Source organism: Fistularia commersonii, chromosome 4, assembly GCF_037954325.1.
Source record: "Fistularia commersonii isolate RoL2024-O1a breed Wild chromosome 4, RoL_Fcom_v1.0, whole genome shotgun sequence".
NCBI lineage: Eukaryota > Metazoa > Chordata > Actinopteri > Syngnathiformes > Fistulariidae > Fistularia > Fistularia commersonii.
In genome coordinates this window covers 18,955,205-19,243,562 of record NC_141287.1, presented here as the reverse complement: position 1 = coordinate 19,243,562, position 288,358 = coordinate 18,955,205, and the positions used below count along the sequence as shown (strand labels likewise).

At 42.1% G+C, this 288,358-nt stretch overlaps 9 protein-coding genes across 21 annotated transcripts; 4 read left to right on the top strand and 5 right to left on the bottom strand.

Moving 5' to 3' along the window:
- Nucleotides 1-12,937: 12,937 nt before the first annotated feature.
- fign (fidgetin) lies at nt 12,938-43,776 on the bottom strand. Of its 3 annotated transcripts, XM_086145837.1 has the most exons (3): nt 43,493-43,776; nt 42,425-42,459; nt 12,938-18,168 (listed from the first exon to the last, which is right to left on the bottom strand). In XM_086145837.1, exons 2-3 carry the CDS (start codon nt 42,447-42,449, stop codon nt 15,941-15,943), a joined length of 2,253 nt encoding a protein of 750 aa, XP_086001963.1. In that variant the 5' UTR covers nt 42,450-42,459; nt 43,493-43,776; the 3' UTR covers nt 12,938-15,940. The 3 variants fall into 3 exon arrangements, with proteins under 3 accessions (XP_086001963.1, XP_086001964.1, XP_086001965.1); XM_086145838.1 differs by lacking the exon at nt 42,425-42,459; XM_086145839.1 differs by lacking the exons at nt 42,425-42,459; nt 43,493-43,776 and adding an exon at nt 39,749-42,354.
- A 40,658-nt stretch (nt 43,777-84,434) lies between these two features.
- grb14 (growth factor receptor-bound protein 14) lies at nt 84,435-115,635 on the bottom strand. 3 transcript variants are annotated; one of them, XM_086145835.1, is made up of 16 exons: nt 114,220-114,481; nt 113,727-113,845; nt 112,424-112,657; nt 110,681-110,792; nt 97,524-97,680; nt 95,793-95,914; nt 95,640-95,714; nt 95,412-95,549; nt 94,325-94,435; nt 94,082-94,177; nt 93,711-93,773; nt 90,122-90,238; nt 88,792-88,861; nt 88,597-88,684; nt 86,823-86,916; nt 84,435-86,257 (listed from the first exon to the last, which is right to left on the bottom strand). In XM_086145835.1, the coding sequence occupies exons 3-16, from the start codon at nt 112,609-112,611 to the stop codon at nt 86,111-86,113; spliced, it is 1,578 nt and encodes a 525-aa protein (XP_086001961.1). In that variant the 5' UTR covers nt 112,612-112,657; nt 113,727-113,845; nt 114,220-114,481; the 3' UTR covers nt 84,435-86,110. The 3 variants fall into 3 exon arrangements, with proteins under 3 accessions (XP_086001961.1, XP_086001962.1, XP_086001960.1); XM_086145836.1 differs by lacking the exons at nt 113,727-113,845; nt 114,220-114,481 and adding an exon at nt 115,554-115,635; XM_086145834.1 differs by having other exon boundaries at nt 113,727-114,481.
- A 163-nt stretch (nt 115,636-115,798) lies between these two features.
- cobll1b (cordon-bleu WH2 repeat protein-like 1b) lies at nt 115,799-141,946 on the bottom strand. Of its 7 annotated transcripts, none has more exons than XM_086145826.1 (14): nt 140,212-141,946; nt 139,939-140,019; nt 126,196-126,384; nt 124,721-124,925; nt 124,406-124,631; nt 124,283-124,327; nt 124,109-124,203; nt 123,657-123,881; nt 123,452-123,578; nt 120,793-121,021; nt 120,618-120,697; nt 117,559-118,925; nt 116,421-116,566; nt 115,799-116,331 (listed from the first exon to the last, which is right to left on the bottom strand). In XM_086145826.1, the coding sequence occupies exons 1-13, from the start codon at nt 140,250-140,252 to the stop codon at nt 116,453-116,455; spliced, it is 3,024 nt and encodes a 1,007-aa protein (XP_086001952.1). In that variant the 5' UTR covers nt 140,253-141,946; the 3' UTR covers nt 115,799-116,331; nt 116,421-116,452. The 7 variants fall into 7 exon arrangements, with proteins under 7 accessions (XP_086001952.1, XP_086001953.1, XP_086001954.1 ...); XM_086145827.1 differs by having other exon boundaries at nt 120,793-121,000; nt 140,212-141,944; XM_086145828.1 differs by lacking the exons at nt 139,939-140,019; nt 140,212-141,946 and adding an exon at nt 135,108-135,154.
- A 734-nt stretch (nt 141,947-142,680) lies between these two features.
- On the bottom strand, nt 142,681-147,696 carry slc38a11 (solute carrier family 38 member 11). The gene is made up of 10 exons (XM_086144575.1): nt 147,685-147,696; nt 147,485-147,605; nt 145,801-145,935; nt 145,625-145,690; nt 144,737-144,843; nt 144,590-144,669; nt 144,432-144,502; nt 143,072-143,233; nt 142,886-142,998; nt 142,681-142,814 (listed from the first exon to the last, which is right to left on the bottom strand). The coding sequence occupies exons 1-10, from the start codon at nt 147,694-147,696 to the stop codon at nt 142,704-142,706; spliced, it is 978 nt and encodes a 325-aa protein (XP_086000701.1). The 3' UTR covers nt 142,681-142,703.
- Nucleotides 147,697-151,829: 4,133 nt separating this feature from the next.
- scn1laa (sodium channel, voltage-gated, type I-like, alpha) lies at nt 151,830-181,291 on the top strand. The gene is made up of 27 exons (XM_086145812.1): nt 151,830-151,966; nt 156,732-157,048; nt 157,775-157,893; nt 158,688-158,777; nt 158,863-158,991; nt 159,089-159,180; nt 159,500-159,691; nt 160,167-160,230; nt 160,331-160,472; nt 162,522-162,728; nt 163,698-163,943; nt 164,855-165,193; nt 167,062-167,194; nt 167,288-167,526; nt 167,624-167,797; nt 167,893-168,249; nt 169,382-169,855; nt 172,858-172,978; nt 173,774-173,928; nt 174,068-174,241; nt 174,334-174,456; nt 175,866-176,138; nt 176,247-176,303; nt 176,969-177,106; nt 177,197-177,301; nt 177,392-177,662; nt 177,765-181,291. Exons 2-27 carry the CDS (start codon nt 156,755-156,757, stop codon nt 178,952-178,954), a joined length of 5,898 nt encoding a protein of 1,965 aa, XP_086001938.1. The 5' UTR covers nt 151,830-151,966; nt 156,732-156,754; the 3' UTR covers nt 178,955-181,291.
- A 4,212-nt stretch (nt 181,292-185,503) lies between these two features.
- On the top strand, nt 185,504-196,202 carry ttc21b (tetratricopeptide repeat domain 21B). The gene is made up of 29 exons (XM_086145808.1): nt 185,504-185,656; nt 185,993-186,122; nt 186,210-186,320; nt 186,418-186,584; nt 186,698-186,820; nt 187,370-187,527; nt 188,080-188,164; nt 188,295-188,393; nt 188,492-188,684; nt 188,777-188,874; nt 188,966-189,166; nt 189,286-189,415; nt 189,501-189,658; nt 190,271-190,495; nt 190,675-190,913; nt 191,311-191,383; nt 192,086-192,196; nt 192,269-192,407; nt 192,612-192,718; nt 193,410-193,598; nt 193,823-193,933; nt 194,024-194,105; nt 194,274-194,424; nt 194,516-194,677; nt 194,759-194,954; nt 195,185-195,409; nt 195,547-195,667; nt 195,762-195,829; nt 195,913-196,202. The coding sequence occupies exons 1-29, from the start codon at nt 185,633-185,635 to the stop codon at nt 195,988-195,990; spliced, it is 3,954 nt and encodes a 1,317-aa protein (XP_086001934.1). The 5' UTR covers nt 185,504-185,632; the 3' UTR covers nt 195,991-196,202.
- On the top strand, nt 196,193-205,627 carry galnt3 (UDP-N-acetyl-alpha-D-galactosamine:polypeptide N-acetylgalactosaminyltransferase 3 (GalNAc-T3)). 2 transcript variants are annotated; one of them, XM_086145810.1, is made up of 13 exons: nt 196,193-196,308; nt 196,443-196,732; nt 197,382-197,488; nt 197,642-198,167; nt 198,781-198,953; nt 200,272-200,421; nt 200,515-200,749; nt 201,527-201,644; nt 201,733-201,933; nt 203,470-203,601; nt 203,858-203,959; nt 204,089-204,241; nt 204,340-205,627. In XM_086145810.1, exons 4-13 carry the CDS (start codon nt 197,671-197,673, stop codon nt 204,451-204,453), a joined length of 1,875 nt encoding a protein of 624 aa, XP_086001936.1. In that variant the 5' UTR covers nt 196,193-196,308; nt 196,443-196,732; nt 197,382-197,488; nt 197,642-197,670; the 3' UTR covers nt 204,454-205,627. The 2 variants fall into 2 exon arrangements, with proteins under 2 accessions (XP_086001936.1, XP_086001935.1); XM_086145809.1 differs by lacking the exons at nt 196,193-196,308; nt 196,443-196,732 and having other exon boundaries at nt 197,166-197,488.
- Nucleotides 205,628-205,794: 167 nt separating this feature from the next.
- csrnp3 (cysteine-serine-rich nuclear protein 3) lies at nt 205,795-241,488 on the bottom strand. Its single transcript, XM_086145811.1, has 6 exons — nt 241,287-241,488; nt 238,953-238,993; nt 217,428-217,596; nt 212,533-212,792; nt 210,489-210,785; nt 205,795-208,830 (listed from the first exon to the last, which is right to left on the bottom strand). The coding sequence occupies exons 3-6, from the start codon at nt 217,588-217,590 to the stop codon at nt 207,712-207,714; spliced, it is 1,839 nt and encodes a 612-aa protein (XP_086001937.1). The 5' UTR covers nt 217,591-217,596; nt 238,953-238,993; nt 241,287-241,488; the 3' UTR covers nt 205,795-207,711.
- A 7,257-nt stretch (nt 241,489-248,745) lies between these two features.
- xirp2b (xin actin binding repeat containing 2b) lies at nt 248,746-285,533 on the top strand. Of its 2 annotated transcripts, none has more exons than XM_086145806.1 (9): nt 248,746-248,807; nt 271,201-271,324; nt 271,803-271,922; nt 273,638-273,727; nt 273,884-273,944; nt 274,025-274,113; nt 275,153-284,105; nt 285,138-285,268; nt 285,391-285,533. In XM_086145806.1, exons 3-8 carry the CDS (start codon nt 271,806-271,808, stop codon nt 285,227-285,229), a joined length of 9,402 nt encoding a protein of 3,133 aa, XP_086001932.1. In that variant the 5' UTR covers nt 248,746-248,807; nt 271,201-271,324; nt 271,803-271,805; the 3' UTR covers nt 285,230-285,268; nt 285,391-285,533. The 2 variants fall into 2 exon arrangements, with proteins under 2 accessions (XP_086001932.1, XP_086001931.1); XM_086145805.1 differs by lacking the exon at nt 248,746-248,807 and adding an exon at nt 268,819-268,992.
- Nucleotides 285,534-288,358: the final 2,825 nt, after the last annotated feature.

Here is a 288,358-nt window from a genome sequence, read left to right as displayed (position 1 = left end):
TGAGGGAGAGAGGCAGCCTCTGCAGTCTGTTACAAAGGCCTGGCCTGACCGTCAGGAAAGGAGGGGATGATACTCTGCACGGGCGGCTCACTAATGCGGTTTGTCTTCTATCTTTTTTTTTTTTTTTTTTTTTTTGCCGAATATGGATCTTCGATCACGCCGATGAATTTTTTTTTTCAACACAAAGCGTCGTCCTATTGTAAAAACGCCTTTGGCGTATTTGAAAACGAATGGATCAAAATTAGCCGAGTAAAATTCAGCAAATAGGAAGTGAGATATTATGCTAAACCTCCTGCGAGTCAGTTATAATGGGAATTCAATTAATTCCCATTCAGTGCAACTAGTTACGCTATTCATGATGCGCTTGTATCCAAGCGGATATTATTACATATTGAGGAAAAAGGCAGCTGAATTTGTCCTTGCGAGCACAAAACAAATTCAAAGTCTTTTTATACTGCCGGTTTTGACAACTGTCATTATTAGCTGAGCAATTGCGCCGCCGTCGTCAAACATAGTTACAGGGTAGCGGTCGTGATAATTTGTGCACAGTGGGGGGGCGGAGGGGTTGAGCGCTACACCTAAAGGCGTAGACGAGAGTCACAATGGAGCCGCGGCATCTTTCTTACCTGGCCCGGGTTCAGTGTTGCAGGCAGTGGAGAGCCCTTTGAAGGCTAAAGAGAGCCCGAGATGAGAAGAAGCCCTGCCTGCAGAGGGATCAGCCATACCGAAAGTGCCAGCACCGTAGCCCTGTAATTAATAACCGGCGATGGCAGCCTCCGTCCTGGAGCCCCCGCTCAACTTCTCCCTTACGACAAAAAAACCCACGGTCAGGTTACATGAGACAGAGAGAGAGCGAGAGAGAGAGAGAGATGGATGGATGGGGGAGGAAGGAAGGGGAGACTCAGGCAAAGAGAGCAACGGTGCATAAGCCATGGCTATGTACCTTTCATCCTGGAGGAGATTTGGAGAGGTTTCAGACCACAGAGACTTCTTAATTCTCACTAATTCATTTGCGTTCCAGATTCACTGGGCCCGGGATAACCTGAGAATGATAATGAACTCGCGAGGGGAGTGCATAGTCCCTCGCCTTTGAATGTGCTCAGAATAGACTCAGATAATCTTTCCGTCTGAATCTTTCCAGAGAAGAAGACCCCTATTAGAAGTGATTTCTTGTCATGAGTTGTCCATCAAGTCGGCGAGGTTTTAAATGAAGCGGTACGAGCGGCGGCACAGCCCCGCTGTTGTGAGAGTGGATCTTTTAAACAATGTAGGCACGAGCACGAGAAAATAGATCTGTGTAAGTTTTTCCGATTTCAAAAAATCATACTTTATAATGAATGTTTATTTGCAAGCTGCATCAATCTTCAATCGATAAACTCTGACCACCAGCCTATATATATATATATATATATATATATATATATATATATTTATATATATACAAATATATATATATATAAAACATGTTTTCCTTTTTTCTCCCGGAAAATCGAGCTTCATCCAAGCAATACATTATCATTAAAAATGAGGGAGCGTGCTATTTACATTTATGGATTGAAACGCCGCATTTCAATAACATTCAGCAGAAAGCAGACGGACATGTTTACGTCCTCGAGGCGACGTTTGCTTTTCAAAAAACTGTTGCAATTTACTCTTTTTCTTTCCTGCCACACGATTGAAGCGCGACAATCACAAGCGATGTCAGCGCTGTTCTTCCAGAGTAATCAAAATGTAAAATAAAATTTCATCACGTTATATTTTCTATCTTTTTTTTTTTTTTTTTAAAGCTATCAATGAGTCAGTGAATAGAGAGATTTTCCAGTGATTTTTTTTTTTTTTTTTTTTTTTTTTTTTATAGGTCTGCTGAGTTCTGAGAGATAGACTGCAAACTCTTGGGAGAAAAGGGAGGGAAAGCTGCCTTACTTCGGGGCTGGTCTCATCTTTGGTCAAACAGAAGTGAGCTTAATTTGCGGGTCTGCCTTTGGGAATTTCAAAGGGAAAAAAAAGCTTTGAGTGACGCCAAGCTTGAGCTCCCTGATGTTAGTGAGATGAATGAAAGCGGGGTCTAGAGGCTACAGGCCTTCTCACACTCCCACATTAACGGAGGTCTTTCAAGTTCTAATCAAGATAATTATATAGGATGCCATATAATGTGAAACAGTGTCTTAGAAGAGCCGGGCAGCCAGTCATCACACTGATTAAGGCACATTCACTTTTGTGATAATACACACCTTGTTAAGGTAAAGTAATCAAGCCGTAATACGTCGAATGTGATTGCATTTTGAAAAAAAAAAAAAAAAAAAAAAAAAAAAAGAAATCTCATAATACTAGCGCCTGGTGACATAGGAAAACTAATTTCAAGTATTACAATATCTGGGGGTTATTCTGAAATAATGAATTATTGAAAGAAGAGTTTTACTTTGTGACAACAATAAAAAAACAAACAAAAAAATAAGAAAAAAAAAAACAAGTACACCACTGAATAGGTCAATCTAAGGAATACTGTGATAAAGGGTGAAAATCTTTTCTCAGTTGCTTCAAGGTTTAAAAGAAATCAACATTCATTTGAAGCAAAGTACAACATCGGTGTCTCCTCCCGTGCTATTTTATGACTTTTTCTAATGTCACTTTTAATGGCTTAACAAATGTGGACAAACCCTGGAACAAATATTTGTGACTCAATACAAACCGCGCTCTTGTAGATGAATGTTATATCTGTTTTACGTCAAAAACAAGGTGGGCCAAACTATGCAAGAGAAGGGCGAGGTCATCCGCTGACATTTGGCCTCGCGTGTTTAATGAGGTGGAACTGGATGTGTGCGAAACGTTAACGTTCACGTTCAAAATGAAATTCTTTTAGAGCGAAAAACAAAAAAAGGACGACGTAGGGTTGAATGTCCCGCTGACATACAGCGCTGCACCATTCTGGAAAACAAAGCAAAACAAAAAAAAGAAAAACATTTACTGACCGCAAGGTTGAGTTTCTGCTCTCAGAAGTAGAACGACAACACATGTTCTTGTTGAATAGTTTGACGTGAATCAGAACGGGGAGGAATGTCTTCTCAAAATGAGGCGGGGGATTTTTGGGTAACAGCGAAACTACATTTGAACTATAAGTCTGACTAAAAACACATTTTTGTCGCATACGACCTAATTTGATGTCAAGGGGGCGGACCAGTAAAATCATTACCTGGAAGTAACACAAAGCCCATTTTTTTCCTTTGTTTCAGTGTAAAAACTATAAAAATCTTTCTATGTAATGAACTGTTCCTCTAAAAAATACATGGCGAATTAATATTTCACTCGAATGTAATTTTACCCTAGAAATGTTGTTGAGCTAAAACAGAAAATCTTGTCACTACGGGAAAATTTGCCACCAGAATTTATTAGAAAATTGATTGGTAGCATGTATTAGAGGAGGTATAATGTTTACAAGGCTAATGGTGGGGCTATTCTTGTTATTAAATTAATCTTTTTTAATTTGCCCTTTTTTTTTGTGATCGTTTTTGTGTCTTTTATAGAAAAAAAGAATGTAAAAGATGGTTTAAACAATGGCACTTGATGTGTTTTTTCATCAAAAAATCATTTTGTTCTCAAATTTTGAAGCAAAAAATACATTTCAAAGTTACTTTTTCATTTTTTTCCCTGCTCATTTTTTTTTTAAAAACTGTAAAAAAAACCCAGATGCATATGAGAAAAGATTTGATTTCAGGCAGGGGGCCACGAAATATTTTTCCGCGAGCCGCAATTGGCCCGCGAGTCTGAGATCTCTGCACTAATCTTACACAAATCTCTCAAAAACAGATCGATAAATTGGACGTTTTGTAGCTCTAGAGTTCCTATCATCGTTGTAGTGAGAAAGTGTGATCCTGCCATGCCAGAACTTTATTAAAAACACGCCGTTTGTCACCTTCAGCTGAAATGTATTGAACCGGCACTGTTTTGTGGGAACAGCAGTTCTACGGCATTTGATGGGTTTAGCACGAGCAGGTTTTGTTTATACAAAACAGAAAGTCTGAAATATGGGGAAAACTTGTTGCTCATCAGTTATTCTAATTTACTTTTCGAACACTTGCTCTTGTTATTCATGAGTTTATGTAGTCAGTTCAATGACTTGCATCGGCGCTTGCGTTTTAATTCGTTCTTAGTTAAATGGCCAAACTTTGGTGTGGTAAAATCAAAACACCACAATCTGGTTTCATTGTAAAGTTAATGAAAACTAAATGTTCAAAAAATAGAAAATAGGAAGAACACGGCAAGCGACAGCAAATCCCATGTAATATAATATTTTCAATTTTAAGGCCATACCGTTAAATGAAAAAGTCGGCTTTGCATAAGGGGCCCGATGTTCTGACAAAAAATGCACGGTAAACCCTCCCCTTATTCTGATATTTATTCTTTTTTTATTTTTTTTTTAAATACATTCCAGATGATGTTATAAGTCCTATTGCGCCCCACTGAATTTTCCCTCCAATATAATCTCCTAGGGGTGTTCTGAGGTCTGTGCTGTAATAGTTGTTGCAGTCGGAGCCGCGCACGCTATCTGATCAACCTCCGAAGCTTCCCAACAAGACAGACGATTAGGTACGGGGCAAACAAGCCTCAAATTGATGACTCCATCCTGGATGACAGACAACTCTATTTGTGTCGGGAGAAGGTGCTGGCAGTTCTATATCAATCAAAACTGAGTTATTATTGAGCACAAAGAAAGACATTTTTAATATCATTGAATCCAGATATGCCTCTTCTTCACATCTGGCAGTCAGCCATGCGTGTGAACAGGGGTGGGGGGGGGTTACATGACAGAGAGGCAAAGCAAGAAAAAAATAAAAAAATATCACTTGGAGCAATCATTTCTGGCAGTGTGCTGGCAGCTGCTGTTTCTTTACCCTCTCTGTCATTTCAGTGTTTTTTTTTTTTTTTTTCCTACCTAAAACATTGCTTATGTCATCATTTTATTTTCTCGTCTCTCCCCGGCTTAGTTCGGCGGGTCTATTTATTTCGGCCGACGCTAATTGTACACCTTAAACGCGTCCGAGCAAATCAGACGACGGCAATTAGCGCAGTTGTTACGATTAAGCGTGTTTACCGTCATATCTGCTTCATCTGCGGAAAACCGCCGGCGGGAGGATTTGAGAAAACAATGCCGGGGGAACCTTCGGCGGTTATCTTTACCGCTTATCGCGTGTCGAGAGGGAACCGAAGGAAGAGGCCGTCGGGGACATCCCGGACCGGTCGCCCGTCAATCATCGGGCCACATATAGCGACATCCAACCGGTGACATGGTAATGGGAAAGAAATTCCACACGGACGGGTCTCACGTTTGTTTGTTGCTTCTCTTTAAATCCGGTTGTTGCATAGCAACATTTGTATAAAACAAGGAAAAAAAAAAAAAAACATCCGGTGAAACTGATGATCAGCTTTTCTGTAAGCTATTCTAAATCTTAAAACATCCCAAATTGTGAGACTCTAATGTAATCAAATTGGATGTTGTGTTTTCCAACACAAAGCTGCATTTCACCAAGTTAGGCTATGCAGTGTGTGTGTGTGTACGTTTGCATATGTCTTTGTCAAAAAAAAAAAACAAACTCACTAACCCAAGCTTACTGTTCTGTATATTTCCTGTGTATCTTATATTTGCAGGTGTTATTTGCAGTCCCTATGTCCTCTATTGTAAGTCGCTTTGGATAAAAGCGTCTGCCAAATGTAATGTAATGTAATGTAATCTAATTTGAATCCACGCACAAAAAAATTAAACAGAACTGAATGCTGACAGTGACTAGCTTGTGTTTTCACAAGGTCAAACCTCCCTGTTGGTCACCGTGTGATGCCGAAATGCAGCGCGGTAAACAAAGACTCACGTAGCCCGTTGCATTTTATGGATGAACTGATGGAGGAATCAATATTTGCAAAATAGCCGTTCAGAGAGTTAATATATGTTCGGTGAGAAGGGTACGGCACCACGTCGAGTTGTGTAAACACTATTTAAAATAATTAGAAAAAGTCCGCCGCGTCCTCTTCTCTCACACACTGGCCAGTGATTGTCCACACTTCGGTGACGCTGTCGTAAAAATACATTTTCAACCAATCAATACCTTATTTCTTGTCATTAAAAACGTACGCGTTTGCCGCACCGTCGGCCGCCACCCCTTATTTGCATCTTGTGCGTATTGTCATTTGGGTCCTGTCGGTTTAAGGGGGTTATTGTGATGAGAGACAACGATCTACACCCTCTCGGGTTAAAAACATAATAGGAAACTCTTAAGGAGTCGCCACGACATTAAGAGGTATCTTGTTCAATGAGCTGGAGATCAGAGTAAACAACACGCTCCATATAATGTAGTCCCTCCACAGGTTGACATTTCCCTCTGATTTTCATATCTGTGCCTGAAATGACAGTCTACGTAACACGCGGAAGCCTAAAAATGCCATCGTTGATATGAAATCAATTTGCATTCCCCCCGGTGCCTGGATAACACGGCCCTGTCAGAGGACTCTGCAGATCTAGTGGAGATAATGACGTTATAGAGGGACGCCTGAACTGTGGAAAAGGACGAAATTGAAAGAGTGACGTTCTGTGTTTCCCCATGATTGCCTCGGCCGGGGGCGGAGCGTGGCGGCGGGAAACGGGCCCCTCTGTCTTTGCACCCTATTAGCTCGACTTGTTCTGCGCTAAGGGTTAAGATACACTAAAGAGATCCCCGATCTGACCAGTCAAAGCGTCAGTCGGCTGTGGTGTTTAAGCAATCACCACTTTAAAAAACTTGTGAACGTGTAATTAATTCATTTCAACCAATTTGCCACCCCTGTAGGAATTTCTAAATTTGTCGTGACCTGTAGCACATAAAAGCTCCAAATAAGCTATTGCAATTAATTAGATATTGCATAATAGCAATTAAAGTATTAATGGCATCCGCTATCAAACATTTAGACAATTTTCCATGTTATGTCTTAATTTACAGAGCGTAATTAAAATAACGATTAATTTTCCGCAGACCAAAGAGGAATGAAGGAGGAGGATGAAAAAGATCTCCCCTGCTGACGGAGTCGGGCGGCGTTGGCCTCGCGTTCCGGGGAAACCCGTGATCCCATTATTACATTTCTAAGACGAGCGGGGTAATGGGTGACAAGACACCAATTCGGCCACTTTGTGAAAATGCCGGAGAGAATTATCTGAATCGCGGCCATCGTAAATCGGCGAGTGATGTATTTATGACGCCGTATGATAGCGCCGACCCCGGAATTTCGGTATAAACGCGGGAAGCGCAGTTGACAGCACGGACCTGAGGACATTTAGATGTCATTACACCGGTGAAAGGGCCAGCTTGTTTTCCGGCTCAGCGTTCGCCAACGGAGAGGGACATCTCTCCCGCTGCTGCAACACAAATAAACACTGCTATAAACAGGTGATTCCAGCAGATTTACCCCACCCTGTGCATCCCGGGCTGTTGAATCTGAATTATGGACCTTCACAAACCCCCAAACCAGCTTGTTTTAGAATAGCTTTATAAGATGCTTTTACTCGGTGGGTTAAACGGACACGGGAATCTATCTTATGATGAAAAATAAAAAGGCTGACAATCCTGAAGTCAATCCATAATGTGGGAAAAAGGAAAATAATAGGAAAAAAAAAAAAAAATCAGATTTCATTTGTTTTTGAGATGTTTGCATGTTCAACCGATCATCACGCTGTGTTTAAAAACAAAAACCAAGCTTACATCAACATCTTCAACATCCTTGATGTAAGAATGTACAAATCCAGCAGCAGAAGCACTTCAGACTTTAAATCCTCTTTGATTCTGGAGAAAATAAAATTGTTGATAGGCCACATTATAGGACTTAGCAGGTGATGCTAAACATGGCGTCGCAGCAAGAGCCAATAATTACGTCGGTTAATCTTTGCGGAAAATCTCGGGAATCTCGCCGGCTTCCTCGCGCTGTGAACTTACTTTTATTTCCCCGAATTATTTTCTGTTAAACATCTGGGCGTTTTTTTTTTTTCCAGAGCAAACATCGAGGAACAGTTCACATTTTTGCCCGCTGCACAAAAACGCACTGTTGTCATGCTTTCACCATAAATAAACAGAACATGCTTTGTTTACACAAGTGGCCCGTCGGCTCCGATGCAAACACCTTTCCAGCTGTCGTAGGGATTTAGGAAATACATCCTCGTGCACCAGGATGTCCCACGGATGATGATGATGATAATAATAATAATAACAATAATAATAATACTAATAAGAGGCATGTTTGCAATGTCTGACGGAGATAGGACTGTAATGAGACTTTCAGGCTCTAATGAACCTTTTGAAAGTCTGAAAAGGAGCAGAAATGTGTCTGAGACGCCAATAACCACCTTCAATTGAAAATATAATGTTTTCAGCAACACATGGGGATTAGGTATAACTTGAAGGCTTCCCAGGCGAGTGTGTGAACGCGGTCATTTTTTTTTTTTTTTTTTTTTTTCCCTCTCCCCTCTCAGTGGTTGCACGATTGTTTGTAATCCCCCCCCCCCCCCCATTCTCATCGTCTATCCAATGCATTTGTGCACACAGACACACACAGACACACACACACACACACAGGGAGCAAGGAATTATACTTGTCTGTATGGTTTGTTAGCACTGGAGAGATAAAACTTTACATGTTGCTCCCAATTAGCACAGCGGTGACCACGCGCTGCCTCCTGTGCTCAGCTTTTCTTCTGAAGAGGGGCTATTTATGTGAAGACTCATGAGAATGTGAGAATTGAGGCGCGAAAGAGGAGATATGAACTGTGAGAGATTGTGTGTGTGTGTGTGTGTGCGTGCAAAAAAGGGAGGGCGAAAGAAAGAGATAGAGAAAAGGAGAATTGAAATGGCTTAAGCCTCCATTTTGAGTGGAGAGACAGGTCCTATTAACATTTAACAGCATTTGTGCAAATTGGTGCCGAGGTTATGATGAAAATGAGGAGAAATTAAAACTGGCCAGAGGTTTGTCATTGATGGATTGCAGTCTGGCAGTGCTCACACTTCCTAGTGTCCATCAGAAGCGATTACTGTGTAATTAAACCTTATTTCTGGACTCTCTAGTGCATAATTACTGCGTGAATGCAACCATCATCTAAAAGCTACAAAAATGCTTTACCATTTAGTTTTAGCAGTCAGTTCCACGGGCTTGTGTCAGATATAGCCATCAGACACAGCAAAAGAACTGTCACTTTTAATAAGAGGCAAAGAAAAAAAAAATTAAATGAAACAGTATGCTTATTACAGAAAAATTAGGCTTTCAAGAGCCTTTCCTGTTATTTGCATAATTTATCCCCCACTCCCCGCCAGCGTACACACACACACACACATACACGCGCGCACGTGCACCCGCACGCACGTACACACACACACACACACACACACACACTTGCACCGCAAGCTTTAGTCAATTTCTCTTGCATTTAAATAGATTGCACATTTAAGGCTACTTAAGGAAAATTATCACTTTGCATATTTTAATTGTTATGAAGGAAGTGATTTGAGAGAGGTCTGTGGCTCATCCTCTTGAGCCATGTGGTTGCAAAGCTGTCTGATTTGGCTGCTCAGCGCTGCAGCTCCACAGATAACCTCCGAGTTCACACACATCCACTCCAGTTTCATCAGAATGCAAATGAAGCATAGACCACTGTGGCATGTGGATCTTTGATATTTACAAAATAGCCACTAATAACTTGAGTGTAATTTGTTTGACTCAACTTTACTTTTCTCTTATCACTCCCGGTTTTCCTCTCCCGTCAAATGGCTCGTTTAAACATTCAGCGGGAGAAACAAAGGGCATGTTCGCCGCTAGAATTACAGAGACAACAGGCTGCCGGAGAAACGGCTTCTCCGTGTATCTACGTTTATCTCGCTCGAGACGCCGCGTTACGACCTCCAGGAAGACAATGGAAGGTGTCAAAACAAACAAAAAATATGAGAAAGGTGTTTTTTAGCCATTTCCGAAAGGCCCAATCCGCTGGCGAAGCCTCAACTCCGGAATTGGATGATTACAAGCGGCGACGGCAGACGTTCGCTCGCACTTATTCCGGACACGGTAAATTATTTCACTTTTCGCGGCGTCGAATACATACCTCCTGGTCCGCCCCCGCCCCCCTCCCCGGTCCAGCCACGCGGTCCTGCCGGATTAACAAAACCGAACAGACGATGCAGACACAACATGCAAAACAACCCCTCATTAATTATCATCAAACTTAATCACGACAACATAACCAACCCGGTTTGATACTATAAATAATCTTCATCGCCTTTTCAAATCGTCCATGCGAGCGATAGGGACGCACAATGTGACTGTTTTTATCTAAAGTGTTGAGCTTGAATTAATTTTTATTTCTTCATTATTGAGATCGCTGCAGTCCTCTAAACCTAACCTGACGGAATTACCCCGTATTTCAAGTGGACGTAAATTGCAGGCACTGTGCACCATAACCTTGAGGAGTGTGTGTGTGTGTGTGTGTGTGTGTGTGTGTGTGTGTGTGTGTGTGTTATTTAACTCGTGAACAACTCCATCCTCTGAGGAGATCTGCAGTCTCTTAAGTGTTGCGGCTAAGTGTAGCCGCTCTGACAAGCGTAACATTGTATATATGTGTTGATATGAAAGGTGGCAGTTTTCAGACAGAGAGACATTAACATGAAATTATTGTTTTTTTTTTTTTTCCCAGCCCCCATTAGTTTTCTAAATTGGTTATTTTTATTCCAAATCATGAACAACTTAAGTCTTTATTAAGAAATGCTGTTACTCCCACGGTCTAGTATGAGAACTAGAGACTGGAGAATATTTCTCTAACGCCTTAATAGCATCATTCGCATAGAAAATTATGCAAAACTAGTGTTTTTCAGCCTGGAATGAAGGTCATAGAAAAAAATATGTATGACACACATTAATACGGGACAAAAAGAGAAACTAAATTACCCGTGTTCTTCTTCTACGTTTAAGAGAATCTGCCCACACACCTACAATCACCGAAACCTTTGTATAGCTGTATTTCGAATGGAGTGGGGAAAATAAAAAGACAGCTAGGATTTAAAAATATTACGCGTAGAGCACATACATGTATCTCCATTATTTTTCATTCCTCCCACAAAATGCTCTTTAAATACAGGCGCAAATAGAATTGCACTCCTCCAACACAATTCCGCGTGGAATGGACACACGAGCTTGGTTTAATCACACCATTACAAATTTAATCGAGTAATCGGGTACAAAATGCATCCAGTTTTTCAGGAAAAAAAAAAGAAAAATGAAAAAAAAAAAAAAAAAAACATCTTTATTCAGTATCTCAATAGCTTTTATGTACCTTGAACTGAAAATACATTTAAATTCACTGTAAGTATGGCAATACATACACACATATAAACATGTATGTGGTGCATTTTGTATGTATGCTGTATATCCTTAGCAAATACGTACAGCTGTGTGCAAGTTCATTCTCTGTACATGTATATGAAAAGTAAAAATTCAAAATGGTTCATATCTTAATGTCATCCCCTCCTTGCATGAAGAATTGCAAGTGCAAATACACACATTAGAATGTGCCTTACAGCAATTCACAAAAGGATTAAAGCAATTTGTTACCTTTAAGATCATGAGTTTGCATTGGATACCTTTTCAGAAAACCAACACGGTCCACAGCTATTCAGTGGAAAATAATATCGTGACTGAATTGCATGCAATAGTCAGTTTGTGCAGGTCAAATCAATCTTTGCCCTCAAGGTGCCTTAATTTTTTTTTTTTTTTAACCTATTTTTTTCCCGGTGACAGTGTAAAGACAGTCTTGTGAGGTAGACTGCTCAGTTTCAAGGGCGAGCTTTCATTTCTATTTCACTTTTTTTTTTTTTTTTGTAGTATTTCCAACCCACCCCATCCCCCCTCAAATGATGAACGACATTCAAAATGATTAGACATAAGTACTACATGTACAATATGTAGCAATGAGGTAGTAATGGTTATAAACAAAAAAGAACACCGGGCGAACAAATTAAAAGAGGAAGGAAAAAAAAAAATCTTTAAAAATTAAAGCGAGGTTCGAATAAAAGTGACTGCGAGATTTTAGGAGACATACTGTCTTTGTGAGACGATGTGCTATTCAAAGACTCTGCTCAAGTATTTCGTGAAGGTTTCATCTCGATAAATGCAAAACGTTACTAACAACTACAGCAACTAAAGAGGGAAAAAAAAAAAAAGAAGAAAAATGTGCACTTGAACAGATGCGTACTGATGTGACCCCAAAACTGTCTGGAAGAGGAACTTAAAACAAATTTTTTCCAGAGATTATCTTTTGAAAATCCCTTTCTGTCTCATTTTAAACTTTTGATTTCATCCTCAAATCATTAAGCCTTTAACAAATTCGCCCCCGTTTGTTTTTGCAAACGTACATTTCTCCCCAAGCTCATATGCAACCTTTCTCTTAACACACTGAAATCTGTGCTTGTTAATGGCACTTAAGGGCTTCTTCTCTACATCTGTTCAAAAGTCCTGCAGATTTCTCTTACAAGTGCCATGAACAGGCACAAAACAATAGCCTAGAGTGACATTTCTCTACGAGTCGCGTGACATTTAGGCGAACGGCTGCTCATAAACGCAGATGGTGTAAAACCAAGCGATAGCGAATGACTTACAAAACTCACACATCCTTCAAACACGCAACTCGCGATGCTAATACTCGGGGTGGCGCTATCAAATTGCCAATTCCAAATATCGATAGCTCATTTTGTGACGCGAAACATTCCCGGATCCCCCTTTACTTTGGCTTCAACTCAAAAGTGCAACAGAATTGATAACACGTGACTACACATCAGAATTGGACTTTCTGAATTTCGCGAAATGTATCCGACCGAAGGGGAGGATGATCTCGCAGAATGTTCGGAACGGCGGTCGGACGATCCGAACGAGTGCAGACCCATGGGTTTGGTTTTCGGTTAGGCGTAGGTTGAAGTTTTGGATTGGAAAGTTGCTCGTTTGTAATGAAAAGAAAAAAAAAAGTTAAGACCTCGGAAATGAAAATAATAGGTCTTGAGAACTTTGGGAATCAGGTGATGATTAAAAGAATGGCACAGCTACGGAGCACCAAATCGTCGGGACAGCGGAGGTTTAAAAAAAATATTGATAATAAAATAATAACCTTGACAGCATTCGTTTCTCATATTGAAAGTCTCAAATGAAACACGGGGGCGTCTGAAAATAACATGTACACATACCCTAAAATGACATTTTACATTCTGCACTGTCTATTTTATTAAATGAAGGTCGACATAGTTTATCCCAAGGTGCGTTATTTCGTCGTTAAACTATTTAATGCCTGTGCTTTCGATTTCGATTAAAATGAGCGGAATCTTGTTCCCACTTCGGCGTGTGTGCGGATCAAACAACTGTCGAGGACGTTCATCGAATGGATTACGGCTGGGTGATACACCTTTACATAAATAATGCACACGTTTTTTTTTTTTGTTTGTTTTTTTTTTTTTTTTTGGATGTTCTATTCGCGCCCCGATAGAGCAGTCGGCGGTGGCGAGTGGGCGGCGATCGATATGCACTTTTTTTTTTTTACAAACGAGCGTATAAAGCCCAAGCAAAAAAAGGCAAACAACATGAGGGAGCCTCTTTTAAGATAAATAAAAACAAAACCCTCAAGAGTCTTCAGGGCTGCGGGGTGACACAGCGGCACCTGCAGTGCAAAACATTGCACTTTTCAATGTGCTTTGACTTATTTTCTGATCAGAAAATGTGATACATTCACCAATTTTCTTCCCGCCCGTGTAGAACGCCTGGACTCTCGCTGCTGCAAGAGACCGATCGGATTATGTATCGACCTGTGACAACAAATGGATATAAATAACACTTTTAACATTTAAAAATGACGATGAAGACCGTTAAAAATAGCCTTCAAGACATGCTCTTAAAAAGGACTGCCACTCATTCAGGAATGTTCCAGTTTTAGGGGGGAAAAGCACGGTCAGATTGATTCTTTCGTACATTTAATATCAAAATAATCCAATTTTTTTTTTTTGTTTTTTGGGAACGATGTTTACATAGCGCTAACGTGACTACTTGGGCTTTGGTTCGGATGATATTGTGAAATTTCTATTTGACAGATTCCCAGATTCAGGCACCACACAAGCAGCGCAAATAAACCGATGAATATTAACAAATACAAATCAAAAATTGTCCTTGGGCAAACACACAGCGTACGATAAATCGGACATTCGGTGGTATTCCCTTTTAAGAGCATTATGTGGGAGGAAACGGGGCTCTTGGGAGTTATCAAGCTGTAAAGCTCATAGATTTTACACACACACACACACACACACACACACACACACATAATACTGTTTGGTGTTCTCTCAAAAGGTTTCCTCATCAAACACACAGAATAGGCGCTGACATGTGTCTTCATGAATTTGTCTTTCAGAGATAACTAACAAACTGAGGTAGAAAAGAACTTAGGCTATACATAATCCTTAGGTTTCATTAATGATAAAACAGCATCAGAATGGAATGGAATAGCTTGAGGCAGTTTTCTTTCGGATCTCTCTCCACTCTGCGTCACCACTGGCTGAACATTTGCGTCCTACAAACAAGGGAACTGAAGAAAACGCCGAATGTGATTTTCCGTGCGATAAAACAAACTATGTTACAACCAGAAAGTAGCTCAAGGCTACAATTCGAGATAAATAACGGGTCGTCCTATTTGGAGGCAAATCTCTAATCGTGTTATTTTCCATTTGAAAAAACAAAAACAAAAAAAAAAAAAAACAAAAAAAAAACAAGAACCCTTGACAAATGACTACTTTGCCTTGCCAATAAACCAGAATTATTATTTTACATGCATACATTCAATGTAGAAACGCTCATTTCATTTTGAACAATTGAGGTATCACAGCCTTATGTGGTTTTGATGGTACAAATTCCAATGCAAGTCAAATGCTCTTGTATGACGAAGTGCTCTGACACAAGAGGTACAACACCACAATATCACCTTCCTGAGTTTGCAAAAGGAGAACATCAAGTTAAATGGAAGAATTTTTACATTTAGGTCAAACACTGTGATTTACTACAATTTTAACAGCAACTACATAGTAATTCATTGTTGAAAATTGAAGTCGAAATAATAGCGATGGGACACGATATTGGTTCTAGTCATTTCGGCAATAGTGGAGAGGCCAGCGGAGCGAAACAGAGTAGCACGTTACATTTGCTCGAAAACTTTTTTTTGGAAAAAAAACCAAAAAAAAACAAAAAAAAAAACCTAATGGAAATGTCGTCGCGGTAAAATGATTTACACATATGTAGCTCATCAGAAAATGAAGCCCAGCTGAAATTATGCCAATGAATTTAATTTATCTTAAAAGTAATCACAACTGTTTACAGAGAGCACGGAAACAGACACAGCTGTAGAACACTGTTAAAATGGAAAAGAGAAAGCATGTTTTTTTTTTTTGTGTAGTTTTAAAGCTTTTTTTTTTTTTGTTCTTCAATATATATTAGCACATATCACCAATGAAGTTTGTGAGGCAAACAACAAAATCATAACAGCACCACCTCAGGCACTTGATAGCAACTAAATCTCAAGATCAGCAGAATAGTATATTTATATATATATATGTATATATATACAAAAAGAAGGGGGGGGGGGCAATCTTTGACATGTCATCATTTGAGTTTAAGTGAGCACATGGCGCGAGTCGTGTAAAACATTTAATTTACTTTCGTTAATATGTGGTGCCAGAAAGATCATCTTCCGTCTAAAGCCTTGAATGATAAATCCCTTCGCCGTGTAGAAGTGTGTTTGTGTCACCAAAGTTTGCGATTTTTTTTTTTTTTTTGTTGTTTTTTTTCTGTCCCAGTGCATGTTTACTAAAGCCCAAACATTTTCATTCACTTACGGAAGTTAAAGAAACTGTTGGATCGGTCTCTTTCATTGACAGCCAAACATTTTATTCCATTCGGTGTACATGTCGAGTTCTTTTTGTGATATGCTGGGCTGGAATTTACAAAACACATTGTCAAAGTCTTGGTAGGAGATCGGTCTCATTTGACTCGGATGGATGCTCGACAGGTCGGTACCGGCGATGCCGTGGAGCGCGCTCACCGCGGCCTCTTGACAAAGCTGGACCACGTCCAGTCCCGAAAAGCCCTCTGTCCTCTGAACCAGTAGCGATATCTCTTTGTCACTAAGACAGTAGTTGTGCTGTGAGAGCAGCTGACTGATTATCTGGTGTCGTGCCGTCCCGTCGGGCAAGGGGATAAGCAGTCGCTTGGTAAAGTACCTCCTAAGGGACTCTGGGATCTCTTCGGGCTTATTAGTGGAGCAGACCACGAGCACGTGGTCCTCGGCTGAGGTCAGCACGCCGTCCAGCTGCATGAGGAGTTCGGCCTTCATGCGATTCACCGGGCTCTCCTCGCCGAGCTGGGCCGACAGGAGCTGGTCCACCTCGCCGATGAACACTACCGCCGGTTGGCGACACCGGGCCACCAGGAAAGAAGCCTGGATGATCTTGTCCCCGTCCACCGGCCACTTGTTCACCAGAGCCGAGCCGCTGAGACGCAGAAAAGCGGCCCCCAGTTGGCTGGCCATCGCACGGGCCAACAGAGTTCTACCAGTTCCCTGAGGTCCAAACAAAAGGAGGTTACGAGGTAATGTGGAGAGTCCGCTGAACATATCTGGCCTTAAAATGGGCCATAGAATCTCCTCTTTGATGGCGGCTTTGGCCAAATCGAGCCCGGCGATGTCACTCCAGTCGACCGGAGGGCCCTGCTGTAGGATTTCCGCCGTCACCAACTCCACCAAGCTGGAGTCGCTGTTCTTCAGCTGTTCCTCCGCGGCGTGGACGGACGAGGTAGCGACATCGGGCGCCGTCAGGGAGTGCGAGAGGCGCTGTCTGTGCTCATCGGTTTGCTCGCTGACGATCGGGGAGCCGAACTTGTTGTACGCGTCACCAGTTCTGAGATCTTCCACCGAGCTTTTGGTCGGTCCGAACGACGCGGGGCTGAGCGCCCTGCTCGGGTGTACGCTGAATTTTCGTTGCTGATCAGAAGACATCGGCTGTTTGGTCGGCTTAAAGGCGATGGAGGAAGCCTCCGCGTTCCTGTCGAAGCCGTTGCCCCTGTTCGAGTCGGAGACGCTGCTGTCTGCTATTCTATACATAGGGCTCTGCGAAGAACGCTGTTGGCTGTAGTTAAAATTACCGTAGCTCGAGTCCATATCTCCATGTCCACTCATGTAGAAAGCTTTTCGTTTTAATGAGTTGGATGTGCTGCCATTCAAAGGTGTTGGCGCAATCGGTGTGTGATTGTGGGACTGGTAGTTGTAGCCGGGCAGCGTGGAGGGAGGAATCGGTGTAGGAGCCGCTATGCCGGACGGCAGATAAGCAGAAGGAGGGGGCGCTCCCCCGGGGCTATAACCGGGGCCGACAGCACCTTGAGAAGGATACCCTGTGGGCGGATAATTGTAGTTTGGAAGGTTTGGAGAACCGGCATTGTAGCTGGGAACTAAGGCGGGGGGAGGAGGCGGGGGCGGCGGCTGTAGGAGCCCGGCGCTGTGCAGAGGAGACGGGTGTGGAGAAGGGAGGGCCGGGGTGACCTGGCCGCTATAGCTAGAATGCAGGTAGGAGCCGTTGTAGCCGGCTGTATATTCCTGAGAGGAGAGGCCCGAGTGGAGGGTAGTAGCCGTGTGGCTCCCACAGTTACTGCTGGAATAGCTCGGCTCGGACAAGCTGCCGGCCACCCCGGGGGAGCTGCCGATGCTAGCCGACACATCTGTAGGGGGTAGGGCAGCTGTCATTCCAGCTTTGCTCACAGATATAACATCTGGAGCACAGTTCATTGGGTAAATCCCCTCCTGCCAGGACTCATTCTCTGACTTTCGTCCGTTCACGAGTCCGGCGGCGCTTTCGGAGTAAGAACAGAGGAGGGCTCTTTCGTTCGGGCCTTCCAGGATCCCGGAGTACTTCTCCGCGTATTTCTTAAGCAAATTGGAGGCGGTCAGCGCAGAGATGTCGTCGTTCGCCCACGCGTATTGGTACGTTCGCTGTAGGTGCCCCCGGTAGGCCTCTACTTTGTGTGCCGGTGAGCGGGTTGTGGAGGAAATGTCGAAGTGTTGTTCTGCCCATTGTGTGTGCTCTGGGGTCCACTGCATCTTTAGACCTAGACGTTGCGTATAAGGGAGAAAAATATCGAGATAAGAATTGCTGTCAGCATACATTCCCTTTCGTGATAATAACCATAGTTACTGCATTATAAATGCCAGCTGTATAATGCAATGCATGCTGGTTAATTGCTCGGATTATGGAGAGAGAGAGAAAAAAAAAAAAAAAAAAAAAAAAGGGAAATACTTGTAATGCGAGGCTTTAAAAAAACAGCCCTCAGGAAATATCTTAAATACATCCGGAATACTTGACAAACATTTCCCAAATGGCAGACAGACGACACATGACTGACAGAACAGGCGTATAAAAATGTGGGACCCAACACTGTGGTATAATCCACCCAACACAGAGCAGAATGACACAGACATTGCGGGTCAGTCTATAATCCAACTCTCATCTGAGGCATTCTGAGACAGTTTCAAATCTGCTCGGAGGAGAGCAGCAAAGCAATCTTCCTTGGCAGCGCTCTGTTGCTTTCATCACACAAACCCCTCAGCCCAGCATGAATTACATCCACATCAAGTCTGCCGACTGCTTCCTAGTCCAGAGTGAGAGGGGAGGCGGAAGGGGAGGAAAAAAAATAAAAGAATAAAACCTCACTTGTCTTTTTTCTTTTTTTTTTCCACCACAGCCTCCCCTCAGCCCTCTATTCAGCCGCAAGACATGTGAGTGACATAAATTACAGAGTTAAACCCTAAAAGTCAGAATCGGGGAGAAAAAAAAAAACAAAAAAAAAAAAACAACTTTTTATTTCTTTACATATGCGTTTAATCTTTTCCTCCGCTTAGCCTTATCGAGATGTATATCCCCCGAAGAATGTAGACTATTAGACAGATTATTGCTCGAAACAATCAGCACGGCCTCACGTGACTCGTATCGCCGCTAATCTGATACGAGAGAGGACGATTCGAGCGAACCCCGCCTGTTCCAGTTCTCCCGCCTCTGCCGAGCGGCGATTTCTTTAAACTTAACCCTTTCCGGGGTCATTCGGGAAACAAACGGACGCTTCTAAAGGCAGATTACATGCACGGCTATTTTCTAGAAAGAGTAACGGTTGGAGGATCCCTTCTGACTCCATCTTGGGGTGTTGGCACAACCACAGCGCTAGGAACTAATTAGCAGGATTACGCGGCACTAACTGTTTTAATTTACAAGGCTTTAGTCAAAGAGATCCGTGCTACGGCCAAGATAGATGTAAAACATTCAAGCTAGCGATTAATAAAAGGCGTAGACAAAAAGAGCCGGAAGGCGAATAATGCGGCTTATGTGCTAAGAAGAAGATTCGGAGAATAAAAATCAGGAGTCAAACAGAAATACCAACATTTTTGGTTCAGCGAATGCCGATTGCAGGTCTGAGCCTGCTTTATGCTTCAAAATGCCCAAAGTACGGGTCTGCACTCATACAAAGAATAAAGTGTGCACTTTGTGTGCTTTATTCCAAAATGAAGAGTGAAAGAAAAAAAAAAAAAATCACAAAGCAATTGAAAGTGGCTCATTGTTGTCTTTAAAAAGACCTCTTTTTAGGTGTCGCCCGCTGCAAAAAAGGTAAAATTCTTTACGCAATTCATTGTGGAAAAACACTCCAATGAACTTTTACTCAAACTAAGTTATCATGCCAGTTTTTGAAATATTAGAGGAACTATCCCGGTTTGATTGCTATGAAATGTTCTTTTTACCAGATACGAAACAAAATTTTTTCCTGAAAAGAAGATTAAAATCTGCCCTCACAGTTAAAATCAATTACATGCATTGCAGCTCAGGTAAAAAGGATAATGTGTTTTGTCATAATATTCAGTGACATTCATTCACACTCACTTTTTGCCAATAACAAAAACTGCAAGTAGCTTATCGAGCGCCATTTTTCCATTACCGTCAATCGCATATGAACAGTTTGCCACTTTGGACGTTCAAAGCTGTGCCACTTGCAAGTGCACTTGAGCTCTCTAAGCACAAGGTATTTCTGACAAAGAATCCAAGACGATTACCTGAACAGGACGCAGCTGAAACCCTTGTCTTTTATATCTAGGTAATAGCGAAAATGTCTCTTTTTACACGCACAATGCTTTATTTATTGCTGAAAAATTAACCGATGTGGAGGAATGCAATCTAACATTCGCACGAAAGGGGCCCCAGCAGTCCTTAACCCAGTATTTCACAAGAACAACTGAATTAGTTTGTGGGATCAGTGAAGTGGATTTGTGTACTCCGACAAAGTGTACACACACACACACACACACACACACACACAAATAGATTTGCATCTACATTAGCATACATTTTATATACGTTGGAATACAAATATGATGTTCTTTGTTCCAATTCAAATACGCCATCCGCTGTTTCCTTTCTCTTCCTTTGAAAAGCTATAATTACAGATCATTTTATTTGAGGGACGTTTTCAGATATCCTGCGGGGCTCCGGCTCAAGTTCCACTTACCGGCCTCAATCAAATGCAGCTGATTGCGTTTGAAATGCATTGCTTTGGACAATTTGCGATGGTAAATTTCGTATGACGATAATAAAAGAGCGTGCTTTTTTTTTTTTTTTTTTTTGGCTACGTTCATTAGTCAACCGCAGCCTACAATACAAACCTCAACTAATCACCTCTCAAACAAACAGTCATTAAGCGTCGCTATTATAGGCACTTTTGCGAAATATATTTACATTTTTCTTTCGGCGTGGAATCACGGACACTCGTTGAAGAGACGGCGACAAGGTGGAACCAAAATGCATTTGACATATGATGCCGCGGCGCTATGTAGCGCCCTGGTGTGTAAATTCTGGTTCAGTGATCATCGTCGATGAAACAGGGATGCTGACCTTTTTGGGAACTATTAATCTGGTAGCCTAGGCCGCTTTTAAGCAAACAAGAGTGGGCCTCCACTCTGTCCATCCAATTTCCCAGTGTGTAAATTGGACCTCCACTTGCACAATTCTCTATTCATTACTGTGCTGCTGAAGGGAAGCTCAGGGGTGGCAGAGCGGGTTTCTTTTCCTTTTCTACGTGCGTGCGTGTGTGTGTGTGTGTGTGTGTGTGTAGAGCATAAAGAGCTGGACTTCCCTTCTTCTTTTTGGTTTGGGGGAGGGGAAAGAGGAAGGGTTGGGAAAGAGGGGGAGGGAAGTGAAAGCTGTCGTAATTGAAACGTGGCCTAATCAGAGTCATTACCATTTTTACCAATTTGCGCCACCAAAGATGCTCATTAGGTAACTGTGGTTAATAAGCCGCTCTTTAGAAAACTAAATGTAATGAGCTCTTTAAAGTCTGACTTCAGTGTGATTATGCACTGGAAGTGTTTTGCAGAGCAAAAGCAGACTGGTACATTTAGTCCTCTACAATGTCATTATTAAGATGCACAAACTCTCTGCACTCCACTCGACACAATAGTATCGGCTATGGCGGGAGACATGTTGAAAAGTATTTCTAATTACTGATCATTACAACTCAGAGATTTTCATCAGCGGATGTAAACATAATTATGGGAGCTTTTGCTTTTATTCTGCACAAATAAGCCACTCTACTTGACAGCCGTGCAAATATTGCAGACAGACATTAATTACATGTATAAAAACAAGCTAATATTCCAGTGCATGTGTGGAGGGGGCTTCCGAGGAGGGGGTGTGGCAAAGCGGCCCAATATAAAAAAAAAAACAAACAAAAAAAAAAAAAAAACGGGAGGTGGTAATCGCCATGGACACAGGGACTCATTCATTCCACATATCAAGTTAAGATTTTGAACTCAATTTAGAGCTCTGTGTGCCAGTAATTCCGGTCTTTATATGGCGGGGTGACATTTAACCCCTCATTTAGCAAATATACGTCTTCCTTAGTCATTTTATTTTCAGGGGCTACCGTCCAATTTCTCCATCCGACCACCGCGGCAACTAACCGCCCGTGACTTCGTACGGCTGCTCGTTGGAAAGTCGGGAAATGACAGTGCAAGACACTATTTACATTGACTGCATTTCACCTGCCAGTCAAGCAAACAGGACCTCTCTTTGTAATTCAAACATGTCGGAAGTTAATGAGTTATTGAGTCTATTATTACACGTTATTATTACTTCGTGTATTCGTGAGTGCGAGTCCCACCGGTGTCATTCTAAGCACCGCTATCTTTTGAGACACAGTGAAGAGCGGAAACAAAGAGTTACTTAAGAATAAAAGTGTCTGGTGTAAAAACATTTCATTCTCGCATTTATATAGAATTCACAGAAAAAAAAGACGTTACAATATGGAAAAGTGGAAGAAAATTTGAGATTCAGAATATATTTCACTGACAATAATGAAAAGTTTTTTTTTTTTAATAATTGGAATATTTACAGCATGTTGATAAAAAATGATGAAATGCCTCCAAACAGAGACAATATTTCTTTGTTCCCATGACAGTTATTTGTTTTTGCGCAAGTCATTTTAACCACATATTATATATAGTTAAAAAAAAGAAAAAAAAAAGAAAAAAAATTATATATATTTTTTTATCATTATTATTATTTTTATTTTATTTTTTCTAACCTACACTATTTATTGCAGATAACCAATTGTTGACATTTTCATGTGTGTGGAATTTCTAAAAGAAGTGTGCAGAGGCAACTCATTTGAAAAGGCTGGCTGGCACAATATGACATAATGATAACTGGCTGACTGAGGCGAACAGAGAATGACAGAAAATTTGTCACAAATAATCTAATGAATTAACTGCGTCAATTAAATGTGTAATTCTCCAGAACAGCAGCACTTTTTCAACGCAGCAGAGCTTCAACTGAGAGCCGCTGTCAATAGAAGGATACGACTTCTGCATAGATGCCTGTCTGTGAATCCGACTGATGCTTTGTTCTATTTACTTTGCGAAAACAAGAAAATTGTCTTCGTTAAAACATATGCCCATGATAAAGTAAGACACATGGAGAAGGAACCCAGCGGCTGTGTTTTCCCTTAAATGTGTGGCACGATAATAATTACATAATTTATCATTTAAGTGGATACTTTGCAAGGCAATCAGCAAATCATAAATGGTGTATCACAGCAAGACTTAAATGAATGAACACCATTAAAATAAGACGTATTCAACGCACAATGAAAATTCATTTCCACGATCGTGCACGCATGACTGTTTGAACACAATTCAAGAGTATAATAGTATTAGATAAAGGTAAAAATCATAATAATCTCCTTTGACAGGATTATTTTTGCACAGTTGAAGATCCAAATTCAGCAAGGCGTGGGCAACACAATAAAACATTTTTTTTTTCTTACTCCGAAATAATAATAATTATAACAATAATGGATGAATTTACTTTTTCACCAGATCAGCGGTGTGATGCTGACAGTTAACATCCCGGTCATGGAGGGTGTGTGTGTGTGTGTGTGTGTGTGTGTGTGTGGGGGGGGGGGGGGGGGGGGGATCAAGCATGACGCCTGATGTGCACGGTGACACACATTCATCTGGAATGGCTTCGGCTCAAACATTTCCACTTTACACCTTGACGGCAGCTCAGAATGGTAATGAGGGTGAAAAATATGCGATGCAAATGCAGGAAGGGTTATTCTTAGAGCTTGATCGCACCTCGCGTGGCATGGCGGACAAACTGTCTTACACACTGCACAAACCCAAGGATATCCCGCTTATCACGTTAGCATGTAAGCAAATCCCAACAAATATTCCTGGTGAATACCGTCGCTGGCACGGATAAGTTCATTTTGGACCAAATTTGCTGGGAGTCAGAGATGGATACACCAGCTTTAACCTCAGGAGGAAGGAATCAGTCAGTGAAGGCTAAGACGTTTCCTAATAGCGATAAAACACTCACAGATGTTTAGAATGTTATTCACATTCAAATTCGGATCAGTGGAACATAAAGAACTGCCCCGAAGCTCGCCAGAATTTGAATTCCGCCTTTCTTTCATTTCACTGTGCTCTGACTTAAATCCTGCACACACACACACTCACACACACACACGCGGAGGGAGAGCTCCACACTGCCTTTCTTAGTATGTTGCCCACTTTTTAGCATTTTTTTTGTAATTTATGTAGTGGGCGGGCTTCTGCTTCAGAGTTGGGGGTGAATTTAAACCTTAATTAGAAGCTAATTAAAAATGTGTGCTGACAGTAATAGCGGTAATTACATGCACCGATGAGGTAATTTAGCCCATTTCCGCTGATTTGTTTGCCTGGATTTCACCAAAAAAAAAACTACTAGGCTGACTTTCAAAAAAACCTGATAAAGGGTATAAAAAAAAAAATAAAAAAAAGAGTTTGGCATTTACATTTACGATCTTCCCGTTACATTACTCGGAAGGGCCGCACATGAAATAGCATAGCCATGTCCAGAAGCAACTTCTATTCCGTCCACATCACTATAAACAGATGCCTTAAAACATCAAGACTGGGAAATGACTCATTATCTATTCTTATCGCCAGTCTCACAACAGGTTTTTGCAGATCAGTGACGCATTCTGATCATTGACAATGGAAATTCTGAATTTCAGCTGACCGAATACAATCAGGTGGTATGTTTAATAAAGATTTGTATCGATATGGTGCAGTGCATGGTTTGCAGAGGAGTGAAATCATACAACAGCAGAGCCATTTCCTGATTTTACTGTATAAACAGCCGCTCCTGATGTGAATAACTATATAAATACTATAACTTGAATAGAGGTTGTACTTGGTGAACGGCTTCAGCGCGTCGATGTGAGGTGCGGCCGACACATGACGTGTTTAAGAGAACCGTGGCAAAGGATCCTGACGGGCTCCTGCATCACAGTGAACGGGGGGGGACTGCAGTTTATTTTCAAACAGCTCCGCATACTCACTCCTGCCGCCGTGAATCAAACGTACCAAATGCGGATTCATGGCGAGCTAAAAATAGTCCCCAACAAATACATCACTTCTGAGACAATTGCTGAAGACTCACAATGCCCAGCTGCTTCGGGGAAATTACTCAGCTCTTTCATAAATACAACCACGGCGACAAGTAAGAATCTCAGGCGGAGGCTTGAGGTCCGGGTCACATTTCAGACAATTATAAACGATGAGAGAATATTCAAAAAAAAAAAAGGGAACCAGGAAAGTTGAATGAAATAAGCTATTTTGATAATGGATCAGACGGAGAAATAACTGCATCCGCAAAGCAGTTCGGGGGGATTCGTTTGCGATAAATATGGTCGTATCGCACATACATTACATACGATGGAGGACTCGTTGGAATCATAATGAGCTGAGTTTATCTATGGGATGTGCCGAAATACCAGATGCTGTATTTTCACTAATGTAACCATCGCCACATCCGCTGCCTTTTGCCATCTTTGTCTACACTGTCACACTCAATGACCGTTTCAGCTAATCGGATGAAACTCATTTTCGGTGGCCGCGGCTACATTCCCATACCAGTGACACGGGATAAGTGAGTTTTATATCAACAGCTCTGAACTGTCTTGATGGGTTTGCTTCACACTTAATGAATTCCTCATGTTTCCTTTGAGAAATGTACACGTACGATGTGAAATCTTCACTTCCTGTGGGAACCATACTGGATCACCGATTAACACAAAATCTTCATTATCTTCTTTGTGCATTGATGGTTTGTGAGCGCTGTAAGGTTTTATTGTTTCACTGATGATTCTGGAGGGATGGTTAAATAACGGCGTGGGAATGAGCGCCGAGCGTTGCTGGATGCTTCAGGCATCTGCTGCCAACTGTCTGGTTTTCATTATTTAATATGGCTGCCATTTGTAAATCTATTTAAATGCTATTTTTTCTGCCAAGTAAAATCGGGTAAAAAAAAAAATGTACTGGAAAAAAACACCTGAAATAAGGCCTCACTTGCAATTCTTGTATTTTCTGATTATTAAGAACAATTCCTATAAGATGAAGATGTGATTAACTGACAAAGTTAGCTGGAGACCATATTATATGATTGCAGTGGACGCAACACGTGCCATTAAGCTGTTATTTTTTTATAATTTCACTGCAAATAAAACAAGGCTTTTGTTTACAATGAAATATTCGCTCTTTGTTGCCAACTGAGCGGGAGGCCAAATCGGTTAATTTCAGGTGATATTCTTTCACGGCACACGTTTTTCAAGTGTTATGTCGTGTTTAGATGCTTCGTTATGTGTAAATCCGAGGGTAAAAAGGGCCTAGTTGCACTTCTAACAGACGTCCAAAAGAAATGTCATATGTGAATACTTATTGAGACTGTTCAGAGGAACTTGATATCACTTGATAAAGGCTATTTAAGCGTATTGTGTTTCATTGTTTTTATCTACCGCTAGTTTTTTTTTTCCCTCCTCATATGGTGAGGTGAGCGTGTAGGAACGCTTGGGCTAACTCGCTAACTCTCATCCAACATAATTTGAGGGCGCTTTAGAATACGACTCGTAATTTCGCACGTATGATGGATTGAAGGGACGGTGTTATCTACAGTATTTGTCTTCAGCCTGCAGTGTTTAACTGAAAATAAATTTGCTTATTTAACATTGCAGTGTGTTTGTTTCTTGCAGTGCTACGACGGATTCCGAGAAGTCTTCTATGCGAAGGGACTGATTTTGACGGTGACAGCGGGGAAAATAACATAGCAAGGCATTACTGAGTTCTGAATCTGAAGCCTGGACTAAAAGTAAAATAGATCTATCGCGTCGGTATCTGCGATTCGAGCGCGCAAAGCGGAGAGAAGAGTCAATATCATGTCAACAAAGTGAAGCAGATGAGTAGGAAAATAGAGAGAATATTTGCAAAGCACGGGGGGGGGGAAAGAACATCACAGATATTTTGTAGTTTATTCCGATAATGTTACTATAATATCATCGATGTATGAGGTTTTCGTCTTTTTCTTTAACCTCACTATGCGCACGTGGTATAAAATGCACGACTTTACACGCGACGTTCATGCATCGGCTCCACGGCTGCAATCTGTTCTCTCTTGACAAAAAATAAATAAATTAGACTTTATAATTTATAATTAGAACTCACTAATTCCCTGTGTCTTTTATTAGCAAGATAAAGAGCATTGCAGTGTATAGATAGCAAATGTTTTTGTGGATTAAACGGTACGCTAGTGGTAAAGATAGAGTCATAATCCAAATGTTGCAAAACTCTTGACAAAGTGACAACTTTGGCCGCTGTTGGGAGCGATATGGCGTCAAACCAGCGGACCCGGGCGAGGATGTTCACGCCACCGGTGAGCGCCACTCGGCGCATGGTAAGGTTGAAAGGAAAAAGTAAGCCAGAAACCAGCGACGGCTTCCCTTCGAGATAGATATATATTTTTTTAAAGACCCGTATGTTCCTAAGGAGGAGGTAATGATAAACTCCTCTGGCTGGAGGGGAACATGTATTTCTCGTTTTCCCCTGTAATACAGTAAATCAGGAGGTTGAGAGGTTCTATGAGCTGTCATTTCTCTGTCTCACTGATGTTCATTAAACCATGACTCTTTAGGCCAAGAGGCCCCTGGGGCTACATCTTCCATTACTACCCTTAGTATAGCTAAATCCTCACGGATGCTAAACTAACAGCTTTCCGCACACAAGCACATGGATTAAAACTAAGACAATTATAAGAGACAGGTTTCATGGTGTTCCGTAGTGCATGATGGTGATGAATACTCAGATGGCTTGTTAGTCGGAGGAACACGGCCGATGAGCTCAAAAACACGATTAAACTTGTTTTAGTGTAGCGAACGTGTGCAGCCAAGGCTATTCCGGGGATTACGTGCACACAACGAAAGAGACATTGACCAAAAAGGTACTCGCTAGCGAACATCTGCGTTCCCCAAAGTCCCGTTACCCCGAAGGGGAGTCCGATCGAGGGGGAGTCCGATCAAAAAGGGTCGCGCCAAAGAATAGAAACAGAACATTCTGGATGGGATTTCTGCGATTCTACAGACCCTCGGCGGGGAAAGCCGTCGTCCGATGCGGTATTTACAGCCTATCCTGGTCACCGGTGTGGCTTCCTACACTGGGAGTTTACGGTCGCGTTAAGGAAGGAAATCACCTTGTAAAGGAAGAACCTTCTTCGCGGTGTGATCTCAACATCGGGCAGAGCTATTTAAACCCTTCACTGGCGGTGGGCGCAGCTCAGTAAACTGGAAATTTACGGTTGATAGTCGATGGCCGAATGTAAATGGGTTGACACGTCAATACTTTGCTTGGATACAAACACAACATTTTGAATACGGCGATGGAGAACCCTCACTTTGTGTGAGCTTTAAATGTCATTTCACCAAGCCTGGCGTTTTGCCACTCGTAGTGTTATTTATTCCGTGTACTTGTGTTGAAGGTTACTGTGCTACACACCTTTTATCTTCATGACAAAAACATTATATCCTTTTTTTTTTTTCCCGGGCAGCGGCAAGAAAAAGCAGACGTCTATTTACAAGGAATTATCGTCAAACCACTTCACAGTGATGAGATTCGTCGGTGTTGCTCACTCAGTACGGCCGGCGATTTGTTTTTTCTTCCCACCCTCACGGCCGCCTGTATTTATTCTTACCTTCATGTTACACTGATTAAAAAGGGAAACGGCTAAAAATCGGAGGTTTGCATTTAACCAGCTTTCACACGGAAGCCTTCGGAGGCATTCTGTGCCATCGCCTGCAAGTCTCACAGAAGGTCACTTCTCCAACACAGGCCAGACAAAAGGTGAAATGAGACAACTGAAGCAATCTTAGGTCAATATGACATAGAAATCTCTCAGCTATACTGTAATAAAGTTACTGAAGTGTAGTAGTGAAGCCATAAAGGTGAACTTTTACAAGGAAAAAGCTGTCAAGGAGATTGGTTCGCCCACTGGCAAATAATGGCTTCCAGGAGCTAAGGTGGCACGGTCAGTGCAGTGACATGAAGCTGAACTGGTGCATTAAAAAATAAATTTGGTTTAAAAAATGAATGTGATGAGGGGCAGCAAAATTTCCCAAATCAGAAAGTGTGTCTGAATTCCAATTAACTTTGGATTTTGCATTTTCATTAGACTTCAAAAAAAAAAAAGGTATTTCAAGAATGAAGAAATAGAGAATGTCCGTAATGGGAACCCGCTTGCGGTGGCACAGGTGTAGCTCTGAGGCGCTTAAAAATGTTTCACCCAAAATGTCATATTTAATGATCACATAGTCAAAGCAAATTTAATGAGAACATTTTAAATGTCTCGTGCGTATTTTTATCCGGTTTCTTGTGTCGCGTGAACAGGAGAAGGTGTGAGACCCATGCACAGACCGCGGAGTCTTTAATAAACAGAAAAATAGTAGCGATGCCGTGAACTTAACTCGCGGGCCGAGCGACGCGCTCGCTATTTCCATGGTAACGTATATCAAGACACGGTTATTCACAAAATGAACCGATTGCGGCGTTCTTAATATAAAATCAATCGAACCGGAACCTATTTCTGGCTTCTGTTTGTAATGCCCTTAAGAACGTCGCATTTTATAAATTTCAATGAATACAGAAATTGTTCTTTGATCGCTGTCTGCGCCCAATGAAAACATTACGAGCGCGACGATAATAAAGTAGCAAAGGAGGCGAGAACCTTCTCAGAGTAAAAGCCGATCCGTGTCCCACGGCAACAGAGATAAACAGTCGGTTACGAAAGAAATACATTTCACAAGTATCCTATTGTTTAACAAACACCTCTCGGTGTCATAAATCCATTCCATATGTTCCACCGCGGGGTGCGAATGACACCGGCGTGCACAAAATGATCAACAGGACGGCGCACAGACAACAAAACATCTCCCGTGTCGCATCGAGTCGATCTCAAAATGCGGTCGCCGTTAAAAGTGATGATTGTTGAAACTCGGGAGTTCAAACAATTAAAACTTAATTAATTAGACAATTCTATTAAGAGAGAAATTCCGCCCGTCGATATACACAACCCGAGGTCAGCCATTGAGAGAAAAGCACAATAGCGCGACTGGAGTTCACCGTGCACAGTTTAGGGACAGATATATTCAATGGAGCATGAACTCATCAGCACTGATAGATTTTACTTCCCTGGATAGAAAACAGGGCCGTGAGGTATCGCTCGGTCACGGTTTGTCGTCAAACAGTCACATTTAGGACGAAAGCTTGTTTCTCTCATTGTTTCCGCAGCCAAAGTTTTATGTTCACGTCGCCGTGCAAATTCATCTGCGGACAGACGCTGATGCTTTAAACTGTCGGAATCACCCGTCAAATTTTGAATTTGAGAAACGGTGAGCTTGGCAAACGTGCACGTGTGAATCTGACGTACTGCGTTTCTCGAGCTGATATTTCGCAGACAAGTATCGTGTGAAAATCACAAATTAATAAGGATATTAAAGTTTACGGTAAAACAAGTCATCAGTTGGTATTATTTAGGAAATATTGACACTTTTTTTCCCCCACTGAAGCTGTGACAAACACATATCACTATCTAGTTTATAGATTTTTTTTTTTTTTTTGTGTTGATACACATATGGAAGGGAAGGAATTGTACCTAATTTAAAAAGATATACTGTAAAATCCAAGCGTTGTTTTTCTCTGAATAAAAAACTGCTTTCGTTCCCTATATTTTTAATGCACCGCATTCAGCAGTGAAAGTCAATATTTTTCAGGGACTTTTGCGAGCGGCAAAATGTAGTGTTAAAAACAAACGTTTGCCTTGAATTTATAGAAAGGTGCTTATTTACAACACAACCAGATTTCTGGCTCAGTGAATGCTGACAATGGAAACAATTCACATCCTCCTGGCTGAACCGTAACCACACACACACACACACACACACACACACACACACACACACACATACACTTCGAACCTCTGCTGCATCGCACAGTTTCCGCTTCTGTGTGTTTTTCTCATGTGATAAATTGACTGCAGTATGTACTAGGGCACTTTATCAATATCATTAACTGTATTCACATGTGCCCTAATGGTAGAGATTTTGTAAGAAAAAGTTCATTGAATTGCGAAAAGCCCCTGTTGAGATAAAAAAAAAAAAATCTATGTATACTGGTCCATTTTGTACACAGCAATTTGTACAGCCTTCCTCATTTGGATATGCGTGAAATAACAATATTCTCCGGGGAGCACTCTTGAGTTTCAATCAGACGGGGTCAAACGCAGGAGCGGCTTCAACATGTGCAGCCTGTGGCCGTTGAGGTTTGGAATCTACCTTCCTCCCGGCCGGGTGACGTTGCATGTTCTATTTACAGGCGGAGGGTTGAAGTGAGGCTACAGGGAGTGTAACACTGACCCGCGTGACCTCTGGCCTAGAAAAGCTGCCTGAAGCTCTGCACACTAAATAGTCCTCGCTCCTTTTCCGCAGCCTTTCAAAGCCAAACCGAATCTTTGTACGCGGTGTGTCTTTTTCTGCCAAATGATTTGCATCCTTTTTATTCATATCTTTGACTTGTTGTCAATGTATTCCGCACCGTCGTGGATCCGACGCTCGCTCTGAAGTCTCAAGTGGGAAGAGAGAGAGGAAGTCAGAGAGGCAAAAAACTGCTTTACTTTCAGGCCCCGGTGTCTGCAGGCCACGTCTCCAGTCATCTGTCACTAGTTTACATACATACTATGACACTTTCTCTCTCTGTGGGAACCCGTTGTCACCACTTGGCCACCGGCGGAAGCTGACTGGGTGCTAGATGGGTCTCCCCCAGGTACCTCTTGGGAGCCACATTAGGCCTAACTGACAGACTGACAGGAATGTTCATACATGGACACAGAGAGGCACACACTCTTGCATACACCCCGGCGCTTTCCCAGCGCTCACTCCTCCTCCTAACAGTAAGCCTGCTCACATGCTCCCAAGGCATGGCACACTTTGCATAAAGCAATGTCTTCTCTGTGCCTGTTTTTTTTTTTTTTTTTTTTCTTTTCTTTCCTTTTTTTTTTTTTTTTTTTTAAGACACAAAATGATTTTTTTTCACCCCTCTAGCCTCTCCATGCTACATGGAAGTTTTGAAAATGAATAATGGAAACAACAGAGCTGAAGTCTCATGGGATCCATTTAAAGATGTGGGAGAGGCAGTGCAGTCAGAGTTTGGACTGCAGAAACATCACACTCAACTAAATGAATCCACTATTGTTCTGCGAAGCATAAGAATACTGCCACAATATAATGAAATGTTACTTTTTCACTCCAGGAACAATAGTAACATCAGCGGCTACGAGCCTCAAGGCTTCGCAGGAACCAACATATTCTGAACATTTTCTCCGCGATAGTGTCGAAACACGTGCTATTTCTCGTTGCGCGTTGCACGCCGAGCTTGTGATTTTCAAACGAAACGTTAACTAATTTTTTCACGCAACAAAACAACACGACCGACGAAAGATAGATCGATTTCCTGGTGGGAGTAAGAATTTAAACCGCGTTTGGCTTTTCTCAGCAAATCCTTCGCTTGATATTTCCACCTTGCCTCCCTGGATAGTTAAGGTCGGAAGTGAGGAAGCGCGGGGCCAATCTGCTCCAACAGCGATTCTAAACCGCACAAAGTCGACATCAATACTTGCGGTGATTTCCTGTTAATGAACACAGAAGAGATGTCAACCTTCATAAGACAGGGAGACGGCGGCCTGACTTGAATGGCCGGATGCTGCGCAATTATTTTCTCTCATTAATTGATCTAATTGCATCGGGGTTATAAGAAGCGCAGTCAGATCGGTTGCGTTATTTCCGACGGCGGCTTTTAGTTCGTTTTCAGTAATGCCATTTGGGCCCGAGAGGGTTTGAGAGTGGAAAACATTTTTTTTTCAAATGTTAATTGTCATTGTTTTTCCTGTGCATCGTGTATTTGCAAGTGTATTTGCAGTCCCTATGTCCTCTATTGTAAGTCGCTTTGGATAAAAGCGTCTGCCACATGCAATGTAATGTAATGTAATGTTTTTATCGTACTCTCTGCATTTACGTCATCGTGGACGAACCGCGAGAAGCTGGCGGCCATCTCGCGGCGCGGTGGGGAACGGTTTGGCGTTCACCGTCTTGCTCGACAACACTTCGCCACATGAGGAGGAGCCGGGAATCGAACCGGGAACGTTCATTTCCTGGGACGATCGCAAAAAATGTGCCTTTTTTTTTTTCCCCCTCCCAATCATTGAGAGCTGCTATTAAATACCAGTTCCTATCTCAAAGGCAACCGGGATTATCTGCTATTTATGCAGTCGGTTAAACCCGAGTGAGGGCGTTAGAAACTTTAACATGGCTGGAAATCATCGAATCATCTGCCGGTTCGGGCTGCTGCACTCGCGTCCGAGCGCCACTGCAGACACAGCTGCCCGGCTACAGCCGAACGCACATAAAAACTACGAGGCGGTTTATCCAACAGACCGTCCCCTCCTCTTCCCCGCGCTCCTCTATCCAACTCTCTCCCCCGACAACATCAGACGGACCTCAAATGCTCTTTTCCCCAACCCTGGCACGCTACCATCCCTCTGGCAACATTTGGAATAATGCCATGCTGAGGTCAGTGGACCAACTCAACAAAAGATAAATGAATTGCTGAGAACTTTATAAAAACACGCCGCTCCCATTTTGTCCTGTCATTGCTTTGGTGATGTATAGATATGGGATGTGAGCTGAGTCATACTTAACTTTCATTGACAAGTCTCTAAATCATTTTTTTTTTCTTTGAAATATAAATACGGCAAATGTCAGACATGCGACTTATCACACTGTTGTATTCTTCGATGTTGTGACGGGCTTAAAAGGCGGAAAACCTCGCTACGACATAATAGCCCGCACAGTCACATTAGCAGTGGCTCCTGCAGGACAAAAGAAAGAAGCGAGCCAGTTCTGCGCTTCGGGCTCGAGCACCACTACACATGCTACACGTGATTCATAGCATTCAAACGTTTGCCGACTGCAGTCTAACGCCTTCTCATCTCTGAGTTTCCTTAAATCCCGATGATAGATCGCGATGGCGACGGCATTTCTGAGGACTTAGCATCATCCAGTTCAAATTCCATTCCCAGCTGTTTGCGACTGATAGTTTGTCCTTTTTCAGCAAACACTTCTGTGGCAGTTTCTCTGTCTACCTCAGTGCCATCTAACTAGCTCTTAGCCTGCAGCAAAACAGCCTTTCCTAGAAACCTTTAGAGAGAAAGAGAAAAAAAAAAAAACGTTGTCCGCAAAAGAACAATGATTCACATGCAAAGATCAGAGTGCACAAAGATGGGGACGATCTGTTTTGCACAGTCTGGTTTATCAAATTCATGCTTCCCAGCGCTTGCATTGTATTGTTTTGTATTTCTATTGTTACATTGCGTCTGCTCACAGTGGAAAAAACACTCGAGCGGCAAGCAGCTCAAAAGCGCATCGTGAATCTTCTGGATGATCACCAATTAACATGCTCTAAAGCTAACAACGGAAATTTGGAGCTCTGAATGGTCGGCATGTCCCGTCAAAAGGTTTTTCGGCGGCTCCTCTAGACCGAAAGCTGCAGTGCCAGACAAGAAGAGGATCTCTTCCGAAAACGTGAAGCTATCGCCTCGCAACGCCACCCTGCCACAGGGTGCGGAAGGACGCGGGGGAAAAAAGTTAAAGCTCGGCCTGGTCCTCCCGTGGAACAAGAACTGCGCAAACACCAGAAGCGGCGGATGGGTTTTTGGGAAATTCTCGTCTCACCCAAAGCAAACACAGATAATGTAGTAAAAGCAACACAACAACCGGTCGATGCAATGGCGAGGTTACTTCATGAGGCTTTCCAACCGGGAAGAGTCGCCAGCCGTAATTAAGCACGGTCTTTCAAAAAACATGAAGCCTGAAACATACCGAGTTCCAGTCCGTCTGAGAGGTCTTTACCGTGGACTTTGTTGACACAGTCGTGGAGCAGACAATGAGCAAGCAGCAAATTAGACGTATAGACGTTCATACGACTGCTTACTTTGGCATGAAAACTCTCCAAACAATGACTAGAAAACGGATCATTTCAAGAGGCTTCGCGGGTCCTCCGTATGCCAATCCTCTCTCACCATTTTCCAGAGCGCTAATAACAATCACATCATTTTTGGACCGTGGTAATGACATGAAAACCAAGGCTTTTCGGGGAAGAAGACAATGATTGATTCTAAAGGGCGGTACATTTCCAAAGGATTGCAAACAATGAATAATTGCCCTACGCTACTAAGTCATTTATCTGGGTGTACAAAGTAACCTGTCCGTGTGAAGCTCGAATTTGCCAAACTATCCATTATGTAGCACGGTATATCTTGCTTAAGGCACTTCTGACAGCGATGGGTAAGATGTCGAGAAGCCGCGCCGTTGTTTGGTTGGGGCTCCTTCAAATTACAAACATCCAGAGGCGTAGCCGTCCCTTCCTCCCTCCAATTTAGCTCGAGTGTCAAGCCACACTCAAGTGGAGATGATTCCTCCCTGACTGCCGTCAGACTGGGTGCACTAGATAACCTCGCGTTATATCATTGGCTCTCCCACGAGAGTTATGTCATACATACACTTTGTTGTATTGCTGTCAACCTTAGGTGAGATATTAGAATCTCAGGTTCTCAGAAACAGGCCAAGATAGTGGAAGTGTTAAAATGCTTTCAACTATGACTGACTACACTGACAGTGTTACAAAGAGGGTAGAGAACATGAGACATTCATCAGCCGTCAGTACCGTCAGCCCGGCTGTTGGAAATAACCACGAGATCTTCAGATGTGTCATCCAGACACCTGTTCTCGGTCAGAGGGGTCCACATCCCGGGGATACATAGATCCACTAGAAACTTGGCAACCACCCGTTGAATTTCCTCGCACAATGAGCGCGAACTGTGTCTTCCATCCGTTCGGATATCGGCGACCGGTTTCTATACCAGTGGCGGAATTTGCTAATCATGTGATGAGCAATCACGAATGCTATCATGTGAAATGTGGTTCTCAAAAAAAAGGAGAAGATATCATTCAACTCCAGAGAAATGGGCGCAGGATATATAGCGCGCTATGCAAACTCTTCTTCGGTATAGCGTGCTGGTGGGGCGGCGCCGGGACCGGTGAGGTCAACGGGCTCGACAAGATAATAATAATAATAATAATAATAATAATAATAATACATGGGATTTTTATAGTGCTTTTCATGACACTCAAAGACGCTTCACAAGTAAAAAACAGAAGGAACAGAACATACACAGAATTATTGGGAAGAAGTCCATGATTGCAGATATTGAGGAAAGGCCGCTCGGTGGCGGGACTGAACCTGGACCGTCTCGGCAGCGAGGAAGGTGAAGTTGTTGGTCCCTGCCTGCTCACATCCTGCCTGTTTTTGTTCATTCACTTTATTCTTGTCATTGTTATTGTCACTCTATTTATATTGTCATTTAGGTCTGGTTGTGTATCTTTCATCATGACTGTTCCTTTATGTTGTCCATTGTTACCCCTGATGATGTTGTTGTTGTAGTTGTCGCTGTTGTCTATTTATTTATGGATGTCTTGCTATCGTCTATCTCTCTTTTTATATTTATTTGACTTTTTTTATTTTTTGACATTATAACTGTTACGCTGCCGGGACAAAGGAATTTCTCCTATGGGGATCAATAAAGTTTACCTTATCTTATCTTATCCAGGCAACCTGCTTTCTCAAAACCCCGAGAGAAAACACGGCCTTCTTAGTTTCGGACAAGTTCCTCGAGGTTTAAGATCTCCATTTGCAAAAAGTTTTGCAGAGGAGCCATCTCACTGATCCAGTATTTGACCGATTACTGCAAACATCAGACTGAGGGCACTAACAAGGTTGGACGCTGTCAAAACGCTGCCCGTGCAATGTCATTACAAGTCTGCAACACAGCAGGACGGGTGTCTCGGTATCAGGTCCTTCTCAACCCACAAGTATCTTCTTCTCAACTATCCCTTTGAGAGGAATCGCAGTGGCAGCTACATCTTCTCTGTTTATCACGGACTTTTCCAGCACAATCATAATCAGCGCCTTTTGTCCGTACGGCTCAAAGCATTGAGGGTTGCCTACCTGTAATAGTACACTTCATGGTAAGCTGGCTGTGAATCATTTAATGCGATCTATTTATGAGGTTTATTGTAAATGGGGAGTGTCTACACCCATTTTACCCCTTCGAACAGTAATAGCTCTTAGAACACAAGAGCCAGAAAGAAAAATCACGTACGTTACGGTTCTGTTCATCCGGTGAGACTCGGTTCCAAAGCTGGATCCGGACGTTAAAAAAAAAAAAAAAATCACGCTGTGATATTTTCTCGACCGGAGCGCGGTATCCTGCCACAACAGTTAATGAGCCTTCCAACAGCAGCACAATACTACTAGGCCGATTTCCACAGAAGCTCGAGTTACGACAGGCGACATTTCGCTACACGAATCCAGTTTTCTGATACGTTTGACTTTTTTTGTGACATATTCGATTCCTGATGTTTGGAATCCAACAAGCGACAGAGACGGATCCGTGTCGCCATGTCAAATTCGGGCCCTAGGAGTACATAATATATATTCCCGATGAGCGTAAAGGTCGGAAAATACTTTTTATTTAAATTAAAGGGGAGAAGGAGGGTCTCATATAAGTGCGTTGCACCACTGGACGCTTCGATGCATCGCGGCACAGATTCTGCAAGTCTCCCAGACTCGGCCGGATTCTTCCCAAACATATCACCTCATTGGGAGTTCTGACCATGGCGGTCGGGAAGAGCGCGCCGTAACACGTCACCCCCCCACCGCCGCCCCAATCTCCGATAGCTATTAAACCGTGTTGAGATCAGGTGACCGCGAAGGCCGTAGCATATGACTCACATCATTTTCATACTCATCAAACCTTTAAGTGACCTCTCATGCCCCGTGGAAAGGGGGCAATTTCATCCCTTTTCTCCCCTGACAAATGCGGTGTGGTATTTAAAGGTTCTCCGGTTGCACAGCTTTTCAGTCTAGCTAGAAACGGCAGCCTTGATTGCCAGATTAGTCAGGCAGTGTTTTGTGAAAACACAAGAGGAATTTCAATTCTGCAAAATATTGAGTTTTCTCTTATCCACTTGTGAAAGGCTCACTGTTCTCTTACAATACAAAAACTCTCCAACAGCATGCAATAAAGAAACACCTTGGAAGAAGGACAAGAAAAAACACCTCTCTTCACCAAGGTTACTCAATGATAAGCAACACCACTCAGGCACACAATGATGGTCCAAAGTGCCAGCTATTTTCTAAAGTCCTGGAAAAGTAGGTTCTAAGAGAAAATCATTTGGGCTAAGACATAATTTGCAGAGGCAGATTTAGTCATAAAGACATACAATTCCTTAAGACGGAGTCTTAAACGAACGTCTTTTAGCGGCCTCTCGCATCTCGGTTCAAGGCTCGGGTGCCGAGAAAAAAACACGTCAAATACGCAACTGAGCGTAAAACAGATTCCGGGGGGCTCGCCGACATGCTAGCGAACATCAAGAGGCGGATAAGGAAAACACCGAACGACATAAAAAAAAAATACCAAACGGCAATCTTTTGGGTCATTTAAGACGCAACGTCTCGCGGAAGCAGTGTCATGTCACCAGCGGTGGAGGGAAACTTCCCAGAGGTACATCTCCGAATGCAGATGAATCTCCTGCACGTCCAGATTGAAAAAACCCTAGTGCTAAACCTACTTTCGTACACCTGGGGATTGTCTATTCTAGCCAATCCCCAATTGGTTCTGGGCCGTCTTAACTCCTTGTCAGATGCAGAGACATCTCCTTGTGAAGGAGATGAAACGAAACCTTCTGCGTTGGAAATGAGGGGAACAAGCAGTTTAGGGAAACAAACACAGAAGACGGCAAAAACCGATACGACCGGGATGATAAACAAGTGTTAAAAAGCCCGAATTGAAAAAGTATTTCAGCTACAATCAGCCACTTGGTGAACCCCGAGAACTGTAAGCGTATCAGGGGTATGGATCGCGGTAAGTGGATTTGTTTCTTTAAGAGATAGACAGAGATAAAGAAAGAACAAGACATTCTCTCCTCCCTCAAGCTGGTTCTGGGGGAAAAACAAGCACAAAGAGAAACAGACAGACAGGCAGTTACAAACACACACACACACACACACACGCAGAGTCAAAGCACACTCGACCACACCATGACATGCAAACGCACAAACAAATCAAATAAATCACCGCAGCGATTGAAAACGTTCATCGCCCCCCCGTGTCCGAGTAGTTTTGTTTCATTAAAAGAAAATCCAAACCAAATAATTCGGGTTGAAAAAAAAGAAAATAGCGAGAGTCCCGTGGGTTGGAGACATATGTACGCCGAGTCAAAGGCAGTCGCATTTTAGAAAACGTCCATGCCATATGCTGTCACTCAGAAGAATGAAAAAACAAGTCGGAGCAGACAGTCGCGGTGTCTAAATGAGATGGTGGGGGTGAGTAGTGTGTGTGCGTGCGTGCGTGTGTGTGTGTGTGTGTGTGTCAAGGGTTCACGGTCCTTCATCTTCGCAGTAGAGCAAACACATCCCTCAGTATAGCAACAGACAGCTGCCTCCGCTTTCTAATGCAGTCCAACTTAGATCAGTGCGAGAATTGTCAGCGTGGCCAGAATCACACAAAGATAACATAGGAAGCTGCCATGAGGGAAACAACAGCGATGTAGATACAAGAAGGGAAAAAGAAAGAAAAAAAAAAAAAAAAATGGCAGGCATGGAGGGAAGGATACATACATTTAGACCGCTGGAGTTTGGTTTTTTCTTTTTCTTTCCTACGCCGGGGACTCCCGTGCTTTTTTTTTTCTTTGAAAATCAAGGGCCGGCGTTTAACGTATTCGCTTAAGCCCGACAACCCTGCCCTCGCGAGACGTATTCAAAGATTCGTCTCGATATAACCGACAAACCGACCAGGCCGCCGAGACGAACGTTTCACGGATTCGCAGACAATCCTAGGAGGTGTGAATAAAGAGCGACCCGGAGGTAATCAGAAACTTTACTCGTCGCCATTAGTGCGCAAACACACGCGCCGATCCGGACGTGCGCTGCCTCTCTCTTGTAATCCTTTTGGTCATGCCGTCAATTTTAGCCATCGCTGAGGGTGTCGCACTATTCAGATTATGAACGGAGCGTTTAGAGCGGCCCGGCTGCCTCGCAGGAAGATGTGACACCATCAAGTCGGGAGACTAATCGGATGTGCCCGGCCCTGATTGCGTGTTCTTAGAGGTTTGTGATCGCATCATTTCGCCCAGGATCTAAAGGCGCGGCTGCGGCTTAATCATCGTCACTTCAAACTCCAAAAAAAAAAAAAAAAAAAAAAAAAAGAATAATTCTCTGATACATTTCAGGAAATTTAAACCTAATGACTTGGCTAGTAGAAAGTAATGAATATTATCCTATAAAGCAGCATGCAAAAGAATACATTTCATGACTCGTGACAGGTAGAGAAGTAACTTTTCCTCTTCTAACACCGCTGATAAGATCAGTCGACACAAGTGCATTATTCTATTTCCTCACGTCACCGTCAAGTAGCTGTTACGGTTAACCGGATATAATTGTTTGGTTTACGCCACACAGCTCGTTACTATTAATATTTAAGTCTGGCATTATAAAGTGTGACAATGTGTGACATTTAGCAAAGCGAGCGTTGAAAACAGAAGGGGTCGGCACCTGCCGTTAAAATTCAGCTTCCAGTTTCGCATCAGCGACACCCTGGATTACTATCATCGCCGTCGTCCTATCAGAAGCCAATAAAGCTTCCGTCAGATGGCGGCGGAGGAGCCTGGGGGTTAAGTAAGGACTTGAAACAATCGCCTAACACACTCCAGCAACGCAGACATGCAAAACCTTCCGGGGCCTGACCTCCGGTTTCTAAAAAAAAATTAATAATAATCAAGCTGTGCTTAACACATCAAGTTAAAAAAATACATTGATCTTTATTGACGCGTCGCTACTCTCCCATTTAGGACAGGAAAGAAATAAGAGATTCAATAAAAGGACGTTCACTATCATTAAAATTGTGTAATTTGCAATGCAAATAGTGCATTTAAACTAAAACTGCACAACTATTTCAGATTTCAACAACAAGGTGGACATCGATTTAAATTTAATTCCCATGTTCGTGAGCAGTTGAAACAACTGATTAAAAAAAAAAACATCCACAAATATGCGCGCACACACACGCACACACACACACACACACACACACACACACATATGTGTGTATGTGCATTTGCCTGGTCTTAAAATGACAGACGTGAAAAAATCTGAGCAACAATATTTAATAGCCACTTTACAAAAACACATTATAACTAAACACTCAAACATAATGGATGAGGTAGTAATGTACATTATTTTTTCTCCCCCCCCCCACTGAGTGACGAATGCTGGAATGCTGTTATTTTTTGAAGAGGAATGAAAACACACTTCAGCTCACTAGTGATGATTTTAAATTCCTCTCAAAGCAGGCAAACATGCAAATGAGATGCACAAAAACAGCGGAGGAAACCGCGCTACGGAGGTGGGAAAGGTCCATCCCGGAGAGGCCGTTTCCCGAACGGTGACGACACGCAACTTGTTACTCCTGACTTTGCATCCCTTCTGGGTTTCTTTTTACTCCTTTGTCAGAAATCGCTCCCTCCGGGTGAGAAACGGCCTCCGCGCCGCCGCTTGTCAGAAAAGGTAAAATCTCATATAGCGAAAACACGTACAAACACGTCCCTGCAACCTAAATTAGCCCAAAACCTGTTTGTTTTTTTTGTTGTTTTTTTTTTTTTTTTTTTTTTTTGCTGATTCTCATTCTCCGGAAAAAAATGTTCACACTCCTGGGGAAAATACAGCGAGCCCGCACGCCTTCCACTCCTAAACATTTCTGACCAGCTGTTTACGAGTGGAGCCCTCGTGACGCCAAAGCACACGATAACTAACAAAACTCTTCCGAGATACACCTTTACATTATCACGTTATACATTTTAAAGCATTCGGTATTTTTTCCCTTAGCATTCTGTTTATACAGAGTTTTCTTTTTTTTTATTTCAATACACTACAATTGTACGTTTTCAGTTAAAACATTTAAAACTTGCCCCGTTTCTCTCAGAATAATCCAATAAAATATCCCGCAACAAGAAAGTAAGTTGTCTATTTTATCTGAGGCGGAAAGCGAAAGGATATCATGGGGTCTAATTATTTAACCCCCACCAAGACTACTCTGAACCTAAGTGGTAAACCCAATGAATCCAAACACACATGACCTCCACAGATGCCTGGACTTCCAGGGGATGATCCATGCATGCACACAGAGGAGGAAAGCGAACAATGGGGGTCGACGGAGGGGGGAAAAAAAAAAAAAAGCCTCTCTTCACTTCACAGGGAACATGATTTTAAAAAGAGGAGAATGATTGAAAGTGAACGTACCATAAATACTGCTGCTAGTGATCATGTCTTCAAGCCTAAAAACAAGAAGAGAGGAGGAGGAGAAACAGAGGAATCGGATTTTTCACGAGGAGGAACTCCAACGGTTGCTTCTCATTCCAGACGTTTTGTTTGTCTCCTCGCAACTTCAGGAGGAAAACAACAACAACAACAACAAGAACAACAACAACAACAACAACAACACGGAGGCGCTGCTCCGTCTGCAGGTAGTCATCTCCGAGAGTCAAGGCGCGTCGGACAGAAAACGCGGCGGGACGAGACGAGACGAGACGAGACGCGCGGGTCGTGGGGTGGGATGGGATGGGATGGGAGGAGAGGGGAGGGGAGGGGAGGGGAGGTGTGGAGGAGGAGGAGGAGGAGGGAGACCGGAGACCAGCGTGGGGACACCGGGAGCCTGTCACCTCCGCACGGCGAGCTGATAGGAGCGCCTGACAGAAAACACTGTATCCTTCATGCCGCCCATTAGAGGAAGGGGCTGCACGCACACACACACACACACACACACGCACACACACACATACATACATACACCCCTGCAACCCCCCCCTTTTTTTTTTTTTTTTTACTTTGGGAAAACAGAATCCACGACAGCGCAATTCCAACTCATCTACTAACCTCTCGCCGGCGGTTACTGCGGCAAGTTTTTATTTATTTATTTATTCATTTTTTTTTTAATTTATTTATATATCCCCCATTTCTTTATACATATTAATTTTAATTTATATATTTAAAAAAATGAAATACATAAATTCAAAAAAAAAAAAAACTAAAGGGGGAAAAAAAGTTATCCGGTTCCGGTGGTCGAGACGTTCGCCGCGGCGTCCGTCCGTCCCGTCCGTCCGTCCGCCCGCGTGGAAGTGTTGCAATGGCTTCGGAAAGGAAGCGAAAGGGACAAAAATAAAAATAAAAACAAATGTTGTTATTTATGATGCTGATAATTATGGTGATGATCGTGGCGTGAAGGAACGGACGCTGCGGTTCCGGTGGGGGGGGGGGGGGGGGGAGATGCGCGGAGAGGAAGAGGAAGAGGAGGAGGAAGATCAGGCTTACCTGTGCGGGTGACCGGGCGGCCGCGGTGGGTTTTGTTTATTTAAAAAAAAAAAAATTTTTTTTTTTGGTTTGTTTGTTTTTTTTTTTTTTGTTTGTTTTTTTTTTACCGTGTCATCGATCCGGCGTGTGCGCGGATGTGTCGTGTCGCCAGCCCGGGGTTAGAACGCGCTGCTGCAGCCGCCGCCGCCGCCGCCGCCGCTGCTGCCGCTGCCGCTGCCGCCCGCGGCCGGAGAGCAATCCAAGTTAGTGCGCGGAGGACGGACCGCAGCCTCTGCCATGTTGGAATTCCAAAGCCCAGACAGCTGCTCCGCGGACGGGAGGCAGTGCGCTGCACACTGCGCATGATCCGCCGCGCAGGGAGCCAAATTCAAAGAGCCACTCGTGACTCCACCCGTGAAAACACCCCACGCGTGGGTTGTTTTTTTTTTTTTTTTTTTTTTTTTTTTTCTTCTTTTTTTTTTTTTTTTCCTCAATCGCTCTTCCTCCTGCGCCTGTTGCTGCTGCGTGCGATCCGGGTAAATTAAATCACCTCGGTGAACCCGACGCTGTCTGGTTGCGGGAGTGCACGTTGGCGTGGTCGTCTGGTTCCGTGCACGGTCCGGTCACGTGGCCTGTATTACCATAGAAACTAAAGTAAGCGCGGTAATCACGACACATCATCGCCAACACTTTATCAAACTCTCGGGAGTGTGTTTTACGACCCATATGTTTGCATGGGACACACTTTTCTCCAGCTGATCGTTTTAAAGACAATGCCTTTAATGGCTGCAATGATGTGAGGAAAAGTAAAAATAAATAGATCAACTTCATGCGAAAAAGGGGATTTTTTTTGGAATACTTCTGCTCCAAAACAAATAGAGAAAATACAGACGTAAATAGATCAACCTCATGCAAAAAAGAGGTTTTTTTTTTTTTGGATACTTCTGCTCCAAAACAAATAAAGAAAATACAGACATAAATAGATCAACTTCATGCAAAAAAGAGGATTTTTTTTTTTTTTTTTTTTTGGAATAGTTATGCTCCAAAGCAAATAAAGAAAATACAGACATTCCCAAATAACAACCCTTTTTTGATCACCTTATCCAAAGGACTGTCAAACAGATAAGATTTAGCAGGAGAATATATTTATCCTCTCTCTCTCCCACACACACACATGTCCACGCACACATAATATGAGAATCATGAGTCTGTAGGCTCCACTATTGTATACTATTGCACCTCTTTGTTATCTGGGCACAGCCTTGAAGAAGCGACATAATCTCTTCTCCTTTGGGAAAGCAGTGCTGAAAGACCCTGGTCAGACATATGATATGAGCATCAACACCTAAAGTCTCATCATGCTTTTCTTATATCCCTACTCAAGGCCCTAAGAGTGATGCATGGATTCAACCTTCAGTGCTCCCCTGACTGCGCCGTGCTAATTCTTTGGAGAAATCCTACCCATAAGGCAGGACCCAGAAGCAGAAGCCCGGTCCAGTATCCCCCCCGACCCCCCACCCCTCGCTCCAGTTAGCGGAGGGTCATTTTTCCTACCATGTGATTTCCCATAAAAGCATTCTTCTCCTGCATTCTGATTTCTCTCTTATTTCCCCCTAAAGATAACCTTTTTTTTTTTTTTTTTTTTTTTTTTTAATTAGCAAAACACAAGGGGAAAAAATATAGAAACGGTTACTTTAAGATGCGCGGACGAAATTGGTAAGCATGGCGGAGTAACGGCTGCATGTCCGCACTTATAGGAACAACCCGTGAAAATCTCTGTGTGCTATGGAGGTCACGGTGAAAACAACAGCGCCGCGTTTCCAGGTGTAGCCACATCCATTGTCTCCCTTCCTCATATGGGCATGTTCAGCCCGTGTCTATGTCCTTGTGTCAGCAGGCAGGACATTCTAAATTATTTTGCTCAGCTGCCTCCCTGAACTCTTGCTACAGCACGTCAATGCACACATCATGCAGACACCCGCACATACAGCTAAAGGGATCACAGTTCATGTCCATCACACTCCTGAATCCTACCTGACACGGATCAAACCCTGCAGAAAGTTACCCGGTTGCTGAGGAATTTCTTAACAACCCTTTTTTTTTTCTTTTTTTTTTTTGTTGCTTTGTTTCTTTATTTTTGATCAAAGTAAGCTTTTTTTTTTATTTGATTTTTTTGCAAATGAGCATCAGTGTTTGAGTAGGTTGGTGTACCCTGGAAAGGATGTATTATTGATCATTGTTTAATTTCAAACCGGAATGAGAAAACATTTCTTAACAGGCTCTTCAGAATTTCTTAATAGACTTTTTTGTCTTTTTTTTTTTTTTTGCTTTGTTTCTTTGTTTCTTTATCAGAGTAAGCTTTTTGGATTTTTTTTTTTTTTTTGGCAAATGAGCATCAGTGTAGGAATAGGTTGTTGTATCCGGGAAAGGATGTTTTGTAGATCATTGTTTGATTTCCGCTGGAATGAGAAAACATTTCTCAACAGACTCTTTAGAATTTCTGAGCAGCCTTTTTTTTGTCTTTCCTTTTTTTAACTTTGTTTCTTTATTTTTCATCAAAGTAAGCTTTTTTGGATTTTTTTTTTTTTTTGTGCAAATGAGCACGAGTGTAGGAGTAGGTGGTTGTACCCTGGAAAGGATGCTTTATAGATCATTGTTTAATTTCTGCTGGAATGAGAAAACATATCTCAACAGATGCTTCAGAATTTCTGAGCAGACATTTTTTCCCTTTTTTTTTCTTTGTTTCTTTTTATTTTTATTCTAATTTAAATAAGCTTTTGGGATTTTTTTTTTTTTTTTTTTTTTTTTTTTTCGCAAACAAGCATCATTGTAGGAATAGGTTGTTGTGCTCGGGAAAGGATGTTTTATAGATCATTGTTTAATTAATGTCCCTGAATGGGGAAACTGTGTTTTTTAAGGAATTTAAAAAAAAAAAAAAAAAAAAAAAAAAAGATAAAATGCAAAACAGTTTCCCGGGTTGTTAAATAGTGCTCTGTTGCCGAAGGAATCGGGTTAGCGCTTCACACGTCACATGACTGTCTGTTTGTGACCTCCAGCCTATGGACTCTTATGTCATGTGTGATCACTTCAGCTGCGTTTATTGTTTCTGCCATGAGAGACCAACATCGGAAAAAAAAACAAACGGTTGCATCACCGTGCCCTTTGTCACTGAAATATGTTTGAAGTAACAAACAGTATATATTTCCCCCTCCCATCACAGGGCTGTTTACGTTGAGGATAAACTTTGTTTTGATTCCATTGGCAGGGAAGAGCGATGTTTTCTCATATCCAGACTGTGTTTATGTCTTTAGTCGTCGTCTCACTTCGTCGCATCAGAATCAGATTTTTCTTCATGGATCGGTGCCACGATGAACATAATTTGTTGGGATCCCGGCCCGGGCAACGAGCAGTGATTCTGATCAGGAAATAGCTCTTGCAAATAATACACACATTAAGGGCTCGAGACGCTCGATCTCGGGATTGAGACGGTTTTTGCCGCAGAAGCGCACAGAGGGGAGAGACGTGTGGAAAAAAAAAAAAAAGTGAAACATTTCAGGCTTGATTTCCCACATCATTTCGAGATGTGCATCTGAGGCTCTGTATTGACCGGGACTAAAATCCTAATAGGGACAAGCTTAAAGTGAATAGAACCCACAGAGGACAAGCCACTAAATCTTGCAATAAAAGCAATGTGATTTACAGTAAATTCCACAAGGCTGACAGAGCCAGAGCTGAGGGCATAAACACTCCTTTCAATGCTGCGCCTCAGTTCTGTGTTCTGTGAACTACAATCACACAGGCATGCTGAGCTGTGACTTTGATAAATCACCAGGAAGTCTCGTCGTTGCCTTAAAACTAGAACTTGTTCGGTTGCAATTCTACATTTGTCCCTTTTTAATGCGTACAGAAGTGGCTTTTGCAGTAATCTGTCAGTGATTGATTAGGTGGGGCCGAATCCCCTCTCTCCCCCCCCCCCCGACCGCATGTTCAGACAAAGCTGTACATTTACAGAGAGATGTAAGTATCAGGCGAGAAGCTGCCGTACGTAGCCGCAATACAGACATAGTCGCTCCGAGCGGGTTAGCTCAGGATGACCGTCGACGGAAACGGAGGAAAAAGGGATGACCCGCTGAATTCCTGCAGCGATATATCAACAAACTATCTCAGGATGAGTATGAAATCATATTTCAAGCTTTCTCAAATGTTTGCAAGTCAAGAATTTGCAGCGGGGGGAAACGACAACATTATACCGCTAATGTCAGGGGAAGCCGCCTTTATTTTTTTATGGCAGGAGAGAATATATAAGCAACTTTTAAAACGTACTTATTTTATTGGTGGCAAAGCAGGTTGAAAAAGCAATTTAGAAGGGGTGCTTGATATTGATCACACTTACCAGCAGATCCATTTTAATTAAATATTAAGACAGACTGCCGCATTGATGGCAACTCAACAACAAGTGTTTCTTGCTTTTCTCGTTGTCATTAAGAAAAAAAATGCCCAACTAAAAATTAAGACACGGTTTCATAACATTTGCATTTCATTAGACCTGAAGAATGAAACCAAAGGTGGCGGCGCTTCTTTCTGATCTGTTTTATATTGAAATAAAATTTTCGTTATTTTTAAAAAGATTCTCTGAATATGAACATCCGTGCATGAATTTTAATCAAGACACTTAAATGGTAATTATTCCACTCAGGCTCAAACGTAGGTAACAAATGGAATTCAATCAGTGTCCATGCATAATGATGGTCATTAGGAGAAAGAAAATAATAATGACATCCTATCTGCATTAAACCTGCAGGCACTTTACACAATGATCCTGCAGCCATTATTGATCTCCATGGAGATAAGCAATTGTCACTTTTCAGCATTATGCTTGAATAGTAAATACCGCTCCTTTTGTTTTCCAGCAATCTGTGTCACCCAATACAACATTTTCTACTTGAAATCATTGGGCTCATTTTATGACTATAATTGCGGTTCATTTTTTAAAAGTATGGCACTTCCCGCACAACCGTTGACGGGTTCCCGAAGCCCCGCGGAGCCGGAACGCTCTCTGCACGTGCGAGCGTTCGCCACGAAGGAACGGCGTCAAAACCGAGGCGAAACCGCAAGCCATACCGGGATCCGCACCGATATCTTCGATTTATTTTTTGCCGTAACGTCGTTTAAAAAAAAAACGCAACATTTGCATGGACGGATTGTACAGTAGGAAGCCTGCGTTGACTTCTCTCCAAGACAACAACTTGAATAATTAAATAATATCTCCAGTCAAATGATCCATGATTTGCTTGCCTTCTGTTGCCAACTAGCTCCATCTGTTTGGCTTTGGGAGCTCTGACACAGTGGCTCTTGTGAGTGAAACAGCAATAATGCAATTGTGGATGTGACAGATACACCAGATGATACGGGGACTGTTCAGAAGCCTGGTCCAAGGCATACTGTACAGCACGGTGTCATATGGTCCGCTAGCAAGCGCGACGACAAATAAAAGGTTTCACGAAAAATTTCCGCCTCCTCTTCATTGCAATTAACTCCGATCGGCCTCCGCGGTCGACTCGCCGTTTCGTCCGCCGTAAAAACGCGAGCTACAAATACCGGAACCGAAGCCCGTCTTGCGGCGTGCACGGCAGAGTTACCGTATCTTAATTGAATAGCGGGCTTCGGAGCTCGGAGGGTGAAGGACAATAGTAGAGATGCCAGTTTGGCCGGAAGCCAGCGGAGAAAGCAGAGCGGGCCTCAGCTCTCAGCGGCAGGCAGAGCCCGTGGATGAGTTCGCATCAGGAGAGACAGCCTCCGCAGCTTTGATGGATCTGTCATAGCAGTCAGTGTCTGCCCTCAGCCAGAGTTCAGGGATTCACCACCAATAGCGCGCTAGTGTTTCAGAGTTGGGTTGGAGGCTATTCCGTCCCATTTTCTCTCATTTTGCGATTTATTCAAAACATAATATGTCGTCTCTGATACAATTACATCCTCTTGTAAGGGTCTTGGAATCTAATTAACCTTATCTTTTCAATGTTCCAGGTTATTTAGGCCAACAATAAACAATATTCAAGACCCGGTGGAAGATGTAGATGTTGGCCGGCCCGTGACGCTCGCTTTTCTCCCCCTTTCATTTAAAATGCACTCTCGTTTAAACCAGCGATGCCAAAGCCCTTGAATTGATTTTTCACCCCCCGAAACCGTTTCTTAAGAGGCTCCACAAACATGGAGTGCCACTTTTGCCCATCAAACTCAAGTGTTTTTGTCTTAACTCTGCCACAAACACACCTTTTTTGCATTTTCGCCCGCTGAAAGTCAAAAGAAAATACAAGGTTTTTTTTTTTTTCCATATTTGACAACACGCTGAAGATTTTAGTTCAGAATTTTTCAGTGATTTCATGGTCTCGTTTTATATTCGTGAACGTCAAAATCCTCAACAAATACATTTCCCTTTATGTAAAGCGAGAGAGAAATCAAAGGTCCAGCTTGAACGGTTACATATGATGCTCCTCTTTTAATCAGCGCAGATGGGAACATCTGTTTTTGTTTGTTTTTTTAACAAATATCATATCGATGATGCAGCGTGCGCAGCACAAATAGGACTATTTTGAACGGACGCTCCGAGGACGCCGGCCGACGATAGAGAGGATTAGCGCGCTCTCGGCGGACGATTAGACGATAATTGCATTTCTGGTTAACGTAAATGTCATCCAGGTGATTGGACCACAGCGTATTGCTACCCATTGTTTTGATGGGTGTTCAAATTCTGAATATTCCCAACGGATGACTGTAGCTTATGACCGCGATGACTGAAACGTAGCGTAGCATCGAGGCTAAGCACAAAGAAATGCTTCGTTTTTTTGGTAACGTCATGCACATCCGTGCGTGGGGAGGAGAAATCGCCGGCAGTTTTTTTTTTTTTTGTTGTTTGTTTTTGCTCGATTCTCACAGCGAGAAAGGTGCAGGGTGTAAAACCCCCTCGCCGGCTGCGGGCTCTCTGTGCAGAAGGTCCGCGCCAGGTGAATACATGCCAGATTGAGGACTCCGAACAGGTGCGATGGCTCCACATGCATCAGGTGTGTGATCGACCACGCCAGAGTTCGAGTACGAGCCGCCTCTTGTCCAAAGTCAGACTACGGGCTGATGAATTTACTTAAGAGCGCAGGAGCGACGATGCACATCGAGGCGCGATGACTTGTTTACACTCATTGCTGATTAATGTAGGCCGCGCGTTGTTTATTTGCACATCTGACCGCCGCCCGCCACCGTATTTATCTTTTCCTCAACGAGTCTAGTTAAGCTCTCCATGCAAAAACACTCGTTCGCGAGATCGAGCTTCCGTATTTTTTTTTTTTCCGAGCCGACCGTTGTATTCGTACGGTCATGGAGTCTGAATATATCAGGCGTTCTTCAGGATGACCGACTCGACTTGTTTTACCAATAAAAGCACTCGGTGAGGGAAATATCAGCATGTTTGCCGCGCGGCACTGCACACATAAATGTGAGAAAATCGGAGCTTGTGAAACACAGCGCCCGGAGTTGGATTCATTTTGCAAGGCATTGCTTCTCCAAACAGCTCCAAGACTTCCTGATCGTCTGTAATCCCCAGCTTTCACACATAAGTCATTGAGAGCGATGGAGTCCCCTCTGTTTACTCACTCCAAACCAAATGATCTTTCACAAGTAGACCACTTCAGATGTGAAATGGAATTTGCCAGGGTGTTCTATCCCAAGTCTATTTCTCTGTCCGCTTTACCAATTCCCAAATAGGGTTCAGTCGCTCACAGATAATGTCTGTGAGGATTGAGCTTGGCTTCTCTGCTGTTTTAATGGCCCACGGGAAATGCTATTTGACAGTAAAAAAAAAAAAAAAAAAAAAAAAGCAGTCTTAAGCACATAAAGAGCACTGAATTTCATTTCGTTTTAGTTGCCGCAATGCATTTATTTGGTGGATAGAATGAGAATTTTTTTTTTTTTTTACTCGAGCCATATTATTTTACCATAACGATCCGATGTTTCATTCAAATTCATCGACGGCGCTCGTGCAGTTAATATTTTCTTAGAAGGATATCAATGTTATTGGTAGCAGTAATGTAAAACTATAAAATGTAACATTTTATTTATGTCCTAAAACAGCAACTGTTCACCGATACTTTACGTTAGTGTTAAAAGCGCATAAAGTAGCTGATGGCTTTATCTTTTCACGGGTTGACAGTTTTACTGCTCCGGCTCATAGTTATGATAAATGGTCGTTTTAGGAGGGCTGCATTTACTTTGTAGAGTCATTATGAGAATATTATGTATGAGAAAACAGTCATTAATATTCATTATCATTGCAAACTATAGGGCTGAATGCTGATGCGGTCCGATAGCAGCGCAGGCGTGCCTCTCGTCGCATCTGTGCCTGAAACGCACGTGACGGGAGCGTGCCCGTCGGAGTCCTCGCAACACCATGTGAACCGCGCACGATATTACTCAACGCTACGCTCGCACGACCGCGTTCATACCTCCGACGGTGAAATACTCGATTCGCTCATATTTGACCCACTTTTGGAGAATTCAGTTCATCCGACGCCCCGTATTCTCCGAAGGATAGTGTTCTGATTCCAGTTGATAAGGGGCTCCACTTTTGTTTGTGTCTGGTAATTGGAACAATGTTGAAGTAAGGATGGCCGTTACATTTCCCTCTCTACGTGCGAGTGAAGCCGGCCACGGAAAGGAAAGGTCAGACCCCGGTCCCGCCTTTGTCCCCCAAGGCCCCCGGCAGCAGGGGCCGGAGAACACCACAAACAATTAAACATGTTGCTCCTCAGACTGGAGCGGCCAGACTCCTGTTGGTCGGAGAAGTTTTCACCTCGGTGGGTTGCCGTTGGTCACTCTTCACAGCAATAATCTGCGGGTCTGAGCAATCAATATGACCGCGACAGCTTCAGCTTCCATTAGTGCAGACATCTCTGGAGTGCCTGTGCATGAGTGGAGGAGCACAGAGTAGGTATCAACAGACACCCACATGCACACACATACAGATATATTCAAGCTCATGCACAGATGAACCCATTCACACATGCACATGCACACACAGGCGCTGACACTTGTTTGTACAAGGACACACAGATATGGACGGCGCGTAGACACACACGCGGCTAAAATACACAAATACTCACCAAAACCCACAGAAAGCAGAGAAGTCCAGTCCGCATCGAAGATAAAAAAACTATTCACGGCTCCGCATTGACTTTGCGGCGGGCGGCGGCGTCGCTCTCTGCCGGTAACACACCGGTAAACTCAAATGTAAGGTTTCTGGGCAGCAACGTGTCTTTTTAATGTGTCACAAAGGCATCCAGTCTCGATATTAGGAGATGTTTAATTTCCAAAATAACACTCGAGGAGAACCGGCGGAATGGCGTGGAGCTTTACGCAACACCCGGAAATTAATATACAGGGTAAACATTGGCCATTTTATATAATAGAAATTGCATGTTACTCTATGTATCTTTTATCAATGAAAAAAATAATTCCTCATATATTATTACATAATGAATATATATTCTGAGGTTTACTGTTTCTATATGAATAGATCAGACAAAATAACTTGTTTCATCTTTTGTCTTCAGCGCAGGAGAACTGTTTGGATTCTTGTATTCGTAAAAAGGTGCCTAAAGCAGTCAAAGACTAATATTTGTGAAAACTATGGGGCCGAAAAAAGCAACGCTTTTTTTTCACATTCACATTTCAGAAAAATGGTATTGTTTTTTTTTTTTTTCTTGTAAAGAATAATTTAAAGTATGCAGTAATATTCTAATATCAGCATCCTGGCTGAAAAAAAAAAGCATAATGATTATCTGCCTGTTTACAGTCTTTTTTAAATGAAGGAAAGAATTCCATGATTTGAAAAAAAAAATAGTCAAGGTTTATTTCTTTTTTTTTTTTCAAGAGCTATTTTCCTTCGAATCTTATCCACAATGCCGTTATAATTGTACTGACAATAATGTTCTGAATAGGACTGCAAGAGGGCGATGTGGATAGACACTGTGAAATTACACGCTTTTGTACTGAGCAGATAATGAGTTATAAAAGGTTCTGAGTGACTTATTCTGAGCCAGAAACACTTTACACATGTACTGCGCTGAAAAGCCTTATGCCTTCAGGTCCCAGGCAACCTACAGCCACAATAATATTATCTGCCTGTCGGTCTTGAATGAACGCTCGGTCGATTAAACAGGACTAAACGCGGCCACTGGTTAGTTTTAACCGATTTGTTTAATCCCGCATTTCCATTGTACTTGCGCAAGGCATGGTCGCATTTGTCTTGAGAATCTTTGGTTGAGCTCCACGCAGTCACACTCACCTGCAGGTTCTCTTTTTCTTAATTGTTTGCTGACCTTTCTATATAGCCCTTGCAATTAGTTGATGAGTTTGCGTGTACCGCGGGGGTCGGCATCATTAGATTGTAAGCGACACAAACGCGACGATGCTCTCTCCAAGAGGGATGTGCTTGGCATTTAAGCACCCTTACTTGATTCTGATAATTATAAAACAAATAATCATATGCTTATTAGAAAGGGACAACCCATCAGGAACGTTATGGGAGAATAATCAGAATATAACCCCGAGGGGAGATGTTATTTTACACATTAATCAAAATACAACAGAACAGAGAATGCCGCAAGAGGTGGAAACGCCGAACTTTTCGGTATTTCATGTGTCTAAACTATCCGTATGATCAATCATGAGGATTTTTCTCCCCCCCTCCCCCGCTTTTGAGTGAACTAGTGATTTGACCAGTGGGCTACTGGTAACTTATTAAAGGAAAAAAATACACAAAAAGCAGAAACATCCTGTCTTGTCGCTTGGATCAAATTGTTGCTCCAATTACATATTGAACCGGACAAAGATTCCCGTCTGACATTGTTCCTCTGCAACCGCTGTCCAGTTAAGGAAAGCGGTTGACATTTTTCTGCAGAGCGGAACCTGTCATAACGTGTTTGCGGAGGATCTGCGAAAAAACGCACGAGCCTCCCAGCGCGTAACGATGTAGCCGGCGCTGCTATCGAGTCAATTTCACCGAAAAAGGACGTCATCTTCGACAGGTCAGCCGTCGTCATGATAGATTTTCCGTCGGCTGATTTCGTCCTTGCGGGCTTACGAAGTAACACGCGCGTCACCAGCCGGTAGCTTAGTCCCGCTTCAAGTGCAATCCCATTGAGGCAGGAAGCGGCAAACACACTGCTGTTGTCTATTTCAGCAAGCGAGGCAGTCATTATTTTGTTACCATGGAAAAGCAGCGTCGCCGACACGGATTTAACAAGGGTGTTCAGCTCAGTACATTATTGACGGAGCTGCTGTGCGCCGGGCTGCTGCAGTTTTGCACCATCTATGCTTTAATTAGTCCCTTCAAGACAATATATAGCTTCCTATCCACAGTATACGGAAAAAAAAAACATATATTTGTTTGAAGAAGTGATGCCAGTTATAAGATTAAGGTAAAGTTTTTTTTTCTCCTCCGCAGAATTGTGATAGTCGCAATTATCGGACGGGCCGATTGATTTGGACGCCGCCGCGACGGGAATCTGTGAGAATGCGTTTCGGTTCCAGGAACACTTGGCCGGTTACCATCTCTCAAGGTGACAGAAATCTTGCCGATCTTGCACGACAGCGAAGGGCAGCGGACAGACCGGCCCGGGTGTAGCTTATGAATCTGAAAGTCTCTGCTGTTTGGCCTTCCACCCTGGTCTTACAGCCCCGGTCCATCGGATCGGCTTTACTCAGCAGATTCCTCCCCGCTGGGAATCGGAGGCGAGGATGCGGGCGGCTGAAAGCAGTCAAACATGGCACATGGCGAAAGCCTTCCCTGTCCTAATGCTAATTATTGATCAGATGATTAAGGTAGATGAAGAGATTTTTTTTTTTTTTTTTGAAAGCGAGAGCTCTGACTTGTCTAGAAAGAGCTGCCGAAAGATCAATACTTTCAATCATGCCGGAGAGCTCTTCTGTCAGTCACGCTGAGTAAGGTGATTACAAGTGAGTCTTAAGACAATGAACAACTTCACGGGGCTTCCTCAGGCACACTCAGCCTTCTCTCAGGGAGTCGGATGAACTTAGACCCGCTAAATAGGAACGCAAACCTCTTCAGCTCAGATCCTGAGAGACTGTTCCCGCTGCTCGACACGCCGGGTCCGACCGATTAACTAATGTGCAAACAAACACGCGTTCAGATTTAAGCCGCGCGCATAAACAGCTGTGTTAAATTACTATAAAAAGGGCCGTTTGAACGCCTGTCCTTATTCATGGTCGTTGTGAAACTGAACACATGTAGTTCACTAAAAACAATTATACCACTGTTGCTTGGTAAAAGACAGAGACAGTTGTTTAGATAATCATTTCAGAATCAAAACATTTTCATCTCTACGTATATAATATGATATAACATAATATAATTTGAAACTATTGTGAAACAAAATCGTGAAACTAAATTAAACATTTCCTGATATCGAGACTGGATGCCTTTGTGACACATTAAAAGTCATGTTGCTGCCCAGAAACCTTACATTTGAGTTTACTACAATATTATAGTATTATTATTAATATATCTATCATTAATATGACATTTTTCCCTCTCATTCACACACATATATTCTGTCTTGCTGCGACCAACCTTCATTCCTCTTCTTTCCAGAGCAAACCTCCACCTTTCCAGATTTTCCACAACCTGTTCCCTGCCATCACTGCATTTCACGATGTCATCTGCAAACATCATGGTCCATGGAGATTCTCAGCCTGTCCATCGCCTCTGCAAACAAGAAGGGGCTCAGATCTGATCCCTGATTGAGTCCCACTTTCACCTTGAACTTCTCTACACCTACAGCACACTTCACCACTGTCTCACATTGTGCATACATGTCTTGCACCAGTCTAACATACTTCTCTGCCACTCCAGGTTTCTTCAGACAATACCATAGTTCCTTTCTCAGCACCATGTCATATCCTTTTTCTAGGTTTACAAAGGTACAATGCAGCTCCCTCTGACCTTCTTTGTACTTCTGTACCAGCATTCTCAAAGCAGGTGCTGGTAGTCTTTCAAAGCATGAACCCATACTGCTGCTCACAAATTGTATGGATCATCAACTTTATCCCACAATAACTATAGTTACCGCAAATCTGCACATTCTAAGATCCTGTTGATTAGCCAGAAACTCTGCACTTCCATACCTCCACAGGTATATTATCAGGACCAACTGCCTTTCCACTCCATAAAATAAAATAAAATAGGATAAAATAAAATAAATAAAATAAAATAAAATAAAATAAAATAAAATAAAATAAAATAAAATAAAATAAAATAAAATAAAATAAAATAAAATAAAAAATAGGGGGCAGTACAGTGGCACAGTGGTTAGCGCTTCAAGCTCATAGCAGAAAGGACCTTTCTCTTGTGGATATTGCATGTTCTCCCCATGTCTGTGTGGGTTTCCTCAGGGGTTTCCAGTTTCTTCCCACTGTCCAAAAACATGCAACGGGTTAATTGGAAAAATTGCTCAGATGAGAGTGAATGGTTGTCTGTCTGTCTATGTGGCTCTGCGGTTGACTGACACCCAGTCCAAGGTGTACCCCGCCTTTCCAGCATCCCCCGCGACCCTAGGTGCAGGATATATGACTCATACTGCTAATATCAATAAATTGAAAATAAGAATTATCCGCTTTATCTCGTGTTCAAATTTCTCGAAAGAACCAGAGATTCAGATTGGAAAAAGACGAGATGTTAAAGAGAGGTCAAATCTATTTTCATTTACGTCGTCGAACATATCAGCTTTGATTAATGCATGTATTATGAGGAGTGAAACCATTTTTAAATGCGAAAAAAGCCAAGTAAATAGGAGTCAGGTGAGAGTCTGCAAATTCCCGTCAAGAAAAGTAGTCACGCCCGCCGCAAATGTGGAACAAGGATCCGCCGTTCGGTGTCGGAGATCTTTCCATGTCTTTACCAGGCAACATGTAGTGGGATTCATTCCTCTGTGTCTGACACCAGCTTTTTAGAGAGCAGGTGACTTGTTAGTACTCTAAGCAACAACAGGAACAGATGTGTCCCTGACAGTGGATGGATGGTCAGGGTCCATCTGGTCAGTGCAGCCCTGGACAGGAATGATGAATACAGCTTCATCAGTGAATAGCTGTCATCAATCGCATGCCGCGGCGATGGCCGGTGACAGCCACACGCCACCGCCGGGCCCCAGGTGTGGCGAGCGAAGAGCGAGCGGGCTCCGGGATGCGGGTCAATCAGGCAAGCCCGAGCCAATGTTATGTATTGCGATGTAAACTGTATCTGTTAAAAAGCGGACGAGGAGCATTTCTTTATCCCGTCGGTCTCCCGGTCCTCGGCAACGGGCTCGGATCGAGATTTATTTCAATGCGGCGACCGAGCCGCGATGCTAAGGACAAGCAAGAGGCGTCTAGACAAGTCATGGCTCTGCATTGTCTTCCCTGGCGGTCCCAAATGAAATGTGTTGCATCCTTGTCTGTTTCAGTGCATAGACATGGAGAGGTACTAAAACACTGACCTTGCTCTGGACCATTCTGAATATGTTATGGCTCTCGGCTCCCTTGAACTGTCACAACTTTAAATCGAGCACTTCTAATGGTTTCATACACTGTTCTTAGTCCTTAGTCATAGTGTCTGAGAGACACTCTCTCCCCAGACCGTGGCTAATTGCATATCCCTGTGATAAATATATAGAATTCTTACTCCAGGTGCACGAGACAAAAACAAAATCGCGGCACCGTCGATCGGCCCGTTCACCGTGCGCGTCACTGTGCGCGCGGAGCCACGGTTTGTATCCGGAATTTCAAGCGGCACTTTCGACAGGAAAAGGGAACATCAGTTGAGAATACAGACGGAATATTTAATGAACATATTTTACATTTACAGGAAGCATATTCTTTGCTATAACCTTTAATTGTGGGAAAAGTTAGATTCATAGTCACTTTAAGAAAGTGTAATAGCATAACTTAGCTGTATTTGTAGATGGATTGATATCTGGGGGGTCTGTTTATGACTATATCAATTTTTTTTTATTTTTGCTTTGAGACAAAATTGATAAAGGCGAAATCTGTGATTATTGTTTATCTGTTCCCAGAAAGCTCAAGTAAACCAGTGGGAGATGAACACAATATTGTTGAAGTCAAGTGGTAATCATCGGATATTGTTAATTAAAGGAAATTGGAAATACATATCCGTCCCATGTCAGTGTGCTTCCCCCTTCATTTTGTAATAAGTCTCCAAGCAAAGAGCGCGGTAAGTCTCCAATTTTTATCCATCCCCGTCATCTGGCCATTATCAGCGGACTTCTCCTGCTGTGTTTGAAGATGTCGAGAAATTATATTTATCATTTGTTTCAATCATATTATTACAGTGGGACCGGAAGAGTAGATACAAAGGCACCGATCCTCAGACTTAATCCTGGCAGTGAACATCCTCTATATTTATTGTTAAGTATTCCTACTCGTCTGCGGGCAGACAAATGTGAATACAGTTTCCTCCTGATTGAACTCGGAGGGTTCAATGCTCTTTTTGTTTATTCGGTGCTAATAGCTTCAGCTGAAATGTACAGTTATCTGTCATCAGCATTAAAAAACATTCAATGTTCCCGCTAATGATATCCCCACAGGCAGCATATGTTGTGAGGAAAAATAATGGAGGGGAAGCTGCTTATGGTACACTTATGTAACCCTAAAAAGCAGTTTCTTAGACGCCGGATTTCAAAACCGGAAATTTCAGAGCACTGCAAGTCCCATCTGCTACAAAAAACAACCAGATTCGGAGAAAACTGATGATGATGAAAACATGGTCAAGTATGTCGGTTTGCATTAAATGTGGACATTTGAGACGTTGCTTTTGTCATAATGAAACTTGTTACAGGGATCGCTTTAAAATTAGGCACACTTTCTGTATATGCTTCCAACAGTTTGCACATATAAAATCATGTTTTGTGTTTACCCACGAATTTCATTCGCTGGAACTATTTGAATGTGTTTTGCCACATCTTTTGAGTCATCATCCAATAAAACGTCTGTGATACAGAACCGCTGCTGGGAAACAGTAATGGCTGAATGTAAAAACTAATGGCATTCGTTGCGCAAACGTTCAGGGACTGAAACACTACAAAGGTACGGTCAATGTTAATGCAAGGCTGAAGACGACACAGGAACATAAAATATGTTTTAGGACTACAACAAGGCAGAATGTATTATTTCATCAAAAGCAAGAAACATGAATCACTCGAGGGGGAACAAATCCCAGAATGCGAAGAAACACTGATATAACCGTATATATTTTTAAATCCGACGGACCGAACACACACAAGCGCACGGACACAACATGCAACCATTATCGTGTGCACACACAAGATAACGCATGGCGGACTATAGTGTTGCGCTTTCACCTTGAGATTTTGTCTTCTGTTGATATCAGAATCTGAAAAGGTCGTCAGTGTGATACATCGCATCATTCAGCTGGACAAAACACTCATTCTTGCAACATTTGGGAGATGACTGCTACAGGGGAGGAAAAAAAAATCCCACAATAAAACAATACTGCCACAACAACAACAACAATAATAGTAGTAGTAAAAGTAGGAGCAATAATAGTAGCAGTAGAAATAATAATAGATTATAATAAGTGGAAATAACAGTATAAAAATGTTAATAATAATAATAACAGCTTGTTAGTTACAACAACAACAACAACAATAGAAGTAAAAGTAGTAGCAATAATAGTAGCAGTAGAAGTAATAGAAGCAGTCATTTTCGCAATTTCTCAAATGTTCACAATGGGGCTCAATAAAGTATCTTATCTTTGTAATAGTAATAATAATAAAAAATGGAAATAATGATGATAATAATAATAATAATAATAATAATAATAATAATAATAATAATAATGATAGTAGTAGTAACAGCAACAATTACAATAGAAACAATAACAACAATACTACTATTAATAATCATAGTAGGAGAATGTTTTAATCTATTATTATTATTATTAATATATTATTATTTCTTTTATGCTTACGTATTATTCCTATTAATATATTATTATTTCTTTTATGTTGTGTTTTTTTGCGGTTTTATCACATTTTGCTTCCGCTTTGTGCTTCACATTGTCCCTCATTTGGACGCTAAATCGTACTAGTATGTACCAGCGGTAGTTGTTAGCGCGGCGGCGGGGGATCCGTCCAAAACGTAAATGACACCAGGTTGTGTGTCTGTTGCGGATGAAACCCCCAGAGAGAGCGGGTACGACACACGACCTGTATTATGACCCCCGCTTGGCCTTTTTAAACTCGTCCTCAGCTTTGACTACGTTCACCTTCTCGAGCACGAAGTAGCTTCGGAACAAAACGACAATTTAGGTCGTAGCGGCCGGAGCTTTTTATCAAGCGAAAAAGGTGTCGCTCAGATGAATCCCTGCCCTGAACCGAGGACTTAGCATCGACGTGGAAACCTTTAACTCCGGATGAACCCTTCCCCGATCGCCTCGCGTCACGGCTCCGCCGCCGATGTCTGGCGTTTATCTAACAGCTGACTGATCCTTCTGCGGATTTGACTCGTATTTGAGCGTGACTCTCTCATCCGAATATCGCGCATTACTTTGAGGACGACTCGTAGTCCCGGCTCTCGTGCGCGATGCCTCCGCTTTCATTTTGAACGTCGTTCACGCAGCCATAGATACGTCAATCAAAAGGTATTATAGATAATATAATAACACTATTCTCCGGCTGTCAGAGGAAATATTACAGAGGCGCTAATATTTTTGAACTCTAAGATTAAAGGTAAAAGTTGTGATTAAAAAAAGATAAGATCAATATTTTATCCCGGTTTATATTGTTTGACCACATTTAACCTGCATGAGAGCAAAGACAATTCCCTCTGAGTTTCCTTTTTTGTTTTTTTTTTCTTTTTTTTTTTTTTTTTTACTCTATAAGCAAAGAGAGCCGGTGTGAGCCAGCAGAGAGCTGGTTTTGTACATTTCTGCTGTCCTGTCGTTTTTTCTCAGTGGGATGTCTCTTGGGAAAATCAAGGAGAGGAGAAAGCCGTTGGGGGAGGGTTGTCGGAGAAAACACACACACACACACACACACACACGCACACACACACACACACACACAAACACAATAAGGTATCAGATCTCCAAAACACACATCGGCGTCCGTCTGATGCTGCTTATAATTGATTAAGCATCTTTATCCAAACAGTCTGATCACCATGCTGTTGTATGTGTGTGTGTGTGTGTGTGTGTGTCATGGTGTAGTGTTCCCCCCTCCCCCCTTTTTTCTCCCCCCTTTCTCTCACTCTATGACCCCCCCCTCTTGTTTTTCTCTCTATCTCTCTCTCCCCCGACAGATGCTGCAGATGACTGCCTCAACAAGAATCACCCTCATGTTTGAAGCCACACTTTGCTTTGTGAGACCCCCACCCCCGAATCTGACATTAATCCACTTTTTCCTTCCACGGACTGACAAGAGCATGGAATGGAGGTGTCACACACACGGACAGTGGAGAGAGAAGTTCGTCTTTGACAGCCCTACTAAAGCAGCACGGCCCGACTGTAACAGTCGGGGAACTGCAAATTGGAAATCCAGAGGATATCATCTGTAAAAAAAAAAAAAAAAAGAAAGAAAAAGAAAGAAACACGTCCGCCGGTTGGTGGGGGATAAAACAGATAGGGAGTGAAAACAAGTAAAAGGGATAAAAGTATTCATTCCATCAACAGCAGTGAATTACGCACATACATCCATAGATTTTATAAAGCGATTACTCATACCTGCAATTATATTTTGTGGCGGTAACAGCAGAGCGGAACGTGTAACAGGTGATACGTTCTGTCACGTGCGGCCTTTCGGTCGTTTGTCAGAAATATGCAATTTGCGTCTTCAAACAGAAACCCTCTGACATTCGCCGGAATGTTTGAGTTTTACCAGGATCCCAGAGTATTTATTAGACCGTGTGGGGAAAGTTGCATTACTAAAAGGAATTTGACCAGGTCAGAGGCAAAGTTTGGAAAACACACAGCTTTTTTTTTTTTTTTTTTTTTTTCCCCAGGAGCACCTCATTATGACTTCAGACCAAATATCATGAGATTTTCACCGCATCTGTGATACATTGTGCGGCCTGTTGTGTGTATTGATAAAAAGGATAATAAAAGAAAAAAAAGAAAGATTGTTTAGCCATCGCCTAGTTGAGTATGATTACATCATAATCCCTCTCTGGTCGCTTGTCGGATGTGATTACTATGATGTGAAGATGAAGGTATAGAAAACTCACCGCCATCTTTCCCACTCTGATAAAAAATGGTGCATTTGCAGTATAAAAAAAAAAAAGAGATCAATTTATATGCCACGCCATAAATCCTGATTTTGTTATGATGTTATTAGCACAGAGGGGGAGGGGGACAAAAAAAAAAAAAAAAAGTACGTTTTAAATCAATCAATGCGAACATGCAACTGTCGGGAACGGAAATGAAAAGTGCATTTGTGACTGAAGGGGGACTAAAAGCTGTCGCCGTCGCCGCTAATCAAAATCGATTTGCGGAATTAAATGACGGGCCGCTGTGCCCATTGTTTAATTGAATTACACCGCGTATCATCAGAGTCTCCCTACCCTATGGGATGCCACCGACGGCGGCGACTTTCCTCTGTGATCGAGGCCGATATCCCCGCTGTTGAATCGAATTAGTTGAGTCATTCGGACGCCTTGCTTGTTTAATGGCCGGGTGATGGCAGAAGCCTTCACCCCGCATTAAAGTGGACATCAGCGTAGAAGAAATAATGGCCCGTGAGAGAGAACTACAGTATAAACTAACAATGGCAGTTCCAGTTTTTTTTTTTTTTTTTTTTTTTTTTATATTTATAGTGCCCAGCAGGTGTCAGCCACAGCAGCCTCTCTGCCCCCTTTGACACCCCATGGCTGCTCCGCTCCACCATATGAAAGAAAAGCGAGGAGGGGGAAGGAGGGCCGGAGGAGGAGTGGGGGGCGGCAGCTGCCGCTTGGGATTAGGTACCTGAATCCAATCTTGAGGAGCAGTGGCGCTCCGGTGGCGGTAAAGTGTTTTCTGGAGAATTTCTCGTGTTCCCCACTAGCTGATTATTTCCAGATTTTAGTTCTGCCTCAGCAGAGATGGGCTCCGCGCAGTTTGGTTAAGATGTAGCTTCACACTCGCAAGTTACACAGATGAGATGTATAATCCCATTTACAGAGGCGCATCCCGAGGGGGCAAAATTCCCCTCCTCACGCTCCAAAACTGAGATCTGCATTGGCAAACAAGCTTGATAACTTTTACAGTCCCGTCTGTGACACGCTGAAGGTGAATTGGAGAGGATTTTTTTTTTTTTCCTCTCCCTGCCTCCAACTCTCTTCGCCTTCCCCTTTCACCCGTGTCAGCACTGCTCTGTCTACTCTTGCTCATTAACCTTGCTTGTTCTTCCACTTCATAGCTCTGCTAATATGCCCCCCCCCACCCCACACACACACACACACACACACCCCCCAACTCCTAGAATCCTCTGAAATCCTTTAAATAAGGCTAATACTGTTATTGAATTGGAACTGCGCTGCGATTTTTCTCCCATCACATCAAAATAATGTACCGGCCTTTATGCAGAATATAAATACCTGTTTTATAAACGTATCCGTGTTTCGATTGAGTGTAGGGTTTAATCTAATTAGCATGATCTTATATGATATCGTATACTGTTAACGAATGATGCATACGTGTGTAACCTCCCCAAAAAAAGCCGCTGTCGGGGATTACTCCGTATGTCAGCTCCGCATTATGGTGAAGCTAATTAGGAGTAGAAAAGTCAACAGGCTCTCTCGTCACCGAGACGATTTTAAATGGCTATATTCAGGAAATATGGGTATTAAGAGCGAAAATAGCTTTATTCCATCCAGGTGTCACGGTAAATAGTGAGAGCGTGTCACTGACCCGGGCCTATTCTTGAAGCCGCGACACGAATTTCATCCATCATTCATGTTATTTACACATGCGACTTGCATTCTTATCAGCTTGAAATATTTATATACCTTAGATAAGATATACATCTGTTTACTCGGTGTGTTTTGAACAATTCTCTGTCAACTACACTCCCGCTACTTTTATCCAATTTATTCAGTTGATGATGTAAGAACGCTCGGTAGGCTCGCTCTTTTATCACATTAACCTCTTTTATCCTCTTTACATTTCTGGTTGTGTGCGTAAACATGGCTCCGTGGCCATATGTTCAATTCACCGGACCGGAATTGTGTGGACTTTTCATCATTTGTTAGGTTTGATGTGGGCACGGTGGGCTGAGAGACGCTTAATTTAAAGACTTCAAGCGGTTAAAACTGATCAGATGCCGCGGCTCAAGACGATCTCCGCGTGTTGGCTCCGTGGGGGGAAAAAAAAAAAAAAAACGCGTTAAAACGCCGTTTTATATGGGTTTAATTCGCCGTCGCAATGCAACGTTGCTGAAAGTCCATTAATTGGCAATAATTATTATCATTAAAACGATTTCCGTGACACCTTCTAACCCCGTAGCCAGGCATGTTTTCACCTGGAGTTCTGCCAATTTACGGTATTTTCGACCAATCAGCCGTCTGAGTTAAATTTAATTATCAGTAAAATCCCGAATCCAATTTACCAAAGAAAACAATGACTTGGACCTTTAATTACAGTTTTCATAATGACCTAAGGACATTTCTGAAACACGGTCGCAGCTGTAAAGAATTAATGACAATAACAACTTTGAGGGGTTGTTACCGTAACCATGACGACAAATGTCTTTTAGTCTTAACTCAATGGAATTAGATCCAGAAACACCAAGTTTGAGCGACTGAAAGGACTGAGTCGAAACAAAAGCCGGTATTCTTTGCAAACAAAGTCGTACTCCGGCCAAATCCTCGCCCGATCTCGATCCGTTACCGCATCATTATGGGATGTCCACTTCCCCCCGGCTCGATGGACAGAAAATCACGGATCTTCGACCGATCGTTCCCGTACGATATTTCCCCCGCATCTGTACGAGACTGAACAACGAATGCCTTTTGAAATGCTGCGGTTTTGTCGGCGCCCACGTGTTGAACGGTGAATGTTCTGCCAGGAGTTGCAATCCAATTTGCAAAATATCCCGAACCATATCTCGGTACGAGGTCATCGCACGAAGGAAGCGAAACGGCGTTTTTTATCCAAATATATTGACATCGCGCGCCGTGGCGATCTGGTTCGTTCGGATGTTTCATCTGTTTTTTTTTTTTTTTTTTTACCCCTAACAGTATAATTTGTGAAGTGCGGAGGTTGAGAGAACCAACATTGAATGATTTTTATCTCAAGTCAAGGAAACCGAGCCTTAAACTATACAAAAAAGCAGCGGGCAAAAGTTTCTCGTCTGGCTCAATGCATGGAAGTTAATGACTTCTCAGTAAAAAAGATGTTCCCTATCTTTATAATAGTTAATATTTACATTTTTGTGTCACTGTTTTCTTCGGCTCCCGATTCCGACCGAGAACAAAATCCAAATGCGCAGTCGAATCCGGTCGCTTCCCACGTTTACGTTCTTCATCCAGATAAACAGTTTAATGATCGCGCAAGAAGAAAAAAAAAAATCCAATTAATGAGCGCTGATATCAAAATGACTCATTTGCGGGGAATGTAAATAATACACAATCGACAATTAAAGCTCAAGACGGCGGCCGACGCGGCAGGAGCTCCGATTCATTGTAATTTACGGCACATTCAACACATTAAGAGCTAAATGTTCTGTCTAATGATGTTAGCGGGGGCCAATATGGACAAAGGCTTCGCGAAATCTAGCGCAATTCTTTTGAAAAGGACTTGTAATAAAAATATTGATTAATTAGTATTTCATTGATTTATAGTTACACTTTATCAAACCATTAGTCTGTCATTTACATGCTATTATGACACGGGCTGACCCGCTCTTTTTTCATCATATGTAATGAAAAAGAACATTTCTTTAACAGGCTTTTAAATTTTTGACCTGTAAAATTTTAATGGGGGGAACAGAGGATGTGGATTCTGGATGGACGGTAAAGTCATGGGTAGCTAATGTCTGCGAGGCTGGTTAAGTGGCTGCGCGCGCCCCTGCGCCCACACACACACACACACACACACACACACACACACACACACACACACACGCCGCACTGCAACACTTCTGTAGAGAGACTGGTCAGGGCTGCTCGGTTTAAACAAATTGCAGTCACCGGCACATTGAATAATTACAAAAACTTGACTTTTCTAGTGTGTGATACAGCATTAAACTATCTGTGAAATAACCATGAGTTTATGAACGTCGGTTGATCATGTATTGCTTCCCCCCCCTTTTTTTTTTTTTTTTAAATTGCCATTTGTTAGCCAGTTAATAAAGAGGTGCTGAACAGGAATCAAATGCTATTTTCTACTCTGTAGAGTCAGAAAATGGTACTTTAGGCACTCTGGAATCCCAATTTTCCTCCTGAAATTGGAAAATGTTAAGACATGAGAGCGTGATAAAATCATCTGCATAGTTTCGGCCGACCGCTGAGAAGGTTCAATGCTAAATCCAAAATGACCGCACGCCTCTGCGTTGGGTTTTTCTATATACTCTTTATTAATGGAAGTTTCCGGTGCTACCTTGTCTTTTAAATAGTCTTTTCTGCTATCGTAAGCCGGACCTGGAAGGACACGAGAAATCTTATTGTCTTAAATGTCCAAAGCCGCTTCTATTGGAGACGGAAAGTCAAAAGCGTGAAATATTTCATTAAATCGTAACCCAAACATCACCACAACTTCATTCACGCCGATCAAAATCTTCCGTCAAAGTCTGTGTTTTACTTTTTCTTTCCTCCCACGCCGTGTCTTCCACGCGGCGCAGGGTTCACCAATTCATGACTGCCAGAGAGCGATTTGAAAACCTTTTCAAACAGCACTTTGATTTACATTAACATGGCGTTGCTCTCAACGCTCCGTGCAGGAAACCCAGAAGTAACACAATCACAAATAACCGGACGCTTTGCAGAAACTGGGAGCACAATATCACTCCCAACCTCACCTGGGATGGATAGATAGATAGATAGATAGATAGATAAATAGATAGATAGATAGATAGATAGATAGATAGATAGATAGATAGATAGATAGATAGATAGATAGATAGATAGATAGATAGATAGATGATTGGAAGAACGGATGATAGATGGAAAGATAGATAATAAATAATTGAATGGATGGATGGATGAATGGATGGATGGTTGGATGGGTGGATAGATAGATAGATAGATAGATAGATAGATAGATAGATAGATAGATAGATAGATAGATAGATAGATAGATAGATAGATAGATAGATGATTGGAAGAACGGATGATAGATGGAAAGAGATAATAAATGGATGGACGGAGGAATTGATAGATGGAAAGATGGATAATAGATGATTGAATGGATGGATGGTTGGATGGATAGATAGATAGATAGATAGATAGATAGATAGATAGATAGATAGATAGATAGATAGATAGATAGATAGATAGATAGATAGATAGACGGTCCATCCATTGTCTGATCGATTGATTGACTGATGAAAGAAAAAGAAACAAATTTTCCCTCCCAACACAGGAGTCGCAGCTGGAAGGTCCTCCTTGGTTGGGCTGCATCAGAACCTCCATCCAGCCCACCTTTGTTTGCACCCCGTATTTGCATTTCAAAGGAAGCCCTCGGGGGGAGGCCGCTTTGCATACTTACATCTGATTAACAACTTTAAATGAACACGTCAAAAAACGTAAAAAAAAAAAAAAAAAAAAAAAAAAGCGGACCCCGGCCGTCGTGGGCGGCGCAAAGGCGGCGCGACAGAAGTCAGAACTAAAGCATCGATTGTGAAAAGATGTAGACGCGCGTAGATGACGGGATCAGGAAGTCACCAACTTCGCTTTTATTTGAATAATCCGATTCTCAAAGTTTTGATATTCTACACGTGTGTCCTTTACGTACTCATGATGAGAGCAAAGGAAGCGGTGTTGTCCAAAAATAAGAATATATATGTTAATGTGCAGCGTACACAACCCAGTCTTTTGCAATTTTAATCCCGAGCCGCCATGTTTTCCAAACTTCAGGTCACAATTCAACAAGGAATAAATTACATCGTATTAAATTGCAATTTTATCCAAAGCACTTACAAATAAATCTTTTAATGTGGCAATGTCATCATTATCTGTCAAAAATATGGAGAATTCGCAACATGCATCATCCAACTAGGTTTTCCTACGTTTCGATTTTTTATTCATTAACCATGTTTTTGGAAAAAAAAAAAAAAAGGTTAATCAGTCCGTTACCGTCTCCATCGCAGAGCTTTTTCCGATTTAATTGTACATCTTATTTCTGGGTGCATCCCTTCAAGGCAGACTCATTCAAATTTCATGACCATCCCTCAGAGATCCCATTCTATCACTATGTATTTTTTACACATCTGCCCATAATAGTGACTTAAAAGGAGGGTGAAAGAATAGTCAAGCCACCGCATCATTATAAAAACCCCGAATCCTGAAGCATTCGGAAAGAAAGAAAACACAAAGTTCAGGGTATTAAGGTAACGCTTGGTCATCACGAGGAAGAGGAAAAAAAAAAAAAAAAAAAAAAAAAAAGTTGTATGAATTTCTGATGCGGGCTTTGTTCCGCCGAGCTCGCTACAAGATATAAAATATGAACTAACTATGTGATTATTAATTGGGTCCATTGTAATTTGAGGATTCTGGGTTGCATATTGTTGGCAGCTCTCCACGGGGTCTGTCTGTGCAGGAACGTGTCGAGGGGGTACCATTCAGGATGCCTCAGCCATTTAGAGAGCAGCTTGCCACTTGCGCATCGGCATACCAATGAGTGGGGTTAAAAAGGCACGGCTCCTCTCAGAGACAGCCCTCCTACTCCAGCACAGCTCCAAAGGGTCTCCACGGACTAATTTCCAAAACCACCTCTTAATGTGGGCTTGTGTCAATCACCCGAACAGACAGCTTCATCCCCTGATATGGAGTAGTCGCACAGCGGAGCCAAACAGAAAAAAACCAGAGAAATACAAAATACGATAGCGCTTTACGGTACCGCTCATCGGCAGGGTAAGAGGGAAGGACGCCGGTTCTTATTTACGTCGATAAAATGCAGCGTTTGAAACCTTTGCGTACGATCGAACGCTACAGAATGCATATTGTCGGAGTTGTCGTTTTCCCAAACAAACACCACCCGCAACCGGTACACTCCACTTAACTCCTAAACTCAACTTATCTCACTCTTCTTTTGAAAGCCTTTCACGCTCCGGCTTCTCCGAACATCGAACCATCCCTCATACTGAGTTTGCTTTTTTTTGTGTTGCGATTCAAGATGACATACGACACAAGAAATGATGAGATAACTGTGGGGAGGCTTCCGGGAGATTGATTCTCCCATTGCTTCATTCTTTTCTAGTTAGTCTTTTATTGGTTACAAAGGTAGAGGCGTTGTGAGGCGGAGTGAGCGAGGAGTGAATCAGCCTGGCCTTTTTAATACACGGGGCACTGAAGGAGGGTGATCATTTCTTAAGAGCACAAAGGCCTACAAGGAAATCATTGCAGACTATGAGATCCCAAAGCTGATTTAAAAGAGAGTTGTCCCAGCTTGGGCTCCAGGCCTTTAACAGGAATAAGGCCATTCTGTACAATATCAATCTAAGACCCAGGAGGAAAGCACTATTCATGGTCAAATAAGGTCTCGGGTTTGGATGAAAACTCTCTTTCCCCTTATAGAAATAAAGATATTTGCCTCCTACTGAAGAAAAAAAAAAGCAAAAAAAAAAAAAAGGATTTTTTTTTTTTTTTTTTTTTGCTCACTTGCCCAGCGTGATTCTCAAATCAAAAGTTTTAGAAGACGATTTAACGTAAAACCTGCCTAGAAACGGCTTATTCAAACGCATCCCTTAAAGCAGGGGTTGGGAACCTTTTTGACTGGGAGAGCCACAAAAGCCAAATATTTCTAAATATATTTCATATATATAAATACATATATTTCTAAAAATATTATAAATATATATATAATATATTATTTTCATAATAAATATATATTATGATATATATGTGTATTTAGTATCTGTAACGTATTATAAATAAAATACGTCTTACTTTTAATGCAACCTCTGGTGCTGCATGGATTTTTTCAAAGTGCCGCTTTAAATTTGACCGTTTCATCGAAGCAATTTTATCACAGCATATTAGACGTACCGCAGATCCAGATGCAAATTCCTCTGTCCACGCAGCCCGGAACGCGCGGTAATCGTCGTCTTTTTTTTTTCTTTTCGCCATCTTTTCCGTTACGAGGGTTGACGCGGATAAACTAGTCGGCTATCCGATAAAATGGATTTCTTCACTTTTACAACAACCTAGACGTCCTCGGGAGCCATCGGTTCGGTGGACTTGTGAAATCTATCTTCAAAACTCATTTCTGTTTACTTTAAAATATCCCCGGTATTATGAAGAAATATCACAAGTATTTTAAAATCAGTTTAAAATCATTTTTTTCTTTTTCAACTCAAAATTGTCTGGGAGCCATATAGCGCCGCCTTAAGGTATCATTCGCAGCGTATGCAATAAATGTATAACATTTAGTTAAATATCTTGTCCCCTTCGTGGCGGATCAATCCCTCTTTATCCTAGATGGATAAATCAAAGACAAGCATCTCCTCTTTAGTGTCACAGTGGGAGCAGAAAATGAGGATATTGTTGATATGGCTGCATGTTTTATTGAGTGCTGCGCACAAAGGCACGGGATGCAGGGAGATTAGTGACAGCCAGCCGGATCGCCCGTGGCAATTTGAGGAAATAATCAGTGACTTTGGCTGTTCCGCCGCTTTGTCATTTTTATTTCAAAGGCATTGATTGCACTTACACGCTTTTATCTACCTGATGGTGCGCATTCATTCAAACAATGCCGGCCTCAACAGTCGAATTTGTGGGATTTATCGCGTTAAAAAAAAAGGTGCCGCCCCCCCCCCCCCACGTCCGACCGACCAACCGACACCGTTTTGTTGCCGCTGCGGAGTGAGCGCTGCGAACGTTGGCCCCGATTTCTGAGTTTTTAAAGGCCGAGTGTATAATTAATGAACGGGAACTCTGACTTTTAGTCAATGTAAAAAATTCATTAATGTTATTATTCAGTCACCTCTATGGTCCAGAATTCATATCACAGGGACCTCATGTGTTGAATCCTGATTGCATATATTTCCATTTCTCCAACATCAGGGGACCTGCGAGCAGAGAGGGGGGACATCTGGGAAGATGTGTGTGTGTGTGTGTGTGTGTGTGTGTGTGTGTGTGTGTGTGAGAGAGAGAGAGAGGGAGAGAGAGAGCGGCAGGAGTGACATTCGTGAAAATGAGCACGGATGTTTTTCTCTTTGTGCTGTAATTCACACGTTTAAACAATTCATTCGGATTTCTCAATTGCAATTTATAATTAATTTTTTTTGTGTTTTTTTGTTAATTTTTTACCTTTTATTGAGATGGAGATAAGACCTTTGTTAGAGACGCCTGATGGATAACGGGAGGAAAAAGAGCCAATTTCCAAGACGAGTTTCCTGATGCATTTTCGCTTTCGGATGATATTTATTTTATTTCTCAAATAATGGGCCTCCACGAACAATTATGTTGTTTTCTTAATCTTCCATTCATTTAGTTCATTGTGCACGGTTGACCTCACCTAAGTAACTTAATACCGGAATCGGAAACGTTCAGTGTGACACACAATGGCGCGGAGCTTCACAAACACAACATGTTTGTGCGGAGGAAGAAAAAAGAAAGAGGGAGGAGAAGAAAAGAGGAAGAGTTTCAGGGTTGTTTGCTGCTGTGAAAACACATCTAAACTCTCTGATCAATACGGCTCACACACACTGACAAAGAGTTCTCATTTTGGTTTTATGGGACAATTTACCAACACCATTAGTTTGGTTTTGGGAACATGAATAAAAGGTGTTCAGAAAAAAAAAAAAAGAACTTTAAAGGTGATGTTTTAACTGAGATTCTTACAGTTTCGGGAATATCGGGGTATTTAGAGATCTGTGCTATAAACCTTGGAGTTTTCCTCTCCAAGTCCAAACTCTTGAATTATATTAATAATCATAATATTAAGGTTTATTAGCTGAACTGATGGATAAGTGGATAACAAAAGGTATACAAAAGGAATACCGTTTGAGTTCCAATCTGCACCGAAATGTTGGTAATAAATCGGTTTGATTCAAAATTTCGAGATTTTTCTGGGCTGCGGAGTGCATATGTTCAGAAAATAATTACAATTGTTGCTGACACTGGGATATTTATTCATATTTTTTCTCTTTCTCAAAAGATTGACCGATTTCTGATAGAATTTTTAATTGTTTAATACGTTATTTTCAATCTGTGCGTCCAACATGGTTCAAGTTTCAATCACATGTGGATCTTTAATCGGTAAACGATGTCATTCAAAACATCGGTCGTGTTTTTGGAGAGAAAATGATAAAGAAATACGGACAGTACAATGTAAAATGTATTGAGACCTAAGAGGTTTTATGTATTACTGAATATTGGTATTCCATTGTTATGTAGTAGTATTTAGTCAAGACAACATGATGCAGTATCCCATAATAAACACTGACCTTTTCCTTACTACACCAAAATCTCTATTAATCGCGCATTTTATCTCCATTATTTGGCTGCACGGAGCCACGGTCGGTTGCTTCGAACAGATAATCTTAAAAGATTTCAAAAGAACAAACGAATCCCATCACATATGTACATACAGGACTGTCTCAGAAAATTAGAATACTGTGATAAAGTTCTTTATCTTCTGTAATGCAATTACAAAAACAAAAATGTAAAATTCTGGATTCATTACAAATCAACTGAAATATTGCAAGCCTTTTATTATTTTAATATTGCTGATTATGGCTTACATCTTAAGAAAACTCAAAAATCCTATCTCAAAATATTAGAATATCATGAAAAAGGAATCATTTTTTTAATTACATCACAGAAGATAAAGAACTTTATCACAATATTCTAATTTTCCGAGACAGTCCTGTATGTTCGCTTGTCCTTCCGCTGTTCGGCGGCCCGTTCCAACACTGCAGGTTATAGAATTCAAATTCTTCTTTTTTAAAATCCTCGGCTACAACGAGTCCCCCCTTTGTTCGACGTTACTCAAGCGCGACATCGTACGAAGGCAACTTCCTCCGTGTGACGATTCCCGGCGGCCGGGCATCAGGCGTCCGGTAAACGTCATCGTTTCCGGACGGTACGAACTCGAGGGTCCCCCCCTTCTGTAATTTGTCGCTATTAATCGCTGGTTAATTTGACTGGAGTTCAGCTGAGATTGCTTTTGCAAGAATGGCAGCGCCTCTGAACCAGGAAGACACGATTCCATCGCACGTCTTGTATTCACCGTCGTTTCCGAATGCACGCCGACAAACCTGCAATAATATCATCCCCAACAGAGCAAACCAAATTTTCCAGGCTTAAATTCTGTTTAGACGTCATGACCTGATCATCAGAAATAATTACCGGAACCGGCTTTCGGACAATTTTCTATCCACGTGTACCCCCTTAATCTCATTTCCCTCTGTCTGCGTCCCCCCCTTTTTATTTAAAGCTGCACGCATGCAGCGTGTATGAAAATATCAAAAATCATTTTGGTCAATAAACCAGCTGATTCGATTATATCGTATCATGTAAACCACTTGTCCAATATCGCATCCACCAAAGTCCATTAGTCAAATGATCATGATGATCCGTTATCGCGCCGTAATAGGCTGAAGCGTTTTGATGAGGCTGCATTATTATCCCTCCCCAGAAGACGGGGTTTGCGGATGTTGCTGATATTTAACCACGAAACAAAGGCGGGAACGAGGAGCGGGTTGGGAAAACGATAAACATGGATGCGACGCAGAGGATCTGATGTTAAATAGAATATTAGGACTTTCACCTACGGGGATCAATAGAGTTGATCTTATCTTAAATTAAATTCTGACTCGGCGGTCTCACGCGAATAAAACGGAACGGCGAAACTGCAAAGTCAAACGTAAAACTGCAAATAATTCAAATGATTAATCGATCTTCGGCTAGATATTACACAGGAAGACATGCACGACTCGAGTGTTATTACGTTATAATATTTTTTTTTTTTCTTTTGTTTTTCGCCGACCCATGCTAACGACGGCTCCAGGCGCGACCTCAAACTATAGCTTGTAAATTCATATTGCCATGTTTCAAGAGATATGACAGCAATTACTCCACCACCCTGTGAGTTGACCACCTCTGCAACCCATTACACATAAATATGTTGTGATCCCTATGTTCAGCGGTGTGTTATGGACAAAAAAATGTATTCCTTTCCTTTTAGTGTGCAGTCATGTCTGAGGTCATGGCCATTTTGTCCATATCCGATTTCCCGGTGTATATTTAGCAAGCCAAGCAAACTGTGTGCTGTATCGCGGGCTGAAGTCTTTCTCTGTTGTTGGTATATGTGGGTCAAAGAGGAATCTTTTGAAAACAGGGAGATAGGAATACTGCCCAGTGCTAAATGAAAGGGGTTTACAAAGCTAGAACCATTCTCTTAAATGTCTGACCAGAGCAAACCGCTATTCAGTGGAAATACTTTAAGTGCAAATATTGCTACACCTACTCCATCACTTTTGTACCTTTATACACTAAGCATCTCAAAGGCAGTTCTGGACTGAGATTCAATTAACTTGTGTTATAATAAGGGGCAAAGACAGGGAGTTGGCTGTACACAGCGAAGGTCCAGAGGTATGATTGACGGGAGCCTGCAATCAACCTCGGCAATGAAAGGCAGCGCTAAGTAAACACATAGCACGCTCTCAGAACACTTTGTGTATAAAACTGTCAGAAAAACACTTTTTGGTAACATGAAATGGTGTTTGCGGACAATTATAAGCCATCTACCGGATCAGCGCGGGAACGAGTCTGCATTGTGGCTCGCAGATGAATTGAATAAATCTGTGAGCCGCGCTGTAAATCTCTCAGTTGAAGGACAAGCTGTATTTCATACTCCCCGCTATCTGAAGGAGGAGAAAGCCTCTGGGCTATGACAGGGAGGAATAGGGGAGAGTGCTGGAGAGGTGGTTTCAATTTTTTATTATTTGTATCAAAACGGGGACAAATACTGATTGATCGCGCCGACGTATTCGGGCTTACCGTTATTACGCCCGTGTAACCATGCAGATAATACCTGGCAGTCAAAGAGATAAATTGGTGTCTACCTGTGCTTTGAATTGACAAGGAATGTTTCACTTAACATTTAACACCTCAGGCATTCATTATTATGGTTTTACAATTATTTGGGCCTCCCATGAATGAATACATGTTTTTTTTTTTCTTTTCTCCTTTTTTTTTTTTTTTTTTTTTCCTACGCAATCCAGCTGAGACATGTAATAACCTGTTTAAAATGTCGATCCTCAAAGTAACTTTAGCTACGTTTGAGGTTTATAGCCCTTCGCACCGTCTTTAAAAAGCCAAACCAGCCAGTCATTCACGATGAGTGAATCAATAGTTAATCACTGGGTTGTGTATATTTGTGATGGGCTCAATCTTGTGTTCATATATATATATATATATATATGTATGAAATATAAATATATATAGTGCTTGGATAGTCCCTGCCCTCTTGTGGAGGCGCTTTGTAAAAGGTGACATTGTGTCCAATGAGACAAAAGGATTTGCAATAAATAGAGAAAATAGATGTGTGACTCGCCATTTAGATGATCTTGAAATTGAACATTTTCAAAAATAAACAACAGCTGCAACATCAACAACTCGGAGATTGATCTACCCGCACGTCGCGCATGTCGTGCACGCACTTGCGCCCACCCACACACACACACACACACACACACATGCCCACATATGGGATGATAGATAATTACAACGTTATCCACCTTTGCTGTCGAGGCGGCTGTAGATTTTGCAGTTGCAAATGTAAAAGTGCGCATGTGAAATTGCGAAAAAGATGTCAAAGAAAAGTGAGGGGCCGGACAGAAGAGCGTAATTCATCCAGGATCCACCGCGACTCAGAGCCCGATTATATAGAAAGTTTATTGGTTCACAAATGCCCACCGAAAGGTCAGTATTGTATTGATTTTTCTTTTCTTTTTTTTTTTTTTTTTTTTTTTCTCAAATATTTTTTCAAAATACCTCCTGGCATTGCAAATATTTTTGACCACTGCATAATACTTTGGGGAAGGAATGAATCCCCACTCCTCCGTGCCCCCTTCTCTCGCTCTCTCTCTCTCTCACACACACACACACACACACACACACACACAAACAGATACAGATACAGTGTTCCTGCCAATCTGCAGAGAGAAACACTGCTCTGGGTTATTCATCGATTGGCGATTCAAATCCCAACATATGCTCCTCCGCTTCCTCTTCACTGTTCCCCAGAAATGGGCCATTTCCTAATTCTTCCACGAGGCATCCCACCCTCTTTAGGAGTCTCTCGCACAGCATGTAAATCAGACTTTAAAAAAAAAGAGGAGAAAAAAAAGAAAAAAAGGGAAGGAGGAATGTAAATTGATTCTGTACGTGCGTAGCTCTTTGTGCTCGCGCACCGCCCTGTTAGTCACCGTGAGCTTTTACAGCCTCGCAAAAAAAAAAACATGATAATATATCTTAAGTATATCAATATATCTGGGAATTTGTTCTCCCCGTGTGCAATATGATTCAACCCCAGTGTTCCGCTGTCAAACATCTCGGCCTAACTTTGCTTTTCGTGCAATTTCAAGCCGCAAAAGCGCTTGAAAAAAACCCTCTCCCCTCCCGATTTTACCCCTGTCAATTTCCTTTTCTTATCCGTCCTTTTGATCGCCTACGATATCGGTCCATCGCCGTCAGGAGCTGCGGTTTATGTCTCCCTGCTGTCCGTAGCTCACCGTCTGCCGCCGCCCGTTTTGCAAACTTGAGTGTTTTGTGAGCAGGTTTTACATGGAGGACCGCCTTAATGCTGCGCATCCGCCGTCCGTTCATCCGATGCACGTCGCGCCCAAAAAAACGGCGATTGTAAATGCCGACGAACGCCGACGTCGGGTGATATCGACCGACGCTCCGCCCGCTGGCCGGACGTTACCGTTTTGTCCGAGCCGTGGAGGTACGCCTTTCAAACGGGAGGGATTAGGAGGGGACGCGGCCTCTGTCGGGCTCCCTCGGAGCAAAGCCGGTCCTCCCATGTTAATTTCTCAAGGTCAAGAAGAAGATCTGCGATGTTTCGGCTTTCGAGGGCCGGACAGAAAAATACAATAACAGGAACCCTGCTGTATGAGGACACGCGGATTAAATAGCTCCGCGTCCGCGTGCTCAACGACAAGGTGGCATTTCAGGGCCGAGCGGCGAAAGAAAGATGTACAAACGTCAGGCATAATAAAAGAGGGGAATCTGGGACAAAAGCAAAGCTGATCTATTGTGCGACTGTAACGCGGCATCCTCCCGGTCCGGTCCCTCGGGGCTCCGCTCCTATAGGGACGAGCGTTAATATCAGCATTCATCACTCACTCTCTTAAACTGTTATTTCACAAGCCGCGCTGTCCAGGTCTAATTGAGCTACTTTACAATGTAATAAGGCAACAAAATGCACGGGATTAGAGCGGACCCCGTTCCCCCATGTATTTAAAAATAGGGCTTTAGAAAGCGCCACATTGTGTGTGTCTCGCCTTTTGAGATTTAATGACTATGTTGTAACTCCTCGGAGAATTAGCGCCAGTAATTGATTATTAAAACTTGAAATTGCAAACCACATCCATTATTTGATGAGTTCATATGCTGCTCTTGTAGTTAACAAAGCTTGATACTTCACTTTTTCCCACTAACAAGAGGCAAGGGGAAAAAAAAAAAAAAAAAAAAAAAATTTATAGGTTAGAAAGACACCTTATAGTGCAAGTGCTGCCTGGGCAATTATCTTACGCATAATATGTTAGCAGAAACTCAATATGCCCGGAAGATCTCCCTCCAATGCCACTTTAAACAAGAGCATGAAAAGGATTTGAAAGACACGGAATAATGAAGTCGTACCTACGGCTCCCACATATTACCGTTGCCACGGTAAATACTACACACAGTTTCATTGATTGTTAAAAGAGGTATAACACTGACAAGGCATTACCTAGGTAACCGTTTATTGAAATACAAATCCAACCTCAGATGAAATCTCACAAAGTGTACATCTTCTATCTTACAAAACATCTGCTAATTTTTCCGGCACGGTTCGGCTCTTGATTCGACGACGTTTCGGAAATATCCGAAGCTTCTCGACGCCGTCGGCCGGAATTCCTCGGGGCGGCTTATGCGTTGACGTCGACGGAGGTTCATCGATTTCCGTTAATAAATGAGGGATCCGTTTAGGCGCGTACGCGGGGAGATCAAGATCGCGCAAAGACCAAGGAGAAACCCCTCGGCGCGCGCGACCTCAACGGTTATAGCTGCTGACAGAATTATTGTACCGGTGGTTCGGTCACCGGACTCCGAAAACAGCGCCGCTGCATAAAACCTCTCCGTAGTTCATATATCGTAAGTAGATTCGAGTAAAACGGAGCAAAAACGACACAAGAAATCCCGACTTTACGAATCCTTCCCACCGAACCCCGGCCTGGTACCGTAGCTCCTCTTGTCCGAACCCCGATTCTTGCGAAACAGCGAGTTCCAAACAGAATAATGGGCGTTTGTCTGCGGACGGCGAAGACAAAACAACGCCGACCGGGGGATTCCGGTGCGAAGGGGGGAAGCGGGGGGGGGGGCGTTTGAGAGCAGAGCGAAGTTGACAGTTCTCATGTACAAAACCTGAAGTCATAAGAGTGTGAGAGAAAACTCAGCCCAAAGGACTGAAGTGTTAAGAATGGCGGCGTTGTCCACGAGGGCCGAGACAGAGCGGCGAGAGGCTTTTTCTTCACTGGAAGAAACGCCGTGTCCACAGGCCGTTGGAGCTGGATGAATTCATTAAAGAAAGAGCGGTCTCTCCCAGCTGCCATCTCTCCCCCTGCAGCCAGACTCCGATCAATGGCAGGAATACATCCAAAACAACATTTAGCACAAGACCTCAGAAGCAGGGGTGCATTTAAGACTTCTCTGTTTGTGCACATCTCCCCTGGATGTGAGCGCCGTTTCAGAAATGTGCTATTGAAGTGGAGCCGGGGAGGTATAGGGGCAATGTATTTGTATCACAACAAAGAAGATTGTTTAACTCAGATGCTTCGAGACACGACGCTCCGCCGTTCGCTGCTGCGCGGGGAATCGCGTTCTTCGCCGTTTTCGGGTTACTCGTGGTCTTTGAAGCAACAGAAAATCACTTATAAGTGAACATGTGAGTCATTATTTGCGCCTGTAATATTTATTTACACATCCTCAGAGGGGGAAAAAAAAACAGGCATGGTTGTTGGCAGGATTTCTTTTCCCTTCTTTTTTTTTTTTTCCCTCGCTACACTTTCTTCACGCGGACTTCTTCTATTCATTTGGACGTTCGAAAAAAAAAACAAGCCGAAAAAACATCCGCTCTCTCTCTCGATATTCGCGTGAACCTCGATTGATCGATTTTTATCGCCTTTTCATTTGAGCAGTAATTCAGATTGCGAAAAAGGCCAACAGTCATGTCACACACAGACCGGTCGAACAAAACCGTAATGATTATAGTACCATCTAGTGGTTGTGAAAGCAAAACTACCCCGAGGTACTACAATGATGCACCGAATTCGGCCCCATCCTCCTGTCTTGTGAGTACCGTGCACTGAATTGTATTCGTGCACACGATTCGTCCAACGTGAGTACCGCCGGTTGGTTTCATCAGTTGGCTTTCAGCGTTTCCAAAGGATCGCTGCCTTTTGGACGGACAAACGGTTCTCCTCGCTGAGAGAGCCACGAAACAAAGAAAGCAGATCGGTACCGGACATTAGATCGGGGGGATTCTCGGAGCTTTTCATGCCCACAATCTACCCTCTCCTCCCCCACCACGTTACTGGACGGACCCGACGCTCTGTCTGCACCGTTCATCAATATCTAAGACCGAGCCTTTTCATAAAAACCTCTAGATGTAGCGGGGAATCTTTGAGGACTCCGGGGGAGTTTGATCAAAACTCAAGTTACCTCATGTCTTACTGGAAACCCGAAGTTGTACGCAATTATGTATGTTTTATATTCAAAAAATTGAAAAATATGTAAAATAAATAAAAATAAAAATAATAAAAAAAATATACATATACATATTATCCTTTTTAATATATATCCATATTACCCTTTTTAATTCCTCTTCCTTCAGCCGAAGGGAATATTCAAATCTTTGTACTTTTTAAGACCTTTAAACACTTCAAAGCCTTGACTTTGACACTTTATAGTTTTATTTGTATTTCTTATTCTCCCTCCTTCCTACAATTATTTATTATTGTTATGTTTTACTTGAAACTGTGGCACAACAATTTCCTTCGGGATAAATAAAGTTGTTCTTATTCTCATTCTTATTCTTATTCTTATTCTTATTACGTGTGTGTGTGTGTGTGTGCATATATACGATTCTCAAAAAAAATAAGGCAACGCTAAAATAACACATCCTAGATCTGAATGGATGAAATATTCTTATGAAATACTTTGTTCTTGATATAGTTGAATGTGCCGACAACAAAATGACACAAAAATGATCAATGGAAATCTAACGTATTTAACCCATGGAGGTCTGGATTTTAAGGCACACTCAAAAAAATGCACTGCAGGCTGATCAAACATTGATGTCATGTCAAAATGAATCCGCGTTGCTTCCTAAGTGGACAGAAGTGTGACTGATTTGGACTTACATTGTGTTTTATTTTGAGCAGTATATATATCTCTCTCTATATATATATATAGAGATATATATATCTTTTTTTTTTTTTCCTTTGGGCTGCTCCCTGCAGGGGTCATCACCGTGAATCATCTTCCTCCATCCAACCCTCTCCTCCTCATCCCCTTGTCTCAAAGCAACTAACTTCATTTCCTCTTTCATGCCACCCGTACATCTCTCTCCTCTCTGGTCTTCGTCCGGGAAGCCGAGCAGCTCCGACCTCGTCGTCCCTCCTCCGCGCACGTCCGAACCCTTTGGGTCTGACTTTATCTCCACACCATCTAACATGTGCTGCCTCTCTGACGGACTCCTTCCAGATCCTATCTGTCCTCCCGGCTCCTGAGGAAAAGCTCCACATCTTCATCATCGCTGCTCCTCCAGTGCCGCCTCCTATCAATGCAACTTGTTCTTGGAAATAGTCTATATTATATGTTGCACGCTCAAATCCTCCGATCAATAATGTTGATTTCCGTATCTGTACATATGCTGAGACTATCTAGTTTTGGGGCCTTTTCTCGAAATAATGAAATTATATATATATATATATGTATAACATGAGGGGGGGGGGGGTCAATCACATGATCGTTCCCTTTAAAAATGGCACCACAATAACATGTGTGATAAATATATTTATAAATATATTTATCAAAATATATAGATATTATATATGTATTCTGGGAAGCGGATTTTTGCTCCAAACGTCATGCTATAAGACATTTTCTGTATTCAATCTATTTTTGGAGCTCTTGATGTGTTTATTTTTTTCAAACCTTTATACAGTTTCTGGACCAGACAACAACATTGTGTGTGTATGTGTATAAATACAGATGTATATATTTACTGCCAAAATAAAGGGAACACTTAACACAATGTAACTCCAAGTCAGTCACACTCGGATGAGCCTGCAGTGTGTTTTTCCTCTTTGATTCTGATATTGGCTCCAAATCCAGACCTCCACGGGTTCATAAATTCAGTTTCCATTGATCATTTTTGTGTGATTTTGTTGTCAGTACATTCAACTATGTCAAGTATTTAATAAGAATATTTAATTCATTTAGATCTAGGATGAGTTATTGAGTTATTTCAGTGTTCCCTTTTATTATTTTTTAGCAGTAAATATATATACATATATATACAAACACACACACACACATATACACACACACACACACACACACACACACATGCATATGTATTCATATACATGTATACAGGACTGTCTCAGAAAATTTGAATATTGTGATAAAGTTCTTTATCTTCTGTAATGCAATTAAAAAAACAAAATTACCTCTTCATAATATTCTAATATTTTGAGATAGGATTTTTGAGTTTTCTTAAGATGTAAGCCATAATCAGCAATATTAAAATAATAAAAGGCTTGCAATATTTCAGTTGATTTGTAATGAATCCAGAATTTTACATTTTATGTTTTTGTAATTGCATTACAGAAGATAAAGAACTTTATCACAGTATTCTAATTTTCTGAGACAGTCCTGTATGTACAAATGTGATGTGATTTGTTTGTTCTTTTAAAATCTTTTAAGATTATCCGTTCGAAGCAACCGACCGTGGATCCGTGCAGCCAAATAATGGAGATAAAATGCGCGATTAATAGAGATTTTGGTGTAGTAAGGAAAAGGTCAGTGTTTATTATGGGATACAGCATCATGTTGTCTTGACTAAATATGACAACATAACAATGGAATAGCAATGTTCAGTAATACATAAAACCTCTTAGATCTCAATGCATTTTACGTACGGTCCGTATTTCTTTATCATTTTCTCTCCAAAAACACGGCTGATGTTTTGAATGACATCGTTTACCGACTAAAGATCCACATGTGATTGAAACTTGAACCATGTTGGACGCACAGATTGAAAATAACGTATTAAACAATTAAAACTTCTATCAGTAATCGGTCAATCTTTTGAGAAAGAGAAAAAATATGAATAAATATCCCAGTGTCAGCCTCCAATTGTAATTATTTTCTGAACATATGCACTCCGCAGCCCAGAAAAATCTCAAAACTTTGAATCAAACTGAATCCAAAATGTATGACATCCTTGTTTTTGTAATTGCATAACAGAAGATAAACAACTTTATCACAATATTCTAATTTTCTGAGACGGTCCTGTATATATGTGTGCGTTTTTGAATTGCATTTGAAAACCGTTTTACTTTCTTCCATGAATTGCACCATCAGTTGGATTCATGTTTTATCCGCGCTATCAAACAGATATTCGTGCGATCAACCAGCAGTGAGAGATCTGGGCTGTTTGTGAAGGACGAGTCGCTCTCAGTTGTTGACCCGATGGATACCTTCCTCCTCTCAACGTGCGGCAAAAACCCACCTCTGCTCCCAGCGAGCGGAATCAGGGAAGGAAATGCAAGCAAATACCCGCATCTCGGTCATGGACGACCCTTCGGACCTTGCGGGAGAATTCTTTCATTTTACTATTTTTTAAAGTCTCTCTCTACATCTTAGAAAAGCTGACAACCGAAGGTCTTTCAATCATTGCGGCGTTTGGTCACCTTCACTATTTCTGTTAGATTAATGTCTCATCCTTCTCTTCTAGAGGAGAATGAGGCGAAAGATGGCCTAGGGAGATTTTTTTTCTTTTCCTGAAGCTTAAAAAAAAAATAAAATAAAATAAAAAAAACTTCTGGAGGCCTTTTGGTTCTTGCCTTGAAAACTTTATCCAAATAGCAGACTCTGGGAGTTCTAACCTTTTTTTTTTTTTTTTTTTTTCAAGCAGCCCTGCAGCAATCCAACAGAAATGTTCTTTTAAAACATAAAGATGCATAAGTCCTTTTTTGATTTTTTTTTTTTTTCTTTTCCATTTTGCTTTTAATTTGTTTTTTGATGGTGTCAACCTACATGAAGTCACCTTGTGTCACGGACATTTATTTGTGCTTGAAGTCAGAAAGAAAAAAAAAAAATACAACATCTCTTTCATCCACAGGCCTCTAATATTGCATTTTAACTTAATTAACACAACATTTCTTACAATCTCGTTGTTTGTATGTAAAACTTAGTAGACCGTGACATTCATTGTTTAGTGATTGCTCTCCGGATGGAAAAAAAAAAGGTAATGAAACAACAGAAAGATCATTTTAATTCTGTCAATAAATTAGTATACCACGTTTTGTCAAAGATGGTACGTCATTGACCTTATACACCTTAAATCCACAATGTCAAAATACAATTAATCCAGGGGTTGCAAAGTGTATTCCTGAATTCTTATAAACATATAAAAGTCTGATTTCATTGCAGTGCAATCAAGTCCGATAAGATCTCAGTCGAAAACTCGGGATTTCTGATTTTCTTAACAGCTTGCGTTGATAAAACGTACCCCGTTGCCGTTGAGCAAACACAACTAAATACGCTTCTTTGACTTGAAGTGATCATGCCTGCCGTTTCGCTCGCATCTCTCCTTCCTCTTCAGGAGGCCCGTTTATCCAACCTTTTAAATAGGAAAATACTTTCGAATTGAAAGAACCGGGCACGTCTGAGCGTTACACTACTCAGAAAATGGTTTTCCAGTATCAGTATTGCAGTATCTGCAGGGGTGTACCGCACACACGACTCAACTGACAAGAGTCAAAAGATTATTTAATGTATAACATGAGAACGTCATTCCCCTTGAAGACGCGGACCTCAATACTGCAGTCAGCCTCACTGTCATGACAAAAAGAAAATCTCATTTTAATTATCTGAACATTTTTATCAGTTAAATTTTTCAGATTTGTTTGCCAAGTCCTTTTTTTTTTAAATTAAGAATTCAAATTATGTTTTTTTTTTTTTTTTAACAGTGGTAATTATAGTGTTTTCATTTTTGTTGTTGGCTTGGGGATTTTGAGGTCAAAATTTACCTTTTGTTTTTGCTATAGGAAAATTCCCCCTTCAATTTTCATCCTCTAAATATAAACTAATAAAATGACAAAGGTGATAAATGCATTTTTTGATCAAAAAATATCAAACAAGATGTTAAACTTGTCAATCATATTTTTCAAAAATGTAAAAATTACATACATTTTGTCAGTGTATCGATATTCGGTATATATGGCTATACAAGTGTTGCTCAGCTCTGGCAGGTTGCATTACAAAACAGCCTCGTTGGGCTTGGAAAAATACTTAATATTTTCTATATGTATTAATGTATACATTGTATTTTTCTCTTGGAGATGCATTTTTTTGGTATTTTCAACCGGTAATGGATGAGCGATGGACAGACCTGAAAACAGGAGGAGGAGAGGAGTGTGACATGCATCGGAAAAGCATTATGCAGCCGTACCGGAGATGTTCTGCTAATGGGTAGAAATCTCACATACCAGCTGCCGTATGCTATTTTGCAGGACAGAAAAAAAAAAAAAAAAAAAAACACACACACACACACACACACACACGTGTCGCGGTATAGATGGAATGACTATTCATCCACACAATAACAAGCGATGTTTGGATCGGACGGGACGCCACATACGTGAACCTCATGGAGCCGGAGAATATCCGGCAGAAAATACGGACATAATCTGCAGCACCCTGGTCAGTTATTATAGAGCATAGCATCAGTACGGGTTTTGCTGAGAAAGAAAATGAGGTCAGAGGTGCTATCACAGTATGAATGGATGATTCAGACAGCATGCTGGCTATCTTTTTCTTTTTCTGTCTTTTTTTTTTTCTTCAAGGCACAACACCTGGAGTGCTTGTCCAAAAAGGGTGTGGAGTTAAGGTGCATGGGGGCCCTCGAGGGTCTTGCGGGTCTGTCTTTCACAGAGTGATCCAGGTACAATGTTGTTTGAGTTTGCAGGGCAGCACCCCGCGGTTTAGCTGGTAAAACTCCACCAACTGAATCAGGTCAGTGAACCGTGTGTGACCATCATCCAGACTGTAGAATAACTGGCCTTCATCATCTGCCTGCAGCGCAGCACACATGCACACCCACAACCAAGAAATTAGTGACGCACCTAAAAATTCCGGCTTGTACTTCCAGGTACTTTGCGTATAAAGCAAGCTTGAGACCTTTTACCTTTTCATAATAAACATACAATAAATAATGAATATTTTTGAAACGAACAAAACGCTAGATTTACATATCTGTCTTCTCATATATCGTCACCCTCTTTAGTCATTTTTTCAGATTTTCAGGAAACACAAAAAACTGACCCATCTTGACATAGATAATTTCTACTAAAGGGGTAGAATCTGTTTCACTGAGGATGCGGGCAATTTTGCCAGAGGTGGTCAGCGTCATGAGGAGATGATTTAGGCAAAAAAAAAAAAAATTTTGGAAAAAAATGACTCAGGCGATTATTTTAAGAGGGTGACGATATATGGAAGCAACGCATAGACTGGCCGGAAGTGAGGAAGGCTATCGATCGGAGGAAAAAAAAATGTCTTCAGGCTTCAAGACAAGTCCGGCATCAGGTCCCGCACAACGTGGAAAACCGCTAATTCTACTCAGACAGAATGCGATACTCACAGGTAAGATCGGAAAGTGTTTGACCTTTTGCACGTGGCACAGCGACAGCACGAATGTCTTAGGGATGCTTTGGCTGTCCCTCAGGAGGAATACCCTGAAAACACAGGAAAAACCCTTTTTTTTTTTGCTATCGCTCAAATCTTTGTAATTTCCTCCACAAAGACGAGCGGCAAAAACAACATAAAAACACAACGAATGTGACTTGAACCAGGATGTCTATAATTACACAATAGTGCTATATATAGCATTCGCGGCGCTTTCTTGTCACCGGGCATGAAATGTCACATCTTTTCAGCAACTACATGCAAAAATACACCGTATTTGGCCGTAACTTGCGAATATAATTGAATTATCTGAAAGCCTGACGCGTTCTCTGCGACTTGATGCAAAACATAGACATAACAGCGGCATTAAGGATTCGGTAAACAACTAGAAAAGCTGCTATTCTACGGTGTTGTTGCACGATAAATCGAATTTATTGGGTTACTTCTAACTATGCAGATTTATATCGCTTAAATATTGTGATTATGCTGTAAAACAGGTGTGCCCAATACGTCGATAGCGATCTACCGGTCGATCGCAAAGGTAGTGAATGTAGATCGCATGGCATTAAAACGTAGACGTCGGTCTATCATCCTCATTATAAAATTTATCGGTTGGCTGACAGTCGGTCTGGCCAATCTAACCTTTTTGGCACGGGCGTCACTACGCTTGTGTACATAACGGCGCATTTTAGCAAGCTAGCGAGTTAGCCTCCGATTTATGTCTTCTAAACTTATGGGTATAAAAACGAGCGAGGAAGCTGGACCGAGTAGAAAGACTAAAACGTATCACTTGCATACAGAGTTGGAGGTGGACTTTTTTTTTTTTTTTACTATGTCATTTTCAAAGTGCGTTCGCCTCATCTGCCGGTCTGCCGCTGCTATACCGAAAAAGGGAAATGCGGAGCGGCATTTTCAGACCGTTCATAAAAACGGCCGACTTTCCTCCGAAAAGTGAGCCGAGGAAGGAGAAATGTGAAGGAACTAAAATCCCAGCTGTCAGGACGGACAGCTAACTTCAACTATGCTGCTGACACCATTCAAGTCATCAGAATAAGGTACTTACCAAAAAAAAGTATGCAGTTATGCAAGATCCACAAACATTTATTGTGTCAAGTATACTCAGTAGATATATCAACAAATATACTGCTCAAAAAAATAAAGGGAACACTTGAACAACACAATGTAACTCCAAGTCAATCACACTTCTGTGAAAATCATAGTGTCCACTCAGGAAGCAACACAGATTCATTTTGACTTGTTTTAAGGACATTACATCAAAGTTGGATCAGCCTGGAGTTTGTTTTTACACTTTAATTTTGAGTGTGATTCTTATCCAGACCTCCATGGGTTGATACAATTGATTTCCATTGATCATTTTTGTGTGATTTTGTCGTCAGCACATTCAACTGTGTAAAGAGCAAAGTATTTCATAAGTATATTTCATTCATTTAGATCTAGGATGAGTTTTTTAAGTGTTCCCTTTATTTTTTTGAGCAGTGTATATATTCAGCATTTTTAGTTGAGGTAGATCATTTTCACGCGGTCATTTGATAAGTAGCTCACAAGATGAAAAAGTGTGGGCACCCCTGCTGTAAAACATTCATGCACACACATATAGTATAATTCTTATTGTTAGTCCATTGCTTATAATAACTCTATATTGCGAATAGAAAATAGTAGTGGCACGTTTACAGGAAAAGGGCGGGTTACTGAGGAGTGTGGACTCTTACCCGTCCACAAGGCCGTGTTGAGCGATCAGTCTTTGAGCCTCCTCTCTTGACAGTTTGCCGTAGAACCAGGGCTGGGCCAAGTGAAGCGCTGCGGCAAAGAAAAGACGAGAGGTCGCAAAAATGCCCCTCTGTGTTCTAGACATGCGGCAAAATTCAAGTGAATACACACACACACACACACACACACACACACACCCATGTTGGACAGCGAGCTCTGCGACGTGGAGGGGCTCCCGTGTCCACTCAGACGGTGGCAGCTTTTCCTCTGAAAAGGGTTGAAAAAAAAAAAAGAGGTGACGTTTCAGTGGAATATATGTTTAACGCGGTGATCTCTATTTTGTCAAAGGCTCGGTTTGGCGTGTCGCTTTTTTGCACGTTCAAAGCCGTTACACCAAGCTTTTGGTGCAACAATAGCACTTGCTGAAGTTTGCAACCGGCAACCAATTTAAACTGCAAAAACAAGCTTGAATTTCCGCCGTAGATTTCCGAGGGGGTTGGCGTTTGTCACCGCAGGTGTTCTACCACAGCGATTGATCCATTGCTGGGGAGCAAAAACCGTGGCGCCCACAAAAGATAATCCCATGGAAAATAAAAACAGCACTGGAGGACGAACTGTACATTTTGGACCCTGTTGGTCGCCAGAGGCTCCTGGAGGAGGGATTAAATGCGGCATTTCATCCTATAGTCTTAACTCGAGATATCAAGTTAAAGTGAGTGTGCATCCCTCCTTTCAAAAGAAGACTTTTCGATGAGGTGTTTAAGAGACAAGCAGGAAGTCTACGTTCTTTATGTCGCTTGTAATTACAAACCTTTGGTAGGACTCCATTTTATCATGTCATTTCTCAACAACTGAGCAATGGCGCAGCCTATGCTCCATATAAGATAATGCCGTATGCGCTTGAAAAAATAACATATTTAAAAAAAAATGTGCAAAACAATATACGAAAATTTCACTTGGTATCTAACGTCAGGTGTCAATGTAAATCAGAACATGAATTGCGTATGGAATTTTAGAGAAAGTGGAAGGAATGATCAGAAAATCAGCAAAAAAAAAAAAAAAAAAGGCAAATTTGAATTAAATAAATTAAATGAAAGATATACTTGAAAATACCAAAGAAACTGCAAGTTGATAGCGTCCCTGAAAATTGGGAACACATAACTCACTCAGCATATCACAAATCAATTTTTATAGTAAAAATAATAATAGTAATACTATATTCTTATAAGGTCCCTTACTGTACAGACATAAACTATACAAAATACAGATTAAAAAGAGAAACAATAAAAACAATATTTTTTTTATAAAAAATTAAAAAAATATTAAAATTATTTAAAAAAAATCTATAAAAATTATTAACACTTTTTCTGTAAAATAGAAAATGCTGCTTGAACAGATGTGTTTCGAAGTGGGGGAATGAATTGACGTTTCCGAGTAGATCTGCATAACACAATGAAATAAAAACATGATGAAAAGGTTGTTGTTATTACTCCTCCGTTAAAGTGCGCCCGGTTTTACCTGACTTACCCTCCACGTCAGGCCCTCCTCCACGGCCACACACAGAGCTTCCGAGGGGTTTTCGATCACCCGGCTCGTTTGGCCTGAGAAATCCATGGCCACCAGCGAGTTCTCCGATATGCTCCTCTGAAACAGAGCGGTGGTCAATTCTCCGTGGACGTATTGATATTCATTTTGTTTTAAATAACTCCTCAGGTGTTGCCGCACATACGCCGACGGTGTCAGAACCTCCGGAATGTCTTTTATCGGCTCAGTTTCTTTTGTAGGTGGAAAGATTGCCATCTAGTGTGTGAAATATTTATATTTATGACACTGAACCTTTAGATAATTTGAAACCACAGTTGAAAAAGCAGCACGGTAACCGCGGCGACATTCAAAAGAACACACAAAGGCTCGGTCCTCCCGGCAGCCGTGAACTACATAACTGCAAGGACTTCTCGTCGAGGATCAGCTTTAAATCCCCTCATCCGTTCCTCTCCCTCTCGGTAAGCTCGCAAATTTAGCGAGCTTAAATTTTAAGGATACGGTATTCCGGTGCTTCTTATCCTCTCTGCTTCAATTAAAGCTTTTACTCCGCTTTTTATTTGGATACAGCTTTTGACATTTCGCGTGAAAACGTTGCAAAGGTAAAGCGTTCGGATAAAACAGCCAAGCGGGACCGCCATGTTTGCGAATCCCCGTTGGCCCCCGATCCTTCCGGCTAATCCTTTCGGCGTGGCCGTTCGTCACACGCGACCCTCCGACGGCTCGGCGGAGGTGATGAGTTGTCAGATCTGTGAGCAGCTGATTGGTGTATTTTTAGAAAGCGGGGAGCGGAGGGGGGGTGGGGGGGGTGGGGGCATGTCTGAAAAAACTTATAAATAGATTGCGATATCTGTCAACGAAATCCCCCTCTTCCCTCCCGGTGGCGTCTGAGGCTGTTCCGGTTCGCAGCACATTAACACGTCGAAGATTCCCCACTTGTTCAATGACATTGTCTAACAGCATCAGTTTGATCCGGTGTATTCAATCCATGAAAAGCTATCTCCCGAGATACATTAGCGACGTTATCATCAAGCGAGGTTTTGTCTGGACCGCCTCGGTAATTTAAGTTGGATCATACCGTTTTATTCGCCGCCATAACCTCAAATGGTTTGTAACTATCATGTAGTTATACGGTTTCCCGACGAGTGGCCACCTTTCCGCTGGGAGAGCGATAAATACCGGGTTTGGGTTTAATGGAAGGATGAGACCGGAATACATCGGGAGTCGTGTCAAAGTCACAGCTGGCGTTAATGTCAGCCGTCCATCAGTACGCAAACATTTGGGATAAAACGTGAAATACAATCTAAAAAAAATAAAAAAGAGTATTTCTGCTGTCTGGATGTATATGAAGAAGGTTTGCTACTCCTACTACAAACTGTATGCTCGTTGCCAAGCTGGATCACGGGAGCAGATTTTGAATCGTGTAGTGAAAAAACCAACATATGTTGTGTTCATACTGTCTATACCAGGGGTGTCAAACGTACGGCTGGCGGGCCAGTACCGGACCGCCAGCGGGTCCAATCCAGCTCATGGAATAAATCTACAATTTGAAAAAATACATAAAAATCATCAACTATTTTTCTAAAGTAAAATGCAGTTCCTATATTTTCTGCAAAGGGCGCACTGTTTTTGTCAGTGTTAGCAACATGGCACAACACTGTACCAACTCAGAACTTACAGTAAATGGCAGCAATGCACCTTCCAGGTCTGTAAAATAGCATTTTTACTTATTGTTAGCAATTAACTTGTTTTTCCGTCTGCCCCGACACTCTCATTAGCAAGATGTTGTTGTTAAAAAAAGAGAAAAGTGCACATCAGGTGTAGGGTTTTCCAAGAAAAACGGCCCACTTCTTATTTGTTCATTGAGGTTAATAAGAAACCTGTGTGCTTCGTCGGGATGCAGCAAGTTTGGTGCCGCGCAAGCGAAAAATCAAAACAAAATCCATTAAGAAATGAGAAAACAGAACTGAGGAATAGTTTTGTTGAGATTGCACTTACTTTTTCCTGATGAATCTCAGGTTGTTTATCATTTTTAAAGGATCGAGGAAAAATTTGGTCTTAGCGTTACTTCTAAGTAATTACGCTATGATTTTACCGGTCTGTACCCTTGATATCAAATTTCGCCGTACGTAGCCCCCGAACCAAAATGAGTTTGACACCCATGATCTATTCATATTTCAAATTGAATATCGTCGCTTTATTATATGCCAAAGTCACTTCTCAAGTTTTTAAGAAAACACAAAAAGTTGAGCCATATGTTGGATAAATAGTTGATTTAGTCAAAAAAAAAAAAAGATTTTTGCCAAAACATGACTCAAGCAATAATTTTAAGAGCATGAAAACGATATGAAAAGTCTTGTTTTTTCTTTACCAAACTAGCCAAAACATTCAGATCAGGGAGAAACCGGAGCAAATCTGGTTCAAAAAAATATTTTTTTATAACAGATTTCGGGTGTGATTCGTGTCGACGCGATATCCACCCCGTGAGAGAACGACTGGACATTGATAAATGATGCCCCGAGAAACAATTTGAGTTACATGTCACAGGACTATGGATTCTGCCGGGGCCTCTTAGAATTTATAACAGGGGGAAGTGCAGCCGGGAGAAGGAAGTTATGGCAAGTTGAAATTAATCTAGCTTTACATTGGGAAGGCAAATTTGAATGACATCGACTTGCTCAGTCAAATTCCACTAACAGCCAAAGAAATCAATTCATTTTACCGTATTTTTCGTGAAAATGAAATCCTTTAATTTTCTAAAAAATGACCCGTGCGCCTTATAATCCAGTGCGCCTTATGTACGAATTCTTGTTGTGCTTACTGACCTCGAACCAATTTGATGCGGTACATCGCGCTCAAACATCTGTCAAAATGTTTTAGTGCGACTTTGGTAAGCGCCTAAGCCGCTCCGCTTGATTGATTGTCGGAGCGTTCCCAACCGATGCGGGAACGTTGTATCAAAGTCATTGCTTGGTTAAATATGGGTCGCAACGTCAGACAACGGTAGGTTACTACTTATCAAGTGCTGGAATACAACATTGTCCCAACCTCAGGTGTTTGCTATCGCTGGCAACGATAAACCAATCAGCGAAAGGTACGTAATACAGGTAGGTACTGTGTTTCAACCTAATACTACTGTATATTTGTGTGTGTATGAAGACCCCTAAAAATGGCAACTGTTGAGAGACATGCTTATGAAGCAGAATTCAAACTGAAGTCATGCAGTAGAGGATGGGAATAGAGCAGCCGCGACAGAGAATTCAACATTGATGTATCAATGGTGCGGAAGTGGAAGAAGCAAGCAGATGATCTGATGAATGAGATTAATAAAGTTCGACTAAACTGACTGGTTTATTTTGCTTTATATACTGTATGTTTTATCATGCGCCATTTTGATGCGGTGCGCCTTCTGTGTGAAAACAGATCTGTTCATTGATATTGCACCTTATAATGCATTGCGCTTTAAGGAATGCAAAATGTGGTAAACTACTATATCTGTGCTAGTTTTAGCTGTTTATGCTATAATATTATACATATATGTCACTTTGGGATGACAAGGTAAATAAGAGCTTACCATTGGTGCAGCTTTTTGTTTCTGAAGTGGCTGTATGAAATTTTGATACAACTGCTCCCCATACTGTAACAGGGAAAATAAACAAACAAACAAAGATGAAAATTAAGTTTATATGCAATTATTTCAGATCAATAATCCACTATCGGTCGAAATAGGAAACAGCAGTTGTACATTAGTGTACAGTATCGGCCGATGTGCCGAGGTGAGGTGACCGATGCTCTTGACCGCATCCCTAAAATATCCAGACAAATGTCAGGTGGGGGTTTCCATCCTGCAGCACTGCATAGTTTTATGTTTACCTCCTGCCAAAGCTGAGCCTAGCCGTGGCACGGACTCTAATACCAGCCACAGTGAGTGATCAGCAAGTCAACCTTTAGCAAGCGCATGGCCGTGATCCAGCATGTCCTGGTCTGTTCATCATCGGCGCAGAGCAGCTTCATGTCCCGGGCCGAATGACATTTTATGGACTGGGGAGAGACATTACAAGAGGACAAAAAGAGTTCAGCCTGCTGGGAATCAATACTCTGCCGCTGCTCCGGCGGACAGCTTTGCCGTTGCGTGTTTTATGGCGAGATTTTGCTCTAATTGAAAGAAAGCGGCGGCGGCGGCGGCACCTTGACGCAAAAGCTGAAATCCGCAGGTGCGGCGTGATGTTTTTTGGCTGACAGCACGGTGTAGACGTCGCTGTCGCTGAAGTCGGCGATGAACTGAAGATGCCTCGGCTCCTGTGAAAAACAAAAAACTGTGAAAAGCCTTCATTAAAAGATAGCTAAAGGAAGATATGGAGTTTGACAAGATTTGACTAATTCTGCATAGTTTTGCCGGGAGGAAACTATCATACCGCCAACTATATCCAAGAGTGGGACTTGTGGACGATTAGCAAATTCTTTCTTCATTATTTTAAGTTCTACCGAGGCTACGGGTGCATTTTCTGACCGCGTGTCCGACCGATAACCGCTTTCAAACGGTCGACCAGCTGGAGAGGAAACTAAGCCCAAGCAATCCTGCGCTTCTGCTTGCAGGATGAGCGTCACTGCATTTTTTGAAGTTAATAATTCTGAATTTTCTGAGATATTAGAATAAAAATCTGGATAGTTCGTGATAATAAATGTTTGTCTTAAACATGTCTGGGGGATTATATGCGATGGTACGCTATGTCTTTTGCACCACTGACATACCATCCAGGTGTTTGCTGGGGATAATGCGAGACTCCACCTAGTTAGCGATTAGCACTGGTCTTATTACACCCACTCTTTTTGGGGTGGATCATTTTCCCTAAGTTGAGATCAACATAGTTATGATCGTCATAGTTTACGTCTAAAGGTGCAAAAAGGGACATAATAGTTGTGTATATCATTTTTCCAGATATCTTGGTTCATGTATTTCCCCCCCAAATTTCTTCAGGGCCTTGGATTTTCCTATTTTAAACCTCCAGCTGAGAAGGAGCGTTGCGAACACGTTTGGAGCCGGAGTAAAGAAACTTCTCTCGCCGGGAGCAAGGCCTCCCCTCCTGCCCGGCTGCCAGGTAAATCAAGCTCAACCTGTTCCGCCCCCTCTCTTGAAACACGAGTTAAATACAGACCGGGGTGAGCTGGTGACCTAGACTATACAAAACAAACAAAAAAAAAAAGTGGAAAGCATCCAAGATTTGGTTAGCAATCCCTCTGCTTCCCCTGTCGGACTTCGCGCGAAGCTACTGACCTTGGACGTCCCTTTATTGGAGACGTAAAGCCCCGACCGCCGCAAGACAAAAAAAAACTTCTTCCAGGACTTCCTGCTTTGCTCTTTGGCATGGAGGTGTCCATGTATCTCCGGACAGGTGCTGGAGTTGAGAAAAATCTGCGTTGGGTTGAGAATACATGTCCACATATGGGTGTTTGAAACGAAGCGCCGAGAACCAACCGATTGCTCCTTGGACCCCCCAAATACCTTTAGAAGCTGAGAGTGATCCACTCCCCCGTTGGTGTCGGTGGACACGGAGACCATGTGATCAGGGAAAAAGTCCTGCCGTAACAGGAAGAATTATGAGTTTTAAAAGACGACGCACGCACAAATGTGTTTGCGCGTCGAACATCGACTCACCAGGGGTTTCCTGAAGAACTCGTATTTCGCGTGATTCTTCCTAAAGTACAAGCGGCTGTCCGTGTCCATCCCCCAGCCTGACAGCACTTCCATGACAGGCTCATGATCTTCGATGATCCTCTCTGGCGGTGGAATAAAAGGGGAATAAAATGTATCACGATTCACTCTGGCTTTTCATTCAATCTTGGAAAGATTCTATTGTCACTTTGTTTATGTTGTCGTTTAGCTTTGGTCGTCTATTTCCGACCTTTCTGTCCTGGTGTCCATTCCTATGCTTGTTGTTCTCTCTGCTGTCCACTTATTTTTTTGATTTTATTGTTTTTCTTTGCTATTTTCTCTTGTGCCACGTTCTATTTATATTTATATTCATTTTTTTTGACACTTATAACTGTTACGCTTCTGTGACAAATGAGTTTCCCCTATGGGGATCAATAAAGTTTATTTTATCTTAAGTCAAATTAACCTTCAATATTCATCACTGATGTTTTAAAGATCAAGTGCCACTTACATGTCCAATAACACGCGGAATTAGAGGCTCCACTTTATTTGATTATTACCTCAAATTAGCTTGTGAGTCGAGCTATGTATGCAATTTCTTTTCATTGAAATTGTCAAAGCAGTTCACAAGCAACTAGACTGGATTTTGATTGTGTTTTAAAAGCGCCTGAGTGCTCCATTCACGAAAAATAATGAAATAAATCCGGTCCGTTTGCCAATTGTTGGAAATATATTACATGGCAAAGGTGCAAGGCGTTCTCTTTTCCCTTGCCTTTTTGATCTGATTTTGAATTTCTGTGTGTGCTGTGAAAAAAAAAAACTCGTCCTCCAGTCCTTGGATCGCGGGATACCGCATTCTCGGCGGGACAATGGCCGCGTTTTCCTTGGCGCTGTGCTGCTTTTTTAATAAATGAAAAAAAAAAAAAAAATGCAGGGACATAATAAGCATTGCTATAGAATTATGTCAAGAGTTTTGCTCAAGGACGTTCGGCTTGAACCACCAACTTCCACCTTCCAACAACCGTCCCCAAAATTGTTATGGGACATCGTTAGATGATAAGTCACAAAAAAACTGGAAAATGATTCCCCATTTAAAATGACAGCAACAATATTTCTTATCTATAGTATTTATTGATTGTGTGAGCTTTCTTCTCGGGCGTTCAGGAATGAATATTCTGGAATGCTGTTCAAAAGAAGAATAAGAGAATAAAGAGAACAAAACTCCAGCGTTCACCCTGTTTTTTCTCTGAATCCGATGCAGTAACAACGCAGGACTCCACGTATCGCTCGCCGCAGGTGACGTGTTACAGCAATAACAAGCAGCATCATATATCTAACCAAATATTTCAAGAGTTGGTGACAGGAAGCTGGGGTTTGGTGGGATATGATTCTATCCAAAACACATTTGAACATTATTAACCCTCCTATTATGTTAAGGGTCAATTTGACCTATTTCACCCATTGACCCAATGGGTCAAATTGACCCTTACCATAATATGAGGGTTAAACAGCTGATTTTATGATTTTTGTGCCGGTTAAGAAATCGGGTTCGCATTGTGATTCACCGATTGAAACAGAGCCTTTTGAGAAAATATTTTTGTTTTACAGGTCACGGCCACGTTACGACAACGGTCGCATAAGTGAGGCGTTTATTGACATCGGCTGAATACAACTGGGATTTTATCAGGACATTCATCGTAATGATGTGAATTCTGCGGTCTGAGTTGACCCTACCTATCCCCAGGTGGGAGAGGTGTTCGAAAAGAGTCAAGCTGTGGTCATCGACGCAGTGGTTCTTCAGGGCGAACAGCTGACAGATGTCTCGGGCCACGATGTCACTGGGAACCTCCACCGCTCTGCTGGAGTTATCCTCATTGTAGATTTTGATTACCTGCAAGAGGAGCATCGCATTACCTCGTTGCACCTTTCTATCTCTGAGGAAAGTAGGAGAAAAAAAAAAACAAAACGACGCAAAGGGACAAATTGAAACACTGTGAAAGGTTCACCGGAGACTCCGAATTGTCTGTGGCTTTGAGCGAGTGCCTGTCTCTACGTGACGCTGGCGATCGGTTCGCTGCGAAACCCCGCTCCTCGACCAGCGATCGGTTCCGGTGCCCCCGGCTGAGCGCAGGACAATTGGTATAACACACCGAAACTGCTATTCAGAGGTAAAATACATTCATTCGACGCGGGAAGTGGAGTTAACCTTGCAACATCATAGTGAGGCATTACAAGCATAATTAGAAAAACGGTTTAGATTACCGTATATTATGCACGTGGTTTTTTGCCGGTAAGTTTACGACTCAAGCCTATCAGCTCTACATTTGGAAAACAAGGTATGTGTCTCTCAAGACCTAAGAAGAAATAACCTGGAGCTGCTTCTTTGCGCGCCGCGGCCGAAAGCCTCTAATGCAACTTAAAGTCGAGAAACCCCCGAGATCAATCAGCTCGTGGACCGAGTGGGAAGGTAGAGAAACGCAGAGTTCCGAGTTCGTCTCCTCCTTCCAGCTTGCCGGCACAATGCAGGGCTGCAACCGCCCGGATATCAATTACAAGGGTCACGGTTAAATAATACTAGTTGGGTCAAAGCGGTTTAAAATGGACAGAATTGGTTGCAGAGGGTCACGGCAGAGACCAAGTAGCCATCTCCTCCCTTTTAGCGAGTTCTTTAGGTAGCTCAGAGCTATCTATAAAAATCCTGAATACACCTCCTCGCTCTCTCCCTGCTGTGAAGGGGAAGTTCAATGAGGACAGAGGCTGAGCTCTTAAGCAATGACAGCCTCACAATTCACCTTTTGCTTTCTGTGAATTAAATACATTTCACCATAACGTGTTTACAGCAATTACGCCAGCAAAAAGTTTCAATGACAATAAAGAAAAAAAAAATTCTGATCATTCTGATTATAGGACTCCCTGGCACATAGTGCTTAATAATAAATAAATGATCAGGATAAATAAATAGATACAACAATAATTATCCTAATAACAATGATAAAGCATTAACAACTATATAGATCTGTAATTAGTTTTATATATATATATGAAACTTATATGTATATATAAGACACACACACACATATATATATATATATATATATTTTTTATTTTATTTTTATTTTTATTTTTTTCAATTAGTGTTATCTCCACAAATGAAGGTATTGAGTATTTTTAAACCAACACACACTCATCGCAATTTATCTATTTATTGAACAATGTTTTGGCTCTTTGTTCATCATTTCCGGGTTGTTTCTGTAATTCATATGCAATATGTTCTTTTAACAATTTAAATGTGTTTTTTATCTATTTCTACATGCTATCACAGCTATAATTATTCATATTTTATAAAGCTTTTTGTTACTATACAGATCAATGCAAGAGTCAAGAATGAGTGTAATTATTGGCATAATTGTGAAAATAGTTCGATATATAATGTTTTCCAAGTCATTTACCACCAGCTTTTTGCTTCTAAAAAGCCAAACAAGTGGACCAGTTGCCCCTGAATGTGCTGTTTCCATGGTTACTGTGACAGTATTATTTTCTTTCATCTCATTTACATAATTTCCACAGATTATTGGATGCCAAATAGTGGGTGTTTGGTGTGAGACACTAAATGCAAGTTTGCAATAGAAAAAAAAGCCATTTAAAAGAGGAGAGAGGCACCAAGCAGATCTTAATTATCATTTTTTTTTTAATTTTCCGGTTGGCTAATTAACTTTGCTGTTGTCTGGGTCGCGTGGACACGGAAGAACTTCTGCTTCCAAAAACAACATTTCCAGCAAGGAATCCAAGAATAAACCATTTATATTTCATCGGACGCATTGCAGGAATATTCCTCAGCTGCAGCGCTGATATCTGCGCATGTTAAAGAATTCATGTATCCATAGTTATGAATGAGGAATCTTTTGCTGATTTAGAGTTCGGTCTATGTACAGTATATGGAAAAAGAAGCGTTTTGAATTCCCTTTGGGTCCTAAAAGTAGAGCGTTAGATGTGTTGGGTAAAGCTATGTAAAAAGGCAGTCGCAGATTTGACTATTGTTGACCTCCATCTCTAGCTTTTAACCAAAACGAGACGATTTTTAATTTAATTTCTGTTTGAATTCAAAGTGATTTTTTTATTTTTTTAAAGGAGTAAGAAAAAAAAAAGTTTAAAAAGTAAGTTTTAGGTCACATTAATTCGAATTTTCATCGTTTCAATTATTTTTAAGTGATATATATATAATCACCTGTGAAAAATAATTGTTTTTTTTTTCCCCAAATAAGCTCATTATTCAACATATGATTCAGTTTTTTGTGCACTCTTACAAAGCCAACAACATATATTTATGTATATATATATATACATATATATATATATAACTACATGATTATATAATTTATTATATAAATTATATGAATGATAATAATTTTTTTTTTTTCCTTTCTTCTTCATCAGTGCTACAGTTACTAAAGATCTGTCCCTGGTTGGGTTCCTCCAACGGTCCTAAAAACATGCAGCAGATTCATGTGCACGATATGAACCCCATTGAGTCTTTCGGCACAGGGTGGGCGGAATAAACAAATTAAATGTGTCTTTATATATATATATGTATTTTTGTCCCACTCTTATCCCTTCTCACTTGCACAGCGCTTTGATGGAAAGTGCTCCATAAATAAATGTATTAATATTGTAATGTTATTTTGATTTTCGGTGCACTAATGCCAAATTAAAATTTAGAAAATTTGAAAACAAAAAAAAAATAAATGAAACTCAAACACGATACTGTAAAAAAAATACATAAATAAATAACCATTTAATTTTTCGCTAAATTTGTTTAATTGCCCAACTTGACTTATAAAAGCTCTTTAAAATCAAAATTCTACAATGCTTTAAGAAACACCTGAAACACAGACAGGAAGTCGAATCCTAGACAACTGCGGTGCGAAAGGCGATTTGTATTCACAAAGAAACAATACAGAGAGAAGCAGGGACACGTTTTGGACGCGTTTGTGTGAGAGAGGATGAGTTTCCGTGTGTGTGTGTGTGTGTGTGTGTGTGTGTGTGAGTGTCTGACACCGAAAGGGCGGGACAGCAATCTTCAATGGAGGAAGACCTCTGCTATGTCACCTGGAAAGACACGGTTAGATATTGTACGGCAGATATTGATTTTCCGAAATGTGGAATGCCTTGACAAGCTTATAAATCCCCTCCGGTTAAAGAAACTCAAACTAGGAAAACGAAGAAAAAAAACAATAAAACACAAAGGGCGTTTAAGGGCAACCGCATTAATCTTCAAGAGTTTGCCCTTAACTAACTTAGAAATCCCGCTTAGGCATCACTATTCAACATTATTCTGTAAGTTAACCAGTAAAAGGAAAAAAAGATAACTGGTTTATTGACATAAACTGTCAATCAACTGCAGCCGCTGCAAGGAAACTTGCACACGAGGCATTCGACATCAAATATCTCATGATAGTTGCATGACTGCATGAGATTCACCAAGAAAAACACGCCTGTCAATCAGATGTTTTATCTTTATCTCACATTATGTTACATTCGCTTTTGTATTTGCCGCATATCCACTTACATCGATAGAAATACCGATGTATTTTTCACGTGCGTCGCAGTCGCAACGCAGTTCCTTAAAATCGGTCGCGAAATAACGGCATTGTGAAACTCTTGTGGGTGAGAGGAGAGGTAAAGTATGTGTTTTTTGGGTTGTTTTTTTTTTTTTTGTAGGGGGCGGGGTGTGTGTGTGTGTGGGGGGGGTTACTTGCAGAACATAATGTATTGAAAAAGAATTCAACTGAAAAGGAGAGAGGGAAAAAATAACAGTTAAGAGAAGACAGTAAATCCAGACATATGAGCGCACGGAGCTCTGAATGTAGCCTTGTTGACCTTAACTCAAGGACAGGACAGTGCGAGCCAATTTGCCAATTACACTACTCTGGTTAAACCTTGAACCGAAATCCCACAGCTGCAGCTCTATCTGAGTGATGGTGAGGAGGTGACCTCCAGCTTTGTCTATCTGAGAAACTATTGAGAAACTCACCTCACCCGGTTACTCCGGAAAAGCAACTAACTTTACTTCACTGCTTTTTTCATATTCCTGCAGCGCTGTGTATTGTTCGGGCGTTTGGCTCCCGAGAATTGTTTACTTTGGCTAACACGCACCATCGGCTTTACAAGTATTCGCCGTGCACCGAGGAGAAGATAATTTACAGCAGCCGACATATTTTTATCACACCGGGCTGATAAGTACGCCGGATCCTTTTTTTTTTTTTTTTTTTGCTACTATAAAAATAACAAGTCGTGCAGGATTTGCACGTTTATTTTTTTCGGCGATTTCCGCAGATCAGAGGCTTGAGAGAAGGTGAAAATATCAAAAGTTGATAAAAAAAAAAAAAAACTTTCGAGGACAAAGCGCAACTTCACTCTCCGCCGAACGGGTGATTTACGACCCTGACTCTCCCTTTCGGTAATAAACCCGTCGTAATAAGTAACGACACAAAGACCCGAGAATCTCTAGACAACGGATCGGCCGCTGTACGAGTTGCAGTTCCTGAGAAAGTTGTGAAAATGTAACTGCGGACCAACAAATATAACAGTCCCTCAAAATGCAGGCTGCATTTAAAAGTCCGACAGACCAATAAGAAGTAGCCTTGGCTGTTTTTTCAGAAATTAAGTGACTTAACATCAACACTTTTGCACTGACATGAATAAATCTATAAAAAACACCACCTGACTTTTTTTAGGTGTGTTGAGAAAGTATCGATTTCTCACCAGTCGGGCACCCGGGTTGCTGTCAGACAAGGAATAATAAGAGGAAAGACTCAAAATTGTTTTGTTTTTTTTGTCGAAAGTGTTAAAAAAAAAAAAAGGTGTCATGATTGCGCGCACGGGGCCAGAACGGTACATGGTGTAAAACCGCCTCAACATAAAATATGACCTGTTAATACTCTGTATTTCCATTTAAAGTCACTTTTTCTGTCTTGTTCTCACATCGAAATGTGCAAAACCTGAGGTTGAGGTTTCATCCTCTCCGGCTACTGCGAAAAATATCACGGAAATCAGGTTGGAATCATTATTACAACGTGGAAAATCGAACAAAACCAAGCAGCAGAAGGTCCTTGAGAGCAGTGATGAGCTATGTTGTAGTTTTATAAGTATTACAACGGTGTTATATATTTGGCCGTGGACTGATATAAAAAAAAAAAAGAGAAAACACTAAAAGATGGACTAACAAAGCCACCCATTTCTCAGAATAAATGTGTGCTATGACACCAGTAAAGTATGTTTTACCTTTTGTTGTATTTAAAAAAAAAAAGTCACTTTTAAGCCTCATTAGAAAGATATATCACAACCCCTCGCTTCCAATGAGGAGTCAAACCCAGGCTCGTGTGCTGATTTCAGACGAGAGATAATACGATTTCTGAACACGAAGGCTTCGTAAAAATAAAAAAAAAACACGCGGGAAGGGGAGCGAGCACCGAGGGAGGAAACACAATGAAGAGAAAGTTAAAGTCCTACCCGCTTTTGGAGACAAAGAGGGGTGATGGCAGGCAGGGTGACTCTCCTTGCATGGAAATTCATGCTTTGGTCGTTTGCAGAAATCTAACAATATAGGAAATCTCTACACATAGTAGCTGCGGATAGGAATAGCCGTCCGGCAGCGTAAATCCCGTAATGGCGAGCACGCTTGTTTAAATATGTGCGGATCAGATTAATTTTTTCAAAGTGCGGAGGCGACCGCCCAACAAACGTTACTTGTGTGATCATCTGCAATGAAAGTGTGAGAAACAAAGTCCCTTCGCCTCCCCACAACACAAACTCCTCCTTTGTCCTTGGGAAAGTAAAGGCTTCCCTTTCTCTCTTTTTAGAAAGACGGTTCCAATAAACAAGTTTTAAAAAAAAAAAAGGCTCTCTCACGCCGAACGGGGTTTGAAATAGACGAGGCCCGAAAAACAAATCCGCAATATCGTCAACCGAACGATCAACCGCTCAAATCGAGTCCGAAGGAAAAAGCAAAAACTGCAAACTATCATTTGTCCACAATTTGGGCTATTTAAATATGTGTACCGCTGGAATAATAGCTCATTATAATCCCCTGATTTAGCAAAAACTCATTTTTTTTGAATATTCTCTTGATTTTAAGATGGAAAAACAAGAACGTTTCAGATGCATCAACAGAATATTATTCATTCATGATAAAAACAACCTCTTGGGGGAAACGTCGCACACTGCGAGCGCACTGAAACGTAATAGGCTTAAAATACGATTAAAATCCGTAAAGGTCGATATCGCACGCTTCCAGCGCCGTAAAATAAAAGAATCCTTTCTTTTGTCGGCTTATATCACACGTCTCATGATAAGGAATAATTAGACCACTTTTTTTTTTGTTGTTTTTTTTTAACATCCTCCAAAGTGAATAATGGGAAACCATGTTTTCCTTCAGGGGCAGTTTGTCTGAGAAGAAGAATGAGCCTTCAGGACAGGAACTACATCGGTGCCCGCTATGAAGAGATGATTTAAAATGTAACGTCTCAATTGTAAACGTAGAATAGATACGTGAGAGGGTGTATTTATGTATATTATTTTGACATTTTTGCTCTATCTCTTCGGGGACGAGACGGAAAAATCAATGGAAAGTCTGCGAAATTTGTCAGGATATCAATATTTAAAGTCGTCCGAAGAGGGCTCTTACAAAAGCCCTCGGCATTATGGCAAAGTGTCAGTCAAGGCATTAAAAAAGTAGGTTAAAAAAACATATCCTGGGTCTATATTTACTCTGAGGCAAATATTTTTTGTCCCTTATGAAGGAATCAATAATAGGAAATATATATAAGGTGGTGTTTTTATATTTAACGTAAGTGCTGTGACTGTGGAAGCTTGGCAACAGTCATTATCCTCCTGAGAGCTCGCAAGCAAAGAAGAACTTCCCACGATAGAGTTCCACTTTATCTGGAAGCACAGCACATAAACTTGTGAGTCCAGACAAGCAGACGCTGCTAGTTATCAGACGGCTAAAATGAATTGGAATTAATGGAGCCAAAATGATAACAAAGGCTCCGCAACTCCCATAACAAGCCGGGCTTCAGACTCATTGTCCTTGACCACGCAGGATTCAACGGAGACCCCCAGCGCGCGGTGAGGAGACAGCAGCCAGGGGCGTAATGATGCATATATTCAGGTATTTACACCACCTAAAAATATCAGTAGCCGTCTTGCAGAGCAAGGACACGCACCATCATGTGGCAATCTTATACCTGCCCTATCTGGACCTCTCAACAACCTGATGTTTGTGCAGGAAAATACAAAGTAACGCTCCGTCCTGAACTTCACCACACGGCACCTGAGGCTCGGACAGATGTATGGCACGGATGTGTGTAAACACAGCAAACCGACCGATAGACAAAACACAAAATGTCACTAGGTTACGGCAGCGGGTGGGTGGAAAGGTAAAGATAAAACTTTGTATCACAAGTCACACAGAGGATTGTGTGTGTGTGTCGTGTGTGTGTTCATCCCTATTCAGAGTTTAATAATAGATTTTGTAAGCGCATAAACATCCAGTAAAAGCAGTTGGCAGGCTTGACATCACAATCGTAAGCGTAGCATTATTCATATATTCATAGCAGGGAATTTGTTCATAATACTTGAATCAGTTCCAACAATTTGGACGCTGAACATTAAGGAAATATATTTTATATTTGTTCATCATAGATACAATAATAATGATAATAATAAAAGTAATACATAATCATGATAACATAATTATTATAACTGTTATACGTGTTATTAGAATATCAAAAAAATGTTATTAACTATTCTATTATATATTATTATTATTATTATTATTATTATTGATATTGTTTATATTATTGATTATTGATACATATTATTATTATTACAATTTTACTGACTAATAATGAACATAAAAATAATAAATATAACAATAATTTCAGTAATGCTATGATAATTAATAATGGCCAATAATTAAAAAATACATATTAATATTACAATTTTTTTTTTTTTTCTTTTGTAAGTGCAGAATCTCATAATATCGCTAACAGGATCAGGATATTTTAAATCAACGTAATAGCTCATCTTTTCCATCCTGCCGCGTCACATCTTCATCTTGGCCCGGTTACGAGCCGAATGACCCGCATTGAGGCGCAAACCGACAAGAAACATAATTTACCCCACATGACCGAAGGGGAAAAGCGAGAGTGAGGGAACTAAAGGGCTTCCGGAGCGGCTCTCGCCAGATGACCGGCTATATATAACACACGATCTGTCGGGAGCCGGGAGTGCAAGGTTGTGCGAAGAGCTCGCGGACCATGACTTGGCCGATTGACGCTCCTCTCTGGACGACTTCGTCATAAACATCGAGCCATCGTGCGCGAGTCGGCATTCCTTCGACCGGATCGAAAAGGCCTACAGTCATCAACTGTAATTTCCCCGTTGTGGGGCTGGTAAAAGATCGTATCTTATCCATCTTATCTAGCCCGGGGAAAGCCGTGTTTCGATTAAAACGACGCGTAAATTAACCTTTCCCTGAGTGACAGCACGACAAACTCTAAGCGGCGCTCCGACAAGTTATTGAGAGGCTGAATTCAGAGAGCATGACTAATTGTTTAAAATGCATCCGTTTGTAACCCCGGGAGGGGATAACGTAACATCTGCCTCGGAGAAGAGGCCGGACGAGGATCCGGAGCTTGTTGGCATATGAAATAACATCTCTGGAAGGCAGAGCATTTCCTCTGAGTCATACGGCCAAACACGAACACCGGGGATGCGAACCCGTCGATGACCTCCTGGTTTCTAGCCTCAGACGCAGACATATTAACACACACTGGAGAGATTTTTGATTTTTAGAAAAATTTCAAAAATTTTTTTGTTCTCAAAATGGTATTTTCATAGATGATAACCGTGTACGAACCAGAAATACTCTCTGATGTAAAAAAACACCAGGAAAAAGGGAACAAAAAAGAATGACAGCACTTAAGAGAGCGAGACATATTAACACACACTGGAGACATTTTTAATTCTTAAAAAATGTTCAAAAATTTTTTAGTCATTTGCCATCGGATGTGGTATTTTCATAGATGATAACCGTGTACGAACCAGAATTACTCTCTGATGTAAACAACCACCAGGAAAAAGGGAACTAAAAAGAATGACAGCACTTAAGAGAGCGAGACATATTAACACACACTGGAGACATTCTTAATTTTTAAAAAACTTTCAAACATTTTTTAGTTCTGGAAATGGTATTTTCATAGATGATAACCGTGTACGAACCAGAAATACTTTCTGATGTAAACAACCACCAGGAAAAAGGGAACTAAAAAGAATGACAGCACTTAAGAGAGCGAGACATATTAACACACACTGGAGACATTTTTAATTTTTAAAAAACGTTCAAAAATTTTTTAGTCATTTGCTGTCGGATGTGGTATTTTCATAGATGATAACCGTATACGAACCAGAAATACTCTCTGATGTAAACAACCACCAGGAAAAAGGGAACAAAAAAGAATGACAGCACTTAAGAGAGTGAGACATATTAACACACACTGGAGAGATTTTTAACTTTTAAAAAAAATTCAAAAAATTTTTTAGTCATTTGCCATCGGATGTGGTATTTTCATAGATGATAACCGTGTACGAACGAGAAATACTCTCTGATATAAACAAACAACAAGAAAAAGGGAACTAAACGGTATGACAGCACCTAAGAGAGCGAGATTGTGATTGGCTTTTTTTTGGAACATTTGGCTTATTTTAATTTCATACTCCGGTTAATTATTTGCCTCTCGAGCGAGAGTACTCGGTCTCGGCGACCCCCCCCGGCCTCCCGTCCCCCCGGCTCTCACGGTGCATCTGCCTAACCTCGTGCTCCTGCGCCATCTGTCAGCCTTCCATATCCGACCTCCGCTCCCATCCTCAGATTGAACTATCCGTCGCCGTCGCTTCAGAGAGGTTCTTTCCTCGACCGGTTCTTCCTCCATCTGTCCTTCCCCGAGGCTGTCTGCCTTCGGTGCCCTTCTTCGTTGCTCTCAAACCCCAGGGTAATCCGCTTGCGATCCTCAGCTTCGCAGCTATCAACCCCCTGAGCTTCCTGTTCTTGGGATCTCTAATTCGTACAAGTGTTGGGAAAGTCTTTCGTAGCGTTGCGGTTTCACACGCGCGCCATCTTACCTCCCGGGTCGGAAAGCCCGGCCATTTTTCCGCGGCGGCTAGGTTAGCATCGCTTCCGCTCCTTATGTCGCCTGCTCTCGTCGCTACAAAATCTCCACCTCGCCGTTGCCGTTTCAGCCTCCCGAGTCTCCCGCCGGATCTGCTCGCTTCCCAGCAGGCGCTGCCGGCTCAGAACCCCCCCGGGCTCTTCGGTCCAGTGACCCGCCGGCCTCATCGGCCCCCGCATCGACCGCATCGGCCGGCCCGTCCTGCCTCCGGGCCATCGGCCTCGGGTCCCCCCCGGCTCCGTCTCTCCACGAGATCCTACATTATCATTCTGCCGTGCCAGATCTGGTCTTATCCGATTTCCACAGATGGCGCCGTTGAGTTTAAAACCGCCAGGGTATTTTATCTCGGCCCTTTCGCTTATTTATTATTTTGGTTATTTTCAGTTTGATCCAGGTTCTGGGATTGCGTTTAAGAAACCAGTTCATTAGTCGGGGCAAAAAAAAAAAAAAAACACAAAATGGTCGGTGGTGGGTCTCCTATTTGTTATCTGGGTTTACTTCATATTCATCCCGCCCTCCAAACACACACACACACACACACAAACACACACATGGTGAAAGAAAGCAAGAGACGCCATTGGAACATAAACAGCAACCCTGCAAGTGCATCAATATAAAACTTCATTGGATAAACCAGTTCCCAAAGTCCCCCACAACAGCAATGATTCCAACAACTTTTGTTAAAGAAATTACTTTTTCTTTCAATAAATGTGCGTTTCTCCTTGACAAACTCTCTCTCTCTCACACACACACACACACACACACACACACACACAAACACACACACACTGGCACCAATGCAGCACCGCGGGCAACGGGCCAGTCAACATGGGTGGCCCCTCCGACTCGCCAGATATCTGTATCAGCTCCCAAACTTCGATGACGACGAGACATACAGGCTGTGCTTTTGGACGAGCCTGAAGAGCGTCGGTCGTGGGGAGCAAACGAAATCCCTCCCCGGGAGTCAAATAAATATTCCAACCGCCAACTGACGACCCAGAAAATGACAAATCTAAGCGGTGAGATTTCAGGGGCGTGACTGAAGGGCAAGACCTATAGACCCGAAACAGCAAAAAAAAATTGATAATGAATAAATAAATCACACACAATTTCTCCGATAGCGCGATTTTGAATTCAAAGCCTCCACCGGTTACGAATTATTTCCACATAATTCCTTACGGTGCGAGTTGTAATACCCCGAATCAGACACCGGGAGGCCGTGCTCTGGAGAAGGTGGAGAGCAGCAGCAGAAGGGGACGAGTAGCTGCTGCTGCTGCTGCTGCTGCTGCACAGATCGAGCTTTTTTTTTTTTCGTTTTTTTTGTTTTATTTTCTTGACAAGGCGTCGACGTTGGAGCTCTCGCTCCAAAAAATATCAGTTTTTCAGTTTCGCTGATGAAACGTCAAGTTCAGGAAAGACTGTTGGACTTCGTGCTTTGTAGTCCGGGTTTCATTTTTTGTGACTTTTGCACGATCAGTATGAACGCATTAAAAAGTTTCAAAAGTTTTTTTTTGGCTTGGTGATCAGAACTCCTTTAATACCTATCTTATCAATCGGTTACTTTCCAGGTGAATCTTTATTGATGATGAAAGATAAGATAAACTTTCTTGATCCCCATAGGGGATATTCTTTTGTCACAGCAGCGTAACAGATTACAAGTGTCAAATAAATATGAATATAAATATAAATAGAGAGAAAATATATACTACTATAATTAATATCTTTATTTAAAATGTTAGTTTAATATACATATAACATATATATTGACTTGATCATACAATACTCTGGTGAAACAGATCTATTTTCTGCATTGAAAAGGACGGGTCCAACACTGCTGGCAGTCTGTGGTAGCTGCTGTTCTATGTAATTTTAAGCTCGCCTATGACTCATTACTTTGACCTGCCCATGCACACACACACACACACACACACACACACACACACACACACACACACACAACTGAGAAGCAATTCCCTTCAACGCAGCGATCGACTCTCAGAGAAAGTCAAACGTCTTTTGCAGGCAAAAATATAACACAACTCAATAAACCAGTGTAATAATGTGCTTAAAATATCAATATAGCCCTTTTCCTTTCCTAGGTTTCGCTTGGTTTGATTGTATTTCAGTCCAGTCTTCCTCCTCAGATTGTTAATAATTGTTATTTGAGTGAAGATAATTTCTTTGTGTATCAAATTTAGACTCTCGCTAAATATTTCTAACTGCATAGCCATCTGTGACCCCCAGCGCGTCCTATTAATACTCCAAAATTAATCAGACTTACAAAACAAGACACAAATGTAGCCAACGCCTCAAGATCTTGAAATATGTCGCTACTTTAACCCGTGTCAGCAGCCGCCCATCACCACAACGGGTGTATGTCACACACACACACACACACACACACACACACACACACACACACACACACACACACACACGCGGCGTGCTAAAATTAAAACGCGGAGGGGACGAGGGAATCCTCACGGGGAATCAGGAATGATTAGCATTTCAACTCGCCATCTACTACGTGTGGCATCGTTTGTTACATGAACGGCGCGGTCGGACCTCGTGGATCGTCTTGATGTTCCCGAGGAACGCAGGAAACGCTTTTTTTGCGTCACGGGTCACGCGGAGGGGGGGAGGCGGAAGCGGACGACTCACCTGAGTCGTATTGCTTTTGGTCCACTGCAATAAACATTCAGGGACGGAGTGGGAGAGGTTGATGCCTTCAGGAAAGGGAACCGTTGCTTCTCCTCCTGGCTCTTTATTGCTCCTGAAACATGGAAACAACTTTTCAGCAACAGATGCCTGTAAAATTAAAACTCGATTTTTATTTATGCCTGACTTGCTGGTTTCTTTCGCCGTGAGAACTGACAGAGGTCGCTCGTTACTTTTACCGACAGGAACTACGGATGTAGTCAGATGAATGTTTCATTTCAGATGGGAAATTAAAAAAAAAATGATATTTTGAAGTAATCATGATGTATGGAAAAAAATAGAAACTATGGGAAATGCAGTTTCTGCAGGGGGAAATGGCTTAAAGCTAACTACAGTATGAAGGGGATGGATTCCAGTCTGCTCACTGAAAGAATCATCATTGTGATGCAGCACTTGGGAAAAGTAAAACAGGATCATATACTGCTCAAAAAAATAAAGGGAACACTTGAACAACACAATGTAACTCCAAGTCAATCACACTTCTGTGAAATCATAGTGTCCACTCAGGAAGCAACACAGATTCATTTTGACTTGTTTTAAGGACATTACATCAAAGTTGGATCAGCCTGGAGTTTGTTTTTACACTTTAATTTTGAGTGTGATTCCTAATCCAGACCTCCATGGGTTGATACAATTGATTTCCATTGATCATTTTTGTGTGATTTTGTTGTCAGCACATTCAACTGTGTAAAGAGCAAAGTATTTCATAAGAATATTTCATTCATTTAGATCTAAGATGTGTTTTTTAAGTGTTCCCTTTATTTTTTTGAGCAGTGTAGTTAAGATAAATATTTTGCAAATGATAAAAAAAAAACAACAAAAACAACATCTCAGTTTAGTAAACATGAATACACACTGCTAAACTTTGTAGTGTTTGTCTGGAACAATCTACAGATAAAAGTTACATCGACATTTTAGCGGGAATGATCGCAACGCACAGGCTTTAGCGGTTGCCCTACGTGCACGAATGAGAAGTGTGCACGGGGGTTGGTGAAAACAGGACGGATTTGACAGCGCCGTCTGTGCACGGACCCCCTCCTGCTCTCGACGAACAGCCCGCGCACAGACAGCAGCCGACGGTCAGTGCCGGAAACACGCTTATGGAGGTCGGACTAAAATCTCAAGTCATTACGTGATTAATCTGGTTAGCGCCGGCGAGGGCGCGGCGCTCGTATCTGCGAATCGTCGTCCTTCCGTCGGCGGGAACTCTCCTCGCATCTACACGCATAACGTCATACCAACGGCGAGATCCGTAAGATCACATTGCATTGTGACGAGGGCCTCGCTCTCTGAAAGGTGCCGTTCTCCGGCTCTGGCTTCTTTTTTTTTTCTTCACTATTCTGCAAACGCAGCGGTTACTGAGTTACTAATTATCTCCCACAAGCTAACAGGTGCTCGATTTGATTCCAGGTCTTTAACCGCACCGTTGAAATGATTCATTACACCCCATTGACGGCCGTGCACGGGTCAAGCAACGCTGTGTTTACAGGTACAAAGTCTAGGCTGCAGCTTTCCAATAAGACTTCTGTGTCTCGCTCCCGCGCGCGCTCACAGAGTTTTCCTTCTATGACCAATGAACACCGGGAAGCAAAAATGCACTTTTAAGTGCGGTTGAATTTGGAAAAAAAAATAAACAGGCTCGTTTGAAAATAACCGTCCGGCGGAAGACAGAGAGTTTTGTCGTACCTGTTCACTTTAGCGAGTGCAGTTCCAGTCTTCTCAGCATTTGAGGTCAGCAAAGGAGCTTGCAAGGGGAGGAGAGCCGGACTGGAGTAGCCGCTCAAATTACCATCGCCACTCTGGAAAATCTCTGCTTTCGCTCCATGGCTTCCAGACGTGTGTATTTCATCCAGTGTGTTACTCATATCACCCATCTAAATCCGAGGCATCATCTAGAGAGAGAAGAGGCGAGCTATTGGACTGCAGTGTGTGTGTGTGTGTGTGTGTGTGTGTGTGTGTGTGTGAGAAAGAGAGAGAGAGAGAGAGAGCTGGGTTAACTGCCTGGCGGGTCTCCTCTGCTCACAGCTCACACTCTTACAGTACACACACACACACACACACACAAAACTCTGGCTCATCTGCTGCCCACAAGGCTGGCTTAGTGGGGCAAACCGACCCCTCCTACCCAAACATGATCCATCACAATAAAGATATTTTTAACGCGGTGACTCCCCGCATGAAACATCCCGAAAATCATTTCTCGCCGGGACGAAGCGAAGCGTCGGTGACAGCCCTCTCGCGTTTTAATATCCTTTCTTTTGTCCGCATCTTTTCATTCAATAACCCCCTTGTCATGTAAAACACACAAAGGACAGACAAAGGGGTGTCTTTAGCTCGGTAATAAGCGCACGAGGACCTCAAGTTGTATAAAGCCTCCGTTCTCTTGTTGTGGACTTTGCACAGGGATCCAAAACGCACTTTAAACTTGCACTGTAGAGGGTGTGAGGTACAGAGTAACCAGGCAAAGCAGATTAGTTGTGTTATGGGCTGTGTCATTCAGTGGCAGACTCCGTGTGTGTGTGTGTGGAGGGGGGTGTGTGTGTGTGTGTGTGGACGAGAACATCTTTCTGAAAGGTAATGTTTCACAAACTCGTGGAGGACCACTTCAGCCGCGCAGTCGACGGACAATGCTAACTTCACCTCGCCGCTTTGGTAATTATAACAAGCTGGCCGAGTGGGAAGAACCAGGGTGTTGCTTTGGAGTGTAGAACAAAGAAACAGCACGATGTTGCCCTGAAAGGTATTTTCACAAGGTGTGTGTGTGTGTGTGTATGTGTGTGTGCATGGGTAGAGCCAATGCACTTTTTTTGAAATCAAGCATGAGTTAAAAAAAAAAACCCAGCACATTGTTACCAAAGACAAACACAGAATCAGCAGGTGGAGTCCCAGCAGGCTCTTGGTTACGTCCAACTATTAACAGTGTGTAACACATTAACAGTAGCAAACATGGCATGGGGGCGGGGGTGCAGGGGGCACAAATGTTCTTTACCTATAAGCCTTTGTGAAACCTCCAATGTTCCAGGCAAGAAATACCTGATCGGGAATCATTCATCCGTTCGGGCCTTGCTTGGATATAACGCGTGGAGACCGACGACCTGGAAACACCTCCTGCCAAAGACCCGGCTGTAAATATTTTGTTGTAAAATGTGACTTTTTATTCGTTTGTCGTGAATGGGGTTAAAAAAAAAACAAAAAAAACTGGAAAAATATCCCCTTCGCGTTAAAAACAAACAGAGTTTAGAGTGTCCCTAGAGAATCGGGTGTTTTCTTATAATAAAAATGTCAGGCTCATGACGCACCCCGAGGACCAGAGCCGAGTTATGCCAAATTAATTTATTATTAATGTCGGAATTTAGGACTGACAGCGTCCAATCTGATGTTTTCCAAAAAAAAAAAAAAAAAAAATCCCTCGATATTATTAGATTAGCTGGATGGAAAAAAAAAAAAAAAAAAAAAAAAATGTCCCATGATGTTTCCAATACCTAAAGATGTTCCACTTGCCGTGACTTCACGGGATAACATTCACGCGCGCCGCGGCCTTTAAATTGCGTTTTTTTGTTCCTAGCATCTTCCAGCTTCCCTTCAGGGTCCCTGCAGCGGCTCTGACGGTCCCCGGAGTTTAGGGGGGGGAGGGAGGCTGGGACGGGGCGAGGGTCGGGGTCTGATGAAGGAATTAGCGGTAAGGGATGGGGCGCAAACATTTCTGCGAGATCCCACGGTGGAGTGATATGAGGACAAGCGCCCTCCAACCCCACACACACACACACACACACACACACACACACACACACACACACACACACACCGCCGTCCCCGAGCCCCGCCAGGCACAGAGGGAGAGAGAGACAGAAATAAACCATAGACTGGAACACATTCTTCTGGTATCAGTTGGGCAAATGCTAATTGCGCTGGTGCACGATGGATGCCAGGTCTATTTCAGGGATTTATTGGGAGTTTCTGACATAACGTTAAGACCAGTTTAGGGCCCCTGACTGAGCAACCCTTAAAATACACCATGACAAGTGTGTGTGTGTGTTTTTCTTTTTATATACTGTAAATATAATTAACCCCGCCGTGTCTGATTCCCCTTTTCGATGCTGCTCCTGGATTTGGGCCGGTGCTTCCGGTTTGCAGCTGCGCATTTATACACAAATGCCGTGTCCAGAGTTGCTTTTAAGGCTGTTTTTATGGAGCAATTAGACATTCCCACCATGTCCACACAAAAGATTTGCTCTTCTCCCCCCTTTCACACACACACACACACGCACACACACACACACACTGACAGCGTTACAAGGCCAACTCTTAAAGGAACAGCGCACTTTTCCTACCAGTAACACTTAGTTATGGCAAACCAAGAGGTATGACATCCTGTTGTTAAGAAAATATCTACACTTGTTTTCCATGTTATTTTCTACATCATAAACATGTTAACAAGCAACATATACTGGAAATACATTTTTCTTTTTTTCTGGATCTAGCTCTATTTCCCAAACGTGCTGATATATAATTTATAAAAATGTTCTGCTTTCAAAAAAAGAAAAAAAAAAAAAAACAATTCACTATCACCTATGGATCCTGTTGAACACTTTTGAAATACATGGTAAAGTTGTTTTCGAGCCCAGCCAGTACATTTTAACGGTCCCGGCGACATTGACACGCTGTCAGGCCGCGAGCAGATCTCTCCAGTCACCGTTTGTTTTGATATTGTTTTGCCTGCCGACTGTAGGCGAGGCCCGCGTGGTATCTCTCTGCAAATTCACACCCGGCCGGAGGTGCCCTGTCCTCCACCCCCGTGAAATAGAAAGTTTCTTACCTTACCTCGCGCCCGGGGTATTTATTTACATCTTCGTTCTAGTTTCGGAATGAAGACTTCCACGGCGGTCTTCGCCGCGGTGCAAATCGTAATCATGTTTTTTTTTTTTTTTTTTACCTGAAGCCACCTTGCTCAGCATAACAGGCTGTATTCAGTGGGGTCCTATTTCAGCAGCTCATGAAGAGGGAGAAAAAAAAAAGAAAAAAAAAAAAAAAGCTGTTTTATATGCACCCGAGCAAAATGAGGGCGGTTGAAATCATAAAAGCTTTATTCAAGAACACTGTTTGACAAGAACAGGTGTGATCAAGTGAACTTATTATCTGAAGACTCTTCAGCACTTAAATATAGATTTGAGGCGTATAAGGAACATTAAGTACCGTAGGCAAAACCTGGTCTTTTTTTCCTACACATACAGTATTATTAGACAGATTTCAGGATGAACCAGGTAATAAAACTCTTCAAATCAGATTAATAATTTATAATATTCTCTCCGTGTACTGCTCTCGCCCTCGGCCCACAATAATGTGTCGAATAATCATTGCGCAAAAATAAAAAAAAAATTAAAAAAAAAAAAAAAGGCGGGGGGGGATAAGCGAGTCAGCCCGGGCTATTACTTATTGACATGATGAAATAAAATAATATAAAATACAGCAATTAATAATTACAAAATACATCGTATGTACAGGGCAGGAGAAAACGACGAGAGGTAAAAATTAAAGACAGTCTCTGTGCCATGGGAGGAGAATTTGTGTGAGAACTAAGCAGACAGGACAAGCTCCTGGAAGAGAGGGAAGACACAAAAACTTATTTTATCACTCATGTTTTTGACGTTTTTGCAGCATCGGGAACTTCAGCTCCGCGTCTTACAGTAGATGAAGTCAATAAGATGGAAGACGCCGCTAAGGGCGGACCTGCCCCTCCGCCCGGGCCGCCTCGCTGACGGACGACGGTTGCCCCTCCGTTCGAGTCGGAGAGCAGCTTTCTTCACTGCAAAGCTCTTTGTTTTCGCCGTCCTACGGATGTGAGGGAGATAGAAAAAGAAAAATCAGCATGCGCGGCAAAAATAACAGATTGTATGGTAACACTCGGATGATGTAAAAAGGCAATAAGCTGTGCATAATATTATAACTTTCAGAACTTAGGTGGTACAGGACTTTCGCTCAAGCTTGCGGGAATAAAAAAAAAAAAAAAAAAAAAAAAATCATCGTGTACAATTATTTTCCATATGTGCAATGATTCCATTGTCTTCTGTGCATTTTTTTTTACTGTACAATACCTCTACTTTTACTCACAATTATTGCATGTAATCATATACATCTACTTGTAAATACCCATGTATAAATGTTACATATATTTTTCTAGATTTTTTTTTCCATACATTTCTTTCGATCTTTACTGTTCTTTATATATATTTTTGTATTATTTGCTATTTTAATTCTATTCTATTTTGATTCCTCCCCACTTGACCGATCAATAGCGTATCGTTTACTAAGACACTTTATAGTTTCACTGAGACACTTTATAGTTTATAGTTTATTTTTATTTCTAATTCTGCCTTTTTCTTTTTACTATTTATTACTGTTATATTTTCTGTAACTCTGGCACAACAATTTCCTTCGGGATTAATAAAGTTGTTCTTATCTTATCTTATCGTGACTCAGATTCTGAAATCAAGCATCGTCGATCGGTCGAACCGTCGGAACGGGAGACTCGAGCGGCGGCACGAACACAACCTCCTTGCCTCCGCCGTCCCCGCCCAGTTTAGCTCCTCACTCACTGTTATTATTTTCCGAGCCCCCGGATGTATTGAATGACGGGACGGCGGCCCTTAACCTCACCGATCCCTCATTTTACACCAACTCAGCGGCGCATCGTGAATTTAAACGTCCGAAACCCCCGATTGGATGGGGTTCGCCGATCCAGACCGCGGTTCGTATTAAATACTGAGTCTTGTTTCTACGGTAACAACGGGCGATGACGTCGGACGACGGCGATTTCAACTCGCCTTAAAGTCGGGCACTTGTTTGGGAGAGAAGGGGGACGGCGGCGACTTCGGCCCCTGAGATAAGGACTGGCTCCGTTTCACAGCAGAGGACACGGCCTGGGCGAAGCGGGACGGGGTGGCCGGAGCGTAAGGCCTGGGGGCTGCGAAGCTCCTGAATTTTTCCCAGCTTAACCCCAAGCTCGGTTCTTTCGACGGTACGCTACTTTGCCTCGTCGATATCACGGCGGCATCGCTCCCGTCGTCCTTTTTGGGGCTCGGCTCGGCGGCGGCGACTTCCGCCGGATCGTCTCGCAACTCCGCGGGCGGGGGGAGCGGCGGGGGCGGCAACTGTGGCCTCTGTGAACTTCCCCGATCCTCCGCGAGGCCGGAGGCGGGGGCGGGGACGCCGGGACTCTTCTCGGCGGCCGAGGTTACGTAATACCCGGGTGACTTTTTGTGCTTTGCCAAGCGGAAAGACCCGGGCTTCGGTTTAGTTGCGGGCGGAATTTTCATCTCCTTGACCTCTGGCGGAGAACATGCCTGAGACGACCCGTTAGCCGGGGATGAGACTTCGTGATCCGCCTTGGAGAACGCGGCGGGAGACGGGGAATGATTGGACTCAGATGTGCTTCCGTTGACAGTGCCTTGGGTGGTAGTAGTAGTGATAGTAGTATTAGCAGTAACAGTAGCAGTAGTAGTAGTAGTGCTAGTTAGTATCTCCTCCCTGGGCGTTTCGGCCTCCTCCGACACCTCGGTCCGTTCCCCGGGCGACTCCTCCGACCGAAGAGAGCCAACGTCAAGTTTCTCTTCTGGAGCGGCGGGAGGTGACTCCAGTGTCAATGCGACTTCGAAATATCTCAGTTTCTCCAGAGATTTGGGAGGCACAATCGTGTAGGTTGTCATCCCCACCTTGGGGATGTAGTCCCTCGTCACCTCGTTGCAAGGCTTGGGCTTTGGCTCAGAGTCTGTGGCATAAATACAAGGAGCTTTTGTCGTGGCGAAGGCACACGGTGTCGGGTCCCGGAACCGTGAGGTTTCCGAGGCGGGGGACGAGGCACGTTGAGGTTCAGCAGGGTCGTCTGACGGAATAACCGTTGCTTTTGAGGAAGTATCTCGGTCGGGCGCGGGGAGCGGCGGGACGTCCGCCCGCGCCCGAGCGTCCCCTTCGCTCGGGCGGGAGGCGTCGGGAGTCGGCGGACTCTCCGAGCCGACGGGGGTTTCGGCGTTCGGCCGAACGGAATCCTGGATTTCTGCGTCCTGTGGCGCAGGATCGGGGGGCGGAGGAGGGAGCCCCCTCGCTAGCGTGCTACATTCACCCGTCACGCTCTCGGCCATTGGCTCCTCACTGACCGGCTGGCCGTTATTTTGGACCTGACACTGACCACCATCTGCAAAAAAAAAAAAAAAAAAAAAAAAAAAAAGACCATTTATAGCACGAGACACCTTAACTTCATTTCCTTAACCCTCATATTATGTTAAGGGTCAATTTGACCCATTGGGTCAATGGGTGAAAAGGGTCAAATTGACCCTTAACATAATATGAGGGTTAATTACTTTTTCCCCGCACACTTTGAACACTGCAGCTAATTTGTGGATATTTGTTTCGGGCTAACGCACCAAAACGTTTAGCCTCGTCACACCGGACCAATGACATGACCGGGAAAATTCCGAGGCCGTTGACGAAGAAGACAAAGTTAAGGGTTTTAGTGCGCAGGAGGAAGATGCGGCGGGGAAAGATGGACTTTTCCTCGTACTTTTGATAGTAATCTTTTTCATCAGCTGTGTTTGTGTCATACAGCATTTCCTGTATGTCTGTGAATATCACAACAATAGCACTTTCAACTTGCAAAATACATATTTTATTGCCTGTTTATATATTGTACAGTTATTTTATTGCCTTTCTGCATATTTTATATATATTGTCTATTTTGCACAGTTTTATATTTGTATTGTCCAGGACTACAGATGGAAATTAGCTATGAGCTACAATCTGGTACAAACTCTGCCTCTGTGCTTAATGTAATTGTACACTGTCCTAATAAACTTCTAAACAAACAAACAATTTTACCAGTATGTCCATCCAACGTCTGACACTTATCTGCATGTTTTTGGACTGTAGGAGGAAACCCACGCAAACTCCGCACCAGGGTTTCTGTGTAAATATCTCACGTCACAACGTGGACATCTTCGGCTTATAGACAAGTGCGGCCTATATGTGCACACTTATATTCATGTGTTTATTTATAGTTGGTGCAGCTTACATTCAGGTGCGCTCAATAGTCCGAAAAATATGGTATATATGAATTTGTACCTCAAAACACTTTATAGCCTTGACTTTGACACCATAGTTTTATTTGTATTTCTTATACCCCCCCCCCTTTTTTTTTTTTTTTTACCGTTTATACTATTTCCTACTATTGTTTATTATTGTTATGTTTTACTCGAAACTCTGGCACAACAATTTCCTTCGGGATAAATAAAGTTGTTCTTATTCTTAAGAGAATATGATAGCTATATTTTCAATTAGGGCGGAAAAAGCCCAAATTGAATTAAATTCATTATCGCGCTTTTCTTAGACAGTAAATTTAGCACACAGTTTATTTTAGTGCCAATCGGTTGAGGCCTGATTTAGAGAAATTTCCATTCTACCTATTTCTGTTGCATGGGGTCACGAGCAGGACGTCTGGTCACTCAAACATTTTTTCATTTTCTATTGTAATAAAATGACGGTTTATTTTTGTTTTTTCCTTGTATTAGGAAATGCAAAAACAAACAAAAAAAAAGCAGTTCTTGGTAAACAATGCTCAGAATCAGAAGTGCTTAAATATTTAAGATTGTAAGTTTTATTTGCACGGCATTGAAGAGGGAGGGAAATCAGCTTTTTATTTTAAACATAAAAAGGATTTACTCAGCCTGCATTGTGCTGGGTTTGCGCGTTGAATGATTTTCACCGAAAGCCGAAATAAAAGTCCACGAGCCGTCTCTGAGCCCGACGCTTGAAGAAAAATCGATCGACCCGATCGATCTCTGTAAACCGGAAATGATAATTCAGTTGTGTTAAACTGCAAGCTCATTTGTACCTTCTAGTTCAGGCGAGTCGGCGGCTCGTGTCGTCATCGCCTCGCTCGCGGCCGCTTTTTCCTCCTCGGCGCTCGGCGGACTGAACGTGGAAGCGAACAGAAGCATCACGGGCGCTGCCGAGACGGACGGCGAAGACGTGGCTCAACTCTGAGAAGTCACGTTAAGAGTTCGTACTTGCCATCTGACGACAGATCACGGAACGGATCTTCCCCGAAGCCGTCCACGGACATCGCGTTCTGCGCGGCGGCATCCGGGGACGGAGGACGGAGCGACGCGTCCGTCGACGAGCCGAGGCCGCGCTCGTCTCCCCGGGAATCACCGGCGGTCGCGGAAATGACGGTTGTCTCTTCTTGTTCCGAAATGTCCCCCAGCGCGTTGGCGACTGCCGGAAAAACAAACAAACCTGGCCGGATTAAACAGCGGCTGAAACGGCTCTTAAATAATATGTGGGTTTACGTCTCTGGAGAAGATATTATTCGGTGGAATACAAAAGGAGATTACGGATTTTTGTTAAAAATAAGGTGTGTATTCTGCATGGAGTCGTCCGATGCTGCGGTTACACCTGAAGATTTTCACGGTCGCAGATCAAAAACTGAAAGGCGGAAGTCAATTTTAGCGACGCGCTCACGTCACCTCCGAGTAGAAGGTGGAATATTTGGCTTTTCACAAAAACCGGAAACAGGAAAACTGGGAGGCCAAATCACCAGAACGGTACGGATGACATGGACGGTATGGAAAAGCGGGAACGGTGAAAATGACGAAAAGACAGGAAGCGGAGCCGGAGAGAAGATATGAAGTTAGTTGGTGTGAGAGAGGAGGATGCAGAGAATAGATGGAGAGGGTTGACTCGCTGTGGCGACCCCTGAAGGGAAAAGCCCAAACGAGAAGAAGAAGAAAATGGACGAACGGGGATGTCGCGGGACGGAAAGAGGAGCGGAATAGCCCGACTTCTACAACGTCCGACGTGTCACGAAAGAGCGGAGAAGGAAAAGCGATGGCCTGAAACGGTAGACGCTCTGCAAATCCCCGGTGAAAACACTGAACGGTGGGAAAAATGCTGAATGTTTCTAGTTCTAGTTTTGTAAATACAGACCTTGTAGGAATCACAATCGTTGCTAAATCTCAATCTACGACCAGGATGCGACAAAAAAAAACTTTGTGAGCGGACAAACTTAAAGTCTTGCGATGTATGAGGAGCTTAAGGATTCAAACTCAGGTTTGCGAAATTTGTCTCACAGCGAGAAGGTTTGCACACTCCTTCCATACAGGTTTCTCTCTGGGGGTTCAGCATTCCTCCCACACAACAAGAGCATGCAGTTATGCTAATTAGAGAGTGTTAACTAGCCTAAGGTATGTGTGTGTGTGTGTGTGTGTGTGTCTATATCCACACCTCATAGGTAATGCAATCTAATCTTGCACTTGGAGCGATGAAGGTTCATCCTTATGCACAGGACAGTCACACAGATACCATACGTGGATGGAGGTACCGCTACTTTCGTTTGTTTATATGAACTCATAAAGAAAAAAAAAAAAAAAACACTTTGCAATTGTTATTGCTCCAGCGAGGAGTCATTAGGACAAGTTGAATTACTGTTTCCGGGTAGTTGTAATCCAGGAGATATTCACGTATTAGTAAAGGTAGGAGAAAGAAACTGAACTTTCCATTTAGTTTCTGTTAATGTGCACGGTATTGTTCGGAGTGACACAGAAAAAAAAAAACTCCATCGGTAAAAGTGCATTCATACATCTAGGAGCGTGCAGATATTGACTTCCACGGTTATAAGAAAAAAACATTTTGAACGTATGTATAGACATTAAATGTGGATATATACAATATGGACTTTTTTCTTTTGCACTTGGAAAACTAGCATCGCATGTGAGTAAAATGACAGAGAGGGAGAAGAGGAAATTGAGTGTTTGTAATTTCTGCACCGCAAACGTCGAACCCAAACTTCCTCTCCCTTTCTGTCCGTGGAAGGTGTTGTCGGAGATCTAAAATTGTAAAAACCGGCAAAATTCCAGTCTACTCGTTGAAAGAGCGAACGCGCTTTCGGTTCGTTTAGGTGAACGCGCTCCACCTTTACGACTCGGACTAGACTCGCCTTGTTTGTTTATAAGAACGCGCAATATAAATACTCGTTTTGTGCTTTAAATCTGTTTTTTTTTGCACAGGACGGGTGGAGCTTCCCTCGTGCGACAATACAATGAGGGTCAGAACGAGTGGAGACAATTCCAGGAAAGTTTGTTGAAAGCATGTAATTGTACTAAAGTATGGAAAAACAACAAGTTAAAGCATTTACTTTCACGTCTGATAAATAAAGATTGAGGGGAGGTTTATTCAGTCGTGCTGATTGGGACCGGAGTTTCAGTGTTGAGTAACTTATATAGTATAGATCTTTATTAAAGACAAATTTAACTTGTATCTGAATCCATTCCTGACATTTCTTTAAAAAAAAAAAAAAAAAAAAAGTAAATGGAGTATATTGCATGTGAGCAGAGGGTGACAGAAGAACAAACAGGCGGATTTAATCATTAAGAATTAGATCAGCATGTAAGGAAAATAACCAATTAAAATCACTTTTGTTTTAAGAGTCAGAACGCCATGGAGCGAATGTTCAGTTTTGACCACAAGGGAGCGCAAGTGTCACATGGAAAAACTGCAGAACGAGTGCGATGAATTAAAAAAACGCACCAATTTCTAAGCACACACTCCAAACCAAGGGGGGAAAAAACAAATATAAATTAAAACATATGTAAATTTGTAATTTGCATTACTCAAATATGTTGGAGTTTTTTCATTTGATTTATTCCGCAAAAAATAAAAAAGACCTACCTTGGATTTTTTCATCAAGAGCAGGTTGTTGGGGAGCGGCGGTCGGGGAAGTAGGCGGCGGAGGAGCCCTGCGTTTGGTTCTCTTCAGCGAGGACTCCGCCGAGGACCCTCGACTTAAACCGCACAGCTACGGGAAGCGCAGCGAGTCGTGAAATCGTAGCCGGAGTTAAATCCCGTTCGACGACGCGCGGACCCGGCAGCTCACCTGTTCTCCGTCCGGTCTGGCGTCCGGTTCCGAGCCGAGCCTCCCCCGGGGCGCCGGGTCCGAGGGGCAGCTCTGGGACACCAGGATCGGCGGCTGAGGGGCGCGTCTCTTTTTCGGGACGTCGGCGGGCATCGCCGGAGACGAATACGTGCTCGGCAAGGCCATGCTGAGCGGTCGCGGTTTGCTCACCAGCACCGGGGAAGCCGGGGCGCTGGCTGTCACCGGCTTTAAAAAGAGCAAACGCCCAATCAGATGGTGATAAGAAAAAAAAAAAAAAAAAAGTTCCCAAACAACAGAGGGAACGCTGACCAATAGAAAGTGTCAGTAAACAAACCTCCCTCCCATTTAAACACACTTTGTAACGCAGCAGGTTTTTTTAACACCATCAGAAGGTCAACATTAGAAAGTCAGCTGATACGCGCCGCAGAATAAATAAGATGAAACATGCAAACCTGCTCGGATGTCTTCTTGCTTTTCCTGAACTTGCTAAAAAGCCCTTTGTTTTCTTTTTCTTTCTGATTTTTATCTTTGCCTGGCGTTATCGCTCCTAAAAAAGAAAAAAAAAAAAAAAAGACACAAAATGAAGCACGATGCCCGTCGGAAATATATTTATAAATTGCACTAACCGGTGCGTGTGGGTGAACTCGGACTGACGGGAGAGCCGGGAAGTACTGCAGAGCCAGAAAAAGTAGGATTTAATAAAAGTTAAAAAAGACGCGCCGTGCTTTACGCTTCATCCATGAACCTACCTTTTGTGTCTCTTGCGTAGATCTCCCGTATTGCGTAATCATCGAGCGAACCGCACAGGTCCAGGGGGGCCAGGGATTGCACGTCTCTCAAAAGAACCGTCGTCTCCGTGTCAAATTCACACTTCTCGCAGATGGCCGGCAGGAGTTCAGCCAGGGGAACGCGAGGATTGACTCGCAATATCGTTTTCTGGGACTTCCGGTAGTTTATCACCATCCGAACTGTCGCCTGGAGGAAAACGAAAAAACGTGCGATCGTACCATTTTAACGAAAACACGTTAAAGAGCGGCGTCGACGACGCGGTACGGTCGCCTCACCTCGGGCATCTGAGGACCCGTCTTCTTGTTTTTATCCTCTCCTTTAGGTTTTAGTAGGATTCTCTCCGCGTCCAGAGTTCCAATGAGAGCGTTGGGTTTGAGTTTGATGTTGCGCCGGCCGGTCGTGACCAGTTCCAGGGTGTAACCGGAGGGGTTGAGGTGATATTTGCCGCAGAGCGTCACTAGCAGATCCATGACGGGTTTGCTGAAAGACAAAAAACAATAAACCAAATAATTTGTAGAAAATAACAGGGACGAAGTGCGGCGAAGCCTCTTCGATTTGAGTTCAGGACAACGGCTCCGCTCTCGTTTTCAACCAATTTAACCCATCGGTTTCGCTGTGACGATTGCGATAAAACGTCCCAAACACGGCGACTTGACCTCGATCCTGGAAATAAAGCATTAATTCTGTTACGCAGGCGGGAGGGAGAAAAGAAGGTAAAGAATTCGATGCTTAATTCGACATGGCCAGGCTCCAAGCTGTTACTCAAGAGGCCAATGTGCAAAAAGATACCGGTGAGTGAATGTTTGTAAACAAAAATGGAAAGATAATGATATCTTGTGTAAATTCTGTCGAGAGAAAGTCCGGGCGGACACATGGAAAGACGCCCTGTTCTGAAATACGACTGCTACTCGTGTGTCCAAACAGTTTAGCGCCGTACGCAACTGAAAAATCAGTCTATTTTCAATTTAATCGGGTCAAAGTTTACATTCAACTCGGAGCTAGCTTCAGAACCGTAACGTGAGCAACGGGCGGCTATCCAGATCGAGTGTCCGAAACCAAAGACACGATGCTAAAAGAATCGGACGACTCATTTCGGTCAACAAAAAGAAAGTGAAACTATTATACAAGTAGGTAGACACCCGAGTTTACTCGGGCTTGATATGTACACGACATTTGAAATAGGGCTGAAAAAAAAGGGATGAATATTCACCAGTTAGCAGGGTTAGCATCTTCCCCGGCCGCTTAGGGTCAGTACCAGATCCCTTAGAGGGCGCAGGAATGTTTGCGCGTCATCGTAGCCGTTGGAATGGATTTATATTTTCACGGATAATTCACACAAACGCAACACCGCCGAGTAACGCTACGAGTTGCGATTGGCGATGTGAAATGGATGAGGCAGGATGCTGAACGCACGCTACGATGCTACGGTCGCTATGCTAATCAGAGCCCGGGATACAGAACAGCATGATGAATGGTTGGTGGCCAAGCTAGAAAAATGTTTATTCGACCATAGAAATATGTTTATACTGCAAAAACACGTGGTATAGCGAAAAATCGGCAATATGAAATTCGATTAAAAAGTTTAACAAATATGATACGGTGACGATCAGCCGTAATTTACACCGATTCTGTAGTTTTTGTCACGTCGAACTAACCGCCGACGCCGAGCGCACGATGTTGAAATGATTTCGTTTTGAAGCCCCCGGCTGTCGTGACATGAACTTTAAATTCACCGATGTTCTAACTGTACCTGCCGTGAACGGTGGTCGCCTGTTCCGCGCCATCGGGCAAGACCACGACGAGCGAGATGTCTTTCTCGATCAGGTTCTCCTTCCGGTCCATCTTTAGGAGGGGGGTTCCCGGGTACCACTGGGACAAACCCGGGGAGTCCAGCGTCTTCAACCCCGGCGGAGATGGCGCTTTGCTTTTCGTCGACGCCCTGCCGTGGAGAAAGGAAGCGCGTTTTTTAGCGGTCGCCACGACATCGATCAAACATGTGTTGACGCTATGGAGCTTAAATGACAAGAAACGTAAAGGGTTACGTGAGTGTGCGTTTACAGAAAGTGTCATTAAAATGTTATTTTCCATGTCAGACAACAATCTGATTGAAAATCAAAGTGCGGCGGAAGGCATGAATGGAATCCTTTCTTCCTCGGGCCTCAGAGGGCAACGACTCTATTACATGGAAGAGCGGCAAGTCTGCTTTGCAAACAAGTCACAAGACGACCTAGAGGACAGATTTACTCAACCAGCCCGGGGAGAAACGTCTGAGCGCTTCAGACATGTGAGCGAGGCGCTGGTCATGAGAGGGGAGGTTTTTCTGCAGACGCTTCAAAATGCACGGTGCGGTAAAACCGGCTCTCGGGTGCCGGCGCCCGACGCGCCTTTACGAATCCGCATGAGTGTTTTCCTGCTATTCCACCCCCCCCCCCCTCCCTCCCAACGGGACTAACTTTCAACTGACACTTTTGAAGTTTCCGTTCGGAACGGGAAGTCATGCGAGAGTTAAAGGACCGGGAACTGCGCGAGAGTTGCACGCCGTGCCAGTTATCCGTCCATCAGTAAATAATCACATCCTTGCATGCGTGAACATGAGTCGCCTCGAAAGCGAGGGTGTGGGGAATACTGCACCTTTAAGGAGTCACTTGTTTGCTTGGGTTACAGTTTGCATTAAAATGAAAAGCCACGGATGTTACAAGCACAAGGGTAAAAGCCTTAATACTTAAAAAAAAAACAAAAAAAACAAATAAAAAGCTCTTTCCTGACCTGCCGTGAAGTCATTCACGGAGCGAATTACGCCAGCGTCACTCCATTTAGTCAGCACATACGTAGATAGAGCGGGTTTTTCGCAGACACATCGCCCTGAATTATGGCCTGTAAAGTCTCGTGTGGGGGTACGGAGGAATCTGAGCAATGCAAGGTCACGGGCTACCACTGAGGCACGTCTAGCGAGGGATTACTAGCCTTGCCATGGGGGTAGCCGTCCTTAAAACACAACCAATGTGACATTCGTGAAGTCAAACGCGGAGTTCCAAGGGCGGCTCGGCGGCGAACTCGCTATCAGCGTCGGCGCGGTGACAACACCACGGGAAACTTAACAACCCGCTGCCACTGGGGAAAAAAAAAAGAAAAAATCCCGAACACTTCATGGTGTAAGTTAACACAGATGTGTGAAGTAGCTGCGAGTCATTAATTAATAAGAGATGGAGAAACGGTTGTTATTTTGGTTCCTGCGATTGTAATCTCAATTTCCTGTGTTTTAACTTGAGCGGCGTTATTAAACAGGACATAAATCTATTTCCGGGCTGGATTCAAACCCACGGCTGCTCCGGTCTGGACTCGGGCGTTTCGAAAAAGGGTATTTTGAAACCCCTCTATTGAAAACACAATCTCGTCCGCTGCAGTTATAAAAACACTTCCGTAGAAAATGTGAAAGCTGGGGGGAAAAAAAACAAAACAAGCACAAATGCTCAGGCGTGTGAGGTGGCGATAAATAAAACATTCTGTGATTGGAAAATAAAACAGATGGGGAAATAAAGAAAATAAAGAGCGATTGTTGTGTTTACGGACGAGGTGGGGTTCGCGACGCGAAAGCTACGCGGTGTTTACAGACACGCGCTTGTTACCCACGGCAACAACCGGGATGTAAACATCCAGGGGTGACATCATCATCTCCTCAGAACGCTCGATTGCAACGTCTGTGTTACGCCGGCCCTTATTCTTAAAATCCTCCCTTCAGACGTGAGTCCATTATGTCACCGGAAGCCGTTTAAAACGTTAAAAACGAAAAGGTTAAGTGCGGGTCAGTCATCCTGTTTCTGGGGTCAGGTTCATTTTGATGCAAACAAAACCAATGTTGTTTAGGGAGAGATTACATTTTTGGCTCAAATTGCTTCATACTTGTTGATACCCGACTCCCAACACTGATTTCCACACACCGACGCCGACGTACTGCATATTAGATTCTTCGGGTCTGTGCCGGGATGTTACGCTAAGAATACCAAGACTGCAATATCCAAGTGGTTGGCATACTTGGGAAAACTGTCTTTTTTTTTTTTTTTTAAATTCAAATACAGGATGTTGTTTAAACCGTCGCCGCATCACATCCTCAGCTCCACGTAACTGTCGGCAGCTGCGAGGTTTACACAAGAAAAACGGTTTACATTTTGCAAACACTTCAAGTATGTGGGAGCGCAGAGAAAACACAGCGCTAATTAAAGTGTTCGACATGAGCGACAACATAACCGAGCGCTCCTGATAGTAATGTGAAAAAAAAAAAAAAAAAAAAAAAAGGGGGGAAAAAATATAATATGTAGACCCAGATTACGAAACTGCAACGGTAAGGAGGGAAAAAAATAAAAATAAAAAGGGATTGTTTTTTTGGACGGGCAGCACATTCCAGCGTTGGATCACAGCAGCGCTAACAACGTCGGGTGAAGTCACGATTCAACGCTCACTTCAGCCGCGTATGTTTGTGTTTCCCAAACCCAACGGTTTTGCCCCTGAAGACCCGGCCTCGCTCTCCAAGACAGCGGAGGATAGTAAACTCTAGGGTTAGATGAACAATCTGCTGAATAATCTCACCAATAAAAAAACGGTTCTGAAAAGATATTCCGTCCTTTTTGCAATAGAAACTCTAGAGCGGCGGCTCCCAACCTTTTTTGCATCAGGGACCAGTTTTATACATAAAAGCTATTTTATGCACAAAATACTTCACGGTATTTAATCCAAATACAGTATACCCTTTTTTTTCGCGGGGGTTAGGTTCCAAAAAGAACCCGTGATAGGCAAAAACCTTTATTTTTACATTACCTCTATTATACATTGCATCCTTATTAAAACTTATTGCTGCTGTCGTCCTTATGTTTTTTTCTTCCTTCTTTATGGAACGAACGGAAGATTCATTCATTCCGTAATGCCGACCTACAGCCGCATAGCTTTTACCTTCCCTTCGCATGTCCAGAAGTTTAACTTTATCTGCGATAGATAGCATCTTCCGCTGCCTTTCGGGCCCTTTTGTCGGTCCAGAGCGTTTTGTCAACATTATGGGTTTTAGAGAAACTCAAAATTGCAAGAGAATTTGCACGTACGTAATGTAAATTTGGCAAGCGGTTTTACATTAAACTGCAACGTTATAGAAGAAGCGGAGTGACTTTTTAGCCAATCAGAATGCAAAACACAATGCACGATGCAAATCTGTGAAGTAGTGAAACCGTGAAAAGTAAACCGCGTTATAGCGAGGGATCACTTTATAACAATTACACTTTATTTTAGGCAAGTACAATATTAAATGCGGCTGGAAGGCGGAAACAGTCGTTTTTCAAAATCAGATCCAGGCGATCTGATGAAAAAACTATCATTTGTACCAAGGAGGAGTTACTTTGCGGACCGGTACCAAATGAGGTTTGGACACCACTGCTCGAGAGGACTAGTTTTCAACCACACACCCCTGAAAAGTTTCATAAACCGGTCCACCGCCACGGACAAAACATCCGAAACCTTCTGCACGCCACCTTTGCCAGATGAGCACTAATTAAAACAATTTATCACGGCCCCCTGTTTCATTTATGAGGGCCGGAGGTCCTAAAACTGTACTCACTGGATTAAATACCTTCCGACAGCAGGCGTTGGCACAGGAGAACACGCGTGGCTGTAAAAAATTAACATTACCGTTGACTCCGTTCCATTAGCCGTCGCTGTGAGGAGAGCGCCGACCGGGTACGACCGACCCCGTCATTAGCGTGAGGAATTCCACCTGCGACACTCGGGGGGCGGAAACGCCACAATTACATCAAGCGCACCTGAGTGGAACCTGTTGGGACGTGTCGAAAAAGATCTATTTGAAAAAACAAACCCGTGGTGAAAAAAGGATCAACACCCAACTCGCAGACACAGCAAGTTAGCAAAAGCTGCTAATATGTATGTTAGGAAAAAAAAAAAGGTGCAAATAACTTATGTTTTTGCTGTTATTTCTTTTAGACCCCTAGCTGCTCGAGGCCTTGCATTCATCATATCCAATGAGCGTTGCAAGTGCCGCATCGACGATCGGATGTCGCGGCGCGCAGTAAACACCCTGCTTTCGATCATCGGTCGAGCTCCCAAATTGAAACATCTTGCGATTTTGATTGCAATCAGACCCGGGGGCTGAAAATGTTCCCGGAATTCTCCGGATGAAAGATCCCAGTGGGATTCCCGTAGTATTAGCAGCCTCGCGCGGCGAGAGCCGACCTCTCTCTCGGTGAAATGGGCCGGTTTTCCCTGGTCGGATATTTAGATACCGTCGACCTGTGACCTACGAAAGCGAAGGGAAGCGTCCAAAATTTTACCTTGACTCGCAAAAATCAACCATTCTGCGATCAAACACGTGCTCATCTGCCATTTACAAAAGTAAACAAAGCAAACCAGGTGTTTAAATCCACAACGGCCATCTTGCGTGGCTGCAGGCCCAGTCATCGCATTTAAACCCCGCAGCTTATGACATAACTGCCTGTGATTGGTCTGGCAGGGGGTTGAAGCGCTTGGAAATCATAGCGGAACGGGAGGGTTCGGGCGGACGGATCCGGAGGGCGAAATAAAACATGAGCAATAAATAAATGAAATTTGAAAAAAAAAAAAAAGAGATCGGAGGATCGGTGGGGCCGCCAGGCTCGCGGTTGCGAGGAGTCATTTTCACATGACTGCCAGTTTTATTCCTGTGGTTCGTCACTGCATCTAGTTTACCAACTATCACTTCCCCATGCAGAATCCGGTATGTGAACGGGTTACCGGCTCTTTTTTGGAGCCACGAGCCTCTTAATTCTACCTTCTGGTACCTCTGCGGTACCTTTTAAATGTCAATGTTCAACCCTCTTAAATTCATAGAATACAGGAAAGCATAATAAGCCGCTTTAAACGTCCTTGTAACCGAATCCAGTCGTGCTTTTTACCCTCTGCCACTGGAGATGTTAGTCAGACACCCCCCCCCCCTCCCGTGAGGTTTGGTAAAACAGCCTCGCATGTATTCGGATTGCATCTGTAACTAATTGCATCATTGCATCGACCTCAAGGGAGCAGATGTGACTTTTTTTTTATTTCAGCTTTTTTTTTTGTCCTGAGAAAGTCTTATGCTACCCATACGTCAGACCACTTTGAAAAAAAATTTGGAAATACTTGTGGAAAACTATCATCTCACACCTGCTCATAACTAAACACAAGTTTTTAGTCTCAGAATGAGTTTTACAGAGACTGTGAATCTTAAAGGGTCATATTTATAAGACTAGAACTACAGTCTTTTAACATTTTTTTCCACATCATGCATTGTTTTCAGCGAGTATTTGCAGAGCGGCCGCTATTTCAGTCCATCGTTTTTCCTTCTCCGCTCAGTCGTGATACGTCGGGGAGTTGACATGGTACGATCTGGCCTGTTCTGCCCAAAGCTCAGCCATCCAACCCTCTTTCTGGACGCTCCGTATCGATCAAGACGTCCTTCGCCCTCGCCGCTCATCCACGCGGCAAAGAAATAACACCCTGGGTTGTTTGCCTACCGGCTATCCCGTTTGTTGGAGCACCGCTATTGGTCGTGAACTGTCTTACGTCACCATGAAGACCGAAAGACTCGCGATAATATTCGATGTTGTCGTAAGCCCAAGACTAGGATAAGACAGATTTCCTCAGCCCAGCATGCGTGTAAAACCTCCAAACTCAGGCGACTGGTTTCGGCATTTAAACGAAGCCAGCGATCCGTCACCTGGTGCCTCTGCGATTCTTTACATTCGGCTTTCATTTTCCTAATTAAAGGGAGCCGGTGAGGAGACGACGAGACGCCCCCCGGGTTCGGGATCTGCTCGGTTTACACAGCTGATGTCGCGGTTGAGGAAGCGTCGGACGTTTTGTTTACTCCGTCCCTCCCCTCAACCCCCCCCCAGAGGGCCAACGCAAATTTCAGACGCCCGGGACGTGTGGTTGAATGGGACGAGACTTGTCACGGCTTGACGGCGCTGACGTCTGCTCGCCAGGTTTCCCCCGGGAGGTCGGATGCACACAAACAAGCCCATTCAACACCACGGCGCATAGTTGAAAGACAAGACCAGACAACCAGGAAGTACGACCGTTGTCACGACCATCTGACTGTATTTATCGCGCAGTAACTGTCAACTCCGCGTGAGAACGTCGACGGCGGATTTTTTTTTAAAACCAAGTCGGATAAAATAAACAGTATAAAGAAGCGCGAGGATAATTTCAGATGAAAAAAAAAACCCTCTCCTGCGGTTTTTATTATCTGTTGGATTGAGTTTTTTGCTACCTTTCTGACAGCCAGCGTTGATCCAGATGCTGCTCCTCAAATAAAAATACTTTGAATACTTTTGGTCTTACGTTGCGAAAAAGACGGGCCGACAGCGAGATAGAGTTTGAAGAATGGTCACCGTTACACAATATCTACTCCGATCGATCCGAGAGTCGACCGTCTAAATAAAATAAAAGAAGCAAACACCGCCGCATGTTCTTCCAACCAGCTGGCACGTTCAAATACCTCATATTTTCTCTCGACGGCCAATCAATCAAAATCCCTGGAGGCAAATCTTAGCTCATACATACGTAACATTAAACAAGGAGGGGGAAAAAAACAGTAATAAAAATTCACTTTCCTTTGAATCCCTGAAAAGGTGAATGACTGGCAAAAGTGTGTGTGTGTGTATGTGTGTGTGTGTGTGTGTGTGTGTGTGCGCGAGAAGCTGCTGCAGAGCACGACTACCCTGCAGGGAACTGTGGGTTTACAAATATTTTTTTTTTTAAGAAAGACCTCCAGCTGCTTACTTCAAACCACAAGAAAAGAATTCAGAACTCAGACGCATCCACAGAACAAAGAACTGAAGCGTGTGTGTGTGTGTGCGTGCAATTCCACTGTTCTGCACAGGCTCCAACATGTCACAGGGACTTCAATACAACATGCACTTGAAGTAAACATGCATTTCTGTGCTGCTGGTTCTAAGTTCAGATGGAGGGAAAAAAGCTAAAATAAACTGCTACAGCAGGTGTGACAGAAGTGCTTTCCCCGAGTTCTTACCTCCTCTCCTAAGCCGCTCTCCTGTCAGATCACTCCCATTGTGCCGTGTATCTCCCATGAGCAGCCAGACAGATTAAAACCCTGCCTTAGTTGCCTCTGAGGGCCCACCTTAATGCCACGCCCGAGCTGTGATATCACAAATCCGTCTCCTTCACCTAAATCCCATCTGGCCGCTCCGAAATGCGTCGCTACGCTCCGGCGTGGGCGCACGTGCACGTGAAAACAGCGCCTCCGGCTGGCCGCGGGGAGGAAAAAAAAAAAAAAAAAAAAAAAAGGGGGCCGGTTCCGCCTCCCTGCTGGGACTCCCTGCGACATGAATTTGTGGGCGGAGCCTGCGCGCTATAGCTTACGGCGTCGCATAGCTCTGCGGATTATGAGACTTCACATTATGAAATAAATCAGATTAAATTAAGTATTTACGATTCTTGGGAAAGGCGCAGGAAAGAACTTTGGGATGTCAAGATCGCTTCGCGGGTTTTGTGCAGAAAACACAGGAGTAGAACAACAAACTAACTTCTAATCATTGGAGAATCTTGAACTAATCACGCCTCTGCGTGTGTAATCTTTTTCTTTCCACAAAATTTAATCAACCGGGCCCCGAGAGTTTGCGTTTTTCAATGAAAGGCCAAAGCCGCACCTTAACTCCCGCTGATATGACTCATTCCGGAATGATGTTAGAAAACTCATCAGTTGAGCAACGACAGCAATCCAGGCAAACGAAGACAAAGAGCCTGTTTCAAACGTTACGATCGTCTTAGCTCGACTTACGTAAACCCGACTCGCGCCTATTTTCAATAAAACACTGCAGACGCAATGGGCTGAAAGACAAATTCTTCTGATTTTTCTTTAAATTCCGCGCGAGGCCGAGGCCACGTGGGCAGATCGGGACCCACAAAGCACCGCGACCGCTTTCATTTCAGGGTTCGCTCACTCCCTGCAGCTCCCGTAGTTTGTAGAATTAAACCTTTGACAGTCGAACATTATATCAACTGTATTCAAATGATGGATTTTCTGGCTAAAAAAAAAAAAAAAACTATTAGAATAAAAACTACTATTAGAATGCAAATATGATCTGATGTATATTTAGCTTATTGAGGAAAACAAACAAAAAAATCTGCCGGTTGTAGAGTGACTTTTCACCGCCTTATCGTGCTTTCCCTGAGGAATGTGTGGGCGCTTTACAAACCCCGCCGTCGAGTACCGTCGGGAGATAAGCGGCGACGCGCTGAATGAAGCGGTCGGCGTGCGTGAGCGGGCCGGGGGGGGGGTTTGGCGGGGGGGGTTAAGGACGCAAGCGAAGGGGCCGATCCCCCAGGAGAGGCAAAACGCAAGGCCGGAGCCGCAGCTGGTAATTTGGTGAGAGGTCACCAACAGTAAACACAATTTTTTTTTTTTTTTTTTCCAAAAAAAAAAAAAAAAAAAAAGAGAGCCTGGAAAGGTCATTACTTCATGAACTGTGTGGGATAGAAGGAGAATCAGTCGCGGGGGGTGAGAGGAGGATGAGAACTTCCCACTTCCTTCCTTTATTAATTGAGAACAAAACAAAAACTATTCCCACAGTCTCTTCCAAACAACTAACTGAAGCGCTGCATAATTTACACAGCTTCTAAGGAACTTACTGTAACTCGCCGTAATATCCATTTGTCAGCATCCATTCAAAAGTCCATTTGACATTTCGAGTTGTGTTTATGTCGCGCGGTGCCTAACGCTACAACAGAGTCAGTGTGAGCTACAAGGTCAGTATGTCTGCCAGCCTGTTAGTGTAGTAATGAGATTTGAGATAATACATAGCGATCTCTCAGCTCCCTGCAATGCCCCAAACAGAGGGGGGCCATTCATGTGTGTGTGTGTGTGTGTGTGTAGCAAAGTCCGCTTCAGTACATTAACTTTGCTTTATCTTTGAGGATTTTGAGTCTAAACATTGCATTGAAACAATTGCCCGCCTCTGCACGCAAAACAGAAGTTCTAAACAGAAGGGGAGGGGAAAGCCTCTCTTCCTTTCTGCACAAGCTCTGCTTAAAATGTAATAAATGGCAAATAGGATTAACTTAGATCAAGTAGTTTTTCCAACAAGCCGCACACACGGGGGGATATGAGAGAATCCGTCGACTCGACCGGGCCGACATTGAATACGATGACTTTTGTGAGAGAAAATTCCCACTCGAGACATCATTTCCAAAATATCAACAATGTGTCCTTTCAAGTGAAACAATGCGCCGCTCGCGACGAGGTTTCGTATCAAAAAGCACACCGGCCGGCTTCTTTTTGTCCTTCGCTTATCACGTGAACCGAGCTCTCAGAGAGCGAACCCGGACTCGGCATTTCCTAACTAAAACAGGTTCATGCGGTATCTTATTTACCTAGGGGAAATAATACCGCAGTCTTCTACTAACAGAGGTTACACCCATCGCAGCCATTCTGCTATTCATTCAAATCATTCTTAGCAGAGGCGCCTCTTTGCAAGCTTTCTCTCCGAACCAGGACCGTTCCCTTTCCAACTCCTGCACATCCACAGCTTTGCAGCTCGCTGCTCACTGTTCCAGCTGCACGAATCCAAACAGAGGGCCTTGTAAATTATGAAATTTAACTGGAATACAGACCGCTACGCTTTTATTATCCCTATTTTTCAGCATTGTTATCCTTGCTGACACCGCTGCCTGCGGTTAGCTGTCATAACAAGAACTTGCCAATCGATGGCTGAGAAGATTAGTGTTTGGGGCTCCCGAAGGATGAAAAAGAAGACTTTATATGAATTTGTAATGAAAACGGCCATAAAATATAACTTTTAAAGCTAAGCTAATACCCAAAATGTCCATTTTCTATTTGTTATTTGAACTAATAATGGGTACAAACGGTAACTTTTAAAGCTAAGCTAATACCCAAAATGTCTATTTTCTATTTGTTATTTGAACTAATAATGGGTGCAAACGGTGAAATTATATGCATTAAATCAGCATTTGCTTGAGGAAAGCATTCGAGCAGTCGCTCCTACTTATGTTAATCGCAGCAGGGAGATCTCTAGATGCATCTCATCTAAACAAAACACAGACAAAACGCGGGTCAAACACATTCAGATACATTTGTCCCTTTGTTACATAAAATGTAGATAAGTAAGTGTTCTTCTCCGACTCGCACAATGGGAGCGTTTCAGGCGCGGGTCCTTCTGAATATTCCACAAGCTGAGGGTGGGAGGCACGGAGCTGTTATGGCCTGGACGAGGGTGTCGCAGAAACAAAGCGGGGGAAAAAAAAAAGATAATAAATCAGGCCTGTGCAGCAAGTTAGAATCCATTTATATAAAAAAAAAAAAAAAAAAAAAAAACAAACTACGGTGCGTAACCAAATGCATCGCATGAATTACTAAGATTAAAAGGGTAAAAATATATAAAAAGGGCATATTACGATAGCCCATAAACCGATTCATAACACTCATAATGGTCCAGTGATGAGTATTCACTGGTATTTACGGTCAACGCGTTGGCTTCAGAGCGGTGACAAAGACCAGCCATTCTTCCCCGTCCCTGGATCTTGGCCACTTCTTTCTGTTTCAGCCCCGTGAGGCAGAAAGCATCCACGAGACGGAACATCCTAGAATTCAAAGACGCTTCCAGGGCTAAACTTACTCGGCCTTTGAGGCTGATTTTCCTTCCTTTTGTTTTTTTTTTTTTTTCCTCCTTTTACAAATCGAGCAGGCGGGTATTTTTCAACGACAACCTCTATTATTAAAGCTGCGCGAAACAGAAAAAAAAACAAAAAAACCGGGATCTCTCTGGTGTTCCTGAGCGCAGACGTGCCTGTCTGGCGTTTCATCTCGACTTGCCCGCGTTTCTTCCAGACGCCTCATTTTTGATTGGTTTCTCTTAACCATTATTTCGTCTCCGGCCTCTCATGTGAGCAGCTGTGCCCTTGGACCGCCGGCACGTCTGGAAACAGCTGTGGGGATTCTCGATACCTTAACTAATTCCACATTCTGCCCCGAGCGAAGGCAGCCGTCTGAGCTCATGGTATAAGGTGTGTCCAATTAGCCGGGCCGGCTCCGGGTGGAATCTCGGTGTCGCCGTGCGAACGACGAGGCTCCTCCGAAAACCCGGAACCCCGTGTTTTTCCACGCGGCTGCGTTCCCGTATGTTCTAGAAGACGGACGGAAAAGCGTTACGAAAAACTTAAAATCAGAGGCCGACTTGCACTTATATCGTATATCCAAGAATCACATGAAACGGGTGCTAATGACAATTGTTACTTATGACATTTTATAGCTCATTTGTATTTTGTTACTTAAGACACTTTATAATTTATTTCTATCTCTTATTTGCCCCCCCCCTTTTTTTTTTTTTTTTTTTTTATTGTTTATACAATTTTCTACTATTTTCTATTGTTGTTATGTTTTTCTTGTAACTCTGGCACAACAATTTCCTTCGGGATAAATAAAGTTATTCTTATTCTTATTAAGTGATGATTCAACAAAAATTAAAAAAAAAAAAAAAATGTGTTTAAGTCTTTTTTTTTTTTTTTTTTTTTACTGTTTATACAATTTTCTACTATTATTTATTGTTGTTATGTTTTTCTTGTAACTCTGGCACAACATTTTTTCCTTCGGGATAAATAAAGTTATTCTTATTCTTATTAAGTGATGATTAAACAAAAATTAAAAAAAAAAAATGTGTTTAAGTCTATTAAAAATGGGCATTTCCATTTCAAGATGTTGTATGGATAGGAGAATACTTAAATACTGGCAAAATGTCATTTTCCAGGACGTTTTTCCTCCCTTTCTTTTTCCATGGTGTTTTCCGGAAGGAGTGGGCAGACAGAGAGCGGGACTCCACTTTAGGACATTTGCTAACCCGCTGTAATTCAATTCCACGAGTGACTTACGGAATTGGAGAGCACCTTCTGAGCCTAAAACCTGGAGGTAAGAGCGGGTTATGGGTTCCGACCGATAAACCGGAGATCAAGAAGAGTCTCCGAGCCGCATCGCCGTCTCATTCCGCGAAAAAGAAGGATGTTCATTGGACCAAGACAACCTTTAACCGCAGCTTATTTGACTGCTTCATTGATGCCTGTGGCCGTTCTCAAATTCCAGTTCTTACCGTTTTTAACCTCACACTGTTTCATCACTTGAAGTCATGAATGCGAGCCCTTTTACTATTTATATTCATTTTTCAGAAATACTTCACAGACTTTTGCATCCGTGCCTTCAAAAAAGCCGGTGGTTATCGCGAGGATAAGAAAGAAAACAACACAAGAAAGGCGTTCGCCGAGTCCGTAACCGGCGTACGCTGAAAACGTGCAAACAGCTCGGGGTTTTTTTGACCGCTACGCCGTTGCTAATGCGCCGTGGCTTCGATCGAAAACTTGAGATTTCACTACGGCTGCGCCTAAAAAAGGCGACCGGGGGTTTCAGAAATGAAGGTTTATTGGCTCCCGATACAAGTAGCCGCATAGAAGACGGAGAACAAGAGCGTTCCCCTCCCACTCCGGCAGTTTGTGGAAGACGGTGGTTTCCAAATAATAGTCAAACCGCAGAGACTCAGGCAGCCGGCTACTCCACATTTCCACTGTGTGCGGCTGGGCTCCCAGAATAAACACAACTTACTACATAGACGCACCAGTCACACTAGAAGTGTTTTAGGAAACTGTATATGATATCCTATAATGTCGTTTTTTTTTTTGGAAATGGGGGGAAATTACACGACAGCGCCTGGAAACTTCGCCCTGGCGACCCCTTGGAATATTATTCGCCTCACCTTTAATTCAAATGTCAAAAAAAAAAAACCAAGCAGGTCCGCGCCAAATTCCAAAGGAGTGAGTTGAGACTGTAAAAAGAGAGAAAAAAAAAAAAAAAAAGAATTTCTGGAAACTCACTCCTCCTTTTGAATGATTCCAACCGCTGGAATAGAAGCAGCTGACATCATCCGCCCCGAACCCAAACTGATGGGAAATTCCATCATGTCATGCACTCGCCAGCGCTTCCAGTGTCGGCTCTCTGCGACCATCGCATGTGACAAATCCCCATTTTGCACCATCTGAGCTCCGAGCCGCCCGAGACTCGCGTCGGGCTCATCCCAGTCCGACTAGAAGCGGTGTTTTGCCAGCAGAATACTTCCCATGACCCCGACATATGGTCAAGGCAATTTCTCATTACAAACCAAGCGCAGGAAATGGGGAGGAGGAGTGAGGGGGGGGAGCAGGGGTTGAAAGGTCTGCAACAACTGGCAAAGATATTGTCATTAAAGTGACTACTTAGTTGAAGTTTGAATTTGAAGATGATTTAATTTCCTGCAGAAGTTGCAATATGATAAAAAAAAATTTAAAAAAATTGGTCTTCTGTTTTTTTTTTTTTTTTTTGCATTTTAATAGTCTAGGACAACAATCTGCATGTTTTTTTTTTAATTGATTTAATCGACTGATGAGGAAAAGTTGGGATTCCCATGGCGGTGAGGAGCGGACATACCTCATACCAGAGCTCCTTGGATGCGGTTGCGATCCGTTGCCGTCCATGACTAAATTCAGTGGCTCAGCAAAATCCCTGGGACTGCAAACAAACAAACAAACCAACAAAAAAGGCACTTCATTTCTCAACTTCTCCCGGAACCTGCCGGTTTCTAGAGATGCAAAGAGATCGATTGCTTTTTCAGTCCGTAAGACTCCCCCCCCCCAACACCACCCTCCTTCCAACCCCTTCGTTTTACCGGATCAACCGGACTTTCAAAATCGCGTCTCTTACCGGAAATCCAGTCGGTTTTCGAAGGAGTTGTCAACTTCCATCGGTCTTCGGAGAGACGAGACGTATTTGCCGTCGATTTGTGCAGAATGCGTTCATAACGTCCTCGCTTCCGATCTCCTGCGCATTTTTGCGCAAAACAAGCAAACAAACAAAACAAACAAAATAAGGGGGAAAAAAAAAACCCCAGTCGCACTCCTCCGGTCCGGACTCGGGTTTTCGTCTGTGTGTCACTTCTTTCCCCGGGGCATCGTCCGTCCGTCCCCCCGCAGAGACGCCAGCTTCTCCCGGTACATCCGAAGGCGAGCCGGGAAAGTGGGGCGTCCCTCCCCGCTCCGGTTCACACTCCCTCCATCCACCAAATAAACACCCCCTCGCAATGTGGATCAATTTATATTTTTATTTTCTCTTTCATAGTTTCCACCCTAAATAAAAAAAAAAAACTAACAAAAAAAAAAATCTCTTAAATAAAACTAACCCTGCGTGGGTGACAGGACATCTGTGTTGGGCACTTCCTCTTTTGACAATTCTTTATATTTGTCCGCAGCGACACCGTGTGGTCATTTTTGGAAATGACTAGTTTGTCGTGCTTCTCAATCCTCATCCAGTTTTTTCAAATAAATCAAATAAAATGTGTGTAACGGCCTTCTTTTTCCTCTTTTAACCTGCTACTGTGACATCAGGGGACTTTTGCCAGCCCTCCTGTTGTTCCACTCCCGTCGGTTCGGGTTTGCTTTACAAGGTCACCGGTTCGATTCCCGGCTCCTCCGAATATTTGCACAAATTTGCACATTTTGCACTAGTTTTGCACAACAGCAGTGTGAGGTGCATCTGTGCTGCTTCCACATCCTCACATCCTCAGCCATTCACATCCTGCCCGAACTCTGCTGTCTCTCTTATCCTTGTTATTCCCAGCCCGCACACATCCTGCCCATTTTTTTTTAATTTATTTTATTAATTGCTATTTATCTTTGTCACTCTATTTATATTGTTTTTTTCGTTCTGTTTATGTATTTTTTTATCCTTACCATTCCTTTATGTTGCCCATTGTCATCATGTTGTCGTCTGCCATCAATTTATTGGTGGATTTTTTTTTTGTCTTGCTATCTTCTATCTTCTGCCTTTCTATGTATATTTATATTCCTATTATTTCCTTTTTTTGGGCTTTATAACTGTTACGCTGCAGTGAAAAGGGAATTTTCCATATGGGGATCAATAAAGTTGATCTTATCTTATCTTATCTTATCTAATCTTATCTTATCTTATCTTCATATTTATTTCCTTTTTTTTTTGACATTATAACTGTTACTCTGCAGTGACAAAAGAATGTCTCCTATGGGGATCAATAAAGTTTATCTTATCTTATCCTATCTTATCTTATCTTGTATTCATATCTGTAATTATATTCATAATAATGTTAACATGCTTCCCATCAGTACATATCCAAATTGACAGCAAAGTAGGAACGTCACTGTGCTGAGAAATAGGTTTCTACACTGTGCACGTGAAAATAAACAAAAAACGCTTTAAATCTTGAATCCCAGTTGCTCCTCATATCCTGGTCAGAACTTTGCATGTCATCTGTGCTGCCAGCAGTGTGTGTGTGTGTGTGTGTGTGTGAATGCAATCTAGTGTAAAGCGGTTTGAAAACAGCAAGGCGTGAAAGCACCATATTAATGGAGCGCGTTTACCATATAAAAAAAAAAAAGAAAAAATATTTACACCGGCGATACGTTATCAGAAACACTGACATGTTGATTTTAACTCAATTTCACCGTTTAAAAAAAAGAAACACTGGTGATAAAGAGAGTTTATCGCCGCTTTCCTGAAGTGTTATTTACAGTTCATGCTCCGTGCATGACGGCGTTATCATTCTTTAAGCCGATCGCAAAAACACATCCCTTCACCAGAACGCTGGAAAAAAAGAAGATAATATATGTACAACTTTTGTCAAGTTTCAGACAATCCTCTGGGTTGACGTCCTCCCGGTCACTCGGGCGGCACGGTGGTGGAAACGTTGGCGCCGGGACAGTAGAACATCTCCGCGCCGTGCGAGCATCCCTGGTTGTAGAGGCCGATCATGGTCCAGCCGGTGACCATGACAACCACGCCGACGGCCAACAAAACGGCCGGTATCACGTTCTCGCCCTGATACCAACGCTCGGGGGAGAGTTTTAGGAAGCACGCCGATGGGAAGATGAAGATGAGGGGGATGGCGCTCAAAACACCCTGGGGAGGTTAAATAGAGCCACATTAAGCCGATACCTAACGGGAAGGGCTGTCGGCGCTGACGTCTTCGGACGCGCACGAGTAGATTTGACTTACGTTCACCACCAGAACGACGCCCAGGCAGTCGTAGGCCAAGGAAATCCCCGTACAGGTCGCAACTATGAGCAAGGTGATGACCACGTGCTCAAAGTTGGAGAACGCTCTGCCGCCAAAGACGTTGGATACGACCTGGGGGGAAAAAAAAAGAGACGACGCGGAAACGTTCGTCAAACACGTCCCTCGACGGGAAAAAAGTGTCTTTTTATCCGCTGAGCAACACCATGGGGGCGATTATTGCGCAACATTCTGCTTTTCACTCTGGCACCTGTCTTGAAAACCTGTGAAAAAAAAACCCTCAGCAATGTAAACATTGCACACGCGAACACCTGCGCGGGAAAGCGTTACTTACTTCTCGCGTCACGAAACACTCCAGCGGAAAAGTGGTGATTATGCTGAAGCCAAAACAGAAGCGACCGAACGTCGCGAGGTTATCCTCTCTGCAGTAGTTCTCGAAAATATCTCCTGCCGAGGTCGAAATAGAAGACGGTGAACATACATCCGTGGTGCTCGAGGACGTCGGTGCACGTACTTGTACCTTGCGTGTAGCCGGTGAAGGTGATATAGCCGGCGACGGCAAACACCGCGCTTATTATCAGCGCCGAGCCCACAGAGGCGTGGGTGACTCGAGACCAGTTGGAAAGCGTGGGCTGCTCCAGGGAACCGTAGATCAGAAAGCTGTTGTGGTGACATATGAAGGCTGAGGAAGCACGCACAGGCACAGTTAGAGCGACCAGGAAAGACGGTACATCAGGGCCGGGCAATTATTTTGGCTGACGGGACACATTTTTTAACGCGTGGGCAAACTAGGTGACTGAAAGGAAAATTGAAATTTAAATACTTCAATTTTTTTTTGGTATTTTATTTCAATTTTAAATTCATTAATAACGATATAAATGTACCGAACAACGTTATTTTGGAAAAAAATTAAAAAGGAAAAAATACGTATCTAAATTCTATTGATTGAAAATGCTTGATTGAAATACCGGATGTGGCCCGCGGGTCTAAAATGCCCGGGTCTGCCGCACACGTTGCTTTCTCCTTTGCTTTGTTTACTAATAACGCCGCATTATTTAGATGACATGCACAGCGGACAGGGCCGCTATCCCTTTGTCGAACCCTGTGATGAGATTAACGTAACTGCATTTGGATGTCCTCCGGGGACGTGATTACCACCCCCTTCCTACAAACATGGCCTTAAATAGGCCAGCGACCATCTACTCGCACTGCACCGGGAAACAAAAACCTAACATTAGACGTCATGAACGGGCGCAATGCGTCAAAAGTCTCGATTTCCTTCAGTTGCCTTCAAAAAAAAAAAAAAAAAAAAAGTAAATATCTTTTTTTTTCCACGGGGTGTCAATCTCCTGTTATTCTTCACCCCAAAATCATTACATTACATTGCATTTGACAGATGCTTTTATCCAAAGCGACTTACAATAGAGGACATAAGGACTGCAAATACACTTGCAAATACATGATGCACAGGAAATATACAGAACAGTAAGCTTGGGTTAGTGAGGTTTGTTTTTTTTTTTGACAAAGACATACTCAAACGTGCACACACACACACACACACACACACTGCACAGCCTAACTTGCTGCCTAACCTGATCTGGGGCATCAGCGCAGTAAAAAGTCCTGAAAGAGAACAGTTTTTACCTGTTTCTTGAAGGTTGAGAGAGATTTGTTGCTTCTGGAAGTTTGTTCCACCACTGAGGTAGTAGAACTGAGTGGTATTGCATTTTTTTAAAATGCAATCATATTGCATTTCTGTTTTGCTTGTTATTGTGATGTCATAGTACGCTATTTTATCAGACTTTATCGGACGTCAACAGAAACATGTGCTCCGGGTTTATCTGAATCGTTATTTCCGTTTCAGGTGCGACGACACTCACCGAAAGACATGACGCCGATGGCCTGGATCGCGTTCTTCTTCGCAAATGCCCACGCGTTTTCCGTCGGGGGTCTACAAGTCATGAAGCGACACTCGGTTTAGGAAAATGAATGATACAGTGATCGACAGGCGGACGGATGGAAGAACGCGGATTCATACATTTGGGGTCCGAAGTTGACGGCTCGTATGAGCACAATGGCGAGGATGGACAGCGTCAGCACCATCGACAGCAGGGACACCTGGCGACACATGTGGAGAGCTGGGACTCCGACGGATGACAAAGAAAAGACGAAACGACTGTTTTACCTTCCCAAGTTTCTCAATGCTTCGATAGAGCGAGAGAGGCAGCGTTAACAAAAGGGTGGATGATATGATCACAAAGTGACGCTCTGCAAGTATGTGTCCCGGGCCAACTGTGGGATAAAGAGAAAACTATATTTAAAAAAAATGCAATACATTTTGGCTATCATTTCACATTTGCAGTTTATTTGTTGCTCAGGAAATGTATGTAAGGAAAAATCTTTTCAAAAGATTTTTTTTAATGTTCTTTTTTCCAAAATATGGATAAGTTTATTTTAGTCTGGTATAAAATAAAACTCACATATTTAGAGAAATCAGGCATCAATCAACCCTTATAAAACCTTTTGTTGAAAATCTATTTTGTTTTCCACTTGTTTTGAGATATAGAAATACATAAAATATAAAAATATCTTTTTTATAAATAAATATATTTCCCTTTTTATTTCTAATCTTTTCATCCTGTTCTATGTTTAAGTTCTCCATATTCCAGTTCTGCATCCTAAATATTGAGATGAATCATTTTTGGGATCGAAACAGATACTGACTGAAAGATGCAAAGGAAAAAAAAAAAATATATATATATATATATATATATATATATGTGTGTGTGTGTGTGTGTGTTTTTATTTATTTATTTATTTATTTTTTTGTTTAATTTTATTTTAAGAAATGTCCTCATGCCCATTTGGATGAGTGACATTTTTTTTTTGCTCATTATTAAATGAAAACTAAAAAAAAAAAAAAAAAAAAACCTAATTCAATTCATTTAGTTGATTTAAACTCTGAAAACCTCAACATGTCACTCAGAAGCTCAAAACAGGATCTAACGTACGAATTAAATGTGATTGGAAATATCTTTATGCGGTCTTTGTGAGCAGCATGGGGGTGGCATACCTCCAGGGATCCTCTGAAATACTTTAGTCAGGGTGTCGCCAGTCGTGATGTTGTAGCTAATCATAGCTGGGGGGGAAAAATCACACAAGACGGACAATGCAGTCAGTGTCTCTGTTAAGATGCATTGTTACATGTAGATATTAATTAAAAAAAAAAAAAAAAAACAGACAACATACCAATGAAAGGGTAAAGGAACTGCAGTCCAGAAACCAACAGAAATCCAGGATAACCAAATGTGCTTCGAACCAGCGACTGGTAACTGTTTGTATCTGACAGGTTGCCTCCTTTGATTAACAGGACGATCGTGTAATCTGCCGGGACGGAGAAGCGCAATGTCACCATCTGATCGACACACACACCCTTGAGCTCTGGGATACTTGCTATGCACGCACCCGTGATGAATGCAACCACTATTAGCAGAAGAATTCCAAGGGGGAGTCCGGCTTGGTTCAATGCATATGGTAAACCTGTTAGAAAAAAACCCAAACACACACACACACACATATATATATATATATATATATATATATATATGTAGGAATATCTCAGAAAATTAGAATATTTGTGATAAAGTTCTTTATCTTCTGTAATGGAATTACAAAAACAAAAATGTCATACATCCTGGATTCATTACAAATCAACAGAATTATTGCAAGCCTTTTATCATTTTGATATTGCTGATTATGGCTTACATCTTAAGTAAACTCAAAAATCCTATCTCGAAATATTAGAATATCATGAAAAAGTAATTTCTGTTTTTTTTTAATTGCATTAAAGAAGATAAAGAATTTTATCACAATATTCTAATTTTCTGAGACAGTCCTGTATATATACATATAATTATATACAATATATATATATATATATATGTATATAAGTAGCTTCCTGAAATCAATATTGCAGCTATGCAAAATGGTCCAATAAATTAATTACAAATCTCAGATTGCACCTGAATTAAGGGAAAATAAAGAATCCAGGAATGATTGTCCTCCACTAACTCACATCAGAATCAGAATTGCTTTATTTGCTAAGTAATTTTGAAACTGCAAGGCATTTGTTTTGGTTAACGGTGCCAGACAGACAACATGTAACAGGGATTAAATAAGTGAAAAATAAAAAGTGAGATCAGGGAGATCGTGGTTGCAAAAGTTGCGCAAAAGCAGGGCAAGACATTCAAACTTTAAAACATTAGTGAATTTAAAATGACTAAAAACAGCGAAATAATCCGGATTCTTTCATCATAATGACAGATACCCACCAATATCTCTCACAAGGTAGGTTAATGTTTTTTGAGCGGAAGTGAAAAGAACAACGACGCATCTCTTGGTTTAATTTTCCTCTCAATGTGCAGATGAGATAAAATGCGACAGGCGGCTTAGACCTATGACGGACGGAAATGTCTAAAATCTAACAAAAACAAGCTCGCCTTCTCATCCCTCTGCCAGAGTTGACACGGACGAGGGGATGAAATCTTTTTGAACCGTTCAGTCACTGAAGAAACACTGGCGTCCTACATGGATGCAAATTCATTCTGGGCCCGGCAGAGCGGTGCCTCCAGTTGTTTTTTGTGGATGAAAGAGTTAAAGGGAAGGATGGGGATCAACAGGCCGGTCATATGATGAGGGGTTTACCACTGCAGGGTCTCGAATCTCGTGAATGCCTCCGCTTTTAAATCAAAATAGCAGCCGCGGACGAATATCCGACACGGTTGTAACGGCGGCGAGAAAACCCACGCAGTCGTAGAAAATGATCTTTAGTTTAACAAACCGTGAAGTCAAGCACGTTTGTAAAAAAAAAAAGCGCATACATTACCGAGCTCGGGGGATTTTTTTTTTTTTTTTTTTGTATATTTAACCTCACCGATGATTCCGGATCCTATGATGGAGTTGATGAAATTAAAAGATGCGGATATCAATGAATTCCTCGGTTCTCCTTCGACTTTTATTGTAGGAATTAAGGAGGTTCCTGGTTCAGTGATGACCTGAAAGACAGGAAAACAAAAGAACGATACAAGGAGAACAAACCTCAAATCCCTCGACATGAGACCCGTGGAGACCTACCTGCTGAGCCATGTCCAAAACCTACTCGTCCAGGATTTGGAGGATTTGGATTTCTTGACCCCGTCTCTTCAGTGTCACACACACGCACTACAAGATCTGGGTTTTTTAAAACACAAGAGGTCTGTGAGAAACAAAAAAAAAAAAAAAAAAAATCACAACAGCGCCCTCGCCTGGTCGTTTTGTGAGCGCAACTCTTGTGCACTGAAACGCGAAACGGATCAGCGACGACACATTTGGTAAAAATGTCAAGTCGGAGAATCCTGCACGGATGGCCGTTCCTTTCCAGATCTGGTCTCTGCCATCGGAAATATGTGCCGACACGGGCCGGGAAATTTGGATTTACAGGATAAATAAAAGGGGTTGGATTTTAAAACCCCCAAAACAAAAGGAGCCATTTATTCAGGCTCAGAAAGCGGAAGAAATTGGAATTATTCACTCCGGGCCACAATATGGAAAGGGGGAAGTCTTTCCCGTGATGAAGATTGAAAGCTTTAATGGTGAATTCATTTCTGGCAAACAGGTATTTATTTTTAGACTACAGGTACTGTCAAGGAAATGAACACTATTTTATTTTATTTTATGTAAGAGCCACAAACCAACATATGGATATCGATAATAATGAGCTGGTACGGATTATTGTATTTTTGTTATTTTCTTTGTCACTTTCTTCTTCTTCTTCTTTCTGTTTTCCCTTCAGGGGTCGCCACAGCAAATCAACTTTCTTCATCAAACCCTATTCTCTGTTTCTTCCTCTCTCACTACGTCCATAAATCTTCTCTTTGGTCTTCCTCGAGACCTCCTGCCTGGCAGCTCCAATTCCAGCATCCGTCTACCAATATGTTAACTATCCCTCCTCTGTATATGACCCAACCATCTCAGTCTGGCTTCTCTGATCTTCTCTCCAAAACAAGTAACATGTGCTGTCACTCTGATAGACTCGTTCCTGATCCTCTCCATCCTGGTCACTCCCAAAGAGAACCTCAACATCTTCATATCTGCAACTTCTAGTTCTGCCTGCTGTCTTTTCATCATTGTAACAGTTTCTAGTTCATACATCATCGCTGGTCTCACCACTGTCTTGTCCACCTTTCCTTTCATTCTGGCTGATAGTCTTCTATCACATAGTACCCCTGACACTTTTCTCCACACATTCCAACCTGCTTGGACCCGTCTCTTCACCTCTTTTCCACACTCTGCATTGCTCTGGACTGTTAAACCCAAGTACCTGAAATCCTCCAGCTTCTTGATCTCCACTCCCTGTAGCCTCACCGTTCCACCCATTCACACACTATATTCTGTCTTGCTGCGACTAACTTTCATTCCTCTCCTTTCCAGAGCATACCTCCACCTCTCTAGATTTTCCTCTACCTGTTCTCTGCTCTCACTACAGATCACAATGTCATCTGCAAACATCATGGTCCATGGAGATTCCTGTCTAACCTCATTTGTCAGCCTATCCATCACCACTGCGAACAAGAAGGGGCTCAGAGCTGATCCCTGATGGAGTCCCACCTCCACCTTGAACTTCTCGTTACCCCTACAGCACACCTCGCCACTGTCTCACAGCTAGCATACATGTCCTGCACCAGTCCAAAATACTTCTCTGCCACTCCAGACTTCCTCATACAATACCAGAGCTCCTCTCTTGGCACCCTGTCATATGCTTTTTCTAGGTCTACAAAAACACAATGCAGCTCCCTCTGGCCTTTTCTGTACTTTTCTATTAGCATTCTCAACGCAAATACTGCATCTATAGTACTCTTTCGAGGCATGAAGCCATACTGCTGTTCAGAAATGCTGACTTCTGCTCTCGGTCTAGTTTCCACTTCTCTTTCCCATATCTTCATTGTATGGTTCATCATCTTTATCCCTCTATAGTTGCCGCAATTCAGCATATCTCCCTTATTCTTCATAATGGGCACCATCACACTTTTTCTCCATTCTTCAGGCATCTTCTCACTCTCAAAGATCCTGTTGAATAATCGAGTCAGAAACCCTACCACTGACTCTTCTAGACACTTCCACACCTCCACAGGTATATCATCAGGACCAACTGCCTTTCTACTCTTCATCCTCTTCAATGCCTTCCTCACCTCACGTTTTGTCACGGGTCGCAAGGGCGGACTCGGGCAGGGAACCACACCTCAGAGCAGAATCTGGGTTGAAAGCGCTTTATTTTGTGGAACGGCAGGTAGGGTGTTGCTGGTAAGCCCCTGGCCCAGAGACAGAGTTGCACAGGGCTGGGTCTCACCAGGACGGGTGGCAGGCAGGGACAGAGGTTACACCGGCCAGGTGGGTGGGTCCAGTCTTGGCAGGGATCCGCCGTGTTCTGTGAGAGCCACAATCCCCCGGCGCCAGGCAGAGCTTGCCGCTGCCCTTTATAGGGATCTTGATTAGTGGCATCTGCTGCAGCTGGCATCGATTACAAATTGGGATCAGGTGTGATACCCTGAAACGTTTATTAATCTCTGGTACTTTGTGGTCTACAATTGTCACCTCTTCTACCCTCCTCGCTTTCATTTTCCCCATTCATCAGCTCTTCAAAGTACTCTTTCCACCACTCTTCTAGCATCTGTCAATACATTTCCCTCTCTGTCCTCAATCACCCGGACCTGCTGTACATCCTTTCCATCTCTAGCTCTCTGCTTCCCCAACCTGTATAGATCATTCTCTCCCTCCTCACTTTCAAGCTGAGCATACAAGTCATCGTACGCCCTTTGTTTTGCCTTTGCTACCTCTATCTTTACCTTACGTTATATCACCCTGTACTAGTGTCTGTTCTCTTCAGTCCTCTCAGTGTCCCATTTCTTCTTTGCTAACCGCTTTCTCTGTATATCTTTTAGTTACTTTCTATATGCACTAATTGATTGGTAGCTGTGACTCATTTTGATAATATACACCTGTGTCATCTGCTGTCTGGCAAGTTCTGATCGCTGTTATTTACTTCGACATCGTATTCAGCACATCATCTTGAGTTAGTTCCTTTTTTTTGGGGATTAAATCAATGAAACGGACATCTTCACGCTCAGCGAATCTTTTGTTAGCGCGTCCTTCAAATGACAAGACCTATCTCAGCCTCTCAGAGATATGACACGTCATTCCGGTTGCTACATTTTATGTTTCCCCCGTAAAATGAAGATAAAGATTTCTAGAAGTAAGTATGACACCACTCACTGAACTGGTGATTTTGTTCAAATGATAAATTTCAGGAAATATGATAATTTTCTTAAATACATTTATAGAATCTCTCTCTCTCCTGTATATTTGTATGTATTTCTGAATAAGATGACTTTCCTTTGAATCACTATTAGATTGCATCGACCACAAAATAAAACCATAGTTTATATTTTTGCCTCTGGATCATCTCCCTTTTAAAACATCTATTTTTGGCAAAGGAGGTCTGATTTATGATATTTCATACAGACAGGAAGCTTCAAGCAGCTGCTTGGAACCCTTCAGTCCATTTGCGATAACCGCAGCGTTTTGTTTTTGTTTTTCACTTTAAACAACTCCCGACAAAAGTGAAAGACTTATCTTTTGATTTTCCCCTCAGAACTATTTTTTTATCTTTTTTTTTTTTTTTTTTTTTGATTATTTTGATACGCCGGCCGTTTCTCACACGATGGTGGTTCAAGCTGCAGTACTTCTATTGGCCACCAGATGGCGACAAACTCAACTTTTCCAGTGTCATCGCTTGTTTCTCAGTTGATTTAGAATAAAGTATTAAAAACAGCGTTACGCGGGCCTTCCGTGCGACACTTTTATTCATCAAATGTTTTTTTTTTCCTGGCCGGGTATGTTAGTAAAGGTTCGGGGAGGGGTGGGGTTATTATGTCATCCCACTAACCCCTCTGACCCCACATGCACTTCCACAAAAGTCTGATTCAAAGTTGTGGTTTTTGGTTTTAATTTCCGATTTCGAGCGTCTGCATTCCCGACAATTACGCATCGCCGTTCACCACAGTCATATCGGGCAGACATCATGGGATGTCTGTCCTCTTCTGGTACCCAGGAGCACATCCGGAAGCTCCTAGTAGACCTCTCTGCCGCACAGAGGGCGGATGAAACTCTCTCTGCCTCACACACACACACACACACACGTTTTTTTTTTCACCCCTCTCTTTCAAATTGTGGACGTTACCGGCCGTGCGCGTCTAGGAGCGCCAAACGCCGCTGGACGCAGAGATTCCTCTAAATGGCAATTTATGGTGACTGAAAAAGAAGGGCTTTTCACGACGTTTTTCTCGAGTGTCACTCACCTGTCCGAGATGGAAAACTAATGGTGAGTCATTTTTTTTTTTAATTTTTTTATCAAAGTTATTGTGTTGTATGTGTGTGCTCAAACACACTTAAAATTGTAAAAGCAAAAAAAAAAAAGTTAACATCTATTTTTCTATCTGCCTTGATCAAAAATTTTAAAGCTTCATATTGAAAGGATTTGTTGAAAAGGAGTTGTTTATTTTCTTCTAAATGCCCATTCTGATGATCAGAGAGGGAGGAGGGGGTTGAACGTGTGTGTGTGTGTCTGTGTGTGTGTGTGTGTGGCTAAAAAGGAGATTGATCTCTGGATCTTAAGGATGGAACTTCCATCCGTGAGCCGTCCTGCAGTTAATGGGCATTGCAGCGATTACGAGCCCACACTTCCTGTTTGCATGACCGTCAACATCATTATTAGATTGCTGTCAATTAGAGACTCCTCTGTTTGCTTCTTCGCCGGACCGAAGCTTGAAGGCTACCATCTAAAAACAAAAAAAAACATAAATCATTCACTGGAAAGAAATATGTTGGCAGCTCCTCATCATCAGTTCCTTCGCCAACGCCCTGATTGGGGGAAGATCTAATCCTCCAGCCTGTAAGAGGCAGCAGAAGCAGCAGGCATTAGTTATGAGCACTTAAGTGCTCCAAGTGTTTTGGTCCCATAAGAGCCTGGAGACACTGAACTGTGAATCCGTAGGTATGTTTTCTTCCGCGGTGTCGGACGGACGGATAAATCGGGACCGGCCCGGTCCCAGATTATTCTTAAAATCTGACTTTTGTTGTTCCGAGGCTGTCCGGATCATTTGTCAGGGCCCTGTGTACATCACAATAGTAGGAAGGCTTATTGAAACAGCACAGGACATCATGGCTTTTTGCAGGTCAACACCTTAAATGATGATTTCAAATAGATTTAAAAGACAAGGAGGATGCAATCATGAGTGCAAAACCAGCAAAAGTTTTTTGCTTTTTTTTTGTTGATAAAATTGATATTACATTACATTGCATTTGGCAGACGCTTTTATCCAAAGTGACTTACAATAGAGGATATATTTGTATCTGTGTTGAACTAATGCCAATATTGGGATGACATCTAATTTTTCTTGTCAAATCATTAATCTGGTGGGCAGATTTGAAGTATTTTAATGATGGATGTATTTCTCTTCCGTGCACGGTTCAAAAACAATATTCGTTTCATTGCATCTGCGTATCTGAGTAGTGGCTTTTAAAAGTTTGTCAGTGTCAACGGTGTATTTGACCTTTGCTGACACGGACCGGACGCACAAACGTCACAGTTTCCATTGATTTCTTCTTTTTTTTTTTTCTTTTCGGAGGGCACGTAAGCAGTTTTAAACTACAACCTGTCACTTGACTTTCTACGTTTGGTGACCGAGACTGATAAAATTAGCGAAAGAAAATGAATCCACAGAGAGAGCCCAGGTCAGTTGTCACAATAAATTGGCTCCTAATCAGTCTTGTCTTCATGGTGATCCCAAAATACAAACTTTACAGTTTTCAGCCTTTATTTCAGTTTTATTTGTCGGACACTGCGAGCGGTTAGAGGTTAGCCGCCAAGCAACCGGCGCCGTTAATGCAACTTACGATCCGTGACCTGTGCATGCCGCTCTTTCCACATTGACCTTAAAGATAACCGCATCATACGTCTATTCATGAGTCACTCCCGCCCGCCCGCCGAGTTACGCCGTGGAGACTTATCGTAAACAACGTATGTCAAACGAATGCGATGAAATTTAGCTTTCAAAAAACCAAAACAAGTCCATTTTAGGACAGTCGGCACAAGTTGCCGATGCCGACAGGTTGCTGATAAAGTGAAGTGGGTCTATTTGAAGCTTCAAAGTGGCAGGTCATATCTCAAGCAGCCCATAATGAGTTGTGAGCGGATGAATGATGCATGATGCATTCCTCCTCGGACGCTGGTCGCAGCGGGCTGACCTTACAGGGCTAAAACCCAATCACAGGTTACCCCCTTTTTCTCTTTTCCAAAAAGTCTGCCGGATGAACTCCAGTCAAGCGCTTTCTCAGTTTACTGGACATAAACCCAAGTCATAGATGTGCCCATAAAGCGTTTTAAGGGAGGACTGGTGCGGTGAGCTTCTGCACATGTATCAAACCCGCTATTGCAGAGTACTGCTGTTCGTTTTTATGAGTAGATATCAAATTAAATGTCAATGCTGCAGAGGAAACAGTATAAATAAACCGAATAACCATTGATCGGTTTGAAAAAAAAACAAACAAAAAAAAAAAAAACATGCACAACAAAACTGACCATAGGTCTTACACAAACTGACCATCTTTTATACCCTAATTTTCAGAAAATTAGGGAACAGGAAGACATCGAGAATAGATTTTATCTTAAAACACTGCTTGAGGTTGTGCTGAGTTCAAATAAAGCTCAAATATATGTTAAAAAAAATCAGCGTTTTTGTTGTACTCAGGTAAAAGTGTTTTGTTGATATTATTGTTGTTATTATTATTTCTAATCATAATAATAACAATAATTATTTTTAAATTAAATTCTTATTATTATTATTATCATTGTTGTTATAAATGCAATAATAATTCTAATTAGTGGTGGGAGTAGTACAGTTCAATTAATTTATATCTTATATTTCTGGTGCCTTGTATTTCAATGACATAGACAGAAAGGACATAAATTCACTCACTTTCTGGTCTGTATGTATTAATGAAATGCTGATTGTCTTTCTAAGTGAAAGTTTAAAGTTTTAAAGTTTACTTCTACTTTGAAAGGTCTTAAGATGTCATGTTCCTCAGTGAGTGGACAGAACTGTTCATTTCTTTTATTATGACCAGAATTTCAACCAAAGGAGGAAAGTACAGCGAGGTATTACCAAAAAAAACAAAAAAACAAAACAGTTCCCTAATTCTTCTAGAAGCCTAGCCAACTAATTGATTCCTGTTTTAGTTTTTTTTTTTCCTGATACGATCTTCCATATCAGTAAGGTGCTGTCGGGGGGGCAGGAGAGGCTGTGCCTCACTCACCAATCTTGGAAAGAAAAAAATGTAAAATAAAAAATAAAAATCAAATGGTTATATTTAGGTATAGGTATTTTTCATTTAACTTCAACAGTTTTAGATTGGTTTTTATTCAAAATTGTTGGATTTTACATTTACTGTTCAAATACCGAGAAGAGATGTGCGGTGAGGCCGGGGACTGTTGAGCCTCACTGTAGCTTAAGATAAAATTCTTTTGTCACAGCAGCATAACAATTATAGTGTCAATAAATATGAATATAAATATAAAAAGAGAGACAATTAAAAGATGGAAAATAGCAAAAGTCATCCACAAATAGATAGACAGCAGGGAGAACAACAACAACAGCAACATCAAGGATTAGAATGGACAACAGAATGGGAAAAGAAAAGATTGCGTTTAAATGTTTAAACACTTTTGCTATAAGAACTACATTTCCAATGTACAGTGTTTTTGTCAACAACTGTTCATGTGTTACTAGTTTCTTGTGGCCGAGCGTTCATAAAACGGCTGCGAAGAGCTACTAAGTGAGGCACACAGTTCTCCTGCCTCAGGATAGGAGGCGCTCCTGATTCTAGGGATTCTTCTTGCGACTCCTCGGTAGCAGAATACAATACATTTTCTGTGTAGCTTCATACCCGTTTCGTACATTCGAAACTTCAATTGGCTTCTCCGGTCGCTGTTGCTTATTTGACATGCGGGACAGAATTGTTCCGATACTTTGCTGCGTTTGCCAAGTACCTTCATCATGGTTGTATTTCGTGTTTGTAGCGACGAAGAAACTCTTTCCGGGACGAGATACAATTGTAATATATTCATACGAAGCGATGGGAAAATCCCAAAGAACGGCAATGTTAATATAAAAACCAAAATAAAGCAAAATTCAGGGTTCCTAGCTGTCAGGTCATTGTCTATTCCGGGTTAACTCGACGGCATTTTCGATTTTCTTTCTCAGTTTGTCCATAAGACACGAGTATTGCGTGATAAAAGAATTCTGACAGCGAATGTGTCACAAAAGACAAGGATATTTTTTTTGTTTTTTTAAATATACAAACCTCTGTGCATGCTGCATCGGTGTTTCACTATTACATCACACATGTACAACACAGCGCTGCAGGCGGTTGATTGACTAGTGTGTTTGGGATTGATTTCCTGCTTTGCAGCCCAAAGTGTGGAAGTATTCTATTTCACTGTTCTATTGAGATCAGGCAAAAGCTCTCAGTGGCAGGCAGGGCACCCAGAGAGAACACTCTGCAGTCTGTAGTGCATTCATATTTAATAATAACACATCGCGCCAGCCAGGCCTATTAGCAGGATGAATCTTTTCCTCCTGCTATGGGCGGGAGTCTCACCTGGAATTGATCATTGTCATGTCGAACCTTAATTTTATCTACAGAGAAGATAATTAGGTCTAATTTTACCGCAGCTGGCAGAAATGAGTGTGTGTGTGTGTGTGTGTGTGTGACAGCCATCTTTTTCCTCTCTTGGTCTGCTACTGTGATGACTGTCTCTAACCAGAGAACTTAACAACGCCCACTTCCTGTTGTCCCCTTCATTTCAGTTTATAATTCATCAGATGTTTTTAGATTATCCTTTTACTCTTCAGAGTTTATTTATCTGATTTATTTTTTTTCATGTCCTTGTATGTCTCGCCGCTGCTGCGAAATAATTTCCCAAGCATGGGATCATCAAAAGGCGTCTCATCTCAAAATATCACATGCATATATTCATTTTTTTTTTTTTTTCAATTTCAATAAATCCATACTTTTCATCAACTCAGGTCTTTCTCATGTTGGAGGCTACATGTCCACTCTGAAGGTGCAGGATGAAAAGATGGAACAGCTGCTTGTGCCACCAGGACCAGACAGCTTCCGCCCCTTCAGCAGGGAGTCCCTCCTCGCCATCGAGACACGGATCGCTGCGGAAAAAGCCAAGAAACCAAAGGGGGAGAAGAGAAAACGCAACGATGAGGATAAACTCAAGCCCAGGCGTGACCTGGAGGCGGGAAAGCCTCTCCCCCTCATGTACGGGGACATTCCTGCAGGATTGGTGTCGACGCCGGTGGAGGACTTGGACCCCTACTACAGAAATCAGAAAGTAGGTGTGCTTGACGAGGATCTCTACCGTCACCGCCTCGGACCGTGACGTTCGCTCGGTCGTTTCGGATCGATGACTCACCGTTTGATTTACTTTTAACCGTGTTATGTCACCGACGTAGGCGTCGCCGAAGAAGCTGTCACGTCCCTATCTTAAACGAATGACCTTTATCCCGGGTCGAACCTGCATCATTGTGGGGAGTCATACTGACCAATCACTAAATAAAACCTGTGTGAGATTGCACCTGGCAATGTAGATATCCTACGTTATTTTTATGGATTCAAATTCCCACTTTTGATAGCGAAACCTACAATATCTTCAGTATCCTCAGGACGCCCAACTAACTGAAGACTAATAGAATCTCTGGTTACAAGTGGTTCTTGCACGACGTCCCGTATCTTAGGTTTAATGGTCCTCAAGTTGGACGTTGCACTGAAGTGAACCTCGTCCGGTCTTCCTGTCAATATGTGTTTGCCAGAGTATTTGGATCTACGAGGGATGTGATGAGGACGTGCCTGGAAATTGACGTGGGGGTGCATCAGCTACACAAAATGTGATTAGTGAGCGCTGTAAATCTTTGAACTAAAGTGCTCTTTAATTTCAAGGAAGAACCACATGTTGTTATTGATTATTTTGTAAAAACTATCAGGAGAATTTTCCATGCGAGAAAAAAATATGAATTGACATTTCCTGTTTTTTTTTTTGTTTGTTTTTTTTTTTCATTAGACCTTCATAGTATTAAACAGAGGAAAGTTCATCTTCCGCTTCAATGCCGCTCCTGCCTTGTACCTCCTGAGCCCCTTCAACCCTCTTAGAAGAATATCAATAAAGATTTTGGTACACTCATATCCTTTTCCATGAAAAAGGACCTTGATACCCGCAAACCTTGAATAATAGTTGGTTCTCAATTGAAGTACTGCCGTGTAAGTATAAGTAAGTATGAATGAATCTCTTTATTTAAAGCAAGAAATGTCTGGAATAAATAAAGGAATATCCCCCCTGAGTAAAACACTACTATAACTACTACAGCTCCCACCTCTAATAAAAACAATAATAATAACAACTATTATTAATAATATATCATACTATTATATATTTAATAATAATAATTATTATTATTATACAATACATAATATAACATTTATTAAATTTATAGATTATGGAGGCTATCAGACTTTTTAATTCCTCTTCCTTCAGTCGAAGGGAATATTCAAATCTTTGTACTTTTAAGACCTTAAAACACTTTATAGCCTTGACTTTGACACTTTATATTTTTATTTGTATTTCTTATTCTCCCTCCTTCCTACTATTATCTATTATTGTTATGTTTTACTTGAAACTCTGGCACAACAATTTCCTTCGGGATAAATAAAGTTGTTCTTATTCTTATATATAAAATATTATATAGAATAGAAATATATTATTATGAGTATTATTATTATTATATCATCATAATATAGTAATTAAAATAATATTATATTAATAGTAATGATTACTGTTGTTGTGGTTGTTGTTATTATTAAATGATACAGTAATCGTAGTGATGTGAAAAATTAGCCTGTCTGTCATGTAGTCCCTCATACCTGCAGAATGTTGTTTGAGTTGTAAAGTAAGTGTATTCCTTAACTGCTAACTGCACATTGTTCAGCATTGTGATCATGTGCACTATCCTCACCAACTGTGCATTTATGACGATGAACCAACCGCCTGACTGGGCAAAGACTTTAGAGTAAGATTCTCGATCATGTTCTGAATCATTCATGCGCTGAATGATGATTCCACCCATATTAACGTCTGTATTTTGTCTTCATCAGATATGCATTTACTGCAATCTACACCCTTGAATCCCTGGTTAAGATTTTAGCCCGGGGGTTCTGTATAGGGAAGTTCACATTTCTGATGGATCCCTGGAACTGGCTGGATTTTTCTGTCATAGTCATGGCGTAAGTGCAACCCAAAAAATGCACGATTTAACTGTTTCCAATGCTTTTTATAATTATTGTCGGATTCAGTCATGACATGATGTTTTCTTCTCTGCAGGTATGTAACTGAGTTTGTAAATTTGGGCAATTTTTCAGCCCTTCGTACATTCAGAGTGCTGAGAGCTTTCAAAGCCATCTCTGTTATTCCAGGTAGGCAGAAGAAACATTTACTGGGAGGGAAGCCTCTTACATGCTACTCTTCTTTTACAGACATTGTGGGATAAAAATGGCGACATCCTTTCTTTTTATTTGTCAACATTTTGACAAATTTTTTGCCCTTTGTTTACATACGCCACAATTTTGTATTGGTGTGATCGTATCAAATGTTTTGCTTCGTGCCAATGATGGTTTTGTGCTCAAAACACTGTTGCACCTATCGAAGTACACGCGTAAAATATATGTATTTTGTTCTATTTTAAATAACATTACTTGATGATCCATTATATTTGGGCGCTACTTTCTTTGTCAGGCCTGAAGACCATCGTTGGTGCGCTGTTCCAGTCGGTGAAGAAGCTTTCTGACGTGATGATCCTCACCATCTTCTGCTTGAGCGTCTTTGCTCTGATAGGGTTGCAGCTGTTTATGGGCCATTTAAAGCAAAAGTGTTTACTGGAGAACCAGACCATTGTTGCCAACTGGGAGGATTACAAGCTCAACACAAGTAAGGGAGATGTATGAGAAGTCACAGTGAGACGTGGCTGTATATTGTGAAAGAGGTTATCTTTATAAGTCCATCAGCGTTTAATTATAAATAAGTAAGATGTACGCTCAAGTCATGCGCTTTTGTTTACATCATGATTTATTAGACACTGGTGTTTCACCACTGTTTTGATGTTTTGGCTGGTGGACTATATTTGTTTCTCAGTTTGTAATATAAGTCTTGTCTCACATATTATTTCATTATTATTTTCATTGATGTTTTATTACCGATAATTCCGCGTATGCTGCAAAAAAAAAACTTTTTCACCATGAATCCATTAATGAGAGAATATTCAGTGCTAAACCTGCTCTGCACTGCATTGATACATATTTGATGTATATTTTGAAGTGTCCTTTTTCTACGCGTTTATGCGAAGTTCTGCACACAAATGCCCGATCACAGTGAAACTGTGGTATCTCCTATGTCTTCCCTGCAGGTAATTATTATTATCTCCCAGACAAAAAGGATCCATTGCTTTGTGGGTTTGGAAGTGAGGCTGGGTAAGTGTTTTCCACAACTATAAAAGGCATCCAAAATACAATGAGCGTATCAGTCATCTGGGGTTTCTTCGGAGCTTCACAGACCGTTTGTTTTTTGCAGCCAATGTCCGGAGGGGTACAAATGCCAAAAAGCTGGAAGGAACCCAGACTACGGTTACACCAGCTTCGACTCGTTCGGCTGGGCTTTCCTTTCTTTGTTCAGACTGATGACGCAGGATTACTGGGAAAATCTCTACCAGCAAGTAAGCAGTGAAACCAGCAAGCTAGTTGCACCAATAGCTACTTTCGTTGCAAGTTATTGTTTTTTTTTGTTTTTTTTGTTTTTTTTTATTATTGCATGACTTCTGTTTGTTAAATGCCATCAATCCCAATTAACCTTTTCCAGAGGAAAAAAATGGCAATAATACACAACATGCCAGTGATTGGTATAAACTTATATTTGAGGTTTTGAAATCCAATATGGATTCAGGGCCCAAAAATTAGACAAGAATATATATATATATATATATGTGTGTGTGTATATATATATATATATGTATATATATATATGTATATATATATATATATATGTATATATATATATGTATATATATATATATGTACAGTTCACACACGCACAAATACATGTACGTGTGTATTTTATATACATACAGTTCTGCATGTAAGGAAAACTTGAAAAATGATTAATTTAAAGAAGGTGAGACACACACATGGATGTGTGTGTGTGTGTGTGTATGTTGGGAAAAATTTAGCCATATGTTACTATAAGGAGATAATTTAAGCAAAAAAGCTATTTTTGTCCATTCACATGTTCACATTTTTTAAAATGTATTTTTATGTTATATATACTATTTTAACATCCTCAGTAAGTTTTTACTTTTTGTGCTATAAGGAGTTAAATAAGGGGTTGATTTAGGCAAAAAAGCATTTTTTGTCTATTCATATATATAATTTATAAATACTATTTTAAAATCCTCAATAAGTATTTACTTGTAGTGCTACAAGGAGTGAAGAAGGGATTTGGGCAAAAAAGCAACTTTGATTTAATCTCACTATACATATATATATATATATGTGTGTGTGTGTGTGTGTTAATGTTACATATACTATTTAAACACCCTTAATGCGTCTTTAGTTTTAGTGCTGTTGCAGGATATGATATTGCTGACTTTGAAATGAGTTTTTTGACCCTGTGGATCAGTGATGATGCTGTATTTGCTGTCATTAGATCCTAACGCAGCTGGGGCTTTCTGTGTGTGTCAGTGCAAGCTCACATTACAATATTACGTTAAAGAAAAAAAACTATTTTGAACATCCTGTCTAAACAAACCTCTGAATGCCATGCAGGTGCACATTGGCCTGAAGGAACAAAGATGAGTACCAACGCAGGCAAACACAGTATGAAGGGCTTTATAATGGAGACAGGCTGTAGCGTAAACATTGCAATCTCTCTAAGTATTGCAAACTTTAGAACAATGGGCTCTCATCGCCTTTTTAATGCAATGTGAAGTCGGGGAGAATCCTTGTCTGTTAATTCTCTACAAACATTTGTCGCTTTCAGCCAAGTTTCATAATGCTGAGGGATAGTATCGTTCTTTTCCCTTTATAACTACCAGTACTGCTCTGCGGATCTTTCTGTTACTTTTTGCAAAGAAATCTTTCTTGGTATCTTGGTACAAATGATAGTTTTTTCATTAGACCTTCCGGTTCTTATTTTGAAAACTATTTCTGCCTTTGCCCCCCCCCTTATTATAATTGCCTTCTGTAAAGTATAATCATTGTATTCAGATTAAATGTTTATATTATTTGAACCCCCGCACCTCTAACCAGTCTGCAGAAACATGCATTCATGCATTAAACTGGTCCCTGGTATGACAAAGGTTGGGGATCGCTACCTTAGATGATGACTTAATGACAAATTTCATTTTGAAAATAACTGGAATCAAATAATACATTAAAAGCAGAAAGCTAAGAAATGTTAAATATATATAGACAAAATGAGAAATGCTAAATATATATAGACAAAATGCCAGGTTACAATCATTACTTCTGTGTGGGTCACTGGCTTAAAGATGATAAGGGAATTATTATTATTATTATTATTATCATTATTATTATATCATATTAGATTAGATTATATCATATTATATATTATTATAGAGAAATTTCAATAAATTAATTTATTCAGATGATCAAGTTGAAATAATATGGGATTTGAGGAATGATGATGAACCTGCTGCAAAGCCAAACATGTTTGCAACTCATTTCCTAAAAATGTCGTCTCCTTACAGACTCTGCGGGTGTCAGGAAAACCCTACATGATCTTCTTTGTGCTGGTGATATTCCTGGGTTCCTTCTACCTGATCAATCTGATCCTGGCTGTGGTGGCAATGGCTTATGAAGAGCAGAGCCAGGCCACAATGAAAGAGGAGAAGGAGAAGGAGGATACGTGTCAGGCGCTGCTGGAGCAACTGAAACGCCAGCAAGAGGATGCTCAGGTCATAGATATGTGCAGCATCATATGTGTGTGTGTGTGTGTGTGTGTGTGTGTGTGTGTGTGTATAAACAGGACTGTCACAGAAAATTGGAATATTGTGATAAAGTTCTTTATCTTCTGTAATGCAATTACAAAAACACAAACGTCATACATTCTGGATTCATTACAAATCAACTGAAATATTGCAAGCCTTTTATTATTTTAATATTGCTGATTATGGCTTACATCTTAAGAAAACTCAAAAATCCTATCTCAAAATAGTAGAATACCATGAAAAATTTTTTTTTTTTTTTTTTAATTGAATCACAGAAGATAAAGAACTTTATCACAATATTCTAATTTTCTGAGACAGTCCTGTATCTATGTGTATATATAAATACATATGTATGTATGTATGTACGTATATATATATTTATATAAATACATATGTATGTATGTACGTATGTGTGTGTATATATATATATATATATATATATATATATATATATATATATATATATATGTTTTTTTTTAATGATTATTTATTGGTATTTGAAGGTATTGGTATTGGTATTTATTTATAATTTGTACGTATATATGTTGTTGTTTTTTAATTATTATTTATCTATTTTTTTCTTTTTAAAACATTTCTTGGCCACAATGCATGCTTTCAGCATCAACATTCACAACATTTAGTTAATAAAACTCACATGTTTGTCTAATTTGTATTTGCACATTTAAAATAAACAAAGGAAGACATTTTGCATTAAGAGGCTTCAATGAGCATTTAGATAAATATGCAATTCAATGTCTCAATGAGTCAATTTATTTACTACTTAAACAGATACAATGCTTCATGTTGGTTTGTCTTCTGTATATTATTATGCTTTTTTTTTTTTTCACATTTACAAGCACCGCATGCACAACGGTACTTGGAAATAAATGTCTTTGCTTTGCCGGCTCAGTCTCGCGTTCCTCTTCTCCTTTCCAGGCGGCAGCCGCTGCCGGGAACGAGGAAGCCGGTGACAAAGAAGGGGCGGTGGACAGCTCCTCGGAGACCTCCAAGCTCAGCTCCAAAAGCGCCAAGGAGAGACGCAACAGGCGAAAAAAGAGAAAGGAGAGAGAAGAGAAGCTCCCAAAATCGGAGTCTCAGGACAGTTTAAAGAAGGCCCGATGCCACTTCTCCAAGGAGGCAAACTTACTCAACTACAACATGAAGTGCTCCTCTGCGCATCAGGTTGAGTAAAGTTCACCATCTACTCGTAGCATTTAGTCACGACCTTAATCGCCAAATTTTCATTGTGAGTCCTATTTAAAAACCAGCTTTCCATCACCTTTCTGAGATAAAAAAGGTCTTTTTCATATTAGATGTGACCGTATTCTTTAATGCATTTGACAGAGCAGTCATTTAATCACGCGATCTATAATAAAAGGAAGTGTCATGTAAAAATTGTGCTCCTTTCCAGGGCTTGTATCCAGAGCCTTCAATATCACAGTTACAACAAATGAACTCCTTTTAAAGAAATGTATAACCCTCAGAATTTATTCTCAGTAAATGAGGCCCCTCAGGAGGAGCGAGACAAAAATGGACTCTTTTTTTTTTTTTTTTTTTTTTTTTTTTTTTTTTTCTCCACATCGGGACTTAGTTACATTTTCCTCCAGCAGACAATCGATGTTTTGTCACGCTTTGTATTTATTGTCTTATTTGATGGTCCTGTAGATCACATGTTGTGGTTGTGATTTTAAAGCTTCTTTTCGTGCCGCTGCCATGACATCGTCGTCTGCGTCCGCTCTGCTTTTTTTTTCTTTGTGTCCTCCATCAGCTTGTCATTTCCCGTCATGGGGATTCATTTTTAATTTAGCCATTTGCCTCTCCTGAAAACGCTTCTCACCATTATGGCCGTCATCTTTGTCTTCATCAGCTTTGTCTTCTTCTCGCGCTTCCTTACTGCTCTCGATCTTCGCGAACATGCAATTTTAATTTTGCGGTTTCCTTGTGACGCTCGCCGACTCCGACCGTCACGGCCGGCGTCGTCTTTTTCCCCTCATTTCGTGGCAAAAAAATCATTTCCATTGTCATCCATGCACATGAGCAGCTGAAAGTTTTGTCCTTGTCAGTACCCGCCACTGAATATGTCTCTCTCTTAGTCCTTTCTGAGTATTCGTGGACCTCTATTCACGCCCAGAAGGAACAGCAGGACCAGCGTTTTCAGTTTCCGAAGCGAAGCAAGGGACGAAGGTTTAGAAAATCAGTTTGCCGACGATGAGAACAGCCTCTCCGACGACAACCTGAGTCGAAGGAGCTCTTTGTTTGTTACCCCGAGGTATGATCGACGCAGCAGCAGTTTCAGCCAGTACAGCTTCTTCTCGCATCAGCTACGTCCGCCGAATAGGATCAAGCGCAGCTCTGTCGGCTGCAATGGCGTCCTGTCTCCGCTGGGTGTGAATTCTATCCCATCGTCGCCCGTGGGGCTCGTTCTGCCTACGGTGACAGTAGATATGGCTCCTACTGGACTCAATGTAAGAAAGGGTTGTGTCTGGCACCCGTTGGCTGTACGTTGGCGCTGCGTCTCTTAGCGTGATTTTCTCTGTCTCGTTTATCTGACCTCGATTCGAATAAGCTGGCGGCTTTCGGTGTTTCGGGCAAACGTTGCTTCTGAACAATTTCCCGCCTGTGTCGGTTTCAAATATTCCGAGTCACGCCCTCTGCTCTCTTTGTGGACGATCGAAGTCGTTTCCAAATGTTCTGCGGCGCGTCTGCAACAATTAACTACATTCTCCGTGCTCGACCGCTGGAGCTTAATATGCAATAAATGTACCTATATATTTTTTTTTTTCATAAATAAAGCATCAAATATTATCATGATTTTTTTATTCCTTTTTAATTACTTTATTTACTAAATTACTTTAATTACTTTTCAATTCCTCTTCCCTCAGCTGCAGGGAATGTTCAAATCTTTGTAGTTAACAGTTAACAGTTAAGACAATTTATATTTCATTGTATTTCTTATTCTTCCTCCTTCCTACTATTATCTATTACTGTTATGTTTTTACTTGAAACTCTGGCACAACAATTTCCTTCGGGATAAATAGAGTTGTTCTCGTCTCATCTCATCTCATGATAACTTGCCAATTTAATTATGTGGTAGATTATAAAACAACCATTGCAATCGGTTCATGGTTCTGCAGCACTTTGTCTTCCAACAACCAGTAAAATAAGTAATAATTTCACACTGAAATAATTCAGCAAATTTAGATTAACTAATGTGATGAAATTTTACTTATACCTTCCAGGGTCACACAATCGTTGGATGTGAATAGAATTATCCGACAATGTTGTTTCCCATAGTTTTAGTGGGTAAATATTGTGACATGTATTGATATCAGGGGAAAAAAATCCCCTCTGAATATCTTTCAAATTATTTTATTTCAAAGTCACTCTGCCACACTCCGGATATACAAGAAGATAATTTACACTGAATTTCATCTGCACAATTTCCAAAGCAAGGTTTTTTTTTTTAATTATTATTAATGATTTTGAATAACAGAAGTGGGACTCTTCCCATAGCAAGTAACCCTTGACTTAGAATTGATCTGACCCGCTCCCTTAATTTTGACCGTCAACCTTCCAAACCGTTTGGCGCATAGATATGAAACCCACTTACATGCCCTAAATAAAAACTAAATGTTGAGTAGAATGCAATCACCTTATGTCAGCCAGAATATGCTGATTTAAAAAAATAAAAAGTAAAATAACAATAATAATTTGATTTTATGATGGCCATTATATATTATTATGAAGCACAAACATATACATATAACTATTATTGTTATTATTAATATCATTAATTGATTTATTTATTTATTTGATTTATTTTAGTCTTATGTCAGACAGAATATGCTGATTTTAAAGAAACAGCTTCGTCTTGCTGTCTTTGCCTTCGATTTCTGTCGGTGTTTGCAGCTCTGACATGCTAATATGCCATATATGCTGATTTAATAAAAAGTAAAATAATAATAATAATTTGATTATTATTATCATTATTATTATTGCTATAATATGTTATTATCAAGCACAAACATATATATATATACATATGAAATTATTATCATTATTAATAATATTATTTATTTATATATTTATTTATTTATTCATGTATTTATTTATTTTAGTCTTAGTTGTAGTCTTATGTCAGACAGAATATGCTGATTTTGAAGAAACAGCTTCATCTCGCTGTCTTTGCCTTCGATTTCCGTGGGTTTTTTGCAGCTCTGACATTCGACGCTGTATATAACCAGCAACATGTGCCTGGGTTTAAGACATTTGCAAGTGTGACAAGGGTTTCCCTCCGCAGGCTGACACCACCGACACAGAATACCGACAGGACGTTGGAGGGACACAACACGATTCTACAGACTTTCTTGAAGGTCCAGATGCCAGAGACAGAACTTATAGCATAGCCAGTGTTATAACCAGCACAGTAGAAGGTAGGTATTTTACGGTGTTGTTCATCCCCTTTTACTACGTGTTTGAGTAAGATTATTTTGGAAAGACCAAATATTTTTCTCGTTTTGCCGCAGAGATCGAAGAGTCGAGGCAGAAGTGTCCCCCTTGCTGGTACAAGTTTGCCCACTCCTACCTTATCTGGGAGTGCTGCCCAACATGGTTGAAAATCAAAAAAAACGTCAAGCTCATCGTGATGGATCCATTCGTGGACTTGACCATCACCATCTGCATTGTTGTCAATACTCTGTTCATGGCCATGGAGCATTACCCAATGAGCTTGGGTTTCTCCAAAATGCTAACTGTGGGCAATGTGGTGAGTAGTGAGCTCGCCGTGTCCAAACGTGCCGACTGTCGCCGTTTCGCTCTCGTGGCGTGTTCATCAACTGTCTCTTTTTCTTTCATCTGCGAAGGTTTTCACCGGTATCTTCACGGCCGAGATGGTCCTCAAGATCATCGCTTTGGATCCGTACTATTACTTCCAAGAAGGATGGAATATTTTTGATGGAATTATTGTTACTGTAAGCGTCATGGAACTTGGTTTGTTAAATGTTGTCGGAATGTCCGTTTTGAGATCCTTCAGATTGGTAAGTTCAAAACTTTTATAGAGTCCCATTTTGCTCGAATACAATTTGAAAAGCGAAGTCATTTGTGTTCCTCTCTTGTGTTTTTCTTTCGACAGCTGCGCGTATTCAAGTTGGCTAAATCATGGCCCACTCTTAACAAGCTCATCAAAATTATTGGTAACTCTGTGGGGGCTTTGGGCAACCTGACGCTGGTGCTGGCCATTATAGTCTTCATCTTTGCTGTAGTGGGCATGCAGCTGTTTGGAAAAAGCTACAAGGACTGTGTGTGTAAAATCTCAAAGGAATGCAAGCTGCCCCGTTGGCACATGAGTGACTTCTTTCATTCATTCCTCATTGTGTTCCGAGTGCTTTGTGGAGAGTGGATAGAGACCATGTGGGACTGTATGGAGGTGGCTGATACAACCATGTGCATCACTGTCTACATGATGGTCATGGTTATTGGAAACCTTGTGGTACATCGCATCTCTTGTGGTTATTTCATTAGTTCAACTCACCCGGTTCTATTGATCTATTTAACGGATGCAAACATTTCAGTACGCGGTTTTACACGACGCATGTTCGTCGCTATCATTCGGTACACGGCCAACGGACCACGCGAGGCCGAATTAAAGTAAAAGGGCAAATATTTAAAAAAAAAAAAGAAGTGTTTTCTGCATGCAGTAGGTGATTGATAGGAACCAAAATGCAGCCGTCGTTGCAGTTCAAATGGGAAATTGTACTTTTTCTACCCGACGGGACACAATATATCATGCATACCGCTAAGTCTGTCCATTGTTTTGGCACTGTCTGGCTCAGAATGCTATTATCGGTACCTGAGGACACCGTAGAGCTAATCCCTGTGGAGGTTGAAGACGTCGTCCTAGTTTTGATTGGATGCCGTCAAACAAACCCCCCGCTAATCTTATGGAAACATTTCACGCATTAATAACTATCTGCTGTGCTTTACGCACTGAGCTGCACAGCAAACAGCTCCGAGCATTAATCTACAACAGTGTTACTGTTAGCTTAGGTGGCTTTTGAACTGACAAAATAGATTTATTTTCCCCTTTTTACTCCCTGTTGTTGTTTGCAATTTATGTCTCGCCAGAGTTAAGTTTAAGAAAACTGTCAATTGTTCCACGTCGGTTTCTCGATAAAATTCACAAATCTGCAAACATGGCCCAGGTTTTGTTTGACTTTGTCAACATTTTTACTTCCAAGACGATCCCCCCCCCCCCCCCCCCCCCCCCCCAAAGTTTAGGTCCGCTCCCCGTGCTCTATATGAGCGGGTTCGTACGATATGATGACATATGAGAAACCTCTGAAATTCTACCCAGGCTGCAGTTACATGCACAAACCTGGCCATTATGATGCTGCGCTGGAAACCAGTAATAAGAGTTTTATCCAAGCCGCGGCACAAACATATTCTTTTAATGTAAAATCGGGCCTTGCGGAATTGACACTGTTATTACGTGGCATCATCTCAGGTTAGACCTCAGGATCGTCCCTCGCTGATTGCAGTGATTTTGTAGTCAATCACCTGCATGCAGGAACAATTCCCTCCCGTTTGAATCCCTTTTTTTATGCCATATCATTATCCGACAGGTGCTGAACCTGTTCCTGGCCTTGCTGCTGAGTTCATTCAGCGCCGACACCCTGTTACAAATGGAAGAGGACAGCGAAATGAACAATTTGCAGATTGCCATCGGACGGATCCACAACGGCATGGCCTTTGCCAGGTCCCTGCTTCAGAGCACCTGCAACAGTATCTGTCTCTGCAGCGAGAAGACAAGGAAGGCCGAGGAAAAATCCCTGGACGAGCTGCACAAACAGATAGGACCGAATGGTGTCCCAAACCACACCATTAAGGAATTACCCAGGAGTGGCAACGGGGACGTCATAGGAGTGGACAAAAATGGGGACAAGTACATAGTGAGCAGTAAAAGTGACCATTCCATAATGTCCTTCATCAACAATCCGAGTCTGACCGTGAATGTTCCGATTGCCGTGGGAGAGTCGGATTTTGAAACCCTCAACACGGAGGACTTCAGCAGTGCCTCATCTGAGGTGTGCAATGTGGTAAGGATGCTCAGGCTCTCCAAGCGCTGCTAGTGATTTGAGACTGCTGTTTGAAAGAGCGCCATTAGAAAAAAGTCATGACTGCATGTCCAGTTGGGTTATGGCTCTTACAGTAAGCGTTTTGGTCGTTGTATATTTTCACATTGTTAAGAAGCACCAAAGTCCAAGGTAAAAGGGTATGAGCATGTGACATGACATTTCCCCTGAGGCTTACATATACCATAACCTTTTAACAAGGGAAAATACCATTGAGCATATTGCATTATATGCCATTTAAGTATCCAGAGTGCTGGGCACCTGGATACCTAAGATGCCTATAATTTTTAGATGGAAAGAACACATCAATGTGAAAGAAATATACATTGATATCTTGTGATTGAAACGCCTTATTTCATAATGTTAATAGTCACAATCTCTTTGAATAACATGCTTAGATCAGAGTGTTCTTGGAATGTCACCGGCATTCGCACCGGAACAATGTTTGTTTCTTTTTCTTCCTTTTTGGAGAAAATAATATTCGCAGTACATTTGTGATTGGTAAGGAATGCAGCCTCAGGGCGGCACTGGCCCGTGTCTCCCCAACCCTGCCTTGGGGGGGCACGGAGCAGTGTCTCCCTGTGCCGGTCCCAAGCCCGGGTAAATGCAGAGGGTTGCGTCAGGAAGGGCATCCGGCGTAAAACTTTTGCCAAAACCAAACATGCGAGTCAACCATAATCATATCATACCGGATCGGTCGTGGACCGGGTTAACAAGTAGTACAGAGAGGGCCAGAGGGAGCTGCATTGTGTTTTTGTAGACCTAGAGAAAGCATATGACAGGGTGCCAAGAGAGGAGCTCTGGTATTGTATGAGGAAGTCTGGAGTGGCAGAGAAGTATGTCAAACTGGTGCACGACATGTATGCTAGCTGTGAGACATTGGTATGTGTGCTTTAGGGGTAACAAGAGAAGTTCAAGGTGGAGGTGGGACTCCATCAGGGATCAGCTCTGAGCCCCTTCTTGTTTGCAATGGTGATGGATGGGCTGACAGATGAGGTTAGACAGGAATCTCCATGGACCATGATGTTTGCAGATGACATTGTGATCTGTAGTGAGAGCAGAAAACAGGTAGAGGAAAATCTAGAGAGGCGGAGGTATGCTCTGGAAAGGAGAGGAATGAAAGTTAGTCGCAGCAAGACAGAATATAGTGTGTGAATGAGAGGAACTCGGGTGGAACGGTGAGGCTACAGTGAGTGGAGATCAAGAAGCTGGAGGATTTCAGGTACTTGGGGTCAACAGTCCAGAGCTGCGGAGAGTGTGGAAGAGACGGGTCCAAGCAGGTTGGAATGGGTGGAGGAAAGTGTCAGGGTTGCTATGTGATAGAAGACTATCAGCCAGAATAAAAGGAAAGGTGGACAAGACAGTGGTGAGACCAGCGATGCTGTATGGACTAGCAACTGTTACAATGATGACAAGACAGGAGGCAGAAAGAGAGGTTGCAGAGATGAAGATGTTGAGGTTCTCTTTGGGAGTGACCAGGATGGATAGGATCAGGAACGAGTCTATCAGAGGAACAGCACATGTTAGATGTTTTGGAGAGAAGGTCAGAGAAGCCAGACTGGGATGGTTTGGTCATTCACAGAGGAGGGATAGAGAATATATTGGTAGACGGATGCTGGACTTGGAGCTGCCAGGCAGGAGGTCTCGAGGAAGACCAAAGAGAAGATTTATGGACGTAGTGAGAGAGGATATGAAGGTAGTTGGTGTGAAAGAGGAGGATACGGAGAATAGGGTTAGATGGAAAAAGTCGACTCGCTGTGGCGACCCCCTGACGGGAAAAGCCAAAAGAAGAAGATTTGTGATTGGTAAGGATTTCAGAATGTTATTTCAAACACACTTCGTCAACGGCAATGTAAATAGAGAGGTGTTCTTGTTTTTTTTTTTGTATGTTCTAGGATTGTTTACTTAGTATCTCATCAACTTCTGGAAACAGAAAATATGACGGAATGAAGCGCAAACATTAACTTTAGTGCTCAGAGTGTAGTCCAGTTACATGCTTACATTATTCCCTGCACTGCATTAGTTAGTCCCAAGACGACCAAAGGCCCCTGCATTCACAAGTAAGGCATTCAAGCCGCTCTCATCTAGCAGCTATTAGGAGACACACCCTGTAGGAAGCAATATAACGACAAGCTGAAAGAGACAACCCGCACCGATTTTGAACCACACGGGCTACCTTCTAAGCTTGGACAATTAATTTTAAGACAGTTCCCCTGTTAAACCTACCCAGTATTAAATAGCGCGATCTGCAATGCGCGCACCTTGCTGCGATTCGATATGCAATAATTTAACAGCAAAATGAATCACCCGGGAATGATTTAAACCTTATGAGAAACATCTTCCGTCTCTGGCAATGTTGATCCGGAGGCCAGACTCCAGAAGTCTTCTCTGGTGGTGACATGGATCCAGCCAATAGGGGTGCCAATAAGGAAATTGTAGTATTCTGTTTCAAGAAATACTACATTCAAACATTAGCATGATTGATGGGGAAATATAGGAAGAAAAGAATGCAAATCAATCTTAAATGTAGTTAGAAGTCCCGATAGTGATGCTGTGGCTGAAACAAGGGCTGAATGTATGGCATGGTGTGTGTGTGTGTGCAGGTGCATGTGCATGTGTGTGTGTTACATGGGTTAAAATAAAAAATTGTGTTCTGAAGAGATGCATGAAACCTTTATAGTGTTTCAGGCCTTCACCATTGCTTTTTTGCTCTTAATTCTGGTAAATGGTCTCCACTTCTGCAGCTCTTTATTCACTTGGTTTCAAAGGGCTTTGCATTGGATTACATTCATACACCGACGGCGGCTGAGCTCCTGATGTATGACCAAACCGCCGGGAGATACCGGAGGTTCTCCGTCTTGCCCGAGGACAATTCGGTGTCTGGGAATCGAACCGCCGACCTTCCGATTGAAGGGACGTCCAATTACTTTTTGTAACCGTCACTGTTTGTTCGCTTCCGTCTGCAGGTTGTGGACGACAGCTCCTCCGAGGGAAGCACAGTAGACTTTGGGGAGGGTGCGGAGGGAGCAGACTCCCTGGACTGTGAATTAGAGGAATCCATGGAACCCGATGCCTGCTTTCCTAACGGTAAATGTTATTGTACTTGCCGCCACCCGGAATAACTTTAAATCACGGGTCTCAGGCTCGCGGCCCTCGGAATAATATTTTGTGGCCCCCTGCCTGAAATCAAAACTTTGTGTTTGTGCCCGCGTGTTTTTTTTCTCACATGCATCTGGGGGTTTTATGCAGTGGGTTTCAAAAAAAAAAACTGGCAAGGAAAAAATGAAAAAGTAACTTTGCAAAGTATTTCTTGCTCAAAATTTGAAAACAAAAATGATTTTTGGAGGGGGAAAAAAAACATCCCGTGACATTGCTGAACGATCTTTTCTTTTCTTATTTCTTTAAAAAACACCAAAACAATGGCAAAAAAAACAAAATTAAAAGGATTGATTTAATAACCAGAATAGCCACCATTAGCCTTGTAAACATTATACCTCCTGTTATACATGCAATTTTCTAATAGTGACAAATTTTCCCACAGTGACAAGATTTTCTCTTTTTATTAACACAATATTTGTAGGGTTTAATTTCATCAATTCTTTTTTAGTATTCATTTTTAATATTAATCCATCATGTATTTTTGAGAGGAACAGTTCATTGCATAGTAAGATTTTTATAATTTACCTGTTTACCGCCTTTACACTAAAACAAAGGAAAAAATTGGACTTGTTGTTACGTCGAGGCAATGATTTTACTGTCCCGGCCCCCTTGACATCAAATTAGGCCGTATGCGGCCCCTCGGACCGAAATGAGTTTGACACGCCTGCTTTAAATCCAATATGATACCGCGTATTAACACAGTCATCCTCTATTTGTGCTCAGGCTGTGTGAAAAAATACCCTTGTTGTCAAGTAAACGTGGAGGTCGGCTGGTGGAAAGTGTGGTGGACGATCCGAAAGACGTGCTTCCGGATAGTGGAGCACAACTGGTTCGAGAGCTTCATCATCTTCATGATTCTGCTCAGCAGTGGAGCGCTGGTAAGTCTCCTGACGGAGATGTTTGTGGAAAACTGACATTTAATCGTCCGATCTGCTCTCGGACGCAAAAACTTTTGTCTCAATACAAAGAAACATTGTAAAGGTCAATCATTTAAAGAAATGCCACATTCTCTCCCAGGCATTTGAGGATGTCTATATCGAGAAGAGGAAGACAATTAAAATCATTCTGGAGTTTGCAGACAAAATCTTCACCTACATCTTTATCTTGGAGATGCTACTGAAATGGGTTGCCTATGGATTCGCTAAGTATTTCACAAACGCCTGGTGTTGGCTTGACTTCCTCATTGTCGATGTAAGTTTTAGCGTTCCTCTGAAGACGGTGCGGGAGGGGAAAGGGTTTCAGCTTTTAATGAGCACGTTTTTTTTTTTTTTTCATGTGCGAAGATTTCACTGATCAGCCTGACCGCAAACGCCATGGGGTTTGCTGATCTCGGTGCCATCAAGTCTCTGAGAACCCTGCGAGCTCTGAGGCCCCTGAGAGCCCTGTCGAGGTTTGAAGGCATGAGAGTGAGTCATTGGATTTCTCCACCTTCTCCGGGTCCTAAAGCACCGTTTATTACTCGCTCAGTCGTGCTGAGCGTGTACAACACGCTCTCCTATGCAGGACTTAGGAAAGCAGATCTAAAGAAAAATAGCCACGCATTTTAATCCTCCTGTATATCCTTTTGCGATCAGTCATATGTGATAAGGCTCGACTTTTTTATGCCGATACGACAGAACACCGCGGATGCAGTATTTTAAACATTCGGTTCTTGGAAATGGATAAATATCACCACAAATACCACTTGATGAACTGCTCTCACTTGTTCAACATGACACTTGAGACCAAGGCATGCTGTAAGGCTATGCAAACTGTCACCTACAAGGAAAACACCAACGTGCACGTAGTCCCTTTGTAGTCCCTTTGACAATGACAATTTGCAGAAACACAGCAGGATTGGGAAATAAGGGTATATCCCGAGCTGTCGTTATATTGCTTTATGTTGCTCGGTGCCGATTGAAAATAGTATCAAAGTGATTTTTAACGCTTATTTTTTTGTTTTGCTGAACTCTGGTCTAAGCAGGGTTAGGTGGGTTATGTAAGTGAAGGGGGTGGATTGTTGAACGGCCAGAATCAATGCAACATGTTGATTAGTTTATATTGTTGCGGCACTGTTATGATGATGGCCTGTCCTCGTGCAGCGGCCAGCATTTAAAATGAACAAATTGTCTTCTTTTTTTTTTAATCATCCGGTCCCAGCGTTTGTCTAAATGTTAATATTAAATGAGAGAAATTCCTTCAGGATGCGTATTTATCACATTATCATTTAATTCTTTAGTCTCACTGATTTTTAGTTGCTTTAGTTAGTTTTATTTAGTTAGCTTTATTTTAATGAGCAGTTGCTGATGTGCACTAGGGTGCTCAAACAGCGTTCTGTATATCGTTTTTCCCGGCGAGAGCACCTGAGTATAAGCCGCCACAACTAAAAATAACTAAATACATATATGTGTACATATATAGGCCACAGCTGTCTAAAAGCCGCAAGAGTCCACGTTGGAAGATGAGATTTTTTTTTTTTTGCTTTAAATTAAATACATACCGGTAACGTCCACAAATACGTACTGCAAATGCTTTTTTTCTGAACAGCGCCCGTAACACGGCTGATGAAAAAGATTAATAATGAATAACACAAGGAACATCCATCCATTTTCTATCCCCGCTTTGTCTTACTCTAGCTGATCGCCGTCTTCGTACTAAAACCATTAAAATCGTCTTCTTCGGTGTCGGAATCGAACACCCTCAGAATTTCACGATGCTTTCATCGGCCCGATGTGACGAGGCTAAATGTTTTGGCGGCGCGAAATAGCGGCTTAAAGTCCGGAAATGACGGTAAACCCATCGCGATGCAAAGTTAGTTTTTCTTACTGTTCCACAGGTGGTTGTCAATGCCTTGCTAGGAGCCATTCCTTCCATCTTCAATGTGCTGTTGGTATGCCTCATCTTCTGGCTCATCTTCAGCATCATGGGAGTCAACCTATTTGCGGGAAAGTACTACGAATGTGTCAACAGAGAAACGGAAAAGCGCTACTCGGTGTTGGAGGTGAAGAATAAGTCACAATGTGACGCCATGAAAGACGTGGCTCGGTGGAAAAATGTCAAAATCAACTTTGACAATGTTGGACTGGGTTACCTTGCACTGCTGCAGGTGGTAAGTTAATGCTTTGTATTTAATAATAATCTTAAAAACATGATCTTGGGTTGGGGTGGTTCTGTAATACTCAGTGAGCGGCTATATTGGTGATGATGCTTTCTGCAGGCGACATTCAAGGGCTGGATGGACATCATGTATGCTGCTGTGGACTCAAAACCCAAAGTAATTTTAATTTTTTTTTTCTCCTATATTGTATATTTTGTTTGAATTAGGTCTCGGTTAAAAAAAAAAAAAGAGGGGACGCATTTTTCAGCTACAGCAATTTTTTAGTCCTCAAACATCCAATATGATCAATTTCACAAAAACGCGACAATTGGAGGTAATTTCTCGGTTTATGTCTCCGTTCATTTGCTTCCTTTTTCGTGAAACTTCTCGCTTGTACAGGCGCGCCATACTTATATTGATTTATTTTCATACGTTAGATTCATTTTCCAATTCGTATTCTTGCGAGCGACTGCCACAGGCTTGGAGCGTGTTGCCTTTTTTGGTCGTCGCGATCTTCAACAGACATTTTAGACAAAATGCAAAAATTAGAGGTTAAATATTCATACCTCAGCAAGGATTTCACCTCAATGCTGTCGATTTTTATCTTTGATTTTGTCTTTGGAGGGCAGCAAATGAGTCATGAATCTATGCGAGTGCACAACTCACGGTGTCATAGATGACAGCGTTCATTAATGTCTAATTATTCTTGTCCTGGGACGTGTTAGACGTTGCAGGAAAAGATCAAGAATGGCACGTCAACGTTGTTCCTGGATGAGTTGTATGCTTGTCTGCGACCGAGCTTCTGCATTTGATGGCTTATTCCTGTCCTCTCATCATCATAGATAGAAGAACAACCAGAATATGAGAGCAACCTGATCATGTACCTGTATTTTGTTGTTTTCATCATATTCGGGGCCTTCTTCACGCTCAACCTCTTTATTGGTGTCATCATAGATAATTTCAATCAACAAAAGAAAAAGATAAGTATTTGCTCACTTAACTGACATTTTTTTTTTACATTTTCGTTTTTTGAGTATTTGAATTTGATATGATGTCCGTCCCCTTTATACTTAGGAGGTCAAGATATCTTCATGACCGAAGAACAGAAGAAATACTATAATGCCATGAAAAAGCTCGGGTCAAAGAAGCCACAGAAACCTATTCCTAGACCATCGGTATGTACTTCTAATCATGGCTCTATAAACGCCCCAAAGTCTTTTTAATCGAGCCTAAAATGTTCTCGCTCTGCTCTGGGCCTATTTCAGAACAAGATCCAAGGATACATATTTGACTTGACCACAAAACAAGCATTTGATATCATAATAATGATCCTCATATGGCTAAATATGGTCGCCATGATGGTGGAAACGGACGACCAGTCCCCCCAAAAGAAATTAGTTCTCGGCAACATAAATACGTTCTTCATTTGCGTCTTCACCGCCGAGTGTTTGCTGAAGATGGTCGCGCTGCGCCAATATTTCTTCACCAACGGTTGGAACGTTTTCGATTTCATTGTCGCCATTCTTTCGATTACCGGTACGAATCATCTTTATTCTTACCAGCGAAGTCTAACTGTTCTTCTGTCGTCGCACGTCCGGCACCTTCACGCTGTCTGACTTGTATTCTTTCTTTCCTCAGGTTCATTTCTGTCAGACATAATAGAGAAATACTTTGTCTCACCGACTTTGTTCAGGGTCATCCGACTGGCTCGTATTGGACGCGTCCTTCGCCTTATTAAAAGTGCCAAAGGAATCCGAACGCTCTTGTTTGCCTTGATGATGTCACTTCCTGCCTTGTTCAACATCGGCCTCTTGCTTTTCTTAGTGATGTTCATCTATGCCATCTTCGGCATGTCAAACTTCGCTTATGTCAAGAGGGAAGCGGGCATCGATGACCTCTTCAATTTCGAGACGTTCGCCAACAGCATGATCTGTTTGTTTCAAATCACCACGTCGGCGGGTTGGGATGGCCTCCTGGCTCCCATCCTCAACAAGAACGACGACTGCGACCCGTCATTCGAGCATCCCGGCAGTAACGCCAAAGGAAACTGCGGAAACCCCACCGTCGGAATCGCCTTCTTCGTGAGCTACATCATCGTCTGTTTCCTTATCGTGGTCAACATGTACATCGCGGTCATCTTGGAAAACTTCAGCGTGGCGACAGAGGAGAGCGCGGACCCTCTGAGCGAGGACGACTTCGAGATGTTTTACGAGGTGTGGGAGAAGTTCGATCCACGTGCGACTCAGTTCATGGAGTACAACAAACTGGCGGAATTTGCAGATGCCCTGGACCCGCCGTTGCGCATACCCAAACCCAACAAGATCGAACTGATTTCGATGGATCTTCCGATGGTTAGCGGCGAGCGGATTCACTGCCTGGATATTCTGTTTGCGTTCACAAAACGTGTCCTGGGCGATGGCGGGGAAATGGACATATTGAGGGCGCAGATGGAGGAGCGCTTCATGGCCTCCAATCCTTCCAAGGTGTCCTACGAACCCATCACCACCACCCTCCGCCGCAAACAGGAGGAATCGTCGGCCGTCGTCATACAGCGGGCGTTCCGAGAGCACGTGAAGAAACAGGCCGCTACGAAGGCCTCGGATAAATCCAAAGTCGACATTGAAATGGAGGAAAAAGAAACTGACAAAGAGGATCTTGTCAAGGACAAACTCGGTGACATTTCCAGCGCAGATAAAAATGGCCTCACACCTTCGCAAGCCTCTCAGTCTGCTCGCGACAGCGTAACGACAAATGACAGAAACAAGTACGAACAAGACAAACGCGAAAAGGAGGTAACGGCCAAAGATGTCATGGACCATGATATATAATGTCGCCGAAGCCACACAGACATTTTAATTAATGACAAAATGTTTACAACCTTTGATAGTGACTAAGACATCCATTAGACTCCCTCTCCTAGGACGGATATCTGCTTCAACTGACCTTAATTGAGACTAAAGGTTGGTACCTAATGTGGAAAAGAGGCTCATTCAGGCAGAAGTGGGTCCATTTTGTCTCAGCCATTTTAGCAGGATCCATTTTGGCCGTTTATGGGGACTGGCATCGTTTCTCTGTGTTCTAAAAGTCACATTCATTCATGCTTTGACCATTTGCTGCGACTGATCCATTTGCAGCTAGTTCTGCTACTCAGTGTCTTGAATTCTTGTTATATCACTGACTATTGTACTTCCTCACCTGTTTGTTTTTAAAGCGGAAAACCAGGATTTTATTTCATGACCTGCAGAATTCGTGGCGGGATTTTTTTTATACACTTTTTTTTTTTTTTTTTTTTTTACTTTGGAAAACGGTTTGATTTTTCAGGGTCAGTCTTCACCGTGGACGGCGTCGCTTCTACCGATAGCACTTACGATACTTGAAAGGAGTGACGCTGAAGTCGCTGCGGTTAACTCGCAACTCGGGACCTGCATGAATGTTTCGCCGTGATTACGCATTCCTGGGTGCGCAAACTCCATCTGCTTCGTGTTTTATTGTGTACATTTCCTTACCGGAACGACGACCTTTGCAAGGCCCGAGTCCATTGAGTGCGCTGGAAACGGTCAGCCGTGTTGAATCATCACAATCCTCCACACGAGTCACCTCAGCTGACTTTGCGCCACCAAAGCGGCGACGACGTCCATACCTTTTTATGGATCATCTCACCGATCATCCCCATCTCGCTCCGTCACCACCCTTCGGCGTGGGTTTATTTCGTAACGTCGGTTGACGTCGCCGTTCACGTGCGTCGGTCTCGACATGACGCCACCACCTGCATATTCACTTTCTGTTGTTTTCAGGCAGAAAGAGATGAAACGTCCGGCAGGAGATGTGAAGTTGAGAAACCACATGTTTGTCGCAATGATTTTTATTCTTATTGAGAAAGGCCCTGTGTTAAGGATCAAGCGAAACTGTTCATTCAAACTGCAACCGTATATTTCTACTCTGATTCAAAATTTGTTTTTTTTTTCGGTCTTTCATTTCATTCTACTTCAGCATTTGAGCGTGGCTTTTCTGCAGTTTACCTCTCAATCTTTATCATGATAAATATCGAAGTTGGAGGAACAGTGGCTCAGAATATTGAGAATGATATGATATTTCAAGGGCGCAGCTCTTGGCTGTTTCCTTCTTATGTTTACATTTTATAGTGGCTGTTCTTACTTTTGTCTTCCCATAGCATCCGCCCTAACCTGTGTCACAATTACATCTATTCTTCCATGTATAATTGCATTAATGTAAGTATGTTTGCATGTAATTAAAAAGTTCACAACTTACACTATACTTTATACATGATGACAGAATGTTTTGATTACATAGAATTTAACATTGCCCAACATGCATATGCATAATGCTTGTAGTGTATAAATAAACTGCATGCAAGTCTATAAACCCATCTCACTGAAAAGCCAAAAGAATAAAGATTACATGTACCTGATGTATCCTGAAAGCATTTGTTTTTTTTTTTTTCATTGCACGTCAAACATATTTATTTATGCTCTCGTCACTGTAAGATACCCTTCATATCTAGCTGTCCCTTTATCCCCGTTTGAAAAATTTGTGTGCGACGTGATTACGACAAAAATGCCCGGTTTTAAATGTCCGAGACGGATCTTCGTTGCGGTCAGAACTCCAGAATTCATGTGTGTTGTTAAAAATCCGTCTACGTAAGTGCAAGCATACATACATAGATATTGTATGTATAAAGGCAAGGCCACATTATTCAGTGTCAGTCAACAAAACATAGCCAAACAACTAAAGTACTCACATTACGACAGTCCGATGGCACCTCTTACTTCTTATTTTGTCAAATTTAATTCAATGTATGTGTCAATTATACTAACGTGGTAAACGGCCTCTTTAATTTCCCGAGCTTTTATGTGTGTCAAATGCTGGTTTAATTCTGAAATAGCAGACATAAAGGTATTTATTATAGGCATAAATGTTATTTATTACTCTTGTTACAACTGCTACACTTGTCACACTTGGTTTAAGTCAAAACCTAATGCGTCTCATTCCTATTTGTTGGCCTGTCTTATCTCTGTATGTTGCTCTGTCCTGCATCTTAATGTCTGTCCTGTCTCTTTCTACGCATGGGATAGTGAGAAAATGTCATTTCACCTCCTTTTTATGTCCAGTGCATGTGAAAGGAATTGACAATAAAAGCTGACTTGACTTGATTTGACTTGATAAAAGTGAATTCTAACAAAGCAAAAGAAAAATAAGATTTGCTAAAAAAATAAAAAAGGACCTGGCCTCAAAGTGAAGCCTTTCGCACATTAGCGTGCCAGTTTGAAATTATCAATTGCATTAATCCGAGTATGTTTTTTGCACTTAGTTTAGCCTTTGTATTTGTTTATTTACTTTATCTTCACTGTTGCATTTATGCCTATGTGCGTGTCTGATGTATCGCACTGAATGTATCTCCTAGCGATATTGTTAATGAGTGGGTTGAAAGTTCTCGTGAGATGCTCGCTTATTCATTCAGATCTGAAAATCAGAGGAACCTGCCAAAAATTTTACAACTGTACAATAATCACAATGACTCATGCATTCATCTTTTTTTTTTTTTTAATCAAATTCCAAGGAAGGATTTGAACACTATTTCCCCTCTTTCACCATTTTCAGTTAAATGATGTCGGATAATGTGCCTGACATCATGCACTGGTAAATGATCGTAACCGAATTATTTCATGGCGTGATCTATATCATAATATCTAATCAGACAATGAATCCCAAGCGCCAACCGCACTGATGATCTGGAAGCAAAAAGCATCAGCTTTTACAGTTACCAGCTTTACAGCCGTTACAATTCCTTACCAAACTGCACTCAGCAACACTTTCTTTTCTGCAAATGCAGATACGTAAGCTTCTAAAAAAAAAACATGTAATGAGGTACAAAACCGTCAAGACCTAAGGCGAATTAGCTTTCTGTGAAGTCCTGGAAGCGGCTCATTTTTCCTCCGAAGTAAATTGGTCACAAATGAAAAGCGGCTCGCGGAAAATCCCGTCCATTTATTATTTTACATTTTCATATTTTCCCACTTGAAAATTCTTCTGTTGAAGGATGTTTCAGCAAACAGCTTTGCGATGAGCCATAATCTGGCTTCTAAGCGTGCTTTGTGGCTTCTGCCGGAAACAATTAGCATCTTATGTGGGAGCGCTTTTTTTATTAATTATTAATAACAGTCAAAATATTCATTACAACCCGACATCCCTTTAACTGAATGAGACTGCTGCATCCACAGGGTTGTCAACAAGACCAAATCCTGAGGATTTCTGCCATTTCTGTCTCACGGCGATACTGTAATTAATACTTTGAGCCACACCCACTCGCAGGCTCACATGTTGTTTTCCTAACAAGCCACTGAGTAGAACAGCTGTCAGCATCTGCTTCCAGCTCAGAACGTGATATATGGTTACACGCTAGCAGCCGCTCTTTAATTCTGTGTAATGTCACCCTTCATGTGGCTCTAAGGTAGGACTGCAAATTGCTTATTTTTAATAACCGGTAAATCAAGTGATTCTGCAGATTCTCTCGGCCAGTTGCCCGGCAACATGACATCAAGCTCTTTTGTCAGACTGCATTCGGGTGAAAGGTCGGACGTTAGTCTGGGTCCCCGGCAGCCGCCTTATACCACTTTGATATGTGAAATTATGTGTGTTTGTCTGGGGACATTGTTGCCCACATGTATGGAGGCACACGGTGAAAAACAATTCAGGGAGAAATCTGAGAATGCTGCCCATAACAGCTCTGTAATTCTATTTACTAAAGATGGGAAGACATTAGATTAGGTAGTGGTTGAGATCCCCCTACCTTTCCAGAGTCCGCCAGACACACAAACACACACACACACAGCATGACACACACCAACTTTCCAACCGCTAAATCAAAGACATAAACACACACCGTTGAAAGGGAACCGCTCCCTCGATAACACAAGTATTTCACTTTATTTATTGTGTTGCATCACAAAAAAACTGTGTTTGTTTCCCCATTTCTTTTTCTTTCTTTTTTTGCGGCCATCAAGTATTTGGAGTTAAAAAATATGTCAGTGAGTAACAGTCCCCGTGATGAATGGGGGGGCCGCGTTTGTCCAGGCGGTCCAGCCGACGAGGAATTACAAGCAAACTTTTCGATTCAACGTGGAAAAAAAGAAAAAAAAAAAACACCCAAAAAAAAAAAAAACATAAAAACAAAATCACTTATCAGCAAGTGAACTGCTTGTATCGCCGAGAACGGCTCTTTGATCAATAATGGTCTGGGCAAACCACAAAGGATATATATCCATTAGAAAGCTACAGCAGTGTATCCCAGGGCGTACATATTCCACTGTCTTTTCTCTAAAAGGCTTTTAGCTGCATTCTTTGTAAGTGCAACAACACATACAATATTTAGCGCACTTTTGCTACGTGCAACACCTTGATCATGTAACTAACTACTCTGCATGACTATTATTTAAAATAGAAATTAATCAGAGATTGGTAAGACCTGCACGGTCCACACGGTCTTATTTTTATCGGTATTTATTATGTTACAGAAAACTTGAGCTGCGAACTATGAGCTGGATGGTGTATCACAGCACATAGACATTTCCCATTGCTGCACATGCTCAGAGCTCGATACCAACCTGATTTACTCTCCCATTGATGTGTGCTGCTGAGAGTAATGATAATGATTATGTGCCACAGTTAGTGCTAAATAGTATCTGACAAGGCGTGGAAAGGTCTCTCTTGGATCAGCTGGAAGCGTCGAGCGCTCATGCTGGACGCCGGCTGCTCCTGCCATGGAATCAACCCCGCACTCATCAAAACTTCATACCTAACAGTCAATACTTCATGTTGCATAACATTGGGCCGGCAATTACCAGCTGCCGGACAGAAATGTTTCCATTGCACACGGTCGACTATAAAAAGATTAACAGGCGATAGTTTTTTGTGTTTTTTTTCTATATTTTTTATCGTTTTACAAGCTGTTCAGAATGATAAATTGCAGAGAAAGTGAGCCTAATTTCTCCGAAACGGTTGCGATGTGAGACTATGACAAAGTGAAGGCCGACCTCATGGTGTAATTTGATCAAGTAGATGTGCCACTTTAAATCAGTTAAATATCATCATAGTAGGCAGAGCTTATTTTGATATGCATTTTCTTCCTTAAAATGGTTAAAGTGGCCTGGAGATCAAGTCACCCTATTCATAAATTAATTTCCAACCAGAACACCAAACATATTCGTCTGCTATAAAAAGAACTTGCTCTCCTTATCTCTCCCTCTATCGCCAGCAGAGGTTTGTTCAAGTATAATTGCACCACCTACAGATACTGTGGTGCATTTATCTTAGTCTCAGGGTAAAAACAGTATATCAGGTTTTGCTACTTAGCCAGGCGCTCTCAAAGATCTTCTTCAAATTGAGAGAACTATCCTGGGACTGAATTGACGAGCTATTGAAATTAGATAAATCAACTTTAATCCCCAAAAGGAAAATGATTTGCTCAAATCATGGCTTTTTTTTATTTGTATTTGGTTGCCATTCAAATAGTATCATATATGAAATTCAGTTGACAGAAGGGAACACAGATCTGAATGCAAAGAGCAAAAAAGAAAAATACATGATGTCCGAAATTCTGAATTACAGTTGTCTCTGATATAGAAGTGGAGATGTTTGGTGGGAAGTTTATTTGCAATTTACCGATTCAGTGATGGATATTACACGTTTTAGGCACTGTTAGATTAGATCGAAATACCCATATTGATAACAGTTTTAACAACTATTCATTAAATCTGTCATAATAGTCCCATCTCATATATTTTGATGGCTTATTTATTGTAAACCTTGTTCCATATATTCTGTTCCCGATTTGTATTCCATCGCTGCCTCATGTATTATTGGCCTAATTTTGATAATTTGCTGTTACTTCCGTGTCAGATTGTATCATATTGCATGTATGAAGTGCTAGATGTAACACTTTTTTAAACTTTTGGTGCGTGCAACTAAATTGTTACGATGGTAATTGTATTGTTCGTCCAACCTTTGACCCCTCACTAGTCCACGCGTTCTCAAACATGATGACGCTTGTCATTTGAAAACAAGAGCAATTTGTAGTTAAAACAGTGGTGACAGCGGCACTAAGGTAAGCTTATATTACTGTTTACTTTATGTCCATTTAACATATCCAGTTAAAATGTGACAATTCAAATTACCAAGATGTACAATTTCATTAGAATTGTTTATTAATAGTATTGGTATTTTTCCCAATGTGTGAACAATTATGCATGCAGTACCACCTCCGACCACTAGGTGGTAGTAGTCTTTCTATACACCGATAAATCTGACGAAGAAGATGTTAGATGCTATACTGCGTTACCAGGCAACCGGAGTGCAATATGGCGAGGGCATATAGGCTGCTATTGTAACGCTGCCTTGTTTTATTTTGGTTTGCTTTTTCTGTTTTATAGGATAAGTTATCATTTATTCTCTCGTCAGTTGACGCATGAGCTCTGAACCCCTTTGTAAAAATGGAGAACGAAGACACGACGTCGGTGAGCGACAATGTTTCGGTTATTTAGCAGTGAAGTTAGCGCGTACCATATTGGTGAAGTCGAATGGGAATGATTTTGTATCGCAGTTTGTTCAGTATTTTAACTTTCGTGGAGAGGTGTTGATGTTTCGAAAAAAAAGACGCTTTCGATGTTCAGTAGAAACGTTCATGTATCACCAACAACCGTGTTACTAAATGTTAAATGGCTATTATACAGTAAAGACGCTCGAAGGAAAATGTTTCTCTTAAGCAGCCTGTCTACGTTAACACATACCCACCAGTTTGCTGCTAAGCTAGCATCTCGTTTAGTTTCCCACATACTTTCTCCTTTCTCCAGACTTTGATTCGGTATTATTGCTATGAGAAATATTACAACCACGCAGTAAATGCTGCTGCCGCTGCCCAGAGGAAATTCGGCAACAGTCCCGTCTACAGTTTTTTCCACGCTTATGGAACTTTAATGCAAGGTAAGCATGACAGGACCGAATAAACGAGATGAAATATTGTTCAACATCCTCTCCAGCTGACCGTTGGGTTTTATGATTTGACAACAGATCAAATTCAAGAAGCCATCATCGAGTTGGAAGCCACCAAAGACAGTAAAGATGTTTCTCTCTGCACGTTAATGGCCCTTGTCTATGCTGAGAAAAAGAAAACAAACCCAGGTACAAATGTATCCAGGCTCCTCTACAAGAGCCCACTGTCTCATTGCCCTTATTGCCCGCTGTCTGACTTTTCCAATGTGTGTCTTTGGATTTACAGACAGAGAAGTTATTCAAGAACTGGATGCTAAAGTCAAAGAGGATCGTAAAAGTGCATCTCCCAATAGTCTGTACAATGCAGGGATGTTTCTGTGGTTATTGGGGCGAAATGATAAAGCAAGGGAGTATACAGAGCGAATGATCAAGCTCTCCAACGGCTCTAAAGAGGTGACAATGTGAAATAATTTACTAATCTTTGTCTCCGAGTCGGTGTAACGATAAAGTGGGATGCTGGACTCGTTTGAGCTTTTGCAAGACAGTGACTGATATTTGTCATTTAGGGGATAATCCTGAAAGCCTGGATAGATGTGACATCTGGTAAAGATTCCTATGCCAGAAAGGCTGGAAAATATTTTGATGAAGGGCTAAAAGAAAGAACAGATGTTTTTGCCCTGCTGGGAAAGGTGAGATACAAATATATTATTCCTCGCTGAACTCAGTTCCTTGACCATTGCTGAAAACATCGGGTCACTTTAATTTGCTTCATTTATGATAGGCCTCCATTTATCTGTTAAATCACAGTGTAATACAGCGTATTCTTTGGCCAGACAGTTATTCAGAATGTGCCTTGATGACTGCTGAGATATTGTGTTCATCTTTTCACGTTTTACCAACTTAATATTTTCTAACGGCGATCATGTAACAGGAATTTGATAAGAATGGAATTAGGATACTAATGTTCCTGTGGGCGTGTTTTTGCGTTGCGTTTGCTTTTTCATACCTCAGCAGACAGCATCTACCGAATTGTGAATGTCATGAAACACATTTATTTCCCATATCCCCCAGCCCTGTGACCATTAATGTCCTTGATAAAATTAACATCCAGATGTTTCATTCATATTGAGCAGGACATTTATTTTTTCGCATTATCATAAATTATATTAAAGAAAAAATCATTTTAGTAGTTTGCATACCTTACATCTCAAAGATTTTTTTTTCTTTTGTTGTTCCAGGCACAATACTATGAATATCGTCAGAACTACTCTGGCGCGTTAGAAGTGGTTAACCAAGTCATTGCTAGTTACCCGGAGTTCCTGCCTGCTCTCATCAAGAAGATGAAACTATTATTGAACCTTCAGGACTGGGAGCAGACCATAGATGCAGCACACAGGTTTTTCTCTTAGCCAAATAATACACACGTTACAATTTTCTGTCTCATTTTTTAGTCAGTTTACTCCATATTTGGTCACACTCATGAGAAACAGTTACAATGCTAGTTGACAAAACACTGACTACATTTACAAATTGCACCATATTCAAGTGCAAATAAAATTTTAGTGCCTCAAAGTACTTCAAACAGATAATATCCATGTCTCACACATCATGCAGGGCCTCTGAGCCTCAGTAGCAGGTCTAACACCATCTGCAGGATTTGTTGGTTCAGGCTTGATGAACCGAAGGAAAAGAGATTTCTCAGATTGCAACAAGCTCAGAGCCAAAGAGGTACCCTCAGTGTAGTGTTATGAACTGGGTGGTATCCAGTTGGCAAAAAAAGCATACTTAATGTATTTTGGCAGGCTTCACAACTCCTTTTTGTTTTAATTTTATTTGTCTGGGAGCTCAAAGCGGTAATATCAGATATTATATCAATCAATCATAGAACAGAACTCCGAGCGCATTAAGTGCCGCGCATTAAGACTCGTGGGATCTTGTTATATTTCAGGCTTTTACAGAACAATAAAAATAACCTGGAGGCTTTACAGATGCTTGCACTTCATTCCTTGTGCAGAAATGGAGATATTACTCAGGTAAAGATCACATCACATCATGTGTTCAGACTTGTAATTGAAGTTGTTGTAGCAAGTCAGGCATTCAAATTAAATGTCACACAAGCCACCGCTCAAGTAACTGAAACTGTTTCTATACCCTCCTTGGCAGTCCACAAAGCAGCTTTCAAACCTCATCAGCAGTTTGGAAATCCTGGAACCGCACAACCCCGAGCTTTTCTACAGGATGTCTCTCCCCTTCACCCGCGTTGTAAGATAATTTTCTTTAATCTGTTTTCGCTCTCGATGCAAGGGTTTCGACTTGCATGGGATTAGGGCACCTGTAGTAAGTCTGTTGATCCCTCCTAGTGTGGACGGAATGAGAAAGTGATTGAGCAGACGCTCAGGATGGTGGAAAGAGCCTACGGTGTTGCATCGGGGGACTCCGATTTCGCCACAGAGTTGGGTTACCAGATGGTGCTTCAGGGTAGAATCAAAGAGGCCATGAAGTGGTACAAGACTGCCATGACTTTGGATGAGACCAGTGTCTCTGCGCTGACCGGTAACACGTTACAATAAACTGAGATACCGGGCAATGATCCAGATTTTTTTTCTGTTCACACTCACGATACAACGGCGATTTTAATCTTACAGGTAAAATCCGATGTCAGCTGATAGAGGGACAACTTGAAGACGCAGAGCAGCAGTTGGAATTTCTCACAGAAATTCAGCAGTCCATTGGAAAATCAGGGGTGCGAAGACAGATTAATTACAAAGTTAACAAATAACAAGAGCACACACAACCCCTTTGGGTGAACCCTAATTTTGTGATGTATGTTCAAGGAGCTGCTCTACCTGCGTGCAGTGTTGGCAGTGAAAAAGCATAGACCTCCTGAAGAGGTCACAAATCTCCTGAACGATGCCGTTGAAACTCATTTCTCCACGCTCCATGGTCTTCCTCTGGGAGTGGAATACTTTCAGAAACTCAATCCCGATTTCCTGTTAGAGGTTGTGAAAGAGTATTTAACCCTGTGTCCTGCGAAGGTATGAGCGGCTGCACTTAAACAGTTGGATTTTGATTTTGCTTATTTCGTTTATTTTTCCCCAAAACGTATGCGCTTTTGATAGTTTATCCGTTCAGGGCACCTTTATTGTTGTTTCAGCCTCCGGCTCAGGGGCAACCGCCCAGTCCTCAGCTACAACACTGCGCCACATTGTTGGATACCGTGGTCAAGATTGTGCCCGGCCTGCTCCAAGGACTCTTCCTTCTCGGCAAAGTCAGATATCAATCCGGTGAGCACTTCAATGTGTTTTTGGCTTCTTGACCCTCATATCGTTTTTTGATCTTTTTCTTTAACCCGCTGCTTTTCTCTTCCAGGTGACATCGAGGCGGCTCAGAGCAGTCTTCAGCATTGCCTGCAACAATGTCCTTCTCATGCAGATGCTCATCTGCTGATGGCACAAATCCATCTGCTGCAGGGTAACTCCACATTGTGTTCTCAAGCACTGGAGCTCTGTCTTAGCCATAACTTTGAGGTAAGCTCACACTAAACATGACAAGTAATATCAGTAGCCAAAAAACGTTATGGGACTTTGTGCGTTCAGCCTTTCCCTCGAGCGCACCGACCGATTTGTACGATCGGTAGGATGAGCTTGTCAGGCTCGACAAGCAGGTTGTACATGACGCATTGCTGCGAATCGCTAGCCCGGTTCGGGTTATGATCTTTTGTTTGAAAGGCAATGCATCAACTCCATTGAGAAACCGTTCTTACCGAAGCAGGGAGGTCACCCTAGTGAGGGACAGATACGATCTTCACACCAAAACCCCCAGGGAATCTCGAGGAAGGAAAAGTGTTTCAGCTGGAGAATGAGACAGCGTGTTCTATCTGATGGCCAATGTCCTTATATAGGGTAATGAAGCCCAAGTCAAGTAAGTATTTGTTCAGTTATTTAAGTCCGAAACCATTATTCATTCTGGTTGGAGATCATTAAATCTGACAGAAGTTTAAATATAAATGAGGTTACAGAAGGAAGTCCGTATCGTTAGTGAAAGAGAAGCCAGGCTACGGGAATTCAGTTCTCTGGTAATTGTTGTCTCTTAATCATGCCGAGAGCTTAACCACCAACTTGTCCACGTGTCCGTTCCAGATTCGAGAACATCCATATTACCACTTAATCAAAGCTCAGGCCATGAAGAAAATGGGACAGCTGACTGAAGCTATTCAGACGTTGCAGATGGCCATGAGTCTGCCAGGAGTCTGCAGAGCTGGATCCTCAGTCAAGTCCAAGAACAAGAAGGTCGAGCTGAGTCCTGCTGACTGTGTCTCGATCTTCCTGGAGTTAGCCGAGGCTCTATGGCTCAACGGAGAGCAGGTTCGCGGTCTGGTTTTATTTATGAAGGCCTAAATTACACTATCGCGTGTAATCTAAAGCACTCCAGATGTTTTTTCGTGTCAAGTATTTTGAGTCGCATATTGTTAATTAATATAACGCCGCCCATGTGTTCCCACCATATTCCAAGCCGTGTTCACTGATTGATTTTGATATTTCAGCACGAAGCAGCGAAGGTAATGCAGGACGCAATCAACGAATTCTCGGGCACTTCTGAGGAGCTACGTGTCACTATTGCCAACGCAGACCTGGCCTTGCTTCGTGGCGACACGGAGTTGGCACTGAGCATGCTCAGAAACATCACCCCCGAGCAGCCCTACTACATCCAGGCCAAGGAGAAAATGGCAGACATATATCTGAGCCACAGAAAAGACAAACGTTTGTATGCGAGCTGTTATAGGTGAGCAGAAATTCTCGATCCGTGCAAACAAAATAGCGTTGCAGAATATCGAGCTGGTCTTGATGGCGGCTTTCAGGTTATTTCCCCAAATATTTGCCTGAACAGTAATGCCTGAAAGCAATTAAATACATCACATCTAGGATGCTTGGCCATGTCACCTTGCAGAGTCTGAAGCAAAAGACCAAGAATTCAAAATAAATCAGATTAAACCTGAACTAAAGGCACTCATGCAGAAAAGAGGAAATATGTGCAGCTCTCTCCTGTCCTCTCCTGATCCCTGGTGGTATTTGTATTGACAGCTGAGAAGTAGTAAAGCGTGACTGAACCTCTAACCAGTAGACATATGTATATGTAATAAGGTTTCGCATATGTGATGCAATCCCTCTCTTTTCTTCAGAGAAATGGTGGAGAAGCTGCCGAGCTCACATACATATCTCTTACTTGGTGATGCTTATATGCACATTCAAGAGGTAAGCGACAGGCCGACAGGATCTGTGTCCTATTAGATACTGTGCGCTTTCCATAAGCAGCTCGTGTGAGTGTGCGTGTTGAAAAACGTTGCTTTTTGAGCGTCCCACTTCAAATGAACATTATTTTCAAGCCGTTTTGTGCAATCGCTAACAACTTTTATCGAAGGCCATCCCTCATTTAGACACAGAAATGATGGCTTCAAAAGCGTTTCACATCCCAACATCCAACACTCCCCTTATACAGGGCCCAGAGACTTTGCAATTCCCTTTGGAAGTAGTTATTGTTCTGTGAGTAGTCATTATTGTGTTGAAATTATGATTATCATTCGATTAAAATCATGCTTCATTTTTTTCTGACATGAGCCTAAGTTATTTCCCTCTTAATTACATAATGAATTTAGCATTTAGAAAGTTTTCCTGGGGTTTAAACGTGTCACAGCTGTAGTTGTCCTGACATCTCTGAGCCCCCCTTTGGAATTTGTCAGGAGGACTTTTTTTCTGTTTATTGTCCCTCCATAGGGAATAAATATGCTCTTCAATAGACCCTGATTTAAAATAATAAGTCAAAGATAAATTATATTATTTTTGATAATGAAATGGATTCAAACCTTTTAGTTGTTTTTTTTTGTTGTTTTTTGTTTTTTTTTCCTCTGTAATGGCAAACTGTCATGCCGCCTACACTTAACATGTGTTCCTCCTCAGCCGGAGAAAGCCATCGAGGTTTATGACCATGCTCTGAAGAAAAATCTCAAAGATGGTGCTTTGGCCAGCAAGATTGGGAAAGCTCTGGTGAAAACACACAACTACGTCAAGGTTTGTGCTGCGGGGGAGAAACTTCGTCACTAACCGACAAGCCACTGTTGTAATCAAGCCGCTGTTAAACAGGCAATAAATTACTACGAGGCTGCCCTGAAGACAGAGCAACAGAATTTCTTACGCTATGACCTGGCTGAGCTACTGATGAAGCTGAAGCAATATGAGCGTTGTGAGAGAGTTCTGAATGATGCCCTCGCTAATGAATCAGGTCTGTATGACTTTTACAGTTAACAAAGTAGACTTCAGAGTAATGTCATTATTTCAAGGTATTTTTAGTCCAGATGTGTTTAAAACTCATCAAACATCACATAAAACAAGTCGTGTCCCAGCAGCTGTTTACAGATCGCTGGGTACGGCGTGTTCACGGTGTCGTTGGGTTTCTAATTTCATGCTATTCTTTGAATCTGCCTAGTGAATGAACTGACAGCACTTTCGGACAATTGCCGCTATCTGGTCCTGCTGGCAAAGGTTCAAAATAAAGTTGGCAAAACAGAAGAGGTCTTACTGTCCCTTCAACGAGTAAGTGGACCCAGTGATTTCCTGACTCAAAATGTTGTACCAAACGTTTGCCAGGTTATTTCCCAACACGATTGTCTCTCCATTCAAACGCAGTAAAAATATGAACAGGGTTTTTAGAAGATCTGTAAAAGGAGAGGAGAACATGTGTTTCTATCCACTACAGTTATTTTTGAGTAAGTTTGTAAGCAGTACCTGACACAAATTCTCATGTCAGTTGCAATTATTAGCGCTGCGGGAGAAGAGGGCACACACACACACACACACGCAAATGACTCACAAAGAAACCTCGGTTGCGTTTAATTCCTGTTTCCCACTCAGTGCAGAACTCATGTTTGTCTCTTTGGATGACTTGAAGGAATGCTGAATTTTCTTCATTATCCACACGTGCCTCAGGTTTTCTTCTCCCGCGGGTCTTTGCACCATCGGAGGAGCAGGGGCAGCAAGATTTCTGTTTTAACCAGACTCTTTGAGCCACCAGAACCGTTTCCATTGCATGAAATAGCAATAATGCCTTTCTATCAATATGACAACTTTTTCTCCTTGTCCATTAATGAAAGGTAGATGGATTAGCCACAATTAAATCAAAAGATATTTTCACATTGACATGCATTAGTATTAAAAAAAAACTCATTTCGGACACGATCGTTTTATTTGCATCCATTAAATGAGATAGTGCTGCTTCTGTCCCCAGGCCAGGGACGTGCAGGCCAAGGTGCTGAAGCGGGTGCAACTGGAGCAGCCTGACGCCATCCCCGCGCAGAAGCAGCTTGCCGCCGAGATCTGCGCTGAGATCGCTAAGCACTACACGAGTCAGAGAGGCTATGAGAGAGCGGTGAAATTCTACAAAGAAGCTCTTGTGTATTGTGAGACCGATCGCAAGGTCAGCGCAGCCGAATCAAAACATCCTATGTGCTCCTCGCAGCTGTGGTTGACAACCCCTGGCATCTTTTAGAACCTCAACCCCCCCCTCGGCTTATGACTCCGTAGACAGTTTGATTTGGGCTGAGGATATGATTCATCAACCCGCATTTACTTCATATAGATTGCTTCATTGATGGGGCGGGGAGAAAAAAAAATGAAAATGATTGCCCTGTCAATACGCAGGTGATGCTGGAGTTGGCGCGGCTTTACCTCACTCTCGATGAAGTTGACGCGTGCCAGGAGCAATGCAGTGTCATTTTGAAGAATGACCAGTTTAATGAAGAAGCAACTCTGGTTCGTTTTTTTTTTTTCTTTCGCGTCTTTCACTGCACTTCTGACAGTGAACTCTCGGACTAATTTGATTCAACATGTGTTTGTGCTTAGATGATGGCCGACCTCATGTTCAGAAAGCAAGACTATGAACAGGCTGTTTTCCACTTTCAACAACTCCTGGAGCGAAAGCCAGGTACAAAAAAAAAATCTAGCGGGTTCCTCTTTGACATGAACCCGCTACCGTCCCTCGAGAACGGTGCACATTTCTGTGGTCACGAAGGACATTTGCGGTGAACATACATGTAGATGAGTGAACCTCCCCTAAATGGAAAGCTTAATGACTTTCACCTGTTATTTCTAGACAACTACCCGACACTGTCACGTCTTATTGACCTGTTGAGGAGAACCGGGAAGTTGGAAGAGGTGCCCAGATTTTTCGATATGGCGGAAAAACATTCTCCCCGGGCAAAGTTCGACTGTGGTTTTAACTACTGCAAAGGGCTTTATCTTTGGTAAGGATGTTGGCGGGGTGGGAGAAAAGGTTGTAACGGTATCTGTTTTACGCTTCGGAGATCTGTGAGCGAGCTTGTGTTCGCCGATCAGGTACACGGGGGAGCCCAATGATGCTCTGCGACATTTCAACATGGCACGGAAAGACAACGACTGGGGTCAGAACGCCGTGTACAACATGATCGAAATCTATCTCAACCCGGACAACGACACGATGGGCGGCGAAGTGTTTGAGAGTTTGGACGGAGAAATCGGGTGAGCGAATAACCGAGGAGTGACCATGTGATTATATTCGCGGTTTAACTCCTGCGCGCTTTTACTCTTGACTCTCATCAGGAACTCCACGGAAAAGCAGGAGTCGGAGCTGATCGCCGTCAGGACGGCCGAGAGGCTGGTGAAGGAGTTAAAGCCCCAGACGCCGGGTGGACAACTGCAGCTCTGCATCCTGGAGAACTACTGTTTACTAGCGACTAAACACAAAGCGAATCTCGAGAAAGCGCTCGCAGTTTTCTCCGAGATTGCAAACAACGAGGTACTGAAACTCCAGACAACCACTGCAGGAGGGGCATCGAACATCTGTCTTGCCATTCGGTTGTAAATGGCTCGATCACAATGTTAGACACATTATAGACAGACATGAGATTTACTAACAAATCAAACATTTACTTGTATGTAACATCAGTGCAGTTAGCATGTTAGCCAAAGGGAGCGGGAGAGGTGCCGTTAGCCTCCATAACCGGTAATCCTTTGCTTCGAATTTAGAAAGAACACGTGCCGGCGCTGCTGGCCATGGCAACCGCTTACATGATGCTGAAACAAACCCCCCGAGCCAGGAACCAGCTGAAACGCATCGCTAAGATGAACTGGAGCATTGTCGACGCCGACGAGTTCGAGAAGAGCTGGCTGCTCCTGGCAGATATCTACATCCACTCGGGGAAGTACGACATCGCCGAGGAACTCCTGAGGAGGTGCCTCAATCACAACAAGGTCCGACAAAAAATATCATCACCGCGCCATGTGTGCATTTGAACGAAACGCATTTCTGTAATTTCGCTTTATTTTGTAAAGAAGAGGCCAAGTTTTATGCATTTTTTTGTAATGCTAACGGAGCGTTTTCTGTGCAGTCATGCTGTAAAGCTTATGAATATCTGGGCTACATAATGGAAAAGGAGCAGGCGTTCCGTGATGCGGCTCTCAACTATGAACTGGCTTGGAAATATGGAAATCGGACTAACCCGACTATCGGTATGTTGGCCAAAATCTCATGTCCAGTGCTATTTATAAAAAGAGGTTAATAGGATGTTGCTTCCAATTATAATGTATTTTTCTATCTTTCCAGGATACAAGCTTGCCTTCAATTACTTAAAGGCAAAGAGACACGTTGACGCCATAGACGTGTGTCACAAGGTGAGACATCTGTGGGCGTTTGGGTTTTAAAACTATCTGATTTTTTCTCTTCCGAACTGTAATTCCCATTTGCCTCCATCCAGGTTCTCGCTGCTCATCCCAACTATCCGAGAATGAAAAAGGACATCCTGGACAAAGCTCGCGCCGCTTTGAGACCTTGAATTTTTTTTTTTTTTTGGATAACATTGTGGTCGTGGGTGTGCTTTTGCGCAGGAGGGAGAGATTTGCAATAAAAAATTGTTAAATCTGTTTTTCTGTCGTTTGGCTTCGCCGCGGAGTCCGATAAATCACTTCAAGAGCTCCTGTGAAATACCTTTCAAAGAGCTCTGTGTTTGTAGGGTTTTTCTTTTCACCGCTGGCGGTGAGGACATCTTCTGGGGAGCCGACCTGCGAGAAGCTCCCGGCACCTCCACCACCTCTATTGTTACTTTCATTTTGCATTCACAAGTATGCGGGGATTTACTTAATAAAAATGCACGGTATACCCTCAGTCAAATATTTTTCATCTAAAATTTCCTCGATTCATTTATTTAAAATTCTACTTCACAGGACATTATTTAAGACTGTTGCCTTTAAATCTTAGTTTAAAAGAGACTTTCTTTTTTCATCCAAGGTTGAGCTCTCTGGTCGAGGATAAACAGTGAACAGGCTGTTTTGAATTCTTCAAACCCAAAAGGCGAGTTTTAAGAGGCCCAAGTTGAAAAAGCTTGTTAAAGGTTTTATTTGGCTTAATAAAGAGGAAGCATGCCGGTGGATGGGAATCGCTGGCGGACACGGTGTCTTACTGAAGCAGCCGCAGCTCCGGGGGGAAGAAAGGAAAAAAAGGCAGGAGTCCGAGCGAGCTGGATCCGCCTCATCCTCACCGAGCGCCCGGGGGAAGGAGAACCTGCGCGGAGCCCGACGGTGAGTATCACCCTTTTTTTATTATCATTATTATTATTATTTTCAATAAAAAAATAAATAAAAAGGACGTGAACCAGGATACGCCTCCACACCCTTTTTTTTTTTTTTTTTTTCATTTGAGTCAGCCGGTCCATGTGCCGGCGCGCCGGCCGGACTCCCCCGCGGGATGTGGCGTCTCCTCCGGCGCGCTGATTGGCCGCGCCGGCCCCCCGCGCCGGGAGCCTGACGCGTTCCTCCGCTCCCCGTCTCCCGGCAACTGTTCCAGTCAATGAGCGGTTCCGCAACCCCCCCCCCTCTCTCTCTCTCACTCCAGACCCGGCGGCCCCGCGGGAAACACACCACCTCGGGGACACCGAACAACTCCTTCCACCCCCCCCCCCCTTCTTCCTTTTAATCGCTCTTACTTTTTTTTTTCCAATCCGGATGCCGCGCTTTTTCTCCGGTTCCGTTCCCAGGCGCGGATTTGTTTCCCCCGGGAGTCGTGTTTTGCGCAGGCGCACCAGGTGGTCTCCTCCCCTTCGTACCTGAGCGGAGCGCACCTGGAATCCAACGAGACGGAAGTTTCCACCCGGGTGACGGAAACGAGAAAAAAAACAAACTTTTCTTTTCCATTTTTGTTTTATTTTTCCTCTCCCTCCCCCCCCAAAAGGCAGAGAACAAACAAAAAGGTAATGAGGAGTCGACGCCGGTGAAGATGGTCGAGTGGGTGCAGTCCCGTGGATCGTGGGTGAATCTTTGCAAGGACAGCGACTCCTGGTATGTGTGTGTGTGTGTGTGTGTGTGTTTTTTTTCCCCCCTGTATGGCTCCCGTGTTTCGTAAATCAATTCTCTTCATTGAAAAGAAAAAAAAAAAGAAGTCGTCGCTCAGGCGCAGGTGTTTTAAAGTTGAAACAAATAAATTCTTTGCAGCTGAAAGCGGCCTGCATCTTCCTCCGAAGATGACCGCCCTCCGCCGGCTGCTCCGGCGGCGCCTCCGGCCGCTGCGTCTGGCCGCCGTGGCCGCCGCCTTCGTCACCTTCGTGTTCTTCATCCACCGGGAGGTCGGCGGTCCGAGTCCGAGAGAGGAGCCGTGGCTCAGCGAGATCGCCGTGAAGCGGGACGCCATGCTGGGCATGGTGCTGGGGGCGGTCAACAACTTCAGGGACGCGATGCCGAAGATGCAGATCCGGGCCCCGGTGCGCCAGCGGGGCCCGGCGGACGGCGCGTCCTGTCCGCCGGGCCGCTACGCCGCCGTGGAGCTGCGGCCCGCCCTGGAGCGACCCCCGCAGAGCCCCGGGGCCCCCGGGGCCGCAGGGAGGCCCTTCCACACGGACTCCCTGAGCCCCGCGGAGCAGAAGGAGAAGGAGCGGGGCGAGGAGAAACACTGCTTCAACCTCTTCGCCAGTGATCGCATCTCCTTGAGCAGAGACCTGGGTGCGGACACCAGACCCCCAGAGTAGGTGCCCCAATCCGCCTTCCTCACCTGCAGAAGAACCGGCTCCTAAACCCTCTTATTCCTGCAAACATACACTTTGCACAGCGGCGGCTCTCCCGCTGACCTTTGTATTCCTCTCAGTTATCTCAACTCAGAAACACACGGCAACGACAACCCCCTCCGAAGAATTAATCACACTTGGGTTTTTTTTTTTTCTTTCTTTCTTTTTTTTTTTTTTTTTCACAAACCATCTCGAGCAGAAACCAGAGATAATTGTTCTGACTGAGTCCGGGTGTCAGCAGCGTGGCCAACCTGCCCTCTCGCCGCGGGCCCGGCGGGGAGGAAGCGGCTCTGTTTGGTTAATTACGGCCCATCCAAATACCCCGGGGGGGGGGGGGTTGCAGAGTAACTTTAGCACGACGCGAATACGAAGCTTTTACAAGTACGGTGGCATGGGCAGGTATTTCACCGGGTTACCACACACACATGTGGTATGACTGTTGAAACGGACACCCCACCAGGGAGGGCCCCTGCGGATGTAATAACTAGACTTGTGTGCCACTTTGGGAGCAACACGGGACAGAAAGATCTTTGTGCTTTTACTCTCTCTCTCTCTCTCTCTTTCCCTCTGCAGATGTATCGAACAAACCTTCAAGCGATGCCCCCCCTTGCCCACCACCAGCGTGATAATTGTGTTTCACAACGAGGCCTGGAGCACGCTGCTCAGGACGGTGTACAGCGTCCTCCACACCTCCCCTGCCATCCTCCTCAAGGAGATCATCCTCGTGGACGACGCCAGCGTGGACGGTAAAATCCCCCTCCGACCCCCCCCCCCCCCACACACACACACACACACAAAAAAAAGGGGGGCGTGGGGGGTTTCAGGACTGCCCCTGCTTTCTTTGGGCTCGGTTTCACCAAAGCATGTTGGGTGGGCAGCTCTCCGGTGAGCCCCAGAACTTAAAGAGGTACTCCCGTTCCTTCTGTGGCCCGTGAATTGGGTTACAGGAAGAGAGGGGCTGCTAGTGAATATTTTCCGAGGAATTAGCCGTCCGTCGGTCAGTCAGGCTTAGAAATGAGTCAGACGTGACTCCTGGAAACGGCGGTCCAAAAGAGGCAGGAGGTGAAAATCCTGGAGAGCAGAGAGGTTTTTCAGAGAATGCCGTCCGTCTTTCTCTCTAGATTGAGTTACTCATTGGGTTTCAGACAGGGTGCCGCTGGAAAAAAAAAGCCGGGCCGGGCAATGTGGGGGAAAAAAAAAAAAAAAAAAGGTTTTATAGTCATTCAGTGGATATCGGATAGTATATGGGTTTGGAATTGGAAATCAGCCGTGAGATAAACAACGGGTGGCTCAGGAATCATTTGTATTACATTACATTGCATTTGGCAGACGCTTTTATCCAAAGCGACTTACAATAGAGGACATAGGGACTACAAATACACTTGCAAATACACGATGCACAGGAAATGTACAGAACAGTAAGCTTTTTTTTTTTTTTTTGACAAAGACATACACAAACGTACACACACTGCATAGCCTAACTTGGTGCCTAACCTGATCTGGGGCATCAGCGCAGTAAAAAGTCCTGAAAGAGAAAAGTTTTTACCTGTTTCTTGAAGGTTGAGAGAGATGATGCTCGTCTTGTTGCTTCCTTAAGTTTGTTCCACCACTGAGGTAGTAGAACTGAAAACAGTTTTGCCTGAGATCGCTTAGCGCGAGCAAAAGGTACTGCTAGTAGGTTTGTATTAGAGGAACGCAGCTCTCTGCCGGGAGCATAAGGTCTTATCATTTGGTTCAGATATGCTGGACCTGTTCCTGAGGTGGTTTTGAATGCCAGGGTCAGGGCCTTGTGCTTGATCCTGGCAGCTACTGGTAGCCAGTGCAACTGGATGAACAGAGGTGTAACATGAGCCCTTTTGGGTTGAGTGTATTAAAGGCTCTGAGTGCATTTTTAGCATATTATTTTAGCTTTTAAGGTAGTTTCCCCTCTGACGGAAGAAAACCTCCCAACTATTAATTCGATAAAAGCCTGAATTAAGCATAATTCCACGCATGCGCCTCGTGTTACATTTTCACAATCGTCGCCCTGATGTTCTTCTTCCGCCTCTTTGTTTTCACCTCCAGACGCGCTGAAGGAGGAGCTGGACGAGTATCTGAAGCGGCTGAACATCGTGCGAGTGGTTCGCCAGCGAGAGAGGAAGGGTCTCATCACCGCTCGGTTGCTCGGCGCCTCGGTGGCCACCGGCGATACGCTCACCTTCCTGGACGCCCACTGTTAGTCGCCCCGCGACGACGCGGTTAAACCAAGGCGGTCGGCGGTTACCGCGACGATAGATGGCGTGACGCAACGTCCTTGTGTGCCGACAGGTGAATGTTTCAACGGATGGTTGGAGCCGCTGCTCGCTAGGATCGCGGAGAACTCTACCGTGGTTGTCAGCCCGGACATCACCACCATCGATCTCAACACCTTCGAGTTCATGAAGCCGTCGCCGTACGGCCAGAACCACAACCGGGGAAACTTCGACTGGGGCCTGTCCTTCGGCTGGGAGACGCTCCCGGATTCCGAGAAAAAAAGGAGGAAGGATGAAACCTACCCGATCAAGTAAGCAGCGAAAACATGTACGCTTAGAGCCGGGAAATCTATTACAACGTTCAGTCGGCGGTACAAGTCAAATGCGCCGATCCCATCGCGTTGATTAGATCCGCATTTTAAGATAAGATAAACTTTATTGATCCCCATAGGGGGAAATTTCTTTGTCGCAGCAGCGTAACCGTAAGAATGCCCCCCAAAAAAATAAAAAAATATAAATAGAGAGACAGAAGATAGCAAGACGTCCAGGAATGAATAGACAGCAGCAACAACATCAGAGATAGTAATGGATAACATAGAGGAACAGTAAGGGTGAAAAAAAAAAAACACAACCAGAAGTAAACAACAATATAAATAGAGTGACAAGAATAAAATAAATAAACAAAATTGGGCCTGATGTATGCGGGCTGGGACCTACAAGGATAAAATTGTTTTTATCATAATTATGATTATTATTACTATATTTTCATATATATCGTACATTTCAAATAGATTTTTCCAAAAGATTTTTTTCTTTGGTAGGTAGTGTTTCATTGATTAAAAACTTATTTTTTTTTGTTTGTTTTTCTAGGAGACTAATGCGCTCATATACTGTAACTGGGTGGAGGGGAAGCAAAGTGGACAAACTGAGATAAAAGTTAAATTTAAAATAATTAAAATGGTTAGAGACATTTTTAGTGGAATTTCCACATCTATATGGTTATGTATTAGATTTGTGGACACTAATCGCCCAGTTCTGTGCGAATATGCAAAATGACGGAAAAGGTTTTGATCGGTGTTCCCTCGCAGGACGCCTACATTTGCCGGCGGTCTCTTCTCCATCTCGAAGGAATATTTTTACCACATCGGGAGCTACGACGAGGAGATGGAAATCTGGGGGGGCGAGAATATAGAAATGTCATTTAGGGTAAGACCATATCATTCGTAAATGTCAGTTTCGAGGGTCGAAAAAAAGGGCCGACCGGGATTATATAACGCCCGCGATAACCCCGCAGGTGTGGCAGTGCGGCGGCCAGCTGGAGATAATCCCGTGCTCTATCGTCGGCCATGTTTTCCGCACAAAGAGCCCGCACACCTTTCCCAAGGGGACGCAGGTGATCGCTCGGAACCAGGTCCGACTGGCCGAGGTTTGGATGGACGACTACAAGGAGATCTTCTACCGTCGCAATCAGCAGGCGGCGCAGATGGCCAGAGACGTATGTTCCCCATCCTAATCCCCCCCCCTACACACACACACACACACACATCCTCTTATTTCCAGCCCGGGGCGCAGATTCCTTGCTCAGGTTAAGTGTTTTTTTATTGCTACATCTATTAAACCCCCGCTCAGACAGTTAGGCCGACCCATCAAGCGGCTGGATCACAACCGGCTGTAAGTAAACACCTCTGAAAATACGCAGACTTACTCGGAGAACCTTGATTTTTCCATTATTGTATTTCTTAGAACTCCCAATTAAATGCAAGAGAAAGCTTGTTTTTTTTTTTTTTTTTTTTTTTTTTTTTTTCTTCTAATGGATGGGATAATCAGTGCATTTAAAAGGATCATTAGAGACCACCGGCAGCTACCGGAGGAAAGTAGTTCTGAAGGAAGCGGTGGCTGGTAAATGACACCGGCTCTCAGCGTTCCCTGACATGTGGTCTCATAGGTGCCATAAAGTGCTCCCCGAGGGCGATACCTCACGGCGGGGAGGAGGCGGGGGGTCGGAGTCAGCCCACTCCCCGCTGGCTTCAAACAGACACGCCGCTGTCAATAGCTTCAAGGGGAACGCTGTAGTAGCTATCGGCGCGCTCGGCGGCGGCGGCGGCGGGGAGCATCCTCGTCGTAAAAAATGAAGCGCTCTCGTTATTCAAGAGCGCGTGATGCTAGAAAATCCTTTTGAAATAACACCGTTAAGCTCCTTTTTTTTTTTTTTTTTGTTATAAATATATGAGCTGATGTTTCCCGTGACTATTTTTTTTTTTTTTTTCTGAACAAGCAGTCATTAAACGCCACCCCTCATAGTTATACACAGAGGCGACGATCGTACTTTAATTAAGACACTATAATACTAGAGCCGGGTGATTTATTATCATATCCGGCATATCATAGAAAAACTGTAAAACCGTCTTCATAAACTGGGATGACATGATGAAGAACAATGGAAATTAAGGGTTTTTTTTTTTTTCAGGGGAAAATCTTGTGATGACCTGGAAATGTAGAAATGTTCGATTACACAGAAAGCATTGACACTCGCCCGCAGAGACGAGTGTATTAGCGGTTGGATGGGGCCTTTCTCAGCGAATACTGTTGTGAAGCGACGTCTTATTAAAGATTCCCAATATTCCAGAATTTATTTTCAACGTATTATTGATCTGTTCGGGCGCCAGTTATTTGTAAAAGAGCAAGGGAATATGGGTAGCCTGAAGGTTCGAACGTTGCCTTTTGTATCGGGTCAGAATGTTGCTGCAAATAGCCTGAGGTGGATTTCCAACCATCTCGCAGACCGGCACCGATTCTCATGGATTTATTTTTTCTTTCATTCAGAGAGAATTGTTTTTTTTTTTTTTTTTTTTTTAGCAGTCAAGTTAATCTCTGAGGCGGCCATCCGGTTCTGCACAGCGATATTCGAACCGGGTTTCGCTTCAATTAGCATCTCATTGGCGTCGGGCTGCTGACACGGCCGCACATTCCCGTTAGCGTCCAGCGTTGCCAAGGAAATGCTTCACCCTTCCGCCGGCGCTTGTCTCCGCAGAGGTCCTTCGGCGACATCTCCAAGCGCGTGGATCTCCGTGAACGGCTGCAGTGCAAGAGCTTCACCTGGTATTTGAAGAACGTCTACCCAGAGGTCTTCATGCCCGATCTCAGCCCACTCCGCTTTGGCGCAGTAAGATTACACGCCACACCGGCAGCGCCGCCTTTTCCAAACCTCAGAGCTCCGTCTAGCCGCTGCGGGTTTCCACTTGGGATCTCCAGTGGGTAGCGAGCAGTTCCAATTTGACACCGCTGAAAGCTCACCAGACACTCAGGTTGTTTGAACAGCTTGCGCTGGATGTTAGCTTTTCGTTTTGTTTCCCCTCACTGCTTTTCCCTTTTTTTTTTTTTTTTTTTTTTTTCGTCTTTCCCCCCCTCGCCCTTCATAGGTGAAAAATGCAGGCAAAGACTCGTGTCTGGACGCTGGAGAGAACAATGAGGGGGGGAAACAGCTGATCATGTACCCGTGTCACGGGCTTGGAGGAAACCAGGTCAGTGAGAGAATGCCTCCCCGATCGACAAAAAAAAAAAAAAAAAAAATGCGATTCAGGTTCATCGCTTGATTCTTGCTTTTTGGTTTTTTTTTTGTTGTTTTTTTTTTTTTTCCCCCTGCGCCGTAGTACTTTGAGTACTCCACACATCACGAGATTAGACACAACATTCAGAAGGAGCTGTGTTTGCATGGGGTCGGCGGGGCCGTGAAGCTGGAGGACTGCCAGTATAAAGGCCGGAGCACATTTGTGGCGGCGGAGCAAAAATGGGAACTGAAGGATGTGAGTTGACTTATGCGTTTTTTTTTTTTTTTTTTCTTTTCCCCCCAACTTTTTTCTTTGCAGATGAAAGTAATAGTTGTTTGTTTTTCTTAATATAGAACCAGTTATTCTACATCCCACACTGGAACTTTTGTCTGAGCGCCCGTCATGAGCATCCCTCTTTGGCTCCCTGCGACCCCTCAGACAGATACCAGCTCTGGTCCTTCATCTGAGCGCGCACACACACACACACACACACACACACACACACACACGAACACACACACACACATACATACATAGAGCACACATACTGTAGCCACTCTGTATGCACAAGCGTACTAGGAACACTATACTGTATGCAGTTAACAAAACAGGGTTTGTAGTTTAACGACTAAATTGCGTTTTAATTTATTTTTATACGCCGATGAACTGAAATGAACTGCTGCTGGAAAGTTTTGGACAAAAACAGCGGCGCGTAGCCACGAGGCTCCTGATCAGACTGTGAATGAAGACGCACTGTGTCGATAACGTTAAGTGCCTCCTTAATGTTCTTTACTCCTCCTGCTCCGCATTAGCAACAGTCCGCAGTATTAAACATGCAATGCCGACAGTTATTCATTTCTGCTGAAACATTCATTTTAAACACAGTAACAAAGCAAAACATTTCGTCCTTCTAAATCATCGACATGATGCTCAGTTTGGGCATTGAAACCTTGAACAATGTGGACCAAAGAGACGGAAAGGAAGGGAATTTTTATCCCTTTGAATATTTTGCAATACCATTTTTTTGTGTATTCTATCAAGGGAAATGTGGTGGTATATGCTGGAGGAATTGGTGGTGGTTTGATTTTTTTTTTTTGTTTGGGGAGGGGGGTGGGCTTTCCAGATATCCAGTCTCAAAAGTTTCATAATTTCATCGAATTTCATCACATGGCTAAAGACCAGACGGCGTTTGCACTATAAATGTGTAAGAAAACTACTTCACCAAGCCTCCCTGTTAAATTTGAAATAAACTGGCCCTTAAATAGTTGCTAATCATTTTGACGCTCTAGTTCATTCTGTATTACATCTTTAAAATGAAATCTCTTCATTCATTTCTGACATTTGTCAACATTGCCTTTTTTTTAATTTTCTATTATTTAGTGGGTTGTTAGTTTTTTTTTTGTTTTTTTTTATTGTCAAAATGGAAGATTTCATGTAGTCCAATGGTTGTCTGGTGCAGGCACTAGTGTTTGATTGCTGCAGAATATGACCCTGTCACCAGATGAAGAGCTGATTGACAGCATGTATGTGTGTGTGTGTGTGTGTGTGTGTGTGAGAGTGGAAACCATGTCATATTGTCACAGTGCCTCAATAACAAGATGTCTTATTTTGAGCTCAATAAATTCAGTGGGTTAGTTCTGACACCCATCTAGTCTCAGTTCCTCCTGTCAGCTGCAGGGGGCACTTTACACTAAACAGTGACTCAAACCTTACTGCAAGAGTGTGTACTTATACACACTCACACACACACATATTGCAGGTTTGGGAATTGCACCTACATATTTTGAGATTAAGATTGGCGTATCACGTTTTTTTTTTTATCCAGACATTTATTTCAAAACCATGTTAAAAAGGCTCTACATTTGGAAACAAAACACAGAAAAGAAAAAACAAAACAAAAAAAAAAAAAGTACCATTCGTGTGCAAAATGTATGCATCTCACAGAATATATAAAAAAAATAAAATAAATCAGGCACGCAATGCTTTACATCTCACAACCAGCATGAAACAAAAGACAGGTTTAAGATAGTGAAGCAGTTTACTCAATACAGACAATAAACCACAATAAATACACATCTTGTAAAATAAATACTGCTAAATGAAGTCGCTCACAGGATTCTTCCCTGCACGCAGCGTCATCGTGTCTAAGTCTTCACACACCGGATGCTTTGGCACAATAATTCTGCGTTTTTGTTGTTTTTTTTTTTTTTTTTTTTTTTTTTTTTTTCTTTCTTCCCCCCCCCCCCCAGGCCACGCAGACTTTGTCGACGCGCGACGTTTTTCGTACCATCGGAGGTCCGAGCCGCTCCACAGCCGCACAGGAGAGAAAAAATAAATACGAACCCAGCACTGACTCTTAAGGGATGGGTAGATTTTGTTTCCTGCAGGAGCGGAGAGCTCCGAGTAGAAATCCAAGCATTAGGTGAGCAAAGATGCCGAGCATCCACCTCTGATCTCCTTTTTTAAGCATTATTTACAAATTTCCGGTGAGCCGTGTCTCGCCATCTCAACAGGTCAATAAGCTTCGATTGTCATCCTTATTTGTTTTCCCGCCGGACGATAGCTAAAACGGCCGGTGAGTTCAAAACGAAACAAACGCTTCATTATTTATCAAAGTACAATATGAAGTGCTGTGAGCATTGGCATTAATGAGGATCCTCTCTAAAAGAGAATTACTCGTGAAATAACCCTCTAACTATTGCACTTGACACTTAATTAGAGCGAATCACCCTCATTCCAGGTTCCACATAAACATCTCATTTACTCGATGGGGAAATTCAGTCCGTGCCGCAATCCAAAGTAACGACCCGACAGCCGGGTTAGACAAAATACCGACACATTCGTTCCGATAAACGCCGCGGTTGTCGAGCGGCGGCCGCTCCGCTCATTGGATGATGGAGTTCGGCCGCTTCGAAGACGCTTTCCCGACTCTCGGAGAGATGTCAAAGTGCTGTTTGGTTGAGATCCCTGTCTCACTGACGATGCTTCAAGGAATAAACTTGCGTTTCCTACCGATCCTGTTCATCAAAATGAGTCAGAAAAGAAAAAGAAAAAGATTTTACCATTGGACCCTTAGTCATATTTTAGCGTAGCTTTTTTTTCTTGCTATCAAGGTTATTTCCCAAACGTACAAATAACTGAGTCAGGCTTTTTTCATGCTTTTCAAAACCACCAAAAAAGCATATAATAGTGACAAAAGAAGTAAAATGTACATTATGTATACAGCACATTTTATATAAAACGATTATTTGTCTCCCTAAATGTTACAGATTCCCAAAAGAGCATGCGTATTATCAAAACTTTTACAATATATGCGTATACACATAATTCCTAAACCATAAATAAACGGACAATAATCCCTTTTGCACATTTGACACATACAGCAGACATAGAAAAGTTCCATCTACAGTACAATATCTCCTTAAAACTAGAACTTTACATCTGGAGTTACAAGATACATTGCACGGCGAGACATTAAATTCATGTTGGTTGCAGTCCGGCGGCGAAGCCGTCGGGTTTGAAGAACCCCGAAGGGACTCCTCGTCGCGAACCGGCGGCTCCGCTGTCGCCGGTGACAATGGAACGCGCCGCTGTGAAATCGCTTTGCAAAATTTTTTTATGACGGATTATGCAAAAAGGCCATGGATGTGTTCCCCAGAGAGACCACGCGGTCGGGCTGTTCTGAAGTTATGACGCCGAAGAAAAACCAACACGGAAAGGGTCGACTAAATGGCGGGTAAGGAGAGATTCTTAGTGCTGTTTGCTAGTAAGGCGAGCTCAGAGTGCCCGTTGACGCCGGACTCCTGCTGCGGCGGCTCCGCCGTCAAGCAGGAGCCGCCGAAGGTGTTATTGTTCAGGTAGTTCTGAAACTGTGTCTGGTTCTGGTTTTCCGGCTGATCGACCGACGCGGCCTTCGTCAGCGCCTGCTTCTCCTGCTCGGGCGCGTAGCGGGTCAAAGAGGTGGCCGCGGCCCCGTTGGTCAGACTGAAATGGTGGTTGGCGGCGTACTGGTCCACGGGCTGACCGGCGTAGTCTGGGAACGGCTCCGCCGTCATGTTGAACGGTCCCTGGGTCGCGCCGCCGCCGCCGCCGCTCGTGCCGACCGGGTCTTGGAATGCTAAGGCTTCCACGTAGGGTTCACTGGCTCGGCCATCTTGGCCGTTGGAGATGGTGCCGGAACTCCCCAGCTGGTAGTACTCGGCCGAGGGAGAGTTCATGAGATAAGTGTTCCCGTTCACGTGGTTGTCGTGGCCCGCCGATCCTTCGTTGTAACACAACACCGAGGACAACGGGACCACTTCGGTGCGGCACGCCGACGGGGTTTCGTCCTCGAAGTTCTCGGACCGCTCCTCGTCCTCGTCCTCGTCCTCGTCGTCCTCTTCCTCCTCGGAGTCGCTGTTCGCCAAGCTCTGAGTGCTGGAGTCGGATATTCCGCTGAAAACGCTACTGCTGTCCTCTTCGTCGTCGTCGTCGATCTCCTCTTCTTCCTCCTCGTCGTCTTCCTCGTCTTCGTCGTCGTCGTCGTCGTCGTCGTCCAGCCGCTCCTCCATGTCGTCCGCGGCCTGCAGGTGCACGCCGGCCGTTTGCGGGACGGCGTCCGAAAGAGGGTACTCCAACCTGTGCGGGGGCTGAACCAAGGGGTTTCCGCTTGCCATGTCGTTGGTGTCGCTATGGTAACCGTTGGCCGGGGAATCTTGCTGCTGCTCGCGGCTTTTCTCCAGCTCCAGCTTCATTATGGTGTGCAAAAAATGGGTCCGAACACGGATGGGGTTGAACTCCACCCTGCCGCTCGAATTGCTGCAGCCCTCCTTCGTGCAGCCGCAGGGAAATGACATGCGGTCCACCTAGAGACAGCAGAGCAGTTAATCGTTATTTTTATTACAAATTAAATCACAATCAATTGTTTACAAATAATAAATACATATAAATAAATATTGATAAAATAATTTATTTAGCAATTTAGCTTCATAAATTAAATTTCGATTATTTATAAATAATAAATACATATAAATAAATATTGATAGAATAATTTAGTTAGCAATTTAGCTTAATAAATTAAATTTCGATTATTCATAAATAAGAAATACATATAAATAAATATTGATAAAATAATTTATTTAGCAATTCACCTTAATAAATTAAATTAATAAAGCAATTTATTATATAACCAACAAACAAAAAAAAAACTGAAATAATATAAATAAAAGCAATGACATTAAAATCAAAACACATAGAAGCCATATAAGAAATGTTTGTGTGAATACAAATTTTTGTATTCACATTTTTTTTAAATTTTTTTTTGACTTCCAGATTGATCATGTAGATCAACTCTAAAGAGTGATAATGGCATGATTTAATTAACCCCGGTGCGATCTTAACATTGTGTTTACTCCCCTTGTCCTACAGGTCAAAAATGACCCATAAGACAATCTTTGTACCCTAGAGGTGTACAGCCCACATGGAAACATAAACATAAAAGAAGTACAGTGATCCCCTCGCTATGACGCGGTTTACTTTTCTCGGTTTCGCTACTTCTCGGATTTGCATGGTGCATTGTGTTCTGCATTCTGAATGGCTAAAAAGTCACTCCGCTTCTTCTCTACCTGTGCGTCAATAACGTTGCATTTTAATATGTACACGTACGTAAAACAGCTTGCCAAATTTACATTACATACGTGCAAATTCTCTTGCAATTTCGAGTTTCTCTAAAACCCATAATGTCGACAAATCGCTCTGGAACGACTAAAGCACCAGCAGGGCCCAAAAGGCAGCGGAAGATGCTATCTATCGCAGATAAAGCTAAACTTCTGGACATGCTAAGGGAAGGTAAAAGCTATGCGGCTGTAAGTCGGCATTACGGAATTAATAAATCTTCCGTTCGTTCCATAAAGAAGGAAGAAAAAAACATAAGGACGACAGCAGCAACGGATAATAGAGTATTTAATTGTATACTAATTGTAAAAAAAAATAAAGGTTTCTACTTCACGGATTTTGCCTATCACGGGTTCTTTTTGAAACGTAACCCCCGCGAAAAACAAGGGTCTTTTTCTAATTATGGGGTCTCTTGAGGAAAAGTCATAAAATTTCAAGTTGGAAAAAAAATAGGTTAATGAGATGAGATGAGAACAACTTTATTTGTCCCGAAGGAAATTGTTGTGCCAGAGTTTCAAGCAAAAACCTAACAATAATAGATAATAGTAGGAAGGAGGGAGAATAAGATATACAATAAAATACAAATCGACAGGGTTAATATAAATTGTCAAGGATAAAGGCTATCAAGTGTTTTAAGGTTTAAGTACAAAAGGTTAAGGTGTTTTTTCTACAGCTAAACATGGTAGTAGGTCACTTTTGACTCGCAAGACAACACAAGGGTTGAGCATGAGTTAATTCTAATCATCTGATTTACCGTATCTGGGATCGAACCCTTCGCCCGCCGATTTATTCTGAATTTAGTCAGTTTAACCTGTTATTGCTGGAAAACGTGCGCGCCGCAGGGACTTACCTGGCACTTGATGCCCGCGTTGCTGCAGGCGCAGGTCTCCGGATCACAGAAGACTCTGCAGTCACAGCCGCAATCCTCCCTGGATATCCGGATGGCCCGCAGTTCATGTTTCTCCTCCACGTCGATCTTCTTCACCCCGGAGGAGCGCAGCAGGGCCCGGCGCTTTTTAGTGGTGAGCGGCTGCAGGAAGAAGTACTCGTCTACCTCCGTGTTGTCCAGATCGATGTCGTCATCGGATATGTCCTCCGCCGTCAGCGTGTTGGCCTCCTCGGACTCCACCGTGCCGTTCTTAGTCAGCTGAAAAGATGTTTTTTTTTTTTTTTTTTTTAATTAATGAAAGGAAATAAAGCACTAATAACCAATAAACACCGTCTCTAAGAGGAAAGCTATCTAAAATGATGGGCTCATAAAAAAAGAACCCGCCTACCGGCCTTTTCTCCCATTTCACATGTAAAAACAGCATTAAAGAGCTAGTTGTTAAAGGGCTTCTTAAAACTGCTTTTCACTTTTAGTTTTCTAATTTGACTTCCTTTTTTACACTTTACTGATCCCGTGATAAATATTCAAGGCGTTTTCTTCAAATTGACAAATCACTCGATTGATTCCGAGGGATAGACGTGTCTATAGATTCTTCCCTGCTGATGTTAATTCAATATTTGTCCGATTCTTTGGCCGTTTTTTTTTTTTCTTTATAGAAAGTGACATTTGTCATCATCAGCTTTATCTATAAAGAACTTTAAATAAGAAACAGCTGGAAAAACTGCAGGTCAAGGGATATAAGAGGACATAAAGCAAGACAACAACACAATTAAAACAAGAAATTGAATAATACACATAAGATTTTACTATAGTATAATATGGCATTTATATTTTTCCAATTTTATTAGATTTACTATTATTATAGCTATGTTAATTTCCTTATTATTACTATATTTCATAATTTTAATTATACATAAAAAGGAAACTAAACATGCACATAATAAAGCATTATATGATACTCAATCCAGCTTTATTTTGATTACTATTACTATATTTCAATTTTTTAATTATACATAACAAGGAAGCTAAACTTGCATAAAATGAAGCATTATATGATACTAATTCTAATTTTAAAATTGTTATATATTTCTAATTATATATAATGATTATACAATAATAATTATAATTATTATCTTAATTATTATATTGCTTGTTTTTTTTATTACAATTGGTAATGTGACACTTTGTCACTGCTAATGATAAAAATCAATGATATATAATAAAAGTGTATATAAAAGCGAAAAGTGTAGTTCTGTCTAAATCAGGGGTGTCAAACTCATTTTGGTCTCGGGGCCACATTCGACCAAATCTGATGTCAGGGTGCCGGACCAGTAAAATCATAGCGTAACGACCTAGAATTAACATTAAGTCCAAAACTTTCCTTTGTATTAGTGTCCAGGAGAACAGGTAATTCATTATAAAGATCTTTATATGGAATGAACTGCTCCTTTAAAAAACACACGGCGAACAACCTGAGATTCTTAAAATAAGTTCAATTTCAACAACACGACACCTCGGTTCTTCGCTCTCTGTGCATTTTGTTGTATTTTTCGCCACGGCGAGTCTCATAGTGGCACTTGGCTGCATCCACACCGAGCATACAGGTTTCTTATTCACCTCAGTAAACAAATAAGAAATGGTCCACATTTCTAACTATAAGCAAAAATGCTATTTACAGACCCGGAAGCCGCATTGCTTCTGTCTAATATAAGTTCCCATAGTGTTGTGCCATGTAGCTAACACTGACTAGAACAGCGCGCTCCTAGCAGACAAAGAGGGAACTGCATTTTTATTTCTAAAAGGTAGTTCATGATTTTGATGCATTTTTTTCACATTTTAGATTTATCCCAGGGGCCGGATCGGACCCTCCGGCGTGCCGGTTTCGGCCCGCGGGCCGTACATTTGCCGGAACTGGTCTAAATCTGCCTTTTGGCAGCTAAAGGGATGAGCTGATCATCCGTTCCGGCGCACTTGAATTGGTTTTGGCGGACGAGAGAGCTCTCACCTTGAGTTTGATTGAGTTGAGTTTCTCCTCCTTGAGGTGGTCTCGGAGCATGTCCCTGTGGATGCGCTCCTGCTCCATGGCGAATTCCCCCAGGGAGTACTGCCGCACCCAGCTGTGTCTGTTGGACATGCCCAGCGTGCTGCCGCCTTGGCTGGGCACGCTGGTGAAGCCCTGCCGCCGGCCGAAGTAGTACACCGTCACATTCTCGAAATGCACCCTCCTCGTGCGCAGTCGCTTCTCCCTCTTCAGCGCCGAGTCAGCTGCAGGGGAGGAGAGCCGCAGACGGGTTTTCAACCGGAAAAAGGTGTGCGTCATCCGGGCCGGGGACTGTTCATGACCATTCGTTCATTTCACGGATATTAAGGTTTGCTCTCAGCAGATTAGTGAAATTATATGAGTGGATATTCGGTACGCGGGAGGCGACGTCGCAGCCGCCGATCGCTTTTAATATAAATTCTTTTATGTTTGTTTTGTTTTTTTCCAAAAAAAACGCAGGGGAAGATTTCATCACGTCCACGAGGCGCCGCTTTGCATGCAAGGCCTCGGCGTGCCTTTTAAAAGGGGAGGCAGGGGCCGAGGAGAGGGCAACGCCGGAGCGTAAATAATCCCCCCCACCTGGCCTTGAGATGAAGAGCGCTCCTTCACAGTCGTCGCGTCTCGAGCGTTCGCCTCCCGAAAGACGCGCGGGACAAACAGGAGAGGGGAGAATTAAATAGAAAACCCATAGCCGTTTATTTCGGTTTGCTCATAAAGCCTCGAGTAGGTGTTTTTTTTTTTTTTTTTTTTTTCTTTTGTTGACGCTCGGTCACGGTGCGTCGGCTCCCCGGTCGCTGTCCTTCTAGAATCCACCCCCCGAAGCTGCCGGCAGCTGCAGCCGACACAGAGGCCACGCTCGGCCTCCAGGGATGCAGCACCCTACTTATCCACCTCCCCGTCTTCTCTGGGAGATTTCTTTGTCATTCACTGGGAAAATCATGCAACGCGGCATTACGTTTCTACATTTGAATTAAAAACGATAAATCGCTTCGTCCGATTGGCGCTTCTATATACCGCTGAAAAAAAAATAAAGGGAATACTGAAATAACACATCCTTGATCTGAACGGATGAGTTGTTCTTATTACCGTAATTTTCGGACTATTGAGCGCACCTCAGTATAAGCCGCACCGGCTCATCTTTACACCGCGGCTCCGAGTGGCTTGGGAAAATAAATTATAAATATTGAATTGAAGTGCATTTCATTCGTGTTAATCCCTTTTTTTTAACCTTTAGTTCTAAGTTGGAAGATTATTGTGATCTTGAAATATTAAATAAAATTATATTTATTATTTTTCGACGCTCGAAATAACGTCACACTCGCAGAACCTGGTATACCCGCTAGCCGGTAAAGTCCCGATTTGCAGATGCTGTGCGCAGAAGTTCAGGAGCAGAAGTCCCATAAACCAGGTAAAATAAATATTTCTGAAGATATTTTGCAAATATTTGTTTTTTATTGTTTACTGACACAGTGATTTTTTTCGCGATTTATTTATAAAATTCAGGTCAAGGCTCCGCTACACGCTCTGAAAGCCCAAAGCTCAAAATGAGTTCATTACATAAATAAAATGTAATTTTCTCCGTAATACTTTGTGAATTTCGGAAGCAACACACGACACACTTGTTTATACAAAGTGTAAAGGTAATAAAAAGCAATATATACAGTGGTACCTTTATTTTAGACGTCAAAAAGTAATCGCGGCTCCCAGTGTTTTCTTTTCCGAGGAAACCGGAAGGGGTTGCCGACCCCTGGGCTAGCCGGTCGCTATCTTGGACTTCCTCCTGCGCACTAAAACCGTCAAAGTCGGTTCTTCTTCGGTGTCGGACTCGAACGGACTCAGAATTTCCCGGTCATTTCATCGGTCCGATGTGGCGAGGATAAATGTTTTAGCGGCGTGACGCTCATTAGCCCCCCCCCCCCCCCCCCCCAATAAAACCCATATATTAGCTGCATTGTTGTTTCAATTTAAAAAGTCGCAGGTTATCGTCCGGAAATGAGGGTAAATACTTTGTTCTTTACATAGTTGAATGTGCTGACAACAAAATCACACAAAAATGATCAATGGAAATCCAATGTATGAACCCATGGCAGTCTGGATTTGGAGCCAAAGTGGAAAAACACACAACAGGTTGATCCAATGTGGATGTAATCTCCTTAAAACAAGTCAAAATGAATCTTGCTTCCCAAGAGGACAGTTTGATTGACTTGGAGTTTATTTTTTTTTTTATTATTTTTTGAACAGTATATTTTGAGGGAAAATGACAACCTGTGATAACTTGCAAAATTCTGGACCGCTTAGCGGGTGAATGAACGAATTAAAACGCTATTATTAAATCTTTGACACTGTCGTTCATGCATACACGTGTTATTCGTGAGGGTTCATTTCTTCAAGGCTCGTCTCCTAATAAAACGCCGTCTGTTTTTGAATACAAAGTAGACTCGTGGTCGCCAATCCCGAAATCTCCCCGAGCGTGAATCTCCCGAGGCGTCCGTAAATGGAAACAAGCGGAAATGTTAATCTTCTGCCGTCCTCAGGTGTGACCTTTTCCTCCAGTAAAACCCCGTTCGGTCACCTTTCATCCGGCCTTTCCTTTTGACTCGACTTGATGTAATTAATTTAGCGCCGCGTAGCATTTCCAGGGGTGCATTTGCGGACATCGGTTGTTACGGCCATAATCAAATAACGTCGGTCGGCGTATCATCACGTAAAAAAAAAAAAAAAAAAAAACGTTTTCATTTGATTGCCCAGAATGCCTCCTGTGGCAGAGCAACCTTTTCTATTTTTACAAAAAAAGCCCAGGATCTATAAGACAAAGATAAATGTCTGTACGCTGTCAGTATAATATGTTTTTAAAAGTATCAAAATGTGGAGAAGTGATATTCAATTTATGACGCCATTTGTGTAAAGACGCATGGCTTGAAGGGAACACATTTTATTTTGCGCATGAGAAGACCATTATTTAAGGAAAGGCTTGAAATGATTGAATTTTGAGTTAGTTTGTATGCGTAGATCAGTCTCTTCCTAGTCTTTGGCTTACGACAATATCAATATTGACAATATCAATCTGATATGATCGCAAGTCGAGAGGTGGCGGAGTCTGATTCCCAATCAGAAAAAAATGCATTTGACTCTGAGGGGCAATTTGGGAGGCACATGGGGTAGCAGCATCAAACTGTGAATATCAAAGAATAAAATAAAAAAATGAAATCAAATAATTAGAAAAAATGAACAAATAACATACAAAATAAAATAAAATTAAAAAAAAAATATGCATTTATAGGTCGGTATAAATAAATTGTAAGCAAGGTCGCCCTACATTTATATAATAAACATAGTGCTCAAAAAAATAAAGGGAACACTTTAACAACACAAAATAACTCCAAGTCAATCACACTTGTGTGAAATCAAACTGTTTACTTAGAAAGCAACACGGATTCATAGCGACTTGTTTTAAGGACATTAAATTACAACACTGGATCAGCCTGTAGTGTTTTTTTCCACTTTGACTTGAAGTTTTTGAGTCTTTGACTCTCCATGGGTTAATAAATTTGATTTCCATTAATCATTTTTTGTGTATTTAATACATATTTAATTGGAAAATTTCATTCATTCAGATCTAGGATGTGTTATTTTAGTGTTCCCTTTATTTTTTTCAGCTGTGTATATCCTGGGCTGGAAGCGGGAGAGAGGTCCGAGGGGTCGGACGATGTAAAAGGCCGTTGTCTTTGGATGTAACGTCGACAATCTTTGTAAAATCTCAGTACACACAATATTTTGTGGCCCCCTGCCTGAAATCAAATCTTTGTGTTGTTGCGTTCTTTTTCACATGCATCTGGGTTTTTTTTTACGGTGGATTTCGTAAAATAAAAAAATAGATAAAAAAAAACGCATGGAAAAAAGGAAAGGTAACTTTGCAATGTATTTTTTGCTTCAAAATTTGAAAACAAAATGATTTTTTGATGAAAAAATGTCTAGCGACATTGTTAAAACAATCTTTTCTTTTCTTATTTTTATAAAAAACACAAAAAGGATAGCAAAAAGAAAACGGGCAAAATTAAAAAGATTGATTTAATAACCAGAATAGTCACCATTAGCCTTGTAAACATTATACATGCTACTAATCAATTTTCTAATAAATTCTAGTGGCAAATTTTCCCACAGTGACAAGATTTTCTCTTTTCCAACTCAACAATATTTTTAGGGTGTAATTTCATCAATTCTTTTTTAATAGTCATTTTTAATATCAATTTGTCATGTATTTTCTTAGACGAACAGTTCATTACATATAAAGATTTGTATAATTTACCTGTTTACCTCCTTTACACTAAAAGAAAGGAAAAATTTGGACTCAGCCCATACGTGGCCCCCGGACCAAAATGAGTTTGACACCCCTGCTTCAGACTCTTAAAATTATATTTTAAATGTGAGCTGGTGTTACACATCTGGGAATTATGGGCGGCAAAAGTCTCTCCTTCCAACTTCCAGAGCTCGACGCTTGTCCTGGACCTCACCACTAGATGTCACTGTGATGATCACACGCGCCTCCCTCTTCTAACTCTTACAAGTAGTCGAGTACTTATGACGGGATTTCAGAGGGCGGCCGTGTTTAACATCGTAGCACGATGCCGTTCGAAAAAGTCGATTTTTCGATTTCCTCGCGCTCCGATCATATGACAACTTCCCGACGGCAAATCGATGAGCTCCTCTCTCCCGTCGGTTCGCGGCCCCGAAACCGACCCGACTCTTAAAATCAGCCCTCCGACTCTTCGGCTAGTCGCCCTCCGACGCCAAAAATGAATCCCGCTATTAATAGAACGCGTTAGCCGCTGATTTTTTTTAAAAAAGACGCAGGTACTCACGGGCGAAAGGGCCCGAGGCGGAGGGGTTGACGCTGTCGCTGCTATCCCCGCTCTCGCTGCAGGAGACCTCATCGTCCGACTCCCGCAAAGAGGAACACGGGGAGGAGGAGGCTTCTACCTCCTCAAATTTCCTCTTAAGTATTCCACTCATGGCCCGCCGCATCAGCACCTGAAAAAGAAAGACAGCAGAGGGGCCACACATTATTTAATATCCAGTTTAGGGCTTTCATAATCCTCAACACACTCAATTAGCAATGAGACCCCACTGCTCCCCCACCTCCTCCCCTTCACACATGTGCAATCTCTCCCCCTCGCTCCCTCCCGGCTCCGGGGCGTCCCCCCCCCGGGCAATTGATCACCTTGGCACAAAGCGGCCGAGATAGAAAGAGAAAGCTGCTAATTACACACTACGACCGCCTTACAGGAAATTTATTTCGCTCCTTTGATTAGGCAGTCGTGGAAAAAAAAAAAAAAAAAATTGGGAGGCTTGACCAACTTATAAACAAACGGATGCGACGGCTCTACTGCGAAAACCGCCTTCTCAAGTATCTGAAAAAATTAATAATGATGTCTGAATAACAAATGAATATTGTAATTCTCATGAGGAGAGGCAGGGTTGCAGAGGTGTTGTTTTTTTTTTTTTCTTTTTTTTTTTTATGAATGTGTACTTAATGAACTGCAAAACATTATCTAATTGTATTTATTTTCTGCTGCTGCAGGAGGGAAACATGACTGAAAATATCCAGCGGCTTCAAAATTAATTATAGGCTGTCTTTTGGTTAGAGGGGGTGGTGATGGGGGGGGAAGAAAAAAGAAAAAGCATGCATTTAGTATTCATGTGGCATGTGGGTGCAACTGTGCAGGTGGGAGAGATGATGTGAGATTACACATCACTCTTAGGAAAAAAAAAATAAACAATTTGCATGCAGCAGCAGCAGCAGCAGAAAAAAAAAAGGTTAAAAATGTAAAAAAACAAAACAAAAAAAAACAGTCCTGAGATGACAGTAGGGTCTTGTAGAAATATAATTCACCTTATAATCTGCAGATAATAATCCCCAGACATGTGGAATTATCATCTGACTGTTGCACTCCACTTCATTTGCATACAGTAGTGTGTCGCACAATTCCTCCAAAATAAATGGGAAAAAAAAACAAAACAAACAAACATGAATCCACGTGGGCGCACGACAGACCGCGGTCGTCACGGCGCTCCAGACAGACGCTGTTGTGACAGACGTGACGAGGACCACTTCAATGTCAGTAAAAAGGGGATCCATTAACTCCCTCTGACTGATGCTGCAATTACAGGAATAAAACCAGAACTAGCTCATCCGTCACTTTGAACAACGGCGCGTCATCTTTGCACTCCAGCCGACTGGAACGACTGTCATACGATGCCATCACTGTCAATATGGAAACATATAGTTCACTTTGTCTGTGTGACATAATGTGGAGTTTGTTTGATTACATCGGGGTTTTGTCGTACACCATCTCCCTGTTTACACCCACACACACAAATCATTGTCTGGTTCTCATCGCTGTTTGGTTTTTTTTTCTGTAATTGAGTTTTTTTTTTTTTGGGGGGGGGGGGGGTTTATTTGTGTTTTATTCGCATTTTTCAGCGCCTCCCTCTGATGGTGTTCACTGGGATAAAATGCCATTTATAAAATTTGGCAACTTGTCAACCTCTATAATGCGGGAGAATTATACTGACAAGCAGCATGAAAATTCCTTCATTCGAGAAGAATGATTTCTACCAGCAAGACGCAAGTTGGCGGTTACAGGAAACAAGCCAAGAAATTAAAATGTGTATTGTTTTCTTTCTTTTTTTTTCTTTTTGTAAAGCCGAGCGGATATTGTTAAGAAAAACAACAACATCTGAATATTATCTGTATTTTTCTTTTGTCTGTTCCCGTTATCTAATATTAGCCGCTCTTATTAGATGTGATTGAATATTGGGTTAAAAAAAAAAAAAAAATCTTTCCTTTCATGTATTTAACCGAGCCTCCGTGCGTTTCTTATATTTCACCCGCCGCAGATGGAGTCTCATCATCCAATTCAGAATAAATCCGATAATTTGAACGGCGCTGCAAGCAAGGCGTGCAATGACAGGCAGCTTCTCTCTCTTTTCTCTCTTAGGACCCGGAGTCAGTAAAGACACCGTGCATCTTCGCCCAGTCCCGCTCTGTCTATCTGCCAGAGCAGCTTGTGTGGGAGTTTCATTCACAGAGAGAGACACTGTGTTTCATCTGTGCTCTGCTATCGAGTCATTACAGATGCAAATGCCTCCTGAGAGACGTGCGGCACTGAGAAAAAGAGGTGCAACCCGGGGAGGGCTACCGCCGCCGGCGAGAGGGTCATTGTTCCCAGAAGGCTTTGCTTTTTCTTTCTTTTTTTATTTTATTTTATTTTATTTTATTTTTTTGCGCGGTGACACGGCAGCCTTTGGAGAAACTCCAGTCAACCGCCTTAGATTTAAGGAACCGGGTCGAGATCACCTCATTGACAAGATGCTGCAGAAACGGGTTTAAGTTGCAAAAAGGAAGCTGATTATTCATCAAAAATAATGCATGCATGCATGCACAAATCCCTAATCAATACACGGCGGCGTCTCGATCCGATATGACTGCTGCTGTTTTTTTTTTTTGTTTTTTTTTGTTTGTTTTTTATCCATTTCCCCAAATAACCTATTTGTGTGCTGAGGTCTCAGCTGATGCTCCACTCACTTTGTCGAATTTATTCAATAAAGGGAGCATGTTTATTCCATAATGAACGTACCAGTGCTCCCATTTAATTTTATTACGTAACGTCTTTTACAGTTGAAAAATGAAAAGTTATAATTGCAGATCCGGCTCAATATTGAAAGCTGCAGAGCCGTAGGGGAAACTGGGTGGGGGGGTCTCTGTCATTTTGGTTAAAATAAAAAAAAAAATTAAAAAATCCAGAGACTGTTGCTCCTCTCCAACAGCTCTTTCTTTGTCTTCCTTGTTGCCTTACCACTAATCACTGCCGGGCAGCACACACTGTGGTACAAGGGAGAAAATCCCAGGGAAAATAATGCAGCAAAATCCAGTCTGGAAAGCCCCTCCCAGCGTCGGCCTCTCCGAGCACACACACACACACACACACACACACACATCAAACGCGGAAGCCAACTCTTCTCAACCGACAGCCTGCAACGACAAGGCTGTGGCGCGCTCATATTTAAAAAAAAACAAAACAAAAATAAAAACTGATTATTCCACTTCCACGTCATTCAAAATCACGAGAAATCATCACAGCATGCCCCACCCCGAGCGAGGAGAACAAGCCTGTGGCATCACACACCAGCCCTACAATTATTACACTCCCCTGTGTATGTGTGTGTGTGTGTGTGTGTGTGTGTTGGCCCTCTTAGGAATAACTGACCTGTATCCACTGGCAGACTGACTCCTCTCACCTCTCCTCACTGCAGCCCAGCCAGACAATAATAAATGTGGCCATTCAAAAAAAGGTGAAACCTGATGGATGAAGAGGTTCCCATTTTGTTTCAGTCCACTGACTTGCAGCGACCCCAAAAGGTCCATGGGTATGAGGAGAGAAAAAAAAAAGGGTGCAAGAATGTGTGTGTGTGTGTGTGTGAGAGACGTGCATTTTTTTTTTTTTTTTTTTCCAGCTCTGACTACACTAGTCGATATTTTATGCTTTATTGTGGCACGGTGACAGTCTTTCTCACTTTAACTCCCTCTTTGTCACTGGGTTCCTCTCTCTTTTTTTTTTTTTTTTTTTTTTTTTTTCTCTCGCTCTGTGGCCACACAAAGGCTCATTAGCCGGAGCCGACTGAAAGGCAGGAGCCTGACTGGAGCAGAGCGGAGTCAGCCTGCGAGATCACATGGGTGGGTTGTCTGAGAGAGAGAGAGAGAGAATCAGGCGTGCCTCCTCTCCTGCTGTCTGCAGATATTTTTACCCACATGAGCTGTGGAGGGGGGGGGGGCAGAAGTGCGGAGGGTAAGGGGGGGTCAGAGAGAGGGAGAATGACAGAATGTTAGGGGGGAAATGGATGAGGGGGTGTGTATTTGGGGGATAAGGGTGTATAGAAAGATGCAGGAGGGAGGGGGTTCTGGAGAGGAATAATAGGGGAGGAAGAGGACGGGGGGGTTGACAGAAATGGAGTAAAGATGGGAGAGAATATGTGCCGACTATCAAAACACGAGAAATAAGTGCTTAATGTCGCCTCTCCAGTCATAAATGTCTTTTTTTTTTTTTTTTTTTTTTTTTTTACTTGTTTCTACTCCGGGAACGCCATGTTGCGGAACGACGTAGGTGTGCGAGAGTCCGACAGCAAGAGGATGTGCTCGCATCTGTAGTTGCACGCCGCGACAACAAAAGTTCAAGGTGACAAAAAAAAGCAAGGGAGGAAAAAGAAGTGAGATAAAATCGATGTAAAGGGTTTGAACGGTGTCTAATGTTTGGTATAGAATCCAAAATAGTGTGTGTGTTTGTGTTCCTGTGAGAATAAGAACAACACGGTAGGGTGGCAAATGATAGCGTGCTGATTATTCACCAATCACCTTATTAAATGGTGTGTATGAGCATGAGTGTGTGTGTGTGTGTGTGTGTGCCACTGTGCCGGTGCATTAACACACTAATCCATTGATGAATGCATGTGCTTTCCATCAGGCTCACAGGAACTCTGGTTTCCGGAGCCCACCAACAATCATGATTTGTGACATTATAAATATTTTCACAAGCTAATCCCGGTCCAATATCCAGCTGACGCCAAGAAATGTGGAAATGTAAAGCTGCCTGTGCGATACATCAAACATTACACTAAAGGTTTCAAACATTAGTATTCAAACTTGTTAAAAAAATAAACAAAAAGTAGGGTGAGGTGCAATATTATATTATTAATATATTAGTGTTTAATATATAGCAGTATTGTTTGTTATGTTTGGTGACTCAATACATATAGGAATGAACACTTTAAATATCTTATAATATGTAATGTAATACATGTAAGACATATACATATATAATACATTACATATATGTGTATAATACAATACACATATATGTAATGTAATGTAATACATATATATATGTATTGCAGATCATTTTTAGATACATTTGCAATACACTTTATATCACTATATGTGCATCATAAATGTATATATACAATAAAACATTTAATGTATAAATTGTTGATATTAGTATAAATTTAATATAGCCTATGTTTCACATTTACATTTAACTGGACAAGAGAAGGTGTTATTCTTTATTTATGTTTATATATATTGTTATTTTAACAGGTCTTGTTTTTAATATTTTTACTACAACGCCGACATTTTTTTTCCGCTTATTTAAAGCATCATTGTAAGTATGCTTTTTCATGTTTGTTTTGGAACTCAATACGTGTATGAATGAGTACTTAAAATAACCAGTAGGAATGGAAGTGGAAAAAAAAAAAAACCCAAACAAGTCACAAGCAAGGGAATGTTTATATAAGACACTGGTTGTAGACCCGCTGTAAAGTCGCTTTCCACGGGAAAAATGGATGCCAATATTTGAACATACACTTGACAAGTACAATAAATATCAACATAAAGTATACGACGTCGTTCGCAGGAAATATGACCTGTCTGTACTGTAGTTAACATCCTCCCAGCATTTCCTATTTCAGGAAACTCTGTTGAGGAGGTGTGGGGCCTCAGCTCGTGAAGAATATCATTTCTGGCTCACGTCAGCGCAACGGCCCTGCACCATCTCACACAGGAGGCTGCTGCGGTTTCTCTTAATCCGGGACACTCGTCTGCTGCACGTGTTCGACCCGGTCGTCAATTTAGCCTTTTAATTCTAAAAAAAAAAAAAAAAAAAAGAAAAAATATTTGCACGACGTGACAGCGTCGCAGCCGGATGTGCGAAAGGTCGATTCGCCGCCGTCGCCGACCGTTAACGCTAAATCTTTCTTTTGCATTTTTAATAGCTCCGACAGTGCCTGCAGTCCATGCGGCTGTCGTTAAAGAGTTTCTGTCGAAGTTCGCTTTCTGTTCAAACTTACAGGGGATTAAAATCTGTTATTCTGCTTTGCGGTCTTATATTGAAAAAAATCCCGAAACAGCGAAACGCTTCGCGGCGCTCTTAAAGTAGCCACTGACTGTGCTTTTTCAGACCTGAGCCGCAGCAGGTGGCGCGCATTGAAATTTCACAGCTTCTTCACAGTAAACAACTGCTTGCCAAAATAGTGAAAATGAAGCCTGACTTCTGGACAATGGGGGGGAAAACGGTGGAGCAAAGACGAGCGGCGTCTCCGTAGGTTCACCCAAGCGACACCGTTGATTTCTTTAATATCCATCCGGCACGACGGTTTCACTAAACTTAGCGACAACGACCGATTCAAGCCTTTACGCCGATATGAATCCGGCGATCGGAGGGACGAACCGCTTCACCTGCATCCGGCTCAGTAGTAACCCTGCTCTAAACGTCCACTTTAAATGCGGTTTGAAGCGTGCTCGCCCTGGCTTTACCCATCATAGCCCGCTCTGACGGAAGCCCGTGCTTAAAAAAAGGGTTATAACACGGCTACGGCACGAATGCGACAGGATCGACCAACGCACGCAGGTAGCACAACGACTTAGCAGTGACGTGCAGTCAGTAGAGGCAGGGGAAGGCTGGGCCTCACCTGTTATCATGAAAAGACAAAAATCTAAAATGAATAAGTTAATTAGATGGTTATTTTTATTCAGTGATTTGTACCATAAAGTTATTTTCCACTCAACTTCACCATTTTTAGTTTAATTTTTCAAAATCGCTGAAAAAAAAAAAAATCACATTTACTCTTCAAATATGAAGAAGAGACTATGGATTGCACAAAGATTATGCTAACTGTGCCGGCATGCTATGCACTGAGACCATATTGCTGTTTCTGTGTATGTCACTATTAAAATGTTCAAACACTTTTAATATATGAACTTAATTTCCATAGTTTAGCTGATGTGTATAACGTCTTTCGTCAACAACCGTAACATTAAGTGAGGCACGCAGTAACGGTGCCTCATGGTAGGGGGCACTGGCGATCCCAGGGATCCTTCTTACTACTCGGCTACAGAATAATATAACTAGCAATAGCAAGCTAAAGTAAATATTCTTAGTCTTATTCTTATTCTTATATCATGCCTCACCAGCCATGAACCTCACCGCACGTCACTGATACATGCATATACAGGACTGTCTCAGAAAATTAGAATATTGTGATAAGTTCTTTATCTTCTGGAATGCAATTGCAAAATCAAAAATGTCATACATTCTGAAATCATTACAAATCAACTGAAATATCGCAAGCCTTTTATTATTTTAATATTGATGATTATGACTTACATCTTAAGAAAACTCAAAAATCCTATCTCAAAATATTAGAATATCATGGAAAAGTAATTTTTGTTTTTTTTGATCGCATTACAGAAGATAAAGAACTACATCACAATATTCTAATTTTCTGAGACAGTCCTGTATATACAGTATATATAAAATGCAACACCTGTAATTCATTTTGCCGCCCCTCTATGACTATCACAGAAAGCTGGAAATATCAGTGCCAGCAGGGCAGAACAACCAGTCCCTATAAAGATTTCATTAATGACGTTTACCCTCTTATTGTTTCCAGCCTCCTTTCGGAAAAAAAAAAGAACAAAAAGCACACCGGACTAAAGTAACATGTACTCAACTTGATTGTCAATTATTAATCCCGATAAGGAGAAAAATGCGGTACTGATTTTAATCCAGGTCTGAAGTAGTGTGCCTCTGAAACCGAATCCCCATGTTAACGTTTATAGAGTCTTACTATAGATATATATTAGATGTATAATTTTCTAACGCAATCACAGTAGATTATGCTCCCGCGGTTTCAGAATCCAAACAATCCGGTTCAAAACCTGACGGCACTTTTGACGGGAGCGCTGCGCAGGTCTGATTAAAACGCGTTTTTTTTTTTTTTTTTCGATTCCATTCTAAACTCGATGAAATTCCGTTCTGCTAAACCCGATTGGACAGAAAAACATTTATCAGGTACGTGAGATTATAATATAGAATGAATTTGTTGTTTTATTTGATCGCTTCCCACTGAGTGTTTGATGAAATGTGTTATTCGAAGGCCTCATCTGCATGCCGTTAATGATTCATCCTCCAGCAGCACAGATAGATGCTGCCCTGTTACACAAAATGCTGTGGAGATGGCATTTGTTACACCGTGGCGCTGGAGACGGTGACCTATTTTGCTCTGACTTTCATCGGCGTTCCTTAAAACAAAGAAAGTAATTGAAGACAGACAACACCCACGCATGAAAAAGGCTCTGGAGGGATCGGTAACTTTATTCGTGCAGCCATATTTTTATTGAGGTCATATGCAAAATAGGTAGATTAAAGGTAAACACAAGAATATGATTGCAATAATATCTCAAAAGAAATAAATCAGCTTCACTCTTTTGTTTGTCATGAAGTTCAAAATGATTCAACTAAGTATAAAATGCATATTATTTCTTTTTTGAATTGAAAAAAAATAAGAGGCATCGTCATTTTCTTAGAACCATCAACTCCAGTGTCCCATTTTAATGAATGTATTTATTTATTCATTTTAATTCAATAAGCACAGTGTTATCTGCTTTGGTTGCAATGATTCCAAAATGAATGGCTTTATGTGAAAATGTGTGGTCTATTGCAAATTCCTGTTTTTTGACACGGCAATACCTTTCATTACGAAATTGCGGTAATTAGTTGTTTTCAAATGAAATAGTTGTTCCTAATAATAGGCGAATATAATCGTTACTTTCTTGATGCTAATTAATAGGCATTTTCCCTGCACATTTTCCTGAGTCTCTTAATTTTTCTTAGCATTGAGGTAATGTCATCATTTCATTTCCTTAATATTTCCTAAATTGTTTGTTTAGTATGTTTCTCCAATTCTAAATACTCTTCTTTTGGTTTTGTTTTCGGTTTTACTCTTGTAATCTTACAGACAATTATCTTGACTGATATAATTATGCCGTAATTTAAACAAGTCAAACAGGAATATTTTTCTTTAATAGCAAAGAAGTGTGAAATTGAGATTTTTATCGCACAATCCAGCTCTAGATATAGATAATACAGCATATTATGTGTATATTTATTGTTCAGTACTGTCAAAGTACTATTGAGAAATGTTTTTTTTTTTTCTTTTCTTATTGACTCCGACCTGTCGTATTTCTCTCGAATCTTTGACGGTGCAAAGATGGGCAGAGGAAGGACAAACCACTGCAGCGCACCTGCATTGTTTATCACCATCACGGCAGCCATTACCCGCCTTAGCAGCTACGACGTTTACTTTGGAACGGGTTTATCAACCTTCAGTTTGGGCCCTGCACCGACAGAGAGCGTCTTTATCGGGTTTCATCGGCTGCACGTGTCATTTCCAACCTTCCGCGAGTCAGACCCCACGTGCAGCCACCCGTCGGCGCCCCGAACGCCAGGTGAAAAAGACACTGGTATTTTATCGGTCAGTTATAAAACCAAGGACGAACACAGAGATCTGCATTGAAAAATAAAAAAAAGGAAAAAAATCTGCAGTATATATTTAAATAAATATTTTTAAATACATATATTTAAATAAATATTTTTATTTAAGAAATAAAATCAAAAAGAATTAAAAAAAAAGAAATGAGCTTCCTTTGAACTGTGAATTATGAGGATAACTTCACAATCTAATAAGTCAAGCTAGATCAAGACACTATATTCATTACTGTACTATATTGCTTACTTGTTTATTATTCTATCAGTGCATTTGTAAACAGAATTTTTCAATTTAATTATCACCTTATTCAGTCAATGCCATTGATGTTTTTCATCAAGAATTAATTGGCGAAAAAATAAATGAAAGAACTTGTTTCTCTCGCAATATATTGACGCGTTCAAAATATTATGTTTGGCTTCACAGCTCGACATCTTTTTGTTACCCATCTATCATTTACAGAAAATGCATGTGACATATATCATATCTATTCAGCTCATTGGTCGTCTCCAGCCAGCCAATACATTGTGATTATACCCCGCGGACATTAAAATCAATCCAAAATTGAGTTTTCGACACAGTTACGCGGTCGCGGAACAAAGAATTGGCTCCTCCGCCTGCTCAGAAACGATTAATAAAAACCCTTTCATTGTACGTTTGCGTCTCATATTGTCACCGAGTTTACCTGATTGTCGCCATATGTCCCCGTGTCCTCTCGATGACTCACCGAACACGACGGCGCGGCAACCGGCTGCAGGCTTTACTGAAAATTGGGCCTGTGAGAGTTCCTAAATCCTCCGACTGGTTATACAAGGTAATTAGTTTGCGGATATGGGTTGTTCAAATGTATTGTTTGATGTGTGTTGGAGCCCGTGGTGATGTGACTGCAGTGTCTGTAAAGAGCCGTCGCAGAAATTCTACTGGGCTGTCGGAGGGGGTTTATTTGATATTATGGTTCCGGTGATTTTATTTTCCGTTCTTTATATAGGTCAAGTGCAGAGGCCTTCTAGTTTTCCATCACTGGGCGCTGAAGATCCCGATCCTTGATACGCACGACTCTCCCCTCCCCTGCAAGGTGAAATATGCACGGACACAGCAACCTGTCTGCTATAAAAACATATGCATCAAAACCTTACTATGTAAGCACATTTATCAAGCATCAAATGAAACCGAATCCTCGCAATGTGGTGTTGGACATGAAGCAGAATGCGCTTTTTTTTTTTTTTCAATTTGCCCGTGGCGACTGCTTATGTTAAACTACCGATGTCTGCGTTGCCCATCACCTGGTTTTTTTTTAGACGCACCGTAAACCTCATGCATTAGGCATAAGATCTGCTCGGAGTCCTGTTTTTTTTACGAGCTCATTGGAATTTTCAACCGCATTTCGGTGTCACGGAGAGGATCTGAGACGTGGCGGGGAAATGCGAAGTACACGTTTATAATGCTTTCGCTTGACGTCCACTTAGCGCGCATGAAAAGAAACGATGCAGATCATTTAGTTCTAAGAATTCAGAGATCAGCATGCGTCTTCCCATACTTCTCAGCCATGTCACATTATACTCTCTGCAAAGTTTAAGATTCATACGGTACAACCAGCGGACGGTTGCTTGTCTAGAATGGAAAAGACAGCGATCTGCTCTTTATGCAATCTTCTCCCGCATTTGGCTAAAAAGACGTTTCAAGATTTGCTATCTAACTGATGAATCCGAGTATATAATGGATCTCTCGTGGCACAGAGACCACGGAAAATGCCACTTGGAACTTCCTGATATTTATATTTGATGATTATTTCTTCAATTCGCTCCTAAATTTCTTAACGTGACATTTGACGAACGATCGTGATTCCTCTTTGTTGGAACTAACGGTCGCCAACGTGCAGGTGAGGATGTGTGAGATCGAAATACGATAAGTCCTCCCGACTAGTTGCACGAGGTCGACAGTTGCGTTTGACCGCAATGCATTATCATTCCGATAATCAGGGTTGCATTTTGCGTGTGTGTGTGTGTGTGTTTGCGCTAAAACGACCGGCAAAGCAAAACGTCAGCACATCGTGAACTAACTACGCAAGCGAATTGGGCCTTAGCCTCAAAAATGTCGTCAATGGAACGAGGAAGCGCGTCCGCTAGATGTGACACCGACAGGACTCTTGGTTCGTCACCTGAGAGATCGAACAAAAAAAAAACAAAAAAAAAAACAATAATGTAGATTTCCTCCGCCGTCGACGTTTTCTAATTGGCTCATTCACTTGACTCGAGTAATCTCGGTCAAAGCTTGTTTAATGACAAAGAAAACAACCGGGGTTTTGGTCTGTATCTCGCCAAAGGTGCCGTCTCCCCGCGGCAGTGTGTAAATCATCTGGAGCAGCAGTTGTCTGCAGGCAAATACACCTCCCTTTTTTCTCACCATTATTACATGGCCACTGAGTGCAATAAAGATAAGAAGGCTGTGCCATTTTCTCCTCACGCCGCGATCCTTTCCTTCATATAAGGAATTTCAGCCCGGCTCGGCAAATATTTAAAGTATGACTCGGACGTTCATTTTAATCTTATGATCCCCGAAAGATTTTTACGTAAATCGTGATATGTAACTGGCAAGCCGTCACGCAGCGATTCTTAAAAGTAGTTTTCGTTTTGAATTTCTCTTTCGTTTCTTTTCGCCGATGCAGATGAATAATAAGTATTAATGAATGTGTCCAGTTCCATGGTTAGTTACTGAGACAGCTTTCTTTGTGTTTTCACTGAGATAAATACAGCTTTCTTCAGTTTTAGCATTAAATCATCCATGATTTTATGCCTTCTATTTTAACCAAGTTTACTCTCCACCTTCATAATCATGTAAGCGTAGAAGACAAACAATTTCTCCTTAATATCAGCGTACTATTGTTGTTGTCTTTGCGTTATTGTGATACGAAATTGCATAATCGTCTCGAACGCTGTTGGGCTTTCTGTGAATCAAACAAATGGGCACCCATTAAAAAATATTTGGAGAGTTGAAGATATTATCTCTATTTGACTGAGTTAGATGGTTTTTTTTTTTTAGATTTATTTTATTTTTCGCATTGCTATTGAGGAAATAAGTGACCTATAAAGAATATTGTATAATGTGTATCTTGTTATGAGGTTTTGTAAGAATGTCTGTGACTCTGTTAAGGAACCTGTTCTAATAAATGTTCAAAAAAAAAAAAAAATCATCCATGATTTTATGCCTTCTATTTTAACCAAGTTTACTCTCCACCTTCATAATCATACAAGCGTAGAAGACAAAAAAATTCTCCTAAATATCAGCGTACCATTGTTATGCTTGCAACGATTTTGAGATTGTTGTCTTTGCGTTATTGTGTTACGAAATTGCATAATCGTCTCGAACGCTGTTGGGCTTTCTGTGAATCAAACATCATTTATTTCTTCGTTTTAGAATTCGATCCATCCCGGCGAAAACCGTAGCAGGGAAATACGGACTCGAATGCCGGTTTCCCCACGAGCGCAGTGTTTTTTTTTCTTATCTTTTACCACAAGAGATCGAGTTTGCGGGGCAGGTTTCGACATCCCGTATCTGAATCGACCATTCAATATGGTCGCTAACATCACACGCCACTCACGCTTTTTTTTTTAAACAGCGCAGATGGCAGGGCAGATCGTTTTATTAATTTTCATTTTCAAAAGAATTTATTCCCCCGGCCCCCCTCGGCCGACCCTGAGCGACTGAGGGTGCGTCTCGGCGGAACCGACTGATGGGATCACAGAGCGGAGACAAACCCTGAAACCACAAAGGATCCCCGAGCCCCGCGGAGGTTGTGTTCCAACTCATCCATCACTGGTGTCACGCACGGCCATAAAGGCAACCTTGAAAAGAGGAGATACAGAAAGCCGAGCACGGAGCGAAATCAAGAGATATTTAGAAAAGGGAAGGTAGGTCTCAGCTGGACTCCCCTGAGGACAGGCTGCGGCCTGGATGATTATACAGCAACAGATGATGTCAGCGGAGGATCCCTGCCACTGAGTGAAAAAACACAAACAAACTGTCTGGAAAATTGCAGACACTTGTTACGGTGAACTTCGGAAACCGGGGGTGAGGAAAAAAAAAAAAAGAGATTTATTTTCGTAAATAACCGTGCTGATAAAATAAAAAAAAAAAAAAAAAAAAAAACAGGTTTTAGTGAACTCCTGCCAGGAAAAAAGGGAAAAAGTCATGCTTTTTGCAGGTGCAGGATCAAACTGTTTGCACACGCGATAAACAAAGACGCTCGCAAGGCCAGTGAGGATCACGACATCCCCCCCCCCCCTCCTCCTCCTCCTCCTCCCTTCCTCCCTCCGCCGCCTCCAAAGACTTCCCTCAGAAACACAGGCGTACAAAAGATAAAACCGGAGCCTTCTGCAGACCTCTGCTATCTGCAGTCGCAGTGATGAACCCGACTCGGATGGATGACCGACACCGGTGAAAAAACGGTCACCTGATCCACAGAAAAGCCGATGTCATGCCGCGACAAGTTATCGCCAACTGCGTCCAAAAAGACGTTCTCACTCAAATGTTCCCTCGAAGCTGCGCAACCGCGCAATTGCGCGCTGCTCGCGCACTCTCAGAGCGCAAGAAAACCAATCCGGCGCACTGCAAATGAATTAGATATATAACCTTTTTTGTCTGTGTCATTTTGCAGTGTAACTCAGTGAGTGACAGTTGTCCAGCCAATCATAACACACGATGCAATTACGCTACGCAGCCAATCACGGCATTGACCGTAATCACGCACGTGCTCTGCCCATACATGCTATACAGAATATTCTTGTTTTTCGCAGGGGTTACGTTCCAAAAAGAACCCGTGATGGGCAAAATCCGTGAAGTAGAAACCTTTATTTTTTTTTTTACAATTATTATACTATTAGATACTCTATTATACATTGAAAAGAAAGAACAAACCATTTTACAGGCTCCATCATTTGTTTCCCAAATAAAAGTACTGTACTTTAGAAACATTTTTTTTCAACAAATAACTTCTGTACTGTTCTGTCAAATAATAATCTTAATCATCAATTTGAACAGAAGGCTTCAAATTGCAGAGATTAGCATCGCCCACCGCGACCTTATTGCTGCTGCGAAACTTATTGCTGCTGTCGTCCTTATGTTTTTTTTCTTCCTTCTTTATGGAACGAACGGAAGATTCATTAATTCCGTGATGCCGACCTACAGCCGCATAGCTTTTACCTTCCCTTAGCATGTCCAGAAGTTTAACTTTATCTGCGATCGATAGCATCTTCCGCTGCCTTTCGGGCCCTGCCGCGGGTGCTTTTGTCGGTCCAGAGCGTTTTGTCAACATTATGGGTTTTAGAGAAACTCAAAATTGCAAGAGAATTTGCACGTACGTAATGTATATTTGGCAAGCTGTTTCATATACGTGTACATATTAAACTGCGACGTTATTGACGCACAGGTAGATAAGAAGCGGAGTGACTTTTTAGCCAATCAGAATGCAGAACACAATGCACGATGCAAATCCGTGAAGTAGCAAAACCATGAAAGTAAACCGCGTTATAGCGAGGGATCACTGTATAACAATAATAACAGCGTGGCGGGGATAATGCTAACCCCTTATCAAAGTAGCAAAGTAAAAAAAAAAAAATGCGGTTCTTTTAAGTTGGAATGGCTGTCGGATTACGCGCAAATAGTAGAACAAGCGGTGAAACTGAGATTTTTTTCTTTTTCAAGTGAGAAAGGTCTGCTCCGGAAAAAAAAAACACGCAGCCAAGCTAAAGTAGTACATTTTCTGATGGAAAAATATGAACTAGATGGTGATACTGATGTGTGGCCACAGCGTGCACATCTGATGTCGCTCACAGCGATTGTCTCTCAGGTTGTCTGAAGGCCCAGACGGATGAAAAATTGGAGGGAATATTTGTCTCACTCCTCAGCTCCGCACCGAGAGACGTTCAAAACGGTCGTGATCGCGAACATGGTCTTCCAGGCACCCGTGGATGTTGGACTGGCTGCACTTCGCCGGATTATATATAGTTTACTTGGCATAAAAGCGTCAGCGGTGAGGAGTTCCGACCGATATCCAACCAATCAGCCGGCAAGGCTCATGACACACATAAAGACTCTCTGAACAGCAGCGCCGGGCCGCCTAGCATGCTAAGGACCATAATATCCTGTGCAGAGGGGGTTGCAGCCCGATTCCTAGATTAGACCTCGAATGGAAACAGGAGTCATTAGACATTTGTTTGAATCTGCATGTTCCTATCATGTCAAGGAACAATGCAACGAAGGGCCGATGATCAACACAACGTGCACGTTGATATCCGCGTGTGGAATATCACAAGTCAGACAATCGAGTGTTTTTGTTACTCGGTGCATTCATTTGAGAGCAAGGCAAGATGGGTTATTATTATAATTAGTAGTAGTAGTATTTGTATTATCATCATTATATCATTAGTTTCCCGAATTCACAAAGAAGGATATAATTAGAATTATTATTAGCAATAATAATAATAAAAATAATAACAAAGAAATACAGCATAGAGAAAACAAAAAGAAAATCGAGACAATCATATAATCGAGTGTTTTTGTTACTCGGTGCAAGTATTTGAAAGCAAGGCAAGATGGATTATTATTATCATTATTATTATATTAGTAGTAGTAGCAGTAGTAGTAGTATTATCATTACATCATTAGTTTGATGAATTCATAAAGAATGATATATATAAGATTATTAGCAATAATGATAATAATAATAATCATCATCGTGAAGAAATATAGCATAGAGAATAGAAAAAAGAAAATCGAGACAATCATATAATCAAGTGTTTTTGTTACTCAGTGCATGTATTTGAAAGCAAGGCAAGAGTCATTATTTCATTAATTCATTATTATTATTAGTAGTAGTAGTAGTGGTAGTAGTAGTAGTAGTAGTAGTGTCACTATATCATTAGTATAATGAATTCATAAAGAATAATATATATTAGATTATTAGCAATAATGATAATAATAATCATCAAAATCATGAAGAAATACAGCGTAGAGAAAACAAAAAGAAAATTGAGACAATCAAGTGTTTTTGTTACTGAGTGCATATATTTGAAAGCAAGGCAAGAGGGATTACTGTTATTAGTAGCAGTTATAGTGTTTGTATTATCATCATTATATCATTAGTTTAATTTATTAATAGAAAATGATGTATAATTATAATTATTATTAGCAATAATAATAACAATAATAATTAAGAGATACAGCATAAACAAAAAGAAGACTGGAAAAATAATTGTTGATTTGATGGAATAAAAGCATGACTGAGAGTATTTTCTCCTTTCCAGGCGAGTAAGAAGTAGGCACAAAATTGACAAAGACATCTTTACTACTCGTTTAGTAATAGCTATTTTAAGAGTCGACATCAATTATGATCGATAGTCATATATACAAATGAACATTTATTCAACTATAAACAAGATTTATGTCCGATATTTATCCGTGCCTTTCTTCCTCCACAAACATCCTCTGATTTATAAGTATATTTATGCCCATGCATGAATGTATGTGCATATTGGCATACCGGCACTGCATAGCAATGAGAGACTTTTTAATGAGTAACCTGACTTTCTATTTTCCCCCGTGATACAGGCTGTATCGCAGTTGTTGAGGAAATCAGTTATCATCATATGACAGTATCTTATATGTTAATATATTGTATTCTTGAAGCTGGTGTTTGAAGGTATTTGTTTATTGTTTGCGGTGGAACAATTATTTTCCTGTTATTTTAATTTTCACACTGACTTTATCTTCATTTTTGCATATTCCTTGATTATTGCTGTCAGACAATTAAAAACAAGCAGCGGCGTGGTTATTCGCACGATTATTGACGTTTTAAAATTTGCAGTACATTATTGGCTTTGGATAATTCATGCGTTACATCAAAACAGCGCCTGCAACCATGACGCGCAATCACACAATGCATACATGATAGATAAATTATAGATTCTAGATGCCTGTCTGAACAGGATGCTAAAGTTAAATAACATTCTCCCCTGTATGCGCCACCGCTTGACACATTTGCGACGGGTCCGACGTGCGATTGCGACGCCCGACGCTCTGCGGAAAGAAAGATACCTGACAATGACGGCGACAATAAGCATTCGCCGCTCCTCCGTTGTCCCACAGGCAAAAGGTCAGATGGACAAATTATGCAAATATATAGCGGTAATTGTCAAACGCGGTCATCGTCACTCCGCTTTTGAAAATATAAACAAGGGGGGAGAGAGGAGGAAAAAAAAAAAAAAAATCCACAATTACACACAAAAGAATCCATTTATGGAAATGTACCAACATCTACAGATTTATGCAAATGAGACTTCACATGCTCTCTGTACATTTGTTAACTTGCACTCGCCCGAGGCTGCAGACAGATCTGCTCCACACACATTAAAGAAGGGGTTGGGGAGGTGGGGAGATGGAAGGGATGGAGGGATGGAGGGAAGGAGGGAAGGAGGGAGGGAGGGACGGGGGCGCAGCCCACTGCTGAGCACTCAGCACACGGAGGAGCTGCAGCCTCTCTCCGCAGTTACTGTACAGCCGAGTGCCGGGAACGATTGATCTGTTCTTCCTCATCTTAGAACAATGGAGGAGAGGAAGCGAGGCTCCTTATCAACAACTCCAGTACAAAGCACGGATGACCACTGCCCGTCGCGCCATCGCTTCCTTTGTATCGCAGGCCCAATTAGCCGGAGACCGTCGACACCGACGTAGGCGACCGCTTAGCGATTTTATTGCAATCGTGACGTTTTTTTTTTTTTTTTTTTAAGTTATATGATTCCACGGATAATTACACTGTTTTTTTTTTTGTTTTTTTTTTGAATCCTCATCTATCGGCGAACGAATAAAATCAGCAGATTTACACCTGCGCAAGACGCCGATAACGAGTAATCCGGAGTGTTTGCGGTCTCTGTTGTTACAAGGGGAGATCAAAAACCCCCATCGCGGGCGAGTACGAAAGCACAAGCACCACATTCAGACTAATGTTTTGATTTGCTGTAATTCAAGTCACACAGCAGCAGGCATAATCAGGTACCCTAACCCTCGTGTCAATCACAATGCTCACCTACATTATTCATGGCTCTATTTTTTATTTATGACTATATTTTCCCATGCCACCTCAAAGTTCGCAAAAGCCGGTTTGCTGGCAGAAACAGAGCTGCCAAAGCATTTCATCGAGACAGAGCCGCTTTCATCTCTCGCACAGGCTGGGAAAGCTGTGGGATGCGGGGCTCGTATTCTGCAGACAAGACTTATCATTTATATATAGCCGGTATCGTGTCGAGATCTTGAATCGTTTTTATATATGCAAAACATTCACACTGTTTTCTGGGAAAAAATTGCAAAGTAGGCCAGCTTAGCATGTAATTACACAATATGGCGAATTACGGCGCGGTGATAAATCTGTATCGTCGTAACATCCTTTAAGATGTTTTTTTTGGGGGGGGGGGTTTAGCTGTGTTTGGAAAGTGTTAAGAACGAGACACAATATCGCAGATTCGTTTTCTCATCGATCTCGAAACGTGTTTTTGATGATGAAGTGATGAAGAATAGCCTGTGCCTGGCAGACTCAAAACTGGGAAAAGTTAGCCCGAGGCCGACAATCGCTAAAAGATTTGTATAGAAAGTATTGAACATCCGCGCGCGCCTGACCTTTTGCTAATAACGTCGTATCGGAAAATATTTCCATCGCGAGGAAAAGGCGTTTTCAACACCTCCTGAACAGAGCGTCTCATTTGGAGATGAGTTCCTTGAGATAAGCGACCCGTTTCACCTCACGCCCTCCCCTAAACCTTCACGATAAACATGAAGAAAAGGAAAAAAAAAGGAGCGATGTGAAATTAGTATCTGCAGAAAACAAGCAGGACGTCTGATGTGTGCGGTTACTTGTTCAGAAGCCGTTCGAAATGTTGGGAATCAATCGGGGAAAAGGATAGTTTTACAAGAGGGGGAAAATCGCGCGAGATCACATATACGGAGCGGAGATTCGACCGGGAAACAAATTCGGATATCGTACGGGTCCGTTTAAGAAGTTCTCCTTTGAATCTTACTGTCGTCGCAAGAGTTTCCTGTTTCATAGAGAGATCAGTGGAGCCAGAGGATCTTACATGAGGATCAGAGAGATGCGAGAGGAAGACTATTTCCCCCGGAGTCCGGCCGAAGAGGTGGTTAAAACTCAAAACGGGCGATTACGTGCGGGAGAAAAGGCACGTCCGACAAAGAAGAGGGAATATTTTGCTAATCTGGAATATTGGCGAGCTTTAAAAATCATCTCATCAACGCATAAAAGAACCGGTGTCACTATTCGACCCCGACATCTGATCGGGAATCCGAACCCGAACGGTGCACGGAGAGCGTTTGACTCCCTGATACGAGGGCAACGTTTCCGAACGCTCGTGAATTATTTAGCCGGAGCCCCGGAGTGCATAATCACGATTTTGTTATGTGATGAAAATAAATAATTAATCTGGGAAGAAAAAAAAATATATATATATCGTTGAACATATTTTCTTTAATAGTTCTTTATCAGATATTCTTAACAAGCCGCTCGTGCCGTCGGGGAATAAGAATATCAGTTGCGAAACAAGACTGGAATTGGCAAACGAAATGAATCATTACGAAATATGCTAATGTCTCTCTGCGCTCATAAAGGCCTATATAAAGCATTTATGTCATGACACGATGCACAGTTATGAATGAGCACACATCGCGGCAGTTAATTTCACTTAATGAAGTACCGTCAGACAAAAGATACAGAAAAATGTCATGGCAACGTCAGAGGAGAGCACAACCCGGAGCCATAAAAGCCTCCGGCTCAGCCAGGAAGGAGCCGAGGACACAAAAAGGAGTTGCATCAAAAGCCTCTAAATTGAACCGTGAACCCTGCTGAGACTCACGGAGCCGTTCGCTAATCGTAAAAAAACGCGGCTATTCCTTTATGTCACGTCGCGACCCTCTAATCCTCTGACGCGGCGATTTTTAATTCAAGGTGTTTGGTTATTATATCGCACACATGAGAGAGAGAGACTCCATAAATAATGTCACTTATCTGATCTGCGTCCAGCGGGGTGTAAAACACCCCCGCCGGACTTTTTAAGAGACATTATCGCTCGCCAGGATCGTTTCTCTCGTGTTTGATTAACCCTCCATGCGAAGCGCAATCCAGGAAAACCTCTTTTTTTTTCTTTTTTTTCACACCCCGACCTTTGACCCCGCGCGGAAAATCCGCCCGGGTCAAGCTACAAAGACGTCAAAATCCTCGTCTCTCCCCCGGCTCTTTATTTGTTTTTCAAATGAAAAACAAATAAAAGCGAGCGGACTCCCGCCGGGAGACTCCCCTTAGTTGTGTCGAGCCATAACACCTTCCCTGTGAATCTTTAATGGACGACATTCACCGTTATCAGGCTTCGGCCATCTGTGCGACAGTATGTAATGGCAGCGCCGTTGAATCGCTTATTCAAATAAGTCGGGGTTTTTTTCCCACAACTAAACACACCAACTCGATGTCCCGGCGTCCTTTATACTCTCTGCCACGTGTTACTGATTAAAATCCCACTCCTCTGAGAACCGGCCGCCGATAGATCCGGGAAACAGATGGGTCGGGGAAGAAAAAAAAATACAGTCGCCATCTCCTGCACCCGCGCCACCTCCTCACCTTTTAGATCTCAATCACAAAGATAGGATACGCTGCGATTGTGCACTTGCGGTTTAAATCCATTTTTTTGTTTTTTTTTGTTGCACAGCAATAGGCAAAAGATACCGCCGCATTTATAGCCAATGTGAAATAGATCGTATTCTCAGATTACAGTGCATTAAATGTGACTTCAAGCCGCCCGTTTATCGTTCCTGTCTTCCGAATTACAAGACGAAATGAAATCCGACGCTCGGTGGAGGATGGCGAGGCCGGCTGAACGCCGTTGTCCGGGAGTCGAATTTTTTTTTTCTTTTTTTGCAGCGGCGTGGCAACAGTTGTGACGCAATAAGTTTTGTGCTCTTACCTTCAGCGAAATGTATCACACTGCAGCTATCTGTTTCTGTCCTGCGGAGAAAAAAAAACAAAAAATAACAGAAATGGCGTTAATTCCGATTCCTGTCACGTGAAATCTCACGCCGGTTGTTTCGCCGCCCGGAATAACTGGATTTCGGACGAGCCGGTGGGAGCCTCGTAAAGGCTGCGAAGCTTCACAGCAGCCTTTTTTCAATATATAAAAAAATGAAACTTTCAATGAGTAACAATTTCATAAAATATGTCATTTACGTTCTTGGTCATTTGCAAATTTCTGACAACATTTTTTTTTTTTTTTTTTAAATCAGTTTTGTCTTTTATTTTAAGTCATTTCAGGCTGAAAAAAAATGTTTTTTTTTTTTTAAACATCATTGATTTATTCAAACCATTAACTTGAAATAAATAAATAAACAATATATTTTATAGTAAAGTAATAACAATAAAGTCATAATGATAGAAATTTACAGGGATGAAGAAAATAAGAAATTCTTTAGAATTTAAACAGTTTTGTCTTTATTTTAAGTAATTTCAGGCTGAAAAGTCCTTACTTAATTTTATCTATTTCATTTTTTTTTTTTATTTTGTCTTTAATCTAAGTCATTTCAGGCGAAAAAGCCTTTATTTTATTTCTAATTAATTTATTTTATTTGTCTTAATTTAAGTCATTTCAGACTGAAAAGTATTTTTTTCTCCTGATTTTTTAAAAGTCATTCATTTACTGAAAACATTTACTGTCTAAACATTTAGACAATGTCTAAACATTTAGACAAGAAATAAACAAACAGAATAAACATTATAAAATAATAATAAAAAGAAATTTTAACAGTAACAATAAATTGTAAAAAAAAATAGAATTTGTTTAGAATATATGCAGTTTTGTCTTTATTTTAAGCAATTTCAGGCTGAAAAGTCTGTTTTTTTTTTCCTGATTTTTTTGAACGCTGTTCATTCATTCAAAATTTACTTGAAAATAAATAAATTAACAGATTTTTTTTTTTACATAATAATTATAATACTAATACCACTACTACTGATAATAAATAAATAATAACAAAAATATGATAGGGATGAAAAAATGAGAAATTCCTTAGAAATTAACCAGTTTTGTCTTTATTTTAAGACATTTCAGGCTGAAAAAAGTATCCTTTTTTTTCTCCTGATTTTTTTGAACGTATATCATTCATTCAAACCATTTACTTGAAGATAAATAAAGAGAATTAGAAAAAAAAAATAATAATAATACTGATAATTTTAAAAATTTACAGGGATGGAAAAAAAATGGGAAATTCTTGTTTGACAATTTAAGGGAATAATTTCCGACTACAAAAAATATAAATACATATATATAATACCTATAATGCAGGTAATATATATACCTATACAGACAGAGACATATGATGTAACTATATATACATGATGTGATGTAACCGTGGTATTAGATCATAGATTTTCTTTCTCCCTGTCCTGTTGAGCTGTTTTCCTCTGCCGTACCACCTGATGTACCCAGACAAAGAGACGTAATACCATTCGGAGGCGTTATCACGTCCTCACTGACAAAGCCCGATTTCTCAGACAAGGGAGACTTTTTTATCCTTTTCTAAACCAAGACTTTTTTCGGAGCGGGTAGTGGGGGAGGGTTAGGGGGGGGGAGGGGAGGAGGGGGCATCCCCGGGAGAGGTGAGGGGGGGCGGAGGGGGGCAGACGCTGCAGTCGGTTCTGCAGAGACCAGACTTTCCTTTCCCAGCAGTCTGCATGGGAGGCTCATGGCCAGCTGGCTTCTAGTAGCCCGTGTCACACACATGTGCGTCCCCAGCACTTACACACACACACACACACACACACACACACACACACACACACACACACGCATACAAAGGCACACACAACTGCACCCTGAGCTCTGAGTACAATGAAATAACAATAATAGTTTTCAGAGTCCAGCATCAGTTAAAAACCAGAAGTGTGTGAGGAGCATGAGGGTGGAGGGGGGATACACACACACACACACACACACACACACACATACACACATACACATATATATATACACACACACTGTGGGTTTTTTAATTTTTTAAATTGGACAAAGAAAACTTGGAAGACAGTTTCAACCAAATCCTTCTGTGAGCTGTCCAGCAGAGTTTGACCAATGGACCGGTGGTCCACACACACACACACACACACACGCACGCACACACATAGGGGATAAAGCAGCATGCATCATGGAGATGTCAGCTTCGAGATGCGAGGAAAGATGCGGTGTGCTCCCTTTGGTCAGCATGCAGGTTAAAGTAACTTAAAGGCCCATCAGCTTGGAGATGCTCACCATTCATTTGGCCGTGCAGCCCGCCGATGACGCCGCTCCCCCCGGTGTCCCTACACCATGTCCCGGTTCTGCTCGGCGCCGAGGTCCCCCCGCCCTCCAGTCGGATCTCTAGAACCGGTACCGGATTTTCCCGGCCGCTGTTAGACGCCGCCGGCACAATTGTCGCATAGATCGGGCGCCGTGGTAAGGCAGCACTCCTTCCGGCTGCTCCGGGAACAATGGTGCAGCGTCAGACTGACAGCCTCCCGGACCACGTGACTTTCCCCGGCCAATCACCGCGCGAGGAGCAGGAACAACCGCAGAGCGCGGAAGCGGAGAGAGAGGGGGCTCCGGAGAGAGAGGGGGCCCCTTCAATACCCCCAAAAAACATCAACGCGAGAATTGTATTGATTGATCGTGTATTTATTTACTGTTATTTTATTATATTTTGTTTTATTTTATTTTATCCTATTTTAATTCATCCTCATTTATTTTTAAACGGTTGTCCTCCATTTACTTTCATATTATTCCATTTTTTTTCATTTATTATATTTCACTTATCTTAGTTAATTTATCTTGTTTTATCATATTCTATTTTGATTTTAATTCAACTTCATTTATTTCTAAATTGTTGCATTGTATTTAACTTAATGTAATTCTATTTATTTCATTTTATTTTATTTAAATGTTTTTTAATCAAAATTTATTTTATCTTTCTTGACTCCATTTAATTTTAAATGAATTCATATTAGTTTATTTTAAATCTGTTGTCCATTATTGTATTTTATTTTATTTTAATGTTTTTCTCTAAATTAATTTTAGCTAACTTGACTGTATTCTAATTCAATTTAATTCAACTTAATTCATTTTGAATCTGTTGCATTCTATTCAACTTTATATCATCTATTTCATTTTATTTTATTTCAATGTTTTTTAATCAAAATTAATTTTATCTAACTTGGCTGTATTTTATTTAATTGATTTCCAAATCAGTTGTATTCTATTTTATTTTATTTTATCTTATTTTGATTTAATTCATCCTCATTTATTTTTAAACGGTTGTCTTCCATGTACTTTCATATTGTACTATTTTTTTCATTTATTCTATTTGACTAATTTTAGTTAGTTTATCTTGTTTTATTGTTTTCTATTTTAATTTAATTCAATTCAATTTATTTTTAATCTGTTGCATTCTATTTAACTTCATGTCATTCTGTTTATTTCATATCATTTTATTTCAATGTTTTTTTAATCAAAAATGTATTTTATCCTACTTGACTGTATTTTATTTTATTTTAATTCAATTCATATTAATTGATTTTAAATCTGTTGTCCTTTATTTTATTTTATTTTATTTTATTTCTTTTTATTTTATTTTATTTTATTTTATTTGAATGGTTTTATCTAAATTTATTTTAGCTTATTTGACTGTACTCTAATTAAATTTAATTTGGCTGAATTATTTCTAATCCATTGTGCTCTTTTTAATTTCTCTCTATCTTATTTTGCTGTGTTTTTATTTAGTTAGTCTTTGCTTCACTGAATTTTGTTTATAATAGTACTTGGAAACGTCATCTGGGTCAAGGTAATTGATTTTTCAGTCACACCAGTCAATCGTGATTGTAGCAGCAATAATAATGCAACAAGACAAAAAGCACACAAGCATGTAAACGGGGATGTCTAAAGTCACTCCAGGTTTTCGTCAAGTTTAATTCATTGAGTTCTTCATAAAAAATATTGTCTCACAGTTTATGTCAGACTATGTTTATTCCCTTTTATTTTACAACCACCCTATTTTGTTCCCCCTGCTTTAAATCACGTTTCCTTTGGAGGAATGATATTGTAAAGTACAATATGATTTAAAATCCCAAATAAAATATTCTCACAAATCACAGATTATAATCCACCCTCAACCCCACAGAATATCCCACTCCAAAACCCGATATCTGAGTACTCTACAAGTCACAACGTGTTTTTTTTTGTCTTCACCGTCATGATTTATCTATTTATTTCCCTAATAAAGAAACCCATCTCTGAGTGTTTTACTGCTGCCTTCATCTTGTCCAGATTAGTTCTGAGGTAACCAAACCAATAAACTGGAGATGCGGCTATTTAAAGAAACAGCTGCCTTGGCAAACCCCTCCGATGGATTTCAAACGTTATTACACCCCGACGTATGACATGAAAAAATCAGCCGAATATAAAAAGAATTAACAATCAGGCTTTTTTATTCATGTATTTATTTATTTATCTATTAAAAAAAAAAAACAACCATGAAGTGGATATTCAACTTAAACAGGCATGTACTTGAATCACTGCATAACACTGCCATCTTTTGGTTAAAATGTGAAACAATACGCCTTCAGCAGGCCCAGGATCAGCCATTCATTCATTCATTCATTCATTTATTCATTCATTAGTGCAGGTGGTCATTTGCGATAAAATTAAAATACATGCAGAATGCACTGGCAGCAGAATTGTGTGAGTGAATACGTACTTTACACGCTTATAATTGACCTATATTCATGCAAATATCAAAAATCAAATCTTTGTACTTTTTAAGACCTTATAACACTTTATGGCTGTAACTTTGACCCTTTATTGTTTTATTTGTATTTTCTTACTCTCCCTCCTTCCTACTATTATTTATTATTGTTTCGTTTTACTTGAAACGCTGGCACAACAATTTCCTTCGGGATAAATAAAGTTGTTCTTATTCTTATTCTTATTCTTATTCTTATTCTTATTCTTATTCTTATTCTTATTCTTATTCTTATTCTTAAAAAAAATATGAACATTAAAAGGAAAAGACCTTGCAGTGCGGAGCAAAGCACTGCTCCACCAGCGATTCTGTTATTTTCCCAGTCAAATGGATGGTGAGAGGAAGCAGAAAGGTGTTTTCTCTTTGGGTTCCCAATATCTAAATTTGAATAAGCGTATTATTTCTGACACTGTGCAGACAGATAAATTAAGAATATTTTCTTGTTTCTGTCCAGACACTCCAGAAGCCGCATCACAGATGACATTCATCTGTAATATTAAACATGAATTCATTTTGCTCGTTGTCACATCATCATTTATTTTATGGTTTTCCAAATGTGGCCATGCGAAAAAGTCCCGTTCACACAACCAGGCATATTATAAGTTTATTGGTGCCATTTTTTTTTAGTGCCTTGCTCTTTTCTGTGTCTATATGCAGCTTTTAACTGTACCCTCCAGTCATTTCTGCAGCCTCGATTACATCTCAATAAATATCTCGGTACTCATGGTGATATTTATGCCCCGTGAATGGGGGTTGAAGGGGCATGGAGGAAGCCGTGCGTGTATGTGTGTGTGTGTGTGTGTGTGTGTGTGTGTGTGTTTCTCTCAAAGAGCAGCAGATGATGCTAAAGTGCTCACTTTGGAGAACATTTCAACTCCACGGTTCCACAACGGGAGCGGTGCTATTCCGCTCCAGCGCTTCGGCTGCTTCCGGAAGCGGCCCTGTCGACTGGCCGTCACGGCTAAAGGGTTGAAAAGGGAAAGAAAAAAAAAAAAAAAGAAAAAAGAAACACCTGAAAGGAAAATAAATCCCCTTGAATGACATGACATCGCGGAATTAATCGATTCATCCTTTTAGCTCCAGTGGGTCCGGACCGATCTGAATATTAATATTCACTTCGGACACTGGAAGCACTGCTGTGGTATCTGAGTATTATCATTTTCTAAACTCAATAGAAATAATATAATTTTGAAGAGAGTCCGGGAAATAGCTCGGATTAGGAAAATGAGTCAGAGAGTGAGAGAGAGAGAAAATAATTAAATTCAAGATTTATTTAGCTTCATCAATGCTGAATGTTAACATGTAAATGTTCGCGGCTTCGCATGGATGCAGCGGTTGTGACGCCATGGCGACGAGCTAAAATTCCATCTCTATCCCTCAATTTCTCTCTCGCTCTATCTTCACATTCTCTGTGAATGTTTGAAAACAACAAATGGATCTCCAGACTTGTGCAAACAATGCTCCTGCGAGGGGCTGAGATTGAAATATGCTCTGGGTCATTTCATATATCTGGTAAAAACTGAGTTATGATGACTATCAAAGGGGTTGGTCTGAAGTTTTGCACTCTCAGTAATGGATTCCAAGTTTTATAACCAAATGACAATAATTGGATGACTCACTGACTTTTCCTTTCATATCTTCGGAAGGTGGCGTTTTATAGGATGTTCAACATTTCTCTCTGACTCCGTCGCCTCACACAGGATTTATAACCATGATCTTTTCTCAGAATGAATCCCCAGAGTGGCTAATTTATTCTCGTTTGCCTGCAAAACACTGCTTTTAGAGGCAATTAGCACTTTATTGGTAAGTCAACACACCCAACGTGGCAAAAACACCTGCAGAACATCGAAGTGCCCGATGTACTCCATCCCTAAAAAGTCTGAAAAAAAGACATTTAACTTCAAGTGAAGGTCCAAAGTTAAAGCTGATACTTGAGTAAAAATACAGAAACTTGCACAATCATAAAACCCAGTTTGCATCACACTAAATATAAGTGTATCATCTTTTGGTTTGATACACATAATAAATGCATTTAAAGCACATTTAAATGTATTATTTAAATACCAAAACAATCTTTTTGTTTGATACACATTTTAAATACAATTAGAGAATATTTAAATGCATTATTTAAATACAAAGAAATATGGGAGATAAATGACTACTTCTGAAAATATGCAAGATTCTTTTGTCACAGCAGCGTAGCAGTTAGAATATCAATAATAAATATAAATATAAGTATATATGCATACATAAATAGAGAGACAATTAGAAGATAGCAAAAGACTTCCACAAATAAATAGACAGCAGGGAGAACAACAACAACAACAACAACAACAACAACAATGTGTGTAACCAGTGAATAATAAAAATGGGAAAAAGATGTATAGAAAAGTATACGTCGGTCTAGTTTATGAATGAACGCTTCATCATATTTTGTTTGATACACATTTTAGATGCATTTAAAGCACATTTTAATGTATCATTTAAATACCGAAATCATCTTTTTGTTATCTGAACATTTTAAATGCAATTAGAGAATATCTAAATGTATCATTTAAATACAAAAAAATATGGGAGATGTATGAGTACTTCTAAAAGAAGTAAAGTATGAAAAAAAAAATAAAAAAAATAAAAATACCTGGATATCAAACCTGCTTGACAGTAGCGATAATTTAACATGCTAACGCTTAGCATCATAGCTGCAGCATGAGCTTTTCATGGTTTTACTCAAAAGGTGTTTTTTCTTTTTTACAGTGGAGGTGAGCGATCCGTGCCAGCGGTGTAACCCGATGGCTGCGGCTGCACTCGACACTGACCTGAATTATACATTTCCCCCTATGTTAACGACAGATATCTTGTATCCCTTACACAGTGCACGACTGCACAAAGTTTAAGGGGGACTTTGAAAATCCATTACATGAAAAAAGAGTAACTGACACTCAGCATTTTTGATGGGTTTTGACAAAGTATCAAGAATTGGGGTTCACGTGCCGTCACTGTTATCTGGTAGTACAGTCCGGGTGCATACAGTGGAAAAAATATTATAAAAATTTGTATCAAGGAAAAAAATTAATAATATTGATAAAATTACATACTGATAATTTTAAGTATTGGTATATAATACTTTAAAAGTGTCTTTCCAAGATAAAATGAAACATAAATCATATAACTGTCCACCATAATAACCCTTTATGGGCCTTTTCATTGCACCCTTTGTCTTTCAATGTAGTTTGCGCACATGTTGGACGCTATATTTAAAAAAAATGGCACCAGGGAATCAAAAATTTAGTACTGAGAAATATAATTCACCGAATATTTTACTTTAAAAGTCTTTTTCAGAAAAAATGCAACATAAATCATGCAATTGTCCACCATAATAATCCAATATTGGCCTTTTTCATTGCAACCTTTGTCTGTTGTTGTGGTTTTCCAACATGTTGGAAAATATATTTAAAAAAAATGGCAGCAGGGAATCACAACTGTAATATTGATTAAAACAAAGGATACACTGAAGATTTAGGAATTGCTGTATAATACTTTATAAGTGACAATCAGTCATGCAATTGTCCACCATAACAATCCTATATGGGCTTTGTCATTGCACTCTTTGATGTAGTTTGCCCATGTGTTGGGGTATATATTCAAAAAAATGGCATCAGGGAATCACAACTATAATATTGATAAATAAAAAAAAGTGTACACTGGTGATTCAAGTATTGCTGTATTACACTTTATAAGTGGCATCTTATTTTTCAGACATGCATTATCAGTCATGCAGTTGTCCACAATAATAATCTAATATGGGTCCTTTTTCATTGCACCCTTTGTTTGCCCACATGTTGCACAATATATTTAAAAAAATGGCACCAGGGAATCACAACTGTAATATTGATAAAATCATGCACTGAAAATTTGAAGTATAATACTTAATAAGAATGTTTTTAAGACAAAAAAACAACATAAGTCATACAACTGTCCACCATAATAATCCTATATGGACCTTTCTGTCATTTGTCCAGGTCAGGGATGGGCAAACTTTTTGGCTCAGGGGCCGCATTGACGAGCTTGATCAGCACAAGATACGATACGTACAAAAAATAATAATAAATAAAAAAAAGCATTCGTTGACAGTACATATTGGACTTTGACATTTGCTTCGAAAATAAAACCAGCTTGGTTTTAAAGATTCTGACATTTGCTTGCATTTCATGCACAAACCAGTTTTTCCCTTTTTGCTCCGCGTCCAGTTCATTCATGTGCGTCACTGTGTCCACAGTAAAGGATAAATCGCAAAGCCAATCTGTGACATTCAGCTCAGGAAAATTCTCAAGCGGCTCCAAAAATGAAATTATCTCCTGTTTGAGCTCCGATATTCATTGATCCAATCATTCAATCATTCACATCAAGTAGAAATTCTGTATCGATCTTTGGCGGGCCGGATTAAAAAGGCCAACGGGCCAGATGTGGCCCGCGGGCCGTAGTTTGCCCACCCCTGGTCCAGGTGATAAACAGGTGGAAGGGATGTACCGAGTAGGTGAAACAGTCAAAAAAAAATCGGTCAGTCAAGAGCGGTAACTAAGAGTGAGCATACAAGTCAGAGCTGTACAAGAGCCTTCCAAGGGGTTTTAGTGTTTGTATGCATGAACACCCGGGATCACTAAGAGTGTGTCGGAGAGCCAGAGAAAGCTATTCTATGCTTCTATAGAGCTGCTGATTGCGGCCCCTCAGGCTGCCGAGTAAGTGGAGCCCCGCGGAGCGAGGTGACCTGTGTCGCAACCCCACCCTCCTCCGGAGTCAGGCTGCCCGGCGATACGATTGCACCACAATGGAAATTCAATCATCAGATGAAGCGAGCGAAGCGGCGACCGCTCCCATGTCTCGCCCCGGCTCGCCTGTCGATCGATCCTCTAATTTAAAGAGGAACTTTAAACACACCTGGATTACAGATACTTACGGATCTAAAGGTAAAGAGAGAGGGACCATAAATACGTTCGCCAGGAGTGAGTATTGTTTTACCTTTGTTTATACCGATGCGAATGAAAAGCGAACGGCGGTCTCTTAGTGGATGTTGAGGATTGTTTACGCGAGTGTTGACGCCGATAAATGTTTACTACTCAGTCGCTTCCTGAGGCATTTCCGCCTTCGCAGTGTCGGACGGAGAAAATCGGATGAGCCCAACAACTTTGCGTAAATGTTTTTGAGACTTCAGATGGTCAGACAGGGAACCCCCAGGCAGGAATGTAGTGACATTTAAAGCTTGTTTCAGTATTATTAATATCATGCCGAGGTCGTTGGTTCAAGGACGAGCTATCTGTGAAAATGTGAAGTCAAGTTCCTTATGAGTTTTGGTTAATTTACCAAATTACCTTCTCCCTCTCCGGATGAGGTTGCGCTCGGCGCTGGCGAGGCGGCTCTTCATTGTTAAAAACTGATAAATGAGACGTGCGCTTGGAGAGCGCACACCTCTGCCAGGGGGCCGTGTAATTGTTCCTGAAAAAAAAAAAAAAAAAAAAAAAAAAAGAGTGAGAAATTTTTGGGTGAAACTCGCATCCCGACCCGGCGAGTGATGGATTCACGTTGTGACTCGGGGACGCGGCTCGGACAGGGTTTCCATCACCGTGATGAACGCAAGAGAATGAACTCCAAGAGACCGACGCTACTTTGTCATGAGAATCGCATCCAGGAAGTTGTGGCGGTTAATAGGCGTGAGGAATGGACATAGAAAACATAGATGGGAGAGAGTGTCCTTTATTCACATTGCGGGTTGTTAGATTCCGCCTGACGGTTTGTTTCCCGGCTCCGGAGTGACCTCGGGCTGGATCTCCCCGCGGGCCTGGTGAGAGCTTTGCATGGCAGCTTGGCCGTCGGTGCAATTTTATAGTAATAATTATTCCTTTTCTGCATTGAACCCGTCATGGATGAACCATGACCAGCTGCTCAGGCAGCAGTTAAGATAAGACAAGATAAGATAAGACAAGACAAGACAAGATAAGATAAGACATTGTACGACAAGATAAAATAAGATAAGATAAGATAAGATAAGATAAGATAAGATAAGATAAGATAAGACATTGTACGACAAGATAAGATAAGATAAGATAAGACAAGACAAGACAAGACAAGACAAGACAAGACAAGATAAGACAAGACAAGATGAGACAAGAAAAGATAAGATAAGATAAGATAAGATAAGATAAGATAAGATAAGATAAGATAAGATAAGATAAGATAAGATAAGATAAGACATTGTACGACAAGATAAGATAAGATAAGATAAGATAAGATAAGACAAGACAAGACAAGACAAGACAAGACAAGACAAGATAAGACAAGACAAGATGAGACAAGAAAAGATAAGATAAGATAAGATAAGATAAGATAAGATAAGATAAGATAAGATAAGATAAGATAAGATAAGATAAGACATTGTACGACAAGATAAGATAAGATAAGATAAGATAAGATAAGATCCCCCTTAAGGGAAATTCTTTTGTCACAGCAGCGTGACAGTTACAGTATCACTAAATATGAGTATAAATATAAATAGAGACAATTAGAAAATGGCAAAAGACATCAACAAATAAATAGACAGAATAGAGTAAAACATCAACAACATCAAGGATAAGAACGGACAACAACATTGGAAAAAAAAAGACAGTAAGAGTGAAAAATAGACAACCGGAACAACAACAACGGGAATAGGAACATAAACGAAGCGATGACAAAAATAAACAAAAATAAGAAGAATGGGCTGAGATCGACGAGGATAAAATAGTTTCCAGAGTTAGAGCGTGACACGTGTGAATGTGTGAGGTCATGAGGTCGCAGTAGCGCCGATGCTGTCATACAGTCTGATGGCGTGACCGCATTCAGACGCCAGTTTCGATACGCGTCCCGCAGTCGGACGCTCCTCCGGTCCACGCCACCCGTGTGTGATCCCGACTCAGGTTTCATCACACGTGTGCAACATGATGATATCACATGACAAATAGTAACTTCCACCTCCGCGCCGTTTCGTTGTTTTTCCTTTCCTTTTTTTTTTCTCAGTAATTTGCCCTCCGAGAAGAACAATAAGCGCCGTCTGTCCAACATGAAGGATTGGAATGGAAGCGGACGATCTGGCAGAAACGCATGATTACCCGTGTGTGTGTGTGTGTGTGTGCACGCGTGCATGTATGTGTGTGTGTGGGAGGCGAAGTTAAATTCCTGCTCAGTGAACCGCTGCTGAATGTGAATGACAGGGTGTCCATGACAACAAATGAGCGTATAGGTGTGCCTGGATGTGTGTGTGTGTGTGTGTTTGTTGGGTTGTAAATAATAAAAAAAAAAAAAAAAAGGGGGAATCGGTTAAATGATTTGCCATTTTCAGATCTCCCGGCTCAATATTTGACGAAAATGAACATCAAAACCAGATGAACATCAGGCCGTTCGGGGAATGTAATTACTGATTAATAACAACAACGGACTTGAGATGTTGCAGAAGAACCAGATGGACAGTTCTTGCAGCGTCTTGTGTTATGGTAGAAAAACGTCTGTAGTGAAGGTGTTCACCCACTAGATGGCTGGTAGGCGCCCACAGAAACCCGGAGACCTTGCCGTCGGTCGGTAAGGATATTTCTGTGGCTGTCGGGCCTCATATGATGAAGTAGCTTGTTACTTTAGGCAGAATGGGTTATATTTCAAATGCTGAAATAAAAATAACCGTCGGGCAGCGGCAACACTTATATTTTAGAAGTGACCTTCCGAATTATTTACATAATGATTATATATGTGATATTACCTGCTGCTCTGGACAACCACTCCAAAGTGAAAATAAATGCAAGAATAAATATCGAACTGCACTAAATTCAAACAAACAGGCAACCGTGGAACATTAATGATACATCACGACTCCCTACTTATCTCTCACGTGCACCAATATCCGCGGTGGTGCCGAAATGTTTCCCATTTGTGTGCCTTATGATTTAATATTCTCAGAAACGTAGGACGCTCGCCGCGGCGCCGGAGATTAATTAAATACGGTGCATTTTGCATAATGGCTACTCGTGTTCAGTAAACAATTTCACCTAACATAAATCACATCGGGCATGCTTGTGATTGATGTGAGCAGGAAAAAAAAAGAAATGAATAAAACGTCTTCTGAGTATTTCTGAGTTCCGTAGCCCGAAGATGAAGAAAACAACGCCATCTGTCAAGAGTCAAAACGACCTCTGTGTTTTTATAACCCTGTACATCTGCTTTATTATTATTAATTCGGTGAGCTGAAACAATTCATCATACATTTGAGGAAAAACAGACGCATAGACTTGACAGATGTTACAAGGTTAGAATTAATATCAGAACTTTGACACAGACAAGATAAGATAAGATAATATAAGATAAGATAAGATAAGATACCCTCATTTATTTTATTCACACTATATGTGTATGTATATTTTTTTTTTCACGCACACACATATATGCATATAACTGTATGTGTGTGTGTAAAAATGTATGTACATGTGTCATACCTGTATTTCCTGTTTGACTGTTTGATGTGCTAAATAATAAAAAAAGTAAAGAAATAAAATGAAAATAAAAAAATATACATAGGGCTTTTTTGTCACAGCAGCGTAACAGTTAGAATATCAATAATAAATATAATATAAGTATTTATACATAAATAGAGAGACAATTAGAAGATAGCAAAAGACTTCCACAAATAAATAAACAGCAGAGAGAACAAAAACAATGTGTGTAACCAGTGAATAATAAAAATGGGAAAACCTTGATCCAGATTATGAATGAATGAATGAATGAATGAATGAATGAATGAATGAATGAATGAATGAATGAATGAATGTCCATTCGAAAAAAGCCGCCTGAATTTGACGGGCTGGGCTTCTGCCAGACAATGACTATCTAGCTCGCTGTGGATTATTTCTAGAATTTGCTATTTTCATTGATACTCATATCACCTCTTCACCGCATATATAACTGCACACTATGTAAATAACTTGTCCGTCCATTTGTTTTTATTTCTATAAAAAAAGACCCGTACATACCCCGAGCTGGGAACTCTCATTGCAAAATTACACTCCGCCTGCACAATGACGATTAAAAATCTTGATTCTGAAAGCTGAACAAAAGCACACAAAAGCCTCTCCGCTGTGGGTGTGAATGAGAGTTTTGTGTCTGCGTGATGGAGTGCCGACCTCTGGGTCAGCGGGACTCGGCTCCTGCGTCCCTCTGGACACCCGGAGACGCCGAGATAAAACCGAATCCTTCAGAAGTCCTCCTCGCACATTAGTCCGTTTCTCTCATCAGTATTTTGACGTCAACTGATTCATGTGATTTGGGTGGATTACGGCAGCTGTCATAAAACCAAACGATAAAGAAATTAGAGAAATAAAGTGTCCCCTTGTAAAATCCATGCCATAAACATAGATAGATAGATAGATGGATAGATGGATAGATAGATAGATAGATAGATAGATAGATAGATAGATAGATAGATAGATAGATAGATAGATAGATAGATAGATAGATAGATGGATAGATAGATAGATGGATAGATAGATAGATAGATAGATAGATAGATAGATAGATAGATAGATAGATAGATAGATAGATAGATAGATAGATAGATAGATAGATAGATAGATAGATAGATAGATAGATAGATAGATAGATAGATAGATCAACACAATCAATAAAAACAATAAAAATAACATCAACAACAACAACAATAATAGTAATAATAATGATAATAATAATAATAATGATGATAATAACAACAACAACAACAGCAACAATAATGATAATAATAATGATAATAATAATAATAACAACAACAACAACAACGATAATAATAATAAGAAGAAGGAGAAGAATGATAGAAAGAGTAAGAAATATTACTGATTAGAATATATATATAGATAGATAGATAGATAGATAGATAGATAGATAGATAGATAGATAGATAGATAGATAGATAGATAGATAGATAGATAGATAGATAGATAGATAGATAGATAGATAGATAGATAGATCAACACAATCAATAAAAAACAATAAAAATAACATCAACAACAACAACAATAATAGTAATAATAATAATAATAATAATAATAATGATAATAACAACAACAACAACAACAGCAACAATAATAATAATAATAATGATAATAATAATAATAACAACAACAACAACAACAACGATAATAATAAGAAGAAGAAGGAGAAGAATGATAGAAAGAGTAAGAAATATTACTGATTAGAATATATAGATAGATAGATAGATAGATAGATAGATAGATAGATAGATAGATAGATAGATAGATAGATAGATAGATAGATAGATAGATAGATAGATAGATAGATAGATAGATAGATGGATAAATATCAACACAATCAATGAAAAAAACAATTAAAATAACAACAACAACAACAATAATAGTAATAATAATAATAATAATGGTAATAACAACAACAACAACAGCCACAATAATAATAATAATAATCATTATTATTATTATGATAATAATAATAATAATAACAACAACAACAACAACAACAACAACAACAACAATAAGAAGAAGAAGAAGACGGAGAAGAATGATAGAAAGAGTAAGAAATATGACTGATTAGAATATATAACATAATATTGGACATACAACATAGAGAAAATATACATTAAGCTTTCATAAAAATATAATAAATCATTGTGTCTGTGTGTGTTTTTTGGCTGAACGTGTGTTATGTTTAATAAAACCCCTTCGGCCCCGGAAAGTGCAAGTTTCCACCGACTCCGGTGGACGCAGTGTGTTTCCCGAGCGTCAGTCTCGTGCCTTCGCTGCTCCCGTCTCGCTCCCCTGACCTCTTTCTGAAAGCAGAGGAAGCCGAGGGTCGGCGGGTCGGTGGGTGAACCGGAACTCACCCCGGGATCCAGACCTGCCGGCCGCACGTGTCTCCCGTTAAAGAATCCTGCCCTAAATGACAAACAAAGGTCACCTTTCTGAGCTTGCTACATATTCGCAAAAAAAAAAAAAAAAATGGGGCAACGGAGCCGAGACGTTATTTTTACTCTGTTATACTTTTCTACTCCAAAAAGACGGAGGTACACAGCGTTGTTTATTCAATATCGCCTCGGATCGGACGTCCTCCTACGAGGAGACGTGACGAAAAACCCGTGGCGTGTTGAGAATCCCAACCACATGTCACTTTCTTTCGGGATTAATCGCTGAAATGCCACCAAACGGGGCTTTTCGGCCGGAACCGCTTTACGTTTTGGACAAAAAGCCGGGCATTCTTCGGCCCGGCAACTTTTTCAGACATGTTGCCGAGGAAGCCGGCGCTCCTCTCAGGTGTGTGTGTGGGTGTGTGTGTGTTAGTGTGTGTGTGGGGTTCAACTCTGTCAGCGCCAGATAATAAAAAGGCCTCCTGGGGTTTGTGCTTCAGCACAACGCTAACAAAGGCGGCTGATGTCCGGCTCACACCAAGCGGATTATTATGTAGCAAAAAGAGTCTGCCTGTGTTTGTTTGTCTGTGTGTTTCTTGCAAAGTAAGTAGATTTTCCAGTTCGCTAATTACTTTTCTCTGTGAACGTCTTGTCTTAGTTTCAGAAACATTAGTCGACGCCACTAGCAAAGAAGAAGCAATCAGCCTGGAGGATTACCTGAATATAAATGTATAATTAGAAGTAATTTTTGAAAACAGAAATGATGGAAATTGTGTATCAAAAGGTCAGAAAAGAGATGACGCTTTAGAGATTGCCGGAAAAAAAATCTGCTTATTTATCTCCTATATGTGTGTATTCATTGAAATAACGCCGGAATTAAAGCACTACATCGACTCAATTGGTGATTCGATTATCACGTTTCGGGTTTGTGATTTGCTGACAAATTTTTAATCCAGTTGAATCTGAACTCTTCAGATTGTCGCTGTGTCCTCACGCGTCTGACCATAGCCGACCTGTATTTAGAACCGCGCACCTCTTCTTTAAGTCGTAGGCCTTCGTCTTTTTGTAACTTCAGACGGATATTTTTAGATTCTTTTTTCGGTTTCTGTCGTGTCTTTTGGCGTCCAGATTGAGTGTCAGGCCTGACGATGTCACAGGACAAGCGGCGGCTAAATATATACCTTGTTGCTGTGAATGCTGGAGATGTTGTGTGGTATGTGTTGTTCACAAAACAAACTAATCCTTCACATGTCAATTTAATAACAGGAGGATTTGTTTTCAACACATATATACATATAAATACCTTTACTGTACAATTTTTATTTTTAATGTATTTCTATAATGATAAATTCCAACATAGGCAGATGATGGAATTTGCCTATGGAAGAAGCAAATAACTTAGCTTTTTGGATGTCTCAATATCAATTCTCTTGCGACAGTAATTACATTATTCGGCTGAAATGGTGCTCACCAAGTCATTATATTTTACATAAATTATCACAATGCTTTGAAATGATTAACATGCATTGGCGGTGCAGAAAGGGCCCATTAAATGAAATTGCTCTATTTTTTCTTGTGTGCTTTTTGCATACAGGATATAACCACATAACAAGATGTATGGGGCAGACGACCAATTTAATATCCCTTTAATCATACTAATAAATAAGGTATCCTTATTTTTAATACTAATCTTCATTAAAACAGATTTAATTAAGATGAGCATTAAGTGGCTCAGCTCTCAACTCAACCTTTATTTGATATGACTGGATGAATGAGGAGTGCATTAGAGAGAACTAATGTCTAAATGTTGACAAAAGGATTGTTGGGATTACATCTCCCTAATTGAAGGTATAGCTCATTATTTCTCTCAGAAAAACATAAAAAGCAAATGTAAACTCACAGATAAATTCCACACTCATAATAATTGATATAATATCTGTCATGGTGTTGGTTCACAATCAATGGAATCAAAATCACAGAGAAAAAATAATCAAATGAATCTAATCTAATCTAATCTAATCTAATCTAATCTAATCTAATATAACATGACATAACATAATATAATATAATCTGATATTTTTATTTTTCTTATAATATAAGAAAATATCAATAAGTAAAGTAAGTTAAAAAAAAAGAAAAACAAAACTGTATCATTTACTTATCAGTATTAATTGTTTAGACTGAATGATATTTTATGAAACAAATTTAAAAAAATACATATAAATATATATATATATATATATGTGTGTGTGTGTGTGTATATATACATATATATATACATATATATATGTGTGTATATATATATATATGTATATGTATATACGTATATGTATATCAAGTGTTCCCTTTATTTTTTTCCCTTTATTTTTTTGAGCAATATATATATATAGTATGTTTGTATGTATGTATATATATATATATATATATATATATATATATATATATATACTGCTCAAAAAAATAAAGGAACACTTGAACAACACAATGTAACTCCAAGTCAATCACACTGCTGTGAAATCATAGTGTCCACTCAGGAAGCAACACAGATTCATTTTGACTTGTTTTAAGGACATTACATCAAAGTTGGATCAGCCTGGAGTTTGTTTTTACACTTTAATTTTGAGTGTGATTCCTAATCCAGACCTCCATGGGTTAATACATTTGATTTCCATTGATCATTTTTGTGTGATTTTGTTGTCAGCACATTCAACTGTGTAAAGAGCAAAGTATTTCATAAGAATATTTCATTCATTTAGATCTAGGATGTGTTTTTTAAGTGTTCCTTTTATTCTTTGAGCAGTTTATATATATATATATACTCCCCTGAAGTACCTCTCAATCCAGATCTGCTGGTTCAGTGCTCCTCTCCTTGAAGCGAGATCCATCCATCCGCTCAGCTTCGTGCCCATTGGCCTGGTTTCAGTGTGATTCTGCTGATGGAGTGAATAAAGTTATTTCAGTTTTTCATTTAAGTGACAGGGTTCATCACACAGGGATGACAGTTCGGCCTGACTCAGCAAAACCCAATTCTCACCGCATCTTGCGGACGCCATCGCCTCGCCGCTCTACTAATTGAGCCCAGAAGAATGGCGTGTCAACTTAGTAAAGATTTCGCTGTTTAAGAAATCTCCTGAAAGTTTCAACTTTTTTTTTCTTTTATTATTATTTCATCCAACCTTTTAATTTTTTTCGCATTCACCTTTGAGCCTGATCTCCGCCAAGAGCCGGAGACGAATGCGATGAACGTGGCGGATTTCTCCAAGATTTCAGATGATGATATGAAGACTTTTCCATGGTATCTTGCAAGATGCAATGTGTGTGTGTGTGTGTGTGTGTGTGTGTGTGTGTGTTCAGAACTGATTTGCTGCTGGGTCCCTGTGAATACGTCAGGAGGCCTGCTGCTGACCGGCGGGGAGGCACTGTCTGCGCCTCTGTCCAGTCACTGAAGGAGATCAAAAACCTACCTCTCTTTGTGGCATTAGTGTCACACACACACACACACACACACACACACACACATACGCAGACATGCACACAAAGCCATGGATGCGAGAACACAGACATGCACAGACATGGGGGGTGGAGAGGTTTCACCTCACTGAACCTCTGGAGCAAAGTGCAGACAGCCCTTTGTTCTCACTGTTGGTGACTATGATGGCAGGCTGGAAGCTTGCGGTTAACATGTTTATTTGTTTTTTTCTGTTTATTATTATTATTTATTATTACTTTTATTATTTAGTACACTCACAATAGGAAATACAGGTTCTATATAAATATATGTATATGCGTATGTGAGTGTACACATATTTATATATATAATTATACAATATTATACATATACTTTTAATATGTATATATATATTCTTTTTATATTTTTATTTTATTTATTTATTTAATTTGTTATTTAGCACATCAAACAGTCAATAGGAAATTCAGGTATGATATATGTACATATATTTATCACACACATACATACATGTATATATATATACATATATATATGTACACACACTTATATAGTGTGTATAACTTAAATAAAAAAGATTTTAAAAGATATTTTTAAATACAATTTTATTAATAAAATGTTTGTTTTTGAAAAATATTTTTGTCATTCTTTTTTGACATTTTGAGAAATTGAATAAGGAAATGTTCCAGTCTTTTCATAGTTTGCAATGAATGTATGCTTTTTTGCCACTATCATCCCGAAAAAAGAAAAAAAAAAAAAACAGCAACCAATAAACAGCAGTATTTGTGTGAGAAAATGTTACCTTGTACAAGTCATTCTGCATATTACCCTGTCGTGGCTGTTGATATTATTTTGCTTCAAATCATAAAAGGCTATTTTTCAATCTGTGTCATCACATAACAGTTCAATTCTCAATGTGCTGTTTATTTTGTTGAATTAAGGTACATGTGAGTCACACATAGAGACCCACAACAAACAGATAACCTCTCCAAACACCCAGCTGCATGAATAATTCGATCAGACCGCCAGACGAGAGACAGAGAATTAAAGCGCAGATGTTTGTTCCTGAGACAGTCACACATGAACAGCTTCCATTTTGTCAATCAACCATTTCCGGCGAGACTTTTCCCAAAGGTCATCTCTGGACAGCTGCGAATGACAGTCGGCGCCTTAACGTAAAATCCCGCCACCATCATGCTCCAAACACGGCGTGGATGAAAATAAGCATAGGGAAGTCCGTTCATCTGATAGTACGACAAATGTTGCGATAAAATTGAAAATGAGATCTCATTTTAAAGTTGAAATGATAATTTGACACAATGATGAACTAGCCCTTTTTGGGAAGGTGCGGCGGTTGGTGTTGGCGCTCCTCAGCCTGCGCTTGTCCTGTTGCGAGTCAGATAATTGGTTCTTCTTTGAGAAATAGCTGAACAATAACAGCAACGGAGGCGATGAACGGAGTCGAGGGAACGGACAGACGTGTAAGCAATAACATAAAGCAGTTAAAGAGATGAGATGTATGTTTTGATAAGTGTCCAGGAGAGGAGATTACATTTGTACAAGGGGGAGCAGGTCAGCATGTGGTATTCCATTATTGTTGTAAATTATTAAAGCACGCATGCACAATACACGCACACATACACGGTGAGAATATCGATCCAGCTGTTTCAAGATTGAGCTCGACGTGGATGTTTTCCCATGATAAAAGAAATAGGAAAAAAAGCCAATCGTCTAACACCTGCACATTTAGGGCGGCGCGGTGGTCAGCGCTTCCAACTCCCTTGCAAGAAGGCTTCTGATCCTTCTTTGAGGAGGTTGCATGTTCTCCTGTCATGTCTGCGTGGGTTTCCTCTGAGTTCTCCTGTTACCCCCTGTCTAAAAACATGCAGGAAGTCTATTGGACAAGACCCTATATTGCCCAGATGTGTAAATAAGAGAGTGAACGGTTGTATGTCTCTACATGGCTTTGAATGAGGGGGCAGAAGTTGTATGCTTACAAATGACGTGTGAATGAGAAGGTGAACGGTTGTTTGTTTCTTTTTGACTTTTGAACTGTGTGTCCTATATGGATTCCCTCTGGGTTCTCCGGTTCGCTGCTGACCAAAAAACATGCAGGAGGTTCATTGGATGAGACACTATATTGTCCAGATATGTAAATGAGAGAGTGAACGGTTGTATGTCTCTACATGACGTTTTAATGAGGGGGCAGAAGTTGTAGGTTTACAAATGACGTGTGAATGATGAGGGTGAACGGTTGTTTGTTTCTTTTTGAGTTTTGAATCTCCAATATAAGTACTAGCTCCAAACTCACCCTTTTGCCGTTTTTTTTTTTTTTTTTTTTTTTTTTTTTTTTTTTGCATTTTGCCAATGCAAGACTTTCAGGCGTCCATCTGGCTGCCTGTCCACGATTCACCTGCCTGAACCCTGACAAGGTGAATGGTTGCATATCTCTATATGAGGTGTGAATGATAAGATAAACTCTATTGATTCCTTTGTCACAGCAGCATAACAACTTGTCAAAAATAAATCTGAATATAAATATAAATTGAGAGACAGTTAGAAGACAGAAGATAGCAAAGACATCCACGGATAAATAGACAGCAGGGAGAACAACAACAGCAACAACATCAGGGATAAGAATGGACAGTAGAATGGAACAGTAAGGGTGAAGAATAGTAAACCAAAACTAAACAACAATATAAATAGAGTGACAAGAGCAATGACAAGAATGAAATAAATAAAAAAAGGCAGGATGCGTGCGGGCTGGGACCAACAGGGACGAGAAAGACAGCGAGGTTAAGGCGTGACTTGTGAACTGGGTGAGGAAGTGAGGTTGTGGAAGCAGCACAGATGCACCTCAGGCCGGTCAGAGTTGTTTGCTGTTATACAGTCTGATGGCCGTGGGCACGAAGGGTGAAAGAGTGAATCACCCCGTCCCTCCGTCTTCTGCCGCTTATCCGATTCGGGTCGCGGGGGCAGCAGCCGAAGCAGGGAGGCTCAGACTCCTCTCTTCTTCGGGGATCCCGAGGCGTTCGGGACCAGCGTGTCCTCGGTCTTTTGGGACACCTACGATCCCTCCGGCGTGTCCTAGGGGACGCCTTACCAGGGAGGCATCCTGACCAGATGCCTGAGCCGCCTCATTTTGCTCCTCTCCATGTGGAAGAGCAGCAACTCCGCTCTGGGCCCTTCCTGGATGGCCGCTTGGATACATAACCTTGTTTCTTTTCAGATACGACCCACAGCTTGGTGAGGGTAGGAACATCGATCGACCGCTAAATCCTTCAACACATGCGGAGCAAACATGGCCGAGATACTCGAACTCCTCGCGTAGAGGCAGGACCTCTTCCCCGAACCGGAGCGGGCACTCCACCGGCGTGAGAACTATGGTCTCGGACTCGGAGGTGCTGATCCTCATCCCGGCCGCTTCACATTTGGCTGCGAGCCGCCCCGGCAAGAGCTGGAGATCACGGTCGGGTCTGCAAAAAGCAGATAAACTGCACCCACCCCGGTGCAGAACTTAACGCTTTAGACGCTCCTTTGTGCCCGCGGCCATCAGATTGTAGAACCGCAGTCCGGACGGTTCACAACTCTGACCGGCCAGAGGTGCATCTGTGCTGCGATCGCAACCTCACCGCATTCACCACCTCATCCATTCACGTGTCATGCCCTAACTCTTTATTTTTTTATTTTATTTTATTTTTTTTTATCTATGTTGCTCTCAGCCCACTCGCATCCTGCTTTTTTACATTTTTTTTAATTTTTTTTTATTTTATTCTTGTCATTGCTATTGTCACTGTCTATGTTGTCATTAAGTTTTGGTTGTCTTTTTTTTCCACCCCGACTGTCTTATTTCTCCATTCTGTTGTCCATTCTTATCCTTGTTGTTCACTCTGCTGTCGATTTATTTATTGTTATTTTTTTTTATTTTTGTTTTTTTTGCTTTTTTCTAATTATGTTCTAATTGTCTCACTATTTATGGTCATATTTATTGACACTGATAACTGTTACGCTGCTGTGACTAAAGAATTTCCCCTATGGGGATAAATAAAGCATCTTAGATGTGGGGTTCACTAGTGTGAAGGGTTGTACGTCTAAAATATTACAAGTAAATGGTTGAATGCCTATATATGATGGATGATGGTTGTATGTCTCTCGCCACCGCAATCCTAACTGCAGGATCGGCGGTAAAGATAATAAATAAATGGCGCGTTTACTGAAATTTGCATTAATTGTTCCTTTAGCTCTAAACCATTGAATGAGGAAAGGATTGTTTTAGTGGTCGGCGGCGGCTCCCCAAATATCAGCTCACTGGCTCCATCCCTCAATGCTGCAGGTAATAAAACATTAAAAATGGATTTAAACCAATTGGTGGTTTGTACATGTAAATGAGGCAGAATTAACAGAGGAAAGCGGCTCTTATTTTCAAGAGTTCACCGATCAAAAAGGGAGAAATCCAGGAATCTCTGCCGGAGAAAGCACTCGAGTCGGTGACCCGACTCCGCAAATATATCCGGGGCGGAGAAAGTCTGAAATCTCCCCTTGAAATGATGGTGAGTACATTAGGTCGTCTGACAGCATCCGTTTTTGACACAGAAGTTCAAAAGTGTCAAAAGTGGGCATGTTGGCATGACAGTGAGCAAAAACTTACGGATTCCACACCTCAGGCAACGATAGCTGTATTATTTTCTGTGCGTGGCGGAGGAGATAGGAAATCACAGTGTCAGTTAGGAGGTTCTTGAGGAGGGTTTGGAAAGACATATTTTGATCCGCTGTAAGAAGTCCCCCGAGGATCTTCGCTCTCAGCTTTGTTTCCTGTCTTCCAGCGGCCTGTTTAGCATTTTTCCTCCCTCACAGCCACAAAAAAAAAAAAAAAAAGAAAGATTTCAGCCAGTAAAGTGTTTTTGATGTGAGCTTTTGCTTGAGAGCGATCATTGCTGCGGGTTCCAAGCGGATGGGTGGCTCTGCCTCACTTTTCCATTTTTATACACCTATTTTTCCGAGGAAGGAGCAGGAGAGGCGCCTCTGGGATCCTTTTTTAAAGTTTGCATCCGAAGACCGATGGAGAGGTGTCTCTGATCCCTAAAGTGCCGATTATCTGCTAAGCGGTTAACTGCATGCATGTTATTATCCAGGACTGCCATCGCTTATTATCCGTGTGTCCGTGGAGGCAGGAATAGTCAAATCCTGCAGCGGATATTTAACCGAGCACGTCATCTCTGTCTGTTTGCAACTCCCTCAAGATAAACCCGGCGCGATGAAATTTGAAAACCTCTCTGATGAGAGACCTCTGTCCCCCCCGTTTGTCGCGCTAATTATTTAGAGCTGATTTAAATGAATTTAAATGGAAGCTGCGGCCGAGCTAACGCTACACATGCACGCCACATTATAATACTTCGCTTAGTTGATGAGGAGGTCAGGTATCGGGGGAGTGAGATCTCCGCACAAATATTGCCGCATTGGAATCCCACAAATGGAGCTTCTCCTTTTCCCTCATTAGATATTCTAAAAATATGAATTTCTAAATGATTTCCTTTTGAATAACCGGACAGAAGATGTCTCTTGCTTCAGTAGTCCCCTCTCGGTGCAAGTGAGCCGACGCAGACTTTTTCACGTTTCACTGGACGCGCGTCTGCTGAAAGGAGGATTAGCTGAGAAATATTTATGATGTCACAAAAAAAAAAAAAAAAAAAAAAAAAAAATGACAATCTACACACATTTTAAAATCCGATTTTTCAATCTGCGTGAATAAAGAAATATCCTTTTTATCCAAAGAACCCCGCAAACAGTCACATTTTGTGCAGATATCTGCTGCTCGGTGCATAAGTGCTTGAAATTTCCTTTTATTTTTTTCCAACAAATAGCAGCTGAACAATAAAACAAGGTTCATCCAGACAGTTAGATTATAATGGACTAGCGGTATCACAGCAACCGCTCTCCTCCAGGGGATGATGACTCCGACAACAAAACCAGCTCTGCTGAAAGAGACTGCGAATCAAATTTGGCGACCGTGCGTGAAACCCGTGCTTTTCGAAACATCGCCTTAAAAGCGGGTCCAGATATTTCTGACCACCTCAGGATAAAGCCGAATAACGTGTCGGTCCCAGTGCATGTTTGCACACGAAATAAAGTACAACAGCGAAACAAACACATTCAGATGATGAACTGAAGACCGAATTTTCCGTAGGTGTGAACGAGAGTGAATGGTTGAGCGCCAATGATGCCCTGTAAGCCTTTTTTGAACGTTTTTCCCCAAAATGTAAAAGCTTAAATGTCAATAGCTATTTGAGAACACATAAGTAATTACGTTGGCATCCTTGTTTTTTTCAACTTTCTGTCTCCGACCTTGAACTCGTCTCCCACGCGCCACCGTAAACATTTTTATTTCTCCTCGCGTTGCCGAAGACAAGCGGAGCGTCTTCGCCCGAACGGGCCGGGGCGTGAAGAAAAATGGCTCTCATAATGTTTACGTGGTGCCACAGGAGACTTCCCTCGCCAAAGATAATGGCCTTTCCCGATAATGAACAAATAGCATCCTTTCAGAGACTCACACGCTTGGAATCGTTCGACAACGCTCGGCATATCGTTTACCTCATTCGTCCGTCTTACGTCCAAGTTTGCTCCACACCGGGGAAGAGAAGCAACTGAAATTTCCTTCTACTTAATCGCATGAATTATTATTCATGTTATGACTCTCATTTGAATGTACCAGCTTTGCGAGACGTATATTTCTGACGGGAGAACATTTGGCTCCTTTCCACTTCTTCTTCTTCGGCCGGCGGTCGAAAGAAAAGCGATACCGACGTTTCTCACAAACGCGGCGCATCCCGGCTAAGACGGTCATACAGGATTGCTTTTGACTTGATAGCTCCCATTGTGCGCTTTATAAATCAACCATATTGTTTCTATCATTTTAGGGTCTGGGTTTGGAACACGATTACAAAACAAAATATGCACCCTTTAATAAAAACACATTGCTTTTGAAAAGTATGTAGAATCCCCTTGATTCATAGCCTGGCTTCTGATGGCATCTGGCAGAGATACGGCTCATTGTAATGCATCCCGTGGTGCATCTGCTGGTGGTCTGCATGCAGTGCTCACTGATGTGAGGCTACGCTGCACTTCTACCAGGGAGAGGATCAAAATGAAATCGCTGCCGGTGATATTTCAGTGCAATTAGAAAAAAAAAAAAAAAAAAAGAAACACCACATATAATTTATCTAACATAGGGCTTGAGCGCGGTCACGATGCGTGTAGAATATCTGTTGCGGCGAAGAATTGAGCAGGAGGTTACATTCAATGACTGTCGTAATGCGCCGTTATTGCAGATTTAATAAGATATATCACCGCTGTAAATCTGTGATGACAGAGCTGTTAATTAGCGGTGGCTTATTTAGCGGCTTTCTGAGATTAATGGCGGGACTTTGTTGACCTGCAGGGGAGAATATTTGCATTGCAATTAACATGGTTTAAATGTTGGGTAAAAATTGAAACGTTACTGGCTCAGATTCATTAATGAGGACGACGTAGTTCATACTAAAAAGTGGAAATAGTGGACACTTTGATCAAACCTTAATATAGCAAAAATGTGTGTCTAAACAACTTTGTTATTCATCAATATATTCAGTAATAATCCAACTATGCAATCAAGTCATTATAATCCTTTGACACACGATAAAACCCAGACAACGTTTACGAAGGTAACATTTCCCTCCCTTCAGAAACACATGATAAATAGCTGAGAGGCATTTCCGAGGTTTCTCTCATATTTAATGCGCGACGGTGACAAAGAGCTTGCGGATATTTACAGCGGCAGCCGGGATGATTTGTTACGAAAAGGAGTCGGGTTTACGCGTCCGCACCTTGAGGGTCTTCAAAGAACACTCGTTTTTTTGGGCAATGGGAATTTTAATTGGTGTTGCAGAAGCCGAAGTCGGACCTGCTGTCGGGAGCTCAGAGGGGAATTCCCGGCGTGGCGGCCGACCTGTGGGAATATCGGCTTCCACAATGACGGCGGACAGGGTTCTGCTTAGAATGCGTGCACGCTGTGCTCGGTTCCTGTGAAACAGGATTTCGGGAGGGAAGGAAATTCAAATTCACCAGTCCGTCTGTAGAGATGCGGAGTAGACGAGTTCATCTGCGTTCTTTCTTCCTGCTGCATGCTATAGATTTAGCATGATGAGGCTAAGGAAAAGTAAATAGACAAAAAGAGGGGTGTTTTTAAGCAACTGTGCAAAATGCCTCGCTTATGTCAGTGGTCACACTTCCGGAATGGCGGCTCACTTAAGGAGATTTCATTGGGTTTGTGTTGGTTGATAGCAAAAGGAGTCGGGTTGGAAAGAACAAACGCCTCTCTGCGCATTAAACCGAGCTCTCCGTGCGGATTCAGGCGGGGTAAAATCCCTTGCTTAAGCTTTCAGGGGTATTTATTTCAAATGATGTCAGTCCTTTGCAGTTGTAGGGGAAGCAGGGTTTCAGCGAATCATTTAAATTGGTGAAGCCAAGCTATAAAATCCCTTCTCGCCAACACAAAGCAATTCCCCAAATATCGTGAACATACACAACCGTTTGTCATATTTTCGCAAAATGTGAAATGAGTTGTCAGATGACAGAAGGGTTTTTTCATTCCCTTTATGACGTCCGACCCAATTTCTTATATGTCTGGCTTAGCCTTAGTTATCCAGATAAAATTGGGGCTTGTTTTCATGCATCAGCAAAGCAGATGAACTCTCAAAGTATAAATATGAATTGATAATGAAAACATTAATAAAAAATGTCCGGTCTTGCAGAGACTGGCAGAAAGGCTGCCAGCATCCACTCTGGACACTTTGCGCGTTTACCCTGCCTACCATCGACACGGCTTTAAGTGCACAATGTTCTGGAGAGCAAACGAGGCAAAATCGTCATATAGCACCTTCGACAAACAAAGGAAAAAAAAAAAGTGAAAAATTGCTTATAAATAAAACAAGGATGAGGAAAAAAATCTATTGAATAGATTATAAATTATGTGGTGCCCAATGGCCGGTTGGAAACCTCATACAGACCTGTGGGTCGGGCACATTTTAATTGCCGTGTAGAAGAAATGTGACATTATAATAGTGACAGAAGCTCAAACTGGCAAAAAAAAGGAAAAAAGAAAGCATTAATTATTATCCACATGTCATTCGCTGTCACAGTCAGGGACTCACTGAACTCCTGGATTGGTAAAAAAATAAATAAATTAAAAAAAACAGAATAAATAAATGAATAAAATGAAATTCATTTATTGTAAAATGAAAAAAAAATAAATAAAATAGAGGACCCAGAATTGACCTCTAGTTGACTTACACATATTCTACCTCCGAGACCAAAAGAAGCGTCTTTTGTTTGTAACTGATTTAACCGCTGCTAATGCATGACTTGTAGATAAAACACCATTTTTAAAAATCCATGTTACGATTCTCACTTTAGTCTCAATTATTATCTATTATCTATTACATTTGGCGGTATGTGTTCCTGCTGCTTCACATATCAGGTTTTGCTGGGGGCATGACACTGGGGGGGGGGTCAGCCTCTTGGTAAAAATCATGTGTGTGTGTGTGTGTGTGTGTGTGTGTGTGTCTGTGTGTGTGTGTGTGCTTTCACTGTAAATGCATGACTAAACTTCATGATGGATCACAGACGGCTCAGGTTCTTTCAAATAGCTTCAGTTTAATGACATCATCCTTAACCTCTTAACCTTTTTTTTTTACACTTCGGAACTTCACATTTTTTTTCACGCTAAAATAGCATCGCCTTCTATACAATAAGTACATTTCTTTCTCTAATCCAAAATAAAAAGCACGATTGGACTCTGCGGCATCGACAGGGCCAAAGGTCTGACAGTCTCCCCGCCCCAGACGGAGGATCATCTTTTGCATCTCTTTTTCAAACCGATGCACGAAGAACCAGGTATGAATTACACGCTGTGTGTTTGTAACCGGATTGCGGAGATGCCGAGCAGTCGCGAAACATTGGCATAACTTTACCGAGGATGCCGGAGTCAGCCCGGCGCCGCCGCCTTCGACTGGACCGCACCGAACGGGCCGGCTGGCACCGCAAGACGCCGGAGTCGTCCCGTGTCGTAACCCCGCGCCCTCCTTAACCCGCCTCTTCTGCACGAACAGCATTACATCACTGACCCCCTTCCAGACCACCGGCACGGCCAACGCATTCCACCGCCATTTTTTTCGTCTCTTGATGTCGCGCCTGTGTGACATCCACTTTGCGCCGTTTAGGGATTAGCAGGGGCAATAAATAATTCCAGATTCTTAGGGTCTAGATCCGTATGTCTAATTCGGCATACAATGACAGGCGGTAGCAGCTGCCGCGTTTAGCGGACGTGGATGTGAGCCGCGATGATGAAACCGGGGTAACGTGATTTATTGGGACGCGGGAACGTCTGCAGAGGAGTCACAGGAAGTATTTCCATATACATTTTCGGGGTTCTTGCTTGACATGGGAGGTGCGGAGGCTTCGCTTTAAAAAAAAAAAAAAAAAAAAAAAAAAAAAAAAAACATCGTCTCCAAGGGGGCGGAGGGTCTAAAATAAAATCAGCTGTCACTTTCTGGTTGTTGGACAGAGGGGAACACGTAGTGCTGGAGCTGGTCTCCAATGCTGACTGGGATTTGGTTTTGACTTGGAAAAGCCCCGCAGGCTTGGGGTGCCGCGGCCTTCGTGTGGGATTCTACCTGTTGAGTTCATATATATATATATATATATATATATATATTGTATTTTTTTTTAATTCACCATCTTCCAACTGGTAGGTGAGCTCTTTCAGTTTTTGAAAATTTGTTTTTAAATGGAACACATGAAAAGATTGAATATAAATAGTCCGGACTTGTTAAAAGTAATTGTGGTTCTGTAGTAATGCGACTCCGACGCTGGAACCTGCAGGAAAGACTGTGACGAAATGCCAAATTAACCCCGGAATTAAAAAAATCCCTCCTCGAGCGGAGATTGGATTTATTCTGTTAACTAGTTCCAAACAGGCCCGGACCTCCAGGTGTCATGTCGCTCCACTTTTAAGGCGCCGCAGGAGCCGGGAAACGGGATCTGCCCGAGCGCTATTACAAAAACAGACACAAACAATGTTATTGGCGTAGATTAAACGGGGAGCGTTGCGTAAAGTAAAGCCTCGGCCTCTGCTTTCCGCAGGGAAACACTACCTTAGTCGGTTAAGTTTAAAATAGTGTGGATATTTTTTTGCACATACCCGGCGCCATGATTACTTCACTTTCTTGTTATCTGATCCCCCGGCACCCACGTAACGGGTCATTTGACGCCGTTTGACTTTTTTCCGTTGACAAATTTGAGTTCCTGCAACTATATTTGAACATGGATTTCAAATGCTTCACTGTTTTGTTTTTTTTTTTTTTCCAATATATTGAATTTATTATTCATTTTTTATTGGTTCACAATGGCAACGTAAGGCTATAATAATGTTTCATTAAAAATTGTGCCTGGACTGAATAATTCCTTCATGGCTAAAACAGATTCCCATAATAGACCGTTTAGTGACAAATCATTAATAGCAAATAAAATGTAGCTGACAGTGGTGAAGTTACTATGAATTTAAATGTGTGGGGCTTTCAGCTGCCTGATGGAAAATGGCCTTCCACAGATAGTCTGTCGGAATTCTTTCTTTTTACACTGAGTTGTTAAAACACGACTACATTTTCTTACATTGTGGAGTTTCTTTTCATATATATATATAAATCCATTGAATTTCTTGGCTCCAAGGACAACAACAGAATTTACTCAGAACAACACCTCCATGGACAAATTAATTCATCATTGCTTGCGATTACATTTCTCATGACTTTATTAAGCGCTAATAGCCCACCTGTAAAATAAGACACCTTTTTAAAAATGTCAAAAAGTTTTGACTATGTTTTTGTATTTACATATAGTAATAATGAGAAAATATAAGAATATGATTCTAATATATACGACAATTATCACAGGTTTTTATAAAACACTTGAAATTTCACTATGACTTCTAGATATCAATGCACTTGAAACTTTCATGGACAATTTCCCATCTTCATTGCTTTTTGATGAATCTTAATTTACAACGCAAATTAGACTCAAAAAAGAAATGGTCACGATGTAGATTTTTGAACTGAGTGACATATTAATATATATATGACACATAATTCTACTTAATGAAGTCTTCTATACATAACCAATTAACAGACACAGAACAAATAATATCATATTTACAAAAATATGATATAACATGTGGTTTTACTATTGTTGCATGCCCATTTTATAAACTCACAAAATAAGCTTTTTAGTTATGTCCTTCTCACATAAACTATTGCTCCGGCCAAATGCCGTACATAATTGATATCTCACTCAGCAGGTAAAATATTGGCCTAGTTTTTACAAAGCAGGGGATTTTTTTCACACTTAAAGCTCAGTTAGTGCACAGGTGTGGGTCAACTGTCCTTCAGGCCACATGCATGATCAGTAATTTGATTTTCTTTTCACCAAAATCAAACATGAGAACAAATCTAGCTGAGCTTCTAAAAACTAGGCCGTTAAGAAGGCAGTGCTATTTATTTGAAGGGTTGATTTTGAGTACGGGGTGTGTGTTGAGGCGGTAGGCAGAAAAAAACATTTTCCAGTATAAGGGCAGTCAGCGACTGTGTTGGGACACTCGGGTTCCCTGCAGATTTCTATTCTTAATATACAAATTCAGGTCATTGAGGATATTAAAATACAACTCGAGATTCAAAATAATGTTAGCTCCAGATGCCTTTGTCAAGAATCATCTCTCAACTATTGCCACTTGAGACTGCACACTGTAATACTCACAAGTCCCACGCGGTCATCTAAAAACACAGCACTACATATTTTGTGTTGCCACTATATCAAGCAATTACGTACATATAAAAATATATACAATGAGGAACTGTTTATTTCCCCGCTTAATTTTTTTTTTTTTGGCTGTTTTGTGCCACAGCTGCTGGAAGATTGAAACGAAGCAGGACTTCCCGAAACATTTTAAGCGAAAGAGCCGGATTCCTTCCGAGGGTCGTCCCACCGAGGCCGCGTACCAGGCAGTTGACCACACCGACGCAAGCGGGGTACCCCAACTTTTTTTTCCGGCTAATTCCTGCAGAGCTTTCTTTGACAGGAATTTTATCGTAACTGTTCTCCCGGGTGTTCTCGCCCAGAATTAGTTGAGGTGATGACACTTTAACAGCGGGAGAGGGGGGGGGGCAGCTATCCTACATATACCACTAAAATAGCAAGGGATGTATAAATAGAGTAGGAGTGCAGAGCGGCCCTTGTTGGGCATCATTGTTGGCTCTCCTTTACCGGGTCTCTGGGAGTTCACACACACTTCACGGTAAACACAAGCGTAATGCGTTGTATATTTGAAGTGAGTGTTAATGCTTGTGCAAGACAACCAAGGGAGAGAGAAATCCCACGCCGCTTTGGCTGCAGCACATTTACCAGGGAAGCGTCTTCGCCGGACAAATTACGCCCATTTAGCACCGAGTTGGAGATTTCAGATCATTTCAAAGCGGAGGTAGAAAATGATATATCCTGCTTCATTAGGTCATGGAAGAATCAGAGGTCTGCTCCCTGCCCGGGGGTGTTGCAAGTGTGAGGAGACAATTTGAAGAAAGTGCAACATCACGTGTAACCCAGTTCCATTTTCATCACCAAACCGTTCAGGTATCAGAGCGCGTGTGTAAAATCACCTTCTAATTGCATGAGCATGAAGGCCAATGATATGCTTTTGATCAAACGCGGGGAAGATTAATAAAAAAAAAAATTTAAAAAAAAGAATTGGCTCCCGATCGCATTTATCTATCAAGCAGCAATGCATGAGGACCCTGCAAGTGAAGTGCATATAGGCAGGCCATTAACACAGAAGCTGGTATTAGATCTTTTTACACTAATTCTTTGGCAAAGTGCGGGGGTTTAAGAAGAAAAAAAGCACTTGACATTTTAACAAGGTCCATGCAAGCCTGGAGCATTTCTGTCGGTATGAAGAATGAAAGGTGAACAGCTTTGCATCTTCGCTCCTGAACACGACCCTGTTTTAACTCCGGTGCTGTTATGAATCGACCACATGCGAAAAATAAAACCGCTAATTTATAGCGCAATCCAGGATCTGCAAAAAAGCTAACCTTTTTTAGTGTTTAAGCAAGGCCTAAAAAGGACCAACACTGATACATGCATACATGCTTTCATGCAAACAGACTTTTGCATACATATGCACACACATACATACATCCTTACATACATATGCATATACATACATGCATACACACATACACACGTTTATACATACACATACATAAACACATACATACATACGTATATAAAGTATGCATACATACACACACACACATATTAACTTATACACACGTATGCATAGATACGTTTATACATACACATACATAAACACACATATCCAAACATACTTATAGAAAGTATGCATGCATACACACAGACATACACACACACGTGCACACGCACACACATTAATACATACATACATACAAATATACACACACATGTATGCATAAACACATTTATACATACATGAATACACATATACTTACATACTTATATAAAGTATGCATACATACACACATTAATACATACAACATACATACACACATACATACATACATACATGCACATGTATGCATGAATACATCCATACATAAACAAACATAAACACACATATACATACATACTTATATAAAGTATGCATACATACACACATTAATACATACATACATACATACATGCATACATACATACATACATGCACATGTATGCATAAATACATCCATACATACATAAACATAAACACACATATACATACATACTTATGTAAAGTATGCATACATACACACATTAATACATACAACGTACATGCATACATACACACATACATACATACATACATACATACATGCACATGTATGCATAAATACATCCATACATACACAAACATAAACACACATATACATACATACTTATATAAAGTATGCATACATACACACATACATACATAGACCCGTATGCATAAACACGTCCATACATAAACATACTTCTATAAAGTATATATACACACACACACACACTCATGCATGGAGAAAAAGATCTGCTCTTTTTATGATATTATAGTGTGCATCGATGTGGAAAAAGTCAGGTGTAATTCACACTCTGCATCCCAGCATCTCTGTGACCTTCAGCCAATCGCACACTTTGCCACCGACACTTCATTAGACCCCTCATGCAAAATGACATGCAAAGAGCGACAGCTATATATGGCGTTTGCACTCACACACACACACACACACACACACACACACACACGCACACATGCACTTATGTGCTCGATGTAATAACCACTGTCTTCATGTTCAAAGGAAATGTCAAACTCAGAGGTCACAGTGTCAAGTGGCGGCAGGCAGGCTTTCCCAGGCAGTCAGCAGATTGATATCAACCAGGAAACGATGGTATGGAAATTCCCGTTGTTGTGTGCGTGAATTTACAAGTTACTGATTTATGTTGCTAACGCATGTTTAATAACTCCTCTCGTCGGGGAGAAGAAGAACGCCATGATATTCTTTTGTTTTGCAATCGATTCAATCGTGCATTGTCTCTTTTTAAAGACGCAGGTGTCAAACAATGACGGTAACTCGGATTCCAGCTACAAAAACCATGAGAATGATGGTAAAAACCTGCTTGCTGTTTTCTATTTCCTGCGACGTGCGCTCAAAGGACAGCCTTTGAATTTATATGTTAACTTGCAGAAGAAGAATTTCCCCGATACACCACAAAGGAACTGAGGGAGCGCTTCGAGAGAACAATCGAAGAGGCTGCGGCACATAAACCCATCAAGGTAACATTTGAAAATGAAATTAAATTGGTATTTGAAAGAATTTTAAGCTATTGATGGCAAAGCTGTTGAACTCTGCCACTCAGTGTTTTATTAACGGGAGCATTATATCCAGAGCCGGCTGGACCAATATCGGCAGATCGATTTATTATATATATTCATTACATTTGTTATATACTGTTAATACATTTATTTACAGAATTTTTGGTTTGAGGTAAAGGCACTGACATTGTATTTCTGATCTTTTTTTATTTATTTGTGACTGGGTGTGCGTAAATAGGGGGACATGTTATCTTGTTAATGAGTAAGACAATGGTAAAAACAATTTATTTTCTAAGCGTATATAAATCGCAGATGAACGGGGGCGCCATACCAAATCTCGCCTCGGATGCCGCATTGGGTACGGCCAACTCTGTGTATACCACTTATATTATCCACATGATACGGTGAACCTCGAATTAAGAAATGTTCATATTTTATATGGTTACCGTAATTTCCTGACTATTAGGCGCGCCTGAATATAAGCCGCACCTGCTAAAAATAACACAATAAATATATGTGCGCATATATGGGCAACACTTGTCTATAAAACATACGTGTCCACGCCATAAAATGATTTTTTTTTTATTATTTACTTTTCATTAAATACATACCGGCAACATCCACCACTTCGTACTGGTAATGCTTTTTTCCGAGCAGTGCTCGTATCTCGACTGATGACAAAAAGTCCATCCATCCATCCGTTTTCTATCCCTATCGATCAGAATCTGCGGTCATTTCATGGCTCGGAGGCTAAATGTTTCGGCGGCGCGAAAGCACCAAAAAAAATGCATAAATTAGCCGCGTCCTTGTTTAAGGCGCAGTGTTCAAAGCGTCAGAAAAAAAGTAGCGGCTTATAGTCCGGAAATTACGGTACAACGCTCACATCTTTTACCCAATTTTTGACATGCAAGTGTCGGCGTAAGGCGAGGATTCACTTTCAGCGTAACGTGAGGTTCTTCGCGGTACTTATCCACCGATATCCCTCTTGTTCTTTAAAAAGATTGGCCGTGACATCAGTCTTTCTAAGTGGTCTTCAAACATGACAGAAAACAACACAGTGACTAATGAGCTGTGTGAAGTATCGGCGACCGAGGCAAGCGAGGCTGCCGAGACGGATTACGAGGACTTTCCGCCCCCACCGGCCGAAGACTCCGACTATCTCCCACCCCCGCCGCCGGACTTACTATTAATGCCATCAGACAGTGAAAATATTTTAGAGAGCCATTACCGACCGGAGCCTCCGGCACCGGCAAATCTCCAGAAGTACCCGCTCAACAAAGAGGCTTACCTCAGACAGAGGAGGGCGAACGAGCTGAAACGTCTTTACAAGCACATTCACCCCGAGGTCCGTAAAAATATCGAAAAGGAATATTACTGCGACTACGAGGAGATTGAAAACGGTCCGCCGGAGAGCGGAGCGTACACGCGCGAGGACGACGCCGGAATCCCCGACGATATCGACGATGACGATGCGGAATGGGAAGAGATTCTGCCCGGGGAGGTGCAGACGATGCGTTGGATGTTTGAGAACAAGCCGCTGGATTCGATCGGGGATGAAAGTCCCGACGAGGACGAAAACGACAGGAAAATAAGCGAGCAGGAAATGATTCTCGGGAAAGACGTCAGGCGAACGGCGTGGATGTTCGAGACCGAGCCGGTGGATCGGCTGGGTTCGAACAACGGCGTCGCCACGGAATATAAGAACAAATTCAACAAGGGAGACGTCCGTGCGGCTGCGTGGCTTTTTGAAACCCAAACTATGGACAGTCTGAACAAAATGCGTTGCGAAGAGGAGCTAACCAAAGAGATCGTATTCACGGAAGAGGACGGGAACTCCACCATTTACATGATCGACGACAGGTACATGGAGAGCCTCGGACACACCGAGACCATCGACGAAAGCCGCCTGCTGACCCTGAGGACGGTGTTGGAGGAAATAAACGGCGAGGTGAAAACCGTGACGAGCACTTTTGACACCCAGTTCAAGTGCATCATCATGGGACAATCCAGCCAAATGCTGGAGATTAAATCCGTACGCAAAATCGAGAGCGAATTGGAGAACTCCATCGCTTCCCGTTGGCTCTTCGACACCCAGCCTCTTGATCTGGACGAAAGAGAGCCGTCCCCTTTGAAACTTCTGTGCAGTCTGTCAATGGAGGACGGCAATAAAGGAGGCTGGGGCAGGTGGCTGTTTGAGATAAAGACGCTGAAATCTCTCGACGAGCTGGAAAGCTCAAAAATGGAGAAGGAGGACGTAGCAGGAGCCGACGTGCGCAAACACTGCCTGGTGTTTGAAACCCGGCCAATGGATTCGCTCAAGGACGATTCAAACGCCAGACCTCAGTCTGTCGAAGCCATTATCGGAGGCAACGTCAGATTAGCGAGGCGTTTTTTTGAAAACGGCCCGAGCGTGGAGAGGAAGAATTTGCTCGATGTGGGTAAACTCAAAAAAGGAGCCCTAAATGAGGAAATAAGAGGAGATGTGAGACATCAGAAGTGGCGCTTTGAGAGTCAACCTCTGGAGCACATAAGGGACGAGAAGAAGGAAATCCTTCGCACCGTGAACGTGGAGGACGACCTCACGCGGGAGGACGGCACCAGCTGCAAGGCCGACGTCCGTAAGAACTGCCGGGTATTCGAGACCCAGCCGATGGACACTTTAAAAGACGACTCCGACACCCGCCCCCCGTCGAGGGAGGAAATCATCGCCGGCGACGTGACTTCGGCCAGACATTACTTCGAAACGGCTCCGGCCGAGGAGTCGAAGGAGCCGGCGGAGGTGGGCAAACTGCAAAAGAGATCCGCGCCGGACGACGAAAGGGGAGATGTGCGACATCAGAAATGGCGATTCGAGAGCCAACCGCTGGAGGAGATAAGAGAGGAAAAGAAGGAAGTCACGAGAACCGTCGACCTGGAAGAAATCGATAAAGTGGACGTGTCAAACTACAAGCAAATCTTCGAGAGCGCGGATCTGAGCAGAGTCGACCGATCTCAAAAGATTTTAATCGAGGGGGTGACGTCGGGGTCGGTGAAATCGAACAAAAACCTGTTCGAATCGAACCTCCTGTACGCGATGGAAGACGGCTGGGGACGCTTCCACCAGGTGAGGACGGTGCGGCGGGAAGAGGTGGTGAAAGGAGACGTGACCACGTACAAATGGATGTTTGAAACGCGGCCGATCGACCAGTTCGACCAAAGCATCGAGAAGTACCGGGTTATTAAAGGCATTTGCAAAGAGGAAGTCGAGTCCGGCGACGTGAAAACGGCAAAGTGGCTGTTTGAAACTCAGCCTCTGGACGCTATCAAGTACTTCAGCAACATCGAGGACGAGGAAAGCGTCGATCGGACCGCGGACGTTGCGAAGGGCGACGTGAAAACCTGCAAGTGGCTGTTCGAAACCCAGCCGATGGACGCGCTCTACGAAAAAGCGGACTCGCGGGACGAGGAGGAATCCCGAGAAGTGACGAAAGGAGACGTCAAAACGTGCACTTGGCTCTTCGAGACGCGGGCGCTCGACACCATCCGCGACGAGACGGAAACCGTCTTGACGAAGACGTGCACGGTGAATCGAGAGGACGTTCGAGGGAAAGATGTCAGCACGACTCGTTTCCTCTTCGAGACGGAGAAACTGGAGAACCTCTCGGGGGAGGAGGCCGACTCCTTCAAGCGCGTCACCGAGATAGACGTCGCGTCCGGAGACGTGTCGAGGATGAAGTACATTTTCGAAAACCGCACGTCCGATATCATGACCTCCACGTCGGAAGAGGTGATGCTGAATCTCAAGAGGGTTCAGACGGAGGACATCCAGAAGGGGGACGTGGTGAACTGCAAGTGGCTCTTCGAAAACCAGTCTTTGGACGCCATTCGTGACGAGGACTCTTCCAGAGAACGCGCGACCGTCGACATTCACGGCGGAGACGTTGACAAAGGCCGATTCATATTCGAGACGTACACCCTGGATCAAATCCGAGAGTCGAACTCCGAATCGGACCCCGATCCGGCGGTCGGTCAAAAGATCGTCCGGGACGAGGACGAGAAAGGCGACGTGAGGAATTACACCATGATGTTCGAAACCCAGCCCCTTTACGCCATTCGGGACAAAGAGGGCCACTACCACGAGGTGACCACCGTCACGAGCGAGGAAGTGACGCGAGGAGACGTGGTCGGGACTCGGTGGTTGTTCGAAACCAAGCCGCTCGACGCTTTCAGCCGAACGGACGAGGTTTACGTCATAAAATCGGTCACGCAGCAGGACGTGCAAAAAGGAGACGTCGGCTCCGCCAAGTGGAAATTTGAGACGCGACCTCTCGATAGCATTTCGGAGGAGAACAAGACTTTGACGAAAACGGTGGAGGACATCCTGGGCGGAGACGTTAGGACGAATAAACGTCGCTTCGAGTCCGACGCCCTGTCGCGGCAATCTGTGAAAACGGTAAACGTGAGCGAAATACAAAAAGGAGACGTCAGGACGGCGAAATGGAGATTCGAGACCCAGTCCATTGATAAGATAAGAAGCATGAGCTCGGAGAATCTGATTGAAACCGTGAAACAGGAGGAGGTCGCCAAGGGAGACGTTAAGAGTTCGGTCTGGCTCTTTGAGAAAAATCCTCTCGACCACATCAAGGAGGTAGACGAGGACGCGACGGTTTATCAAGAGGAAATCCCCAAGGCGGATGTTAAAACCACAACGTGGCTTTTTGAGACGACTCCGATCGACGACTTCAACGAGACGCGAATCGAGAAGACGGAGATCCTGGGCAAGAGTGTCCGGGGAACGCTCGAAGAGCTCTACGGTCAGAAAATGGTGAACTCCAAGGGTATACTGATCGAGAGCGACGAAATCGGAGACGTGAGGATGGCCAAGTATCGGCTCATGAACCGGCAGGCTCCGGAGATCCAGCGAGAGGAAGTCGTCCGAGGGGATCTGCGAACCATCATGATGAACTTGTTGAACAAGCGGGAGAAAAAGGAGCGTCAGGTCGTGATCAACTCGGAGGAGAAGGGCGACATCGGTTCGACGGTGCGGCAGCTGTTCAGCGGCGAGCGGGACGGCGATATCGAAAGGGAGGAAATAATACGCGGTGACATTCGGGAAGCTGTAAAGAGCCTCTTCGGCGACGACGGATCGGCCAAACGCGGAATTCTCATCCAGGAGGACGAGAAAGGAGACGTCCGGATGACCATATATTCCCTTCTCAACAAGGAAGACAGTGTTTCTATTGAGAAAGAGGACATCGTACACGGGGACGTGAAGAGCGCTCTTCTCAGACTGTCCGCCTCGGACAGGGCGGATCCGACCAACAGGATTATGGTGGACGAAACGGAAAAAGGAAACGTGAACTTTTACTCCACGTGCATCGAATCGGGGGCCCTGGGTTATCTGAGACAGCTCCACTCGGAAGAGGACGCGCCCGAGGAAGAGGAAAAAGAGGAGATCGTCGGGGGCGACGTCAAGGCCACCAAGGTCATCCTCGGTCGCAGTCGGGCGCAAATCGAACGCACGGTGGAGGACGTCGTTCCCGGGGACGTTCACAACGCGGTGAGGGTTTTCATGTCGGAGCCCGCCGTCTCTTTAGAAGGTCTCCAAAAGGAAGAGATAGTCAAGGGGGATTTAAGAGCCGCTTTGAATTCCCTGTCCGAATCGGTGAACCAAACGGCGGTACTCACCAAAGAGGAGGTGGTGAAAGGCGACATACCCAAAACGCTGCGCAGCTTGGAGAGAGCTCAGAATCGACACAAGGAGGTGGAGAAGCCGGATATCGTTCCCGGCGATATCAAAGGGGCTCTGAGATCTCTGGAGAAATCAACAACTTCCAGAGTCGAAGCCGCCGTGGAGGATTTGGTTGCCGGAGATGTCAAGGCCACGTTGAAGTCCCTGGAGATGGCGAAGCAAACCGTGAGGGAAGTGGAGAAGGAGGAAATTGTGAAGGGCGATATTCAAACGGCACTGCAATGTCTCCAAGGCTCCTCCGGCGAAAAGAGAACGTGTCAACAGGAGATAGACGTCCAGGGAGATGTGAGAGGAACCATTCAGCTGTTTTTGGAGCCTCCGCCTTCGCCGCAAACGCACAGGCGCTCGAGCCTGGAAGACGACGCGAGGGGCGACGTAAAGATGTCCATCAGGTCGTTGTACGAAACGCAAGAACAAACGGCGCCGGAGAGGGAAGAGGTGATAAAGGGTGACGTCAAAGGGACCATTAAATCTCTGCTGGAGACGGCCCAGAGAGAGACCTCCAAAGTCAGGATGGGGGCTTACAGGAGGGTCAGAGTGAAGCAGAGGCCTCCGGTTAAAAACCTGACCGCCGATTCGCAGAGGAACATACAGAAGATCAAAACGGCCAATTCGGCGGAGAAGTCAGAAGATCACTCCGTCGCCGGCGAAGTCGTTCTGACAAAGTCGGAGACAGTAGTGGAGCACAAAACCATCACCCAGAGCCACGGCATCAAAACATTAAAAACCGAGTTCCGTAATCTAGGCTCGAAGTCAAAGAGCGTTCGCAAAACGGATAAAACCAAAGTGGAAACCGACGATTACGTCCTGAAACCGCGAGTACAAGAGGCCGATCTGCCTCTTCCTTCTCCACCTCCACCTGTGCAAGACCATGACCTTCCTCCTCCTCCTCCTCCTCCTCCCACTCCGCCGCCTCCTCCTCCTCCTCCTGCCGTCGACTCTGACATCGATCGGCTTCCTCCCCCGCCGCCGACGCCGCCGCTCTCCGGCGAGCAGGATTTCCTCCCGCCGCCTCCGTCTCAGCAAGAACTGGAAAGCATGCCGGCGCAGGGAACGTTTCCCTCGCCGGCGACGGCGAAGAGGATGACGGTTAAGAAAGTGAAGGCTCCGGCTCTGTGCCCCGTCCCCAAGCTGGAGGCCAAAACCGAAACGCGAGAGGTCACGGTCGAGACGGTTGTGGAAACGAGCCAAAGTCAGCAGAGAGCTACAACGCTTGCGTCGAAAAGCTTCTCGTGGGACGCCCCTCCGCCGCCGGAATCGCCGCAGCCGTTCAACAAAGTCCGCGCTTCGCCCGTGAGATTCACCCCTCCGCCCTCCCCTCCGCCGAGCGCGAGAAGCAAAATGAGCAAATTTAACACGCCCTTGATAAAAGCGGAGGAAAAGTACCGCAAGCTGAGGGAGGAATACACACCGCCGACCACTCCGACTCCCGCTCACACACAGGAGTCGGTTACCGGCGTCGTTGAAATCCTTCCGACTCCGGACCCGAAGCAGTCGGGGGACGACGTACCTTCTCTCGCGCAGGCAAGAAAAGAAAATGCAGCTTTGGATATTCAGCTCGACTCCCTATCTTGCGATGGATTAGAGCGGGCCGTCATTCAATACATCGATCAAAGTCCTGAGAAAATCCTCACGCATTCCGCCGTTATTTCTTCCGCTAAAGAGCAAACCATTTCCAAAGTGAGCTCCCAGGTCATCTCCGTCCAGACAACCTCGTCCGTCTCATCCGCCGAGCAAGAGACGACCGCTCGGAAAACCGCGTCGTCCAAAAAGTCCGCTCGGAATGCCGTCGCCGAGTCGGCGACGACGGGAGAAGTGACTGACGATAAAAAGAAAGACTCAAAAAGTCCGAAAACAAAAACCTCCAAAAAATCTGAAAGGAAAAAGGAAACGGTTGTGGATTCCGCAACCGTTAAAACGGCGAGATCTGAAACAACGGAGGACGGTATCGATTCGAGGAAATCACATGCTGTGATCAAGACAAAGGAGACATCCGGAAATCGGTCCCCTAAACGGGAAACGGTCACCTTGGATGAGAAAATAAAGGTGTCAAAAGCAGAGCGTGATGAGAAGAAGAAAAGCGAAAGCGCCGCGGCGGGGAGTCAGCAGAAAGGCCACAGTCGGCCGCCGGAAGCCGAGAGGGCGAATGTAAAAACGGGCAAAACGGGCCAAAAGGCGAAAAAGAACAGTAAGCAAGAAAAGCAGGTGGAAAGTGAGAAACAAGTGGAGGTGAAGGGAACCGGCGAGGTTTCGACGATCATCGAAGCGAAGGCGGAGGCGACCCAGGGGGGCAAACCTGCGGAAACCCCCGCTGTTACCGCCAACTGCACACCAGAAACACCGGCTCCGGTGAAGAAGAAGAAGAAGTCGAAAAAATCCAAAGGTGCGCAATCGGGTCCGAGTAAAGACACGACTCCGGAATCCAAGGCGGGGATGTTAGAAACCAAAACTGACGCATCTGAAAAAACGACTCCCCCTGGGGATGCAGTGGTAGTTTCCAAAATCCAAAGCGTGGAAGAAGAAGAAGAAACTGGAGTCAAGAGAGAAACCTTTAGCATGCAAAGCAAATGCGAGCGGATTTCCCGGCAACAAATAACGGTTCAGAAGAGTTGCGAAAAGAAAAAAAAAGGGCCGACGGTTTCACCCGAGGGCACGGCCGACGAGACGACGGAGAAGCGTGAATCCGAGTCGCCGTCCGAAAAATCCGGCGGCGCCAAAATTTCCAAAATCAGCATCGGTTCTGCGAAAGTTGAAACCCAAACAAGGAAAAAGGCGTCGAAGGAAAAGGAGAAAATGGAAACCGGGCGGATGAAGCCCGCCGACTTACGGGCGCCGTCGCCGTCGCTCAGAACGCGTCCTCCCTCGCCGACGTTCATCACCATCGAATCCACCCGGAGGACCGACTCGCCCCAAAGGGTCACCCCGTCACCCACGGCGCTCCACAGGCCGCCCACGCCTCCCACTCCGCCGCCGCGCCGATGTGACACCCCGACCTCCCGCATCACCAGAATCACACCTTCCCCGACTTTCGACCGGGCGGAAAATTTAGCTCGCCTCAAAGACACGACGGCCAAGCTCTCGCGCGGCGTCACCCCGCCGCCGCTTTTGCCGCCGCAGCAAATCTCGGAGAAGAAATCGGAAATCGTGGAGGCCCCGGCGTCGTTTCATCAGCGGATCAAAATCGACCCGCGGGTCGTCGAGGTCGACGCGGCGACGGAGGTTCGCCCGGCGGACTCCTCAAATGAAGAAAAAAATCGATGGGATATTTCAGAGGGTTTGAACGCGAGTGAAATGCAAAGCGAGTCTGAGAGCCACCCGTGCGGGAATCTCCCCGACCTCGCCGAGGACACGGACACGTCGGAGCTCTCGTTTGCATCCGTGAGAGAAAAGATGGAGTTTTTCGAAGAGGCTCGGAGGGCCGAAATTAACAAGACGTACGTGCGGAAGGAGCCCATCGCCATTCCCGAACGCCTGGGCCCGGACGCGGAGGAGAGCGGGGAAGAAACCCGGAGTCGGGAGAAGGAGGAGCTCCCCAAGGCCGACCTGTCCGGCCTCGTCAACAGATTCGAGTCGTCGGAAACGAAAACATCGACGGGAAAAGAGGTCGGGCCACGGATTCGCCGGGACAGCGAGAGCAGAGACGAGGCGGACGCCCTCGAAAGGGAAATCGAGAGCTTCGCCGCGCGGGCGATGGAGGATGTTTTTGAACTGAACGAGCAGAGTTTCTCTTTTACGGAGGAGGGGACGGATGAGGAGGAGTCGACGTCAACCCAGAGCGACGCGGCGGCGGAAACGGCAAAACCGGAGAGTCCTCGGGAGGTGAAGGGAGGCTCGCGGCGGAGCACGCCCGTCCCGGTTCAGAGATACGGGACGCAAACCGTTTCAATCGAACCGTCGGGGTTCTCGGAGACCAACGCGGTCACGGAGAATTTCTCGAACTTTGATGAATTTGGCAACAAGGTCACCGGAACAAGGACGGCGGTCTCCGGGACGAGTGTGTCAACGCAGCGGGTTCCGTTTTCCTACGCCGACGTGGTTAAAAGAAAAGCCGCGGCGGTGAAGCCGACGGAAACCTTTGCCGAAGACGCTACCGATGCGTTGCTGAAAAATTTCCACAAAACGTGGAATGAGAGTGAGACGGTTTTCAAGAGCCTGGGCTACACCGTGTCAGAGGAAGTGACATCGCAACTGGTGTCGCACCAGACGACGACGATCTCCTCTGGTAAAGAACGAAACGGCATGAAAAAAATTTAAAAAAGGAATCGGTAGCATGGACTGAGCATGAATGGCTTGAACGAAATGCTCCCGAGTGCCGCATAGCATGTACTACGTTGGATTTTCTGTATTAAAATACAATAAAATAAATTAAAATAAAATAAAATAGACCTGAATACAAAATTAAGAAAATATCCCAAATATACCAAATAAAATAAAATAATAAAATAAGATAAAATAGACCTGAATACAAAATTGAGAAAATGTTCCAAATATACCAAATATTTGTAAAATGTTTTACTACTAGTTAGGAAGCGATATTTATTCATAGTGACATTGGTAAATTGGCTGATATTTTCCTGATATTCTATTCTATGTATGGTGTAACACGAACTTGAGAATGTTCTCGAGTAAGAATGACCCCGATGCTCGACAGGAATGCGGCTCTAGTGCGTTTGAACATTTTACAAAAGTACAGTCGAGTTGTTAAGTTCATATCGGCCAACGCACGGGCTATATTACGCTCGCCGCTACAGCCTGCTCACCCACGTCCTTTCTGGAATTTATAGTTTCTTTAAAAGGTAAGGACACTATAAACATTATCCTATGGTTTTCAACCTGGAACAAGGGTCTGTTCAGCCGACAACTACCTTTCCATGGTTTGTTTATACGTTTATCAACTTTGACGTAACTTAATTTGGGCTCTTCTAATGTGCTGCGAACCGTGCACGATATCGCAGGATATCGACTCGGGATTTCGACCCACGCCGCACACCGACACGGGTTTTCGGTGTGGAAACCACCAAGTCTGCATTTGAGAGGTGCATGGACAATTGTGCGTGCATGTGTGTTCATGAACTGGTTTCTGGGGTCAAATTCTGTGGAATAGGAAATGAAAGAGTAAAATCGGTGACTACAAGCCGCGATTGTTGGTGTAACAAGAGATGTCGTAACTGTGTGTTGTTGCCGTGCGAAAGCCCAAAATACGCCGGCGATTAAGGTGAAAACTGACAATTCCGCGCGTGTTTGTTCCCGACAGGTTCGAGTACCCAAGTCGGAGCTTTGCACAGTATGCTGGAGGAGGGTTTATCCGATGGACGCTCTGATAGTAGACAAAAAAAAATACCATAAGTCCTGTTTCTGCTGCGAGCACTGCAGAAGCAAATTAAGGTAAAGCGGGCATTCATTTGAAGTCCGGAGTCGAGCATTTCCTTAAGTATACAAGAAGCGCTCGTCTCCTCGAGTTTGATTCGGAAGAGCGATCATTGAGAGATTCCCCTTTTCTCTTACAGCCTGGGAAATTACGTCTCTCTCCACGGACACTTCTATTGTCTGCACCATTACAAACAGCTCCTCAAGTCCAAAGGCAACTCAGATAATGGACTTGGGCAGAAGCCTCCCACAGGAAGCGGTGGACCCATCCCCTCTGATGAGAAACTTGAATGGAGACATTCGACAAGCAGCCTACGCTCAGTAGACAGGGACAGAGCGCACAGCGGCGAGAACGCCGTGACAAAAACATGTGATGAGAGTAAACCGCATAGCAACAAAATAGCAATAGTCTGGCCTCCCCGGGCTGAGTCCCCAAAGAAAGCCTTTAAAATAGAGGAAGACATCCAGCTAGCCAAACCACAGTGGCCCCCGCAAAGTAATTCCCCGAAGCCGACGAAGCATCAATACGGCAAATCTGCACAGACCGTTCCCAGAAGTGTCCTTTAAATAAAGTCAACAGGCAGGCAGGAAGGCGAGTTCAGTCCAGAAAAGAATGAGCGCCGGCGAAGGATCGTCCCGTAGGTATATTGGTTGACGGCGATGTGGATGAAAAGGTAGCATGTAAAGTTTGTGTGCCGGAAGAAATGATGTAAATACTTGTTGATGGCGTGCGATGCGGAGTGGAAAAGTAAGTCCGAGGATCAATAATGTGGAAATGGATGTAGACGCGAGCCGGGCGTGCACTGAACTGACAGCTTCAAATCCCCTGTCTTTTATTTCCTCTTTTTTTGGTTTTCACCTCACTGCATATTTACGTCCCTTTAGCAGTCACTCTGTTCAAAATCCGACACCCGCTCAAATCAACTTTTGGCAAAAAGACAATTAATTTGAATTGCTGGAATGAATGTCCCCGATGTTTTTTTTGGGCTAAAACGGCAATATCTCGCAGCGACGGCCGGGGCGACGGATTTAAGCTCTCGGCTCCGACTCAAACAAGCCGCGCTGAATTGTTCCTGTTGTTTCTGGGTCGGTTTTGTAGTTTTAAAAGCCCCGAAACACCGTTTTCTAAATATCACCTCCATTTCTTCATTCTCCTTCATCCCGGTCCTGATTCCTGCCTCTGAAATACTCTCCTCGTCAACCGCTGTGTTATTTTATCTGGTCTTTTGTCTTTCTATATACAAGCATTTTTACATTTTCCTTTCTTGGCACCTGGCGTGCAGACAAATAGAAGGAACACTGAATTGTTTTATACATGATATCTAACAGTATATAATATGAACACTTTAATTGGTAAATTTAAAAAAAAAAAAAATCAAAGTTGTATCAGAAATCTGTGTAAACTAAAGTGTTTTGAAACAAATAATATTTTTAGATTAGACTATTTTACCTTGTATAAGTAGATTCCTGATTCTTTCCAACTGTCAGGCTGGTTCACTCACATTGTCCTTGATCTGAAGGCAATAAAAGATTTTATTGTTTCATTTTTCTCCGAGGAAGTCCATTTAAAGCCTTTTTAAATCATTTATCTATTCATCTATTTGAGTGTGAAACATGAATCTCAAGTGATTTTCAAGAGCGCACACCGCACCGAGTCACAAGGTATCTTTCACGTCATCCGTAGAATTTTTCTTTTGAGGCTTGAACCTCCCCGAGAGGGTTCCTTGCCGTCGGTTTAAATTTAAAAGCGAGAAACTGGGATTAAAAAAAGGCGATAAACGTTTGACGGACGGGTCAAACACATGCATGTGGAACACGAAACCCCGGGACGCCTTAAATGAATTTTACTGCCATCTAAAATAGACCTGTGACCAAACATGGCGCTCGTCCTACCGGATCTTCTGGCCGTGGATGGTCATCAGATGAGCGCGCCGTCACAAACTTCCGGACAAAAGACGGATCGCAATGTCCTTTTTCCTCCGAAGGTGTCGGGAAGTACCCACAGCGTACAGCTGATATATAAAGAAGCAACACAAATAGGATTATTGTGCACTGTATGTGGGGCAACAGCCATATATATATATATGTGTGGAAATTATTTGGTAATTATGCTAAAGTAGGTTATATGTCTTGGTTTAAACATTTTGTCAATTTGAATACAATATATTTTTGCTTTGGATTATATTCCATTGTGTATAACAATCAAGCTAAATGGAGTTTCCGGTTATTTCTTCTATTACTGATCCACAAAATACACACTTTGTGCACACATATACACACACATACATGAATTCTTACATAGATACATATGTACTAACGTACGTACATAAATTTATACATACTGTGAGGAAAAAAGGTATGATAAAAATGGTTAAAATAAGTGGACAAATACAAAAACAATGTGATGAAAAATCAACATAAATACAACAAAAACAACAGACATATATACAAACATACATACATTCAAACATGCAAGCGAGCATACATACACACACATGCATACATACATTAACATGCATACATATATATGTGCATAAAAACACATTTGCATACATATATACATTCACACACATAAATCCATAAAAACATACGTACGCGCACACATATTGAAAACACAAACACACATACACACGCAGATGCATAGATACATTCACACATGTACATCCATACAAACATACTTACACACACCCAGAATCAGGATCGGAAAAACAAAAAAAATCTCCCCAATGGGCAATTGGAGGTCACATGGGGTCGCACCATCAAATTATGAATATACATATACATATATATATAAAATTCCTTTACAGTAATATGCAAATTGTAAGTTGCTTGCTCTGCATTTATAATATATATATATACAATAAATATATTTATATATTTTTTATACTTATATAATGACTATATAATGCATGCATGCATGCATACATACATACATTCACACACATGCATACATACTCAGCATTTTATCATATTTAATCTATTTTTATACCTATTTTAATCTTATTTATATTTCATTTATAAGTATTTTAATGTGGTATTCTATTCACCAATATTAAATCGACTCAATTCTTTTGAACATTTATCATTATTTCAATTTAGTATTCCATA

Bases quoted from the DNA above. Each gene is read 5' to 3' on its own strand.
- fign (XM_086145837.1), bottom strand. From the start codon at position 42,449: ATGATCACTAGCAGCAGTATTTATG. The intron at 18,169-42,424 runs GTACGTTCACTT...CGCAACGTCTAG, and splicing joins CACTAGCAGCAGTATTTATG to GTCTAAAGATGCAGTGGACC.
- grb14 (XM_086145836.1), bottom strand. From the start codon at position 112,611: ATGGGTGATATGAGTAACACACTGGATGAAATACACACGTCTGGAAGC. The intron at 94,436-95,411 runs GTCAGTAGCTTC...TGTTTTTCACAG, and splicing joins CCAATAAAGGGACGTCCAAG to GAGCCGAGGCATCTTCAGTT. The intron at 88,685-88,791 runs GTGTGTGTGTGT...TCTTTGCCGCAG, and splicing joins GAGCTCGCTGTCCAACATGG to CGCTTCACTTGGCCCAGCCC.
- cobll1b (XM_086145826.1), bottom strand. From the start codon at position 140,252: ATGGAAGTTGACAACTCCTTCGAAAACCGACTGGATTTCCG. The intron at 124,632-124,720 runs GTGAGGCGACCG...GTTTTCCTCCAG, and splicing joins CGGGTCCTCAGATGCCCGAG to GCGACAGTTCGGATGGTGAT. The intron at 123,882-124,108 runs GTTTGCATGTTT...CTCTTTTTAAAG, and splicing joins GCAAGAAGACATCCGAGCAG to CCGGTGACAGCCAGCGCCCC.
- slc38a11 (XM_086144575.1), bottom strand. The intron at 145,936-147,484 runs GTGAGGTTAAAT...CCGTCCCGGCAG, and splicing joins CATAGGATCCGGAATCATCG to ATTACACGATCGTCCTGTTA. The intron at 142,999-143,071 runs GTACAAGTACGT...CGACCTCGGCAG, and splicing joins CTTCACCGGCTACACGCAAG to GAGATATTTTCGAGAACTAC.
- scn1laa (XM_086145812.1), top strand. From the start codon at position 156,755: ATGTCCACTCTGAAGGTGCAGGATGAAAAGATGGAACAGCTGCTTGTG. The intron at 157,894-158,687 runs ATATCCTTTTCC...TGCTAACTGCAC, and splicing joins ATAAAGATTTTGGTACACTC to ATTGTTCAGCATTGTGATCA. The intron at 167,798-167,892 runs GTAAGTTCAAAA...TTCTTTCGACAG, and splicing joins TTTTGAGATCCTTCAGATTG to CTGCGCGTATTCAAGTTGGC.
- ttc21b (XM_086145808.1), top strand. From the start codon at position 185,633: ATGGAGAACGAAGACACGACGTCG. The intron at 188,165-188,294 runs GTAAAGATCACA...CCTCCTTGGCAG, and splicing joins GAAATGGAGATATTACTCAG to TCCACAAAGCAGCTTTCAAA. The intron at 193,934-194,023 runs GTTCGTTTTTTT...GTTTGTGCTTAG, and splicing joins TTAATGAAGAAGCAACTCTG to ATGATGGCCGACCTCATGTT.
- galnt3 (XM_086145810.1), top strand. From the start codon at position 197,671: ATGACCGCCCTCCGCCGGCTGCTCCGGCGGCGCCTCCGGCCGCTGCGT. The intron at 201,645-201,732 runs GTAAGACCATAT...ATAACCCCGCAG, and splicing joins ATATAGAAATGTCATTTAGG to GTGTGGCAGTGCGGCGGCCA. The intron at 203,960-204,088 runs GTCAGTGAGAGA...CCTGCGCCGTAG, and splicing joins ACGGGCTTGGAGGAAACCAG to TACTTTGAGTACTCCACACA.
- csrnp3 (XM_086145811.1), bottom strand. From the start codon at position 217,590: ATGCGGCGGGCCATGAGTGGAATACTTAAGAGGAAATTTGAGGAGGTA. The intron at 212,793-217,427 runs GTGAGTACCTGC...CCTCCCCTGCAG, and splicing joins CGCCTCGGGCCCTTTCGCCC to CTGACTCGGCGCTGAAGAGG. The intron at 208,831-210,488 runs GTAAGTCCCTGC...TGCTGTCTCTAG, and splicing joins ACGCGGGCATCAAGTGCCAG to GTGGACCGCATGTCATTTCC.
- xirp2b (XM_086145806.1), top strand. From the start codon at position 271,806: ATGGAAGAATCAGAGGTCTGCTCCCTGCCCGGGGGTGTTGCAAGTGTG. The intron at 271,923-273,637 runs GTATCAGAGCGC...TCATGTTCAAAG, and splicing joins TTCATCACCAAACCGTTCAG to GAAATGTCAAACTCAGAGGT. The intron at 284,106-285,137 runs GTAAAGAACGAA...TGTTCCCGACAG, and splicing joins GACGACGACGATCTCCTCTG to GTTCGAGTACCCAAGTCGGA.